This window comes from Dermacentor silvarum, chromosome 1 (genome assembly GCF_013339745.2).
Source record: "Dermacentor silvarum isolate Dsil-2018 chromosome 1, BIME_Dsil_1.4, whole genome shotgun sequence".
Lineage (NCBI taxonomy): Eukaryota > Metazoa > Arthropoda > Arachnida > Ixodida > Ixodidae > Dermacentor > Dermacentor silvarum.
The window spans coordinates 283,273,171-283,561,528 of NC_051154.1; the positions used below are offsets into that span (position 1 = coordinate 283,273,171).

The following is a 288,358-nucleotide window of genomic DNA, read 5'->3' on the forward strand; positions in this document are numbered from 1 at the left end:
TTTTCTCCCAAGTCACCCCTCCGTTCGGTGGCGTTAGCATCGCGACACTCGCGCCATCTCTCGCAATGCGCCGCAACCACCACGATCGCCGCCGGCACTTAGCTACGCGGTGAAGCCGGATTACAGGAGACGCGTGAGAATCGCGCATCCCCACAAGCCCCCAACCTTAAATCACTACACATACTCCGGCGAAACATGTCACACGGTCTATCAACGCGCGCGTCGCGAACAAAAGTTAGTACATGCGACAGTGGCCGCGCCGAGGAAATGTCCACATGTTATCCACAACATGCGAGCCGACATTGTCTCTGGGGTTCACCGCTGGCGTCCGTTGGTCACAGCACCACCTCTGCAGATTAGATGGCACGACTCCAGCACAGGACTCCGGAAACGGTGACGCAGAAGTCGGCGAGAGCAAGCATCGCTCGTGCCGACGAGAGCCGGAATAGCCGTTGGTGACTGCCGGCTCTTTTCCCAGCCGCCGAGCGTTGCAAGCCGGACATAGTCGGCCGCCAAAGTCGTTGCGTCGAACTGGCCACAGGCGTCTCCATTGCCAGTGGTGGCTCGTTCGTAGGCCGGGGCAGCAGCGCAGACAATGTGCAGGTGACAGCAAACCAGGGATGACTCCGCTCACGCTGCGTACACTCAACGCACTCGACAAACACTAAAGTAGTGCAAGGGAGAGGAATTTGGCATACGCATCGCCCACGTGGTACGATGTTCAATTCGGCTAGCAAAATTTCGGGCGGCATTTCAGATACTAAATTCACGTGAACAAAGCTTACTTTCTTGAGTCGAACGAGAATTTCAATTCGTGCGAGGCGAACTAATGAGGGAAGCAACGTGCGACACCTCAACACCACGGTCCACCAGGTTGTGTCCCTCCACGTGCAATAGGCGGCTTCCTACAGCCTTAGGCCTAATGCATCGCTATCCTGACAGCAACCGGCATCCAAAAAAAAACATCACCCAAAATGGGCACAACTACCAGCCGCGAGGAGACGTTAGCTCTGTGAGGTGGTCCTACCCCGCTCGGTGCACACAGCATCCGAGTTGACGGCGCCCACCATCCCAGACGGTGTCGGAGCGCCCGGTGCCACGCCGCAATACCAGTCAGCCCGTAGCGGCACCCGTGGCCCGCGGCCACCCAGGTCCCTGAGCCGCGACTTCTGAAGTGAAAGAGATAGAAGAAGCTATTTGCATAAGAAATTCGGACCACCCACAAGGCTTTAGTACTCACTCGCTTCAGGCTTGCCAGTGATCCGCGGGGCGCTACTCGCCTCGCTCTCCCAGGACGCACACCACGTAGCTCTCGTACCGACGAGTGTACTTCAACAAAACATTCGCGAAAAGGCTTAGCATGTTGAAAAGTTCAAACACGCTACAGCGACCGTCTCCTCACTCAAGAAAGCATGCCGCCGGCACTAGCGATCAAAATCCACGCTAGGACTACGCTTCGGTTTAAACAAAGGTTGTCTCGAACCGAGTAAAACTTTTATCATCCTATGCCCTAAGAGCCCCACGTTGGGCGCCAGATGTGGGGTCTCACACGGGCTCTTGGGACAAAGGAACGACAATACAGTAGTGCAAACAATCACAAGGGCATTTATTGCGCCTTTCACACTAGCACACTAGCCGAATTACAACCAATAGAACATTCAGACGGGCGCGCGACAACTCAAGGAAGTCAGACTCACCGCCACCCGATAGCGAGCGAATACGTTCGCCCCATGCTATGACACCATCGCCTAGTCGTTCACGTGTACAGTCACGCGGACGGTGGCGCGCTCGAACGATCCGTGTTCATCCATACCGGTGTCCTGCTCTTAGCCTGGCGCGACGGCCGCGCGAAGCGGGCCGGTGCACGCTCGAAGCGTTCGTGCGTGTTGGCCGCCGATCCCAAGCCCAAGAGGAAGCGCCTTTGACCTTTTTCTCCCAAGTCATCCCGCCGTTCGGTGGCGTTAGCATCGCGACACTCGCGCCATCTCTCGCAATGCGCCACAACCACCACGAACGCCTCCGGCACATAGCCACGCGGTGAAGCCGGATTACAGGAGACGCGTGAGAGTCGCGCACCCCCACACGTATTCAGGCGTTATTTCGCCATTTTTGCCCAGTTCGCGGGACAAAAACTGGGACCGCACGTTTTTTATCAGATGCTACTGGTCAAATGCTAAAAACAGCTTGCGACCTTTATCCTCGGTGTGCGTTAAGCAGTGTTTGCTTGTTCCACTACATAAAAGCTGATAAGCCATCACATTTATCTTGTGGTTGTCGGTGACCACTGTTACCACAAGAAATCCAGTAGCCTCAACTTCTTTCAAAACCCGCAGCATTATGATGTGAAGCTATCTTCCAGTGCAATTTTTCGTAAAAAAATAGGCTACCGGTATTCGAAAGCCCGTTCAAGACAAAGCATAGCAATGAATTAGCTAGGACAGGCTCGTCGGAGCGTTTCTCACGAAGGGCTTGACCATAGTCTACTTCGTCCTACGAACGCATCTCTCTGCTTTAGGTAGAGCAATCTCTGTTTTACTCTCATCTCGTCGATTATCAACGAACACGTTCTCGATTGCGAAGAAGTGTAAGCGGCAATCTCAACAGATAGTCTTTGCTTCACCAGGTCTGTCACTCCTACGACTGCACGTGATGATCACAAGAAACGTTCCAAGGTGCTTCGAGTGGGAAGTCGCTGTATTCCAGCGTTTCTTATGTGGCGTTTCTCGTGTTGAAAGGTTTCTCAGAACGATACTTTGGCGTATTGTCAGTTCCGACCATTGTGCTTTTTTCTTTCCGAACATTTTCACTTGCTCCAGCAAAATTGGAGCGCTAACGTTATTTTCCTTTGCCTGTTCAACAACCGAGAGAAAAGCGGGAACATGACATGTTCCCGCTCATGTTCCCGCTCAATCCTCCTTGAGTTTTCAAAATTCCTCCTTGTACTTGTCAACTGTGTCCTTGATCCTCTGTATGTGCGCTTGAAGGTCCTGCTCTTTCCGCCTCCATTTCCTTCGCTCGATTGCCGAGACGGAGTTGTAAGTGGAAACTTGTACAGATCGATGCAGGTATATTCCTCGCGCTCCCAGTACGCGTAGGAGCACTTTCGCCCAATGATGTTAGGACTGGATTCTGCATGTGGTCGGCGCCATCACAATCGGGGGGGGGGGGGGGGGGGTCATCGCACTGCGGTTGAGACGGCTCACCTTGACCTTCAACAGCTCGCCATTTAGGTGCTGGGGGACCATTCCAAGCACTGGCCTCCCTTTTCCTCGCGGCTGTGTCACTTCTTTGCACCTTTTTCTGGGGTTGCAAATACGAGGGGTATTCGGAAAACACACTCTACACGGCGCCTTTTTGAAACCTTCTCGTTTTGCAACCTTCTTTGAAGTCAGAAGCAACAAAATGGCGACTGCACACAGTGGAATAACACGATGTCGTGTTCGGACTCCCATTATCTCTTGAGGTAACTTTCAGCCACTGGGCGCGTAAGGCTGCATCAGTGGGAACTTCGTGAAACGAAATAACTGGCACTTTGCGTTTGCTGGAGGATGTGCAGCGAGGCACGCAGCAGTACGCCATCTCGTCTGAAGTGGCGCTTAAGCACCCGACATATGCACTGTTGCAGAAAAGTAACAGTTGTCAACAAACAGGGAAAACCCGATGCACGAACAGCTGCGATCAAGCAGGTCGAGACACAAAAAGTTCACTCGGTTCACTTCTGGCGCCACTCACACCACAACAGCAGCAAAAGAACATCCAACGCACAGAAGGCCACGAGGAAGAGTACTACTTTCTGCTCAAATCACAGTAAAGGACAGCAATCGAACAGCATACCATGCACAGAAGTCCACGACAAAATACACTCTGCACGCTTTCCGCTTGAACAAACAGTGCTGCGATTCTCGGAAGAGCGCGCCCCTGGCGGCGAAATTAGTCGACAGGAGAGGAGGACAAGAAAGGAGGTGGCACGGGCGCGTCGTAGCTGATGGGCGGACATGGAAAGTATATAGGAGGCTATGTTGAAGCCCACGCCACGCACGAGACCGTCTAAGCCTAACGCCGGCGGGGCGAACGCCGAGGCTCCCCAGCCGTGGCGGTGGCCGCGAAGGCAGAAAATGACCCCAGCACGACGCAGTGGATAGAACTCGAGGCCGCGGAAGCACGGTAAGACCCTATACCCGGAGAACATGAATATCTTCAGATCATGGTTCGCCAAATGCAAGAGAAGCTAGCCAAGATGAAGCCAATGGGCTCTGTGGCAGCCGCCCAGCAACAGGCTCGCAAAACAGGATTGGCTCCCGTAGCGGGCGCCGCCTCCGACTCTCCAAGGCGAAGAGGGCAGCAGACGCAGTGGAAGCCGGCACAAACACCTCGGATCCGGCCAGATGAGTTGGTGATGGTGCTCAAGCCAAGAATTAACATGGATCTCCGCGCTGCGTTCAGCCCAGGCGCGATGGGCACCGCAGTGCAAGGCCTCACCGGTAGTACCGCGGACGCTGGTGCCCCCGTGTGGCTGGTATGGTATCGGGGACGTCACCCTGACTATCGGGGACCGCCAAATACCGTTTCACGGACATTTAAAATTGGCTGGAGAAGCCTCCAAAGTCGTCATCACCGTTGCAGACACCGAAACCTCGGAATCTCTTCGGCACAAGCTCGAATGGATCGACGGCAAAATCCTGTACGTGCGGAAACTAGGAACATCTAACGTCGCAGTGGTGACTTTCAAAGGACGTCGCCTTCCAAGATTCATTCACTGCTGTTCCGAAAACGTGTCCGTGCGTTACTACAAGAAAACGGTTCCGGCATGCTACCGGTGTGGCACGCTGGGCCACAGAGCAGATGCGTGCCCGGACGATCAGCGGTGTATTCACTGTGGTGCGATGGTCACCCCGGACGACCCAATGGAGCACAACTGCCAACCCAAGTGTCTCATTTGCAGTGGAAACCACTTCGCTGGCTCTGCAGAGCGCATGGGAAAATTCAGGAAGGCGTGGAAGTCCACTCGACCCCAGCTGAAAAATGGACCACCGCTACACCACAAGCAAGGGGGACCAACATATCCCGCGACTGGCGTAAAGAAGCCACAGGATTCCAAGCAAAGCAAGACTGGACAGCCCAAACCGAGCAATGTACAGGCCGGGCCGACATCGAAGCCACCTACCTTCCAGGCTGGGGATTTCCTCCCGCTGGTAAGCCCGCAGCAAAAGGTGATTAGTTGGGCAGGGGCCGCCTCTCAGCCTCCCGCTACCACCTCCCTCTCCCCTTCCAAAATCGAAATCAGCAAACAGCTAGAAATTATGCAAAAACGGATTGCCACTCCAGTACGGGAAAACCAGGCGCTGAAAGCGACGCAAGCTCCACCACGAACGGAGCCGGAGTCTATGCAGACCTCGGCAGGCCTATGCATCTATGTAGGCCACGAGGAACTGGAGTCAGGGTCGGACCTATCAGGTTATACCAGCGTCTCGAAAACCGAAACCGTCGTAGCCAACTTGGAGGATATAGAGACGCGTCTTAGCAGGCTGGCAACAAAATTTGAGGAACAGAACAATATGATAATGGAACAAATCAAACTCAAGGTGGAACACATTATTCTACAACAAGTAAACCTTGCAGTCAAGGACGCTATCAAGGACCTGAAGCAGAGTCTCGTGCCAATATTCACAGCCAGCATACTTCAGACCGTCCAAAATTGGCTCACTCCCCAATTGGAGGAAATCAAAGCTAGCATTAAGATGCCGGCACAACGTCGACGCAAAATTGTTCATCGTAAACCAGCAAACTCTGAATCCAAGGGCGCTTTGGAGCAACCCGCTGCACATCAAATCGAGACTTCCATGCCTACTCAGGCTCCCAAGCAGGCTCCAGTGGTGATGATGGCACCCCCTCAACGATAAATTCATAATCATAAAAGGTCCAAACAAGAGAAATTAGAGATTCTCCAATGGAATTGCAGGGGCTTTAGAGATGGGAAAAAGAGGGCCACTCTACATCTCTACTTGCAGACCTTAAATTCAATGCCGGTGGTCATAGCCTTACAAGAAACCGGACTGCAGGTAAAACTGCCTGGATACAAATAATTTCAGGGGGGTATGTCCACCTATAATCTCGTACATAAGGAGTGTACCGCTCGTCAGATTGACCTCCATCTCTCGGAGGGGCATGAATACACGGTGGTCAACATCATACCTAATAAAAGAAGAGACCTTAGCGTATACATCCTTAATGTTTACGATTTCCCCAAATACAAACGAAGCGTCTTCAACGAAATCTTTTATAAAGCAATTAGGCAAGCGTATAAGCATCCACTAGTGATTGTGGGTGACTTTAATATCTCCAGCTACCACTGGGGCTACACTAGCGAAATCCCCAAAGGTGGCAAATAGGCGGAACTCATCTCCACTCTCCGTCTATCGCTCCTTACAGACCCAATGGAACCTACTAGAGTTGGAGATTCTGTAAACCGGGATACATGCCCGGATCTAACTTTGGTTAAATTTATATCTCATGCAACATATGAAAACTTAGACGAGCCACTCGGTAGCGATCATTTTCTCCTCAAAATCACTATTTCCGCTAAAGTAGCCCGCACAATGTGGAGCCAAGCCAAGCTTACAAATTGGACAGCTTTTCGCTCTCAGGCAATCCCCTCTGTTTTGGCAGCGGGTGGATACACAGAATGGGCGAAACAACTCACTTCCACAAACTCAACGTGTGTCACAATCCTACAAACCACGGAAGACATTCACGCAGCAGACAATCATCTCCTCAATCTTTGGGAGGTCCGCAGTAGTTTAACGAAACGCTGGCGGAAAAACAAATTCAACCGCAAGCTCAAACTACGTATAGCTGAGCTGAGCATGCAAGCGGCGGAATGCGCGGCGCAACTCAACGACTCAAACTGGACAGAACGATGCAATGCGGTAGCTAGGCAGATGAACTCGAAGGGCGCATGGCGCCTTTTCCGCAGTCTCATTGACCCCACGCAAACCAGAGGAGAAGCACAAGAACAGCTCCGCCAGGCCTTGCACGGCTTTCATGGTACCAATTCCGAGCTAGCCGATGCTCCTTGCGATAAGTACCTATGCCGCACGCTGGACCCGGACAAGACTGCGTGCGAATACGCGGCCAGGGAAAACCGTCAACTTGATGCTCCATTCGCCATCCATGATCTGAAAGCGGCGCTGGCCAAAATGCGTAGGGGCACCGCCCCGGGCCGAGATCATTCACTGTAACACTTTTAGTAAATCTGTCGGATGATACCTATTGTCATCTATTAGAATACATTAACGCGATCTGGAACGGCCAACCACGCCCAATCGATTGGAAAACAGCATTAGTCACCTTCATCCCCAAACCCGGCAAGCAAATTATTACAGACCTCAGGCCCATATCGCTTACTTCGTGTGTAGGCAAACTCAGAGACCTCAAAAGTAATGGATACTTCGCGGATACCATGTTTGGTTTTAGGCCGCATATGTCTGCACAGGACATCCTCTTTCAACTAAATCGAGACATCATCCAACCCACCTATTCGACACACAATGACAGGGCAATGCTTGCTCTCGACCTAAACTACTTCAGATATTTTTTTAACATTTCAAGTAAACACGCGCATCGAGTTCAGAGTACCGTCACGATCAACGATGCCAAACGCTGCAGCGCTACAGCGCCGCGGGCACGCCACAAAATCAAAAATAAATGCCGTCCTCCTCTCCCGGCCTTTCCGGTATCCCCATCGGTCGTCACTATGTCACCAAGGTGCATCTGGGGATGTCAACCGGGTCGACGATGTCGATTGGTCGAGCAACGATCTACGACTTCCGGTTAGTCTGCTAGCAGGTACGCGCGCTCCCTGCGGGTGCGACTGTTTTCACGACAAATCCGTGCAGGGGCGGGGCCTCGCTTCGATAACGCATCACCATTTTTTCCTCTCTGTTTGGCGGCGCTACCGGTGTGCGGCGCCTCAGTTCGGATCAGCTAAATCCACGTGAGCGAGAAGTTGGCGAGCGTATCATATTTGCGGCGTGCGTTGTTTTGTTTCACATGTGAAAGCGCGGAATGCAACGATGAGCGAGCCTCCTGACCGACAGAAGGTGATTGAAAAGTACCTCCAAGGGTTACATCATCATGAAGACGGCTACTCCCATGCCTACCTGAAGTCAGACGATGAGCTTAAAGCTTTTTGAGAGGTCCTTGGCTGCCGTCAATGAGACGTATGCTGTGCGGAAATCAAGAGACCTGAACAAGCCTTCTAAATGTTAGGTTGTATCGACTGCTTCTTAATGTTTCGCTCTGCGCGTAGATTTATCACTGAAAAACCAGCGACTCAACCCGGCAGAACGATTTGTTTTCTGTTGCGGTTAGCGCGCAACACTAGGCAATTGATTTATTTTGATTCGCCTTTTTGAAGATCGGGTTATCATCGTTCATCATTGTTGTCACCTGTATATATTGTAACATCGTAACAATATATACAGGTGACAACAGTGGCGCCACTGGCGGCGTGTAAGGGCAAACAGAAACTGAAACAACCTTCGTCGAGTCATGTATAAAAGCCGACGCGCTTGACCTGCAAAATAAGACTTCGACGATCGCCCACTGTTCTCGCCGCTATTGGTGTGCTTTCAGTGCCACTTGTTTTGCTGGGCACAAGTTTGCCCAATAAGGAGTTAAGGTTTTAAGTCACGCTTTTGGCATTGTCCTATTCTACACCGTTACGACGACATGACAAAATTGTAGTTTTTCATACATGTGCGGGAAACCGCCACATTCGCTGACACATTCGCTGTTGTGTTTCGGCGGAAGCCACAGAAGAACCATAAACACAGTCACGGCCGCAACAGAACATGACCCCCTGTTTATTCAGAGGCATGTATATATACAGGTGACAACACTGGCCCCACTGGCGGCGTGTAATGGCAAACAGGAACTGAAACTCATATATTACATATTCACTTCCTTACAAGAACAAGGTAAGAAATAGTTAGTAGTTAGTAGATTAGTATTGATATACAGTGTTTACCAAATTTTACAAACACCTGCAACCATACATGGCATGTGATCTTCACTGTATGGAACAACAAGAAGGCCTAGAACGAGTCATACAACAACAACAAAAAGTAAAGAAACGCTCGCAGAGACACGCAACTGTGTGCACAGAGTTCATGCAGCACTCCAAGTTCTCTGGCACTGCACCCGTCTGCACCTAGCACACAAGCTGCATGTGGTCCCGGTATCGATCTGGAGGCCTTCTGTTCCTCGGTGGTTGGACCCGACGTTGAAACACAGGGTCCTCCGACACAGCTGGCGCTGGAGCTCGTAGCGTGGGCGTAGCTGGCGAGGCTTCGGGTAGAGTTGTCGAGGCGTATTCGTTGGATTGCTGAGATGCCGAAGGCGGAGTCGCGGGTTCAGACACAGCATTATGCTGCAGATTCCATTTGGCTGAAGCTGCAGGTACCCTGGATAGCTTCCACGCGTCCCAGGTTCGTCCATCATCAAGCCGAAACGATGATGGACCTTGCTGGCGGACTACCTTCCCCGGTTGGCTAAACGTGAGGTCTCCCTTAACCGATATTCCAGGTTTCTTAATTCTAACGTAATCACCGACAGACACTGTTGTCTTCTTCGAGGCCCTGTGACGGTCTGTGTACTCTTTGCTGTAGTATTGCCTGCTCTTAACTCGTTGGCGCAGACGATGAAGTTCGGAAACAGGATCGCTGAAGAAAACAGGTGACGGGAGACCCACAACGTCAAGGCGTGTTCTCGGTCGCCGTCCGTGTAGGAGAACAGACGGTGCAACTCCCGTAGTGGCATGTGGCGTGCAGCGATATATGCCGAAATACTCGGTTACTGCTTGGGGAAGCGGATGCTGTTCCAGCATGGCGACCTGCGCAAAATTCTTGAAGACACGGTTAAACCGCTCGACAAGTCCGTTTGCTTGCGGGTAGTAAACGGAAGAGTGCGCAAGGCTGATAGCGGGATCTTTGAGGAACTCAATGAACTCCACAAATGAGAACTGGGGCCCGTTGTCACAGACTACCACTTCCGGATAGCCTTCACGGGAGAACATAGACAGCAAAAGGTTTATGACGGCGCGGGATGATACTTCACTGCAGAATTGAACCTCTGGCCATTTGGAAAAATAGTCGATGAGCGTATTGGCATATCTGCAGTCATGGGGTGCTCTCTCCATAGGGCCGACGATGTCAACGGCAAGCTTCTGCCATGGACGTTCTGGCAGGGGCATCCTCGCACTGCGATAGGCTTAAAAGGAGTAGCAGCAGTCTTCGCACTTTTGTCAGCCATCTGGCAGATGCTGCAGTTCTGGATGGAATGCTCCACTTGCCTGTCCATGCCTGGCCACCAGAACCGTTCTCGTAGCCGAGCCTTTGTTCGAACGATACCAGGGTGAGCTTCATGGGCAGCAGCGATTACTTGCGGTGTGAGAGACGCCGCGCAGGAGCACGTTGTCAACGACGGACTATTCTTCACGTACCAAGAAGAAAGGCTGAAGTTCGCTTGAGAGCTTCTTATACATGTGCAGGCCAAGATGTGGCGACATAGGTCTTGACTTGTTCTAACATGCAGTCTTCACGAAGGGCCTGTTGAAATGCCTTTTAGTGAGGCACGGTAACTCAACAAAGGACACAACCTCATCAAATGAGACATTTTCCTGTGGAGACGGAACTGGAAGGCGGGAAAGGGCATCGGCCACCTGGTTTTCAGACCCCTTTCGATACTCTACAGTATAATTGTAGCGAAGCAGCCGTTCCGACCAGCGTGCAATGCGAAGGCGGCGGCGCCCAGTGCCTTGAGAAGAGAGTAGCGAGATCAAAGCTTGGTGGTCCGTGCGCAACGTGAAATGCCGTCCCCACAAGTACGTATGCCAATGCTCACAGTCCCAAACACAAGCCAGCGCTTCAAGCTCTCCTACTCCACATTTCATCTCTGCTGGTGAAAGTGTGCGGAAGCAAAGGCAACAGTTCGCAGCCTGTGTCCATCCACCTACTGGAGAACAGCACCCAGTCCGCAGTCCGACGCGTGCAGAACTTTGCTGGAAGAGAGCAGAAACTTCACCTTTGCGAAACTGGCGTCTACAGCATCATTCCAAATGAATGGCTGGTTTTTCCGGAGAAGAGCTCGCATTGGTTCTTCCACGTCAGCAAGCATGGGAACGAACTTGGCATAATACTCCATCTGTCCGAGGAAAGAGCGCAGACTAGTACCATCAGTGGGCGCTGGAGTATTCATAATGGAATCAATTTTCTCTGGCTAAGGAGAGATACCTTGCGGTGTGATCCTGTGTCCCAAGAAGGAAAGTTCTTGTACGCCAAATACGCACTTGTCATTCAACTTGAGCCCTGCTTCCTTAATGCCCCGCAGTACAGCGGTCAGGATGGTCAAGTGTTCCTGTTCGCTCTTTCCAAAAACAATGATGTCGTCGATATAGAACAAACCCCCAGAGCATCCTTGAAGGATTTTCGACATCATTTGGTGAAATGCAGTGGGGGCGGATGCCAGCCCGAAGCAGACGCGTTTGAAGCGGAAGAGGCCATCGTGAGTTATGAAAGCGGTCAAGTCACGGCTTTCAGGATCGAGCAAAACCTGGTAGTAGGCCGATGCGAGATCTAACTTATAAAAATGCGTTGCCCCAACGAGACTGTGGAGGAGTTCTTCGGTGTGCGGAAGAGGGAAGCTATCCGTCACGACAGCTTTGTTAGGCTCTCGTAAGTCCACACAAACACGAATGCATCCATCCTTCTTTTGAACAACAACAATCGGAGACACCGATTAATGCGTTAATTAAAGCGTTAATGCCCTCTATCACGCCCAACTGCTCTAGCCGACGAAGTTCTTCAGATACCTGAGCTCGGAGTGAAAGAGGAAGGTGGCGAAATTTTGCTACAACAGGTGGAATCGAGAGCCGTACTTTGACACGATGCACAAACCCATTGGCTAAGCCGAGGGTGGAGTCGAAAAGGCATGCAAATTCATTGTGCTGGAAGAAGTGCAGATGAAACTGGTTCTTGATCTGGAACCTGCGCGTTGGTAGCACTGTTAGCTGACGTAGTAGTCTCAAGGCAGCGGAGGGACGAGCCATCAATCTGGAAGTGAAGAGACATAATGGCGTCGACTCCCAAAAGTGATGTGCCTTGCGAGACAATGTAGAACAGAATCGACGCTTCGCGTTCCTTGTATAAGACTTTAGAAAGAAAGCATCCTCGCACTGGGATAGGCTTTTTCGAATAATCTAACAGCTTCACACGGTGCGCGGACAGCAGCACCTTTCCGGCAAAATGCCTATCAAAACTATCACCCGCTAGAATGGAGACTGAAGATCCCGAGTCGATAAGGAATGTTAAAGTCGCGTGACCAACTGCTACCTCGACTATAATTCCGGCGCGGTCGGACGCGGTCACACATAGAATGTTCACAGCTTCATTGTTAGTTTCATTGTCGGGTAATGTCTGGTCGCTAAGCTCACGAACAGTAACGGCCCGTTGCTTCTTTTTGCAAACCGCGCTGAAATGACCAATGAGACCACAATGATAGCAACGTTGACCTTGGGCTGGGCAGCGGGGTGATGCGGCACGGTGCTGGCGCGAACCACAACGAGAGCAGTGAGAGGATGAGTTGTATGGGCGCAGATAAGAGGCAGGCTGGCAGCTGTCGTGCTGCAGGCTCGCTTCGGTACGAGGTGCACGCAGGGGCGCGTCGTCACGCGAAGAAGGGTGGCGGGTTCCAGTGCCTCTATGGTCGTTTAACGCCAAGCGAGAGTGCCCTGATATGCGCTGCACGTTGCCGGAAGCAAATTCTCGAATGTCCTCACTGGCCTGTCCGACTTGTGAAGCTAATGCCACTGCTCGGCAGAACGAGAGGGTCGAGCCCCTGGACGGCCGTGGACACTCACCACTCCTGTTCGCTGGTGCGTGGCGGACCCCGTAACGCAGTACACCCCCCCCCCCCCCCCCAATCCGGGCACGGTGGATCAATTTCTGTGTTAATCATGCTCAGGGAACCTCGCGATGGATATGAGCTCGTCTGACGCATCCTAAGCGTGATCGTTTCAGATCTACATAGTTTTGGGAGTGGAGGCGGGAAGCGCCTGCGTTTCTCTTTATATTGGGAGACGATCTCATGGAAGGTTCATAAGGGGTCGCTGTGGCCGACCTACCCGGATCCAATGAAGCCCCACCACCGTCGCAGTGCGTAGTTTTCGCGCAGGGTGGTGAGCAATCTCATTGGGGTTGGAATAACTGCCCACGGAGGACCTGAGGTAGTCGCTTTTTCCGCTGTGATGGGAACATGACGCTTCATTCATTGTTATATTTTGCGTGACGATTGCCCATATTCTAGTGCAAAGTTAGCTAGTGACCAAGCTTGACAGCGTATCTTGGTTCGAGTGGAAAACTTTTCTTCGGAGTGGGAACACATCGCTTACCTTCCCTAGCTCTTCGAAATGATCTGCCGCATAAATTAATTTATTTGCTTATCTGCGTTTTAAGGTTGCGCAGAAGTTGTCTTCTTGTGGTTCGACTTCACTGCTGCTATATTCCGCGGGATCCTGCCATTTAGGCTCCAATGGGAAAGCGATGGTCACGAACATCTTTATGGATGATCTTTCCAAATGCTTTAGTTTTTGGGAAGAATATAAAGGGCCGACAAGTGCAAGCGCCGTTTCCTAGACGTTCTTCGACTTTTGTTCTGGCACTTCGAACGCGATTTACCCTCCTAGCCCGGTGTCAATAAGATCGAACTATGAAGAGCAAGTTCGTCGCGAGTTTTGAGCAAAAATGAGCGGTCAGTTTAAAGGGAATATTTTCGAGAAGAAAGAACGCGAGTGATGCAAGAGCCTACATTTGTAATATATAAGATGACTCTAGTTTGGGATAGTTGATAATTGGTAACAAAGAAACGTGCTATGGTGCAAAAAGGCGGGCACTAGGAATGCACACGCATACGCAAGACAGGCACACAGTAATATTTGTAATTGTGTGGAGTAGAACCCAGCAAAGGGGGGGGCAACAATGCCCATGCAGTCGCCAGTGGCAAAGGCCGATTGGCGTTGAAACCAGAGATAAGCAAAAATATAAACGTAAATGATCACTGTTCTACGAAACAACCAAATGAATGCATATGCAATTGTGTCAGTCAGAATGTCTATGCTTCTAACTGGGTGCATTATCAGTGTCTTCGCAAAGCATTACTTCGCTACTCCACGGCTTTGTGGAACCGTCCTAGACGGATGCCTCGTTGCTGGGGAGGGAGGAGTGCGCCGGCGCCCAAATAATATGGACAACCCGCTGACCGCGAAAGTTTGCCAGCATTCGTGGTGCTTCTGGCAAAATGCGCCCCTTTGCGTAATTTAGAATTGCGGTTTTAGAATCGCTGACTATTATAGTGGGCAGTGCGGAAGCCATTGCGAAAGCAACGGCCGATCCCTCAACCACCTCGCCTCTGTTGGTTTTTATAGATCCGCTGACCCTAGGATCACCCTCCGAGCTCACTGCAACGATAGCCGTATTCCAATTATTTGTGTACTCTGCCGCCGCGATGTACATCACGTCCTGAGAGCGTTGGAATATCCTCTGCATAGCCCTTGTCCTTCCCTCCCGCCTTTCCCTGTGGCGTTCACGATGCATGTTTTGGTTAGCGGTCGCACAATAAGTTGCTTACCTATGTCGTGGGGAATATCCACTTTAATGCCATACTGCGATGTGTATGTTATTCCAAGCTTGTTAAATATGTGTCTGACACAAAGGCTTTGTGTGAGACTTTTGTATTGCACTTTCGTATGGGCTTCTATAAGTTCTTCGAGCGTGTTGTGGGTACCTAAATATAGGAGTCTGTCATTCGATATGTTTATCGGCAATCATGTGGCTTGTTTGAATGACCGTCTAATGATGCCTTCGATTTTTGCCTTTTCTGCTACTTGCACTAGTCTGGACTAGTCGTACTAGGTTGTTCTCATTCTTTGTTGTGCGTGTTTTCTAGTATTCTGGTCCCGTATTTACAAAAGCTCTTACGCAAGGAGCTCTTCATAGGAGCAAATTCCCGCCCATCCTGATGCCGAAAATATCATTAGCAAAGGCGGCCGGCCAATGACAATGAGCGCTTACGCACAAAAAGCTTCGTGAATTCGGCCCCTGATTGTTTCCCCGTATGACCATTCGTTGGTACACGGATTCCTAAGACTAATGCTGTCGACAATGCGTATTTGGTGGCCATCTACAAAAAGCGTGATGTTTGGTTTGTGTGTAGAATTCTTACGGCCCCCGCGTTTCGGTCCGTATAGAAGTATTTCTGATTTATGCGGCGAGCATCGCAGTCTTTTATCCATGATAAATTTCTCGACCATGTGCATGTTCCTGAATCTGCCCATCACTTCCTCCTGTTATCCAAAGGGTGGTATCATCGGCGTACAGGCTATGCTGCTACCCTTTATATATTCTAGTTCTGCTACCAGGACAATCATAGCTACATTGAATAGAAAGGGAAATAAGACCGATCATTGCGGCGTGCCCCTGCTTCCGAGTTCTACCTGCTTGAGTTTCACATCATCGATTGTGATTTGCGCGATACGGTCAGAGAGAAAGTTTTTAACACACACGCTTAGGCTTTGCGCCGGTCCGCTTAGGCCTTGCCCCGCTCCTAGGCTTTATAAGTTTTCTAAAATACGTGATGTTATCAAAGGACTTCGTAAGATCAAGACCAAGGGTAGCTTCGGTACCCAGTGCTTGAGGTTCCGCGTCTCTTATTTGGTGTTCCATTTGTAACATAATGTCTTGTGTGGACAGATTTGGTCTAAAACCGATAACGGTGTGCGGAAAAAGGCCATTATCGTCCATATAGTTGGATGTGTGAGGATGACGTGCTCCTTGAGCTTGCCAGCACGCGACGTTAAAGAGACAGCCCTGAGATTCTCAAGTTGAAGTTTCTTTCCTGGTTTCGGGATCATTACAACCTGGGCGCTTTTCCATTGGCGTGGAATATTACCCTGTTGCCAGCAGTTGTTAATAGACTTGGTGATAGCCGAGATAGATTCATCATCGAGATTTCCCAGGATCTTGTTGCTGATTCCACCCGGGTCTGGCGCACATTTCGTGTTGAGTCTGATGAGCTCTGCTCGAAATACAACCACGGTTATGGGGCTGTCAAGATCTGGGTTTTCCTTGCCAGTATACAGATGTTGTTCTTTAGTTGCACTTTCTACGTATTGTCCTTGTAGTTGCTGTAAAAGTTCTACCTCGTGCCTGTGTATATGTTAATTATTTTGTGCTGGCAGTGCCATTGTGTCGACTTGCTGCTTTCCGGGTCTAAGAGATAACGCAGAAGATTCCAGGTTTTAGGTAGCCCCATCTGTCTCGCCATTGCGTTGCATGTGACATCCCAATTTAGATTGCTTAATCTGTTCGCATATTTCTCTATTTCCCTAATGAGTATTGCTACATTGCTTCTCAGTTTTCGGTTAAGTTTTTGCTGTTTCCAGCGTCTCTGCAAGCTGCTTTTTGCCTCCCACATATGTAGGAGTTTGGTGTCCGCCTCCTCTATCCCCGCTTTTTCCGAAATTCTCTTGGTGGCTCGTTTCACACTTTGACAACGTTTTTCAGTCCGAATGTCTATGTCAATTATGAGTTCATCAGCATCCTCCTACTCCCGGATTTTTCGGAAGGAGTCCCGTTCGACAATCGTTCTTTTCCTGTGGTTCTTTTTTGATGGGCCTGCGTGTACAGTTGCTGCTTCAATAAAGTGATCGCTACCTAGGTTTTCTTTTGTGTTCATCCTTTCTGGATCGAGTGTGTTCATTGTAAAAGTTAGGTCTGGTTTGGTTTTATTGCTCACGCTGTTACCCCTTCTACTGGGCGCCTGGGCGTCCGTTCCGAGAGTAAGATACGCCTGCTGTGTGCCTAACCATAGATTACGACCATTGATGTTCTTCAAACGGTATCCTCAAGCCACGTGGGGACCATTACGCGTAAAGTCCCATTACGCGTAAAGGCACGGCGGATCCAAAGCTGCCATGTCGCTAAACGGAACGCTTCTCTGCTTGGCGCAGGTTTTTTCTTGGCTTCGCTGCTTCTGGATGCGCACGCAAACCTGATGCGTCCTGCGACGATAAGAACCAGCTCAAGAGCAAAGGCCCTTCGTTCCCAACGCTGTCGTCATCTGACGAGGCAATTCTACTGGCCTTTCCTTTCAAGCATCTCGGTGTGACGTCATCGCTAGGCGCCGCTATAAAAGACGACCGGCATGATTTCGTCTTCTGTGGGCACGGCGGATCCAAAGCTGCCATGTCGCTAAACGGAACGCTTCTCTGCTTGGTGCAGGTTAGTACCTATTCTAATTCGATACGTAGTGATTGTCGAGGCTTAGTGGTCCTGCCGTGCCCACGGCGTTGTTTTGTAATAGCGTATGACTGTTTTGTTGTTTGCAAACTACTAATTTGCGGCGATGTCGAGGAAAGCCCAGGACCTACTCAGAAGGAACTTTGCGAGCAACTACTTGAAGGTCAGACAGAATTTCGTAAGGAACTACTAGAAATAAAAACTGAACTTGCTGAACTGAAAGAGCAGATGCACGACTTCAGGCGCACTGTGGAAAAGATGGAATCTGAGCGCTCAGCACAGTATGAAAACACAGATCAATTGCAGGCCACACTGATATCGTTTGAACACGTCATGTCTTTTCAAACTAAACAGCTAACAGACCTTGAAGACCATAGCAGACGGTCTAATCTAATTATCCATGGTATACCTGAGACCTCAGTAGAGTCAGATGAGGAACTAAAGAACAAGGTTGTGAAAGGCATTTCTCAAGACAAACTCGAAGTTACATGCGAATCTGTAGGGCTTATCCATCGACTTGGTAAGCAAGCGGGGAAGCGGCCTGTAATAGTGTACCTGCAAGACTACGAAAAAAAATATTGAAAAACGCAACCAAACTCAAGGGCTCGAATTAAGAATGATTATTCCAGATCGACGTTAAGAAAACGCATCCTGCTCTGGAACAGCGCAAAGACTGAGATGGAACAAGCCAAAAGAATCAACCTCATACACGATAAACTAAATATCGACAAAAATATGCACTTTCGGACGATGCGCAAAGCATGCGGGTCAAAATGACGAACTACAAAAACACCAGTCCTCAACAGCCTAAAAACTTACGTGACGTGCATGCGCACTACAAGCAACTTCGTCTCCTTAGTTTGAATGCCCACGGTGTTATGAATAAAACCGAACCCCTCAAAATTCTACTGCTGCAGTACGATCCTCACATTACCGTAATATCTGAAACTTGGTTACATGAACGTGTGAATGATGACGACATTTTTCCGCCTTCCTATACGGCTTTTCGTAAGGACAGGCAAACAAGGGGAGGTGGTGTGGCCGTTCTGATCAAAAACAAATTTGACGCTGTCTTGCTAGAGGAGGTACCGGAACTTGCATGTATCTGCATTAAAGTAACACTGTGGGGCCACTCGTTCATCTTATACGCATTATATAGACCACCTGACTCAACTCTTGACTACTTACTAAAATTAAAGGCACATATATGTCTAAATATGAGGACAACAAAGTTCTTTTGGTTGGCGATTTTAATATGTCTAGAGTAGACTGACATTTTGAGACTTTTTCAACCAATACCTGTCATGCAAATGCAGTGTTTAACATAATGCTGACACATAATTTGACACAGTTAGTTCATGAACCAACGCATTACCAAGGGGCCTTGAAATCTGTTTTAGATTTGGTATTCACTCCGCGTTATTTCGCACATCCACCGTTGTAATTGATCAAGGGCTCTCTGATCACTACCTTGTCTCAGTTTCTATTTCCCTGGTGCCACTTTCGCAGACTATGAACCCGTCCTTTCATCATGTGAAAGACTATACACCTGCCCATGATGTACGTATTATCGACCACCTAGAAAATTGTCTTGTAGATTTTGTTGATACGGATGTTTGCCGTTTGTGGGACCAATTTAAACGCATATTTCTACTGCATCGAAAACTTTATACCGTCTAAACGTAAAAAGGTGCATAAACATACGCCCTGGATGACGAGAGGTATCATTCATCTTAAGCGTAAACCGAAAAGAATAAGGAAAAAGCATGCTGACCCCAAACCTATATCTGAAATTCTAAATAACCTTGCAGATGCGGCGCATAGCTCGAAAGAATACTACTTCAACACGTCACTCGCAAACTTCGTAAAAATTGATCCAAAGAAATTTTGCAACTATATCAGCCAGAAAAAGAAACCCATATCACAAGTTTTTGTCGATGGTTCAATGGTATCTGATCAGACCGCCATTGCTCAAAACTTCAATGACTATTTCCATAGTGTATTTTCTGCCCCTAGTGCTTCTCTACACACCAAAACGGTGGACCATGCTGTAAATGTTAACTTCATTTCTTATCCTGGTGTCGTTGCTATGTTGCTTAACTCGAAGACTAAAACTTCTTGCCGGCCCGACAATATCCCTAACATATTTCTTCGTCGTTATGCCGAGTCTGTTGCAAAATACTTAATTATTTTTTTTCGTGTCTTTTTGTTATCAGCGGAATTTCCAGACGACTGGAAGTCAGCCCGTGTTGTGCCCATATTCAAGAAAGACGACCGTCTATTATTGCAAAATTATCGCCCGATCTCCCTAACATCATCGTGCTGTAATCTTGTCGAACACATAATAGCTCACAAATTAAACGAATTCCTAGAAGAACACTCAGTTTTAAAAAATCATCAATATGGATTTCGGAAAGGATTTTCTACTACAACACAATTGGTTAGTATAGTCCACACCTTTGCAGCTTGTCTTGACACTAACAGTCAAATTAATGTAATATTTCCAGATTATAGTGAAGCATTCGACACTGTTCCTCACGATAAAGTTATTATAAAGCTTCGGTTAATTGGCATACCAGAATTGTTTGTTTCTTGGATTTTAGCATATCTGAATAACCGTAATCAATACGTTCAGGTGGGAGAACAACAATCAGGCTTCCTTCCGGTAACTTCTCGCGTTCCGCAAGGGAGCGTACTCGGCCCCCCACTTTTTTTGCTCCATATCAATGATATTGTCAATGTGGTTAACACCCCAGTACAAATTCGCCTATGTGCTGACGATTGTGTTCTGTTTAGAGAAATTACATGCCTTAGTGACCAATGTGACCTTAACTCTAACTTAGGCAATGTGTTCAAATGCACGTAAACGGAAATAACTCTCAGGTGGGAGTATACTGCTTCTCCTCTAGCGACCCCCCGGTTGGGAGTTTATTATGCTCCGAATGATCGGAGTATAATTTTTACTCCGTGCGGGCGGAATTTTTGCGCGGTGTCAGGGGAGTTTTCTTACGGTCATTTTATTTTTTTATTTCGGACTGGACGGAGCTTTTCGAGCTGCACCGGAAGTATAAAAGATTATTATGTCAAATTGCGTGGAGAATTTTATATGTAGAGGTTACGGGACAAATTCCGAAATATACGCACAAGAGTAAGCCAAATTCTGCGAAACAAGCGAACGAGACCAGACAGACCAAGCCATTCACAAACATTTGAGAAACACCCGATGAAGAGCTGTGAAAGACATCCAACGGACACGCGATTTTGTTAATCTTGATCCAAGTTAACTAGGACACCCGGTATAATACACGAAGGCGAAGAACCGAATGTCTCCAACGTGATGGAGCCTCCAACGGACACGCGACACATTACAAGAAGCAACCCTGCCAGTATATATAGCCACGATAATGTGCGCCTCGAAACAGCCTAGGGAGCAGCTGTACTGTTTTCAGAATCACGACTCACAGGCTCGCACATATGAGATCGGCCTCTCTGAAAGTAACACGAAACCTAAATCCACACAGAAATGTTAATTTATAATATTGAAAAAACAACGTTCATGGCATACTTTTTCAAAATTAGAATGCCATTCTGTGAGCGCTGAAGCGACTTCGCAAACTGCCGGCGTCCGCGGCCGGGCAGCAGCAGTGGCGGTTGGCGTGGTTGAATCGCGTCTGAAATCGCACGACTGAAATTTTTGCAGTTCATCATCGCTTGACGCTGGGCGCTGTCGGACAAGATTACGTCACAACAAGCTGCTGCCACCAAGGATCGCCGAGACACGTGACCCTTACTACTGACGGAGCCTACAAAAGGATCGACGCTTGGCCAACGGACTCATTCGGGCAGCAGCAGTGGCGGTTGGCGTGGTTGAATCGCGTCTAAATGCACGACTGAATTTTTTGCAGGTTAGTGAAAATTGTCTGCAACATTGATTTGCATTCATATATTTTACTCGCTATTCCCGCTGCTGCTGCTGCTGCCTTGACCGCTGCTTTGGTTGCTTTTTTCATGTCAATCGTTTCTCTTGAGCAAAAATGACTGCAGAGGCCTGTTCCTTTTGTCACACAGTGTTTAGTGAGGATGATGTCGTCATGCAATGTGTTGACTGCCGCGGTGACTTCCATGTCGGAAAATGTAGCGGCATCACTGCTAGGTCGTTTAAGATGATGAAATATGCGACCAAGAAGTCACTTAGATGTCCTACATGTAAGCTTTCTGTAGGGAACTCTGACACAGCGGGCCAATCTGTGAACCTTCAAAGTGAGCTTGCTGAAATAAACAAAAAACTGTCACAAATGCAATCCCTAGAGGCAAAGTTGGATAAACTGATGGGCTTGAAAGAAACTGTGCAGAACATCGAAAGGTCGGTGCAGCATTTGTCTGATACCTACGATAACCTTAAAGACGCTGTAAATCGGCAGGAACAAGGTATCGGTGAATTACGCCGCCGAATGGAGGCTGTTGAACAGTCGCAAGATGTACAATGCTGTCAAAGTTAAAACAAGAAGTGAACGCTCTCGAACAGTACAACCGCAGACAGAATATGGAAATTCACGGTTTGGCTCAACGGGATGGCGAAAATCTGATAACAGAAATAAATAAGATTGCCACGCAGCTTGACTTGCCGCCATTATCTGAAAAAGATATTGAAGGAATTCACCGTCTACGTTCAAAAGAGGGTAGAGACCCTGTCGTTCTTGTTCGTTTTTCCACCAGAACACTGAAGACTGCATGGTTCGAAAAGAAAAAAAATCTTAGGAGCAAAACACAGGGCATTAAATTCTTTGATAACCTGACTGCAGCGAACAAGCGATTACTTTGGCTTGCCAAGAACAAGGCAAGGGAATTGAACTATCAATTCGTTTGGAGTTCACAGGGAACTATCTTTGTGCGCAAGCAGCCGAATGCTCGAGCGATAAGGCTGGCCACGGAAAGCGACTTAGACAAAATCGTCTAAGATTAACGCATCGCCAACTTCTACAAACATGGAAACTTATCACGATGTTACATCTTTCAACGACTTGGTAGTGAAGAACAGCTGTTTTCATGAACAGGGGCTTAAACTGTTTCACATAAACGCACAAAGTTTAAGAAATAAGCAAGCAGATATCGAGACATATCTGTCGCAGCTAAATTGTTGTTTTGATTTCCTAGCTTTCTCAGAGACGTGGTACGCGGGTGAGTATGACGTAATACACTTCTCGGGTTACAAGCACATTTCAATTTATCGTTCAAGAAAGCGAGGCGGTGGCGTATCTTTATATGCTCGCGAATGTCATAGGTTGCGTAATACTGCCCGGAATTTACACGCATGACCGATGATTTTGAATGTATTGCTGCAATTTCTACGAAATATTCTGATTGTTGTTGTCTACCGCCCACCGCAAGGTGTGCTAACAGGACTGCTTGATTATATGGACTCAGTACTTGAACTTGCCAACATGAAGAAATTGCACTCGATTATTCTTGGTGACTTCAATGTTGACTTACTTTCAAAAAGTAACGAAAGTATCCAACTCATTGAAACTATGCTAGCAAATGGTTGTGATAACCTTATTGAAATTCCTACTCGGATAACACCGAATTCGAAGACATTGATTGATTTATGTTTTACTTCGGTCACCAAAAATGAAACATGTTCCGGAGTGCTCAGTTCTGGTATAAGTGATCATCTGCCGATTTTCGCTGCGTTACCATTTCATGTGCGCACTGATCAAAATCGCTACTTTAAGCGAGTCATAAATAACCAAAGCATACGGCTATTTCAAACTTTGCTTTCCAATGCGAATTGGTCTGATGTTTATGCTCAAGCGAATCCCTCTGCATCATACGACCTATTTGTATCCAAAGTAAAACAAATATACAATGAAGCATTTCCTTTCGCCCCTGTGGTCAAGCATAAAAAAGCTAGAAAGGAATGGGTAAATCATGACCTATATAAGCGCATTCAACACAGAGACAAATTATTCACTAAATTCTTAAATACCCGTAACCCTGAAATATTTAAAGAGCTTAAACAAGTCAGGAACAAACTGAATAGTGATCTGAAGAAAGCGAAATCTGAGTACTACACACGTCGATTTGAAACTTCTATGAGTGATGGTCGTAGAATGTGGAACATATACCGCGAGATAATAGGTTCCTCTACACAGAATGTGCCGTCAGAAATTGTTGTAAATGATGTTAAATTTTGTGGAAACAGCGCAGCTAATTTATTTAATAATCATTTTATCAATGCTGGTGCTTCAACTTTTACATCAGATTTTCTCCCAAATCGAAATAGTAAAAGTTACATGGATAATCGTGTCAGCGAGACGATTTTTCTTGCACCTACATCTGAAAGCGAGATTTTTTCCATTCTCAATTCCTTGAGCAACAAATCAGCCGCTGGTGAGGACGGCATCAAAGCTCAACCTATTAAAGCAGCTGCTCACATAATATGCGGTCCGTTGGAACACATCTGTAACAGTATACTTTCCACTGGAGTTTTTCCTGAACAAATGAAGATAGCTCGTGTTGCTGTGATTTTTAAGGGCGGAAATCACAACGACCTTAATAATTACAGACCCATTTCGGTATTGCCATTATTTTCAAAAGTCGCTGAGCGTATTATACATAAGCGCCTAAATGGTTTTTTGCTGGATAAAGGTATTATTTCGGATAAGCAATATGGCTTCCAGAAAAATAAATCAACCGAAATGGCATTATTAAGAATCAGAGATACAATTATAAATAATATTGAAGAAAGAAAGCTTACCATTGGTATATTTTTAGATTTTCGCAAGGCTTTTGATTCTATCAAACATAAAATATTACTAGATAAGCTCCAAGTATATGGCGTTCGAGGCACAGCGTTAGAACTTATGAATAGTTACCTTGAATCTCGATTGCAATATACTTCATTGCAAGGTTACACTTCGGAAAAAAACGTAATTAAATATGGGGTACCACAAGGTTCGATTTTAGGGCCATTACTGTTTATTGTGTATATAAATGATATAGTAAACGTTCCATTAACAGATGAAATAATAATGTACGCGGATGACACTAATGTTTTCTTTTCTGGTGTTGACCTTCAGGAACTAGAAGTTGCCGCAAATTCTTGGTTAGAAGAACTTCACAAATGGCTACATTTAAACCAGCTCAGTCTAAATGCGAAAAAAACTAAGTTTACGGTGTTTTATGCAAGGAATAAAGAAATAAGTTACGATGTTAAACTTTACTACTGTGGATCGCAACTAGAACATGTGTCAAGTCATTCTTTCCTAGGAGTTATATTTCATAAAAACTTAAGCTGGACAGAGCACATAAATAAGGTACGCACTAAAGTTGCACGGTCAGTTGGTTTGCTACAACGAATCCGGTACTATGTGCCTGTAAGGCTTGTCAGACAACTGTACTTTTCGCTGGTACATTCCCATCTTAGCTATGGCTTATTAGTATGGGGAAACGGCAATAAAACCGATATAGAAAAACTAGCGGTATTACAACGGCGAGCTGTTCGTTTGCTTAATTCTTCTGATCAATACATAGGATCTTCTAAACTAATGATGCGCTACAATATCCTTAATATTAGAAACTCTTACCAAGCAAAGATCTGCATTCGGTTGTTTAAAGATATCTCCAGCAATTTTGAGACATTTTCAAACCGGTACCTCAGTAGAAACACAGGGTACAGCTTACGCCACACCTCAATAGTAGCGAAGAAACCCAGGACAAACTATGGCATGCAAACTATCGAATATGAAACCATGCGTTTATGTAATACGTACCCTAACATTGTTGATGTCGCTAGAGATTGTAGAACTATTCGCCAATTTAAACACTTCATGGTGAACATGTTTCTCTCTTCTGATCTAGATATGCTGTACAAATGTTAAAGCAACAGTGAATTCTTCAGTGTTAAAGGTGCTTGGTTGTTGCATTAGTGATGTAATAATTAAACTCTTTAAATGTTACTTTTATGTTAATCGTGTATTAACTCGTTTGTATGTTATTTTACAAGCAAATGGTGTTCTGCAGTGTGCTTCAAAGATTGTTTTGTATGTAGTTATGAAATGTCTGTTTTACAAACTGCTTTTGTAACTTGCAAATTCCGCTATCTCTGCTGCCCCAGCGAGGTAAGGCCTAGTCAGGAGATTTAAGCCCTCCTTTTGCCTTACCTCGCGGGCAAACCTTGTACCTGTTTTGCCCGAATAAAAAAAAAAAAAAAAAAAAAAAAGTATCTGAAAATGCATGGGCATGGTTGCACAAAGCAACTGCAGTTAAACCTGGATATAACGAAATCGACAAATTCCCGAAAAACTTTGTTATAAAGAGGATTTCGTTATATGCAGGTTCGGCATGAAAATTCGAAAAATAAACGTTTACCCTATTTACTCGATTCTAACGCGCCCTCAATTGTAACGCGCACCCGTTTTCCGTTTTCGTCGAAGCACTCATCCTCGGAATGTCACACCAGGTACCGGACGCGTGTCGTTTCGCACAAGCGCGAGGCATCGGAAACGAAGAGCGAGCGTCACGATGGCGTCGTGTAGTGTTACAGTAGAACGTCGCTGTTACGTTCCCGGGGGCTCCGTTTTCCCGGCTGTTACGTCGTTTTCGACCGGTCCCGGCACAGCTCCATTAGAACTCAATGCATTGGTAACCCCGCTGTTGCATCGCAACTGTGGGACCGCTCCCGCATCATACGTTGCGAACTGCCACCCCGTGCTGGCCTGAGCGGCCATTTTGACTTTTCATGTTGCTTCGCTTGTCGCTTCATGTCGCTTGGCATAGTTGTCGCCCCCGGCACCTTGGGCGGCCGCCGCCCAAGGTGCCGGGGGCGACAACTATGACGTATTTTCGGTTTCCGCCAGCAAAAGTATGGCCCTTGATATCCGTATTTGCTATATAAAGATAGTGTCCATGACGCGTTGTGGCCCTAAAATTGGTTTTGGCTCATAGATATTCCGTATATAAGGGTACGGCCACGCTAGCAGCAAAAAACGCGCGCGTCATGCAGCGAGCGGCAAGTTGCTGCGCGTCAGTGCCTTGCCGTGAGGCCATCGTGGCACGCGCGTCTTGCCGCGCGGCAGCGCGATAAGATCTCCCGCGCTTTCCGAACCGGCGAGCAACACTGCGAGCGCTCGTTGTTTCATGCGAGAGACGACGATCGTCGATTGAAAACCCGGGGCGGACCGGTGGCGATCCGGTTGTGATGGCTCCGTGACGTCACCCTCGTCGTTCTTGATTAGTTCTTCATCTCGCGGCACGGCGCAAGACCCCCCGATTCCTGCCGCTTTTGCCGCGCACGGCATGACGCGTTGCCGCGCGTTTCTGACGCGCGTTTTTGCCGCTAGCGTGGCCGTGCCCTAAAGTCCAAGGGTGATAACGCAGTCGCAGCACGCCGTATGCTGTATGTGCGAGTGAAAACGTGCGAGGGGAGCCGACGACCGCGTCTAAATCTCGCGCGCGCTAGAAAAGCAGGGAGGAAGCGCGCCTTCTTCCGTTGCGCTCGAAGCACCGGCGAGGGGGGGGGGAGGAGGGATAGCGGGGCGGCGCGCGGTCGCGCAGGCCGTATCTTGAAAGCGATCTGCGTTGGGGCAGAGTCTAGCAGTGTAGGTGCGTCGGCGGCTCGTAGCTTTCTGCGTGCTGTGTGTTCTCGGCGCTCAGTTTGCGTTGAAGCGATAGACAACAGCACGAAGGTCACTTCGCTCACTTCTCCAGCGGCGCTCCACACGCCGCCAGCGTTTGCAGCGCGTGTCCGCGATCATCAAGTCTGATGTGCCACAGCGTGTACCAGCGCGTCGGGAACATCAGCTGGAAAAGGAGAGTGCCGGCTTGGCGGGCTAGGCCAGCTGCAGCAAGCGGCAGGATCAGATTTGAATTAAGGGAGGGGGAAAGGTCACGCCCGCGGCGGCAAGATCGCCGGGTCGAGGGATGCAGGGCCGCCTCGCACACGCACGCACACGTGCGCTCGCTTCGCATTCCATCGCAGCGGAGAAGGTGCTTCCGGTTGCTGCTCACGCAAAAATGACAAAATTTAGGGCGAAATCTCTAGGTGGTCGGAGGAGAAAATTCGTTATATCGAGGGGGTCTCCCGCTGCCACTTCGTTACGTAGAGGTCTCAAATACATGTGCTTCTATGGAGTAACGGCGGGGAATCGAAAAACTTTGTTATATCCAGGAATTCGTTATATGGAGGTTCGTTATAAGCAGGTTTAACTGTAACGCAACTTGCCCTGCAAGCTGCAATGAAAAGCAATACTGCATGCAAATATAATGCAACACAGCCAAACCTTGTTACAATGAAACAGGTTAATATGAACTAATGGATATAATAAACTAATAATTCTCACACTACCCATTGAAGCCCATTCAGAAATGAAAAGTTTGACGGCAACCCATCTTGCCAGAAAAATAGATGCTATTCAGATTCGAAGTGAAGCACCAACAAAAGAGGTTGGCCAGTGCTTCTCTTCCTAGTCTTTGAGCAATAGAAACCCATGAATTCAATTCTCTTTTTAAGAAAGCAAACATTTTCTATAAATGAATATAACAAACTTTATTTTATTTCATAATAAAGATTTAGTGCTCATTTCGTACTGACTACGCTGAAATCTGAAGTGTTTGGCGCTGCTAGTAAGTTGTCCAACGCAGCACTTCAAAACTCCTGCAAGCTGTTGGCTACCTGGTGATGCACCAAAGCCGGCCGCACTGCTGAAATGGCAGCCATGCCCGCACTCTCCTGCCCTCTATAAATGCCACAACTCTCACACTCCTGCGGTCTTTGTACACAGTTGCTGTGCCTTGGTTGAAGGTCATGCCCTATTTACCTGTAAGGAAACACATCAGTGGTGTGTGTGGCTTGTGGTAGATGGAGGGTGCATGCTTCAGTACATGCTACAGCATCTAGTTTGTAGAGCTGTGAGCTCTAACCGCAGCCATGTTAAACTGCTGCACCCAAGCAGTCAAAGTCCTGGTACCATATTTTAACACACACCATATCAATTTCATCTTTTTAGGTCTTTGTCATGCGCTCAACAAAGCCACACCACAGTTATGACTGAATCAGCCACTCAGCGTAACAAATAATAAGAATGTAAAGTTAAATATACAGTAGAACCTTGTTGATACGTTTTTCAAGGGAGTGTGAAAAAAAAAAAAAATGTAACAGCCGGAAAAACGTAACTGTGATGAAGGCCACCAATCGCCACAGCTAGGTCAAACAGCTGTGAATGGCTGCCAGTAGTTATTAGACATCTCAGCACTCGTACTGCGACCAAGGACGATGCGCGCATGCATGTATAATTAAGATACATGCACAATGTTTAGTGAGAGTGGCCCTTTCAACTCTTAATATGCTTGACCGCAATTTTTTGCACATGCTTGACTGCATAACAAGCCTCCATTGTGGCGAAGCACACTTAAAGGGGTTGAGACACCAAATTATGAGGCTATAAAAAGACTGCTATAGGCTTCCTCTGTATGCAAGGACACTCAACATAAAGTGTTGGACACAGCCAACGTTTAAAATGTATTTTAATTCGCTTCCAAAGAGTGCCTAAATGCTAGGGGTGTGCGAATACTCGAATACGAGTCGAATTGTAACTTCTCGAATAGTTCCGATTCCCGAATCGAATCTTTAAGTATTCGGTTACTCGAATACTCGTTATATTCTGCGAGGCTAGTTGGCGGACAATATGCGAAACACACTCTAAATACACAAAGTTTGAATGCCATGAACCTGATAGCACACAGATTTAATTGTGGTCGTGACACAGCCGAACCATGAAACTGAACTGAAACAGCGTTATGTTTGCGCCGCTCGCACAGGCTGCACCATGTTTCATTTCCTTCACAAGCAAAAATTGTATACAGTCGCTGACGAATTTTTCGGACTCCAAAAATTCGGACTTGTTGGATATTCCGGACTTCAGAAATGCACCTTCCGGGTTCCCACAGAGCTAATGCAATATTGCGACGGATTTTTCGGACGAATTTAGGCACCAAAGTTCAATTTTCCGGACTAAATCGCTCGGTCCGAACCACGCTACCCGTTCTTGGAGGACGCCATGCTGGAATTTCGCCGACTTGACCAGGCTTGGCTTTCAGTGGCCCCCTCTATGGCCTCCAAAATTGGGACACGCACGCGCGCACCATTCTCTTGTCACGGAGGCCACGTGCGAAATAACGGGGCTCGTTCGACCTCCATGGCGATCTCTGTAGCCAACGCCGTGACGCTATTGTCGACTGTATGCGGAGACGGCAGTCTTGTGCAAATCCAAGCAAATCTGATCGCCTCCAAGCGTAGTATGAGGCAGGGCATTATTAAACATTTTTTTATACCACTCTAAACCTAATAAATTTTCTTTTTTAGGGTGAACAAGCTTTTCGGACTTCCGATTTTTCTGACTAGTTCTCGGTCCCCGCGAAGTCTGGAAAATCGGTCGGTGACTGTATACGCTTGAGAGGTATCGGAGACTGCAATTCGCGAGCACAAAAGGAAACCGCACCAGCGAACCGTGCACCACGGCGTGCTGCGTTGGCTGCGTCCCGTCGCTGCGTGGCCGACGAAGGCGGCACTCTCGGCCACAGAGCCAACCAATTTCTCTCCTACATTTGCAAGCCGGATAGAGGTGGCGCCAGTGTCTCCCCCCCCGTCACCCCACGCGCACCGCGTCGTTAGCCGTTGGCGTCGTTTCGCCGGGCAATCCGAAACCACCAAGTCCCTCATGATCGAAAACCAAGCCGGCGTGTTCTGCTCACGAATTTCATCTGGGTTATCTGTTGGAAAACGTAGTCCTACGTCAGGGGCGACATGACTGAACGAACGAAAAGTGCCATTTGAAAACATTTCGTAAAGAACTCGGCCCAAGAGGCTACTTGCGTGCAAAAGCTGTGATATGAAACTCCTAACGCCATCGAGTAAGACGACGCCACTTGCGAACCATCTCAAGAACAAGCATTTTTCTTTGCACAGTGTGTTTTTGAGAGACAGCGGGAAGCAAGGAAGACCAGAAGGCGCACAGCCGCTCATCAAAAGTCCGCTGAAGTCGGGCAAGGACCTATCGCAGGGCGAGAGAACGGCGATAACCACCAGGATTGCCCGAATGCTGGTGCTCAACCTTCAGCCTTACATCCGTGTTTAAAATCGAGGTTTCAAAGAGCTGATGAACCACATGGAGCCGTTGTACAAGATACCCAGTCGCACGACGTTTTCGAGGACAATCATTCCGGCGTTGTACAGAGACACAGTCACGGCTGTCAAGGAGAGAATGCATGCGGACTTCCAGGAAGGCATAGAGTCGATCTCGTTTACAAGTCGAGCCGAAAAATTAGTCATCTTGGTTTTCTTCAAAACTGTCCTTGCAGGGAAAACTAAGTTAATACTTCCAAATTGTATAAAACCTTTAACTACAAGGACAACTAGACATAGCCATGAATACTCTTTATCGCCAATTTTCGCTAGAACCGATGCACACAAGTACTCTTTTTTCCCACGAACGGTGTCTGAATGGAATTTGTGGGGATTGAGGGTTGCGCCGGCATGATTGCGCGCGCTTCGCCTGCTCTGCCATCCCTCGCCATCGTTCCCCGCTGGCCTCCTTCTCCGCCCGCGCCGCCTAACCGGTTCCCGCGGTGGCGCTGCGCACGCGGCGGTTTGCGGTGAGGGCGGAGCGCTGACGTCACGACGCGGCCGGTTGTCGGTCGCTAGCGGCGAAGCGTGGACTTCTCTCCGGGACCAGCGCACGGTACGTTCATGCTTTCCTCTCGTCCGCCGACACCTTTGTGACTAGGACTGGAGCTCGCGCACGGTGCCTTTGCCCGTGCGGGGAGCGCGTACTTTGTGCTGATCCTTTCCCGAAGCTAAGCCGACGAGCGGTGCCATTAGTGCTCGCGCGAGGTCGTACCCCGCCGAGCCGCACTTGCCGAAAGCCTAAGCCGAAGGATATTGCCCGTGCTCTAGCGAGTTGACCCATTGGTTATCGCCAGAGCAAGTAGCATAGCCGCCGGGACTTTTCCTAGCGGCGTGTCCCAGCTTGAGCCTGTGCTCTCGCCGCGACGTGCTATAGGCGCCTGTTATTGTATTTTCGCCCTGGTGCGGGACCCCTTTGGCTCCCCGCCGCGCGGGCGTTTGTGCAGTGCTGGTGCAGACGGTTTCAGTAAACGGTTTCCGTCAACTCAGGGCTTTACTGTGTTTTTGGCGTGCGTCGCTCGGTAGCCCCTTGCGGCCTCTGAGCTCGCGCGCGAGCGGTGCTGGAGGCGACGGCTGACGCGGCCCTGTGGCTCGCTAAGCTCGAACCCGCGGTGGTTGGTCTCCGGTGAGACACCGAGAACCCACAAATTCTTTGCCCCGAAAGGTTTTTGAATCCGCTGAGTTTATGAATGAACTTGAGTCTCACATTGTAAGCTTCGATGGTTGAACGTTGTTACGGTCTTTGTGTTCTCTTGATTTTTGTTGTTGTTTATCTTCGTTACATTGTATTTATTCTTTGTAGCCCGTCCTGCTAGGGCCAAATTACTGGCCTGCAGTATTGTGTAAATAAAATAAATAAATAAAAATAAAGTGACATGTGGACGTCGAGGTCTAACCAAAGTTACATCAGTCCATACCTTCCACTACTTAACCTCCAACTTCGAGGTAAGAAGCTTTGCATTGGACAACCGGAGTGTGACCGAGAGTCACACTGCTTGCAACATCCTGGAGCACCTGCAAGCAATGCTGGATAACTGGGAGCTGCCACTGCAGAAAGTGTCAGTCTATGTGGTGACGGACAATGCACGAAACTTCCGTGCGGCCCTTAGGGGCATTTCTTGCATCCCAATGCAGTGTATGGGCCATACACTGCAACTAGCTATAAAAGATGCCAAGGAAGAAACAGCAGCAGTTCCTGCCATTCTAAAAGAAGTGTCGCGCAATTGTTGGTCATTACAAACACAGTGCCCAAGCTGCGGCAAGACTGCAGGATTGCCAGCGATGGATGGAGCTCTCAGTTTTGGAACTTATTCAAGTCGTGGAAACAAGTTGGAACAGTGAGCATGACATGCTCTCACGTCTTGTGCAGCTGAAAGAAGCCATCTGTGCCATCTGTTTAGAGCTTGCCACCTCTGAGACAACTGTGCCCAACCTGACACCATAGGAGTGGAAAGCAGTGGCTGGGCTCGTCAAAGCTCTTGAACCAATCGCATCGGCGACCAAAGATCTTAGTGGCTAGAAATATGCAACTTTGTCGTCAGTAGTACCATTTCTCTATGGAACACAAATGGTCCTGAAAGACTGCATTGCAGCCGATGATGGCACCTCAGAGTTTGCAAGAAACTTGTTGAAAAGCATGACGACAAGGTTTCCAGGGCAGGACGCGCAAAAGGAGTATGTGTTGGCAACCGCCTGTGACAAAAGGTTTAAGAACCTCTTTTGTGCTCAAACATTCCAGGAAACAAGGCTCGTGGAGCTTGCAAGAACTGAGTTGCAGAGCTCTCCAGGAGAAGCACCAAGTGACTATACTGAAACGTCAACATCTACAGCTCACAAGGAGTGTGTCAGCAGTATCTGAGACAGCATTAAGAAGCTGGCAGCGTCATCAGAAAGAAGACACTCCTCCAAAACAGCCATCATCGAGGAGTTTCAACGGTACCTTCGAGAGCCCACTTGCAGTAAGGACCAAGACCCTCTAGCATTCTGGAAAGACACAGGCAAGCAACACTTCCCAGGACTGTGCAAGATGGCCATGAAGTACATGGGCATTCCAGCAACGAGTGTACCAAGTTAAATGTTGTTTTCGACGGCTGGCAACATTGTTACGGTCCGGAGGGAGAAGTTGACGCCAGATCACGTACAACAGCTGCTTTTTTTGCATGAGAATTTGTAAATATTCGAGCTTCTACTAAATAATTTTGCAATTCGATATTCGATTTGATATTAGGCTTTTTTTTTTCCTTGATTTGATTCGGTATTCGATTCGAGACTTACTATTCGGTATTCGCACACCCCTACTAAATGCTCATTCTCGCGATCGAGACCCATCGCTAGCGCGATTGGCACGGACGTCACCGTGTTGGAAGCTTAACGAAGTTTAGTGATGTCATACCACATTAGAGTGACGTACAATGAGCGGTGACCCACAACACCGGGCAAGCCTAGAGAGCCTCGAGTCTAGAGTGCAGTGAGCCGCATCGGACGCAGACGTTGAGTCGGAATCGGAGCTGTCGCAGCTAGCCATGACAACTGTCGGCATGGTTCCGTTTGCCTGAGCTGGTACAGAACGTGTGTGAAAGCAGACGATGCAGCAGTGCGTGCGTCACAGCTTTGTGGCCCCACGTGACGAAGCTTCCTAGACTGTCCAACTCGGCGCCCAGAAACCGAAAATCATTCACATAAATAATGCGATATTAAATTATTTACCGAGAATATATGAACCTTCGAGCATGTATTACGATTCCTGGAGCAATAAGAAACGTTTGAAACAAAGAATGCGCAACCCACAAATTTGATATCTCAACCCTTTTAGGAGAACCAGTGATTATGCTACGCATACAGTGCAGACCACTTATAACAATATCAAGAAATACGAAAAATCCCATCGTTATAACCGATCATCGCTATGTATATATAAAAAAAATGCCGAATATACCTTTGTAGTCCCAAAACCAAATTTGCCACTTGCAATAAGATATTAAGGTATCGACGTTGTAGAAAGTAGGCTGTGAAGAATAAAACGTTTATTTCTAATTCTAAATAGCACCTCAATCATTCGCGCTGAAATAAAAATCTGCACTTGCTTTCATAGAAGTTTTGGATTCACAACGCCGTGTGCATCGCGTCCAGCTGCTGCGCGGGCACTGGCGGCTATAATTTAGCGTGCATTAAATGAATGAGCAACCAGATCAATGACATTGCACTTTGGACGAACATTGGGGTCAGTGTCAATGATGGGCCATTGTCAATATTGTCGTCACTGCTGCTGCTGTCGTCGCCTCTGTCGCACAACGCCGCCGTCTGTCGGGACAACGATCGCCCCGGCAGAGATCTCTTCTCAGAACGAGGCAGCAGTACCTGCACTTAGAAACTCCTCTATAGAAGCACCACCTATTTCATCGTCAGTAGCGACGTGCTCCCAGAGTTCGGTAATGTCAGCGGCTTCCACCGTGTTAGTTTCACCCATGAGGGTTTCGTCCTGGCGCACAAAGCCCGCTTTTTCCGTTGATCGGCATGGCCACTGCTTCAAGCCTTCATGATCGTGAAGCTCCCGGTTGTCATAATTGTCCATATCATCGACTGCATGAGGTTGTACTTCTTTGAGTCTTGCTAAATTTGCAGCTTCGTCTCGAGAGACACGGCTTGGCGCTTTGTTGGCACACCTCCCGCTCCTTCCGCGTCGAATTTCCGCACTCGCTGAGCGGGAGATTGTAAAGGCAGCGTAGGCCGCGCAGGCGCCACTCACTTATCACTTTCTTCCCCCCTCTCCTCTGAACGCTCGTGCGACCGCCGTGGACGCGATGCAGCTGGCGCCATCTTGTGCACGCTGCGCCAACTTGCAATGCTCTCCGTGGCTTTCGTTCGCAATCGGCGCGCAGGCGGGATGCGCAGTGCTGTAATGGTGGCAAATACAAACTCGCGTAGGCAAACTTTCACCCCGTCTTAGCAACAGGCAACTTAGGAAACGCAAATTTCGTGATTATTCTGCATGAAAAATGCTGCCCAGAAGCAAGATTTCGATGGTTATATCCAATATGCGGTGAACAATGTATCGTTATGTTTTTTTTTCACAGCCCTAATGAATAAGTTGATACTCTTAGGTCGACTCATCGTTATAACCGATATATCATTATATGTGGTATCATTGTACATGGACTGCACTGTATCATGTTAGTGAACTCATGTGAAAACATGCATTTTTGTTCCTAAACTCAGCTTCCTTCTTATATTGCCATACTTGAGTAATAGTTTTTTTTTTCCTTTTTTTCAATTAGCTGTTCTGCCTAGATGCATACTGATACAGTATAGACCACTTATAACGTAACCGCTTATAGTGCAGGACCGGATATAGTACGGTCTTTTCAGACTCCCGTTAATTTTCCCATAGCACTCCATGTATATGCATACCGCTAACAGTGCAGCCACGCGAGACGAAATACCGGTTATAATGCGGCTTCCGTGGGAAAATCGCATCGACAAGGGCAGTAGCGAGCACGCTTCTCAGCGAGGTGCGCTCATCGATGGGAGAGGAGCTCAACGAGGGCGATGCGGAGGAGGAGCACGAGACGTGGAGCACGAGTCCTAGGGCGATAAAATCGTCGCCATGCGCCGTATGCGAGAGTGAAAGAGTGCAAGGAATGTGCGCCTTCATGGAGAGCAACACGACTTCTATCGTGCGATAGGCTGTGGAGGTATGGGAGGGAGGGGGGGCGACGCTGTGCTGCAGCATCAAATGCGTATCTTGCAACCGGGCACAAGGGGAAACTGGCGACGCAATCTCCCACTCGCAAAGAGCAAACCGGGAAGGCAGCACGGGAGGGAGGGAGGGAGGGGGGGGGCGGCTTCTACTCTGCCAACAAATGCGTTCGCACCTGTGCCGGCTGTCGGTATTGTCGCGCGCACCGTATCTTGACAGCGATCTCCACACGGCTCTGACCTTTGTGTATGCGCTGTGCTTACGCCGCTCAATTTCCGTTGAAGCAATAGACCGCACGAACCTTCGCTCGCTGCAGTGGCCGCGTTTTGACAGTGGTTGTCTGCGCTCTTCGAGTCTAATCATGTTTGCTTGTGTGCATTGACACCACGCTTGTTAATTCAGTTAGTAAGCGAATGTGTCAAGTTTATGCAGCCGATAAAACTACTATCCCTACTCCTTATAGCTCTCTACTAATTTGCTATCGCAATTGATGCTTCGCCTTTCGGGCGAAAATAAGACATTTGTAAAAATTATTACTTTATCTGCTTCATGCGAAGATTGTGGGTACAGTAGCTGACGGATTTTTCGGACTCCAAAAATTCGGACTTGTTGGATATTCCGCACTTCACAGATGTACCCGTCAGGATTCCCATAGAGCTAATGCATTTTCGCGACCGATTTTTCGGACGAATCTAGGTGCCAATGTTCGATTTTCTGGATTAAATCGCTCGCTTCGAGCCACGCTACCCGATCTTGGGGGCCGCCATGTTGGATTTTCCGCTGGCTTGGCCGTGCTTGGCTTCCAGTGCCCCCCTGAATAGCCTTCAAGATTGGTAGACGCTTGCTATCCTCTCGTCTCCAAGGCCATGCCCACTCTTCCTTGGCTGACAAAACGTTCCAAAAAGCGGCACTTGGTTTTCTTTTTTTTTTCGGTCAGCTCAGCACTACTGTCATTATCACTTTAGCGGATTTTTTTTTTTTTATGTTGCGGTTGCACCGTGCCCAGTGTGCGGTTGAAAGCTTGCCTCGCGCACGCAAGAGAGGAAGGTGGCCGGAAGCGCGCGAACTTCGTTCGCTCGCGGGGCACGGGGAGAAGGCGACGGAGTCGGTGGGGAGTTGCGTTCAGCTCTTGCGGCTGCTGCCTATCTTGAAAGCGGTCTGCTATGTGGCCGAAGTGTGCGCCCGCGGGGGACTCATCTTCAAAGCAATCTGCGATGGGTACAAAGGGCGTGCGAAGAGCGCCAGTAGCTTCGTATGCGCTGTGTTTTTGTTCTCGACATTCGCGTTGAAGCGAGAGAATAGATAGCGCGAAGGTCAATTTGCCCGTGGTCATCGAGCGAGATGTGTTCATGTAACCTGTGCACGTGTGACACCGTGCTTATTTAGTTAGTAAGCGCATATTTACAACTTTATACGGCCGATAAAGCTAACATCCTTACTTCACATTGCTGTCTATTAATTTGCTATCGCAATCGATGCTCCGCTTTTTGGGCGAAACTGCATCATTTTTCTTAAGCCGCTCTCGGCCTCATAATATTTTTCTCTTGGGGGGGGGGGGGGGGAGTTTTTCGGACTTCGGTTTTTCGGACTGCTCTATTTTTCAGACTATTTTTCAGTCCCCGTGAAGTCCGGAAATTCGGTCGGCTACTGTACTTGGACATTAACCTTTCAACGTGTGTAAATTTAAACGGATGCAAAACTCCTAGTTGCACGCTTCTATTCTCGGATACGCGCGGCTGTTTGGTCTACATGTTTTGCATACGTGCAGGGCTTGAAAAATGGTTGTTTTGGTTATAGTGCGGTACCGCTTATAGTGCAGATATTCACGACTCCGGTGACTTACGTTATAAGCAGTCTACACTGCATACATGTATACTATATTGTCCAACTGCCACGCTCTCAAATGAGAGTAGCAGTATTGTAAATAAATAAATCTCCAAGAGTGATCGCCCGAGAATCAAGTCATCTTCCGTGACGTCGAGCTTGTTTGAGATTTAAGTACATCTTAAAGACTACACAACCATTTCATTTGGGGTCAGTACAAGGCCCCTTCAAGTTCCACAGAGCCTTTCCGACTGGCCTCACATTAAAGAGGGCCTGCCGCTGGTCCCGCCATCCACAAATCGTCGACATCCAGACACCAAAGTGCAACGGGCTTTCCCAGCTCCTCAGCCATCAAAGTTGCTCGTCTATAGAAGCGGCCGTCATACCGAATGCACTGCGTCACCATAATGTCGCAAATGAATGGAGTTGAACTGCAAAAGGCCGTAGGGTATTGCAGCATTGTAACTAGTCACAAGCACAGCGAAAACAGCATCAATTCCAACCAAAACCAAGTTCCGACTTCAGTCGGCCTTTCTATGAAATGGATCGAGACGCAAGGTTAAGGTTGCCAACGCAAGCCGAAAAGCTAAATCGCGGGATTTGGTATATTTGTTTTAACTCTTTCCTTACCCCTGGGAAATTGGCTGTTTTTTGTAGGTTTGAGTTAGGAATTTTTTGTGCGACAGCCAATAAGTTTACAGTGTCATGCAGTATACAAAAGTGAAGGTAAATGAACGTGCTTTCTTCTTTTTTCTGGGGTTTTACATGCCAAAACCAGTTCCGATTACGAGGCACACCATAGTGGATGGCTCCGGATTAAATTTGACCACCTGGGGTTCTTTAACGTGCACTACAACGCAAGCACACGGGCGTTTTTGCATTTCGAATCCATCAAAATGCAACCGCCGCGGCCAGGATTCGATCCCGTGATCTCGAACGTGCTTTTAAATAATATTTTAAAAGAATACAAAAATAATTCTTAAACAAAAAACCCCCAAAAATTTTCAAAAGAAATTCAGTACGATATAACATCTCTGGCAAAAAATTTGTTAGAGAAATTCCAAAATATAAAAATGGTTAATACAGTCGAATCTCAATAATTCGCCCTCGAACGGGCTGGAAAATTTGTTCGACTTAATGGAAAGACGTATTTTAGAAGTATTCGAGCACCATAGCAAGATGAACAAATGATGCGAGTATCGAAATTTCGCGGTGCGCAAGCGCATAGCGAGTTGCGCCCACGCCGGCCAATGCTCGGTTCCCGATAACGGCAGAAAACGAAACTTCAGGAAGCAGAAGGCGCCAACATGGCGACGGGCACGCGGAGACCATCGAAGGTGAGAGAGGAGGGGGGCAGGAAAGCGGATTTAGCCTCGTTCACTCCGCCGCTTCGGTGGCTCTCTCTACTCCCTCGCAGCTCCCTCACCTTCGACTGTCTCCGTGCGCGCCCGCCGCCGTGCCGCCGCCGCTGGTACAGCCGTCTTGGCGCAGATTAGCCCGCTCCTTGAAGTTTCATTTTCTGCCATTATCGGGAAGTGAGCGTTTGCCGGTGTGGGTGCCAACGCCGCCGGTCCAGCCAGCCCGGCGCCAGCTTAGGCCGCTCCCTGAAGTTTCGTTTTCTGCTGTTATCGGGCAGCGAGCATTTGCCGGCGTGGGCAGTTCGTTGGCCAGACTGGGCCTCTGCCGCTGCATGAAGGGGTCTCTCTCCTAAGCTTTTGCTCTATGGCAATGTCGGAGCAATGCCGGTCGGAGGCGCCGCCGCGTTATTTGTTGCACTGCTGAGAGCATTGTCGGTCCGCGGTATGTTCGAATTACCGTCGCAAATGCTTTCGCATTTGAATTACCGAGCGTTCTCGCCCATTGAAATACACATAACTTTGACGGGACCAGAGCGCCAGTTCGAATAAACCAGCAGTTCGAATTAAGCGTGTTCGAATTAACGAGATTCGACTGTATAATTAGAATTATACCCATAGGTATAGTACTCTGTGTTAAGAAAAATTACATGACGCATAGTGAAATATTCAATTTCTTGGTTGGTCCTACAGTTGACGTCCGATTTCCCGGACCCTCAAGGGACCGCGAAAACGTCCGGAAAATCGGGCAGTCCGGAAAAACGAATGCATGTGAAAACGCACCTTTTTGGTAGGTATTTTTCGCTGACTGAGAGGGTCACGGCCGGAGTACAAGATTCCCACTGCTATTCAGCCAATGCATCGTTTAGGTGGCTCTGAAAAGAGCCATTTATAAAAAAAAAAAAAAAAAAAAAACGACGTGGCCGGCGCTACCTCATAGGTCAAAGAAGTCGCTTATTTTCGTTTGCACGGTCCGCTTGCCCGCGATCATGTCTGCCTCAATTTCAGTCAACGTCATGTTGCCGCTGTACACCGATGACAGTGTCATCAGTGCTCGCGTCAACTCCGAGCTCGTTGGCTGTGTAGGAGCTGGCTCTTTATTCTCGGTGTCGGAGTCGTCGGAATCCTCCGTAACTTGACGAATGATTTCGTCATCAGTCAACTCCGCACATAGCTCGAGGTCTTTGTCAGCGTCGGCGAAGCCCTCAAAGGTTATCCCGGCTGGAATCGACACGCCGGCAGCGGAACTCGCTAGGACAGGGGTTTTTAAGTACGTTCATCCCAGGGAACCCTACTAAGCTTCATAAAGTGCCAAGGAACCCCCCCCCCCCCCCCGAATTAACCGAATGTCGAATTGTCGAGGGTATCAAGAAAACAAACAATGCTTCACTATGTCAACACGCTTTTAATTACTCTAGGAATCGTCAAATCTTGTTTCTATTTAGCACAAGACCAGTGCGGAAGCTGAAATTCTCTTCATCTCATGACTGATTAGCGCTAGCAGCGGCGAAGGCCTCGTGACATCCTTTGCGGCGCACGTTTTCATCCGAGACGCGCTTTGCACCAACGGGCGCACATCCCGATTATTTTTTCGCCACTCAGGTGCTCGGCAACAAATTGTCCGTCCATCGCGATGTAGCCGGTGCTTTTATCTTCGACAGCTTTGCACTGAGTCAATGCGAAACTACTGCTTGCTGCAACTGCTGCGGACGAAACCGCGGCCGCTATCGACGCGATCATGTACGGCAACCTTGCGGTTCAGAAGGCAGGCGGCTGACACACGCACCAAGTCAAAACGAAACTACCTTTCGCTGCAAGACGTGCGGACGAAACTGCGGTCGCTATCGACGCCGCCATGGGAGGCGACTACGCAGTTGCGAAGGCACGCAGCCGACGCGCGCATCGAGTGAAAACGAAACTACTATTTGCCGCAACCGCTGCGGACGAAACTGCGGAGGTTATCGACGCGATCAGAGATAGCGACTACGCACTTACGGAGGCACGCGGCTAGCCGCCAACGCGGTGTTACGCGCGGCGATGAACCCAAGAATAAAGGCTTTAAAGACACAATTAGGCATGAAGCGCTTCGGCGTTGCTGTCAGTCACGTGCCGCGTACGATTGCCGCTGAGGACCACAGCGATGCGGACTGCGCCGCTTCGTTTCGGTTGGACGCTACGCTGTTCTTGCTCTCCTGCGGCGTGCATTTGCGGTGCTCGGCGTTTTTTTTTTTTATTTTTCCTCCAACGTATCGGTCAGTGCGCACGCTATCGGCACCTACCCTATCTACAAATAGGAGATAGGCGCATGGTGGTAAGCTACGGCCTCCGAGATTCAAGTGCGAAAGCTTAGGCGCGCTGCCCGGTCTCAGAGGTTGGGTGGCTACAAGCTGGTTGCGTATTTATTGCACAGTTCGCGCGTTGCTGTTACGCACTGTGACGTGCTTTTTGACACTCGGGCATGGAGGTTCTTTGGATCAAGCGCACCTCGTGTTCGCCGTTTTAGACACTTGTCGAGAGCGGGACCAGGGAAAATTTATCAGTGGCTCGCGGAACCCCGAGCAGGGGCCTGCGGAACCCGTAGGTTCAGCGGAACCCACTTTGAGAACCCATGCGCTAGGACACGCCGGCAGCGGAACAGCTAGGAACTCGGTGGATGCTGAAGGTCGGGAAACGTGATCACTGAAGATAGCGCGCAGCAGCAAACGATCAACCGCAGACACGACCGCAGAGCTGGCAGAGCTGACAAAACACGTGAACGAACACAGTGAGGTTTGGCTTGGCTAAGCTACGGCTGGCAACGGATTGACACGTGTGGTTTCGAGGTTACGGCAGCCGCGGCGCGGTGCGGCGGTGCTGCTGGCCACACCTGCGATGCGAGTATGGTGGGTTCGAGGATATGAAAACAACCAAAATGGTGGCGTCGGTGGTGACTTTGGGTCGGCGGTTAACAGTAAAAAGTCCGGGAAATCGGATGGCGAAGGCTATAAGCGTCCGGAATTTTGGACTTTTTTAATACACTGACTCTATGGGGAACTTCACGGTGCCACAGATGAGTCCGGGAAATCAGGCAGGTCCGGAATTTCGGGCGTCCGGGAAATCGGACGTCGACTGTACTTACGATTTTCTTTTTCAAGAAAAAGATTAATTTACAGCATAATATTTTATACAAAAGCACGAGTACCAAACGCACATTTAAAAAGTACATTTCTGAAAGAAACAGCAATTACAAAGTACGTAATAAAAATTACCAAACACAAATAATGAAATTCGCGGCAAACTTTCATAATGATAGACTTAAATCTTCAGAGAAAAGAATTCTCTACGTCGGTTTGTCAAGAATATGCATCCGTGCATATTTGTTGGTGTTTATATATATAGCATAACAACCTCCGTCGTAAAGGACAGGCGAAAACAATTGAGAGCTCTCGCCAGCCACTTTGGACCCCTACAGAGCGTCTTTCCGAGGTCAGTGCCCGCATCTCTCTAGGGCCGAAACTAGTGGCAGCACATCTTCGCCAAATGAAGTGAACACACCATAAAGAAAATAATAGTTTGGACACTAACAGGGCAGTTGAACTGGCTGTAGATATCAATAAACCAAATGGGAGGTGAAAACGAAACTTGCCGGCGGGTAATAGCCGATGTTTCCTCATCCGAACTAAACTCCGACGACGCGACATCGATGTCAGAGTCATTCCGGCTCGAAAAGTCCAGAAGATCGCTTCTAGGATCGTCAGGATCAAGCAAAAGTGGTTTCTTTCCAGTGCGCACGGTACCGGATGTCGACGCCATCATGTCGCTCAAGTGCACCTCAGCCTTTGAGCTTGCGCGCCCTTTAAATATCCCCGCCGCGCGATAAAATTGTGAACCGCGCAGACACAGAAACTCTACTTTGTATAAAATCCCCGAGGTGGCGCTATGAGTCCATGAGCGCAGCGTTTTTTTCAAAATGGACGCTGAAAAACTTTGGTCACCGGTGACTGATGCCTAGTGTCGTGATCAATTTTGCCATTATTCGAATGCGAGGGTCGAGTTCAAGCAATGAAACACGTGAAAAAAACCCCGCGTTACAATTGAAAAAATACGGTAATTCTTTAATAATTTAATCTACTTTCCTTGGAGTAGTGCAGGTTCGTGCCGCGGGTTTATTCAGGCGGTAAGTAGCTGTGTTTTTGGGAGCAAGACTGAGCATCACCGCCTAGATTCTTCGTTTCTCGATTATATGACGCCCAGATTATAGAATGGTTTTGTGTGGTCCCCTCAAAGTCATACAATCGGGGTTCCACTAACACATTTTGGCGTGTATAACCTGCACTGAAAATTTTATCAATTTAGCAGTAAAATTGGGGTGCGGGTTATATGCACTTGGTCTCGAGTAGCGGCTTCACAGTTGCAAAAAATTTTGCCTAGAAATGCGGCTTCATGGCAACAAACACTGCGCTGCTGTGAGGCCACATTTCCAGAATTCGTCACTCCTGTGTTGGCTCAGTGCGCACGCGCTGCCTAACTCAATGCTGCATGTAAGCCCTCCATTCGTTGAGCTCAATTCAATTTAAACAAATTTTCGGGCCCCTCTGAGTTTGCATTACCGAGATTAGACTGTACTGAAAATCAACATGCCTTTGGCATAGTTGAATGTTGCCACAGAATGGGACAGTATTCCAAAATGTACTGCATTGCACCTGTGCACAACTTGCACAAGCGCATTCACATTAGCTAGCTTGTCAGCTTGCTACAAACCTGAGTGCACTTACCCGGAAGGGGGGAGGGGAGAAGCAGGGGTTCCTAACAGCCACAAGCCTCCTTGTCTGTGGTAGCCTCGCTCGTAAGGCTTGTCGTGGTCCGTGTCTGGGGCTTGTGCTGCACGCCAGACTCGGCTGCATTCAGGTCCAGGCTGGCAACAACAATGAAGAGCAGATTGACAGCGATGAGCAGAGCACAAGCTTACTTTCGCTTAGTGTGTTAATGGCTTCACGACAGATCAACACGAGTCTGAAAATTGATATTTCAGATTCCATTGAATATTTTATATTTTATGCGGGTATCACTCGGTAGCACGAAAGTAAACTTGGGCTTCTTTAGCAAATGGATAGTGTAGGAGAAAAAAAAAATTCCGAAGTCCTTCACTGTGGAGGTACCATTTTCATGCACCAGGCATTCTCGCAAATTCACGACTATGTGAAATACGAAATACAACGGCTATAAAGATTGCATTCTTTTGCGTGAAACGTATACGTAAAGAAGAGTCAGCTAGCATTGTTTGGGGCTTCTGTGCAAAACGGAAGTGTTTTAGAAAAATTTCTCAATTTACAAAACTTTTTAAAAGTTGCTACATTTACGAATTTATATCTGCTAAAGGCACATAGACTTTTAAAATTTAGTGGCCTGTAAGAAGTTAATCTGCTGAACAATTGTGCTGAATATTGTTGCTGTATCACAAATTGCCATTTTTAGAGTTTGCCTCAATGGTCTAGCTTTAAAAGAATTAAAAAGAAAAAAAAATACCATCGCTAATTTTTCTAAAAATTTTGTGAACAGCTGTTCACAGGCCCTGAAAAAAAGAACATCAAAAAACATGCTGCATTATTTTGTTTGCAATGCCAGGGATACAGCCGTGCCATGCCATCCTGCACGGCGAGTGAAGCTGCTGGGGACCTCGCCATTGCCCCAAGAGGAACACAGACACTGTGTCCTGTCACAACAGTTATGAGTGACACGTTATAACAGGTGAAGTGGCATTTTTTAATGGTTTCAGTACCTGCTGTTGCTGGACATTTCACGATTGATTATTGGATGTTATTGGCGCAAGGGCCATGGTGTGGTCAAAGAGCGCGAATTGTGAATTTCGGATGGTAGATGCAACACAGCTGTACAGAGGCCCAAAAACATTTCTTGTAAATTGCATAAAATATACGTCTTAAAATTATGACAACACGTGAGCTGTAAGATGTGCCATGGGCATAAGAGATATGCAACGAGCGGATGAACATTTCATCAATGTTGATACTTATGAACACTGGGCTACCACAAGCTTGGCTGCAATTCGATTCCCCATTGATAATTTGGTTCCATCTGAAGGTCTTGGCTAATACATTTCTGCGGGCTGTGCCTTCCATTCTTTTGATCTGCAGATGGCACTTTCCAGGTAAATTCAGGATCAGCTTGCCCATACCAACACTGTTAAAGACTATTTTTGGCCTGCTGTTTTCCAACAGCATCTCCTGCAAGCATTTGCAAGCATTTACAGTTAGCTCGAAGCCCGCAGTCCCTTGACAACTACTCTTATGCACAGTAACTGGCAGCACGACTGTCACTAGCATTTACGACAGTAGAACCTCTTTCACGTGTTCTGGAAAAAAACTGGAGAAAAAATGTATTAACCGAAAAAACGTACGATCCAAAGTCACAAAAAAAAAAAATGTTGCAGACTCAACTTTATTGACACACGTGATGTGAAGCGTTGCACGAATCATTGCAGCACGAGACACCGATACATACCGAGCCAGTGGCGCCTGAGCTGTATACCAAGACGCATGTTGTCGTTTTTGCGGGTTCGACAAGCGGGTTGGCGTTCCACAAATTCGGCCTGAATCAGCAATTTCTTTAGGCGGGGCATATTGGCCAGAAGATTTGATGGGCCCACTTGGCAAGAATCACTGCGGCACGCGACTCCGATGCGTGTCAAGCTGGTGGTGCTCAAGTGGCCCGAGATGCACTGTCATTTCCCTATTGTGCAGTGTTTTTTTTTTAAGACGGCGGTGGAAATACGAAATGAAATCAAACCAGTTGGCGATGGCGGAATATGATGCTGCCAGAGCGAAACCTGACGCACCCTTGGCGCCGCCTCCAGCAATGACAATAGCACGTGAGGTTATCGCCTATTTAAAAGAGTGCACTACGCTTCTAAGGCACTCACGGCACTACACCACACATGCCGATAAATGAAGATTCTTACTGCTATAGCGAAGCATGAAGCTGTGAATGAGGCGTGCAATCAACCCGTGAGATCTGCTGGTACCGGAATAGGAAGCTGACCGCGCCAACGTTTTCATGACACAGAAGCTGGTGCAGCAAGTGGCTACGTTTTCTATCGCGCGTGCCTCACGCCTTTTCTTGGTTACATGGGATACAGCGGCCGAAAAATGTATAATGCTATTGCAATTTGCAAACGTAGTAAAGATTGGTGCCGAAAGATTGTGCTTTCCGGGAATGTATTAAGAAATAAAAAAGAAGAGTAAGTGTATTGGGTCAATTTTTATGTTTGCGATTGCGAACGTTGCCGCAGGGAAATCATACAAAACAGGATCGTATCAATGAGGATCTACTGTATTTTGGCGTACATACCAGACCAGACTGTCTATTTAGACACCTCAACACTGGACTTCAGGCCTCAAAATTGCTCCTCTAGCAAGAGGCCAGTGCCAGAGAAGCATTTTAGAGACACTGGTACCTTGTGTAGTATGCTAATGCCAGCATGTTTTTATCGCAAATAGCAGCTGATGGTTGCTAATTTTGGCAAATGATTATGGCAAATTTTTCCGGTACTGTCCATGTCAGTTTAGTGGAAGTGAAATCAACAGCCTCCTGAATTTTTAGCTACATTGCACGAGAACACTATAATATGGTCGTACGTCATCCTGAAGGGAACATCGCACTAGACAACTCTTGCACAGGAGAGTGCTTAGTGCACTTGAGAGTACTTCTGCCGGTCTCGCTGGTTATCGCCACTAAAATGACGCGTGATGGACGCTCGCGCGATATAAAGTCGAATCTCGTTAATTCGAACATGCTTAATTCGAGCTGCCGGTTCATTCGAACTGACGCTGTGGTCCCGTCAAAGTTATGTGTATTTCAATAAGCGAAAACGCGCGGTAATTCGAACATACCGCGGACAGACAATGCTCTCAACAGCGCCTCAAATAACGCGGCGGTGCCTCAAACCGGCATTGCTCTGACACCGCCATAAAGCAAAAGCTTAGAAGAGACCCCTTAATGCAGCGGCGGAGGCCCAGTCCGGCCAACGAAACTGCCCACGCCGAAATGCTCACTTCCCGATAATGACAGACAACGAAACTTCAGGGAACGGGTTAAGCTAGCTGGCCCGGCGGCGGCGGCACCAACGCCGGCAAACGCTCGCTTCCCAACAACGGCAGAAAACGAAACTTCAGGGAGCGGGCTAATCTGCGCACGGAGACAGCCGAAGGAGAGGGAGCTGCGAGGGAGCTGAGAGAGAGGGCGAGGGGAGCCACCGAAGCCACTGCCACCGAAGCGGCGGAGTTGCCGAGGCCAAATCCGCTTCCCTGTCGCCCTCCTCCCTCAGCTTCGACGGTCTCCGTGCGCGCCCACCCGTCGCCGTTCGCTCCCTGAAGTTTTGTTTGCTGCCGTTATCGGGAACTGAGAGTTGGCCGGTGTGGGCGGTTGCGCGCCGCGATATTTCATGACTCGCACCGTTCGTGCATCGTGCTATGGTGCTTGAATACTGCAGAAATACGTCCTTTCTTTAATTCGAACAAATTTCCGGGCCCCTTCGAGTTCGAATTATCGAGATTCGACTGTAGCTAAAAATGCGAGAGGCTGTACATTTACAAAAGCTACAAATTGCAAATAAGGCAACTAGGTGGTGACAACTGGTTGCTCCAATTGTAGAAGCTGTGTGCGATGGTCATGACATACAAAGTACGTCTTGCTTCAAAGTGTTAAGTGTGAAACTTTGCACTGTCTTTTCAGGTACCCTACAAAAAAGAGAACCATCCCTTCTGGCATCTTGAAAATCATTTATATTTATAAATATGAAACAGTATTTCAAATAACCAAATGCAACCCATTCTTCAAAAAAATTGTGCACCTCACCTGCCATCCTGAATATTTTGGAAGATCTTCTTAGCAGTCTCGAGGAAGGCCTCCTCAACATGCTCACCCCTATTTTTGAGAACAAGAAGGAAAGGAGTGATTTGTGAATACCTTCAAGAGCATATGAACATCAGAGATGTCTCTCAACTGACTTGTGAAGAGGCAAGACAATACACAGCTGGATTCGATTTGCTCACTGTACTCGATTCTAATGTGGACATTCCCCCCCCCCCCACCCCCCAAAAGTGCACATTTCCCCCCCAAAAAATTTAATAAAATATGCCATGCGAGTTAGAATTTGCACAAAATTAAATCTGTAATGAGTGGTGTCCAAATAGCAGCCCCCAATATCAAATCGCACCTCGGAGTCCTCAGACAGCTACGAGTGCTGTCCACTATTGCTTGGATGCAATAAATCTTCTTTTTCCAAAAGAGGACAAATCGGTATTTCTGTCTCTTGCCATGACAGCCTGGCAAGGAAGCAATCAAGGGATTTCCATTTTGTCTTATTTGGAGGTTTCAAAATCAAGGCGAGAGTTACAATCGAGGACACTCAACTTTCCATTTCTGGTCGTGAAAAATTTTGTGCACGTCACAATCGAGGTCATGTTACAATAGAGTAAATACGATAACTTTGCAGTTTACAATGTACGCACACTTTGTATACATCAAGTGATGTATACAAAGGAAGTGAACAACACAGACATAGCATAATGCAGTCACAAACACGGGAACAAATAGGAGAGCACAACTTTTACACAGCTCTGCCCAGTAACGAAGCTGCCCGTAACCTATCTTGAGGATTCACTAGCCGAGCGACAGGACAGGCGCCAGAAGGGGCGAGGACGGGATGTTTTGTTAGCTACCACGATATCCTACAGCACCACAGACTTAATTATTAAGGGCACTGTATCCAGCAGCGCACCCATCCCTAAGCAATTGACAAGTAGTCTGGCGGAGGCTGCAAACTAATACTTTTCCTAATCCGTCACTATACACAACATTTATCCAGATCACTGTAATACTAACTTATGTGTTAAAAAGAAACAGCAAATCTGTTCCATATCCTCTGGGCATGTCCCAAAGCAGACAGAAGTAATTACTACAGAGCAGCGGGAGGTCATGTTGCTCAGCTCGGACTGTTGTCCCAAGACATGGTCATTGCATGAGCCAAGGAAGCCGCCAAGGTCCAAGGACTCATGGCCGCTTAACACCACCACCTCCGGCACTCCAAAATCCCCGTTTGCCAGGTTTCTACTCACTCACCCACAATGCAAACTGAATTACAGAAAAGAACACAAGTAACAGTACCACAAAAAATAACTAATGATCGGATGTAAAAAATATAAATGGTGAATGTTACTTAGCTAACACTTTCATCTAGGTTTAGCTATACAAAAAAATTCAGAGCCCTTCCCCTGTAGAGAAAATGGCGGTAAGCGAAGCTTGTGGCAAGACAACACTGTCGCAGGCATTCCCCGCATCATTTGCACTAAACTCGGGGTCGGCGGCTCTTCGCTGACATTTCACCTGGGCTTCGGAAGCCTTCACACTAGAATCGGACGACAAGCTTTGCTTACCCTCATTTTGTCGACAGGGGAAGGGCTGGTGATTTTGCCTCTTTGGGTCCCACGTGTGACAAGGGTAGTTCAAGGGCGCGTTACAGGTCCGCAAGCCCACAGGGGTATGTGTCATTGAGCTTGGACCCTTTCTGCACTATCGCCAGGATCGGCCCACATGACAGGGGGTATGTGCCATTGAGCTTAGACCCTTTCTGCTCTATCACCAGGATCGGGCCACTTTTCAGCGTGACACCACCACGACCACTGCCGCCGACAGTTGTGAGCCTACAAAGCTTCGCTTAAAACTCAAATGGGCTGCAGTGCAATTTATGCATTAAAAATCGCACATAAAAATGAACTGTGAATGTAGAGCATTAAACGGCTTTACACAATCATTTTGAGGCTAGCATGCTGCATAAATGAACCATAAAGAGCAATAACGGAAGCTGTATCGTAGGAAATCCATGTACTGTCTACGATTCCCATGGTGACTGAACAGCAGCAGTCACCCATACTTCCCTTCTTGGTACAAAACCCTACGGCCTAACCCAAACTGGATGCCATGCTGGCACACAAGCACACTCCTAAAGCATCCTCGCAAGCATTAAAATACCCATGTGCCTCATGGTGGACATCTCACACATTGCCCATCTTTGTTAACAGCAGCGTCGAGGTGAGCCAGCTGGCCAAGAGCAACCACTATACTAAGTACTCTTGCAAAACGACGACTAATCAAGATAACTGCACTGTGCACTTCTCCAAGGTTTGCTTGTTTTCGAGTACTTCAAAGATCCACTAGAATATTTTTTGCAGCGAGATGGACTTCGAATGAATGCGGTTCTAGTACATAGCCGTGGCATTAAAGAGAATGAAGCAAAGCTGAAAGACTTACGTTTTTGCGCTAGCCTCCACAAACATTAGACCTGCAAGATGAGAAAAATAAAAGAAAGGAGGATTCAGAGAAGGACAAGAACGAGCAACCATTTCGAGGAAATGAACTAGATGACAGTCTGAAAGCACTAACACAACTGTATGTAAATTTTATCAACTTATCAAGCTTTATCAGACTTTTTGATGGTGTTGACTGTACACGCAGATACAAGAAAGGGACACAGGCCGACAGTGAAAGAATGCAGACTACAATGTCAGTGCTTTTTTTTCTCTCTGCCTGTTATATTCCTTAGATATATATGCACATTGAAACACCATAGAAATCAACTGTTGCCAACTAGCACAAGCTTCCACACTTGCATGCTGTATCGAACTTTTTCCCTAGTAAAGTTAGAAATGGAATGATTCAATGGTTGGGGAAGCACTGAACAGCAGGGATGCACGACTGACAACTACACTACAAGGCTATCTGAAAATGCTCCATCGTTGACACCCCAAACACAGTTATTGCATGCATATTTATATACAGTCTAATCTCGATAATTCGAACTCGAAGGGGCCCGATCATTTGTTCAGATTAAAAGAAGTTCGAATTAAAAGAAGGACTTATTTTGAAGTATTCGTGCATGATGTAGGAACGTTGCGAGTAGTGAAATGTGGCGCGCAATCACGTAGTGAGCGAGGGCCACGAAACTGCCCCCGCGGGCCACGAAACTGCCCCCGTGGGCCAACGCTCGCTTCCCGATAACCGCAGAAAACGAAACTTCAGGGAGCGGGCGGCGCAGTCATGGCAATGGGCGCGCGCGGAGACCGTCGAAGGTGAGGGATGAGGGTGGCAGAGAAGCGCATTGGGCCTTGGCTACACCGTCACTTCGGTGGCAGTGGCTTCGGTGACTCCCCTCGCCGTCCCTCTCAACTCCCTCGTAGCTTCCCCACCTTCGACTGTCTCCGAGCGCGCCCACTGCCGTGCCGGCACCTCCGCTCCCGCCGGCCCAGCACCAGCTGAAGTATCGTTTTCTGCCGTTATCGTCAAGTTGGGTGGACTGGGCCTCCGCCGTTGTTTCTCTCTGCGACGCAGCCGCAGCGTTGTCCGAGACGTCGGCTCGTACACGCGTGTTCTGGTGCGACGTTTCTCCGTCAAGAGTGAAATTTCCGTCGCATTTTTTTTTCGTTTTCTTTTTCTCCGCGCGGCGTTGAGGGGTCTCTCTTAAGCTTTTGCTCTACGGCGGTGTCTGAGCAATGCCGGTCGGAGGCGCCGCCGTGTGATTTGGCGCGCTCCTGAGGGCATTGTCGGTGCGCCGTATGTTAGAATTAACCGTCGCAAATGCTTTCGCATTCGAATTACCGGGCGTTTTCGCCCATATGAATACACATAACTTTGACGGGACCACAGCGTCAGTTCGAATAAACCGGAAGTTCGAATTAGGCGTGTTCAAATTAACGAGATTTGACTGTATATATATATATATATACATATATATAAAAAGTGAAAAAAAAAACAGCATGGAAATGTGTATGTGGCAATACTGCTATAAAGTAATCTGTATATAAATTCATTTACACAAGGCAACAAGCCTTCACATTTTTAGTCATGAAAGGCTGAAGGCAAAATAGCTGTACAGTCTTGCATGGCATCTATGCCTAGTGAAAATTGCCAATTTTACTTATGTCCCTGACTTAGCTAACCAGTGCAAGTAAAACTTCACAGTAATAAAATAATTATCTGCCGCATGAACTTCCACAATGCAGTAAACCAGTTTTAAAGAGGTGTCTTAGCAATTGGCTGAGAGTTATAACAGAGTATGAGGTTAAAAAAGTACTGACATGATATTTTCAATTGGTCATTTCTTGCGTTAAATTAAGGCCCATGACTCCTAAACCCTAAGGAAAGCCTCGGAACACTAACTAATTTTTAAATATAACACTCGACTTCCATTGATTCAACCCTGACTGGACCAACAAAACTGATCGCGTTACCCAGTGGGCGCAATTAATCAAGATGCAGAAAAAATACCAAACACCTGTCGATTAATTCGGCAGTATTCGCCCTATTTTAATACGCCCCTGAAACAAACATGCGGGGCCATGTGCCCGAAGTAGAAAACTAATGTATAAGTGACATTGAAGTTCCTAAACAAAGTAGAAATCTTACATGCACCCGATTTTTCAACAGAAAAAATGGGCAAGGGTCTAATATGTGTTGCACATTGGCGGCCGGTTTCCTATAGTCAGTTTCGCCGCAATACATCCATCTTAAGGCCAACCCCCAGGAAGCGAACAAGCAACAAACTTTCAGCGTCCAAAAACTGGCTGCTCGCCGCCGATCCACTCTCTCCCGATATTCACCAACCAGCACACGCTGCCACCAGAAGTGGTCACGCGCGGCTGAAAGCCTGCACAAATGAGATTGTAGCACAGCCGTTGGTTTCCATTAGTCGCCCAAGTCGCACTCATCTGGCCACAATAATTCCTTGTGGGCTGCATCGGCGGCACAGTTAGCGGCGTTCGCCCGCTCTTGCATGAAGTGTGGGGCGACGAATATGCAGCACTGGGATTTACCGCTACGCAATATCCGCTGCGAAAGTTCGCTCCATGGAGGTCAGCACTTTATGCGGTAAAGTATACAAATGCCGCAAGAGCTGCTTTCATTTCCTGTCCGACTGCACTGCGCTGGCAATTTTCAGCCCAATTTTCTTGAATAAATAAAAAGGCACAAATAACATTTAGGTGAATATCCTAATCAGACATTGCGAGCTATAGTTCTCGATGGGCGATTTTTTTTTTATGTGTGTTCAACGCATTCGCTGTCGCCTAAGCTTTGCTGAGAGAAACTGCCATTAACAGGGTTGCTTTTGGGGTCACCATAGGAGTGAGGCGCGTGCGTGCTGACTAATCAAGTTCGAATTATCTGGCGAAGGCCAATGTTAGGATCACAATAACGATAGTTTGAACCCATAGAAATGCATGGGCGCTAGACGGGACCTTGGGTCGCGATCAAATTGACTGAAAAATCCAATTAACTGGAGTCCAATTAACGAAAGTCTACTGTAACTTTTCTATAGCCCTTTTCAGTTTCATTGCTTAGGAAGTTCTAAAACACTTGTTACAATGTAGCTGCACAAAAGTGCACTGTGGATAGACTGCTGACAGCTGGCAACAAAATGAGATCAGACGCAGTTGCAAAAGCAGCTGGCGTTCAGGCTTCCCACATGAGCACTTACGCTATTTCTGCTGTACTACTTCTTTCGTAGCAAAAAAAATAAAAAAAAAAACAAGCTCCTCCCAATGTGCTTCTTTCCACTGCTTACCATTTTCATCAGCAAACTGCTTTGCCTCGTCATACGTGACATCTCTCTGAGCTTCAAGATCACATTTGTTGCCAATCAAGAAGATGACCTGCACACAAAAATGGGGAAACAATGTAACAGTTGACATGAAAAAAATCTGGAATGCAAGATCACTTTTTTTTTTATTGAGTGAACCACAGAACAAGGCTAACAAAATGAGAGCATAACTCATTACCTGGAAGCAGTCGTAAGCAGGATATCCATCTTTCTGTATTATCAATGTGCACATACTTGACAGCACTGACAGCAATGACAGCACATACTGCGTTGTCATTTCCGTTTCTCTGATCTCATCACCCACCACCGTCCTCTTCACTACCATAGAGATTAGCAACAGAGCTTATGTTGCCCAACCCTTTCTCTTTGTTGCGAAGTTAGCTCTTCTAAAACCCCTCCATACACATTTCTGCTAACCAGGTTAAGTACCAGCATCAAGTGGAACTCACGTCATCTCAGCATCTGGTTCCGACCAGAAGCAATGTCACCTACAGTCTGCCACTGCTGCACGGAGGTGCGAGCATGCAACAGCAGTGAAAGGGAAAACCCAGCAAGCTGAAACCCTGTGAGTAAAATTTATGGAAGTGGAACAAGTGTGAGCGACGAAATCAGGGAAAGACGGTGCGCATCAAATGTTGGCACTACTTGGCAAAAGCGACGGTGGCACGTGATAGGGGGTTGAAGCTTTTTCTTCTCCACGAGCCACACCTTTCATAAATGTCAGTATCTTCAGTCAGTCTGCCATGAAATCATTGCTGGTGGCTCGGCCAGAGGAACACTGGCAGCAAGATTAGGAGAGTGCGAGTCTTATTACCAACTTGAACAATCCCACAGTATGTCTGTTGCTTTATTTCGTTACCTAAAGACAGGTACAGAATGAGGGTTTGATTCCCAGTGCACAGAAGTGTTTTCTGTTCCATAAAGCAAAAGTGACGTATGACCTAACATGCGAGTTTCTGGCATGTCCTCCGAGATTGCAACGGCGCACCCGCGCAATCTTGGAGAACACACTGCTGTGTAGTGTACAAACTGTGGCTGCTGCGGAGTGCCGCGATGAGCCCTCTTGCCACTGGGACGCTCAGCCTACTGTGTGCTCCCAACACCGCCTACGTCACCCACGAGTGGCTGGCTGACAACTTCTATGGTCACGTCACTCCCAACTTGTGGCCTCCTAGTTCTCCAGATTTAAATCTGCTCGACTATTTCGCCTGGGGTGTCGTTGAGAGAGAGAGGCCAACAAACAGTCACATAATACAAAAGACTCGCTGAAGGCCCCCATTGCTGACTCAATGGCCAACATCTCTAAGGACCACCTGATCCGTGCATGCAGCCATTTCCGAAGCCAAATTGAATCGGTTACTGCTGCGGATGGCAGATTCATTGATTAATCGTGGAAATAAACCGTAAGGGAAGTATTTCCCAACGTTTGGTGAAAATATGTTGATTTTTGCAGGAGATATTCTTCCCGCCCTGAAGCCAACATTGTGTTCTCAAATACTACCTCACGCACCCGGTATATGCCCAATGGGATGCACAATTGTAAACATGAAAATAAGAAGATGGCCTCGCAGCCCACGGAACTGCTACGATGAAATCGTACGATTCTATCGCTACGATGCAATGAAATTTGAATAAAACAACAAAATAATATTTGGCGTGTTCAACATGCGACTAGGCACCTGACACGCAGCATTTAGATAGCTACCTTCTGTTCCATTGTGATGGTCCTTCGTGTCTGCTTTCCACTTTGCTCGTTGCGGTTGAGCCGCACGTGGCACACAACACAGCGCTGCGTGATCGAGGAGGTAAGCGAACTTCGCCGCGCTGGCTTGGCCGGCTCCTGGCCTCTGAGAGTGCACCGATGCCAATGCAATCTCAGAGGTCACGCCCAGCCGCCAGCCCGCGTGGCGAGTTGCAAATCGCGCGAGGGAGAAGTGAATGCACAGCCTGGGCGTGACCCCAAGATTGTGCCAGAGAGATCTCAGAGGCCAGGCCCAGCTGTGGCTGCCCGAGCGGCGCACCGCAGTGGAAGAGAGAAGCGAATGCACTAATCTTTCCCACCACCGTGCGTAACGCGGCTCGCACCGCCAGGCACGCACAAGAGAGAGGAGTCAAGGGGGAAGTGCGATAGTGAGCTGCTGCTTGTGCACAGCTACATGCGGCGGCGAGAAATACCAGTGTTGCTTGATGGCGCATTCAATGTGGGGACGCGGAAGTTTTGAACTGCAGCGGTGAACGAGTGCCAAATTCCATGGAAAGCGATGTACTCAGTGCGCAACAGTTGAGTATTTTTTGTTGTAGGAAACGAATCTAGTTCGTTATATTCAATGGCACGAAATGTAACTTCGTTAAAATGAGGTACATGAATCTCTATGGGGATTTAAAGCGGAACTTAATTTACTTCGTTATATCCTGTTTCGTCATAACGAGGTTCTACTCATTTATCACAAATTTAGCCAAAGTGAAATTTTGTTGCAGTTGGCCTTTAACCCCTGGACGAAGACAGTAGACGCACACTAGCGTGCACTCAGCGCTGGTGCTTGTCTATATATTAACTGCCATGACAAATTCCGAAAATTTTTTTGAAATGCATAATTTGCGCCAATTTTTTTTCCTACAAAATATGATACCAGGAATGCCTATTGCCTTTCTACTGGTCTTGTTGAAAAAAAAAAGAAAAAAAGACAGCAATAGTCATTGTGTATTATATTTAAGTGTCGAAATTACGAGACTGCACATGTACACAAGCAAAAATTGTGGGAAGGTCACCACAAGTTAACTCTTTATCAGCACCCGAGGATGCTCATTGTGATGACGAGCCACCTCGTCTGCTACCTGCCAATGACCCGGCTATCAGGATCCCACATTTTCACAGGTGTACTCATATTTGAAGCTTTTGAACAACAAATTATGTATCTGCACTGTGCTTGAATAGAATTGTTGCTATTCAAAATGTCTTAACCTTTTGTCAAAAAGGGTCTGATTATAAATGGCTCTAAAATGCCTATTTCAAAATAAAAAGGTGCTAACCTTCCTCTTAATCGCTACTGTAAACACATACCAGATAACACAAACTGCAGCCAGTCAGTTCAGAAAATTGGTAATATAAAATTAAGAAAAAATCACTGCCCAGTACAGATGGTTAACCGTTGAAGCTGAAACGTGCGGTCTTGGTGTTTACCACTTGGGTTAACCTTGACGGTTCATTAAAGTATTTCTCAATTATTGGTTACGTCGTTTCTTAATGAGGTTACACACACACAATCGGCTGCGACTGAGAGAACGACGTCACTGATGGTATGCCTGCAGTCTGCCGTTGTTGCTTGCGTTCGATGGCTCACGTTTGCTCGGCGGCATGATTAGCAGCATACCCCTCCATTGCCGCTTGCGATTCTCCGAAATTAAATTTCTTCAAAATCAAATCTGTCCGTTACGTAAGACATTGAATGGCTCATACCCCCGTAAACGCAGCCTCCCCAGTTAGACGACAGAAGAGAAGTGAAATTCTACGCCGGAATGATGAGCGGCAATTCAGCCAGCTGTGGAAGAAGACGACGAACACGGGAGCAGTGACACGAGCACAACCCGAGGGGCGCCAAAGAGCCAGCTGCAGAAGGCGACACTCGAGCCAATACTGGTGATGATAGTTTTCTGTGGACAGGCGACTAACAGGCACTTTTTCGATTCGGTTAGCCATATAAAGCTTCACTTTAAAAACGTTTATCCTTCGTATTGCAGTTGAGCTAAACCTGCAGGTTGAACCTGACTCTCTTTCAACAAGGCTTTATACGTAAATGAACAGTCCATAAAGCACACTCAAAGTTACCTGCCTGCAAACAGTGCCCTGTCACCAATTTATTATATATTTTTTCAGTTCTTTCGCTGTTCATTCAAGACAAAACGCGAGCTTTGCAAATTGTCATCGCTGTGTATGTTAATGTTTTAGAGCATCACAATCATAAAATTATAAAGCAAGAGGCAGCGTAGCACAGTAGGAAAGGCATGGAAACCTAGCAAATGCAATGGAGGAGTGCCTCCTATTTGTGGCTGCAATGACTTGGGTGTCCAGCGAAAGAAAACATTTTCTTCCCTCTAACATCGTAATAAGCAGGTGGGGTAGCTGTTCTTAAACATGTGCCAACAAATGAGGACTGTCCCAACTACAGAAAATTTACCTGAATTTGGGGCAAAATGAAAATGAGCTTCTTGCATTGAATTCGGCCTTTATCTTTTTTTTTTTTCACTAACGACTTTTCCCTAAAAATGGAAGTCCTTTCTACCCTTGAGATACGCTAATATTCATAAGTGTATTGCTTGTGAAAAGAATTGGGGTAACAAAGAGGCTCTATTTATAGTAGCAACTACGTGAAGCCAACAGACAATGAAACCAGGGAAAGTGTAGTGCAATGTAACTATTATTTTAAATTGAATTGTATAAGTAATTATGACTGAGGGTTTGATGAGCTTATGTTCTTAGTAAAGGGAAGCAAAAGTTGAACTGCTGCTGATGGAAGTCATACTTGCAATCTCTAGCTCCCACAGGTGGCAAGCTGTCGTTTCTTTTGCATTTCACTTTTACTATGCTTGCCGAAACATGCCTTTTCCTTATTTCTGTACTACTCAACATGGAATAAGGCCCCATATCACCTTTTATCCGTGGTATCTTAGTTTCATTTTTATGCTTGCCTTATGCTAGAAATTTTGTTTTATAGCACCTTTTCTACTGACAGGGCAAAGGCATGCTACTTGTAACTACGCTTATCAGCCCGGTGTGAAGACAACAGTATTCCCACATTCTTATGCTATTTGGACAAACAACGCAAACCTAAAAATTAAAACATTATTATAATAAAAGATTAGAAACATTGCATTAAAATACAATTAGAAAAACCACTGAATCAATACTATCACTGTTTGACTCTTATTTCATCTGTCTGCAGCAAGACATATACCTACTGCTACAAACTTTACATTCTATGCCCACCAAAACCACTCAGCTTTAAGCAAAAGCAGATACTTCCAAAAGACAGAAGCAAAAGTGGTAAGTGCAACCAGCACTCGAGCAACAATGCCCAGTTTCAGCATCACTCTGCATTTGCCTACTTAGCAATTTTCATAATGGAATGCACTCACACTATCAGGACATGTGCACAACTTGTCCTACAAAGTGCCTGGTATGCGCTAACCATACTATAAATGGGGCGATGGTGAAACCTAATGCCAGTACTGAACATTCCATGCAGGAACAATGCCTGGAGGGCAGCACGCAGTGCAGTGGCACAAACAAACAAGGACTCACTGTGTTGGGGTTGGTGAGGTTCCTCGCATCAGTTAGCCAGCTGCTGAGATGGTTGTACGTGCTGCGCCTGCAGACCCCAAGACACGAAAAACATGTGGCACTCTTCAATGTGCATTCAAGACCACAGATCCTAGCAATCAGGCAGGGGCCACTATTTTTTACATAGTTCCTAATGAAATTTAGCAGACAGCTTATGAATGAATGAATAATTTCTGGAGTTTAATGTCCCAAAGCTACACTAGGGCTATGAGAGATGCTGCAGTGAAAGACTCCAAATTTATTTCAATCACGTGCGGTTCTTTAGTGTGCACCCAAATATAAGCACATGAGCATGTTGGCAGTCCGCCCCTCTTGGAATAAAGCCGCCATGGCTGGGAATCAAAACCCTTGACCTGAAGAATGCCATGGACAATGAGCAACCACATTGGGTAACACATGGCTTTTTACACTCCATGGCAAGCAAGTGGGAATACATTTGCAAACACAACGATCGACCCTCAACAAAGTACAATGACACTCGACAGAAAGTAATGATGGTTACATCTCTTCATGTAAAGGCCTGACCTTTCTGTAAACCTTAAAGGGTCTGAGGAAAAAAAAAAGGCAGGGGGGGGGGGAGAGGATTCTAACATTTAATAGGTTCACCACTGTGTAAGAGCTGTCATAGTTTTGCACTAAGTCATGCTGTTGGAGGCCAGACCAGCAAGCTTTGTGCTTACGTCATGTGATTAATCACCTGGTCACTTTCATTTCACAATGCGCATTCTACAAGGGATTGAGGGTCTATGAGTAAGACATCTTCGACCAGGTTTTGGGACAGCTACAGGTTATCTGCAAATTTCCATAACCAACCCTCCCGCACCTGATAAAAAATTTTAGATGCAGCAAGTTTAAACAGCATCCAAGAATTCCCTCATGTGCGTACCTTTCTGTCTGTGTCCTCCGACAGTGCTTTCAAAAATAAGCAAGTCACATGCTAAATTTATGCTTTATCGTCCTGTGTTCCTGCTCTAAACAAATGACACTTGCTGCCTGTCATTCAGTGTGGGCCTAAGACATGTAGCCAGAAACTTCGTGCTCAATACCAAAACTTGGCAATCATTAAAGGGTTAATAATGAGGGAGTAGAGGGAAATACATGCCAATGATTAGTAAAATTTAAGAAAGGCTGCCTTTACACACTTTGAAGTAGCAATCGTTATGTCTTGTATAAGAGAGAGCAGCAAGCAATTAAAACTGCCACTTCTGGATTTCTAGTGCCAAAAGAGAAAAAATGGCACCGAAAAGTTCCGCTTACGAGTGAATGGGAAGCCCAATTTTGTTAGTCACAACCATATGAAGCCAACTGATAATGAAGCGAAAGGGAAATAAAAGTGGCCAAAAAAATAACTTGCCGCTGGAGGGAGCCGAACCCACAATCTCCCCATTACGCATTCTTTGCACATTGTGTGCTGTGTATGTATTAGGGTATCGGACACTGGCGTGGCCCTACAAGTGTGTGCCCGGAGGGCCTTAAGGGACTATCCATGGTGGCTAGACAAGCAATGGCATTCTTCTGGCCAGCATACGAGCATGGGCTCAATTTGGTGGTCCCATTCTGATGACGGTGGAATAGATAGAAGAGAATACAAGAACACCTATACATCAAGATTCCAATGTGCATTAAACAGCTGGTCAAAATAGGAGCTTCTGATAGCCAAGACACATTCTCGAGTATTGCCAAATTCCCACCAAATGACAAAAATGCAACAAAGTGAACATGCTGAATGAACGAATAAAAACAACAAAGAGCGCAACAATGTTGAACTCACAATGGTGTGAAAGTGACAATGGAAGAAAACAAGCACAAGACCATCTGCCACTTGTCTCATCACCTAATAACTTTACTCTTATGCAATGCTGAATTAGCACTATAATGTGACAAAGCAGGTATTAGAAAAACTATTGCCAACCAGGCCAAATTTTGAGCTCACTATTAACAGCAAACCAGATTGGAGGGTTAGTACTAGTCACTTGTGGCCCGCATGTCAAATTTAGCAGCCTCCTAAATTTTCCACGAGTTCTGTAATCTGATGTAAACAAATTTATTTTGAGAAAATAGGCCTCCAAATGGTCAAAACTATCAATGAACGGTCACAGAAGTGCTGCCTGCCAGCTGCTAAGCCCCTTCATGGTCAGACATCATTTTTTTTTTTTAAAGATAGTGGGGCAACAGCAGTGACACGCATCACTTCCATATTACACGGAAACAAAAGTTTCTTGTGCAGCTACAGTTAGACTCAGGGGCACTGTTATATGTTTACCTATTTTTTTGTGGTTGACTTCTTAGAGATTTCAGGCCATGTTTTGTAGCAATATTAATAATAATAATAAAAGCAAGCCACCTAACATTTGGCCCACGCTTCATTGTTTGCATTTCGTCATACTGCCATCAGAAAGCTGCTTTTCACTATGTTTACACGGGCACCAGCTGCAGTCTTTCTAACTTATTTTGTCACTGAATTCTCACAAAAAAGAGCTGGCTGCCTGAACTGGCATGCCTCGACAAGATCATGCACAAAGCTTCACTGTAGTACTAAAAGCTTGTTATTTAGCTATGAAGGAATATATTCCCTATGTGCCAACCTGTGAAAATTAAAATTCATAAAATTCGTGACTCAAAAAGAAAGGGGTTTACTTTTTGAGCACCTTGAAGGCCACGTTGTTTCAGTCTTCGTGTTCTACAACATAGATGGCAGCCATTATGTCAATGCAGGCGCATTTATTGGGCGCAGTCAATGGGTGCATTTATTGCAGCCTATTTTCTACTATATAGACGGCAGCACTATGTCAACGCTCAAAGACAAATTTTTGCACCTTTCGGGAGATTTGAACAATGGCGTCTGCCGTTGACAGCTCGCACGTGAGTTGCGCGTGCAAAAGAAAGCTGCTTCTAGACTGTGACTGTCCTTAGAAGTGCTAGCATGCACAAAAAACTTTCTTCGACAAAAGAACATTGCTTTGCAGAATAGCCAATTTTGAAACTGGGTAAAATAAACTTTTTTCACTCGTTTCTAACTGAACTGTTTGTGGCAATCACAAATGCATATATGTTGCATAGTGAACAGGTAAAATGAAGTTTCACACTTTAAACATAAAGCAAATTAGTTGAAAAAGCTTCAGAAGGGTTTTCGATGGCATGAAGTTTGGAAATAAGCCATGTACAGTGGAACCTGTACATGGGACACTTAGTGGAACCCTGATTATACGACTTTGAGAGGACCATGCAAAACCGTCGTATAATCCGGGCGTCGCATAATTGAAAAACTAATAATATATAAGAAACTAAGAAAAACTAAGAAGAAAAATGGGTTCAGACCGCCTGAATAAGCCCACGGCACGAACCTGGACTGCTTCCAAGAAAGGTAGATTAAATTACTTAAAAAATTACCGTATTTATTTGATTGTAACACAAGTTTTTCCTTTTCATGATTTTCGTTACTTGAACTCGACCCTCGCATTACATTCGAATAACGGCAAAACTGACCATTTTAAAACAAATATTCTAAATTCCGCTATGTTTAGCGTTACGTTGGCAACCTACAACTTCACGTCTCGATCAATCGATCGTCGCTGAAGTCTGAACTTATTTCTGGTTGCAATCGATGTTGTTTTCGCTGTGCTTGTGACTTGTTATGATGCCCCAATATCCTATGGCCTTTTGCGGTTCGACTCCGTTCATTCGCGATGTTATGTTGAGGCAGCGCATTCGGTATGACGGTCGCTCCAAGAGATGAGCAATTTTCATGGCCGAGGAGCTGGGAAAGTCTGCACCGGCTCGGTGTCTCGACGTCAAGGAGTTGAAGATTGGCGTATGGCGGGACCAGCGGCAAGCCCACTTTAAATGCTAGGCCAGTCGGGTAGGCTCTGTGCAACATGAAGTGGCCTGGTACTGACCTCAAATGAAATGGTTGTGCAGTCTTTTAAGAAGTACTTGAATCTCAAACAAGCTCGGTGGCACGGAAGATGACAATTCTCGGGCGATCACTTTTGGAGATAGTTTCGCTTTCGCGAGACTCTGCTCGTCCCAGCATCCTCGAAGTATACTGCTGACAGCTCTGTTGGCGCTGATTGCGAGCTTAGGACAGCTCCAGAAACACTTGTCGGGGACGCTTTCGGTGCCGAGTCATGCGAAACTTCGCGAAAGTGAAACTATCTACGAAAGTGATGGCCAGAGAACACCGCCCAAGGAAAGCTGTCTCTTCTTCAGACGACAATTATGAGTGAAGAGAACATCTCCGAATTGCGATTCCTTAAATAAAGGTAACATTTCTTTTTCCGTTCATCTTGTGTTACATTAGCGGTTTTACTTTATTTCGCGTGACTGGAAAGTCGCCCCTCGCATTACATTTGAGTAAATATGGCATTGCACACCCGTTGTCAGCCGCCTGTAGTGTGCTTACGTGCCAGCCTGTGTTTGTTTGTTTTTTTCCGGATGGTGCCAGAGATGCGTCGCACGAGGCAGGTCAGCGTAAAATTGCGTGTAATAATCGAGGTTATTAATACCGGTTTAATATTATATATATTATAATATTAGGTTTTGCCGGGACGAAACTAGTTCGTCGTAAAATGCGGGTTATTGCATAACCAGGGGACATACGTATAACTGAGGTTCCACTATATATATATATAAAAGAAACAAGATAAGGCCACTTTTAGTATAAATAATGAAGCACGTAAGGGGTTAACAGTGGTCAAACTAGCTATGTCGCTGGAGTCAATGTTTCGACAAGGGGCCCTGACGAAGACAAGTCCCGTTGTTGAAACGTTGGCCCCAGACCGAGAAATTACTTGTTCGACCACTGTTAAGTCACTTCAAGCCTCCATCAGCCTGTGAATTGCTTGTTTGGATCTTCAAATAAAGCATTTAGTAGCCAGCCAGTGCTGTATGTGTGCACGTCTCACTTTGTCCAATTTTTCGTGCACTACCTCATGTATTGCACATGCTTGCATGTTATGCACCTTATTTGTGTTACCAAAAGTGTGCCTCCTTTTTCAAAAATTCTTGAGCCCTGACCAAAGTGGAATCCAGTGCGAGCAGTGGAGCTCACGATGCCATCCCTTGTACTCCATAGGTTTGAAGGGCGAGGACAACCCCCCTCGTCTCAAGCTCCGTAGCTTTCAGAGCCGAGAGTACCATGTGAGCTCCACTGCACACCCAAGAGCAGTAAACTCTGGTCCCCTGAATTAGTCCTACACCCCAGAGCTGTTCACACAAATGATCCGAGTGCAAGCCACAATACAACCCCAGGCACCTGGTGATGTCGTAGACCATGAGTGCTCCAGCAGCGCCACGGTAGTAGGAGCGGGTGACAGCGCGAAAGCGCTCCTGGCCAGCCGTGTCCCAGATCTGGAGCTTGATCTTTTGACCGCACACCTCAATGATGCGCGTGCCAAACTCAACACCGATGGTATGCGGGCAGTCAGCCATAAACTTCTTTTCGGTGAACTGGTGCAGAAGGCACGACTTGCCCACGCCCATGTCCCCGATTATAATGTACTTGAAGATGTAGGAGTAGTTGTATGGCCCCGCAGTCATCCTGCTGGCTGTGGTGGTGGCTGCTCAGGCTGCTACTTTTCACTTGCAATCTGTCAATCTCCCACTGGATGGGTCACCTGCAATCATTGATTGATGTGTTAGCACAGGAGAGAAAAAAACTGCACAGAATGAACAGTACACACTATTAACCAGGCATCTCAAATGTTTACTTCAGGCGACTGAATTGCTGAAAGACAAATGGGCATATATATTTTTTCTTTAGGAAGTGCAGTACAGGAAAAAATTACTGTACAACACTCTTTCCCAAACAACAGTGGTGCAAGATAACATGCATCTATGAATGAAAGTATACACAGTGGATCCAAAGTTTACAGTGCTCCTATCATGTAGTGGCACTACAATTTTAGTCACAGAGCACGCTGAAGAGGAGCATAAAACTGTCTGGTGTGCGTGGCTGTAGCTTGCCCACTGCCTGAAATTTTGTCCCCATGTGTAAATCTTACTGGAAAAGGATTTCGCTCGATTTGCTCACCTAGCTAAGCAAAATGCAAGAATGATTCCATTAACAGTTAGGTTAGATTACAGGGTTTTACGTGCCGAAACCACGATCCGATGAGGCACGCCGTAGTGGGGGACTCCAGAAGAATTTGGACCACATGGGGATCTTTAACGTGCACCTAAATCTAAGTACGCCAGTATTTTTTAAATTTCGCCCCCGTCGAAATGCGGCTGCCGTGGCCGGGATTTGATCCCACGACCTCGTGCTTAGCAGCCCAACACCATAGCCACTAAGCAACCACGGCGGGTCCATTACAGTTGGCACAGAACAAAACATGGCCAGTGCATGTCTGGCTAGCATCCACAAGCAAGTCGGTTACAGGTGGGTTCTCTGCATTTATTTTTCCTCACATGCACTGCAGTGTTACAGCATAGGAATTGTATTTCAGTTTTATTAAAACACAAAATACCATAACAGTATGCCTTGCCTCAAATGTATTCAACCTCATTGATTCAAAAAGTGGGAAAATCGATAAAAAGCTGCTGTATGGTCCTTGAAATAACAACGAAGCAGGCAAATGGCTGCGTTACAAAACTTCTGCAAACCGTGCATGATGCACTCACTTATCACAAACTTTACTAAATGAGTATTAACCGTTATTTGGGTTAACAATTTGTAGTTAATTTGGTCAAACTGGTTCAGCATGAAATGTAAAAGCACTACATAATGCTCAAAAGACATGGTAAGCACATACAGAAAGTTGCATTCTTACATCTCGTTATGCTAAAAGCTTAGGCTCCAACCGATTCACTCCTTGATCGGGATTTTGCGCAGCTGCATTAAAGCAAGACCTGAAACATTTCTTTTGCAGTGCCTCAACTTCATGCTTCATAGATCTTCCTACAATAGTTTTCAGAATGCACAGCCCACAAAAAAACCCAAATTCTCATGACCTAGGTAACACAACCTGGAATCAAAGCACTGTGTGTACATAGTGCACTGATGGATTTTAAGCTGCATGTTGTGACAGCAACGAAATGAATACTTTTGTGTAGCTTCTGCATTCAAATAAATTTTGTGGGTATCTTAACTAACACTAAATATTAGAAGAACACCAACTCAGGCAGACAAATGCACAACCTGATGCAAGGCTATAAGAATACAATATGTCGTCACTTCCAATGAAAAAACCAGACCGACCTTGAATATGGTCTTCATGACATTTCCACACAGACAGAGTCACAGGTATGTTACAACCTGAACTGCGCCTCATGAGAACACGTGCAGCAATTTCTACTGCGGTAAACGTGCAACTGAAAATAAACAGCTGCCGTTTTAAAATTCATGCCCTACTGAAATGACAATACTGTGAAGAGAAAGCTGCAAATGCTTCATACAACCAGACATGAAAAAACACTAAGCTGTTCCAAGATTTTTAGAAAGCTGGCGTGAACATTCATTGGCCACGTAAGTGAATGAACCTTAATGGCTACCCAACATAACTGAAACAACCCCGGCTTTCTGGTGGGCAGAATAAACTGAGTAGACTTTCTTTAGTCCTTTCAAATCGCACTCCCGTCAATATGTGGCACACCCAAAAGAAACGGATGATCGAGGCCTATAGTAGTTTCAACGTAGGTCCCCGTAAGAACTGTATGTCCCCTGAAGGGTGCACAGACTTGCCGAAGCAATGGAACTTGTAGCACCCATTCCACTATAACAAGAAACACCAATGCACTGAACATCAGTGGAAGCGACATACCTCAACACTGATAACGCTGTGCGTTTAAAAGCCTCCGAGACTGAGCAACGCTGTGCTTCTGCAACTGATTGCAATGACATGCAGTCAACAGTTCCATGACAACTACCAGTGTAGAAAATGCTCTAGAATTGTTTTTGTTTGTCTGCTGGTAGCCAATGTGCAACTTTAAAGGGACAGACAAACCACTCAGAACATGAATTGAGATAACCCCGCTGATGGAAAGATCGTCTATCGTACGGGCTAGAATGGGCCCTGTTTCTCATTAAACGTGGATTTATATTTTTAATTCTTCACTAAAAGTGTCGAAAGATTACCTTTGACGCCCCACGAGGCAAAAACATGAACGTACTTAAGAGGTCTACCACGCGACCTTCTACTTGTGTATGCAGTTCTTATTTTTTATTAATATTGAAATGCAGCAACATTCTAAGTTTTTTTCTAACTTCGTTAGAAAAAACTTAGAATGTTGCCTTCGTTTGTAAATTCGTTTGTTGCTCGTTGTTGCCTTCGTTAGAATAAGCCTTCGTTTGTAGCGAGCAGAAAAGTGGCGCTGCCTTCGCCTTCAATGAGTTGGCTTGGATCGTCTATCGACAGAATAACGATGCCGGGGGCCAGCCAGCCATGACGTAGGCGTGCACTTGGGAAAAAACGCGGTACAACTATAAGAAAGACCTGTACAACAATGCGAACTTATTGTACCAGTCTATATACCTTTAAAAGTGGTTGTAAAGGTGACAATATAGGTGGTTAACCACAGTTGCACTCCCTCCAGTGAAAGCAGGACGATGGGCGGCTTTCACAATTTGCGAGGTGAGCTATCGGCATTGCTATCACTTCTCAGCGTTGCTGAAGGAGGGACTCTTTTTTAGAGGCTGCTTACAAAATATCCACACGCTTTTGGAAGTAACCGCTGCAGGTGTAAACACTACCGAGGGTGAGCTTTTCGTTCCGCATTAAAAACTGGGTACATAAATATCAATTGTCAGTCCCTTTAAGGTTAGGCACAATTGAAATTCCTACTCTAATAATAATGGGGCACAGTTGACATGACACACTTACACTTAGCAACAGAACTGGCTACAGAACTAGCTAGTTCAGCTATCCCATATGCAGCCAAACAGCATGCATTTCTGGGAAGCAGTATCCTTGATGTGATCCAAACCAGAATAAGAGCCAGTCTCAGCATGCTTGGTAGGCCATAAACCACTAACTGTAGCCTCTCGCTTGCCTACACCATAGGATGGTCTGAATATAAAGCGTACTCTGCCATCAGCCACTGGCACTGTGTCTCAACACAGGACAGGTATCAGTATGCGCAGGGGGAACGTGCAATCAACACAGATTTCTTCTTCAGAGGGATGAGAAGCTGCATATTCGTCTCAATCCACATGTCTAAACGAGGAATAAACCCGAAACAAGATATGCAAAACTGCTCAATCAAGAATAAAAGGCAAAAGTAAAAACATTTCCTGCTGCACAGGTGGAAGATTCACTGTACTTTCCTTTGACAGACTTGGGCCGCACATAGTTGTGCAAAAAAAAATGTATCGAACAGCAAGGACACTACTGAACGTTGGGAACAATACAGAATAATGGCAGCCATGTGCTATCGCCACAGGCAAACGAGAATGTAATCGGTGGGCATGCCAAAGGGAGAAAGCCAACAAGCAGGAAAGTGATAAGAATGACTAAGTGGGCCTAGCATTCTGCAACTAGAAATTGAAGCAAGATAATAGATGACACCAGAGAATAGACTGACGTGAATGTTCAGCACGACCTAAAATAAAAAAGGTTGAGTGCAATACAAAGCACAGAGTACTCATTGCAAAGATCTCGTGATGACCCATGTCAGAGCACGACGAAATGAGCTAGAGTGCAATGGCTTCCACGTTAAGAAAGAACAGAAAATACTGTCGCTTAGTGCACTGTGTTAAAGCTGCACGGCAGAATAAACAGTTGCGCAACAGGCCAGCAAATGCATGCTGGACTATTTGCAGAACCACAGGCAAGAAGATACAAAGCAGTTCATCAGCAATGCCCGTACAGAGCAAACGAATCAGTGTACACCCCCCCAAAGTACGATGCCAGCAAAATCTCAACGGGAGCAGCTAAAGGAGCGCCAAAAATGCTGCCACAAAATATGGCACGCACAACATGGCCTGCCACATTTACGAAGCCCACAGCACAGCTGTCACAAAAGAAAGGCAACATACAGATAACAGATGTGTGCAGGAAAGAAATGCAGGAAGGGGGCACAGTAACAGATACATTCATTTCCATGAGAAGTATCACACTAGTGTATCGAAAGGAAAGGACGTCTATTTTTCCTCCAGTGCTCATAATGTTTGGCCACTAATAGGCCATATAGCATGCCTGCTTGATCAGACTGCTTATCAAGGAAATAAACAACAAAATTATTATGGTGAGGGAGGGGGGGAGGAGCCTGTTCCATCAAGGAACACTGCTTTTCACATTCCGAATTCTGTCACAAAAACAGAAATTTTCAGACACCGTAAACACTATAAAGCACATACAAGGACAACATGATGGCATTTTTAACGCGATAGCGTTTAGGGCCCCGTGTCGCAGAAAATCCGGCGTCGGCAACCGGCGTGTGATCGCGAGTGGCGGAGAAAATCATCCAACCACATTGACCGCGCAGGCCCTCCACATGGTGCAAGGTTTTGGTGAACTAAAATTGAATTTCTCACAGTGAAATCCGTCAGAAAAATGGTAAAGTACGACTTTACCATTCGGCATTGGATTCACCATCGGATTTTTTACCAATCGGCGTCGGATTGTAATTTGAATGTACAAGAAAACCCCCAATTCTGCTACGCGGAAACTCAAGCATTTCTACCAGACCTGTACGCGTCGGGGCAATAGCAAACAATTAATAAAATAATAAAAAAAGGGTGCTAGGGCCTTCACATTTTAATATAAGACCACTTATATTGCCCCTGGAAAAACATCTTCCCAGCAATGCATTTCTGTTTAAAAGTGAAGCCGACTCACAAAGGGGAGATCGGTGTAAGCTTGGTCTTTGTAAGCTGGCTTTCCCACGTTCTGTGTAGCAGTGAAGCCTACTGAAAGAAAAATGAGATGAGAACGGGTCCCGATAACGCTACCGTGTTCCACTTTTAAAGGTGAAGCTTAAGCATCCTCCACTTTTTGTTTTTTAGTGTGGCCGCCAACCCCCCCCCCCCCCCCCCCCCCCACCTTGACAATATTCCCAGGGCATGACCAAACACACCCTACCAGTGTGACAATTGACATTTTGGTGTTATTTCCCCCCTACATAACCGAGACGAGCAAATAGTGCAGGACACGTAGGTCTCGGAGGGGCGAATGCTATTGCTGTGACATGATTACTAGCGTGAACAAAGCTACCGGAAGAAAGGTGGGACAGGACAGAGCGCTTGCACCAACAGCAACAAATGGCACTTATTACTAGTAATCAACATTACTATTACTAGTAACAAATCAACAGCGCAAACCTCACAGGCCACCTAGTGAAAAAATTGGAAGACCTTGCACAAAACCCAAGAGCAATGTACAAGAATAAATGCTTGACAAGCACACGAATGGGCTTTAGGCAGAGGCTGAAAGGCTATGTTATAATCAGTAAGCCACAAGAAATTGAGCCTTTATTGCCACACTCCTGCTGCTCTTTTGTGTGCACAAGTGCACACATGTGTTTAAAAGGAAGAATATCGCCACAGGTGCTAAGGAATCTCAAGTGCTAAGGAAAGAAATTTCCATTTTTAAAGTGGATCAGATAGAATGTAAAGAAATTCAGATTGGACCAGCGCTGCAAAATTGGCGACTCTGAAAAGTGCATTAAATGCATGGAAACAAACATCTGACAGTAGCTGGTGGTGTTATAAGCAGCAGGTTCACTCCAATTCTTGCTAGTAATATGTCAGGGAGATATCCAAAATGCCAAGGTGTATTTCCAGATGCTGCACTTTGTACAAATTGTAGCTTTTAGTCCCGAAATGCTTTTGCGGTTCCAAGTGCACAATGCACATTTATAGAACTAATAAGGCGCTATTGAACTTTTCTACCACGTTTTGCTATGTTATTTGGCAGACAATAGTAAACGATGCTAGAAAAGTGCGAACATTTTCTGCTCCATCGACTGAATTACCAGGTGTCGACATGGAGTTACCATAAGCCTTCCCGATATGTACACAGAAGGAAATGTGCATTTAAAACAGCTACACCACCGTCAAAATCGTGCTGAAGTCACGATCGCTGATGCCATGCAATCGAAGTAAATAATCACTGCAGTTAACGAAATGTTAATGAATTCAGCGACATAAAGGGAAGAAGCATTTTTCAAAGCTATTGCGTAGACGAAAACAAATGGTCGAAGGACTTCTCAACGAAGGCAACAGCAGATGAGTTCGTAAAGATGATCAAAGCCGAGCCAATGCACGCGTGGTTTCGAATGCTCGGCACGGCCCGTTCCGAATGGAAGCGGTCCATCGGCGCTTCGTCAGCATAGAAAATTAATTGGCTAAACCATAACGCAACGCTTCCCATGACACCAGACTGCAGCCAAAACCTGAGGACAGTGCGGCACGTAATACGCCTGCAGGAACAGTTTACACGAACCGTGCATACCGCAGATCGGAAATGCGCAAACAAACATGTCCGGAGAAGCAAGGGTTGCTTTAGCGCGAGCGCCGTTACCGAACCGCTATAAGAACGGGCCACACCACATCTGCCTTTACACGAAGTCGATTCCTGTCTCCAAATGACAAGTCCGTCGGCGTCCGAAAGACGATGAGGCATCGAGACAATAACTAAAACTTCACACGCGAGGTTTATCGAGGGGCGGTGCGGGGCGTTCATCGCTCGAGAGATTGACGTGGCCGCCCAAATCGTGAGGGCGAGAACGCGAATTTAATGACAAAGCTATAAACAAACTAATAAATAAAAAAATAGCTCCGAAAGCTGGCAGCTCACCAGCTGGGAATGACGGAAACGGTCAAGGTCCGGGCGCGATGTCGTGTTCCGTTCGACACGCCTCGTCGGGGTCGCTCGCGGGCGATCGCGAGCTTGAGAACACGAGGTGGTTGCACAGCAGATACAGTGCGAAGCGAAACGTGTGCGTGTGAGCAGTGCCTGCCGCACAGGCGGTTTCGCGACGTCCCCTCCCACGGGACGAACAAAGAGGCCTCTGTGGGGCGAGCTAAGCGACGCGACGATCGCAATTTTTTTTCCCCCCCTCTAAGTTCTTTTTTTTTCCTCCGCGAAGTCAACGTCGACAGACGTTTGCGCCAAGGAAAGGCACACGCTCCGAGATCGAGCAACTGGCGACCCAGTCGTTCGAAGCTCCACTATGTGGCCAGCCTGTCGCTCACATACACACAGGCGGATCAGCGGGGACGATGTGCGCAGCTCGGGGAATGAATCGGGAACGCTCGTCCCTTGCGGGCGCGACCCGAAGGCGGCGCGCACACGGGTAAGACCTCACCTGGCTGACTGTTTCCGGTCAACGCGGGCCCCGGGCGCGTAGCAGAGTCCCGAGGTGCAATCACGGCGATTTAATAATCTTCGAAACGGAGGTGGACACCTAATATGGCCGACAGATGACTGACCACGAAGGTGACGGCAGGCTGCTGGCTTGCGCTAACGAAGAAAAAAAAAAAAAAAAAAGGAAACGCATAAGTGATTCACAACACCCAGCTTATTTCTGTTTTACTATAAAACAGTATTTAGTAGAATAGGCATTGTTACAGTTACTTTCTACTCTAAGAAAACAAAAATAAGCAACCTTTTTTTTTTTTTTTTTATGAGCACAGTGCATGCACCCACTTGAACGATATGTACAGCAAGTACCCAATTTGTTTGTTATTGTTTTACACAGTAAATAACACAGGCAGGTATTAACTAATAGGAAAAGGCTGCCTAATCGATTCTTGAAAGTTAGTACGATGAAATACAGGTTTGTGTTTCTGGTGTACGCGACGGCGTAATCCAAAGCGCGCGAAGTCCAGTCAATCCAATCCACATTTGATCACATGTTTAAGAGCGCATGCGCATGGCACAATGATCGTGGGTGGCAACGAGCAGCGCATGTGACGCGAGAAGCACGAGAATGAAACTTAAATTTTGTATTCCGCGTTTGCCGTGTTGGATATTTCGTGTTAGGAACATGGTCGTTTAATGTGTGGAAAATATGAATTACGGAGTGCACTCACTGACACGTCGACAGAAAGCAAACACGAGCACAGGAAATGTATCAGCAGCCAAAGAGGCCAAAGTGCGATCCACGTGATAGTGAGGCAACACCAAGGCAACATCGCCAGACGCTACAACTGCTCTGTCGTAGGGCGTGACGTAGCCGGCGAGATCAAGGAGCGCGATTGATTCTCAGCTGGTTGGCTCACTGGCCAACATATCAGTGGTTCGCCACGCGACCAGCCGCATATACGAACCCCGCTGCAGCGACCATGAGCAACGACCGCTCAGCTGTTCTGCCTGCCTCTATGCAGCAGGTTATCCTGAACACGGGCAACATCCTGGGCTGCAAGGACCTCACAAAAAAAGTGTTTCAGTCACTCGGAGAGGAGGCGAGTTGCCAGAATTTTTGCATTTATACCTTGGGACGCGGTCTCGTCTTTCATAGTTACTTTCGGAGTACACTGTCCTAAAATGTTTTAATCGCGTTGATATTGTGCTGTGCAAACATTTCTAGTCAGCTCATGCAATTTCTAGCGGGCTGGCAATGTGTGATTGCCTTGCGCACTTTTGGGTTGCAACGGGTGGCTGCCGCGTTATAATTACTCTCTAGTTACGCAAGAATTAACGATCGGCAAGCGTACCTAGAAGGGCTCGTCAATGCTGCGGCCGGCTGTCGCTTAGCACGTCCGTAATGTGTTCCGAGGCGTTATTACCTACAAACTTGCGTACAGTTCGGAGAGAGTGGAGGGCGCGTGAGCGGTTGTAAAACCGTGCAGCAATAATTGAAGAGAAATAGTCACGCTGTCTTTCATTGTGTCGTTCTATAACTGTTTATTAGTCAAATGTAATGAATTGCACACAGTTCGTGCCAAAAGTAATGAACAAGCCTTACGATATTCATTGCACGATTTCAGCTTAATATTGCTGACCTTTTCTTTTTGTGTGTGTGTATGTGTGGGTGAATGCCCTCACAGTTTTCCCTTGCTTTGCACACACACATTCCCCACGATTACAGAATTAGGGGCTTCCCCATCTGCTAGAACTATAACTCGAGCCCTCCAAAAAGAGAGTGAGACAGTGCTGCCCAAATTGCAGGTAGCTCTGATGCTGGATATTGCAGAGGCATATTTACCACACTGACTTCAAATGACATCCTTCACAAATCGCGCAGATAACAGCTAAGAAACTGCAGATACAGGTGCAGGGTGTGGAAGAACCTCCAATCTCTGTTTTGTCAATTTTCTTCCATGCTTATGGTGGGCGGAGTGATAATTGACGCACATTGTCATACTGCAAGATGAGCGAGCATTCTTCAGTATGTTTGTCTGGAAATGTGTGACAGAGCTCGTGCTGTGCTCTACAAGCACAGCATAGACTTGTGGTTTGTCGTGAGTGTTCACACAAAATAAATTCCAGCATAACTCATCTCGTGATGAATGTCGATGTTAATGCAATTAGTATTGAAGTATTGCGGCGATGCACCATATTGCAGCAGTCAAAATGCGTCATGTAGGACGTGTGCATGCATCCGGGTTCCTTCTTCACTGGACTCACTGCACCATCTGGTAGTGCCACCGTAAAGTCCATGCGTGCCTGAATTCAGCCAACCTTGTCTGAATAAACATGACGCAGGTTTGATTCCTTCCAGCAGCAGAGATATATTAAAGCATTTTTTTTGTCATTAAAAGTGCCACATGCCCTGTGTCACATATTCAGCTACCCAAGTTGGTGCAACGGTTGGTTTCGATGATGGTTTCCTTAGAACAGGGGGGGGGGGGGGGGGGCAACCTGACGCTCCACCCATTATACCATGGACTACCTAGTGACCCAAGTTGCTGGGAAAACGGTTAGACATATAAAAACAGATACTAAGAAGGCTAACCGCATTAAAAAAAAAAAAAAAAATCTCCACCTTCCTGAAGGCTTGTGGTAACCTAACCCTGACAGCTGCTACAAGACTGATCTTGACCGTTTTTGTGACCGTGTTTAGAATACACTTATTTTGGACGAGGTTTTAATTTTCATTGAGACAAGAATTGGGTATACGACTCGGCTTGTTCGTGCCCAACAAAATTATTTCCAGGTGCAACCAGCAATTCCAAGAGAGACACTGTCACATGCCACAGAACGCCCACCCTTGTGTGGTTTTCGCACGTGGTGTGTAAAAATTGTTGCTCATCGATATTGCTATGACCCTTTTTTTTACTACTGTTGCTGCTAATGTAATGACGACACTCAAACTGCACTTTGTACTCTTACTATACAAACCAGTGCAGGCTGAAAAATTTTGGAAAGTGTTAGGTGTAAGCATTACATCACTCTCAAAGCAGTATCAGCACAAAAGTTGTTCTTTTCTGCCGCATTAATTTGTCATTTTACCCAGTAATGATAGTATGGAACCTAATTTTTCTCCTGTGCCTGACAATAGTCTCTTGCAGAAGTGTGCATACATTGACAGTGCACAGTAATATTGGTACACAGAAAGTTGAGCATTTTGTTGTTGGTTTGGTTTTTCTTTTGGTAAATATTTTGCTGCTTAGTTTTATTTTGCAACATGTGCTCATAACGTCATGTGTTTGATTGTTATTGCTATTTATTTGTACTCATTGCAAGAAACCCTTCAGTGGTTTCAGGTGTGTGCTCCTTCCTTTGTTCATTTTCGTTTCCAGTAATGAAAGTAAGTAGAGCTTGAAAAGGGGGGGGGGCTAGTTGATGTAGCTTCATCATTCTCTTGCGCTGCGGCAGGCACGGTGACACACAAAGTTCATGGGAAAACAAGGAACTTCCAGAGCATTTTTATCAATAAAGTCATGATTATGTCTCTTACTTATTGCTCCCGTTCTCAGTTTCGGTTTGGAAACTGCAAAACGTAGATGCAGAAGGTTTATGCTCGCAGTACTAATCTACACACTGTGCCATAGAAGGCCCGGTACATATGAGCCCCAGAATAAGCTTAAGGCAGAAGTGTGGCGAGCCATTACCTGTGCAGCTAAACCAGTTCTAACCTTCTGCATCACTCCGTGTTCCTTTCATCCCACAAGTGAATCATCACTGTGTAGGGTGGAAAGATTAGGGGGGGGGGGGGAAGGAGAGGGGGGACAGTGGGAGCAAGCGCCCCAGCAGGTTCCATAATTTTTTATATACTGACTTTGATACCCTAAAATGCTGATAATGTGCAGGAAACTTGACACACCCCGACGGTCATTGCGTGTCAAATTATTGTAATTTATTGTGGCCAGTTCTTGTTTTGGTTCCTAATACTTGGAATTGGCCATGGCATTGGGGGGGGGGGGGGGGGGCTCCATGCAAGTACCAGCTGGTCACATATTACATAGGCCTCCAGGGCTCTAAGAACACAGCATTTGCAGTTGTTGTCTTCAAGCCACATACTAATGCACATGCTGTTGTGGTGGTATTGCGATTCGTGCCTACTGAGAGTAACGTATTAGCAATATTTACATTTTCTTTTTTTCGTGAGCGGGGCATTGTATTTTTTATTTGGTGTCAATGTCTGGAGGTAATGCGCTCTCCAAGTAAAGTCGAGCATCCCCTGCTGTCCTTAAAATTACATGAAATGCACTGTAAGCTATCTTTGTCATTGACACCTAATGCAATATATTCATGCATGCACAGAAATAAGACAGCGTGGTTATGTACCAGAGGCATGTAGTCGCTAGCGATAATTAGTGTGTGCTTTGTGAGAGTCAATTTCCACATCACGAGGCAGTGTAGGGAGTGTGGAGAACACTGTGGAGTCTATTTTGATTTAGTTCATCTGCCATGAAGCAATGCCCTCGAATAAATGTTCTCATCAAAAAAAAAAAAAAAAAGAGGGATGCTACTACACTGGCCTCATGTCGTGGGGCAGGCAGAGTCATGCGAGGTATTGTTCTGGGTACGCTTTGGCCTGCAGATAATACACCAGCACACATCAGTATTGAAGCGTGAATTCGAAACTGCAGCTGATGTGTCCCACCTTGTCCATTTTCCTTGTGTGCTGGCTTTTCAGCTTGCCAGTGGTGAAGGCCAGGCTGAAAGCTGTAATAACACATTTCATCAAACTGCATCGGAAAAAGCACCTTCAGAGAGGATTGAAATGGGGAAAGTGCTGGATGTAGAAATAATACTGTAAGGATGATGGTGATCAGTAACACACCCGCATTCATGATTCTAGAAATCGTCTTTCATTTGCCTGATCGGTTTTTAAGTGGTCCATTTATCAGCAGTATTGGGAGAATAGCTGGTTACCTGGCTTCAAGATACTGAGTGTTGTGCTGCTGCTTGTTTTCTCGATGTGATGTTTTAGTTGTATTATGGGAGCCACATGGCAATGTTGTCAGCTTAGCTTCTGCTTGCGTGTATGTTGCATTGGTGTGCCTGCAGGAATATTTGTAATCTTTGCGAAACCAGCGTGAATAATTGGGAATTCTTTGTAGTTTAGGATTAGTGCGGTCCTTCTCAGTGCAAATCTGCTGCATTGAGAAGTCCTGCTGAATGCAGTTTTCTTTTCTCACTCATTTTTTTTGTTTGTTTGTTTGATTTTGCAGCTGATGCAAAGCCTGGCACTGGCGCTTGTCAAGTGGAAATCATCGGTCAACGATATGAATTGTTCTGTAAGTGTGACTGAGATTAAAACATACGATGACGAGTCATCTAGCTTTTTCAAAAAAGTTGCAGTTCTACAGTTTCATGAGCATGTGTCACTGTTGTCAGTATCAAAATTATTTTGCACTTCTGAAGATGGCTCATTGTTAAATTTTATTTTATAAATGGTAAATAATTTACACTGTAAGTGATGAATTTATTTTGGTGCACTTTATTCCACTCTCTTTAGAGTACACTGGCAACATTTAACTTCAGAGCAGCAGAGTGAAAAATGCCACAAGCAGAATCATAAATGGGGTGTCTTTGAGTGTGGCAGCAAGTGGTACAAAATGGATAGACCTTTGTTTAGGAAGATTATATGCCCATTTGATGGCTACTCTATACCTGTAAATACAGTTTTTGAATAACCTGGGTATGGTTTATTTAAGTTTGGGGGTCACATAAATTTTTCAAAGGCCAAGCTTGGCGCAATACTTTTGTCTCTTTTTCTTGCTTTTTTATATTAATTTTAAGTGTTTCATTCCTTTTGCTCTAAGAGATGTTTGATTAAGTATCTGTACTGTACGTTATGTTTGTAAGGATGGGCAACTAGCACTGTATGCATGACTTGATCGGTAAAATTATTGCTCTGTCTTCTCATTAAGTTGTTCTCACTTAAATCATTTCATCTTTCTTGCACAGAGTCTTTCACTGGGAAAGCATTGAAGGAGGAGTAAATGGGCTCAAATGTTACTAATTTACAGGTGTCTGTTCTCAAAGTACATGTGTAGTACCAAAGAATCTGTAACCGAGGGTCTCGATTAGTAACAACCATATGATGAAGGTAGACTTTGAAACCAAGGAAAGCAACAGGGTAATCAACTGTATTTTCTTCTGAAAATATAGAATAAATTTTTAATGGAGTTGAATATCCGGTAGGGTTCGCATATTTAATAAAGAAAAAAAAAGGAAGTAATAGGGGAGGGGAAGACAGCTTGCCACCAGTGGGAACCAAATGGACAGCCTTTGCATAACACTTGCAGTGCTCTACCAATTGAAGTGTGGTGGTGGCTTGCCCTCCATTCCCTTTCTTGGGTATTTGTGCACACGTATTACGCTTAGCCATGGGAGTGTTAACCAACATCACTCACAATTGAGGTGGTGTATATGGAGCATCCTTCAAATCACAGCCATCATGTACATGATCTATGGGGCAGGCAACTGGCCAGTAGACCCTTGTATGCTGTCTCAAGGCATCAAGACTGCCAGGTTTTAAACCTTCGCTATGCAATGAGCGAAAGTAATCACAGGAGCGTAGGGGCTCGATACAGCAGGGACCACGCAACAAAAACGTAACAATGATGAAGGCTCTGAATGACCCCAGCAATGTCAGAAATAGCTCTCAATGGCTGCTAGGAGACGTCTCGCAGTGTGACTGGAGACGGCATGTGTATAAGTAAATAATGGACACAATACTATGATCCGTGACAGTGGCCCCTTTCCACTATTTATATGCTTCGCCGTATAACAGGGCTGTACTGCGGTGGAGAGGACTTTAGGGAAGCAACAAAAACCACAACTGCACTGAGAAGTGCTTATCAGGACTGGCAGTCGCAAACTTTCAGGATTGTGGGAGGGGGCAACGGGTCGGTCTTGACAGGCTTAATCACGAGTGTGCATTTGTCGTCTTCGTAGAAATCTTCGTGAGAGCGAATTTGCTTCTGTGCTGCTAAATTTACGTGGCCACCACATTTAAACGCAATGCAAGATGTGGGACCATTACAGAATGGCGACTGCGAAAACACAATGGAAAATACAACAGTGAGGAATGTATCACCAGTGTTTCCCTGTATGGAGTGCATGTTGTTGAAGAGCGATGCGTAAATGTTACAGGGGATGTCAAATGAAAGATTTTGATCATTTAAACAGGCCATTTCTACACAATTCTCACAATTCAGTGGCGATGCGATCTTCTGGGGTAAGCCAGTCAAAGGGAAGTATTACTGAGCAGGATATATCAAGAAAACGTTTAAATCCTCAGATCTATCCCAAATGCTGTAGTAAAAAGTGACTGACATGACCAGCCATACTTCGTCAGCGCATAGCAACAAATGACTGTGCTGCTATAATACTAAGTAGGCTAAATTAAGCGGAGATCGCATGAAATCTACTCAGCTGTGACATTTCTTTGCCAAGTACCTTTTTTTTTTTATAAACATTTGAAGGAGGTACACCCGAGTGTATTGCAATGCGTGGGTTGCCAAAAAAAAAAATGGTGTCTGCTCTTAACGCAGCTGTGTAGCCAGGAATCAACAGCTGTGGCATTGTGGTTGTGTGCACTGCACAAGTTCAGAGCACACATTTCACTTCCATGATCCATGTGTTTGCTGCGAGAATATTTTGTTTTTCTTTTCACTTCCCTCATGTTCCTTCACTAGTGTGGTCAGTAGTAAGGCTGTACAGTGCTGGGCCAGCTCTTCGCCCAGTTTTTGAAGTGATGAAACTTGAGCACCTATTTGCCCAGTGGCAGGGAATGATTTGTGTTGTCCATTTTGTCAAGCACAGTTATGTACCATAACTGTTGCAAAAGGAAACTCGTCTTATTATCTTCCCACATGAGGCATGGCATCTTGTGCCTTTATTGAAAAAAATTGCTTGGAAAATTGTAAAGCCATCAGTGCATGGGTGAGAAATGTGTTTAGTTAGGGTGCATGCCACTCATTGTGCGAGATAGCACCCACTGTCAGCGTTCATAGGATAGGTGGGCAATGATTATGATGTGGGGCATCACTTAGGGTGCCCCCGCATTTGTCTTAAACCAACAAGCACCTAAAGTCATGGTGCCCTTTCTTGTTTTTGTTTGTTGCCTGTACGACTGAATCATGTGAAAACTTTTCAATTGACAAAGCTGTCAAAATGCATTGATGTCATTTGGGACCTGTTTGCGTGGCTGCATGAGGGGAAAAATTTAATTTTAAGTGTGAAGTTGACATGCTCCTCTACCCACCATGGTGGCTGAGTGACTATGGCTTTCTGCAGCTGAGCGCATCGTAGGTTCGACCTCTTGTCATGGTGGCTGCATTCCAGTGGGCGTAGAATACAAGAACGCTCATTCACCTTGCATTGGGCACAGGTTTAAAGAATACCAGGTGGTTGAAATTCAGACCCTTTCTCATTATAGTGCCCCTCATAGCCAGTGCGTGCTCTTGAGGTGTTGAACCCTGAAATCTTATTTTATTTGACATGCTATTCCAGTATTCTGACATTGTGGGAGTCTTTTTCTTATTGTCCCATGTCTAATAGAGGAACACGAGTGTTATGCATGCACTACATACTCTTTGGTTGCTTAAATTTGTGACAGGAAAAGTTTGTGTAGGGCACTTCAGTGAATACTGCTGCATGGCTAAGTTTGTTTGGCTTATAATCAAGAAGAGGGCTGGAACATGGGAATGTGTGTAAACAATAGTGAAGGAGCATGGGTGAACAGCTGAAGTGTGTCAGACACCTTTATTAGGTCACAGTCGTATTTCTAGAAGTGCCTGTCTAGGCTGAGACGTGTGCTCTACAGTCGAACCTCGATGCAACAAACACTGATATAACCAATTATTGGATATAGCTAAGTAAATATTAAATTTGGTTGGTCATGCTTTATTTCAGTGGAGTATTATACTGCTATGACACAATCGAAAATGTGGGGTCTGACACGGTATCGGTTATATCGAAGCAAGTTTTTGGTTGTAGGTGCCTCAAAATATATATTCTGTTAACGAAAATGTCACATACAGCCGCCAATCAATTCAGACACCCGATTTTTTGTACCTGCGCAATTATTTTAACTTCCCTGCATCATAAACTGCTTGTGCAATGCCTCAGACATGGCATTCATTAACAAACTTGCCACCATGCCGACTGGCATGAAATTGCAACTTTGCTTGCTGACTGCCGACGAAGTGGTGCTGGTTAGGCTAAGCATTGCAGCCTGTGGAGTGGCCGGTAACAAGCCATTGCAGGAAGCATAGGTGCCGACTACGGGGGGGCTCCGGGGCCGAAGCCCCCTCTAAAGTTTTCGGGTGGGGGGGGCAATGCCTTCCCCCCCACCCCATCCCGTAAAAGTCTCATTACTAGAGTTCTGTTACCCACATCATCTGAGGTTTCTTTTGAGTTGCCTCTACCTTTTCAGTAAAAATATTATTATGCCTAAAAGGTTACTGCATCATTGTTGGCACGGACATGCATGGCTTTTAATTCATACTTTCTCTTAATTTCTTCAAGTCCTGACAATAGGAGGACAAGCGTATTAGAAACACCAGTGGTGGCTGCCTTATCCCTATTTTTTCACTTCAACATTAAAAAGAAATTTCCACTGTGCACACCATGCACACACACAATATATTTAAATACAGTATATGCACAGGCCAACTTTATGTTTTTTTTCAAGAGAAGGAGGTAGTCACCTAACAATTATTTCTAATGGTATGGATAGCCTATGCCTAGAGAATGAATATTTTGGTATATGTTCCCCTCGTTTCAAATTGCATTTCGTGCTTTTTTGATCCTGAAAAGAACCTGCAGACTTCAGTGACCCCTTTGGCAGTCTTTTATCAACGGTGTGTGAAATGCACATGAATGATATGTGTCTGAGTATTGCTTCTCTTTCCATTAGGCAATGCTAATGACTCATGGGGGGGAATACCCTAATAATTTACAACATTTATTCGAGATGGAGACATCACCACTTGTATGCAGAGGTCCTAAATATATATAATTCACTCGGTAACCGAAATGAGACCCAGCCAGATTTACTCGAAATCAGAATAAGTAGCAGTCATGCGCAGCAGTGCTTATACTCGGACTTACAGTAAAAGGAGGGGGGTGGGGGGGGCTGCAGTTTTGCCGGAAAGGTGAAGCAGTGTTAGGGCTAGCGAAGTATAAGACAATCCTTCCAAGTGAACAGTTCTTTGTTATTAACTCTTTCCCTGCCATGGGAAATATAGGTGCTTTTGTAGGTTATGGCAGAATTTTTTTTTTCTGAAGGAAATACTGCACTCAATATTTTATGTAATACATAAACAAAAAGCAGAATGAATGCTTTTTTCACGCATAAATGTTTTATTAACGAGATATATGTCATAAAAAATATAGAAATTGCCATAATCAAGATTGTGGGATAAAATGAAACAAAGTTTGTAAAGACATGCTTGTATCTGCTAAGAAAAAAAATGTTATGAAAATTATAACATATGCAAAATGTATTGCCATCTAATAGGCGCTATCTCAGAAAAAATCTAAATTTTTCATTGAACAGGTATTCCGCTGCAAACCTTTTAACTGCAAGCACTACAGCTGGGCATGCCGGGCTGCAGCCGTCGATGTTCTGGGCTAGTTTGTGTTGTCGCTTTCAGACTCAAAGTCCGTCGAAGAGTTAGCGTCCTCTGACTCGCCGCTATTCGATGCATCGATAAGATCTGGTGCACAGGCAGCAGAATCGTGATATCTGCTATCTCCCGTGATATCTGCTATCTCCCGAAGTGTGCACGGTGTTTCCGGAGCTGGACATTTTTGCGTTCTGCTTTGATGATCACGAAACTTCGGAACTGCTTAAAAAAAAATAGTTTCTCCTCCTTCACGTCTGATGACACAGTGTGTTTGAATTCAACCATCGATTGCTAGGTAACGATGCCCAGTGGGCGCAGTACAGAAAGAGTTATGCGGGTGGGGTTCGGAAAGCTGGTCGGGTCCCAGCCCCCCCCCGCCGTGGAAAAATGAAAATTTTCCACCTATGGTAGGAAGCATGGCACCATTATGTTCACACTCTTAGACCTTTTCGGCAATCAAGCATAAGGTCAGACACATGGCTAGACGATGGGCGTTGTAGGAAAGCATGGATCCACATGCGGTCCCGAGCGTTTCCAAAAAGACTGTCGGTAGTGTGCGTGTTTTTATGTTCGCACTCGTAGACAGATATACTGGAGCAGTTTTGGTGTCCTATTTCACTTCGTTACACTAACAAGGTTTGATTGCAACAATGACAGCAGCAGCAGCCCTCTTCTGATTTTAGGGCATTAACATTGCAGTACTGGGAGTGAAAAACTCGAATAGGGGCTTTAGGGGCCATCCACTGGTGTGTGAACAAGTGGACATCTTTTTGTTGCGCAACACTGGTCACATTTGGCTGGGATTTTGTGAGGACTCTGCCCCCAGAAAAGGAAGGAGCTTTGTGACCTAGGCACTTTGTGGTCAACAATGGTCGAGTAGATTTCTCTGGAGCCATTGTTTCAACAAGGGAACTTGTCTTCATCAGGGCCGTGACGTAAGCACTTGACGGAATCAAGTCCCCTTGTTGAAATGTTGGCTCCGGGAGACATCTCTTGCCTGACCATTGTTGATCACTTCATGTCTCCATGTTCTTCTGAACCTCTGTCATGCTTAAATTTCGAGGCACTCCATGAAGTATGAGAGAGAGGAAAGTAATGGATTTGATAGAGGTCTTCCTGCATAGTGCGTGTGGTTACAATTGGCATGAGTCACCTTGGCTATGGTGCTGGGCTGCTGAGCACGAGGTCGCGAGATCGAATCCCGGCCACGGCGGCTGCATTTCGATGGGGGCGAACTGCGAAAACACCTGTGTACTTAGATTTAGGTGCACGTTAAAAAACCCCAGGCGGTCCGAATTTCTGGAGTCCCCCACTACGGCGTGCCTCATAGTCAGATTGTGGTTTTGGCACGTAAAACCCCATAATTTTTTTTCAAGCAGGCACCTAGTGTTTGTTTCGTTAAGGACTAGTGTTAGTGAAGCAGGGGTGGGCCTGGAACTGATAATTCTTTTCATTAGACACTCATCGAACTTACCTGAAAAGGCAAGCATGGAGACTTTGCCCCGACAAACAAGAGACCACTTGTTGAAATGTTGCACTGGGCTGCAAGTGTACTGTCATTTATTTCTAAATTCTTGTGCGCCACTTGGGAAGGTTTAATGGAGTCTTTGCTTATGGTGGTAAAAAATTGTGAGGTTGGTGGCTGTGATTCTGAGCATAAAGGTACATGCGGCAAAAAAGGAAGAAAAAAATGCAATGACCGTAGCGTTAGCATGATGGACACAAGAAAGCCCACGAACATGCTGCTCAGCCATCTTTTTTTTACACGGGCCCTCTTCTGTATTATTCTCGTATCAACGGTTTTGTGTGTAGCATTTGTCCCGTTGGCCTTTCTTGTGCCAGTTGTGCTAACGCTACAGTTATTGCTTTAAATCTGACATGTACAGCATGGTCCACTGTTGCCTTAAGGGAACGCCTAGTAATAAAGCCAATGTGTTTGAAGCACTTAAGCTTCATGAGGAGAGAAAAAGAAGAAAAAAAGACTGATAGAGCACATTAGACTGACAGCTATGCACTAAAATATTCTCTGCATGTTTTCATGTCGTAATTATGCTGTAATTTGATGCCAAATATAAGTGGGTGTTTCTTCTGACAGCGGATTTTGCTGTACATTTGCTTTTTGTCCCACATTGCATGTCTACTTTACCTTTATCCTGTCCATGACATTTTTTTGAAGTTACCCTATAAAACTATTACCCAGAATTATTCGTACCCCGAGGTTGCTTTGCATATACCTTGTCCACATTTTCAGGATGGGAAGGTGCTGAGGTATGCCAACAAGGACCTGCCATGTCGAGTAGCCATCAAAGAAAGGTCAACCTTCAAAATCACAGGTGCGCTCGTCCTCTCTTATGCAACTGTTTAAACAGCTTTAAGGCATATCTTTTTCTTCTAAATTTGTGCAAATTCTTCAGATAGGTTTAGGAAGCAAAGCTACATGAAAAAAAAAATGTGTGAGAAAAATGTGTGGTTTAATAATGACTACTCATAATACAAAGTAACAAAAGATGGGCTTCACTGCACTCGTGTACATACTGCACACACCTTTCCAATGAGGAGTGGTCAGTCTGCTGCCACTCCCAATGCCACAACACTGCAGTCGCCCTTTGCATGAAGAGCCTGACCATCGTAGTATTGCATTAGCTGGCCGTGATGTTATGTTTTTAAACATGGTGCTTGCCGTTCAGGTCTGTAACACTTACTTTGTTGTGATCATCATCACCGGCCTATTTTTTTTATGTCCACTGCAAGACGAAGGCCTCTCCCAGCGATCTCCAATTACCTCTGTCTTGCACTAGCCGATACCAACTTCTGCCTGCAAGCTTCTTAATTTCATCACCCCACCTAACTTTAAGGTTAGAAAATTGTGTTGCGATACAATGGCTATAACTTCAAGAATAGCACAGGCCATGTGTCGTTCAATTGTTCTCCATGGGGCTAGGCTAGAAGCAACACCAGCATTTGCCAGTTGTTTTAATGTGTTATTATTGTTAGGGTACTTCACACACTTTCCGGAGGCTATCTATGTATGTATGTTTGTATCTGTGTATTGATGTATGTTTGTATCTAACCATTTTCGCGCTGCCTGGGTCACTGGGTAGTCGGTGGCTGATTGGTTAATTCATCGGGCTGCTGTGCTGAGCTAAGAGGGTTCGAAACCAACTATCGGATCAACTTGGATCACTGAGCATGTGCCAGTGTGTACATACATGCCTCTCTTGAACACTTTCACGCCCACATGGGTCACTGTAGATGCAAAGTGGGTAGGAACTGCTGTTCGAAGAAAATCTTTGACGCCGACTTGAAGCACTGGTACAGACCCCGTCAAGCCTTTTTTAGCTTTTAGTCTGTGCCCCCAGCATTTAGTACATCCTATAATGTACCATAATGCCGAAATAAAATGAATGAATGTGTCTCTCGGTCTGCGCTGGTCTTCAGTGAACCTCTTTGATGCCAACTTGGATCACTGGGTATGTGGCCTTTCATGCTAGTGCTTCAACGAGCTGCGCCATGAACGCAGTGCGGGTATGTACTGCTGTTTGGACACGCCACTAGATGGTGCGGCGTGTCCAGAAAGATGCTCGAGAGAGCAGCATATACCCAATGCGTTCGTGGTGAAGCTTGCGAAAGTGTTGGCATGAAAGGCATTAATTGAAAAGCAGCACATACCCAGTGCATTTGTCGTGCAGCCTGCTAATGCGTTGGGTTGCTGTCGTTGAGGAATACTTGTGACGTGGGTTCGATTCTGTTCAGCAGCGAAGAAATCTAAGGGATATTTTTAGACAACCAGGAGTCATCAAAAAAAAAGAGAAAAACAGAGACAGTAAATAGGATGCAAAGGATGGAAACAAAAAAAGACCATGTAAATTTCCAAGTATGGCAAGAAAAAGATCGGGAGAGAAAATCAGCGATAGTACAAAGGGCAGGGCCTTGCTATTGGAGGCCCGAACTGGCTGCCGGGGGACAAAAACATGCCGAAGCAAGTATTCGCCACGCGATGAGGCATGTGTCCGCTGCAGCAAAAGTCCGGAAACGACTCGGCTCTGCGTAAGAGACTGCCGAGATATTTACATAGCGAGACTGGTAGGAAACATCCACTTTCCAGAAGCGCTGCGATTTAAAGCGGATGGAAGCATTAACTGGTCTTCAGTCGAGATAAGCAAGGGATGTTTGGAGTATTGGCGGAAAGTAAGTCGGAAAGAGATTAATAGGACTGGGCCATGATGTTGTAGTGATGACTTTTCCGGATGATAATGTCCTCCAGGGCTTTTGTGTGTGCGGGTGGTCAAAGTGAAGCTCTGCACCGAAAGGCATTAGCATCCGGAAAAGGCATTGCTACAACATCGCGGCCCTGGCGTCAGTACAAGCATAGGGATCATTCTATGCCAACTGTCCCAGACATGTGCGCGACCGTCACATATTTTATTTGTAAGAAATACGAGATAGTTAGTACGCCTAGAAAAAAACCTTTACCCAAAATATTTTAGGTGAGAAAAAATGTTTTGTACTTTTGAGGGTCATTTGAATTTTCTCAAACTGCGCCATACCAGGTGGGAGAAAAAAAAATTGCCACAGATCAAGTATTTCTCTCTTTGTCACAAAAGTTACGTTATTATAGTTGATAAGCAGTTTTTTTATTAGCAAATAGTTAATAAAAATTTTACTATTACCCTAGTGATTCAATGCATCGACAGAATTTGCCACTCACAAAGAAATCATTTCATCCCAACCAAGAAGTTTTTGCATGCAACTTCAGAATGGGACTAGGTTAATATCTGGATGTTATTGTAAGAGTGATTAGACCCCATTCTTGGTTCATCCAAAGAACACATAGAGAGATAGGATGTCACACGAATCACCTCAGGCGAAACATGCGCAACCATTGTCGCCCCCCAGCACCCTTCATGATAGATCCGCAAATGCTCACGGAGCAGGCAGCGACTTGGGACTCACACAAGCCAGAACACCTGTAACTGCCAAGCAGTATGCATCAAAACCTAAATAAATTGTTCTAAAAGTCATAACAGAAGATGCCAAGTACATGCCACATAGCTGGCTCTGCTTAAATAAAAGCTCACCATTTGCTAATCTAAGGTGAAATTTGAGGAATTCTTTAGGAAAACTGAAGTACTTGTCTAGAATGAAAAAACTGTTATAATCCTCTGGTTTTATAACTTTCATCTTGAAAGGTGAACCATCGTACATTCTATGGCAGCCCACAGAACATTTGGTACAGCAGAGGTTACGGCTGCATTATGCACCTGAATAGATGCAGCCATCCAGTTTTCTTTGCGTGTTCAGCCTCACTGGAAAGCTGCATGTGCAGATTGTTCTTATCTATGTTAGCAATAATGGCACACCTAGATTTCTTGTTGGATTAGTATGCACAATGTCGGAATCTGGCTTTCTCTAGCTTAAATGTTAAGTTCTGGTTTTGAGCTCAGAACTGATATGCCGTGAAATTGCAATAACCAGCTAGAAAATGTTGAAAGCTCATTCACACTCTGCCCTATTTTGTTTTCTGCCCATTCTTTGGTGTGTGCAGGGGCAGTTTTTAATGAAACTTTGCCAATAGTGAGTTGGGCATATGTACTTACTGGCAAATCCCGTAAAGTGTGTGTGGTGAAGATCTGAAGCCTCTAATTAAGTAAAATTGTAAGGAACCTTGTAACCATGGGTGGGTGCTTTCAGGTGAAAATAACCTTTGGTAATGTTCAAACCCGGGGGCCACTGGATGTTATGTCCTCAGGATAAAGTGCCACTGCAGCTGGCGAAGAGTAAACTTCTACAGAGTTTAGGAATCTCCATGAAGACCCCAGAATCGGCTAAAAATTGGTATTGAAAATCCTTGAGGACCTTCATGTGTTGGCTTTCAGTAGACATTGTTCTTTATGCTTGCACTGATCTACAAAAGGGCTTTCCTTTTGCTAAATAAAGCTGGGTTTTCAAGGCATAGTTAAATTTTTTTCACATTTGGCACACAAGTGCTGTGCTGCTTTTTATATGAATTGGTATTTCTTTTTCAGTGAAGATCTTCCTAAGTGGCTTCGACGCTGTGGCCTTGGAGTCTGCTACACATAAAGGTATATTGCTTACAAATTTTTTCTTAAAAATTCAAAATGAAAATGCACGTAACAGTTCATTGCTCCTGCCCTTGTGACGGCAGTTGGCTGTTTTAAGGTTGTTCTAAGAGTGTTTAATCAGTTGTTCTGTGTGAGTACCAGAACTCCTTATCTATTTTATTTTTTATTTATTTATTTTTACGTACTGCAGCCCTATTTAGGGCTATGCCAGGAATTGGGAATTATACAATTGTGCAGCATACAAATGGTACAAACTTACACAGCACTACAGAGAAAAACAAACAAGAAAAGGTCATTAACACTCAAAGTTGGAGAAAGAAATTGCCCAACGGAAGGGAACGAGTGGCTTATTGTGAAACAACCATTTTACTTGTTGCAGTTGAAGTACGTGTGTTGTTCTCATATGCAGGTCTTGTAGGCAAGGCAGGGAATTGCAATTTCAGTGGCAGTGTACACGGTGGTCCATTATCAAAGGGAACACACGAGCGCATGGCCTGTGCTCTGCGACGGCTGCTTAGAGTGGCAGCAAGAGCAAGCACGTCCACTTTTGGCGTCATCTATTGGTGGCCAGAATAACCAGACATAGCTGATAGCTGATAGGCAAGCGCCCGCTGGACTGCCTCTCCTGTTAGACTAGACAGATGCACAGAGGGCGGAGCCTGCAGCGCAACGTCTGCTGCGAGCAAACCGCGCTCGGTGCGCGAGTGCACTGGAAACGAAGTGCCAAATACGCTCGGTAGTTATTAAGAGGGGACATGGCTTTCGATATCAACATCCTTATTTCTTCATGGATTCTGATGGCAATTTGCAGAGGTAGTGGTAATGTTCATGTGATGTTATCATAGAAATTTCTAAGTTATATCTCAACAATGTCATTATTTACAAATTTTTTCTCCTTTTGGGCTTGTTCCAAGGCTGAACGACTGACAAAATTTGGTAGAAGACTCATTTGAAGCACAGTGCGTTCCAAAATGAATGGTTGAGGGTGTGACATCCTTAGATTTTTTTTTAGTTCTCATTATTTATAAGGTGACTGTGCAACATGCATCTAGACTGTGAACAACTAGTTGAATCATTGTTTCAGAAAGTTGCTCTGGAAAAGCAAGAATGTCACGCCCTGAACTACACTTCAAAGAACACTGTAAAATATACAGAATTGAAATAGACCTAGCAGTCATGAAGAAATCAGTGGGACAAACAGAGCAGAAGGCAAGAGAAATGATTTTGAGAAAATAGCTTTCAAAATTGTACCTTAGATTTGAGAGAGAGAGAAAATGATTTAATGAAAGGCAGGGAGGTTAACCAGGACTGAACCCGGTTGGCTACCCCACACTGGGGGAAGGGAAAAGGCGAGAGATTAAGAGAAGAATATAAAGTCTGCTGTGGATATCGCCGATGTAGCTATAGATCTCTGCTCTATCAGTGACAATCACTCAGTCCGGATCATAGACCTTAGATTTGAAGTTACCAAAAAACACAAGGGCTGTAGTCATGGATGTCCTATCAAATATAGAGCTTCTGGAATGTTTTGCCTTTCGTCTGAGGGGCTTTGCTTGCCTTTTTTCCCCCGAACTGTTCTTTTCTGCTGCTCTGTGAAGAGCATGTTGGCCAGGTTGTGGACCAAATGTTTCACAATATCTCACAAAATCACAGCGGGTCCCAGAAGTGTATTTGCATACTGCTTTCTGACGGCTGTCTCTAGTGGAGCAGGGAGGCTTACCCCTTAGCATCACTCACATAATGTCTCCGTCGCATTCAATGGCGCATTTTCTTTTTTTTTCTTTTTTTTTTTTTGTAGCAAGGACCAGATGGCTAAACAAAGGCTTTCAGCAGCATTTTGATTTTTGTTTTGTAGACAACAGCTGAGGACCTAGCTGCACATGAAAACAAACTGGTACATGGGCAGCAATGCAGCTGAAACATGCATGCCTTACAAGCTCTTGCAGCCTAATGTTTGCACCAGCTACCATATTTTACACATTGTATTGTACAAACTTTTCTTCCTTTAAACCTTGTGAGGGCCTGGAGAGCTTACGGAATGCAGTGGAAGGTTTGTTGAATATTGTGAAAATAACTAAATGTGACATCCTTGGTCCCTCCCTCCTTATTTGCACTTTTGTTTTTCTTGGCACCTTCACATCAGACACACGCTTTGGGTGTGAACAAATCTAAATAATCAAGCCAAAAAAGCGAGGAAGTCCTAACCTGCATAGTAGTTCACGAAACTGTGACCAATAAAAATAAATAAATAAAATAAACGGCCAACTTCGGTGCGCGATGTGCTTGGTTGCGGAGCCCAAGGTGCCAATGCCCAAAATTCTTAGCGGTGGGTTTAAGGAGTTCCTGCGTGATGTGCTCCATCACTGAATCCGGTGAGCCGTTGTCCCCCTGTGACGGAGACTTTGTCCATTGCATGTGGAGCAAACGAAATTCTGAAGGAAAAATGCAGGGTGCACGGCACAGTCAGTGAGTTTTGCCATGGTGTTAAACCTTCTGTAGTTCCTAAGGGATCTTATAAACTTTAAACATTAAGAAGACTGCTGCCTGCACTGCAGCTGAGTGTGTTCGTAAGATCAAGACACAAGAATGCAAGGCTGAATGTAGCGTCAGTGAAGCATCTAGTGTGCAACCAAACGATACCCCCCACAACATCAAGTACGCATACTCAGTGTGACAAGTGTATGTGCATTCATTCTTTTGAGTTAATTTCTGTGACAGTGGTTATCACACGTGTTGTGATTTTGCTGTACAAAGGCCGGGACCAAAATCACTTAAGCCTAATCACATCATCAATGTTTTGCCCTGCCTATGATCAGCGCTGCTTTCAGGGATATTCAGGTTTTATATGACCAGCTGCAATGACCAGTCGGACAATAATGCAATAAATATTAGTTTAAATTACTGCTAAATACAAGACTAGTGCTTCATTTAGTAAACCAATAAATCTAGACCAGTGAAAGTTGCAAATGTGTGTTGTAATCAAAAATATAACTCTGCTTTCAGTGGTGTTGCGTTGCTGCTTGTGGAAGCTCAGCATAAGGAGTAGGTTGTGATGTAAAGGTGCCATAAACACTTACACCTTTTCCAAGGAGTAGACCACGGTGTAAGAAATATCCTTCAGGTGTTGACACTCCATCCAACGGCGCGACCAGATTTTGTTCGGCGCAAAACCGGCGGACACGCTGGTGAGACGAGTGTTCGTTGAAACGCCAGCATGCAATGGTCTAGGTTACGGCTCAGGGGCCGATGGGGCGTGGCTACAGCGAACACGATCTGTGCGCGCTCTCCGACGCGACGGGCGGTGAGTATCAACACCTATATTTCTTACACCGTGCATTAGACCAAGACTAAGAAAATCCACTGGCATACTTTTGCCAGTGGGAGCCACTTATCCAAAGATTTTTGAATTTTAATCTGCATAGTTGTAATAGAAATCGGTGATACAGTGCGATTTGTGGTTTTCCTATGTTTACATGTCTGCCCATGACACAAGAAATGTGTTCAGACTCAGTGCATCGAGAGACATACCGATGAACTGAGATCAGGGCCAGAGACAACAATCGCAACATGATTGCAAAGCGTTGGTTTGGGCTAGTTGGTAGTCCGTAACTCTTATATTTGGGCCGCAGAATTTTAGGACGACACTGAAACACACTGAACGCGTTCGTGAGCTCGCTCTCACTTTCTTTACCTGAAAAAGAAATTGGGTTTTCTCGATGGCTGCTGGTGACAGCTCAATATTTGTCGACAATGCATACATGCTGGCTCTACCATGTGATTGGCTGGTTTCTCTTCTTTTTCTTTTTTGACTTGTGTTCCTCAGTATATCTATTCAAAGTGTCTGGCATAAAGCTTTAGTTGGAAGTTAGTGCTTTTGCCTGTTGTTTTGGGTGTTTCAATGTTGTCCTAAAATTCTGCACTAAAAATTTTGAACACGATTGCAATGCAATAAACGTGTGATCTGCTGGAAGCACTGGGACTGCCTCATGTTGCTGTCTTCGGAAGTGCCGAGAGTGGGCGCTGCAAGTCTGAGATATATTCATAGATTAAGTTTAGCTCAGTCTCTGAATATTTCTCAGAATTTTTTTATTGGTCACCATATTCACTGTCTTTTTTGCATGCCTTGATCTCTTAAGCAAGCAATCAGTTGTATAGACAGCAGTGTTTTTGATATAAAGAGTGAAATTTTGTATAAATTGTAGCTGTCGAAAACTGGCAGAACATGCTGATTGCATTGTGCGCTCAGAACGTCTCATCTTGAGTGTCGTCTGCTCCACATGCCACAAATTAAATGTAGGTCGTTTCGTCTGGCACAAAATTATGCGTGAAGCATAATTTTGCGTGAACCACAATTGGACCGAATTGGTCTCTGAATTGAACTCGTTGGGACCAAACCTGAAAAACAAAGGCAAGGAAAAAAAAACTAGGTATGCCCTAACCTTGATATGACACGGATATACTTGAAAGTCTTTTCAAGAAGTATACTAATGCATGAACACACTGCGGCAATTCTCTTCATTGACCTACCCAACATACACCACTTCACTATGAGAGATACATGTCAGGTGCTATATATGTAAGGAAAATTTGGTTGACCAAGTGGTGCCAGTAGTTTATAAGGAAGTGGTCAAATTTCAAGAGAGATTTTTAACTTGACTTTTTAATAACACTATTAAATTGTGCTATTATTATTATCATCATCAGATTTTTTGTTGTTTCACGAGATTACTCATCTAGTGACTTCCCGTTGGGTCCATTTGGGATTAATTGGCATACCAAGCTGCAGTGATGCCCAATTGGAACCATTGGACCCCATTGAAAAATCCAACTGGACTCAGTGGGTTCTTTTGACTGGGGTATGTAACATAGTGGGTGTGCAGTTTGCTCTCCGCTTTTGTCAAAGTTGGGCCCTGGTACATTGGCATCTGTTGTACGTGCATGCATAAATGACAAAGTAATATTTTTAATGCTGATGAAGGAACCACTGGGCCATGTGGGCATTCCCTAAGAATTTCATGAAACTCTTAGTGGTATGCCTGCCCAACTGATCTTTTTTTTTTTTTTTGCTTACGACAGTGTTCTTCTATATCTATAGTGGTGCCCCCTTTCACCGGAAAGCAGAACTATGTTGGTAAAAAAATGTAAACTACATGGCACTCACTACGGTGAGGGGGCCTGTCATAATAGTGTAACACTATTATGACGAGCCCCCTCACCATATACTTAAGGGGCCCTTTTTATTCCATTGCATTTTATATGCACAAAGTTCTGCTAGTCAGTGGTTGGCCCATCCCACTGGGGTGCACAGTAACAATGTAAGCAAGCGTCATTATTCATTGGTGTGTGGCCGCAGAAGCAGCTTCTACCTAAGTCCCCTACCCCCCTCTCTCTGGGCTACGCGATGGGTTGCTTCGCTCCCCTCGGCAGAAGCCCTCTGTGTCAGGCGTAGTGGTGAAGCATACAACAAAAAGAACAAGTATGGCAGAAGTTGTGGGTTCTTGGTGTCTCACAGGAGACCAACCACCGCGGGTTCGAGCTTAGCGAGCCACAGGGCCGCGTCAGCCGTCGCCTCCAGCACCGCTCGCGCGCGAGCTCGGAGGCCGCAAGGGGCTACCGAGCGACGCACGCAAAAACACAGTAAAGCCCTGAGTTGACGGAAACCGTTTACTGAAACCGTCGGCACCAGCACTGCACAAACGCCCGCGCGGCGGGGAGCCAAAGGGGTCCCGCACCAGGGCGAAAATACAATAACAGGCGCCTATATCACGTCGCGGCGAGAGCACAGGCTCAAGCTGGGACACACCGCTAGAAAAAGTCCCGGTGGCTATGCTACTTGCTCTGGCGATAACCAATGGGTCAACTCGCGAGAGCACGGGCAATATCCTTCGGCTTCGGCTTAGGCTTTTGGCAAGTGTGGCTCGGCGGGGTACGACCTCGCGCGAGCACTAATGGCACCGCTCGTCGGCTTAGCGTTGGGAAAGGATCAGCACAAAGTACGCGCTCCCCGCACGGGCAAAGGCACCGTGCGCGAGCTCCAGTCCTACTCACAAAGGTGTCGGCGGACGAGAGGAAAGCATGAACATACCGTGCACTGGTCCCGGAGAGAAGTCCGAGCCACGCTCCGCCGCTAGCAGCCGAAAGGCGCGGCCGCGTGACGTCAGCGCCCCGCCCTCACTACCAACCGCCACGTGCGCAGCGCCACCGCGGGAACTGGTTAGGCGGCGCGGGCGGAGAATAAGGCGAGCGGGGAACGATGGCGAGGGATGGCAGAGCAGGTGAAGCCCGCACAATCATGCCGGCGCAACCCTCAATCCCCACAAAGTCAAACGAATAAAATAAAAACGCAGCAACAGAAAGGAAAAAAATTTTACGTTGCTACGGTGCGATTCAAATCCAGGACCCCATAATCATGAGCCCAATGCTTTTTTGCAGTGCTATAACACCAGACGGAAAGGTTTGGTACTACACAGGTTCTGCATCAACTGCTGTTACCTTGTCACTATAGTCAGTTCCAAATTAAATATACAACATTTTTCACACTGGATGCTTGTGTTATCCAATTTCCCTTTATACTTTGATCGCCAGTCTGTGCAACTCAACGCATTTGCGATCCGCCGGTCGGGCAGAGATAGGCTGGTTTCCTATAGGGAAATCATAGATCATTACAGGCTAGCCAGGGCTAAATACCCGGCAGCACATTGCTCGTTAAACAAGTGGCAATTGGTGGCTTGGCAGCTTATACAAACCAACATATTCCCCAACCCCATTGCCTGCAGTCACTATCACCCAGGCGTATACACAGACATATGTAAACACTAACAACAGAGCAGACCTTCAACACATAATCTGGGCATACCCAAGCAAACAATATAATAACAATAAAAAGTTAGAAACGCAACAACCAACTTTAATAATAAGAGATGAAGAGCAATGGGAGACCATGCTGCTCAGCTCGGACCCGGAGAGTTGAAGCAAGACTATAGTCTGGTACAACTTTAGAAGGCAGCGGCATTTGCCACTCAAAGGTGGATGCACACGAGCCTCCACCAATGGGTGCGCACTCTAGACTGGCGTCATGAGCCGGACAGCCACTGACCCCGCCGACGAAAAACATGGCTGCCCGCGTTTTGAGCTGGGCAGATTCTCGTCAGCATGACTATTTCTTTTGTCGCGGAGACAATCAGCTGCCATGCTTCGGTCAACTAGGCACTCTCCTGCCTTCTTAAGTTGTACCCGACTATAGTCCAAATGGCTGAAGACGCTTCCACGGCCCAGGGGCAGCCGGCCACCGTTTAAGGGGGGAGGGGGAATATTTCTAGTCATTACCCCCTCCTGTAATCACATTTTGGGCAAATTAAAAGCTATTTCTCTCTCTCTTAACAATAAAAAAGGAAAGTGTCAACCAAGTGTGGACGTTAAAAAAGAGAAGGTACATGGTTGTTCAAATGATTCGATGATGAAATGCTCATTAGATGTCTCTATTCTGTCTTTTTCATTTAATATTCACTTAATTCCTTTTCTAATTGTATCGTATTTCATATGCAATTACGATGATGCCCACCTGGTCTCCTTGGCCGACCTGTTACGTAGGAGGCGCTCACTGTATTCTTCAGAATTTTTGGCAGCCAAGCATCTGTGTTGGGCGATTCTCTTCCATTAGGGCCCCTAAACGCTGCTCGACATTCTGAAACTCCTGGTGGGCAGGCAGCATACACATCACGCATTTGGCCAAGACTGGCCTTGCGAGCTTCGGCCATCTTCTTGGCATGGCTGGCGCATGCTTAACGTGCGTCGGTACTCCCATTGGCCTGTCAAATGCGTGCAACCTCGACGCACTTGTGTTTCCTCTCTTCAGTGTCAAGTGTCTTTTGACGTGGCGGCATGTTGCAATTATGAATCTTTCAGGATCAATTAATAGTCTGTCATTTTCAGTGTGCCAGGCTACGGCCAGAAATGCCAGAATCACTAAAGGTTTGCCGCTTGTATAGTTCAGTGTGTTGAACATGGCCCATAGCAGCGCATGTGCATAAGTCCGCGGCGAAGGACAGCTTTTTTGTTTGGCGAAGGCACAAACTTGGAACGCTGTCTTCTTTGCACTCGAACTGTAAGCCAGCATGCTGCTGGCTAGCCAAGCTAGCGTGCCATGCACTCTGCTCTAGTGGCTTCGGTGTGAGATAGGACGTGTTCTACTCTCACGCCAGCTGCACCAAATGCGTAAAACGCCGCCATTCACGCTGACTGTGCCAGACGCTAGACTCTATAAGTGTCTGCTTTTCGCCAGTGTAGGAGAACTGTGCTGCACATGGTGCATCTGAGCTGCGCTGGAGTATAACTTGCCCTTTACACACTCTGAGATACCGTGCCGCGCTAAAGCTTTGTCAAGGCCGGCCACTATGTAGAAATCAGTGAGGCCATCGTGCCGCTTTCATCTCCGCGAGCACTGAAGGATGACAGCACGCATGTGCACTCAGACGTGCTCGTTAGACCCAGCTTTAGTCCCTCCCAAACTCTAGGGTGCCTCAATGTACAGTCAACCACAAAAGTTTGCGGACCACGCGAGCGCGTGGCCAAGAGCCTCTTCGCGACACTTCCGCTACGTCACCAGCGATCGACAGCAGCGCTACGTTGAAGACGCATCCCTCCTTAAATCTATGGCCTGTCTATTTTCGCACTGTGCGCAAATATTTTCTACCTATCTCTTTCAACGTGACGCGCTCTTTGTTAGCCAGGGCTACTTGCTTATATTTTGAGAGCAGAATATCAGTACAAGTAATCAGACAGCGTATTCTTCGGCTGTTATCAGTTCTATTTTCGCGTAGCCACGCTGTTTTTTTTTTTTTTTCGTGAGTGCGTGAGTGAGCGGTGAGGCAGCCATGGGACACAGATGCTTAGTCAGTAGGCAGAATTTTTCCGTTCCTCACCCATCGCTAAGTGACAGTAGCGGCCGGGATTTGATCGCGTGCGCCCAGGTTTTGCTGCGCAAAGCCCGAACCACCGCGCTGCTATAGTGGTTACATTTAGAAAAATAAGAAATAATCGGGTGCGATGACTCTTTTTATAACCCTTTGCAACACGGCGTCCTCGTTTAGGGACTCGAACTTCGGAGGCGCGTCCCACGCCACGTGTTTCTTCAAACGACCTAAAACTCAGTGTGCACATTCGTGTCCGCTTCCTGATGGGACAACTAGCGGTCAGTTAACTTCATTGTCCTGCGTATTGCTGCGGATGATCACTTTGCTGGAGACACTACCATGTTAGACAATCGTTCGACGTGCCGCGTTCCAAGACCAACGTCAAGAGTATTTTTTTTCTCCGGTCGACACGAATACAACCGAAAAAGCAAGTGTGCATGCGTTTCGGGCCTAATAGTTGATTCTTTTTATGCAAGCATTGAAGCTGACGGATTTCAGAATAATTAGATAATGAGTTATACGCTAATTAATTTTTTTTACTGAAACTCGCACAAAACAGCACATTGCTTCGTCTTCTTTCTTGGAATGTAATAGTGAGCGTCTTGAAATGATGCCATGCGCATTTGACGCATTTGCAGACAGTGCATCATAATTCGTGTCTGAAGGGGATGAATTTATTCACAAGACATTTACAGAAGTGTCATGAAACATAGGTCTCTCAATGATCTAGTAGGAAGTGAAATGTCCGCCGTTTTCTAGCACCTTATTGATGCGTGTGGGCATCGACTCGTACAAAGATTCAGTAATCTCCGGTCAACCGCGCAGGCTTTCCCATTCTTGTGCGATCGCTTGCCACAGCGTATCGGCCGTGCGGCCGCGGTTGGCTCGTGTGGACAGCCGTTTCTTCAACATGCCCCAGACATTTTCTATGGGATTCAAGTCGGCGCCACATGGAGGCCACTCAAGCTGGCAAACAGCATGTTCTTCTAGCAATGACTGGACGATACGTGCTTTATGGATCGGGCTGCGGTCGTGTTGAAAAAAATAGCAGCCGTCGCTGAAGGGACCGTCCAGCGCATACGGAACGAGGTGTCTAGTGATGACGTCGCAGTACCGTGACGCAGTGAAGGGCCCTTCCAGACGCACAAGGGGACCAAGGCCATCTTTGCTGATTGCTCCCCACACGCTCACGGAACACCGTCCACTGGATAGAACACTCTGTGTGTAATTAGCCAGATATCTGCAAGAAATAGCATACAATTGGGTTCCAGCGGCGCGTCTAAAAATGTTGCGATTCCTCTTGCGTATGAACTTTATAATGCTGTTATAGAGTTGCAATAGAAAACGTACAAACATCATTAGATAGTACTGAAAGACCCACTGGCAGCTTTTAATTAGCTTCAGAGTAAGTAGTACTATGAAACAATCGTTAATATTTTCAACATAATACCACTACAGAAAAATCTCGTAATGTCCAAAAGCTCATTTTACGTGAAACATGTTGTGATGCAGAATTAGCTTCGTGAATTAACTGCCAATACACTGTAAACACACCTGCAGTTTAGTGGACGCCAAACCCGCTTCCGTTGGTCCCAGCGCGTGGAAAAAGTTGACTCGTCGCTAAAGATGACATCGCCCCATTTCTCTGTTGTCCAATCTTTCATTGCTGTAGCGAACATGAGTCGTTCTTGTAGCTGGCTGTCTGAGAGGCAGGGCTTCTGTGCTGCTACGAAAGACTGCAGGCCAAGCTCACTCAGCCTTCTTCTTACAGTCTCAGACGATACCGTGAGCGAGAGCGCTTCTCGGATATCCTCTGCACTTTGAAAAGGATCAGCCACGATGGCGGCCGTAATCAGGCGGTCCTCTTCCTCAGTCGTGGCCTTTGGACGCCCACTGCGCTCCATATCTGTGAATCTGTCATCGTCGCGGAAAGCTTGAATAATCCTATTCACGGCAGTCCGGCTCCTGTTGGTTCGGCGGCAGATTTCGCGCTGAGGTATTCCCTCTATAAATAAACGCACAATGTGCCTTCTTTCGTCAAGTGGAACACGCAGCGGCATCTTTCCAAATAGGCAATCACCACGTGGCCTGAAGCAAGTCTACTACGTTTTCAGCGACTGATGCGAAGATGCGCCTATGTGTGAAAGAAAATTTTCTATGCATCCGCTTTTTCTTTATTGTTGATGACAGTGAAACACCTCCCTACCCTTTCTCTCAAGACGCAGAAGCAGCAACACTCATTGGACCAAGATGCTGCCAACCAAAGTGCGCCAGTAAACGTCGCGTAAAAAAATCGTCGCAGCGCTTCGTGAAACTTATCTACCCACTGGCACACCAGTCGACAAAGGTTGCAGTGATTGCTCCGATACTGCTATCAAGCCAGATATGTGGCGGTCTTATCGCAGACAGCGCTCTGCGTCAACACAACGAACTAACAATGTCATGCACGGGAATAAAAAATTAACAGGCAGGCGAGTACCAAGAGGACTCATATCCGGGAGAGCGCCCCTGTCGCCGCTAGGTGGCGTACCGCTAGGTGGCGCGGATAGGCAGTCTGGCACGCGCTCGCGTGGTCCGCAAACTTTTGTGGTTGACTGTACATGCCCTCCCTCCCGCTATGGGCAGCGGTGCGTGGGCAGGGAGGCACCTTATTGAACTCAGGCACTCAACACCATCTGGCAGAGAGCGCTGCAGTTAAGTTGGATGGCACTTGGCGGTGGCATGGCAGAGGGCGACAGTGACACTGAGACTCTCATTCCATCTCATTTACGGCTACTTGCACTAGTTTTTTATTATATCCTTAGTTGCTGACTATTGCTCATATTCTCGGCATAACAAGGTGTCATTTAATACTATTGTCATGTTCATATGACATCTACAAGTAGCCCAACCGACCGTTTCTTTCTAGAAGTGGTTACAAGATAGCCAGATCCCAGATACACCAAATTCATCTAAAGTTGCTGGGACCTTGTCTTCAAAATTATCGCATACATTGACTGATAAGAATTTGGTGGGACATCACTTGCCTCTTTGCTGTGCTTGATATTGCTGCTAAGCTGGTCAAAATGCAGCATCGTTAGTACAGCCGGATGACCTTTATGTTCATGGCTAGAACTATCCAGGATAATTACATATGGGCTCCTGGGTTGGAATAATGTATTGATTCTATTCCAATTCTTGTCCTTTTTGTGCTTTGTCATTGGCTCAAGGGGTGCGCTGCCTGTGCCACCACCAGTGTCGGCCTGGAGTGCAAGTGATAAGAATGGACTAAAGTTGGTTGAAAAGCAATCATTACATTATACTAGCACTTGTCTCTTGAACCTGTGTGCATACTAAGGCTGATTTAAACATCACTGTCCAGTTGTTAACCTTTCTCTATTTTTGAATATGCTTGTGACTATTGGGCCGCGATTTTGTAGCGATGCATTATGACTTATTCTACTCTAGTCTTATCATCCACCGCTCATGGCCGGCTGATCCGTTGATAACGCGAGCGGACCGTCGCTCCGACCACTGACAAAGCACGATAAGCACAAAAAGGCATTACTACCAGAAAGGCATTGCTACAAAATACCGGCCTTGCTGTATAACCAGCTTACCATAACGTTGTGGCATCATGCCCATTTTTCAGTGCTGGAGGAGCTTGGTGTGTCTGAGCTGGACTCTCTGATTGTGGCCTTCCCACCAAGTGCAAAGTCCAGCACAGAACGTATGCGCCCCCTGTGGGCTGCCGCTGAGCAGCTCTACCACCAGGGCCTGGCACTCTCAGTCGGTGTCTGTGACCTGGACACAGCGCAGCTGCGGGATCTTCACTCATGGGCTGAGGTGAATAAGACAGTGTTTTGTCTCATTTAGAACAGTAGAGTATTGGTCGGTGGGTGCCACCACATCGAGAATGCCAGGCAGTTAACAGCAGCCGTTTTTTCCGAAGCCGTGCATAGTGGCAGAATGCCATGCGCTCTTGCAACACACAACTGCCTGTGTTATGATTCTTCTATTTGCTAACTCAATGTGTATATTTTACATTAGCAGAACAATTACATTACTCATGTGTTAAGGGGGCTGTATCCTTCAACTTGTGAAAATATTGTAAAATTTTTTTTTTGAAGTTATACATTCATTTTGTGTAGTTTGTTTACCTGTAGCTCTGAAATTGATAATTATAGAAGCCAAATGGAAGGCCCCTAAAAATCAGTTTCGCCAGTCAAGGGAGCAAAGAACTTCATAGAACTGTGAAGCATCTCCACTTTTCGTGTGCCCATATCTGCCGACTGCATAACTGAGTGCCACTATGCTACTTCTCGATTAAAAGCAAACATTTTTGCTTCAAATTTGTTATATCCACGGGCTCTTTCTAGCTGGAAGGAACCTGTAAAAGACAAATGTTTCAAGGGTCTCGTGAGCTGAAATGGGCCACTTCCAATTGGTTTTCCATGCCACATCAACATACTCGGTCATGGAATTTCTCCACGATTGCTCCCAGCACTGAGTGTGCTCTGCGAAGGATCATTTTCTACTGTTATACTCAACTACCTGCTACTTTCAGCTTCCTGGTTGTTGCACATTGTTGTACTATAAGATTTCTCTGGTGATTACGGATTGGCGATCATTCAAGACATAGGGGAGGACTCATTGTTTTAGTAGACTTATCCTTAATTTACCGGTGGAGGAGGGTTTAAGACTCTTACAGCTTGTGGATTTCTGCAGAATTGATTTGCTCAATATGCATTCCTGCACTTTCTATGAGTTGTTAATTCGACCTTGCACTGCTAGCCTCCAGGTTAGCTGACTGCTACTGAAAGACATTGGTAGCAAGTTCAATCACTCTATCAGGGTGTATTTTTCTTCAAGTGCGAAGCTTTCTTTCTGAGAAACCCATATAGCTTCTCTTTGTAGTTCCGAGCTACTGTCAGGTGGATGAGTCTTTTTGTCCGTTTAATTCTTCCACCTGTTGCTGAATGTGTCTTATTTACCGATGCACTCATCGATGTGCACATTTTGGCATGTGGCCTCGTCACTAGCTGAATGTTGATAAGATTAAATAAATGCCGCATGCAAGGACAGGTAACATCATTTGTTTGTGGACCTTTTGAGTCATTACTTTTATGAAATATCTTCTGTTAGCATAATGATAGTGACAAAAAGAAAGGAAATGCAATGGAAAGCCTAGCACAAAATTTGTGCATGTAAAGCAGCCCGATATATTTCTCTTGGCCAGTTCATGTAAACCCAAGAGTTCATTCTTTTTTCTTAGGAAGATTCTATAAAGTGTGAGAAGGATGGACTAAATTTGGCATGCCCTTGTAGTCAGAAAGGAGAAAATGTTGTCCATCAATCAAGTAATGACTTCACAAAAGACCTTGTTAATAGCCAGCTAGACATTGTACCATGAAAATAATGATTGACAGCAGGCGAGTTGGTGTGTTTTTATACTGTAAAATTGGATGCAGGAACCTACAGAGACTGATGAAAGTATGTGGACAGGACATGCATTATGTCTATGTCTTGACGAATTATTTTCGTTAGTTTATGTAGTTTTGTAAGAATTGAGACCTCAAAGGCCTTCTTGGTTCTATTGGTAACGAGACATGGCCACATACATAGCAATGTTCTACAGTGTGGCTCTTTACTTATGAATAATTCTGTCATGAATGTTGCCAGGCCTTTGACTCGGTGCAAACAAAGTTGCAGAACCTTTTACATTCTTGAAGACCTACTGCAACGTCATTTGACTTTGGCTAAATTGGCTATAAGAGAGTACTGTATATATCGTATTTACTCGATTGTAATGCGAGTTTTTTTTTTCAGATTTTTGCTACCTGAAGTCGATCCTCGCGTTACAATTGAATACCGAAACTCAAGTTGTCTAAAAAGTGCAGTGATGCACCCAATTCTAATCAACAAGTGAAATCTGCGAGTGAAAGCGCGCGAGGGATGCGTGCTTTCACGGAGAGCGAACGCATGGAGGAGAGAGAGCAAACGCGACGTCTCCATCGCGCGAAAGGCCGTGGTGGAATGGGAGGGAGGGGAGGCAATGTTTAGCTGCGGCACGAAATGCGTATCTTGCGACCGGGCGCAAAGGGAACTGGCGACTCAATCACCCACGCAAAAGAAGGAAAGCAGGAAGGCAGCGCGGGAGAGAGAGGGTGCGGCTTCTACTCTGCATACTTGTACTTTGTGTGGCTGCGGGCTGTTGCGCGCATCGTATCTTGAAAGTGATCTCCACACGGCTTTGACCTTTGTATGCACTGTGCTTTTGCCGCTCAGTTTCTGTTGAAGCGATAGACAGCACAAACCTTCGCTCACTGCTGTTGCCGTGCTTCCTCACGCCAGCGTTTTGACAGTGGTTGTCTGCAGTCATCGAGTGTGATCTATGTATTCATGTTTGCTTGTGCGCGCTGACATCATGCTTGTTAATTCAGTTAGTAAGCGAATGTGTCCAAGTTTATGCAGCCGATAAAACTACTATCCTTACTCCATATAGCTCTCTACTAATTTGCTGTTGCAATTGATGCTTCGCCTTTCGGGCGAAACTGCGACTTTTTCATGCATCCGGTGGGCTCGCGTTATTTTAGCGGTTTTCTTTTTTTTTGCTGGGCGCAATAAAAAGTCACCCCTCGCATAACAGTCGAGTAAATACGGTATTATTGAAGTAATTTTGGGAAAGCTGCAGGGCTGGTAGTTGTATAGTTTTCTGATTAGCAGCCTTTAATCGCGCAGAAGCAGATGACATGTGCACCTAGTGGTTAATGACTATGACATAAGTACAGTGAAATCCCAATAATTCGAAATTTCTTAATTCGAATTGACGGATAATTCCAACTGCTCTGTTGGTCCTGCTAAAGTGCTATGTATTTGAACTCTCGTGAATTATAACTCCTAAAATGGTATAATGGTTATTTAGAATGAAATTTACTGCTTCCATGGACCGCTTTTCGGACAAGCCTGAGCCAAATGCGAAGGTTCAATGCTTTACTAGCTGCGGTAATGTTGCGTGCCGTAAAAATGATGAGGAAAGATGCGTGGGAAGCTGAAATAGAACCTGAGCAAGCAGAGCGGCGCACGCTTGATCACGTTCGCCTGAGCCTCTCCCCCCCCCCTACTAGTGTGCGCTCGATCACGTCATCTCCAACACTGGGTGCGCGGGAGGACGGTGCACATCAAGCCCCATCCTTCTCGGCTCACCCTCGCTCATTTTCCCTCGCACCCACAGCAAACGGCGCGCGAGGCGCAATCTTATCGCACTTGGACTTAATACGGAACCTAGGCTTCTTTATGCACATGTCGTCGTGCACTGGTAGGGGAAACGTAACGACTTTTTCAATTCGAGCCCAGTGACTGTATTGGTTTTGTGCGCTGTACCGCATGATTGATCTGGCGCTATATTTAAAAGGGCTCTTCTTAGTTTTAACTGTGTTTTTTCTAAGAAATTTCCCGGCCCATTTGGAGTTCAAATTTTTTTCAGTGCGCCGCGGGCAGCCACAGGCAGTGCTAATCTCGGAGGTCATGTCAAGGAGTCACGTCATCCGAGTCATGTGTCAGTTCGGGCGAGCAGTAGTGGCAGTGCTTTTTTCTTTTTTCAGTTTCGGTGGTAAAAACGTCTACTTTTGCGAGCCTTCTGTGACACATCCACTCGTTTTTCAAACATAAAATTTTGAACGGAGGTTGTTCTGTATCTATACTATCTGAATCTAGGCTTTTTACAAGGCCCTAAAAATTCCTTGCAGTTGGCTTTAAATGGGCCCTGAAACAATTTTTGAACGCAGTAAAAAAAAAGCTAGCCGATCTGTCGTAGAGGCTGCTGTGAACATGCGAGCCAAATATTACTGCACTGCATGAAGCCAGGAATTTACAATGTCGTCTCAAAAATGGTGAAAAATCGGTCGCTATCGCTTCCGCAATGCCGTCATGCAGCGCCATCGACAGCAGCTGAACCCACCAACTCAATTGGCTGATTTTGTGATCGCGAGAGCATTCTCAGTAATACGTAATTGCTAATTTTGAGCTAGATAAATGAAAAATATATATCTCTGCAAACTCAAAAAGGCAGCAAAACCATTTCATCTTTGCACTGCACGTAGCTGTGTCAGGTGTGCGTGGCCTCCGAGACGGCAGCGGCATGCTGCCATGGGGTGCCACACAAGCCCTTTCGCCGCAGAAACACTCAACTTTTGGCCGGGGCTTTGTTGCCGTCCTGGCTTCTCTACTGTATAGCTTCCAGCCTACTAGCTGAGACGAAAATAGAGAGAAAGCCAGGTATCGGTGCGATAACTCCCCTTACAGTTAAAAGGATTGAAAAGAATTTTCCGCCATGAGATTCACGAGACGATGTGATTTAATAGTGAGGCCATTCTATGATTAGTTAGAAAAGTGTTTCAGGGCCCCTTTAAGCACTTTAATGATAAGCCAGTGCATCAGCTGTTCTTCAAGCAACAGCTCTTGAGCAGTATAAATTGAAAATATGTGGCAGATATAATGAACATAGATACAGGGAAGTCGCGGTAATTCAAAATCTCTTAATTCAAGTTGACAGACGATTTGAATTGAACGGTTGGTCCCAACAGAGTTGCATGTATTTGAATAGGCAAAAACTCCTGCAAATTTACTCTCCTAGTATTGCATAATGGTTATTTCTAACAAAATTTCTCGCTCCCACAGACCGCCTTTAGGACTGTGGGGTCTCACATGTGCTCTTGGGACAAAGGAACGACAACGCAGTAGTGCAGACAATCAAAAGGGCATTTATTGCACCTTTCATACACTAATACATACTAGCCGAATTACAACCAATAGAACATTTACACGGGCGCGTGACAAATCAAGGAAGTCCGACTCACCGCGACCCGATAGCGAGCGAATACGTTCGCCCCATGCTGTGACACCATCGCCTAGTCGTTCACGTGTACACAGTCACGCGAACGGTGGCGCGCTCGAACAGTCCGTGTTCGTCCATACCGGTGTCCTGCTCTTAGCCTCGCGCGACGGTCGCGCGAAGCGGGCCGGCGCGCGCGAAGCGTCCGTGCGTGTTTGTCGCCGATCCCAAGCCAAAGAGAGAGCACCTCCGGCCTTTTTCTCCCAAGTGCCCCCGCCCGTTCGGTGGCTTTAGCATCGCGACACTGACGCCATCTCTCGCAACGCGCCGCAACCCCCGCCGGGCTTAGCCACGCAGAGAAGCCGGACTACAGGAGACATGCGGGGAAAACATCAGGGGACGCATCCCCACAGGACAAACCCGAGCCATAGGCCAAATTCTGGTACGTCGATAGCCACTGTAACCATGCCTACTTGGGAAATTGAGCCTTTTAGCTTTGTGCGATACATTAGGCCCACAGTGCATGCATCGTCTCTCCATGAATCCAGGGTAAAGTGCCACGCGATCAACTTATTAGCATGCTGTCATCGCCTGCCTTGCTTCAGCGGATAAGCAAAATAGTGATGCAGTTAAGAATTGAACTGTTAAGTCATTCCAAATCCCCAACGAATGACCAGTGCTAAATGCTGCGGTGCCATTTGATAGGCACATACTACAGTGTAGACCGCTTATAACGTAAGTCACCGGAGTCGCGAATATTGTACTATAAGCAGTACCGCACTATAACCAAAACAACTATTTTATTGTGATACTGGACACTCCAGGCGCATTTCTGGTGTCGCTGTCACCGTGCTCTAGGTTCCGTATTCGCTTACTAAATAAATTAACAAGCACGGTGTCACGAGCGAAACAAGCAAACATGAACACATCTCACTCGTTGACCGCGGAAACGAAATGTCAAAATGCTCGAGTGGTGAAGCGCGGCGAGCGAATTGACCTTCGTGCTATCATTCCTCTCGCTTTAACGCGACCTATAAGCGGCGAAAACACGGCGTGCGGCGGACTTTCCCCATCGCAGATTGCTTTCAAGATAGGGCCAAGGTGATCGTATCGCCAAAGTGGATCGTCGCAGATGACGTCCTGCTTCGGTCCACTGAAACCGTTCCACATTGCTTTGCTGGCGAAAATTCTCTCCTTCTGTTTGCGCCAGTCCCGAACGCAAGTTTCGGATTCTTCGAACGCCCGTGATGCGGCCCGATTTCCGTACACATGATCACTTTCCGTTAAATACGGCATCATGATGAACTCGGTACTTCATGCTGATAGAGCAGACGCAGAGAACGTGAAGACAGACGGTAGACTACTGCCTAAGCACGTGTACTGCAGCACATGGAGGAAGCTACGGTAGCTAGGCTCGACGTGCGTGTGAGGCGGCCATTTTGAAATGCCGACGGCTATATGGTAACGCAAATTTAGGGTCGTACTCGATTCTAACGCGCACACAATTTTTGGACCTGTTTTATCGGAAAAAAGTGCACGTTTGATTCGAGTAAATACGGTATTTGTGGCTTGAGGTTTGCCGTCTAGGGTGACTGTCGAACTTCCAGGCAGCTGCACTGTAACCGGTATTTCTTGTCCCGCAACTGCACTATAAGCAATACGCGTATACATAGAGTGCTATGGGAAAATTAACGGGAGCCTGAAAAGGACCGTATTATATCCGGTCCTGCACCATAAGCGGTTACATTATAAGTGGTCTATACTGTAGTCCTTGAGGCACAACAGTGCAATTATCCTTCTCTTTGCATTCCCAGTTCGAATTAGCCGCACTCACTAGTGAGCTGAAATTTCCGTGACAGTGCTTCCAGAAATACATGGTTAGGCACTAGACCTTGGTGATACAGTACAATCGCCCACCGATAATTCGGACAGCTTCGCAGAAATTTTGGACAGCTTACAGCGCGCCACTCAAGAATTCGGACTTGGCTTCGCTCTGCCTGCACGACCACAGGCAATTAAGCTACCAAGTTGACCATGTTGAGCACAAAAAGTAATATTTTTATACGTCGCCAGCACATTGATAGTCGCAGCCGACCTAACCCCAAACCATGGCATAAGCCAAGCCAAGGTGCCAAGTTGTAAGTGACTGCATTTGCAGTTTGTCGTGCAAGTTCCACGCGTCCAGATTTATTCCTTTGTGTGAAATTGTGACAAGGTCTTGGGTGACTTCTTTGACTGCAGTACGAGTTTTTGTCGTTTACAATCATTGAGTAGATTCAGACAGCACTAACTCGATCCTTAGTGTCTCTATTGAAGAGAGAGTGAGACAAAACTTTATTTTGATGGGGCACGGAGAGGGGTGGATCCCCGTGGTGGGTGGAGCCTTTCAGTTGAAGGATGGAGATTTAAATAAGGGAACTGCCGGAAAATGGCTATTGCGAAGAAACCCACAATCATGGCTATCAGAGTGCAGTGAACCTCTGTTCAAGTTGCAGTGGATGGATATGTGGTGCATTTAGTCTGTCTTTAGTGACAGCCATGACAGTGGTTGAAATAGACATATGTAAGCACATGTGCATGCAGCAATGCATTTACCAGCTTTCCCGCCCGCTTGTGGAAGAAAGACTGATTTTCAGGCAAATTTGATATTTGGGAATTAATTTATTTGGACACTTAACTCTCCCCACTAAATCCGAATTTTTGGTCAGCAACTGTATTATTATCAAGCACGGTATTCAAAGGGGCTCTTTTTTGTTAGAATTCCATTCTATTTAATTTATTTTTTTGGTCTGCTTGGAGTTCGAATGATTGAGGTTTCACTGTATAGTGATTTATCAGATGTAATTGAAATAAATCTAACATTTTTTTGCCGATATAAGCATGTAACGATATATGCTTATGATGAAGGTATTTAGTGTCGGATGCAACTTCATTATAACAAGGTTCTACTGTATTAACTATTAGAGAGAATGCAGCTGAATTTGGCTGAACACTTTGTGTTGGAAAAACATGGTATAGGATTTATGCGTAGGAACAAGGCATAGGAAAAGTTCAAAACCCTTTCATAAAAATGACATCCGAACTTTTCCTTTTCACCCTTTTAGCCTAACTGACAAACCGGTACGTTTCCGTGCTTCTGTCTCGCCATCTTCCTTTTGACATTCCTTTTTTCAGATAGGAATCTGAGGCCCACACCAGGAAAGCATTTGCCATTATCCGTTTCATGTTTTTATTTCTGCACAACCAAAAATAAACCGTTGTGTTTGTTTTATAATGTCGAAGGAAAAAACTTGACGCTGGGAGTGACACCACGCTGGGAGTGCGTCACCGCCGAAAAAAACCCGACACTGAGAGGGTTAAATTACACGTGAGTGAGAGCATTCAGATCACATTAAAGTAAGAGAATGCTATAAAACGCATTTGTTTCGGATAGCAATTTTTTTTCTTAGTAGTATTCACAATCAAATCAGATTAGAAATGTAGGTAGACAATAACACACCTACATGTGAAACAATCAACACGTGGCACTTTTCTTGAACATCCAGTGTGCGCTCTTGAGACCGGCATCAGAGACTGATTTCGTTCCTACATGCAAAGGAAGTTGCCGGCTCAAAAATCCTGGCAGACTTGTGCCTACCTCATAGTATCATAACCCCAAGTTCTAGTGAAGCTAAGTATGCGGCAAAGAGGCCGCAGTGTGCAGCTTTATTAGTTCCTGTGGAACTTCCTCACTGACCTTGTGCATCCTCGCAACTGCCTCTGCGCTGAGCCATAGCTGTCGCAGCAACATTGGTAGTGTTGAATGCGCAACTGCATACAACTAATGCTCTCAAAATAACATTTCTGAATTTAGAGTGAAATTTCTTAGCTGTTGATTTGAAGCATACCTGGTCTCCTATGTACGAGGTCCGTTAGAAAAGTATCCAACCTTTTTTTTTTTTTTTTTTGTGAACACCTGATGGATATGAAACAAGCGCTTGCATCAGCCAACCTTGAACCTTCGTGCGCATGTGCGAATTTTTTCCCGCCTGCCGATAGCGTCAGTCACTGGGACGCAGTGTTTGAGTGAGGTAGCGCGCAGTGCTCTTGTCGGTTTTTTTTTATTGCAAGGAAAATGACAGAGCGACTGGAGCAGCGCTACTGCATCAAATTTTGCCAGAAACTGGGCGACAGCCAAGCGGAAACCATTCGCAAGATTCAGATGGCTTTCGTTGACAATGCTATGAGCAGCACACAGATTAAGGAGTGGTGCAACCGGTTTAAAGACGGCCGCACATCGGCGGAGAGCGAGCCATGCTCTGGTCGGCCATCAACATGCCGAAATGACCAGGTCATTGCCGAAGTGAACGCTGTGGTGATGCGGGACTGTCGTGTGACTATCCGAGAAATTGCGGAAGAGGTGGGCATCAGCACTTTTTCTGCACGTTCCATTATGACCGAAGATTTGGCAATTAAGAGAGTTGCGGCTAAATTCATGCCGAAGCTGCTCATGGTGGAGCAAAAGCACCTACGTGATGCTGTGCGGCGCAAGAGACCGGAGTTGTGGTCAACAGGAAATTGGCGCATCCATCATGGCAATGCTCCTGCACATTCCTCGCACTTGATTCAGACTTTTGGCGAAAAACCAGACTCCTGTAGTTCAACAGGCTCTTTACCCTCCTGATATGGCCCCCTGTGACTTCTGGCTGTTTTCCAAAGTCAAGAGGCCATTGAAAGGAGCGCGATTTCAGACAAGAAAGGACATTATGGCTGCAACGACAGCCGAGCTAAGCTCCATTCCGAAAGAGGCCTTCTCAGAATGCTTCCAGCAATGGAAGCACCGCTGGGAGAAGTGTGTGAGTCCCAAGGAGACTACTTTGAGGGTGATTAGGTTTCCAACGCTCTTGTTATGCCAGTTTTTTTTCTTCGGCCAAAGGTCGGATACTTTTCTAACAGACCTCATATGTGTGTAAAGTTTTGATAAAAAAATAAAAAGGAAGCGCTTCTGCACAAAACCCTGGCAGTTTGTTTTTATGTGTGCAACCTTATGGGCTACGCAACGTCCGAGCCTGCATTTGAGGATGGCTTTGGTCTTGAACAGAACACTTCCAGTGAACCAGACTCTAGCTGCTCCAGCTCCGCAGTTATGTTCCAGTGACAATGAGTGAGGTAGCAAATGTAGCTAAAATAAAGGCTCCCCGAGGTCATTGCAGATGACAGAAGCACATCATACTGTTTCTTTTTAAAGCAGCTATACTCTTACTTTTTTCTTGTGTTTAATGTATCACAACACCACAAACCCGGGCAAATGTGGTTAATGTTGAAAGTTGTGCTGGCTGGTTATTGTAATGTGAGACATTGCTTCAGCGCTTGGGAAGATGAAGACAAACACGAGCTCGACAGGAGGGGTACTGGACATCGTCTTTACTGCACCAATGCTTACATGCATGAGAGGCACGCTTATATCAAAGTGGTAATTGAGTGATCATTGCTGTACGGACAAAAGTCCCTGCTACAGAAATACAGATTAACACAACCTTATAAGCAGTGGCACTCTGACTGTGCCTGGGCAAAAGTATAACACCTTGCTTACTGTACGTCCCTCCTTCAACATTAGTAGCAATAAGCAACATCTAACAGTTATTACCGGAACCATATTTGCTAATGAAAGATATTAATGTATACTGTTCTTTGTGGCTGTGTGAGAACTGATCCACAAGGCATGGTATTATATAAAACATATGCACCAACAATCTGTTGTATTTATTGATGACGGAGCAGGCACTGTTCCTGATAATAGGTTCATAGCAGTGGCAGTCCCAAGGGGGGGAGGTGATAGGTGATTGTCCTCTCCGCTCACTCCCCTAAAAAAAGATTTTGGCTTGTCATGTTGGCATTGCTCTACGAACAAATAGGGCGAAGACAGCCACTGTTCAAGCAGACAGAAACATTCGTGAGACCAGACACAGACCAATGGGTAGGGTTTGCCCACTGGTCTGTGTCAGTGGGAACGCCTGGGTGCTTCCGTCACCGAGGCATTCCAAGAAGGCAAAAAGGTGCACCGCATGTTGCAGCAGAACATCGCAGTCCCGCTGAAGACGCACCTCTCCTGCATTCCAGATCGCAATTAACCAACCGTATAGCATCAAACAAGACACTGCGTTTAATGGAACTCTGCTAGGTGAATAAGTGGGGGCATTGTTACCCACCAAGCTGTTGTCGCTACCCGTTTCTTCTCATCTCCGATTTTCATCATGTAAATAAACTTCAGTTTTGCTAAGCAGTTTCTCGTCACTGCTCGTTTCCTCGACACCAGTTGTTGGGGGCTAGTCTCCTGTGACCCACCTACCCCGTCGTAAGACGGGCCGCTTGCAGCTGGATAGCCCATCCTAACAAAACATCTGTGCTGTCTTCAAAAAATTCTTAACATCGGCCAGGAGCGGGTGTCGAAAGACGACCCTTTCAAATCTCTCGGAGCTGCTAGTCTTTATTTCACTGTGAATTATGGAGGCAATCGAGCATAAAAATGACATCCAATATTCTCTCTCTCTTTTCTAGTACTGTCTGCCTAATCGATTCCCGAGTGTGATCAAATAACGCTAGGTGTTGCGTGATGAGGACCACAAAGAGTATATTGATTGACTACAAAACCATAATCTTGAGTTCAATCCAAACATCTCTTGAGCAAAGAATGATGCCAAGTCGTGGAGCAAGTCACCGACAGTCAGGGAGACTTGCATCGTATGTTATTATCAAAGTTCTGCACAAAGCTATGCTGGTGTATTTTAAATATAGAAGCTTTTGCACGATGCAGGAAGCATTATTTAGTAATTACAGAATAAGAATGATCGGGGCCACAATGGGTTACATTGCTTATTTTGGGTTTAAAAACGCTGCTGCTTGTGCAAATGCATCAGGTTGTAGACAAAATACTGTCATCCTTCCGTTTTTTGTCTAAAAAAATTTCGCTTTTGCCCGCTTTGCTTGCTCTCGCCCCCCTCTCCCAAAAGCAACGTTTGGGGCTGCCACTGGTTCAGGGTCATGCATTGAGTTATGTATCGTCGGCTCATTATTAGTCCCAGGCTTGGTAAATATGCAGAAATAATTTAGGTAGTGATGACTACAATATCTTCTGTATTGCCACTCGGAACTTACCTGCACTTCCTGAAACATTACCCCATTGGAAACTCGAGCTTGGCGATTGGATAACATTTAAGGCATTAGCACAGTTACAGTCCTGGGACATTAAAGAAGTGCCTATCAACATGACCTGCTCTATATACTGGCAAGACAAATCAAGGATGCTGCTGAGAAAATAATACTTTGCTCTTTCGGACGCCTTCCACATAGACCTTGGTGAAATAAACATACTGTCTGGCAGAGTGGTGGAAATGAAACCAAGCTTGGGGAATATTCGGATGCTACCCAACAGCAATAAATTGTTCGAACTCAGGAGTCGACATACATGCTGTGGTGAGGAGGGTAAGACGAAAAGCAAAAAAAAAATGAATTATGCCAATCCTATGTGAACTCCATAAACAAGTTGCCTTCAATCAAATGCGGTTTGGGATAAAATGCATGAAATCGATGGTAATCATTGAACATATTTGATCTTGATGGAGACTTCGAACATGAGGCAAATATTTCCGCCACTCATTTTCAAGGTGTATTGAGTTCGTAGAATTACTAGCAGGAGTTCCAAATCAGAAATGTAAAATGATAGGACAGGAAATAATTATTTACCTGAATTACAGAGATGTTTATAAATATGTTTTACTGTTCAATCAATGATATCCAGTATAGAATGTAAGGCTGCGAGACCAGATAGCTTCAATTATGAAATGCTGAAAATTCTGCAGCACAGCACTGTGGATACACTTCTGTAATTTTTAATAAGATATTGCCTCATGGAGATGCATTTTATTGATCTATGCAAAGGCCAGAAAGGATACCTTATAATTGTCAAAGTTATCAACTGCTCACCTTGACGAGTTGCTTGGGGAAAATGTCCGAAAGGATGATGAATCAGTGTCTTAGGCACATTTTATGAGAAATGAAAGCTTGACAAGTATCAACGTGAATTTTTAGCTGGCCGTTCTACAGTCAGCCACCTTGTCCATCTATGCAAATAATTTATTCCGCTAATGAAAAGGATTCAGGCTATTGGTTATTTATTCAGAAGCAGCACTGCATGTCCATATTTTCAACTTGACGTGCATAAAAGTGATGGAAGCATCAACAGTTTCAAGGAAATTATCAGCCTGGAGTCAATGCTTGCAACGTTGGGGCCCTAATGAAGACAAAGTTCTCTTATCGAAACGTTGGCTCTTGCCTTAGACTTTCCACATTCACCCAGGGTTGGTCACTTAAGTCTCCGCATTCATGTAAACCCTTTGTCTTGTTAAGATGGAGGTGTGGCATTCTGACAGACTTGGTGTACTATGGATTTTGGGCTCGGATGTTGGTCATCTTATATTTCTTGGGAACCGTTACTTTTGAATCAAACTGGGGATGACTTTTCTAAAATTGCGTGAAAGTGGTGTACCACAAGATGGAGCCCTGAGTGCGACACACCTTGTCGTAAAACTAAACTCATTCGCATGGTGTTTTAATTAAAATGTAGGTGATATTAAGCTGATCCTTGTGCAACATCTACTCTTGTGAGTGACAACTACAGGTAGCTCTGAATAGTAGGGCTTACTGGGCAGACAAAACTGGTTTAAATGTTGCACATACCACACACACACACACACAACCTTTGTGGTGGCACATTTAACTTGAAAAGAGAAATAGAAAATCGTTGTATGCACAGAACATTGAAGTTTAGGTGTCCTTGCCAAAAGGAAAAAAAAAAAAAAATTAAGAGCCATGTCATGCACTATAGGGAAAAAACAATAAAAAAGTTTAAAGCTATAAAATTGCACATAAATTTTAGGGCTCAGACAGAACTTGCATACTAAAATCTTGGTATAACTGGCTCATGTGTTTGCAACTGGATTATACATATTGTTCTATTATTTTATTTTTATTGAGCTGCAAAAATGTCTGCATGGAAACACCTGGATCCAGTTCACCACCTGGGTTTGTGTGTCTGCACAGGTGCATTTTGAACATCACCTATCAAAAGCCTTTGTGTAGAAAGCAACCAGTGGTCCCTTTTAAAGCGCAGGCTATTTCTCAGAAATTGTTTTCTACTATATAAGTGCTGTACCAGGCAGGTCACCTATGCTACTGATTACTTACGTTGCCACATTTTGCAAGATGTTATTTAGAAGTGGGCTTCAGGCCCCATCGTTCTTTGTGCTATGTCTTTTATTAAGCTAAAGCTTTCTGTGAAGTCTAGTAAGTAAAAAAACTATTGTGGAATAATACATGAATATTCTCCATGAAAAAAAAAAATGTGTACAAAAGGCAACCTTGATGCAGGGAAGTACCATCGCGAATTCTTTTTCATGAATTTGACTGGTCGAGCAGTACACCAATCATTCAGACAGCTTTGCAATGATGGCTCAAACACGTGCTGCCACGTAGGCTGTGCAGCTGAAGTCAATGTGAAGACTTGATAACGAAGCTAACATATTTTCAGCTGCACTGTACCCTTTTCTTATGACACTAGCGCACATAAAAGGTCACAAATTTAGTATATCTGTCAGCTGCAGTGATTCTTTGAGTGCCTTAAAACCTGTGTATTCCGGGGGAATTAAGGAACATTGGTCACTGCAAAATGTACCTGCATGAGTATTTTCAGTGCTGGAGCCTAGCTCTTGACATTTAATTCTGCTGGATACATAGCCATATAGGTAGATATGCAAGCAGATTTGCTGACTACTGCCGCAAAAGACCTGTGCATCACAGACATCTTACTATCCTATTAGGATTGCACAGTACATCTGCTACAAAACACTTGGAAACACTGTCAAGCTGAATGAGCTGAACAAATGGTAACAAACAAATGATTTTCCAGTTAAAAACTCCAATTAGTGGCAACTATGTTAAGGAAATGAAGAAGTTGCCACCACAGAAAACGTTTGTATGAGGTTATTTTTGGCAACCTCAGATTTGGAGGACTCCATATTGGCCCACAGTTTCCTCCTAAATGAACCATAGTCCTCATGTCTACCCTTTTGTTAACCATTAACAATGCCGCACATTCCGGTTGCCTGTCCCTCGTATGAAAGTCTGAGAACTAAACATTATAATGCATTTTATAGATACCGTGCACCCCTCTTCCCAGCACATTTACTCAGACAGAACCTCTCATTTGAGTTTTTTCGAGCTTAAACGTTGGTAGATACATACATGAAATTGATTCTGCAAAATGTTTAAACTGTGTCCGAAGAAGATGAGACGTGAACAGAAACACAGATGCACACTGTTCTTTTCACATCTGGTCTTCTTCGTGCAGTTTAAACATTTTGCAGAATTTATGAACCGACTAGCCCAACAACTTGCCTTACTTCAGTATGAAATTGATATTTTATATAAGCTGTTGAGAATTGTAATCTCGGAGTATGGTCTAGGACTTAATGCACTAGCAAGCAATTTTTCGGCATTAAAAGAAAAATTAATTTGTCTGTGGCTCTAAATAGTTGTATCGGCTGCAACACAAAAAAAAAAGCCAAATTTATTTACCTAAATGATGTTTGGTGCCTGTCATATCTTGCCTTGGTGTTCTTTTCCATTGTAGCACAGACCACTCATGACAATCTAGTGCAGCAAAAGCCTGCTCTCCTCATGCCACGCTGTTTTCCGAGTGCCAACTCATTGTTGCTTTGCATCACAGCTAGCACCTAATGTGTGGCTAGGTGTGTACAAATCTTTAAAGGGAGATCAGCTTTCATGTGTATGCAGTTGCTTTAAGAAATTATTTTAGTGCAGTTGTGTAAATTCTTTCTGCAAGCTAACAGTTATTCGGTATTCCAGCAGGCAGATAAACTTGTGCATTACCATCCGTAGGTGAAGCCAAGCGTGAACCAGGTGAACCTTGACTCGTGCTGCGTCATCCCCCAGGAGATGCAGGAATTTGCCAAGGCGAACAACATTCAGCTCCTTACGCACAGTGACCCAAAGGGTAAGAGAGCGTGTGCTCAGACTAGCATCAGTGAAGTATGTTGAGTACCTGTATAGTGGCCTGGTCATAGCTGCTCAGTTTTTCTAATGCTAGTTTGTTGCTGACTTTGTTGTGTTTGTTGCATACCAGGGGCTGCTAGCATGTAAAATGTTATCCCATAGCTAGAAAGCTTCACATTAGTGACAGTAAGCTACCGCACAGGAATTTGCCGGGTGACAAAGTAGTGACACTTGTGCAAAACTTTTCGTGTTTCAGAAGAACTTGAGATCTTGGCCTAGTTGGTGTTTTTTGAAGGACACAAGAACCCTAGAGGGCCAAATACACTGCAAGAAACACCTACCACGGTAGCTTAGCGGCTATAGTGTTGCCCTACTGAGTCAAGGTCGCGGGTTCGATCCTGGCTGCAGTGGCCACATTCTGATGGGGACGATATTCAAAAACGCTCGTCTACTTATATTTGGGTGCACGTTAAAGAACCTCAGGTGGTCAAAACTAATCTGGAGCCCCGCACTTCAACATCCATTACAATTAGATCGTAGTTTTGGCACATAATACTGCAGAATTTATTATTTATTTATTTTACACTGCAACAAACATAGATGACCCAGACAGTAACTTCTGAGTAGAGTATGTTGTTGGGCAAGTTGGTTGAAGTCTAGGGGGTGCATAATAGCCCTCGCTCTGTTCTTTCCCACTCCCTCCTCTGAGTCTTCGATTCCACGTCATAGTAGTATGTGCCCCCTAGTAACTTCTGACTAGCTTATTTAGGATACAACTGAGGGATATGTTATACACAGACAAAATTTACAGTAGGGGCAGTTGATCTGTTGCATAGGCATCCATGCTGCTGTGGGCGTATTACATTATGATCACTTAGAAACTTTTTAAACTGTAGTGCTATTACTTTCTCGAACAATTGAGGGATATACTTATAACACACAGAGAGACAACAGGCACAGAATGCAACACTATAGTCGGATACAACTTTAGAAGACAGCGGCATTTGCCCCTCAAAGGCGGATGCACACGAGCTGGCACCAATAGGCGCGCACTTCATGTGACGTCATGAGCCGGACGGCCGGTGTCCCCGCGGTCCCCGCCGACGGAGAACATGCCTAACATGGCCGCCCTCGCTTCGAACTGGGCCGAGTCGCGTCAGCTCTGGGCGCCTCCCTTCGTTAGAGTGAATTCGAATTGTTTGTGGTGGTCTGTCATGCCGGAAATATTATTGTGAGCTTATGATGCACAATTTGTGCCGCGTGCTTTTGTTCTGAGCCGTGAGCCGGCGAAGAAAGATTGCAGCGAACATCGGTGACGCTGCGCTTCGTGTGGAAACAGGATCCCGCGGCGACATACCGCTGCTAACAAACATCGTACGTGTTTGTTCCGTGGTATTTTGTTTTGCTCCTAAGTGAAGTTACGACGAGGAGAGTTCGCCAAAGTCTGGTACCTACTGTGAGCGGCGGGTGTGTTTGTGTACTGTGCCCCTGCGTTTCTCGTCGGACGTGGTGAAGTGATGGAGCAAAACCATTATCAGGATAAATGAGAAAAGTGTGCGCGGATGAAACCAACCTGCGAGTTTCTCAACAGAAAAGATTTGTGAAAGCAACCTCCAACGCAAAGATTCGTTGCTGTCAGTTCAGCGTGAAAACGACCGATCGTTGGCAGCAGTGTGATAAGATAGCCGAGCGTCTAGCAGCGTCGTTCGAGTGTTGTGTAGCACCGTCGATTGATTGCTTTCCACCAATGCTAACAATCAGTGACTAACACGCGCTGCTTGAGCGAATGTTATTGAATTGTTAACGGTCAGGCGTTTGGAAGCAGTGTTTGTTTCCTTAATGTCAGCCTGAATGCTAATATAAAATTATGACTGATACACTCGTGCCGTTGCAAGGGAGCATGGCATGTATTCGCGTCGCTGTGTGGCTTAGAACTCTTCGCTCACTGCACGCGCCAGCTGTAGATAGCCTGCTGTGATACAATCGCGCATAAGCTGTGCTGTTAGCGCTCGACTTGCTTTCCCACAACACAGCTTTGCGCTTTGTCGTGATATGTCGCTACTAAAAAATTCCTATGACAGTGAAGGCAACAGAGCCAATGTGTGGATTAAAAAAAAGTACGACCAAGTAGGAACAGCTGCTTGTGAACTGACTCCTAATAGTTCTACTCGCGTCTGCGTTAAATGTGTGTGCGTGTTTTCTTGTGTGTTTGTGTATATTTGTTATTTTGCCCTTTTTTGTATTTTATATCTTAGTTTTCGCGTTTGTGTTCATGTGTGTGAATATGAGTTCTTCCGTGCATGTATGTATTTATTCCTATTTTTATCCTTTTATTTTTGCATTTGATCTTGTAAGCATGCTGCAGCCACGACTTTGCAATTCCATTAACTCGTCTCATTCAAAGCACGAAGTCCTGTGAATAGCAGGGCTGGCCTCTTCGATGTCATTAAAGCCATTCTCTCTTGTCTACCTTGCCTCCTCAGTCTTTCACCTTGCTTTGTTTTCTCCTACTATTCTGACCTTGCTTCTTGTGCTGTTGCTGCAACGTGATTAATCAACCTGCACCAAAGACAGTTTTATCAGCTGTGACAACAGAAACATTGACAGATACAAAATGTTAAAAGCATCGCGTGGCTTGCACAGTTACTTCGTCTCTTACCCCTGTTAATGTGTTTATGCATCAGTGCATACGGTAGCTTGCCAGGAGTGCACATGAAAAGGCGCCATATTGTGAAACAGCACCTTGCTATGTTGTTGCATTCAGTCTTAATAAACAGCTGGTTTTGCTGCCCGTCACATGTGGTCGTACACATATATAACATTGTGCAGTGGGGTATCATTTCCTGTCTTGACGCTTTCATCATTACAAATGCAGTTTTCTAGTGAATGGAGTCCAGCAAAGCAGTGCTGTGAGAGTTTTTGCAACTTTCACCATTTATTACTTCCCCAATATCACTGTCTGAATCTGTCCGTCACTTTGCCTACGGCTTGTAATGAACAAAGTGACTCACTAAAACACGTTGAACTTTACTGAGCATTTTTCTGGTACGTAAATATGACGAAAAAATGCTACCAAAGTTAATCACGTTAATAATTGTGCTTGCATTCGCATTACTTGTTCGAGTCAGATTAATAAATTGAAAATTGGCTATGACAACACTTCAATTTTCAGTGCAGACTGCTAACGGAGCCATAAAGCGTGCTCCGACTTCTGCTATTTCACTATGGGGCGCGTCAAACTCGACAGTGGCTGCCTGAATGAGCATTTTGGGGCTCACTAAGCTAATGATGTCTTATATTTGTTCTCTTAATTGCATTACTTGTGTGAGCCAGATAACAAAATAAACAATGCAACCACATGAATGTGCTTTGGCATTCAAGCTGCTGGCAGTGGCTGTCAGTTTCGTGTCGTCTGCTGTTATTTCACCACCACTCGCTATGACATGACTGCGATTTCAAGTGCAGGCTGCTAACAGAACCATAAAGCGTGCTCTGACTACTGCTATTTCACTATGGGGCGCGTCAAACTCGACGGTGGCTGCCTGAATGAGCATTTTGGGCCTCACTAAGCTAATGATGTCTTATATTTGTTTCTCTTATTCGCATTACTTGTGTGAGCCAGATAACAAAATAAACAATGCAACCACATGAATGTGCTTTGGCATTCAAGCTGCTGACAGTGGCTGTCAATTTCGTGTTGTCTGCTGCTATTTCACCACCACTCGCTATGACATGACTGCGATTTCAAGTGCAGACTGCTAACAGAACCATAAAACGTGCTCTGACTTCTGCTATTTCACTATGGGGCGCGTCAAACTCGACGGTGGCTGCCCGAATGAGCTTTTGAGCCCGCCAACGATAATCAGGGTTAACAATAGTGTTTCAATTCAGATATGCCAGCATTTAAATGTGTTTCTGTGCCACTTCTTAAATCGAGCACAATGAGTGCAGGACGTTGCTTATCAGAATTGAGCTTCTATTATAAGGAATATGCCATAAATGGAACTGCTTATTTATTTGAGAGGTCACGGAATGGATGGTTGGTTGTTGCGAACCCACCAGCAAAATTTTGGTAGCCCTAATAAGGGCTGTTCTTTTGTTAATAAGAAGCCTTTATGCTTCGTCGAATGGCTCAATGCCAGACAGTTCGCAGTCGGAGTCGCTTTCTTCAGTGTCATCTTCACCCAGCTGGATGATGATGGGTTGAATGTGCTCACTCCCAGACATGTCAAGTCTGAACTTTTCCTTCAAGTTCATCACATGCTGAATGCTCTTCGTCCAGTCTTCTGCCGTTACCTGCTTGATTTTCTCGCTCAAGATGACGTCGACCGTGGACAGCTTGAAGTCTCTGTTGTCCGCAGTGATGCCATTTTTGATTTTGGCCCACACAAGCTCAATGGGATTAAATTCGCAGTGGTACGGCGGGAGCCTGAGTACAATGTAACCAGCCCGTACAGCTGTGTTGTCTACGATGTAGCTCAGAAAGCGTGACTTTACAGATGCGACCAGCTCAAGCAGCTGCTTCTTTATCATCCTTTCACAGTAGGTGATGTTCTTGCTTGTGAGCCACTCCTGTATCTTTTCCTTCTTCCAGGCCGTCGTCGGCAATTTCTCTTCTCGCCGGCTATGGTAAGGTGCATTGTCGCTACCAATGACGCTACCAGCTGGCAACTTCTGCAGAACGTCCTTGAACCAGCCCTCAAAGCGATTGCCGTCCATTTATTCGTGGTAGTCGCCTGTCTTTTGGCCTCTGAATACATCCAAGCAGCCGTCGACGAAATCATCCTCGCTGCCGATGTGCGTCACGATCAGACGCTGACCTTTCCCAGAAGGTTGTTTTAGACCCGTCGTCAGGCCATTTGCTCGAGCGAACAGGCGTCTGCGCTTCTGCACCACGGTGTCTGTCCACACGATCGACCGAGTGTGTCCCGCCGTCACCCATGTCTCGTCCAGGTAGAAGATCTTTCAGCCTTCAGCCCGGTAGCGCTCCACGTCACGGAGGTAGCGATTCCGGCAATCGATGATGTCATCCCGGTCGATAAGCAGCGAGTTGCGTCTTCTCTTTTCGTGCTTGAAGCCGATCTCGGCAAGCAGGCGACGCACGGTACACCGCCTTAGTGATGGGAGTTCCATAAGCTCCGAGAACTCTGTAGTTATCTTCTCGACCGTCGGTATCTCGTTGCGGCGAAAGAAATCGTGCGCACATGACCTCAGCGCGCACAACGTGAAGCTGTCAAACTTCGCGCTGCGTCTTCTCTTCTCCGCATTGCGTGGGCGCTTTCGCGAGGGCGTCGTCAGTTTGCCACCCGAAAAATGCGAAGCTTTAACTTCCTCCCTCACCCTGAACACAGTCCTTTCGCTGACACCGAGCATGTCGGCGACAAACTTGCTCGTGTCCTCCACGCTGCGTTCAGGCTGCCTGTTACGCCAAAACGGGTAGCAGTGGAAGATCATGTTGCGTGAATCGCTGTTCAGGATGTGGCCGCTCTTGTTCTTGCCGAGGCTCCTTGGTGGTGTGGTCATCGAGGCGACACAAGGCTCGTTCGGCAACAAAAGATTGCGTTCCGATGTCACCTCGCTGGGCTCCATGGCCGAAAACTGGCACGGAATGCCGAGCGCAATCGTGCCCGAACTTACGAGATCGCAGGTTCGCAGCCGCGAAAAAAAAGAAAAAATATATTAATTAAAAATAAGCCCAACACATTAAAAAATAAGGTTGTGCAAACACACAAAAAGTATTTTTGAATTTTATGCTATTAAGCCAGCAACTGCTACGCCCGGTGCCCTCGATCTTGCTCCGTAGCAGACGACGCACAGCGTTGTAGAAGGCACGGAGTTATTTTTCTCTCGCGATCCGGCATGTGCGGTAGCATTTCCATCATGATAGTTTTACCAAACCACTCGTCAAGATACACAAATCTTAATTATAGCGACAAATACGCGTTTTAGAAGCAGTCACAATTTTTTGAGCGGGACTATTTCTTTAGTCGCGGAGGAATTGGCTGCTGCGCTTCGGTCAACTGGGCGGGGCCTCCTCCTGTCTTCTAAAGTTGTACCCGACTATAGAAATGACAAGTGTCATCGCAATCAGTGGCGGTCGGGACAACCAGTTGTCAAAGTAGGCTGTCTACACACCTCATTTTACAATTCGGTGTCCCGTCTAAGGATGGCTAAGTTCCCTGGCTCAATGCTAAAGTTGGTGGTATAGACAATCCCACAAAAGGTCATACTTGAATTGATGCCCTAGGTACACAAGATTGCCCATAACAGCAAGAAAGTAGCAAGCAGCTAATCTCTCGTTTTCTCAGCCTCATTGAAGGCCAAGAAGACGAGAGAGATATACAGTCGAATCCCCCTACAACGAATGCCGCTACAACGAAATTTCTGCCACAACAAAGCTTTTCCGATTCTCCGTCAGCTGCCCATAGAAGGAATACAAAAAAAGTCTCTCTATAATGAAGGCATTTTATTCGGTATTTCTGCTTCAACGAACTTTTCGAGAACGAAACTGAGACTGAATTGAAATTGGAACTGCCGAGTAGTCAAATTAGAAGGCCCTTCCAAAGCTGTGATGATCGTATGTCCGCTTGAAAGAGGTTTTCGCGAACGAAATCAAGTTCAAAGTACCGATTTATGCCACTGCAATCCATAGCCTGGTCATCACGCGCCTGTGCGAGACTGCATGGGATCACCACAATTGCTGCCATTTTCTGTGGTGTGTGTCCGGTCGAAATGGCTACGCCAACGAAAAAGCGTAAATTTCTCCCTCTCGTGAAGGCACATATGATCACCAAAGCAGAAAGCGGAAGGAAAAAATTTCGCAGTTTCACCCGAAAGGCGAAGCATCGATTGCAATCGCAGATTAGTAGACAGCAACACGAACTCAGGATCGTAGTTTTATTGGCCGTATGAACTTGTAAACATTCGCTTACTAACTACAGTGTAGACCGCTTATAACGTAAGTCGCCGGAGTTGCGAATATCTGCACTATAAGCGGTACCGCACTATAACCAAAACAATGATTTTCAAGCCCTGCACGTATGCAAAACATGTAGACCAAGCATGTAGACACGCTTTGTACTATCGCGCGCACATCGTGATTACATTTTCACCATTGAGCTGGTGAAAACATAGTCGCGATGTAGCCGGTGCTTGACAGCTTTGCACCGAGTCAAAACGAAACAACTGTTTGCCGCAACTGCTGCGGAAAAAACCGTGACCGCTATCGAGGCGATTATGAACGGCGACAAATTCGCGGTGCTGAAGACACATGCCCGACGCACGCACCGAGTCTGAACGAATGAACTACCATTCGCTGCAACAACTGCAGTTGAAACCACGGTCGCTATCTATGCGATCATCGATGGCGACTGCGCAGTTTTTTAGGCACGAGGCCGACGCGCGTACCATGTAAAATTGAAACTACTGTTCGCCGCAACCGCTGCGGAGAAAACCGCGGCTACTATCGACGCGATCGTGGATGACGACTACGCAGTTAAGAAAGCACGCGGCGGTAAACGCAAGAATACAGGCTTTAAAGACACAAATAGGCTTGAATCGTTCCGGCGGTGCTGTCATTCACGTACAATTTCAGCTGATGGCTGTGGCGATGCGGACTCCGCTGCTTCGTTTCGGTTGGACGCTAGCGCCGTTCTTGCTCTTTTGCGTCGCACATTTGCGGCGCTCCTTGCTCACCGAGCTCCGAAAGTAGTCTGAATTAACCCATGTGCGGCCAAATAAGTCTGAATTAACTGATTTTCCGAATTAACGAGGTTTTGCTGTAGCTCCAAACTAAATTTGCAGAACACTGCGTAAATTGACAGCGTTGCTCGCACGATATCTGCACTTCACGACACGCATCGCGACGGGTGCAGAGAAACTGAAGCCGCGTTCAGCGCAAAACGCACCGCTGATAAGCAGTCGAGCAAAAGGTTTCTTCGTCGCCTAGACGACCTACGCGTGCATTTGTTTCCGGTCGTTTGCTTCGCGTCTCATGCTCTTCCCCCGCATCACCCTGGTTGATCTCGTCTCCCATCGGTGGGCGCACCTTGTTGGGAAGCATGCTCACTGCTGCCCTTGTCGGCGAGATTTTCCCACAGAAGCCGCATTATAACCGGTATTTCGTCTAACGCGGCTGCACTGTAAGCGGTATGCGTATACATGGAGTCCTGTGGGAAATATAACAGGAGTCTGAAAAGATCGTACTATATCCGGTCCTGCACTGTAAGCGGTTACGTTATAAGTGGTCTATACTGTAAATTACCAAGCATGGTGACACACACGCACAGATAAGCATGAACACATCTCGCTCGATGACTGTGGAAACTCGGTGTCAACACACTTAAATGAGAAGGCGAGGCAATAGCAGCGAGCGAATTGACCTCCATGCCGTCTCTCGCTTCAGTGCGAACTAAACATTGAAAGCACAGTGCACATGACTCTACCGGCTCTAGTTGCACTTTTCCCACATCGCAGATCGCTTTTAAGATGATAACCGCTCGGGCACGCACTTAGTGCGCGGCTCAGATTGCTTTCAAGAAGATACGGCGGCTGCGCCGCAGCCGCTGTTGTCAACATGATGCCAATGTCTCGTCGTCAGAGGAAAATGACATCCTGCTAGACACACCGACTCCAGCGACTGCTTTGAAAGTAATGGATGCTTTTGACCTCATCTTAAAAGTAAGTTATCAGAGCCCACGACAATGACATTGCGATGGCTCTGTTAACGGACTGTGAGACTCGCGTAACGCCTTTGCTTGCCGTGGAGCGTAAGAAATCTAGGCTGACCCACTTCTGGAAATAAAACTTCTGGTAAGCACAAGCTTGCCAAGTTTGCCGACTTTGCCATAAATATGCAATGAAATTGTGATATTGCAAACCGCTTCATTGCGACGGTGCATTTGCCGCAAAATGAGTGTTTCACGATCGGCCGGGCAGGTGCGATGGGTTAGGCGTCGGCCGCAATGTACGAAAAATGCTGTAACAGCGGCGCGAAATGCATTTTCTCGTGAAGTTGACACTTTATTGACCGTTTTCGGTATGTCTCAATCTTTGCCTCCATGCCATCACGAAGATTTCCCAGATGATGGTTTTGGCTTTGTTCGCGGCTTTGCCGTTTGGCATACGTATACACATACTAATTTCACGTCAACGAAGTTCCTCCACAACGAAATTTTTCGCATGTCCCGTGAATTTCATTGTAGCAGGACTCGACTGTACCTCAAGTGAGGCTGTGAACCTCATAGGCTTTTGGAAAAAGCGCGCAAAGCCTTAACTAAAGTGTTCTGTAGGAGTTTACGGTATGAGATCCCCTTGACCTGCAGCAATTCCTATGCTTAGAGTCGTTTATTTTCTGGTAAAACCCTATATAAATCCTGATTCTTGCTCCCCGTACAAGTTTTATCAAAAACGGGTTAAACCTGATTTCTCACCAAAGTTTTCCTTTTAGTGAAGAGTAATAATGAATGCAAGGGTTACAAAACTAAAGAATGAAAGTGAGGGCACAGGCAACACTTGAATGGTGGCAACTTGGTCCGCGGTCGCCATGTTTTCGTCACTGCATACGCGTATCAGTCCGAGAAATCGAACGAGACACTGTACTGTGTCTGAAATTTCGGTTCAAGTTTTTTTTTTTAGTTACTATTACTTTGTTTGCTTCATGCAAAGACCTCGGGTACTTGGACATTAACCTTTAACGTTCGTGAATTTAAACGGATGCAAAACTCTCGGTCGCATGCTGCGATTCTTGGATACGCATGGCTGCTTGGGCCGGTATTTTGTAGCGATGCCTTTCTGGATGCTAATGCCTTTTCGCGCTTCGTCAGTGGTCAGAGCGACGGTCCGCTCACGTTATAAACGGGATCAGTCGGCCGTGAGCGGTGGATGATAAGACTAGTATAGAATAAGGCATAAGGCATCGCTACAAAATACCGGCCTTGGTCTACATGTTTTGCACACGTGCAGCCTGTGAACGCTGTTGTTTTGGTTATAGTACGGTACCGCTTATAGTGCGGATATTTACGATTCCGGCTACGTATGTTACAAATGTTCTGTGCTGTATAATTCTCCAGAATGCTGTCCATTGTAGCCGATAGTCCGATGCAGCTGGGTCTGTTGAAAGTTGAATTTGTTGCAGCAATAATATAGGCAGACCAAGGTAAGTATGAGAATGGTGTGTGACATCTGAAGGTATGTTGTATGTGGATCTGTTGTCACAGACATGGACTGTATTTAATGCCTTAGCATTCACTTCTTCATACACTTGGATGATCACAAAAGCCTCACGGATCTATTTGGTAGCAGAATGAGCACTCATTCTGTGCCTCAGGCTATCAGGCATATTGAAGTTGCTCATTTTGTCATGTATCGTATTTTCCGGTGTTAAGACGCGTTTGGATTTCAAAATTTTCATCGGTGTGTTTTATACAATGGTGCGACTTATATATGGAATTTACTGAAGGTGGCAGGTGTTACACAGCAGCACAAGGAGCATGTGTGCTTGCCGATGCGCAGAGTTCTTGTGTTCTGCGCGCCTAAGCATGCGCAGACGATGCAAAGTAGGTCATAGGCATCGAAACGCGGCACAATTTTGGCCCTTCCTCTTTTACTTTGCCGACAGTGTGAGGCTACGGAAGCGTCTCACTTTCTGAACATTTGTTTTTGCTCCCATGTCACTGAGTAGGCGGTGTTCAATTTGCGGCCCTGCCTTGCCGTGCTGACAACTGCTGATGAAAGCATGCCACCGGCCCACCGCGAGAGATAGCAGGAGCGCATACGAACATTCGGAGTGCTAGATGCTCACCCAATATTGCCCCTAGCTCACCTTTAATATCGGCTGCCTCATGTCTTGGGTGCCCAAAATCTCCGGTACATCAGCGGTGTGTAGTAGCTGAGCGCGTCAGAATTGACTAAGTACGGCATTTCGTGACGAGGATACATGCGAACCCGCAATGTGAAACCTGCGCGTCTTATACAAAGGTGCGACTGATATATTAACTTTTCTGCAAAAGCGGTAGTTTTTAGAGGGGTGCGACTTATACAAGGGTGCGCCTTGTACACTGGAAAGTACAATATTTATCTAACTTTTTTTTTTTAATTTTCGAGTCATCATCATCAGCCTGTATTTATGTACACTGCAGGACGAAGGCCTCTCCCTGTGATCTCCAATTACCCCTGTCTTGTGCTAGCTGATTCCAGCTTGCACCTGCAAATTTCCTAACTTTATCACCCCACCTAGTTTTCTGCCATCCTCGACTGCACTTCCCTTCTCTTGGTATCCATTCTGTAACTCTAATGGTCCATCGGTTATCCATCCTACGCATTACATGGCCTTCTACAAACATTGAATTGCAAAACACAAATGTGCACAATAATATTGTTTTTTATTGTTGTTACTTATTATTTTTGTATATATTTTTTTACGTTTGCAGTCCATGTTCCTTTGTTAAATGCAAAGCTTTCCTTTACTGAATGGTCCTGGTGGAAGCGTGTAAGGTGCTGTGCTTTGCATGGGTGTGGATGTGCATGTCAGTCAGTGTGTGTATGCATTATGTGTGTGTGTGCATAGAGAACATAAATTTTAGAGACACTAAACAAATCATAGATGTTATAGCAGTGAACACTTAAATTAAAGCTAATGACATATTGGCTTCAACGTGTCATGGTGTTTACAGCCATAGCCATAGCCTTGCAAAGATTTCTGGGAAGCACTTGAGCAAGTAGCAGTAGTGGCTTCGTGGCAGTTCACCGTAATGCCTCTTGCACCGTTTCCTTCCCTGCAGTGCTGCTTGACCACGACGGCATGGCCCGCCTACTCAAGGGCTATGTGGCAGAGGAGGACATATGCCGCTGGTCGACACCCTGGGTGGCCCGCTATTCAGTGCTTGTCAAGTGCCGAGGCTTCCTGCAGAGCAAGGGCTACGTTGCCAGCCTTGTCAAGGAGCCGTAGTGATAAGAAGGGACCGTGCTTTGTCCAACCACGGGCACGAGACTTGACTGCAGCATTGGGAAATGAGGTGCTGTACGAGTGATTCTCCTTGAATCAAATGTCCACAAGACGGTGCAACCCTACCCTACCTTGAGTGGTCAAGTAGGGTTTGGCTTGTGATGGAAACTCCTCTGCTGATGCGATGGATCTAGGTGGAAAAGATCGAAAAGAGACAAAAAAACGCGGGGGGGGGGGGGGGGGGGGCAGGGGTTTGCATGCTTTTTTTTAGCTAAATATTGTATTGCGCTACTGCAAAAGCGTTATTTTATTTGTATTTTACTTCTACACTCCTTCTCCGCATAGGTGAGTGTGATAGTCACCATACAAGCGTCTCAAGGTTGGTCATGTTTAGTGTGTTCGTGTGCTTGGTTAAGTATATTGGATGGCATGCTTTCCATTGAGGCATAGTCACTCCGGAACAGCGACTAGAAAAGTGGTGACAGGGCTGCATGAAAAGCTTGAATGTTGGACTGGTACAGCCCTTAATGTGAGAAATCTTAAGGAAGTCTAGATGTTGTATGAACTCCTATTGCAGCATCTTGTATGCAAATGTGCTGATGTTACTGGCTAGTGAGAAGTATTTATGGCACGGTGATTTACTGCTTGAAGTTGCTCTGTGGACCAATGAATGTAGCGCTGGCTCTACAGTGGATGTCTAAAGCAAAGATTTAACGAACTTTAATGAAAATGGTGTGTAAATATTTGTTGAATGTTTTGTCATCTGTCCAATCCAGGACAAAATTCAGCAGAGAATTTATTGCTATGTAATGTAAATGTACCTTGCATTGAGAAATAGGATGCACAGCTGTCAGCTGTGTTTAATACAAGGATCATAGCATGTAGGCCCAATCAAAATGCTATCATTGTGTTACTAACTTGATCTGTTGTCTTCATCTCGTGTCCACTGTGCATCATTTGTTGCAGCTGATATACACATCATATACACAACTCTGCTGCTGCTAGCTTAGCATGTAAAATAACTTTTTCTGTAAATGCTTTTTTGTAATCAAAGCGACAGCACCTGCTTACACGAAAACTTGTTCTGTCGCCACCTGGTGATGACAATAGTGATGACGCTGGCTCTGACGGTAGGCTATTGATAATGCCTCAAACATGGTTTCGGTTTCTTATTTGATTGTTACGCACCTGCAATTTTCGTACCCATTTTCTTGGAAAAAATGTGAGCATTTATATCGGATAAACATGATAATAATTGTAAGCTGTCTTTTCGTTTCAAACTCTGCCAAGGCAAGGCCAAAAATCATCACCTTTGGCAGGAGATAACATACTTCCGATGCAGTCACTGTCCGCTAGTGCCACCATGGCAGGTGTTGCGTCCATTGGGGCTATGATTGGGAGTTGCCATTGAGGGCAGGTGTGCACGTGCTGACCAGTTAAGTTTGAATTATTCGGTAGGGAACAATTTCAGGATTTGAGTCTTGGCCCTTACAAATGCATGGGTGCAGGCTGGGGCCTTCAGTTCACATGAAATTGACTGGAGTCAAATTAACAGGAGTCTACTGTATGGGGTTTTAAAAACGACCAATTTTAATGCGCCTTAGAATGCCACCACTGCTGATACCTCATTAATGTACTGTTGCTAAGTCTCACACTTCAATGCAATACCATCTAGTTGAAATTTCAGATAGTTGATGATGTTGCATTGGCTTGACCACCAAATTTGCCTGTCCACCACATCTCGCATGTCATCACAATGCTGCAGTGTGCAGATGTCAGACATTTCCTGTGCAAATACCAACTAGCTGGCTGTCAAGGTTGCATTGAAGAAATTCAGTTTGTCACTGGTGATGTTTATGCAATTTTTGTCTACCCTATCATGAAAGTGAGCAGTTGAAGTTGTTATAGGTTAGGCACTCAAAGGTGTTCTTGGTTTTTGTTGCCTAAACAACTGACCTGCTGCTACCAGTTGGGCCCATGCATGTTGCTCAGTGAACTTTATTTTTACTGATTGCTGCTCCACTGCAGCATTGTAAGTACAGCACAGCAACAGCTGTTGAGCTCGCCCACATGAGGACTCTTGGCTTGCCATGCTTGAACGCTACACCTTGAAACACAAAGCAGCGAAATGCAGCTTGGTTATAAGCCACTTCCTGCATATATTTGTCGTAGAATAGTCCTCTTTTGATCCTCTTCGTTGCTACTGTATTTCGACCACACGCTGCAGCTGCACCTTTCCTCTGCTGTGGATGGGGAGTTAGAGGCTGAAAAAGCTAGCCAAGGACACTTCATAACTAGTCTTAGCTACCAGGTACCACTGCAAATGCAAAGAAATTGCCTTTTCAGCCGAAACGAAGGTATGGGGCTGCAGATGGTGGCAACTGAAAAGCCGCACTATACCGTATTTACTTGCACAATCAACACACTTGCATAATAAATGCGTCCCCAATTTCGCTCCTCAAGATTGTTATTTTTTCCCCTTGTGATAATCGCAGTCCCAATTTTGGTCCCGTGCTGTACGGCTGTGCTGCAGTTCCCCAGTTCACTCGCTCCAGCTGATGATATCACATACCACATGCTACCTCTCGGCGAAAAAATTAATGCTCTCTGCTGTGGTACCAGTGTAACAGCTAATCAATATGACGGGCAACTAGTAAGCAATATGTTAGCCCTATTTTTAAAATGAAGCTTTGTTTGCCTATCTCTGCACGATTTGGTATGTCATCATCATCGGCTGTCTCGCCGAGTAGAAGCTGTCACTGTGGGGTATACAGTCACTTTCGCGAGAGTTGGCGTGAGTCAGCACCAAATGCGTTGGCGCATACAGCTCACAGCATTTCTGGCCCTATGCCAGGCACATCTTCATGCAGTGCTAGGAATGCTTTTGGCCGTCAACTTCGATGCACCTAGTGCAGTCACGCGAAATCTCGCAGTGAATTCTCCAATCATCACCAAAAGCGATATCTTGAGAAAATTGTCCCTGAATTAAACTGCAAAGTACGCCACTGTGACTTATGACTGTTACTGTATGCGGTCATGGCCGAAATACACAGCACGTTTCTTATCGTGATGTGCTGTTTCGTCTTGCTGGCTCATCGAAGCTTCGCTTGCACCAATTTCCACAGTGCATGGGATCTGCATTACTTTCTTTTTTACATCGAAGGCAACTATTCCGTGACAGTGTTGTCTGTTGCTAACTTTTCTGCCTGTCTTGTATTTTGCTGTGGGCCATGGGCTGCAATCCCACTTATACAGCTGGTTATAAGTAAAACATTATGGAGTATGGAGTGGAACAGGGGAATCGTGCTGCCAGAAGGCATTTCAGTGTGGACAAAGTCCACATGTGCTACTGACAGAAGCAGCATGACAAGCTGCTCACTTTCAATCGGGCGCGTCGTGCTTGGCCCTGGAAGGTGCGACAGGAAACTGTAGCTGTTTGCAAATTGCATATGTGTATATTTGCTTCAAAGCTAAGTTATCTCATTATTTATAGTCACTTCCATCTTACTTTTAAATTTACTCTGTTTCGAAAAAGTTCCCGTAAATTTACCCTTCATATTGCACCCCCCAACTTTGCTTTGGTCTTTCATGGAAAAAAAAAGTGTGTTCATTATGTGAGTAAATATGTTATTTGCAATGTGGCTTGTGCAGATCATGTCCAAAACACCGGGCATGATATTGTGTGGCATTTGAAATTTCATTTGTGTTTCTATACATTGATTCTGTTGGGTATGATGTAGTGCCACGGTAAAGCCGAAATTATCAAGCACATTCAAAAATTTAATTGTAAACTGTGCTTACTGAATTTAGTATTGTGTAGTCGACACGTTCAAGCACAATCCATGCCTTTGCAATGAAATTGCAGCTGTAGTAATGCACAGTGCCGAGGCTATGGCTTACTGTGGACCTTTTTACGAAATTGGCATTGTGTAAACTAAACGTCTTCCATTACATCTAGCTCAAGTGCGAGTTTTATAGGAGCACATAAGCTGTCTAGAGTTCAACCACGCTTTGTTGCATCTGGTGTCTTCTGTGCAGCTCACATTGAGTAAACATAACCTCTAGCGATGCCCCTTTCTAGTTGCCAGTGCCTGTGTTTGTATTTCTTAAGAATTATCACAAGCAGGAGAGTAGAGGTATCGAGGCATTTTTGTAGCAGGTAGACACCTGCTGTGGTGACACATTCACTGTGGTGTTCTGTTGCTGAGCACAAGATCGCAGGATCAATTTCCAGTCATGGTGTCTGCATTCTGAAGGAGGTAGAAGGCTAAAACGTTTTGTGTTAAAAGCTCAGGATGCAAATTGAAAGAGCGCAAGGCAGTCAGAATTAATCTGGAACTCTCCATTACCTGTCGTAGTCCATGGGGGGTATTCTGTAAGTGTCCACCTAGGAGACATGTCCATTTCGTCTGCTGCTTAAGTTCTGATTGGTTGGGTTGGGGTATGTGTCAGAAGATGATAGGCTCCCCCAGCCAATCAGCAGATAAAATGGACATGTCCACTAGGTGGACACTTACAGAATTAACTCTCTCCCCCAGGTATTGCCTTGTCACATTAAACTTAAATCAGTTGCAAATAGCGAGCTGTCCGAGTGTAGATATTGATACGATCCTTAATGAGTGTTTGATAATTATGTGCTTTAGGATTTTGTCAGATAAAATTATAACATCTTGGAGCGGGTGAGCCTCTGCAGCAGCCAGCATTAGCTTCCTGAATATTCCGTACAATCTTCGCGGAAACGTCTGCAGACCTGAACAATCTGTGAATACTGCAATGTCAGGTAATGATTGCATTATTATTTTTTTAATTCTGGGGTTTTATGTACCAATACCATGATAATGGTTATGAGGCACACTGTAGTGGGGGACTATGAATTAATTTTGACCACCTGGGGTTCTTTAATGTGCACCCTGTGCATGGTACACGGGTGTTCTTGCATTTCGCCCATCAAAATGTGGCTGCCGCAGCCGGAATTTGATCCCACGCCCTTGGGCTTAGCACCGCAACGCCAAAGCCACTACGCCACCACAGTAGGTATTGCATATTGCAGAGTGCTAAAGAAAGTCTTTAGAGCTATGTTCCGTTTTAACATCAGACGCGGTTCTTGATGCATGCCTACTAAGATTTTGCGTGTTAATATTGCCGCAAACAGCAATTATGAGCTAGGAAATGGACTGATCGTGTTTTTTCATTTGCCAAGCTTCGGTTCAGGTACAACACAACTCGTTTTAAAAACACTATTTGGGCAAATTGGGATAGCAAATCCACGGAAGGCAACTAGCTTAGAAGGGGCACTTAATGCAAGAACACTGAATAGAGACATACACACCACTCTGTCTTCCAACTATAACCTTTATTTGGTCTTGTGTTCTTGGGGTTGTGCCGTTTCTGCATTGGCTTCCACCGTTGTTTCTTCAACTGCTGGGCCAAAGCTGCTTTGTATGAGCAAACAGATACCGCTTGCATTGGGTGCTGAGAAATGCCAGAGGTTTTCTATTCGGCTCATTTCATGCAACATGCTACAGCATTGATCTAGACATAATGCCTGCACCCTGTCCCTTCACTCCAATGGGATTCTCATTTCACTGCACATGCTGTTGGCAGGGTTCATGGGTTCATGAGAGAAATGCGTAAAGGAAAAAGTGCTAGGAGTTAAAGGGGACACTAAAGAAAAACATTAACCCTTTCAGGCACCATGTACACAGTTGCGTACGCCAAGATGGTGCATTGGTGAAAGTAATGATATTTAAAATGTGGCGCATACATCTTGAAACACTTCTGATTAGAATTGTGCTGCAAGGTTGAACAACATGTGCAAAATGTGTTAGTATGAGTGGAAAGGTAAATGGTTGCATATTTTTGCTTGATGTCAATATGTTGTCATGTGTAGCGGGTTCACTTCATTATTTTTCACAATATGTTGCGCCAGTCAGAATTTTCAAGTGGCGAGATAGGTGCTTTTCAATCCTGTTAGACATGAAATAGTCGATGCTCTCATATCCGATATTCCTGCAGTGAGTTTTCGCATGGAGTCTACATTCTGTAAACTTGACAGAACTCACCGATGAATTGAAAACTCTTAATCTATTCTGTAGCTGTACGCTTTTTATGATTCTGAAGATTTAAGAAATGTGGTAGAAGTTAGTTTTAAATCAGTAGAAGTAATTGGCACCTGAAAGGGTTAAATAAGTTGACTGATAAAGTACTCTTTGAAAACTCTATTTGCAATAATTTGTGGTAAGAGGTTGATTGCTAGAAGAGAAAATAAACCCGAACTTCCTTTTTTCTCCGGTTATGTCACTGTGATGGCATGAATTTCGAACTATTTTCTCGTATTTAGGCCATAGTTGCACAGTAAAGGTTCTCGAAGCTTGCTAAGTTCAGTCTTTGGCGCCTTTTAATACAGTGGAGCCCATCTTTGCTGATAAATAACTGACTAGGCCCGAGCAGGTGCCATCAAAATTTATGACATGGCAAGCCGGTGCAGGAAAGAGGGTGTTGCTACATCTTTTCTGGCTATGATGGTAAGAGTGGCTTTTTTTGTTATTTTTGGTAGTGTTATTTACTAATAATATTAATGTCCATTAGCTTACTTATATAGGGAGGCATAGTTCTTGATGATCCATCACATGAATGGGAAGTATCTTTAAATATGATCTATCGAGAATACGATCCCTGTCTGGTCACTGGAAGTTTCCATAAGGCTCCAAGTCTATTCCCACTGGTACTAGTTCGAAATGTAGGTGTATCTGGCAGGCCTGCAAAATACAGCCCCGCAGCCAACACTGAAAGTTAAGGATGTTCAAGAATGCCTGAAGCCAACTAATTAAATGTATGGCCCAAAGCTTACAAGAAAGTCGAAGCTGCTAGTTTTTGACACATAGAGCCTCTGTTTCAATTGTTTGATTATTTCTCAGTGGCAGTGGGCAATCGTCAGTACTCCTCAGATTCCAAAATAGCGGCTGGAGCCCTTTTGGTGTCATATTTTGCATCTTCTGCTCGCGGACCAGCTTGCCGTTGAGGATTATGGCCGTGATGGATGCGACACATGCGTGTGGTCCTTGGCCTTCTAGTAGGAGGGCAGCGAGACCAATAGCTGCCCAGTTCGTCTGCTGTTATGACTGTGTCAGTGTGCACTTGTCACGTGACCTTTTTTGCTCGCATTTGTATCTGCTATATGAACCAGCCCTATAGATAGCTTATCTTAATCATGCCATCTATAATAACTGGAGTGTGCGATGTAACACAAAAGCACTCTTCGCCGCAGGCTATAATATAGAACAATGGCTGCTATTGCAACAATGAACGCTGCCCAAAGCCACCATACTTTTGTGTTGATAAAAAAATAATCATTTGCTTGTGAATGCACTTTCAAATATTGTTATTTCATGTTCGTATCACTTCAATTGGTTATAAACTATCGAATGCAGAGTTTTTGAATTGAATTAAAATATGTATTAGAAACATGATATCGTTTCACATTGAGAATTCTGAATATTTGCACACCTGTATGGCATGTTCAGCTGGTCACATTGGGGCACTGTGATAGAATTGCAAAGGTCATCTGAGACAGCAATTAAGTGGTACTTAGAGCATAAACAGGCTTTAATGGTGATAATGCAGTCAGGTTATCAATAATGGACCCACTTATTCTCATGTAATGCAGGACCTGCTGTAGTGGTTATGGCGTTGCGCTACTAAGCTGGATTGAATTACGGCCGTGGCGGCCGCATTTCGATAAGGGTGAAATGCAAAAATGCCCATGTGCTGTGCATTAGGTGCATGTTCAAGAACCCCAGGTGGTCAGAAATAATCCAGAGTCCCTCACTATGGCCTGCCTCATAATCAAATCATGGTGTTTGACAGGTAAAACCACAGAATTTAATTGAATTTATAATACAGGTTTAAAGCTGTATTTCAATAATTTCATAGCACTCCCATAGCAATATAGTATTACCAGCCAAATATACCAATCTAAAAATAGCAACTGAGGGAAGGCCATTGCCCAAGAGTGTAATGTAAGGGTTTATTGCATCATCTACCCATCGCCACAGTGCAGGGATCCGACAATGCGCTAACTACCTTGGGGGTCGCCCACCATGGCGGCCCAGTGGCTATCGCATTATGCTCGAGAGCATGAGGCCGCAGGTTCAATTTTAAATCACGGCGGCTGCATCCAACGGGACTGGAATGCAAAAAAAATGCCTGCAACCTCAAATATAGGTGCACATCAAAGAACCCCAGGGGTAAAAATTAATCCGGAGCCCTCCACAACAGCATCTCTCGCAGGCCCAGAATTGTTTTGCGACTTATTTTATATTGGGACTTAGTTTACTTAGGAGGTTTACTCTGCCAAGCATTACTGCTCTAGTGAGTCAGAGAGCAGCACAGGGTGCTGCAATGTGCCCTGCAATTAGCACTAGCAGAGCTGTGTTATGACGTACGTATCAGCTATGAGTTCTGTGTGCAAATTTAATTAAATTGGCCGAGCTGTGCTTTTCTTTCATGTCCAGATGCAATGCAATTTCATTCTATTATTGGTGGTTGATTACTATTAAAATCCTTGGCCCTTTGCTGTTGTTTGCCAATTGTAAATGGTACATATAAGGGAATAATAATAGTGGGAGTGCCAAGCGATTCTATATTTACATAGTTTTGGCACTTACACAAAACTCTTCGTGGGCAAAAATGGCACTTTCAACACTTTTAGAATTGCTAATTTGCAATTTCAGCTTAATATTTGCCTTTGTTGTCTTTTTTAAAGATTAGTGAAATTCGTAACAATGACTGGCAGTTATGAAATGCTAGAAGATATTGCTGTACCCTCGTGACAGTTATTCCTGCACTGAATGTCTGTATGGGTCAGTAGTACAGCTATAAATATAAATGTTTTCCAAGTGGGTGCTGCTTTTTAAAGTAGATTGGTTGTGTTAATACAAATTGTTGGCAGTCATCTGTATGGTTCATTGTATCTTCCAGATGTTATTTATGGTGTCATTGGTCTGAGCATAGTTGTGAATAAGTATGAACACGAATGTGTGACGAAAGCCTATCTGGTTGGTATGATATATGATAAAAAGGAATTTGTGAACAAGGCTCCTGTGAGGGAGCCAAAACATTCAAACGTTTGGTGTTGGGCTGCTGAGCACGAGGTCGCGGGATCAAATCCCGGCCACGACGGCTGCATTTCGATAGAGGCGAAATGCTAAAACACCTTTGTACTTGGAAATTTAGGTGTACGTTAAAGAACCCCAGGTGGTCCAAATTATTCCGGTGTCGCCCACTACGGCGTGCCTCATAATCAGATCATGGTTTTGGCACGTAAAACCCCATAATTTACCATTAAAACATTTTAAAATCTTTTGGGTTGGTGTCCTGGCCCCTTCCTTTTTAAAAAACAATGTGAATAAGTATGTGCCGAATAAAGGAGAACAGTAAATGTGTAAAAGAGAAGCTTGGCTTAAAGCCATGGCAATTTGTGTTGTAAGTAGGAGTATGAATATTCCAGTTGTGAATACAAATCAAGTACTAACTGACCAAACAATTTGATTTAGTTTTTGAGTCCATAATGATTCAAAGTATGAAACAATTTAGCATTGCTATAGCATGGCCAGTGAGGTCCACACATGGCTGTGTTGCAAATCTCGGAGGGCGCAACACTGCTTCAACATTTACATGAATCGTGCTGAATGTTTCGCATGAAAATTTCCCACACGCACCTCACTTTTCGTGCTACTATTGTGTGCAGCATGCGAATGTCTCGTTTCTGTGTTGCTTAGCTTACTTTCATGGCCACTGCTATTCAGCAGTCAATAAAGTAGTACCATGTCAAAGAACATCATAGGTGTTCTTTCAGTTAACCTGATTGTAAAAATGTAGTGACCTGTTGTTGTGGTTGTTTGTACAGTAAAATTTCTAGGTGCTTTCTGCACAGAGTGCCTTCCCTGAACTCCTCACTTTAAACAAATGGTTCAGAGGGCCTGTTATCTCGATTTTGTAGATATGTACCAATCGCTTTCTATTCTTGTTTTGAGGCTGAAGTGGGTGGTGGCATAGAAGCTCGGCCTAGCTGGAGCAAAAATTGAGTGTGTCAAGCAAACACTAGTGCATGCAGTTTGCATGCAAAAGAGCCATAAAGTGCTCTTGTGGGTTGCCTTTTGTGTTTAATTTTCATAGCACTTTCAATTTTGGAGTGTAGTCTTTGCGTCGATCATAACTTGTGAAACATCATCCTGATAAAATCATGGAAAAGCCCACGTAACCACAAAACTTGTGTTACTTCTAAGTGCAGCTTGAAATTCTTGCTTGAAAGAGAGAGCCCTTACGCGGCATTATTTGTAAAAAGCTAGTGAGAATGCAAATGTACAGACGCCCAAATCTTTAACTAGCGTGCGCGAGCGGCGACTTTCTGTGTGCCAGCACCTTAAATTAGGAACAAACTTACAAATGACTATGCTATCTGACTATGCTCACAAAGCTCGTGGAGATAGCATAGTCATTTGCAAGTTTGTTCCATAGTCCATAGTTTGTTCCTAATTTAAGGTGCTGGCACACAGAAAGTCGCTGCTCGCGCACACTAGTTAAAGATTTGGGCGGCTGTACATAAACACTTTTCTCACATTTTTCTTGTCCTTTATGAAGCACTTCATTCATCTTTTCTCTTTAGGTCCTTGTCGGCTCTTTTCGGTATACCCATTACAACTACGTGACATTAGTATGTTGGTCGTGAGGGTGCTGTAAATTAGTGAAAAAACGATTCAATATTTGAATTATTCCATGCTTGACTTTTTTTTACCATTACTGAACACTAGTGAAATTAAACTTTATTCAGGCTATTTGTGCACTCTTGAGTTATTAGTAATTTGACATATAAGTGCTGGCACCTTTGTAAGGTATGGTAGGAAACACTAAAAGGAGATTACAGAGCACTTGATGATGACATAGCTCCACGAAGAGTGGCAATTTTTTTTTTTTTTTTGCTAAATGCCAGTTTGGTGCTGCATGATTGTGCAGCAGTTAAGATGGTCTTTGTTATTGCAGGCTGATAGCATCATTGTTTGCCTGCAAACTCCGCCAGTTTTGTTGGAGTGAAGGCAGCTTTAATGAAGCCTTAGGAAGCTATGATAGGGTGCTCCTTGTACTTACATGCTTTAAGAATCACATTTTTTACATTCTAAAGCATGTCATGGTAGAAGCATTGTGCCTGCCTGTGCTGTCACTGTTATTCTCACCTGCATATTACTTCAAAGTATATTCCAAGCTTTGTGTTCCAACTGCCTTTGTACTTGGCACTGAAACAACCTCAATATTTCATTCGAATAGTGCGAGCAAATTTCCTTGTAGCAGACAAATTCTCACAGGTGGCATCGGGCCCTCTCTGCACACCTGCGCGATGCATTGACGCCATTTCCATGGGTGACCGCATCTGGGAGTGCCTTAAAACTGTAAACCGTTCTCTTGCGTGTTTCCTTTAATGGTGGGCCACCCTGTACAAGCATGCAGAATTACCCAGTTTGTGCTAGTACCTTGGTCCTCCTGCACCTTTGTGCAGGAGGAAAACAGGAAGTTGGGCAGGGGACAGACGAGTGCTTGCTGTCAGTGGCAGATTTAGTGTGAAAATTTAATGCATCTTCTGGTGGAACAGCATATAAAAATTTATGATAAGTTTTAACAAGCTCAATGCATAACTTTTTAGGTTACTCTGTTATTTGTACTTGTGTATTTAGAGCAGAGCAGAATAGAGTGCAGCATGACATGAATGAATGGATGTACAGATCAGGTAAATGGCGAATCGAGGGTACCGCAGCATAGAAATTAACTGTCACATGATTGCCATGGTTATGTGGATGACAGCAGTGGTGATTGGAGAATGGGGTGTGCCTTGTACACCAGAAAGCCAACAGTTGGTGTTTTGTGAGGTAGTTCGATGATCAAAGAAAAGGCGTGGAGGGTTCTTAGGGAATTCTCTAGAGAAAACATGAGGATGAAATGAGAACACAAATTAAGACAGTTTGCCCACTGACCTCCCCTTTTAAAGGTTGTTACAGTGAAATGCTCTGCACAAAAAAACCACAGCATATCCACGAAGTGAATGATGATGAGTGGGCGAAGCACCGGGTGATCATTCGGGTAAACCACAGCTACAGACGAGAGATAAAGAGAGCGCGCGTCGGGAACGAGAGAAAATTACACCATCTTCCCGTAGGGGAACCCTGAGTAGTATGCGAAGCAGCCATGGGGTCGACTCAAGGTAGTTTTATCAGCTGTATAAACTTGGACATGCAGCAGCACCAGCAACGCGCAGAACTGTTGTCGACGCCGTCGGCATTTTGCCCGCGTTCGCACCGAACGCGCGCAAAGTGGAACCGGAACCGGAAGTGGAAGCAGAACCGGAACGCCATCTAGTGAACACTTCATAAAACTACAGGTGGCTACCGACACACAACGCCATCTATTGAGCAATTCATAAACTAGAGGTGGCTACATACTACTACTACTACTACTACAGAGGAGGGAACGACCCACACCCTACGGAGCTTCGCCCCTAAAAAATAATTCCTGACTAGTCTTGTGACAGTCCAGTTTTTGTTGTTTTTAGCAATGGTAAGCCCTCCTGGCAGGCATCTTTGTAGTGTAATCATTCCTCTAGGAGGAACTAGAAAAAACTGGCATTCCATTGTGATGTTTGAACCGGTGACCAAGTGCACATAGCTCGTTTTGCCCGTGAAAAACTGGCTAGAAGGCAACCCTCAAGTCAGTTTGGCCCAAATTGCACAAGGAATGGTGTATACATATTATATGAGAGCTAAAGGCACAACTGCTGCACTGCTCCTTTATTTATCTCTTTTTTGTTATCTTTATTTTTTTTATTCTGTTGTGTGCTGCCTGACCAAGCGCATGCCTTAACAGTCATTCTAAGTCGTTGCATGGGAGATTGTCACGAGGTTGAATTTTCGGACCCACACTCAGCCTTGCTTGCTCTGGGTTACCATTGAAAAGCAGTTACACTAGCAACTTCACAGCCAAGTGTCAGTAATGATAGAGGGGGAGTGGTGCGTTGTCCAATATTGCTTGAATTTGTACAGTCAGGCACATGAACCAAGAGGTGCTTAGTGGGCCACTTGTTCAGCCTTGTGTATTGTGTACATGGTTCTGGTTCTGGTCTTACACCCTTGGGGTGTTAACACAGGGGAAGGTGCATGCTCACTTGCGTGCCTCAGGGAGATAGTTTCATGTTTTGCACCTGCGCTTATACCAGTTTCCGTTGGGTAAATGAAAATGCTCTCGCGAGTGTTTCTGCCTTCCATTGGTGGAGCAGGGGCACTGTAATCCAGTGATTAAATAGGCACACTTTTACAGTCAATTGCATACCTCACTGCTCCCTAGTCAGTAGTGCACTAGGGAGTCGTGTGATGCTTGTCATGCCACTTCTGCTTTTCTTTCCTGGGGAGAGCCGAGAAGAGATTATGGAAGGCAGTGTATGGTCCAGCATTAGAAGAATGACCGATCCCATTGATCTAATATAAAAGTTTCACATGCCACTTTGTATGAAACCCTCCCTCTTGCTGCTTTGCTCTCAGAAACAGCACGAGGGTTCCCTAAGCAGAATAAGAATCTCTGCACACACTGTTCTCAAGCACTACTCCCTCTGCACTCCTACTCTCCCACTGGAAACTGGTATCGGCAGCGAGATAGTCCAGGGCTGGTACAGTGTCGGGATTCCTTTCGTTCGATTCTTTCCTTATCATTCACTGCTCGCAACTGGCCAATCTTGGTGATGATGTAGGCAAAGTATTGCTGGGACTGCTGGAAATAGAAACGTTACATTACCTAACTCAGCAACAGTGTCTTGTTTTTTTCTCTTTCTTTTACATAAAGTGGACAGTCAGCTCATTAACATAGATATGGTTTATTATATCTACAATATATTTTTTTTCCTAAAAAAGAGATGTTCAGCTTCTTGAACATTGTTGTTGTTCTTTTGTGACAAACTTTTCTTAAGGAATCCTGCAATTTCTTATTTGTTTCGTTATAACAAATTTTCTCAATGTATGGGGACCATGTCATCCGAGAGGTGCCCAGTGTTTTGGGAAGTCTGTGATTCTCTACCAGCCTTGTGGCTTCTAGTTGGTTGATTTTTAACTTACATGCCTTTTAAGTAAGCTTCTCAAGTTTGTGAAGACCCACCGTGTTGGCTCAGTGGCTACAGCATTGTGCTGCTGAGCGCGAGGTCGTATGCCCAATTTCAAGTCGTGGCAGCCACATTCCAACGGGGGCAGAATGCAGAAACACGAGCGCAGTGCATTCGGCGCATTTTAGTTGGTCATAATCCGCCTTTTTCATGGCCCGACGGTGCATGCGCCCTGCCCTGGCTGATTAGTCGCAAAACGTTTTGGAAGGGTCGCGTGCGTAACCGCATGGCCCCATCTCAGAGAAAAGGAAGCGCTCGGACGCGCGCTACTGCAAACACTCATGCTGTGTACCGCGTTGAAACTCCAGTGGTAGCTCGATGTCAGTGCGGTACCGAAAACGAGCGTAGCATAAGACTGCAACTCCACTTTAAAACAGAAAGCGGCGAGGGCTTCGTCCGGTCTGCACAGGGAACCATGTATAGATGGAACCATGTCAGTAGGGCGCCAGCTGGCTCGTGCAGTACCCAGCCACCCTGGACCCCCCCAAAAACGGGCTGCGATACCTTACGTCCCAGGCGTAAGCGAGACCCTTGCATGAGTTCTGCGCTCATATGACGTGCAGGCTGCGCACGTTCCCTCCCGGAAACTCGGGCACGAGCTCGTGCGCGTAAAAGACCCTTTGAAAAAGGACAAGTTCCCAGGTGTGGTGTACGTCATTCCGTGTGCAGACTATCCCTATGTATACGTCGGAGAAACCGGAAACTTCAAAAAAAGACTTCAACAGCACAGAAATGACATCCAAAAACGACACATTGCGTCGAATGCCCTAGCCGAACACTGCGCAACTACGTCAAACACGATTAACTGGGACAAAGTCCGTGTGGTCGCCAGGGAAAGAAATCATTCTGCGCGTCTGTATCTTGAATCCTTAATCATCCAAACCATGGCGCACACTCTTAATCGCAACGAAGGAAATCTGCCGTCCATGTATGCCAAATGCCTTGGTCATGTCTTGAGCCGCACATAAAAAGGGCGCAAGCTCTGCCGCATATTTCATTGTAAACAAGGCTCCCGTGGGGGAGCCGAAACGTTAATGTATTTTTAAATATATTTCAACCATTTTTGGTCGGTGTCTCGATCCCTTCCTTTTAACTATGCATCATCCCGACCAGACGGGCTTCCGTCATACTCTCGACTTCACCCTATATATGTAGTTGGTTAGTGCTACGTGGCTTCCAGGAACATGCTGCCCCGGAGAAGCCATTGATAATTAATCGTGATCCACGAAACGCACAACCGATGCGCACTCAACATGGGCGCAGGTTCACAAATCAACCGGCGAAAGCCTCGGCACCCTTCCAAAACGTTTCCAGCGGCATGCGGCAGAGGGCAGCACAGGAAAATGAAAAAGGCGGATTAATAGAGCATTCCACTACTGCATCCCTCATAGCCTCATAGCCCACAGTGCAGCTTCTGGACACTAAGCCTTATAATTTATATAATTTTTTTAAGTTTCTGAAATCTGAGAGGCAGAGGCGATGCTTAGAAGTGGAGAGATGCCACTTGCTGCTCTTCATAGAATATATCTCACTAGATGCTATTAGTTCATTTTATACTCTTGCACTCTGGTTGGTCTATGTTTTTTTTTGTCTCCCTTCACACTTTACAGTTGTTTTTGTTTCTCACTCTTTTATTTGCAGTAGAGTACCATATTAGTCATTTTATTGTTTGGTAACAGTATTTATTCTTTCTCAGTATTATGCCAAGATATTCTTCCAAAAATGAATGCCCTCAAAAGAATATTTTATGGCTGTAAGTTGCACCATTGATTTCATTTTCCACTCTTTTTGTCCTCTTTGACACTGTTGTGCTAATGTGATGGTAGGGATTAGCTGCTCAGCATGACTGGTAATGACCAAAGAAGAATGGAAAACAAAATGAGTTTCCATTGAAAATGTGCTCCTGGTTAATATGTAGGGCGTTTCAAAAGTAAAAAAAAAGTACTACCAGGTGTTTCCTATATTGTGCAAACAGTTCTGCATTGAAATGTGTGTAAAACAGTCTTTATGTTGAAGCTCTTGTGCCGAGAAAGAGCACCAGCTAAATTTTGAACATTTCTCGAGTGGCAAAGGAGATGCTCTCCTCATTTGTTTGTTTGCTGCTTACACATCTGTACTAACTGCACTGATTTGGCTGTTTATGACCAGCATGTGTATAATGCAATCTGTTACAACTGAGCACCTTTTCCCCATGCCCTCAAACACTGCTGTAGCCTTAGCAGTCAATTCACATTGTACGACCACACCCTATGCAATGCAGAGTAGCAGGCCCGTAGCCAGTGGGGGAGGGCCCCAGCACCCCCCCCCCCCCATTTGACGTTTCCATGCTTTACTGACAATAATTACTGAAACATAGGTGCTTTCCTCAAATAGTCAAGGCCTTCAGCAAGTGCCCCCCCCCCCCCCCTGAAAACATTTCCTGGCTACAGGCCTGCAGAGTAGATATTGTTTTCATGTCACTGCACACTGCTGCAGGAGTCCTACATGCTTAGAGCAGACTTGCTCTTAGCACTTCTGGTTATTTCTGTATAAGCAAGAAATGTGAGAAATAAAAAGGTTATACCGGGTATATGTAAAAAAATATCTCCATAGACTCTTTTTTTTTCTCTCTCCTGTTATTTAATGGCACAGCCTACTAATGCGTCGGGTTGCTGTCCTTGAACCATTGTGACAAGGGTTCGATGCCACTCAGCACCGGAGAAATTTAAGGGATCTTTTTTAAGGTTCATTAAAAGCGGCACACGTACTGGCGCATACCCAGTGACCTAAGTCAGCGTCAAAGAGTTTCTTCTAACAGCGGTGCCTACCCAGCTCGAAAGTCTGGAACAACACGTCCCACTTGCACATGGGAACTGGCAGTTAACGAGTGCCATTGGACAAACTTTTGTATCACTGCAGAGGGGAGGAAACCTGCTCTAGACGAACCACACACTCTACTTGCTAGCTGTGATGTAGATGTTAGAGCTGCTGCCAGACTTTACCAGAACAATGAAGACAGACCTCTAGCAGCTTAACTTTAACAAACTGGGCTGTAAGGAGCAACCATTAAATTCTTTGGAGGGAAGACATATTAAGCTACCACATTCAAGGCACCCCAACCAGAAATCACCAGCACCTTCCTCAGGAGAAGCAAGACACTTCAGGAATGTTTGAGTTAAGTATGATGGCGGCTGTATATCTGAGATGCACTAACTTTCTAATCTGACACCCTGATGTGGTAAGTGTGTACACAATTCCTATAGGCACGTGCCCCATTCCACAAGAACTACGTGCACATATATGAAGCTCAATATATGGAGAACTACTTGCATAGTACAGGGGATGAGATAAAGGCTGTGCACATACAACTGTCACCTTTTCATTGTTTATCTCACTTTGTTGTTGTTGGTTCTGTGGTGCTTCTGGCTGGGCCACGCACTGTTTCATGTGTTTTGAATGTATATGTTTTCTTCCCACTCTTGCTTGCTTTAGAGACATAGTGGATGAATAACAGCATGAAAAGACAAGGACGAGAAGGCGACACACACAGCACATGTGTGGTTCGCCTTCTCTCCTTGTATTTTCGCACTGTTATTCGTTCATTATGAGTCAGAACTAACTAACCCACCAACAAGCCGCAACAAGGTTGCTCTAGAGAGCCTTAGCACTACTGCTTACCATGAGTGCTAGTGCACCAGACAGGTGGTGCACAGATTAGTAACTCGCATGCACAAAGCTATAGGGGCTGGCAGGTGACTGATATTTTTTAGCAATAGCGCTATGCTAAAGCTATCTTTTGCTGCCTCTGTTCTATGCTGCATTACAGGGAGATGTTTTTCAAAATGTAACAGCAGTCAGGACCATGGAATGTTGGTTTTTTGAAAAGTGCTGGTCATACATGACAAAGCATGTCCCACTGGACTCCTGGACTGAGGGGACCACCCACTGCAGAGCGGAGGAGCTACCTACGCTCGGGTGCTCTTTTGATTAAAATTTATTCTCTCTCTCTCTCCCATCCAGCTTGCAAAGTGTTTTTGAAACATTTGGAATTGTATATTGTGTCGCCTGTTACAGCCAGAGCTGTTACTGGCATCTGGGCAGAGAAAAGTGGGTGCAACTTTTAGATATGTAGATTCCATATTACCAACTCCATGCAATGGAGTGAAAGCTATGGGTTGCATCGGCCAACCAGAGAACCACAAGAAGGGCTTCTTCACTGTCTGCCCCTGATCGCCTTCCGCTCGCTCTCATTGAAAGTCACAGTGCAGAGGGTCATTTATTGAGTAGCCTTTTGTTTCTTACAAGGGTGTGCAGCGAAAATGCAGACTTATATGCTTCTTGTTTCTATACTTGCATAAAGCAAAACACTTGCTATAGTGACTGTGGTATGTTCTGTTGCCGAGCTAGAGGTTTCGGGTTAAATTCTGACCGTGGTGGCCACATTTCAATGAAGGTAGGATGCAAATACATACGCTTGTGTGCCAAGCTTTGGGTGCTTGGCACACATGTGCCCAGAAAATGCTTGTTCTAGGCACATGGTAGCCTTTACATGCAAATGAGTGGAGCAACATTGTAAAACTTACACAGCTTTATGGCATCTTGTCATTGGGCTGCCTAACTGGATGAATTTTGCAAACAGTCATCAGGTCCCTAAGAGAGAAAGAAAAAATTAAGAAGCAGAACCAAAGTACATTAAACAAGCACTGTTGGAAATTAGTATCGAACAATGAAATGTAGGCCAGCATGCCACTGAACATTCACTTATGTACAAAAAAATTTCTTATATGCAAGAAATGCTGTGCTTTTTTTCAACCAAACAAAATAAAGAAAGAATCATCTGTGGCAGCTAGAGTAATTGTAGTCCTTGTGCTGGATTACTCAAAATGGCAGACATGCATGCGAAATCTAAATGCATAATCGACTACAATGAAGAAAACTTCCCTAATTATAATTTTAATTTATTAGACCACTGCATGTGTTACCATTTCCGAATTGTAGCCAGTGAGGTCACAAGGCAGAATTAATTAAATTAAAGGTCACTTAGAATTAATTTTCAGGTTGACACCAGAATACACTGGCCTCCCATTACTTTTGTGCTTCAGCCCACAAAACATTTTCTTTAGTGGAACGGTGCACATCTCAAAACCAGTGCCATCCTCACTATTTGCTCCTAGTCGATATGCCTTACAGACTTGACAGCTACAATTTGCAAATTGCAACATGTGCCATAAAGTAGTTAGCTTAAGGGTAAGTATTTTTCTAATTAGTTGGTTATGTATTTCAATTTATTGAGCAAGTCCACCACTTCAAGCAACCCTGATCAAGGGTTACAATTACACTATTTGCCGCGGGCAATGTTTGAAAATTCTGTTCTGAAACAAAAAAAAAATATATATACACCCTGTATAGTTCAGTTAAGTAAGATACTTAAGGATAGAATAAAGAAACCTGTGAGTCAGCATATGCACTACCAGTTTTTCATGAAACGGCTATGGTGACTCCGATTCCAAACATCTCGCAATCCAGCAGTTAAGAGAGAATTCAGCCCCTATTTTACCATGTTAGATACAACTGAAAATTGAATATGACCCAAAACAGTGCAAATTCTCATGAGGTTTAGGTTGCTTGGTGATTTTCAAAGTCGCCATCAGCAATGCATCAATGAATAGAATAGCACTCTAAGACCAAAAAAAAAAAAGGCTTTGGGGAGGCATCAGAAATTGAATGAATGAGAGTACATGAGAGCCTACAGCTAAGGTAAACCATCTAAAATGCAACACCTTTAATTACGTCAAAAGCAGGAACTAACAAAGACTGCAGGAAACCACACACTCGCAGCCGAGTAAACAGCAGCCGCTCCTTTCTCCTTCAATGCAGCTGCTCGCTCAGATGCATGACGAAACCATAAGATCACACATTTTCTATTTCTTTGGTAGTTTTGGTTGCTCGACATGACACTTGCCAGTCTGTGTGCATGGGTGCAATTAAAAAAAAATTAAAAAATAAGGTAAACGAATTTGTGCTAACTTCATCACATGAAAAGAAACAGTTTTAGTTTTAAAGGTACTAGACATAAATTCAAAGCAAAGCCAACCCTGCATATTGCTAGACATGCAGCTTTGAGCCATGTGGCATTCATTTTGTTTGAACCCTGAGGTTATTCAGCTAGCAAACAAGACAAATACTATTACAAACCATTCGAACATATCACACATGCATAGGAATATGCGATTTATATAAATGCTTGGGCAGCATGTTTACCCACCATGTTACCTTCCACAGCGACCGCATTCTGATGGCAGCAGAATGCAAAATGCTTGTGTTCACATTAAAGATTACTAGGTGGTCAAAATTATCCCACAGTACCCCACTGCAGCATGCCTCATAATCAAATTATTGTTTGGCATGTAAAGCTACAGAATTTCATCCCGATTCTTCTTATTTACTGCTACTTAGAAATCGACATGTGTGCACAGCGAAAAAGACGAGGACTGAAGGAAGAATACAACATAGGCGCTGACTTCAACTGATCTTTATTTGCGAAACCGTCAGAACTATATGCGTGAGCAAAAGTGATGAAAAACAACTTTTGCATAATGTCACACATGCACCCCTATTGCATCACAGCCAGATACTTGATTTCATTTTTGGTGAGGGCAATGGACGGCATGCTGATGCTAAGGTCACCCAGCCGCTGTATCATGTCAGCCTTTATGATTTTACGTGTAAGCTGTTCCCGGTGTTTGGAGATTACAACGCAGTTTTCAAATTCAGGGTCACAAGCAGTCTCTGCAGTCAGTGCTAAGATGACCTTGCACGGCGGTGTAAACATTGTAAAAATACTCTTTCAATCGCTCATTTAAACATCTGCCTGTTTGGCCAACATATTTCCTTCCGCAAGTCAGGGGAATCATGTAAATCACACCTAGGGCGCATGCTCCAAACCGAAGCTTCCTATGGTTAGTAGTGCAAATATTTCGTCGTGTGGCATGAGCATTCACGCCTACAGACCACTCATAATTTTGCTGGGGCAGAAAAAACAACTTTAACATTTACTTTATTGCCCATCTTCTTCAAGCTGTGCGATATCTTGTGCAGGTAAGGGAGCACCGCGACTGGCTTCTTGTCTATGGCAGCGCAGTCTGCTGGTGCTTTGTCTCCCAGCTTGATTTTCTTTAATATCTTTTCTGCTACTGAATTTTATTATATTATTTCTGGGGTTTTATGTGCCAAAACCAGTTTTGGTTATGAGGCACGCCGTAGTGGAGGGCTCCGGATTAATTTTGACCACCTGGAGTTCTTTAACGTGCACTTCAATGCAAGCACACGGGCGTTTTTGCATTTCGCCTCCATCGAAATGCGGCCGCCGCGGCCGGGATTCAATCCCGCGATCTCGTGCTTAGCAGCGCAACACCTTAGCTGACCGAGCCACCCCGGCGGGTGTTTCTGCTACTGAAGCTAACAAAAGCTCGGGGTACCCCGCACATGTTAGGCGGGACTGCGCGTTAGAGTGGAAGCAAGACTTATTTAGGGCATTTGTGAAGCATTGATTTGCAATGCCCCGTTTAACCAGCTTGGAATGGGCTGACAGATAAGACAAAAGTGGCTTGTTCCTTCTGGGCTCATACATCCAGCACAGGTGATCTTTAGAGATACTAAGTCGCAAATCTAAAAACCTTAATGAGTCATCTACCGGTAGTTCATGCATCAGGACAGGTGGCGACAAACGCTCGTTAAATTGGCAAAGTACCTCTGAAACAGCAGGCTCAAAATCTTGACCTTCACAAGCAAAAAGTAACAAGAAGTCAGTCACAAAACGGAAAACTTTTACAACCACTGTGTTGTTACAACCAGCAAGAACGGTCATGGTAAGTGAGAAAAATGCCGCTTAAAATTGGTGCTATGCATGAACCAATGCACACACTGCTTTTTTTAATGTAAATGTGTTCATTCCATGAGGCAAACGTTGACCTTAAGTATAATCTAAGCAGCTCAAGGAAACCGCTTACCGAGACAACAGAAGCATTCTGGAACGCAACTGAGCCGTAGTTGTCAATACAGTCCTCTACGCACTGTAGCAGCGTATCATGCGGTAAAGAGTAGTACAGGTCTTTGATGTCAATGGAGCAGGTGTTGAGGCCCTTGTCATTACTTGAAATATACGCTATGATATCATTAGAGTCTTTTGCCAAAAAACGGTCGTCAATTGTTTGCAGGTCAAGTTTCTCCTGTAAAAACAAAGCAACCACTTTCTGCCAAGTCCCCTTCTCAGAAATAGTCATTATCTCTGAGAAGGGGACTTGACAGAAAGTGGTTGCTTTGTTTTTACAGGAGAAACTTAACCTGCTAACAATTAACGACCCTTTTTTGGCAAAAGACTCTAATGATATCATAGCGTATATTTGCAAATCTATGCTTCACAAATGTCCTAAATAAGTCTTGCTTCCACTCTTTAACGCGCAGTCTCCATGCACAGGCCTCCCGCCTAACATGTGCAGAGTACCCCGAGCTTTTGTTAGTTTCTGTAGCAGAAAAGATATTAAAGAAAATCAAGCTGGGAGACAAGCAGCAGCAGACTGTGCTGCTAGAGACAAGCCAGTCGTGGTGCTCCCTTACCTGCACAAGATATCGCACAGCTTGAGGAAGATAGGCAATAAAGTAGATGTTAAAGTTGTTTTTTCTGCCCCAGAAAATTATCAGTGCTCTGTAGGCGTGAATGCCCATGCCACACGACGAAATATTTGCTCTACTAACCATAGGAAGCAGTTTGGAGCATGCGCCCTAGGTGTGGTTTACATGATTCCCCTGACTTGCGGAAAGAAATATGTTGGCCAAACAGGCGGATGTTTAAATGAGCGATTGAAGGAGTATTTTTACAATGTTTACACCGCCGTGCAAGGTCATCTTGGCACTGACTGCAGAGACTGCTTGTGACCCTGAATTTGAAAACTGCGTCGTAATCTCTAAACACCGGGAACAGCTTACACGTGAAATCATAAAGGCTGACATGATACAGCGGCTGGGTGAAATTAGCATCAGCATGCCGTCCATCGCCCTCACCAAAAATGAAAACAAGTATCTGGCTGTGATGCAATAGGGGTTCATGTGTGACATTATGCAAAAGTTGTTTTTCATCACTTTTGCTCATGCATATAGTTCTGGCAGTTTCGCAAATAAAGATCAGTTGAAGTCAGCGCCTGTATTGTGTTTTTCCTTCAGTCCTCGTCTTTTGCGCTGTGCACACATGTCGATATTGAATCACCAACTCGCCCAAGCTTCCACCTTATCATGCTACTTAGAACTATATTATTATGCTCTACATAACAAACAATACTTCGACAACACAATGCGATTGATTGGTGAAAAATTAGAATGTCACACCATGACATATTTCCAGTAGACGATTTTCGCAAACGATTCGTTATGCAGTTCTGGTGCAGATATGCGCTCGGCATCTTCAAACCCTTGTGAAGATGCCTGGGTGTAAAAAGATGTCTCCTGCCTCTGAAACGTCTTACACTCACTGTGGCTAATGTCGCTTGCCACTTCTGGCGACGTATCGCAGCAGGATCTTGCCCATACGACTAATGCGACGCCAAGGGCGGTTCGTAATTATTCTTCACTAGAGGCGGACAAGTCTGGTGCATCTGCTAAAGCTTCTAAAGGTTCGCCAGCCGACGAAAATATGTGGAAAATATATGAAAAAAGCGCCGGTAAACTAGCTCGAGGCCACTATAATAACAGCATTTCAACAAATAAACGCAGGCACGTATTTGTTTTAAACGTACAAAACTACAGCAAAACAAAGCAAAAAAAAAATAATAAGTGAACGTCAAGAAAGAAACATAGCTCAATTATGGGGTTTTACGTGCCAAAACCACGAGCTGATTATGAGGCATGCCGTAGTGGGGGACTCCGGAAATTCGGACCACCTGGGGTTCTTTAACGTGCACCTAAATCTAAGTACACGGGTGTTTTCGCATTTCGCCCCCATCGAAATGCGGCCGCCGAAAGAAACAAAACACATAAAGCAAAGCCAACAATCGCAATGTGGTTATTTCCAGATGACACTGCTTCCTGCTTTTCGCGGTCACTCGATATCCGCATCGGCCTTCCCACTCTTACACTAAGAGAATATACAGAGTCAAACTAATGAAACAGAATAGCGAACGCAAGCACATTGACTCATGAGAAACTATGCATACTTGAAAAAAGAAAAGAAAAACGGCTACAAAAGTTCCGAGGTTGGCGACCGAAAGCCGCAAAATTTGTTGTTCAGCGTGGCTCGGCTTGTATTGGCTTCGACCGCAGAAATTATGGCGAAGACGTCGTCTTTACCAAAAACTAGCTGTAAAAATATAAGCATTTCTGTTAGTAGTGAACTTTGGAACTGGATTTCTAGTAAACTTTCGAACTAGATTTTATCACAAATGATTTTGTTAATGATGGTGTTATATTTTACGGCCAGCTAATGTCGCTTACGTTACAAAAACAAATCTCGGAGGCTATGCTTATGTTTCTTCTGTCATTCTGCTCATGCATGTGCTCATGGCATGCTTTAGAACATGCTTTAGAAGCACGGTGGTGGCCAATGCAGCAGCTGAAATGACGTCGTAATGTCATAATAGCTCTATTTTGTGCATCGGCTGTGTATCTACCACTCTGCGACAGCTTCCTCTAATAGCTAAAACAAATCTCAAAGGCCGTGCTTTTTTCTAGTTATATGGTGCAAAAGCGATTGCTGGAGCGCGGAACATGTCATCTATTACAATCCGGCGAAATTTGCATGCTACATTACTGACAGGGAGGAAATATGATATTTATAATTTGTACACGAGTAATTTGCCCTCAAGGTGTGCATAAACTTCATATGGCCCATCAGCATTCTTGATGTATTCGCGAAAATAAAAACAACGAAATGCACAGCGTACTTGGCCGTTTTGTGCTCGGTTCAAACGTGCTGCCGGCCAACTCTGCATCCCGATAACGTTCCTAAGTTCCACGGATGCCCGCGGGACGTTCTTCATAGGACGTGGGATGTCAGGATATTTTTCGGACGTCCGCGGGATGTTGTGCGTTGTCTGGGTTCGCACGTGGCAAACTGCTTTTGAACAGAATCAAAAGACGCACAGACAAAACGTACCGCGCTATCTGCACATGTGGTCGATTTCATTTAGTTCAAAGTACATGACGCGTAGTTCAACACGTATGATGGATAGATCGAAAAGTGCAGACGCTCTAGCTCTGGTAACAAAGAAACGCACAGCCTCGGCGGTACCGGCGCCTTTTCTCTCCTCTAACATGATAGGCGCGAATAGCGCACGTGCGTGCGACTCACGCGTAAATGTGGTGGCCCGTAGGAGGTGACAATCCGCAGGCTGGAAATTTCACGTCCGCGATGTGAGCGGATTTCTCGGATCACACGTGGAACACACGGCCTCTGTACGCTTTTTCCCGCCAAAAAAGCCCTTTAGCTCCTTACCGCTCTCACCTGTCGTGTCCGAAGCAGCGGGCGCGCGTGAAGTCCAGGTCACACAAAGGAGGAGAAAAGATGGCGGGCCGGCTGGCGCATCCGATATAAGTTTAATATTAGCCTTAAGTCGTATACTTACACCCCCGTTTATCGCCACCAACCCGACACGCTCGTAGTCACCAGATCATTTGTGTTTCTCCCGCACTATCCCACAATGGAACACGCCTTGCCTGAAAGTGTTCTGATGATTGATAATGTGATTTGAAAGTCTTATTGACCTCTATTCCTCTATATTGATGTTGTATCTAACTTCGTTTCAAAATTTACTCGTTCTCTCGGGTTGCCACTGATTTAGATTTTTTTTTTACTGTTTTTCTTTTACGTGCCTTTAGAGTGTGTGTTGCATTATGGTCGTTTGTATTCTACTGTATGCACATGTGCTTGACCATCCAACTGCAGTATACTTTAAATAATATATAATAAATATATAAAAGAGTTCGCACTAAGAGATTTAAAAAAAATTATATTTACCACAGATATTTTAGCACTACGTTTTGAACACAATCGGAAATGTCAATTTGATTGGCGTGGCTTCTTTTTTTTTTTCTTCCTTTCCTTTTTTTTTTTACGAAAAAAAAAATACTTGAATCCTGGGGTGTTATACGCACCCTACCACGATCTGATCATGAGGCACGCCGTACGTGCACCAAATGCACGCTACACCAAACGTCTTCTGCATTCCGTCCCAATCGGAATGTAGCCGGAACCGAACCCGTGACTTCGAGCTACCGCGGCGTGTTCCGCGTTTAAAAGAAAGTACGCGAAATATATATATATCCGACCCGCCTTCGCCCCGCGATAGTGGATAGCTTGCGCCTGCAAGTTTCTTAACTTCATCACCCCACCTATAAGTTCTCTGCCGTCCTCGACTGCGTAGTTTTCTGCCGTTAATACTTAAAAAAATTCATTTACCCAATCATTGCAAACTACTTAAGAACAACACAAAAAATAATGGACTCTCCTGCAGCTTGTTGCTAACAACATACAGTTCGTTTCATCCTCGTTGAAAGCTTAGTTTTTCTTGAAAACATATAGCGCAATCTGTTAGCTGGCTTTCCTGCAAGGACTTATTCCACGGTGAAAAAAAAAAAAATTTTTTTTTCTAACATTTTGGAGCTACCAGCAGCAGACTGTCGAGAGACCGGGTCACGAACCGGTTGTCAGGCGCATGGGGTACTTCTCGTAGTCGCCGGTCGTTGGCCCGGTGACATTCAGACTCTAGGCGAAACGACGCCGACGCTTTTGTCCCCCCTGAAATCCTGCGAACCGTCGCGAATGACCCACCCCTTGCTTAGACGAGGCTTTTCTCCGTTTTTGGAGTTAACGACGTTGGTCGTTTAACCGATCCCTGTGTGTGCGATGTCTCTGCCGTCCTTGAATGAAGACAGGACCGTGAAGAAACAGGCACGTGAAAACCTCCGTCGTTTTTGACATGCAACTGACAAGCCGCAAGTTTTCGGGCAACTGCTGTGCCCCTAGAGGATACCTGAGGACATGCGAGCCACGAAGGCCCTGGTTACGCCCTGGCTTCGAATGTCTGGGTTTGATTTGTTTTATGGTTAGGAAAAATCAGCGCAAACACAAGGGACAAAGAAGGAAATACACGACACGAGCACTGTCTCACAACTGAATTCTTATTAGGATCTATACCCTGAGTGTATACGCATACAATAGGAAGTAAAGAAAACTTATCAAAGACCCCAGAAAAACCAGTACAAAACCATTACGCAGCATGCTGGGAAGATGCAAAAACAACAGCCGTGACGCACTCTCGATCGGCACGAGCACTCTAAAACGACTTATCAATGTAGTAATTATATTCCGTTTTATGTAAGGTTATTTATTCCTGGCTGACGCATGCGCCTTTGTGTTTTCTAATGCAAAAACGCCTCTGTTTGTTCACGGCTTGCCTGGTCCTTGCTTTTATACAAAATACAAATCGTTGCAGAGAAGGGTTTGCGTGTTCTGACAGCCGACAAAGAATGTTTTTTCGTTGTGTTAGACGAAGCCACTTATCGAGATAAGGCCAGCATTGCCCTAGATAAGAATTTTAAGAAGGTGACCACCACCCCAAGCAAGGTAAAGAAAGCAAAGGCTGGAGGACCTAAATTTACCTGCTATGCCCAGAGCAGTAGGAAAGGCCAAATGACTTGAATTATACGTTTTTTTTTTTTTTCGTCACCAAGACACACGAAGTAGACAGACCGTTTCGCGTCATTGCATAAGAAAACGCCACTTAGCAGCTTTTATTGTCCAGATACCTGCAGAAGAACCTATTTTCTCTGAAAGTGAACGACCCTTTCCGTGTCAAGAATTCCGAAGAAATTGCAGAGTACTTTTCGAATCACGGCATTAAGGTTAGTCCGCGTTTAGCGTCGATGTCATTGATCTTTATTATTCCATTCCGCAGGCAGTTTTACTAAGAAGGGGTATCACCGAGGAAAACAAAGAAATGGAGCTTGTAAGGAAATGTGGAATCTCCGATAGAATATTTTATTTACTTATTAGCCTTTTATTCTGGAAGGAAGCGTTTACCTACAGAGAGCCGGAATATGCATTGGGTCGAGAGTAGCACCTGCTTTGAGTGACATTTGTTTTTTGTTTTTCTTTTGTTTTTTGCAGAAATTAGCCGCAGGCTTGACGACAAACTTAGTGGTTTCACGCAGCGCATATTCAGATATGTGGATGATTACATGATAGTAATGAGTAACATTGGTTTTTTGAAAGACAGTACACTGATTTTGGAGGATGTCAGGCGTGAAGGGAAAGGGCTTCAGTTCACGGATGAACTGTCAGTCCACGGTGAAATCCGGTTTTTAGACATCCAGTTGAAGTTTCACAGCAAACATGTTTGCGGAGCGTATCATCCAAGATCCGAAAAACCCATCCTTCCTTTCAGGCCATTCGAAGATACTAAGAAGAGGTATCGCCTTTTCGTGTCTGATGTCTGTGCACATCGCACACAAGCTTTTCTGCACACTTAACGCATTTAAAACAGGCCTGATTTCCTGACGGTGTTATTATATAGTTCCTGTGTGCGAAAATCTGCTTCAACAAATAAAGAAAAAGCAGAATAATCTTTGGCCGAACGATAAAAGAAAGGATAGAAAGAAAAGGCGCTTCCATGTTATTCCGTACGTGAACAAAATGGCACATGACCTTAAGAATGATGGCGCGAGATATAGAGTTAACGTGCTGTTTTTTTCAAGCAGTAGGTCGACTGGTAAAAGAGGGCCTTGTGCGGTCCGTCACGTCAAGCAATTTGTTCCCTGTCCGGTTGGCGTAGTTTACGAGTTACCCTTATCGTGCGATAAAGTTTACATAGAACAAACTGGTAGATGCATCAACACGATATTAAGGGAACATTCTGCGTCTTTAAGAAGCACTTCTAATTTGCCTGTGGCTTCGCATTGCAACAAACGCGGTTGCACACCAAAATTCAGCAGGTGTTCGATTTTGTATAAAAGTAAGAACCAGACAACCCGTGAACTAACAGAGGCGTTTTGCATTAGGAAACACAAAGACGCATGCGTCAGCCAGTAATCAATAACCTTATACATGACACAGAATATAATTACTACATTGATAAGTAGTTTTAGACTGCTCGTGCCGATCGAGAGTGTGTCACGCCTGTTTTTGTAGCCTCCTAGGATGATGCGCAGTAGTTTGGTTCTGGTTTTTCTGCGGTCTTTGCTCTGTTTTGTTTACTTCGTTTTGTATGTGTGTATATTCAGGCTAGATCCCAATAAAAATTCAGTTCTGATATAGCGCTCGTGTCGTGCATTACCTTCTTTGTCCCTTGTGCTTGCGCTGAATTTTCGTAACCATGAATCCAACTAGCCCAATTAGCAGTCTTGATTTGCTTGCTTATTTTTAAAAATCTTATTGTAATGTTTACTATCATCTTCCGTGCTTTCTTCTTATCGTTCCTTGATAGAGAGCTTCCGCTCTCTATCAAGAAGGCCACATTGAGTTCGATCCGGTGAAGGCATGCTTTCTCTTGCCTACTTAGACCTTGGGGCATGTTAAATATCGCAAGACAGATAAATTTTATAAAGAGATCGATTCGTAGGTATGTTTCGCATGGTGCGATTTTGCAAGTGGTTTCGCACTTACGACGTCGAGAAGCAATGCGGCGAACGCTCCGTCGGCTCCTTTGTTTGTGCAATTTTTCGATGTTTGGGGGAATCGTCAGACACGCTATTTTGTCCTGCCTGCATTATTTTGGTTGTTAATAGAGCAATGAGTTCAAACATTTCGCGACAAGAGTTTCTAGTTTGCTTTACTTTTAATTTCCCCGAAGGCGTACTGAAATTGCAGCCTTCGCGATCGCTGCATGTATGTCGAACGGTAATGTGCTGTCAGCATGTGCGGGAATCCGCAGTTGTGAAAAAAAAAAAAAAAAAACCATTGCGAAATTGGTCCACGTACATGAAGCAGGCATTACGGAAGGCTCGCGTCGCACCATATTGATTGCTGCGAGCGCCATGCGACCGTCGATATAGTATATAGGGATGTGTGAAGAGTAATTTGGAATACCGAATCGAACACGAATCTAATAGCGTCGCCGTCGGTGGGCCTTTTTGCGCTAAATCGTACATGATGGCATAGCAAGATAGCCCATCAGTCTGTCCTTTCGAATCGAATAGTTTTCTAATAATGAACAGCATTTTCACGATTTATATAAAACATTTGACATCCCATGTATTCGCTGCATTATAACAGCTTTCCGCTATTACAATGCACGTTGTGAAGTGTGCTTTATCAAGAGCTCTAATAGAGCATTATAAACATACAATCAGCGCCCGTATTGACAAACAAACTCATTCTTACGCTAAAGTTGCATATTCCAGCCAACCGCAATCTATGGTATTATTGGTGAAGGGAGCCGGCCAATGGAAAAGAGCGCACTTACGAAGAAAGAAGCGTTGTGAATCGGGCCCCAGGTTTTTTCGGAGCACGCGTGGTCGTGCGTTATCAGTATGACGATTTAAAAGGCAGTCTCGCTGTGTGTCTCTTACGAGTCGCTAACATTCGAGACTAAAACGGAAATGCGCGTTGATTGCATCGATGGCAGAGCGAACAAAGTACTTATTCTCTATAGTTATAACGGTCACTGCAGAACGTGCCACTATTATATCAAATAGTGTTGCAATCGAGCGTATCCAGAGTTGGTCTCAAGAGAACACGCAGTTGCAGCATTGATAAATAGTAACAAACAATAGTCATTCTCGAATGTCATGTCTGAGCGAAATCTGAGTGCGAATGATGAGTAATGTCCAGAGGGGTAGGGGTGCAACTTGTTCCACCGTTGCGTCAGTTTCATGATTGGTCGTGCACAGCTGGCAATGGGAAGTATTCGAAAACTATTCGAAAAATATACGCATTTGCGAATAGCGATTATCCTATTCTTAATTCGAAAGTTGACGCTGTTTTGTTCTGTTTTCTTTCTTTTTTCGTATACATTTGTTTTTATGTGTTGCCGAGAGCGGTATATTCGCACCTGGGAAGGTGGCGTATTCGAAGGTGCCACCGCTGTGATGCGCGAAATAGTTACCCACTGTTCACGCGGTTGCCTAGACGCGCAGTCCTCGACAGGGATAGAAGCCGTAGGGATTCTACTGTCCTCTTCTGCCTCTCGAAGAGCGCGATCGCGTACGCGCCGCTGACGAGATGATGCGCAGAGAAGGCCGAGGGGCCCAGCTAGTCCCCCCCCCCCCCCCCCCCCATTTATTCCTCCACATAACGCACTCATATACACATGAATATCGGTTGCACCTACATAAGGACCTTTAACAATTAAATTAAATTATGGGGTTTTACGTGCCAAAACCAGTTCTGATTATGAGGCACGCCGTAGTGGGGGACTCCGGAAATTTGGACCACCTGGGGTTCTTTAACGTGCACCTAAATCTGAGTACACGGGTGTTTTGATTTAGGTGCACGTTAAAGAACCCCAGGTGGTCCAAATTTCCGGAGTGCCCCGGAACTTTGGTTACTGCTAAAAGTTATTTCTTTTTTTTTTTATTTCCAACGTCACGCTTAAGTATGACATCACGTCATCCACCATTTGGTTCTTTTCCCCTTTTTCATGTGAACGTGCTTTTTTTTTAAATAATTTTCATCACTCATAACACCTCAGGCTGCCCCTTACCCATTACCAGTCGGGGGTTTTGCGACACGGCAGCGCCTGAGGAAGGCGAGATCGTGGATATGAGTGGAGAGGAGAGCAAAAATCAGACGATAGAACAGACAACTGGGTCAGTTCGTATAATGTATGTTTTGATCATGCAGAATGCTATAATGATTCGCTATGACCTGCCGTGGTGGCCTAGTGGCTATGGCGTTGCTAAGCCCGAGGGCTTGGAATCAAATCCCGGCTGCCGCGTCCGAATTTGATTTCACGCCCTCCGCATGCCCGATCGTAGTCAGATCATGGCTTTGGTACGTGAAACTCCAGAATTTAATTTCAATTGCGCATTATGAATAAGGCAGCGCGAAATATGACGGGGACAAGGAAGCCCAGTCCTGTTTACTTCCTTGTCCTCACCACGTGTGTTACGCTGCCGCATGCACTCATAAGGAATCGGACAAGGTGATTCGTCGACCGGCGCGTGTACTACTATGCACGTGCGGCAGGAACTCTTATGTGCCGCTCTCACTCTTCTGAAGCAATGCCAATGCGCTGCACAGGTGTGTTCAATGGTGCCAACGCCACCAAGTACAAGTAATATATAAAAGGCTAGGCAATTGCACGCACGTGCTGTACGCGAGTGCTGCATTCTTCACCTTAAATTAACTAAACTTCACAGCAATGAGTAGCAAACTGACACGCGCATTTGCAATAAACTTACTGCTAAAAGTTATTTCTTTTTTTTTTTATTCCCAACGTCACGCTTAAGTATGACATCACGTCATCTACCATTTGGTTCTTTTCCCCTTTTTCATGTGAATGTGCTTTTTTTAAAAAATAATTTTCATCACTCATAACACCTCAGCCCATGTAAGTGAAATGGTTCAAAGCAGGAAGCACGTGCTTCCAACCTTTTCCCCTGAGCAAAATGTATCATTTTCGCTCGACGTCATTGGCTTGTACGTGGCTATATGGAGTGGCTAGGACTCCGTCGCGCCGCCATTTTTGCTGGAGTCGGCTATTCAGCGGAACGCATGGCATTAAAAGAATGAAAAAAAAAAAGAAATAAAACAACGCCACGTATACTGGTCATGCAGGCTACACACACAGTCTGCATCGGCCTTTTCTCTTGTTGGCTTCTAAAGGAAGGTACGCATGAACTGGAGAAAAAATAAAAGAAAAAAAATAACAGCTGAGGCATTCTTCACGAATCGCGTCAATTTAATCGACGATTCGGGCACTTCAACCAGCCAACGAGCGAACCGCGGTGTCGACGTTCGAGTCCTCCGGCCACGGACGTCGCAAAGCGGCTCCCGCAGGTGGGCGCTTCAGCGCTTTGCTCAGCCGATGCATTCGCAGGTGTCGCCCTTGCCGCAGTAGCCGTGGCGTTTTCCGGCGCTGATGCATTGTTGGAAACACGCGAAATTGTTGTACGGGCAACCGAACCCACGACCTGCCGGCAAGAGAGAGGTGAGGTATTAAGAACGGTCACGAAGAATTAAGTTGCTTTATTGCAAAACATGAAGACGAAAGATGTGAAAATATGTTGCTTGTGTCTCAACTCGGTCGATGATGATCTCATCGCTCTATATTCGCTCTTCTCTGCGCACGCTTAATTTTTAGGTGATTGAAACTTATAAAGGTCTCACTCACAGCGAAATTTCTCTACGTCTCGCGCTGCTCGTGGGTCATCAAACTGTGCTACGTTAAATTGCAAATATAATACAGTTGTTGTAATATTCGGGACGTCGAAGTGCTGCTACAATTGTTGACTTTGGCTAATCCTATTTAATAAATCGATGTTATCACCACGAAGGGAGAGACACATGCGCATTTGGAACCGTCAGTCACTTATGTGAACCACGCGCACATATCTACTTTTATCTGAGGTCCCACATGCTATACGGTCCACTCTCGTACATGACGCCTACCACAGAGCTTTTTCTCTCAAAAGGGTGCATATACGTATTACGTAGTCACGTGGTAGGTACTTTTGTAACTCTCGCGCGCTTTCTTTCCAGACCGGAAAAATGAAAACGTCACCAGCTATCATCACGGAAAGAAGTCATTTGGATATTTCTCAATATGTTTTACAACTTCTCCATTGGATATTTTGTGATTACAGCAATACTTTAAAAGTTGGTTAATTATTCTTAATTAATTACCTAAGCTCATAGTAGAAAGTATCTTGAGTTGCTCAAGAGGACAGTGAACAACCTCTAAGCGGGTTGCATTCTCGCAACGCATACGTGAATTTTTTTCGGCTTGAGCACGAGTTGGTTGAAACACACTGTATCCACGGCCGCTCGACGGAAACGCACGGGCATCGAGTTTGCTACAAACATTATTAGAGGGAACTCTGCCGATAGCGTCTAGGGACCTTATTGCCTAAGGGAACTAGATGCAAGCATCGCGGTTCAGCCACCCATGGAATGAAGGGTATATTAGATGTATTTGCCTATAAAGTTCGTTCTTCTGGCTTGAGACGGCTTTGTGGCTTCGCAAGTCGATCATTTCAAACAAAGTATTTCGTTATAAATGCAATAGTTCGCTATGATTGTGCATGGGCACAGATATTTCGGCCTTGTTGTGTTTAGAAAGCTTTCTGAAATTTCGAAAGATAAAGCGCGATCAATACCGCCACAAGAACGTCTGAAGCGGCAAGCGCTACTCTAATCCATCGTTCCCATAGTGGATGGGCGATCGTGCCAGAGTTTCCTGTATAGTAATGTGCTGCAGGAAAATCTGTGCGCATGGAGGCATTTGCGTTGAGTGGTCCGTTGTATATCTTTTTCGAACAGTCGTACAACACAACAAAAACGCTTGTGTTGTACGTTGTGTTGTGTAAAAGAAAGGAAGAAAAAGAAAACGTTTTGAGTGCGTTATTGTCGATCGAAGCATCGCGCGAGGTGTCGCCACCAGCGATATACTGTTCCGTGATACGTCATCCCACTGACCTGTATACCCTCTAGTGGAGATCAGTGCGTCATCCCGCATAGGCTTGCGCTAATATGAATCATCTATGTTAAAATTCTGTAATGTTGTAGCCAGCTAAATACCGTGCTTCTGGCTTAACCGTATATGCACGTGCAAGAAGCGTTTCTGTTTGCACGTCTATATACGTGCTGGCCTGAGACATAAGGCACAGGTGAGCCCGGGATCGGCTAAAGATCTTGGACTGAACCTGTCGTGCAGCATATATATAGTCAACTTTCCATTCCTTTGCATTGCAAGTTAAACACTGTCATTGTTGTTTCGTAATCTTGAAAATGACTGTTATCATCGACATGCTTCGTCTTGTTCTACCCATAGATCGCTGAGCGCAATAAAGAGAAGAAATAACTGCCCGGAAACACTTACGGAGCCTTAGGTGCGCGTTCTGTGGGGCATCTTGCAAGGAACCTAAAGAGCGGGAACAAGTGAGAAAGAGAAAGGGGAAAATTATGAATGAAAGACGGGGAGGTTAACCAAGACTAAGCCCGGTTCGCTACAAAGAATGTACACGGCGGGTTATCTGGAACTTCAGGAATTTGTCTATCACTTTCAAGGCGTCGCAATCGCGGTATTTATGTTAGCGTTACAAAATGTGAAATCTATTCTGCGGTCTTCAATCTGTCAATGGCCCTTTTTTGTTTATAAGAAAGAGGTAGGTTAGGGCTTCAACAAGAAACTGTAGAAGTTCGCCTCGCTGAAAGCTTGCTTTGTGGAAAGACGAGATTATGTGCAGGCACACAGACTGTCGTTATATGTATACATACATGCTACACGACCTGTAATGCATGTGGGGTCTATTGAGCGAGGTGCCTCGTAGGATCTGTTTTAATGGGATCAGCCCCAATATCGTGTGCTGCTATCCAACCGCTATCGCTTGACGGTTGGTTTCGAACGCGGCTCCATCATTTCAGCAGCTCGGTGCTCTTCTCAGACCGTAGACGCACGCTTAGATACCCCACCGTGACACCTTTACCGCCTTCAATCGCGCATGCAAGCCAGTGCTGGCACACACGTTACGTCGCACAACAATTCACTGATAAAAAAAAAAGAACGCGCTACCTTCTAGCTGACAGCGAAAATTAACGTTTTACGCCCGAAAAAGATGCAAAGCACCACTTACAGCACGTACGAGCAGGGATAGCAAAACAGGGACGACATGTGGAGTGCGCGCCATACGTTACAGCAAACAGTGCCATTAGACACTAATTTTTATTACCGTTCTGATTGTAATAATTGAACAGAAAGCAACTAGCTACGATCTCTTACCTGCCACCAACATCGCCATCAGGAGGAACAGTACCAGAGCCATACGGGATCTAAGAGCGAGCAACAGCCACTGGGGTTTTTTTTTTTCTTCCTGCGCCCGAACGTGTCTTTCAGAGTCCGCCGAGCTCCCTCGTCACCTTATGAACAAACTAGTGGCACAAAAGAATATAAGCAGGCTTTACGCATGCTCTGCGGAGCAAACACTCGCGCGGCGCAATTTGCTTTCTGACGTGCCATCATGTCGCGAGCGTCGTAAACCGGAGCCGGGCGGCCGTTTTCTTTCTCTCTTTGGCGCTTTTCGATTTAGCGCCTTCCCTTAACGTGTCTTGTAATAAGTTTACTTATGACCGTTTCGTGCGTGACTGGCGAAACAGCGTGTACCTGGGACACGTGGCTCTCTCTCTCTCTCTCTGAGCGGATTTCAACTGCGGCTGGCGCGAAGGCGCAGCCGCGGTTCGTGCTCCCCTTCGCTGATGGCGGCCTCACGTCATCTCACGTTTTTCCTTGAGCTATGTTGGTTTTCTCTCTCTTTGCTACGTCTTGGTTGCGACAGCAGGGTCATGACCCTGGGTGACCCGGCCATCCAACGTGCTTTCGAATAAGACCAAATAAGACAAAATATTTTTTTTTCTTACTGGCGACTATAGGGTTCAGCGTTTTCGGTTTCTAAAGCGAATCTTACTTTGCGGACTAATGCAAAAAACGCCCGTGTGCTTGCGTTGTAGTGCACGTTAAAGGACCCCAGGTGTTCAAAATTAATCCAGAGCCCTCCACTACGGCGTGCCTCATAAACGGGACAGAAAACGGGACAGGATAGGAAAGAGCACACATGTGTTAGCTCAGTGTTTGTGTGCTCCTTCCTTCCCTGTCCCGTCTTATAGCACTGTTTTTTCTGTATTTCGTGTCTCGCGTCGTAAAGTTATGTCTCACCAAATAGGGCTCAGAGGAAGTGTCAGCAAAAGGTAACCCCCCCGCACCCCCCCCCCCCCCCCCCAGGAGAAAAAAAAAAAAAAGAGGAGCAGGAGTCCGAAAACAGCGATCTTCCAGAGGGGGAGAAAAGCCCGTTTTTAAATGATGGAAAGGGGGAGGAGGGGTGAAATGAGGGAGTTACGTTTAGTTCAGTTTTACCCCCCATGAGTCACACAGACGAGAAGACGCGTCTGTTCGCCACGGGGAATTTTACGTTGATCTTCTCAAACCCCAAAACAGGCTTTGAGGCGGCTCCTTGACACTGTACGGCCTCCAGTTTGTTACTCCTCTCAACAAACCCCCCCCCCCCCCCCCCTCAAACCAGTTCGCTACCACGTCTCGTTGTGGGGGTGCAATCGACGTAAACTGTACAACTCCACGCACCGACCCATCTTGAGCATTCTGCCAGCATCCTTGCGCGCTCATTCTTTGCGAGGAGACGAGGGACCCATGCAAGCGTGGGCAAAGATTGTGCGTATCGCCATCTTCGCTGTGTCGGCCTCTTCGAACACTCACCCTCTAGTGTCCCCCCCGGCAGCCCATTCACTTTAATGAAGTGCAACAAAGACACCACTTTATCACAAATAAATAAATAAATAAATAAATAAATAAATAAATAAATAAATAAATAAATAAATAAATAAATACGCATTCAACTCAAGGTTCCTGTGCTTCACTCAATGTCATGCATTTGCGCATTCAGTATAGGCGACAGTGAGAAAAGACACTCCTAAATACGAAAGCTACCGCTCCGCTAGGTGCCAAGATTGCGTTGCGTCTGCATAATCGTTATTGTCCCCCAAATGCCAGCGAGACGCTGTACCTCCGCAAAAGCAGCCACTGCATGCCTCCTCGTCTACTCCGTGCGGACAAGTTGTACTCTGGGAAATTGGCGCATTTACGCGAGACGACAACACGTCAGCAAGGTGTGTATGCGGACGATCACGCAAATGGCGTCCCCACCTGCGCCACCCCCCCCCCCCCCCCCAAAAAAAAAAAAAAAAAAAAAAAAAACAGAAAGAAAGCAGCTTGATGATGTAAGTTACAAATACAACTCGACTTATTTGTCTTGTGTCTTTAAACATATATATATGTATATATATATATATATATATATACATACAGGGTGTCCCAGCTACCACGCAGCACAATTAAAAAAAGAGAGTAACGGCATTACGTGAAGCAAACCTAGTGCGTATTGTTCCCAGTACAGTGGAGTAGCCGCCAGTAATTTTTATTACTGAGCTTTAATTAGGTAATTGCAATTAATTATCTAACTCGTGAAGTACTGTCCTAATAATGAAAGTTTCAATGAGACAATTGTAGAGCAACATGAAAAACTCCCGATAAAGCTTTCTGTTGCTCAGTACGTGCTACATCAATGTGTTCTTCCGAGTGTGAAAGAAGCCCGCGAATACACGCAGAGTTGCCGCGCGACTGGCCGCTCGAGGCACTTTGCGGGCTTCTTTCACGCTTGGAAAAAACACTTTTATGTAGCACATATATCACAACAGAAAGCTTTACCGGGAGTTTTTCATGTTGCTCTACAATTGTCTCATTGAAACTTTCATTATTAGGACAGTACTTCACGAGTTAGATAATTAATTGCAATTACCTAATTAAAGCTTAGTAACAAAAATTACTGGCGGCTACTCCACTGTACTGGAAACAATACGCACTAGGTTTGCTTCGCGTAACGCCTTTCCTCTTTTTTGGCGTAGATTTACCGGGAAAATGTTGGCGTTAGTTTTTTTAAGCGATAGGGCTTCAAATTTGCAAAATCTGCAAGTCGTTAAAACACCCTTTAGTGAAATAAGAATTTTTGTCAAGAAATTTGTGCAAAGTTTCGCAAAATGAAGGTTGATTCTTTTTTACAGACATTTTCCCACATTATATAAAGATTTCGCTGAAAACTAAATACAGTCGGGACAACCCTTTATCCTTATCTGAACACACCCGCCGGTAATTTTGTAGGTCATGCATTGCCAGGCGTACACAGAAAAGGCGGCGCACATCCACAAACAGCGCGACAATACATCTGTGCGAAAAACACTATAGTGTTGTTTTTTCTCAATGTTGAAATGCAACGTCATTAGCCTTTTTTTTTTTTCAATTGTCAGTGACTGACTACAGCTTATAATTTATAAACGGGATATGTTACGTCATGGGAACTGGCACAGTATTTTTTACAGTAGCGGCGCGTTTACGTCACTCAATACGATCGCTTTGTTCTCGGTAAACGCCGGGCTTTCGGCACCTCGGAGGCTGGTCACCCAATCAATCACTTTCCACAACCATAATTGCCTTTAGTGTTAAATTAACGCAGCTTTATATATTGTTGAGAACACTTTAAAGAAGCATATACTCGTATACGCCTTCACGTGTACGCGGGAGATGTTCTCAAGCAGAGGTTCCTGCCTTACCACCATTGTTCGAGTCGCTTTAGCCGGGCGTGCCGAGCGATACCAAGCACGGTCGCCGAGTCTTTGGCTACGAGATAAGCACTTCGAAAGATCTGATTTGAAAAGGAAGATAGCGATTGGCTCCAAAGCCTTATACTGCAACAGCTCTAACGAGCGGTGATACGTGCAATCAGTTTTGCGAAGCGTCTTTGAGTTCAAAGACATGTCCTATCCTTCGCTCTTCCGGTGGTTAAATACGCTCGCATGTGGGCATCGGTGGAAATGAGACTGCTGATCATCTGGTGCGTGATGTCCTCACAGCACCGCTGTCAGCGAAAGCGCGTCTGGACCCGCGGGCACCGGAAAAGTGCATCTTATCGCATCTTGCTAGCAGCTGCGTCCAATATTTCAGACCGCGTGCTCAAAGCTGGGCGGCAAGACGATGCCATACTTCATCTTCACGCGAACTTGGCGTTCACTTCTGCACGCTTGTAGAAGGCAGACCGGGGTCCGACCTGTGTCAACGCACACTACTCTAAGCAGACACTGCTGGCCACCTGATCTGGGCGTGTGTCAACAGTGCATTCAAAAGCGATGCTCTTCAAGGGAGCATTCGAAAGCATATAAGGTTCCTGTACGACAGCGTCGAGTTCGTTGTTTTATTTGGGGAGCAGGGATCACGAGGGGAGAAGTATGATCTCTTGCATACACATCACTATAAGCTTATGAAAGGAATAATTTTTACGCTATCCTGCGCGCCAGTGTGCTAATAATAACTTCCTCATTCAGCTTCAAGTGGGCGTCCATATAGATTATTCTGCCGTGCAGGGCCGGAAATTAGGCAGAGCAGGACGCCTACCATTACAAGCACATCAGCACGATGTCGCTAGTTCCTCTACATATTCATGGAAAATGCTGTTTTTGCTAGACCGCTGTCACAGTTTGAAGTGATGTATTTGGCCGGTTGTTGCAGCACTGAATGAGGAAAACGACAACACGCACGCACGCGCGAACACGCACACAACGTGCGCACAGCGTTAACACGTTATTGGCTAATAACGCAAAATTGAGAAGAACGTCAACGTTGTCAGTGTTGTAACGATTGCTGTCACATGCTCGATAAGTGATGCCGCAAGTTCACCCACGGTGCATCGATAAATAACTCCTTATTTATATCAAACTCGTTGCCCTCCTCCTTGAAACGCTGATAGTGTTTTTCTTTGTACGGGCGCTTATTGCTGTCGATTGGCAATAAAGAATAGTTGTTAGCACTGCATGCGTGTGTGTAAGGGGGGGGGGGGGGGGGCGTCGCCGTGTACCCTGCCTGACCAACAGTAAAAACACTGACCGAGAAATGCCACGCGCTATTTATCGCTTATCCCATGGCGTTATTTGCTTCACTGCTTCAACAGACATCTCGGCAAATGTGGAAGCCAAAACCATTGTATTCGATCCATCTCATTGCTACAGAAGGCCTGTTGATGCCTTCCTTCTGCGTGCAGTCACGTGGTACTTTTGCGAATCTCGCGTGCTTTCTTTGAAGCCCGGAAAAATTCAAACCACAGCAGCTGCCATAACGGAATTAAATTGTATTTGGCTATTTCTCAGTAGGTTCTACAACAATTCTCTATTTAAGATTTGACGCTTAAAGCAATGCTTTAAATATTGCTTAATTAATTATTTTTAGTTAATTACATATGCTCAGGGTAAAAAAAAGATACATTTGAGCTGCTCAAGAAGACAGTGAACAATACTAAGTCGGTTGCTTCTGGTAACGCACAAGTGAATTTTTGAAGGCTTGGCACGAGTAGCTGTAGCACGTACGCTGTATAACCACAAGGCACGCAAACACGCAAGTACAGTCGCATCCACGTACACGAAAAATAGGGAGAGAAGAAAGAGAGAGCAGAAATAAAAGATAGAACAATGGCGGAGCGGGTGGAAATTAGGGAAGAGGTATTGTAGTTGAACTTACTGGGTGCAGGTAAGGGGTTGAGGAAAGGTTTCATGAATGGAATGTAGGACCGCAAATCGCGTGTTTGGATGGGAGAAATAGCACGCACCAGGAAGACGTTTATGCTTTTCTGTGTTTAAAGTAAACGCATTTGTAAGGGATGAAGAATACAGCTATACACACCCATAGTGCGACCACCATTCACCTCCAAGTGGCACGAACTGCATTCCAGTGGGTCATTAGATAAGTTCGCCGAATATATCCGATGAACACATTTTATTTTGATGAACAAAATTTCTATTTTGCTGCCTCAGTGCCGAAGACAATGAAATTGATCCTCGTTTTGCGAGGAAACAAGAATTGCGTCCTCACGAAATAAATATAGAAGCGCTCGGTGCGCCAGAAGAGCCTTCTGCGGATTTTATGAAATACACATTTTCGTGAGCTCCCAAGGGAAAAACGTGCAGTGGCTGCGTCTCTACGAACATTTAGTGATATACTGCGGTTCAGTAGCATCGATTCGAACCACGAAGCATCACCTCTGTGATTTGGAGAAAAAAAAAAGAACGAAAACGGGACTTTAAACAATATTAGTCATACTCAGGTCTCTATTTTATCCGCATCTATGAAGAGCACGGTTTTCAAACTTTGTCAGTCTGTTGTAAGGAAAGTCGCTGAAATTTGATGCACTAATATTCATCCTCGTCGGCACTAAAAATCTACTAGAAGCTCTTAAGTTAAGGCATGTTTGTAAATAAGCCGTATACTTCTAAAATAACAAAAAAGGCCACCATCGATTTTGTTTAAAAATTCCCATATTAAGTCGATTGGCATGAACTAATGTAGTCCGGAAATATATGGGGTAATACTTTTTTTATTTTTTAAATACACTGTGAGAAATGGCACCGGATAAGCCGCACCGCCGCTGCGACAATGGGGTCCGTGCGTGCTCGTTCTTGCAGGTTCCTTTTTATTTTACGACACGAGGATCACTACAGGGTCGTTCGGAAAGCACGAATTAACAAAACAGGAACTTTTTGTGTGAAAACACACGTTCTCGGACAGTGATCGCAGTTTGAGTCCGGGCCCAGCGACAGAACGGTGGGACTTGTCAGTTGGTTTGGAGCGCTTGCTCTTGATAACAGGCCTTTACAGGTTCGCAATGGAAACATAATGCAATGCCTTCCTTCCCTCTAACTTAAGCACATGTCCTATAATTACGAAACAAATAATGCAACAAGCTTTTTTTTCCATGTTACATTAGCTCAAGTCAAAAGACCTAATCTAGAATTTTTTAAAGAAGGGCTAATTTTAATGCAAGCTTGATTCTAGCACAACGCCCTGCGCCGCGTTTGAGTTGGGAGCGCGCGCCAATGACGCATGATGAACAAATCAGACGCATGCACGAATGTTGCCACGTTTAAAAGGTAGAACATGCGTGGTGCATTTCCCATGTTTGACATGTGTACTGCTAATTCGTCACGGGTGCAAGCACCTTACGGTAAAAAAAATGTGTCATCTGTCATGTTTTTATTTCTTTCTGTCTTTTGTCATGATTTGACAGCGGATTGATGTTATAGTTCAGCGGAAATCCGCTACGTGGAGATAAGTAATTAAAGAAAAACTGAGACATCCACCCAAATGTAGCAATTTGCTACAATGGAAACCCAACCGGTTTCCTCGAAAGAAAGCCTCGCAGTTGAAGAAAAATTCGTCCTGGTTCGGGACTCGAACCCGGGACCACCGCATTTCCGGGGCAGCCGCTCTACCATCTGAGCTAACCAGGCGGCTAGCAGATGGCAGGGCGAAGTCGAATTTGTCGACAACTCGAAGCAAAGGCAAGCGTATGACGTAATAGTTCAGCGGAAATCCGCTAGGTGGAGATAAGTAATTAAAGGAAAACTGAGACATCCACCCAAATGTAGCAAATTGCTACATTTGGGTGGATGTCTCAGTTTTCCTTTAATTTGACAGCGGATGGATAAGCGCTTATGGGGCCCCGTATATAAAGGGTGTTTCATTTTGGCTGCACCAAATCTTTAAAAATTGTCCCTGGCAGATATCAGAATTATAATCCTTGATCTAAATTACTCGATGAGGCGGCCATTCCTTCCACGAGAAATCAAAACGCCTAATTGAATAATTAACATAATTACGCTAATAAACTTTTAATTAATTGTTTTACGGCACATCTTTCAATCTACGAATTATAGCCGCTGAGTTCGCAAGGCGTATTCACTAGGAACGAATTCTCAGGACTGAACCAGTTTCGAGATATTAATTTTCAGTGTACGACGATATGCGTGGGCCTTCCCGTAGACTTTTTGAGGAAAGCACAAAGTTAACTGTACGTAGTACACGTATGTATGTAGAAACGCCGCGCTCTATCTCATGGATGTAAGCTCGACCATACGTATTCTGTGGTTTTTCGTGGCGTTGTGACAGTGTATTTACTGCCATTAACGCGATTAAATATAACCTCAAAGCATGGGCGCGCGCGACAGGCTGTTGTGTAATCCAAGGACTCTCGTCGTCCCGCAGGCTACATTTCTGCCTCAAGGACAATTCTCTCTGGAATCGCGCGCAATTTCACGTCGTTCTCCTACACGCGTGTTCTTTCCGGCGAGCGCTGCAAAGCACCTTGCGTCTGCTTGTGAAAAAAAAAAAAAGCGGCTATTAGTTGAGGTTGTTGGAAGAAAAAAAGAAAACGTTTATTAAATTTTGGGGTTTCTCCGTGCCACATTATCCGATCACGAGGCCCGCTGTATAGTATTTTGAACAATTCGGGTTAACGTGCACCCACTGCACGATGCCCGGGCGTTTTTGCATTTCGCCTCCGTCGAATTGCGCCCGCCGCGTGGCCGGGATTTGATCCCGCGACCTCGTGCTCAGCAGCGCAACACCGCAGCGGCACCACGGCGGGCGGAAGAAGGTAAAGCAACACAATTTTGTTGGCCACACCGGTGACACCTCAGCCAGCGAGAACTTAGTGCTCTAAATAAGGAACGGAATTGGAGAAAGTAAGCAGGGACTATTTGGTACACTTTTCAGCATTTACAATAGTGAACATTTGTGTGATTTACTCGGGACATGGGTGCACGACATATCATGATTGTGCATGATAGTTTACCAGAAAGGATCGGAATTTGCTAGAAAGATTATTGAAGCGAAAGCAGGGGTTGCTTAGATTTGATAGCTTGCCGATTCTTTGTGTTTTTCTGGTACTGCAGCACTGATATTGCTTGGATTACGCTGATGACTATGAGGCATAAATGTAGGGATATATGGTCACAAGAATAAGCTGGTGGAAGTAGTGCCTGCGTGTGTCTATGCGCCTTTTCATATTTGTGTCCAGCTCGCGCTTTATTATAGTCGTCCTTAGGAATGCCAACGGGCACACAAACTGCACCACTCTGGTGAACTGTATTCGGCATGATTCATACGTTAAACAAAAAGGACGCTTACAATGCTCACACTTAGGGACGTGCGAATATTGGGTTCTGTTCGGCAGAATGCCAAATGTAAATAGACTGTTTCTCATGATCCTGCTGCATGGAAGGCGTGCAAACGCACAGAATAGAACAATTCTGCTGAATGACTTCCAGTCCTTCAAGAAGCTTCGCCTTTAGGCAGCTTCCAAATTTGTTTCCTCTATTTTGGCAAACCAGCGTATTATTTGGCTAACATCACCACTTTTTTTCTTCAATATCTGGTGTTACTATATTACTGTCACGTGTGCCAGATACAATCGCCCTTCAGTTCTCAGTTACAAGCTCCCAAATGAAGCTTAGTTGTGAACGGCTTTAAATCGACTTTACTCAGCCTTTATAGCTCACTTAGTTTTGAAGTAAGAAAATATTCGTGAATGGATTCGATATTCTAAGGCCGTTTTTCTATAATTTTCTTAATCGAATCGATTCGGAAGTGTTGCTCTTCACACTCCCATATCTACAATGCAATGGCACATTGCCACCCGTTCCTGTATGATCTGATTTAGCGTGCTAACGAATCCTATCATAACGTGACTTCCCGATTACCATATGTTAAGAAATAAATTAAGAAATAAAAATACCCGCAGAGGTTATGGCGTTGCGCTGCTGAGGTCGAGGGATCGATCACTGCTGCATTTCAATGGGGGCAAAAGGCAAGAACTTAGTAGTGCACTTAGTAGTGGGTGTGGCACGTTAAATAACCCAAGGTGGTCCAATGTAATGTACTTCATAATCATATCGTAGGTTTGGCAACCCCGGAATTCAAATAAATAAATCACAAATAAAAGTTTGAAATAGAGGGTTTGCTCTGATGGCATTGTGGCGGTCATCTTAGAGTATTAGCACGCCGAGAAGCAGCATAAACAGCAAACGTGACAAATCGGTAACAGTGTTAAACCAGTGAAAAACGGTCACCGACAAAAAGCAAACCAATGTACGCTTGATAACATGGCACATTGACGTCATCGTGGCTACCATGTTTGGGTACTAGCGCGGTGAGAGGCGGTGTCCGTGACGTCAGGTGAAAACAATCTATAAAAGAAATAAACATACTGATATAAAGTTTGTTGTAAAACTATAGTGCCCTAGCTTCAACTTTGTGTCTTCCTCTCTGGTATTCTCATCTGCTTTTCTGATTGTTGGCATTAAAAATTATGCACAGTCGCGAGCAAAATCTTGATGGCCAATGGTGCCACAAAGACAGTATATTTTTTTCTTCTTCGCAGCATGAGCATGCAGGCTTCTTTCTGGGGTTTTACGTGCCAAAACCAGTTCTGATTATGAGGCACGCCGTAGTGGAGGGCTCCGGAATATTTTTGACCACCTGGGGTTCTTTAACGTGCACTACAACGCAAGCACACGGGCGTTTTTGTATTTCGCCTCCATCGAAATACGGCCGCCGCGCCCGGGATTCGATCTTGCGATCTCGTGCTCAGCAGCGCAACGCCTTAGCTGACTGAGCCACCCCGGCGGGTAAGCATGCAGGCAGAGAAGCGGTACAGCTTATGTGCGCATGTTCGACCAATGCACTGTATTGAATCCATTCCACGTTTAGGAGCTGTGCTAAAAATATACATATTTTTTTTGCTCATGCCGGTGGTCTCGAAACGATTCGGGACTGTACCAAGGCAGTCCAACGAACCCCAACCAGTTTGGTTTCCCAAGCTTCCATTTTTGAAATGTTGCTCTGTTGACAATGACCCGTCGGTACAATGGCCTGCCTATTGTTGTGACTAGATGACATGCACTGATAATGTCACCTGCTTGAGAGGCGAATTATCGGAGAAAATTGCGCTAATAGTCGCTACTGTAAATACTGTAAGGATGCGAAATACTCTATCCTAACATTGCTGCTTCCTGAGCACTACTTACTTCTAATCTGTTCCCTTTGTATGGGACTCCTTTTGCTGGCCGTTGTCAGCCGTCGCCCGCGCGGCCCACAGAATTCTCCTCCTCGTCCATCTCCTTCAACAACAACCAATAATAGTCAGTTCTTTACGGTCGACGCGTATACTTGAGCTGGTGCACGCCAGCAAGCGTTCGTGTGGTCTGCCAGAGAATCCCCAACCTGTCTGCCACCGCAAGCTTCCATTGTAAACACCTCCGGAAATTCCTGGTGTCTAAAGCGTCATCCATGTCTGCCTTACGGTATCCTCAAATCTCAGCGTGCAGGCTGAAAATTGAGAGAGTGAAAGGACCAGTGTGGTTTGATCTTGAACAGATCAACCCCCCCCCCCCCCCTTTCTACCACTTTTCCTACTTTCTGTCCCCCATTCACCGCCCATCAGATGCTGAGCCATGCTCCCTATAAGGGCTGCAGAAATATGCATCACTTCTGTTCCACAACCTCTACTACTACTATCACACTAGAGCCCCGTCCTGCCGTCTGCCGAAATTTAGCGTTAGCAGGAGATTTCACGTTTTAGCGAAATCGCGAACACAAGAAAAGCACGCGAACCATTTCCGGCGATGGGACTGATATACAACTGCCCCCGGCTGCAACGAGGTCGAGCTTTTCACGGAGTAATCACCGCGGTGACTTAGTATAGAGAGCTTTAGATTAGGGGACGAAAGCGGCTTGCGTACGCAAGAACTAGGGGCCATTGAACTGGCGCATTGTTATAATCGGCCTGGAGTTCAACCTCTCAAGTATAGGAAACATTCCAGCGTGCTCTCCCATGTCGAGATAATTGCCCTCGTCCCCGAAAAGGCGTCACCCCTTTTGCCCCGAGAAGACGAAAAGGCGAGCACCCAAAGAAGAAGACACGAAGGGGAAGAGGTCGTCGACGCCACAACCTGACAAATGCACTGACACTTCCACAGAAGTTCCACAAGTTTCCCAAGGAGCCGTCGACTACCACAAGACCGCAAGGGGTTATTTAAGGCCGTCCTGGCACCTGTGTTAGGCAGGACCGCTCGAGAGTCGGATTGAGACACAACCATGTACCAATGAAGTGAATACATTCTTTTCTAATTTTTTTTCATCATCACGATGCCTGCCTTCGTCGCCGTCTCCTGATTCTTGCGGTGAAGACCCAACTCACCCGGTCGAGATCGTATCAGCAGCGTGGCCCCTAGTTCTTGCCTACGCAAGCCGCTTGCGTCCCCTAATCTAAAACTCTCTAGTGGCTGCTGAGCACGAGGTCTCGGGTTCGATTTGATTTCCGGCGGCCGGCGTTCCATGGAATGCAGAACGCTGGTGGATTTGTGACACTCCGATGGTTTATTTAGAGCGCTGCGGCAGCGCACTACAAAAGTCGTTCAACGCGGGATCGAATCCCGGCCACGGCGGCCGCATTTCCATGGGGGCGAAATGCGAAAACACTCGTGTATTTAGAATTAGGTGCACGTTAAAGAACCGCAGGTGTTCCAAATTTCCGGAGTTCCCCACTACGGCATGCCTCATAATCAGATCGTGGTTTTGGCACGTAAAAACCCCATCAATTTTTAAAGGTCGTTCAAGACAGCAGATAAGCGTACGTTAGTGTAAGCATAAATGGCCTCGTTCTATTAATATAGCTTAAGAACTATTTTACCTGTTTTGTAGCACAGTCAGGCTACTCTAAAACGACCAGTCGAATTTGTCACTCCACACTATAAAACATTTTACACCGTTCTTGTCAATTATCTTGTCCCCCCGTCATCTTTCTTGTTTATACCTTCTTTAACGTTCTACGCTTGGGACTTTTCCGTCACGAATGCTATGTCACGCTGATACATGCACCCCTTGCGTGACCGAAATGTCCGGCACGCTGCGTCAAAGAAAAGTGCGCTATAAAATACACTTTATATGCGCACACGGATAACGCCAGTATTGTTCTGGGGCAGTGTTGCTCTGAGAACACTCTCAATTCATGAATAAATGATAATAGAAAGGTTTGGTAATATATGTTGTGGCACGCTTTGCACAAATTGCGGGAGCGCAGCGTTTTGACGCCTGTGTGCGCCTCTGCTATCGATAGCGGCTAGATAGCTTATAGATACCTACAAACCCTAGGGAGAGACTAGCTTTTCTTTAACAAGCACCAAGAAGGCTAGTCCACGGCGTTCTAAACAACGGAGAGGGCTTACAGGAGGGTGGATACTTGAAGCATGGCGTCCAAGTCTTGCACGCGAGATCTCGGAGACCATGCTTGAAGTGATCGACTTTGAGCAAACAATGAAAGCCTTGGCCTGAAGCAAACGTGCGAGATCCTTCTGACTCGTGTGCTCTACTTTCTTGTCGCGTATGTCGCATTTGAACAGGAACACAGTTCCTCAGCGTTCCTCTTCCTCAGTTCAGCAACTGCTCAGCCAATTGAGATGAAAAAAAGGAAGAAAATTCCTTCGCAGTAGTTGCCGCCACGCGACAAAGCATTAATGCGGAAGTAATAGTTGACCTTGTTTTCCGTCTTTCACTGCGTATTGTGAGCTCTTCTTGCACCTTTACGCGCTTTCTTTTATGGAGGCTACGTGTTCTAGCTTTTCTATAGCTTGGGGTCTGTAGATCTCCTGTGAACATACCAGCGTGCAGCAGGAAACCTACATACTGTCTCATGCGGCCCTAATTTTTTTACCCTGCCATATGCGGAATCAAACGATGGTCTCGTCCTTTTTTTGCCTGTCAGATGAAGACAAGCAGCAGCAACACGTTGACGTCAGCCACTGTGCCATCGTCTGCCGGCACCCACTAAAACTAAAACCCTATATTTATAAAAGTAGCGCCATTCTTAGATCTTGCCGCCACCGCGCTCACCCCGGCGCTTCCTCCTCGCCCTCTCTTAGCCGCCTCCTGTCGCCCAGCCTCCTCCGCTCCCCCATTGGCCAATCCGTGTCATGTGGAAGTTCGCGTCGCGCTTTTGTATATTTTTTTCTTTCCAGTGCGCTCCGACTGCCATTCTCGGGCCTGTGCGACGAAAGTGCTGTACGCACAAACGGATCAAACGTGTTAGGGACAAGAACTTCGTTGTGATGGCATGCTGCTGCGCCTTAAGTTGCCGCAACCGACAAGGCGAGGGCAAAAGGCATTTTTTGTTTACCATCCGGCGTGCGCATACGCTTGCTGCACACTTGATATTTGCGCCGTCTCGCATCGTCGCGTTGCTACTTCCAAAACGGCATTATTAAGACCAGTTACTGACTGACGAAGCAAAATCGCGTCTCAAAAACGTCTCCGCAGGGCGCGATCGAAGTTTTCCTCGGATTTCCTCTGCTAGCGCGTTAGCTGTCGTCTGCCACGGCAGGCCCGACGCAGGCGGCGCCACTGTCGATATCGCGCCTCGATCGCGCTGAGCGCGATAGTGGAACGGAGGAGGAGGGAAGTGGATGGCGCTACATTTATAAATATGGGGGCTTTAACTAAAACCCCTATATATAAAAAAGTAGCGACACTCTCCTCCTCCGCCTTCCCCCCTCCTCGTTTCTGCTCTCTTCTGCGCTCCTTTTTCGACCGTGTGCCGCCTACACCGCTTGAAACACGTGCACTTGTTTATCTTTCGCCGCTGATCAGATTCGACGATCGCCGACTGTGTTCGCCGCTATCGTTGTGCTCCTCGCCAGTCGGTAGACGCTTCTCGGGCGAAAATGGCGATGGAGCGTGATCGTAAACAAACGCAACCAGCGCCCGGCGGCGCGACGGTCCACGTGATGCCATTAGGCCAATACCGACGCGGCGTCGGCCTCGGACAGGGTGTGCGAGGAGGCGGCGGCAGTCTTCAAAGCGTGACGCTACTATTTTATATATAAGGCGTGGTTTTTTATATATAACGCGTGGGTGCTTTAGGCACCCACGCGTTCACTCTCTTCCTTTTCTTGGAAAAAGGGGGAGCAGAAGTTGTTAGCGCTTCCTGCCCGTCTTATCACAACTCCGTTGTCAGTAGCCAGCTTCGAAATGTCAAGCGTGCACGGCGGAAACAAGAGAAAGAAAGGAATGATAGGCAAAGCTTTGGTATTGTCAAAACTGGGAGGAACTCATGGGCTGACGAGGAATGGGGAAAGACAGATTACACTACTCATTTTGTCTTCAAGGTCATCGCACGGATTCAGCCTGTTGCTCAGGTTTCAAGAGAAGGCGTTTCGGGGCAGTTGTCCCTCAACATTTTTTTTTTGTTTCGCGGTGGGAGAGGGTACGTGAAACGGTGAGTGGGAAAAAGAGGACGGCCCTCACCGCTGCACAGCAAGCGGAGGGGTACGGTGGCTAGAAGGGGGAGGTGGAGCAACGCAGCCGTCGGAGAGCGCGGCGCGTGTTGCAGTGATTCATGATGCCGAGTGGTGACGCGCGCGTCGACTCTCCACTGTAGTTCGGCTGCTGCCGGAGCTAGCGAGTGCGCGTGGTTGGCATGGTTTTGTTCAGTTATTTTTGTTCCACGTGCGTTTCTGTTCGCATTCACGCTGTGCAGTTGTGACTGCTTGTGGTTATAATATTTTTACACGTTGCCATGCCGTAAGAAGCAATGACAAGTCGCATGAAACGACAGACGCACTGTTTTGCGCCGGGCTGCACAACAGGCTATGTTTCTGGTAGAAAATCAGAAAAAAAAACATCCCTTTACTCGGTGCCTGATGGCGATGAGGCACTTAAAGCGTGGCAGCGGGCCGGGCCCCGTGCAGACAAGGCCTTAGACAGGACTTCGAAGATCTGCGAGCTGCGCATCGAACTATCAACTCAGATTTAAACGTATGCAAATGCCCCGTTGCTTGACAGAACCAAGCAATGTTGTTTGCCGTCGCTTGTAGATACTCAGATTATTTTTTGTATTCCGCCTAATACATAATTTGTTTTAATTATTCAACTTATCATATTATAATTGGATGAAAGGTGTCAATGCGAAAATTGTAGAGCTACTTGAAAAAGTACCGATACCGCTTTATGTTGCGCAATACGTGCTACATAAAAGTGTTTTTCCGAGCGTGAAAGAAGTCCGCGAATACACGCAAAATCGCCGCGCGACTGGCCACTCGAAGCACTTTGCGTGCATTCGCTGGCTTCTTTCACGCTCAGGAAAACACTTTTAGTAGCACGTATTGAGCAACATAAAGCAGTATCGGGAGTTTTTCAAGTTGCTCTACAGTTTTCTCGTTGACACTTTTTATCTAATTATAATATTTTAGAAGTTGATTAATTATTAAGACTAATTATGTAATTAAGCGTACTGCAAAAATAATCTCGGTATCTACAAGCAACGTCAAACATTGCCTTGATTCTGTGGAGCTACGGGGCGTTTGCATATTTTAAAATCTTGTGGCATGATAGTTGGGACACCCTGTATATTGAATCTATAATAAAGTGCTGTCAGTCGTCCTTTTGGGTATTCTTCATGGTCACCACCATTCTAGTTCATCACATTGGCGACTAAAATAAGTTCGTTTACTTAACTTCTATGTGGAATGATTTTAAAGCATCCCATATTGGTATTAACCAATATGACGAGCAGTATGCAGTGCGTCGCAGTATTATGACCTAAGCAGCTCTTCTTCACTGCGAGCCTAGAAATCGGTGCAACTTTCTTTACCCACACCATGTGCACATTATTTTTCGCATTAGCTGAAATAATCTTTTTTTCTCTCCCGACGATTCGGGAAAGCACGTAGAACGCGTGCAGCGAAAAATCTTTGTGCCGGCCGTGCCCGAAGCGAATGCATCTTTAACACTTAACCACTCATCAGAGGATAACTCCTAGTAATTTATTGTCTTATCTACTAACAAGGTGTGATATGCATTAGCTTAACACTAGTCATGGCAAATATGCCCGCTCCGAAACCCGCGGCACCAACCGCCGTGTCTCCGCTCCCGGGGAGCGATTTTGCTGGCGACTGTTGCGCCGCCGCTTGCAAGACTCCGCCGCCGCCGTTGCTCTCAGCTCCCCCTTCTAGCCACCGTAGCAGGGGGAAGGAGCGGGTGCCCGGCGTAGAATCACCCTTTCCCTCGGCAAAAGGGCGTGGTGGGACATAGCCAAAGCCGTGTTTTTTTGTTATTTATTATTACTGACCCCGGTGACCACCAGGGGAAGGAGTGGCGCTAGCGCTGTTTTGTGACGTCACCCGCACCCTACTTCCAACGCATGCTGGCGCTGGTGATCTGACGGCTCATTCTGCAAGTGGTATCTGAGCGGAGTGGAAGCTGCAAGCAGCGCTCGAAAGGCATCAGTCATGTCTGGTCAAGGCGTATCGCCTGCAGAAGAGCTGTTGAACCCATCGGTCTCGTATGGTCAAGTTAACCAAGCGTCTGCCGTATCGCCTGCCAAAGAAAAAGAGATGTTAAAGCCGTCGGTCGTTTCTTGTGAAGATGACCGAGGGTCTGACGCATCGCATGCCAAAGAGATGTTGAAGCCATCGGTCGTGTCTGGTGAAGATGACCAAGCGTCTGACACTTCGCCTGCCGAAGAGATGTTGAAGCCATCGGTCGAAGATGATCAAGGATCTAATGCATCGCCTGCAAAAGAAGAGATGTTAAAGCCGTCGGTCGTGTCTGGTCAAGATCCCCAAGCCTCTGACTCATCGCCGGCCAGAGAAGGTGAGATGTTAAAGCCATCGGTCGTGTCTGGTGAAGATGACCAAACGTCTGACGCATCGCCTGCCACAGAGGATATGTGGAATATGTGCGTTTTTCTACACTGTGACCCACGTGGGCGTCCGTACCAACGCTCGGATTTCCTGAGAGCAATGCTAAAATCTGGCCTCTACCATGAGGTCGTAGGTATCGGACCGTTGCAGTACAAAAAAGTATGGGTGATGAAACTGAAAACACCTCATGTGCTGCGAGCCCTCGTTGCCTATGGGAGAATGCAGGTGAAAGAACGCTACTGCGCTATCATTGACCCCGCTGTGGAGGAGGTTTGGTTTAAGGTTCACTGGGTGCCGCTTCAAATCTCGAATGCGTCTCTACGGCGTGGGCTTCAAGAGTATGGCACTGTTAAGAAGGTGAGCTCTCAGATGTGGTCTAAGGACGAGGCTGTAGCCAAATCGACCACCCGGCACGTTCGCTTGTGCCTCAAGGAAGGATTGGAAGTGAAAGATCTACCACACCTGTGGCTCTACAAGGATCGGAGTCTTCTCATCGATGTCCCAGGGCGACCACCACTTTGCCAGAAGTGCAGCACGCGAGGCCATTCGAGTGATGACTGTACAGCGCAGCGATGCAACACGTGTAATAAGTACGACCATCAGGAGTGCGGGTTTTTATATGAGCCTGCGACCGATAACATTCAAGTGAACAAAAACGTGCTCACGAAGCCAGGAGAAATGCCGGAGACCCCGGCTGCAGTGTGTCAAATTGACCACGAAAGCGAGAGCCAGGAAGCAACAGCACCAGTCACCGAAGAAACCGTTGAACACCCCCACGAAATCTTGCCTAAGGATGAGCCTGTGACCAGTAAAGCCCAGTTGAACGAAAACGTGCCAATGAAGCCAGAAGAAATGCTGGTGACCCAGACAGCAGTGTGTGAAACTGAGCACGAAACGGAAAGCCAGGAAGCAACAGCACCAGTCACCGAAGAAACCACTGAACACCCCCACGAAGTCTTGACTGAGGATGAGCCTATGGCCGATAACGCCCAGGTGAACGAAAACGGGCCCATGGAGCCAGAAGAAATGCTGGTGACCTCGACTGCAGTATGTGAAATTGAGCACGAAAGTGAGAGCCAGCAAGGAACACCAATAGTCGCCGATGAAACAACGGCTGAACATTCGCACGAAGTCCTGACTGATGCAGAAACTGAGATCACTGACTAGGTGTGGCCAGGGAGCGTGTTCAAAAAGCGATAAAACAGCACCCACAACTTGCCTCTAAAGTGAATTTTCCATGATAGCAGAGGAACGGTAGTGCTCGACGGTGTGATGCACTGTCGAAACCGAAATGTGGCCTGCACCTTCAACAGTTGCCGTCTGGAACACTGTTTAGATTAGCCGAACTGGACGTTGGGGAACTCAGCAGTAAACGAAGCAGTTTCATCTGTTGCACATTCTAGAAACGACAAATATTTGGCTTTGGGATTATTTGTGGATTTCGTGGTCAAGATTGAGCAACGGATAAGATGGTGAGGTGAGAAGTCTGTTCGCGTCATTGTTTACTTGTTAGAAAAGAAGGGAGGGGATAATTGCTGTTACACGAATTGATCTGGAGGAATAGTGCTTTCTTGTAGCATTTTTCTGTGCGTTGTCTCAAGACCTTTAGGTACGGGCGATGTGTGCCTACATGCCAACAGAATCTAAAGAAGAGATCGAAAATTTGGACTGTAACTGATTTGTGTTGTTTATTAATATTTGTACGGTGATTTTTATCTGCGTACTTTCATGAGTGACGAAAAGAGATGTCGGATTTTGCTGTGTAGTGCAAACATGCGATAATTCTCTGCGTATTTCGCATTATGCGGCGCATATTTCGTTTGCTTTCGGTTCGCACTGTATTTACTTGCACATTGTGAGTGGTAAGACGGTGAAATGGCCAGGCCAGCGCATTATTTTGACCTGAGCTCTATTTGGGCCGCGATTTTGTAGCGATGCCTTTTTCGATGCCTCGCACTTTTCGAGCTTCGTTACTAGTCAGAGCGATGCTCCGCCCGCGTTGTCATTGGGGTCAGCCGGCGGTGAAAGATAAAGTGGCACAGAATCGAACGGAGATCATCAGTACAAAATCGCAGCTCTTTTTTTTTTCTTCAAGGTGTTCCTTTTGAGGACTTGTTAAAAAGAATATTTAGCTCAGGCCCAACTACAAGAAAAAAAAATCGTGTTTTACGTGCCAAAACCGCGATGTGATTATGAGGCGTGCCGTATTGGGCGGCTCCGGATTAGTTTGGACCACCTGAAGTTATTCATAGTGCACCTAATGCACAGTAGAGGAGCGTTCTTGCATTCTGCCCCAATCGGCATGCAGCGGCCGCGATCAAACCCGTGAATTAACTACGATTTTTTATTCAAATACATGCAAAACGCAGAAGTGATATTACGAGGAAACCGGTAGACGGATTTGAATGAAGTTTGTAGCAGTTGACAAAGTTACGTTCTATCAACTTTAAGAATCAGAATTTGATTTAGTACTTCATTTCCTGTTTCCACGAAATTGCTGAAAATCGGGCAGTTATAAAAAAAAGGCATGAAAGTTAAATTCCGCAACTGCGTGAAAAATAGACTTCACAGTTCAATAAACTGTATTTGATACAGCATCTCAAGCGGACGAACAGGATGTATAAATTTATAACTTCCCTGGAACTGCATAATAGCTGTGCAAAAGGGCTATATAAATTATATAATGCATGTATGAATACTGTCCAGTTGTATTATTAGGAGCAGTTTACCAACTTGTGATACCGTTTTTTTATTTAAGTTTGGCGCAAGCTTTACACTTGAGTTGTTTTTTGATTTTGCAATTTTGAAGAATTCTTTCAAAAATTGGCGGCATGGATACATAGGCTGTTCCTACAGATACAATATTCTAACTTTTAATTGCAACAATCCTCGTCAAAATCTGTTGTTAAAGCTTGCACTTAAAGCAGCGGTGTTTTCAGCGCCTCATACCAACCTTCGAAGGTTTCTGCGAAGGACAGACTGGTGTACACTTTTTTAAACCCGTGATTGTAGAAACTTTATAAACTGTAGACTACTTTAAACCCGTGACTATATAAACTTCAACTGTAGACTACTTTAAACCTGTGATGACGAGACTCGTACACGTCATTTTTATAAATTCCCAAGCTTGCCTTCTCGCATAAAACGTGTGGAACGTGCATCGTATATGTACATGTTTGTTGTGCTAGATTAAGCCCAACAGAGTGACGCATATATCCAAAAATGGCAGACAGGTGCATGGTGGGAAAAGCGGTACAGTTGCTTCTCCGGTTTTTGGCTAAGGCCAAAGGTTAGATGGTTCAATCTTAAAATTGAATCTATCGAGCTATTTCTGAATGGTCCTTTTCTCGGATATCCCGTAGCCAGCCTAAAGATCCCCACGTCATAATGTATAATGTTCTGCCACTTGAGAGATGTTCCCCGTTTATAGGTGTGTTATAGCTGCGTGCAATGTGTTTTCCATCTGTTTTTTGCTACTTTGTCAAGTTATTTGTGTGCTACGTGATGTTCATGGGGGTATTATTATGTGGATTATTGTGACAACTGAAATACTGCACTGCACTGAATGGTCACGGTCTCGTTGAAAAGATAATAAAAAGGCATGTATGCGAGTTTTGCCCCGTGCCGTGCCTCACAATAAGAGCGAACAAAAGAACACAAGATGGTGGACAATAGGATCGAGACCTACGTTCAGAGGATCTTACTTTCCTACAAATTCGATTTAGGCATACGCTGCCATTGCAGGAATGAAGTCTCAGAAATTTTTCTTTGCAACTTATTGCAACATGTATTCTAACATTATTCAGTGCTATTTTTTTACATTCTTTGTTTTGTCATTTTTGTGTAATAAATTTCATTTTGAAGTGAGCGCTCGTCCTGTCTTTACCTTGCCTCGTGTCTACGTTTTTTCGTGCTGTGTAGCCACGATGCAGTCTTAGAAGCTTGCGCTTGTTTGCGTGCTGAAATAATTTGATTGCCGGTTATATGGACGATTAGGATTCACCGCGGTAAACAATGTACACTCCTTCAATTAAGAGATCCACCTGAAGAGGCCCACGTTTGCTAATCTGCCCCGGAGACCTTAAAAGGCAATCTGCTCTGAAGAAACAGCGCTAGCACCCAACACCGATACCTAGTGCAGACGGGCCCAAATAACACGATCTGCGAGCGACGTGTCAAATGCATTCTTGCGCCCTTTAACGAAGCAAGCGCCTTCAGTCGAGCCATGGCATGTGAACGAACATGTTCTTTTTACGAAACTGGTGCAACTCGACAGCACACGAACAAAAGCAAAGTGAACGGAGAGATAGCGAGACCTATATTTTTTTTCCTGTGGCGCTTAAAACGCCTGCCCTGCGTTAAAAGGGACTAGGAAATCTTTACTGCGCATGCGTGTCCTTCCTGTTCGTGCGTCTGCCGGTACGCTCATCTCTTGCCAGCGTGCTGTTGGAATCCAGATTATTGTACCAGGTTAAGCTAGGAGAGCGGTGCCTGTTTCGGCCGGGGTGTCGTGTGACTATGCACGCAGGTCGAAAATGCCAGCGCTTTTACAATCGTCGCGATTCAGAGAGCACGCTGGCCAGAAATGGGCATATGGACAGGCACGAAAGGATGCGCATGCGCCATGATGTCTCGACACAAGGCTTCCGCACGAATGCAGTTTGGCACGTGCACGCAGATCCCGCATAATTTTTTTTTTTGCCAGCCGCTCGAAACCGGAATAGAATTCCAAATGTTTATTGAAACCTCTTGTCTAATTCTGCACAAACATTCCAGTTATGTCAACGAAAAAATTCTCGATGTAACTTTCCACCGGTATGCATGTTTGCTGTCCTCATTTTCATTGCAAATGCTCATATTTGGACCATTTGCTGCAGTAAACTTTCCAGTACTTGGCTGTGTCGAGTCTTTAGCTATTTCAGAATTCAGTGTAGCATTTCTTTAATATGGAGTTTTAGAATATGGGCCCTTAAAGTTTGGCGCCCCAAAGATCTTCGCGGAGTGAGGAGTTTTAGAATAGGGCTTTGCGGTTAGCGTCTTGCAGCGCCACTACGGCATCAAAGAAAAGCTGTTATAAATATTAAAATAAAATATACCATCTATGACACGAAGAGTAATTTAGACTTCCCTGTTTTGGGGTTTAATTACCATTTAGAAGTTATTATTAGAGTGGCGTCACTCACTTATTTCTTCAGTGTCCCTTACAGATTCAACTCGACGTTCAAATTATTCATCTCAATGAGCTGGACACTTTGCTTTGATGACATAATTCTTTAAAATCTGTCGCGGGGTGGGGAGATGCCGCTAGCTAAACCGCATGTAATTACTGCCTATATATTTGGAATCGTACTACTCACGCGCCTTACTTTGTATCGTTGTGTAGATGAAATAAGCCATTGCTCGATCATGCACGTTTCGTGTGCGTCGATAGCGCCATTGCTGCGCCACGCAATGAGCGCTAAATTTATCCTCACGCACGGCGTTTAGAGAAGCGTATCTCGGCAGCACGTTTGTCCATCCGAGCAGGAATGGTCACGCTGAAGAGAGCTCACTATGCCTCAGTGGCAATAATCTGTCAAATTCAATCCCGTGCTCATCAGGAGTTACAAGGCCTACAAGTGTGTAATTTGTTGCAGAAATTTCGCACTTGCTCGGCGTTGGGTGCCTTTTAGCGTTGTAAAGTGGGGGGGGGGGGGGGGGGTTAAGGGGCCTGTGCGGATGCGGTCTCTAAAACGCTGTGTGCGCGCGTTAATGTGCATCGGCGCCTTTTAAAGCGAAAGGCTTAACTGGCTCATTAGTCGAGGAATGTGACCATTGTCGACAACACTAGCGGTAGCGAAAATTGGAAAGCGGCATACTACACCTGTACCGTTCAATAAATCATGTAAAAGTGAATTAAAAACCAAGTAGCTAAAAGTAATTAAGAGTAATTCAAGAGTCCCAAAGACAAATTACAAGTAATTAGTGTAATTAACAAGACCAAGACACGGACATCATACGACGCCTTTATTAATGTATGCTAAAGTGAATCACTAAGAATAATTACGGTTATTTGAATGTAATACAGGGTTGCGAACAGTAAAAGAGACTACTTGACATCAATTCGAGACTCCGTGATAAGACTGCTCACGCCAGATTTAGACTAATTAAGAGTTCAAAAGAGTAGTACATACTAATTAGTATCAATTCAAGACTCCGTAACAGCAAGTAAGAAAATAATTAAACCGAATAACGACCAATCAATAGTCATTTAAATAAATAACCGAAATAAACGAGCCATCGCAAATGAAATGACGTCAACGCATTAAGCTTTCACCGTCAAAGTCTTCTTAGCAATAGATAAGGAACCCCACTGAATGTTTTTTTTTCTCTTTCATACGCATTTAACTAACACAGCTCATTACCCCCTTGATTAGCAACGTATCACCACACTGAACAAAAAATGGAATGTCTGCGCCAACCAACGCAGACACGCGATCAAATGTTATAGCACTCCCTACTAAAGCTGCAGAGAGGCGGCCAGATTTCGTAAATAAATAGCGCACTATGCGATGTTCATTGGGACTGCGAAGCATTGAAGATAGCTTTATTATAGTGCCGCATGCATAAAATTAATTGCTGTGCTTGAAATCGACCCGCCGGGGTTGGTCAGTCAACTAAGGCGTTGCGCTGCTAAGCACGAGGTCGCGGGATGGATCGAATCCCGGCCCCAGCGGCCGCATTTCGATGGAGGTGAAATGCAAAAACGCCTGCGTGCTTGCGTTGTAGTGCACGTTAAAGAACGCCAGGTGGTTGAAATTAATCTGGAGCCCTCCACTACGACGTGCCTCATAATCAGAACTGGTTTTGGCACGTAAAACCCCAGAAAGAAGAATGCTTGAAATTGGTGTGTTGGAATACGCCATCTAATGTCATTTTGAAAACTTTTATTACTGCACGCAGTCATCCTTGATAAAGGAGCCGTCGTGTTACAGTCAAAGTTTTGATCTTATTCCCAAGGAGTAAATGCGTCTCGGAATATAATTGCGCAAGTACTAAAATACATCGCGCAGCACGATAATCCGGTTGAAAAGTGCGCTACAGTGCTATTATACGCGAGCCCTGGCGCTCGCCCACATGAAAGATGAGCTGTGAATTCATAGTTTCTTTAGGCAAAATAGTTAACTCAGATACGCAAGACATTAGGTATAATTAAAAGTAGAGCATTGTGAACTCACTGGTCACCACTCAGTTATAAACGCTCATGGATTCTATCCACGCAAGCTGTCCAGAAAGCATGATTATCTCCTAGAATAAATGCAGATTCCGACGAGAATACGCCACAAGGATTACGAGAATACGCCACGAGAATTACGCGTGTGTTTAAAGATTGCGCTGCATGGCGCGCTAGCACGTTGTAGCCCCCCCTTCCCAGATGTGTTGTCGCAGCGCTAAGAGGGACAAACCGCAAGTGTTTTGACGCGAGTCAACGCCTTTTAGATGCACTAAGAAGCGCGGCTTGCTTGCTAGGGACGCCGTGCACACGGAGACCGAGGCTGTATTTTTCCGCGGGTGTGCTCCGTCGACGAGCGGTCACCGGTCTGGCGTTCCAAGTTATTTTGTGGGCACCTGAAGATACGAAACATAGAACACCCATACGACCGCGGCGGGCTCGAGCAGCGTAGGGCAGTGGCGTGGTGCTCAAACACCCTCTGGGAAACAAACGGACCCACTGATTGTGTGCAGCACCGAAATGTCGTATCGTAAACCCAGCTCCGAACTATAGAGCTTTCCGTGATACGAGAAATCCTCGTACGACATGGCCTACGACAATTTGGCCTTCCTGACGAGTGGGCCTAGACCCGTTAAACTGTGCCAGCAGCTCATTACAAAATTGTGTTCGTACCACTTGGAGAAATTAGAAAGCCATATTTCACGGGTGTTGTCCACGACATCACCTATGAACCGGCCTGGTTAAAAAACAAAATTTTTTTGCAACCTACAGATACCAGAACTACAAGAAGGTGCGCCATCACATTGGAGACACGACGGTGATGATGTTTATTGGTATCACCTTGTAAACAGGGCGCAGACAGGTATGCCACCTAGTCTGCTTGATGTATTGAAGCTTGCTACATCTATCGCCATCCAGCCTTTTGTATATTTGATGTCGATCTTAAGTTCTTAACATTCATATTTAAAACCTTTATAGCTGTGTTTTACCATCACATACGTGCAATGACTCCCACTCTCCCTGATTCTCTTTCCAACAAAATACTCTACTCGTATCTTACTTATATCTACTAGAAACCAATTAACCCTTTCATCTTCTTTGAGTCCCAATGCTTCTGCAATGGGAACATTCCCTGCGGACCTTGTTGGCTGAATATGTTAGCATTCCATTACAATGTACCGAGTCGTTTCCAGGCTTTTTTGCAGCACATACATGCCTCATACTGTGGTGCATATTTGACAAGCGAGTAGAGACAGTGCCCCATAAAATTTGTTCTAGGTGGCTTTGGCAGAGACCAATGACCACAGCGATGGCTGCGTAAAGTGGCAGCCGATTATTCACGTTGCAGTGACCGAGGCAGGATAGGTGTGGGTTCACTCCCCACCTCAGAAACTTTCTGCAGCCCCCACCTCCTACTTCCCTTATTTTATTGTGTGTGAATGCATTCAGATATATTAGGACGCACTGAGTGAAGCAATGCACGAGCGGGTAAGCTTGAATATGCAGGCGAGTTGGCCACAAAAAAAAAAAGAAGAAAAAAAAACACCGAAAAGGAAACGAACAGAACGCGGCCAGGAGGTGCAGTCGTTTCGCATTTTTTCAGTGAAGTCCACTCGGCTGCTTTCCATCGTTCAGCGCGCCATCGCTCAACTCAACCCTCACTTTCTTTCAAGTGTTTTCGTCGGTACAGAGGAACTAAAAAAATGAGCCGAAAAAGTGTCTTGGCTTTGGTTGCAGGGGGTGTTATGATAGCTGGGGTGTCCCAGCTATCATATGCTCCCCCCTGAAAAGTTTGTTAAGGGAAGCCTTCTATGAGGATGAAATAAACTGCATGTTGTTAGCAGTAACCCGAGGAAGCGTCCACTATGTTTTGTGTTCTTCATAATTAATGAAGTTGTTTATACTTTGTCAGATATGTCCAAATTGTGTTTTGAACACTTGATCACTTTTCGCTCTCTTTTTTTTCTTTTCTTTTTCTGTGGCGCAGCAAGTTGTAAATGAACTTTGTAGTTATGACCGTATAATTGGGCTTCGTACTCCATTAGTTTAATTATGTGCTTTGTATACACGTAATATTGTCTTCGTATTTTCTTTACTGTCGGAGCAGTAGTGTTTTGCGTATGCGTATCTGTTTTTATTATTATTTATATTTACTACCTATCATGAAAGGTTCATGTATGCTGCAAGCTACATGTCTCATTGTTATTGAGTGCGCACTACTTGTCGCCCGTCGTTGCCTCCTCTGTAAATGGGGTGAGAAATTTGTGAAGCATTTTCTTGCTCTTATTCATACCTCCTCTCTCAGTATGAATGTGTTGACGGGAATAAACACTACTGTTATGCTGTGCTCTATTCCTGGCGTGATTCTTTTCTGCGCGTTTAAAAGAAAGCCCACGAAATATGAAAAAGCCAACGCCCCCCAAAAAGTTGGGGGTTTTATATGCCAAAACCACGACTTGATTTGGGGCAGGCTGTAGTGCGGATTTCGGATTAATTTCGACCGTGCTGAATTAGTGGGAATGCCTTGATACCTCATCAGCTACAATGCGCACATTTAGTGTATGTCCTAAAGTGATTAGTTCAAAAGTTGACTAGGGAAAATTTTGTAATTATTCGATTTTGAGCGGAAACAGCGCAAAATGTCAGGACTTGAGAAAGGGACGTCCTTTTATTTTGCGCTGTTTCTACCGACCAGCCCAAATACGTATAGGCTTCTGTAGTCGATTTTGCATTCCGATTTCTCGGGCAAACAGTCTCGGCTTCTTAGAGTAATCCATCGCAAAGAGTACAATTCTCCTAATTGCCTGAATCGACTTAAAATTATTGTTAAATCTATAGAAAAAGAAAAAAAAAAGCTCGTTGATCACTACTTCCTGCCCTCACGCTTACTTGGACAGCCGTAGCTCTCACAGAATTCGTCATTATTTTATTTTTCGGTTCGGCTACCCTGACCGCTCTTAGCTTTCGCGAGCAGTGCCTTTTTCGGTTGAGCAACTCAAGAATGTGTACACGCGTGCATAAGAAAAAAAAAAGAGACGAAAGAGAGAGGACAGCCGGCGAATACGTGTGAGCTATATTCTAAGATATTCTATATTTAGTTCCATCCTGATATGCGGGCGCGGATGGGCATGGCCTGGAGGGGACGTCAGTTTTGTGGCTGGAGCTAGACTAGGGAGAGTGCCCGTGGCTAACGTGTTCTTTGTGAGCTGTGGCAGGCGCCAGGACGAATGTTTCGCTTTACTGGCGTTAACGACACCTTCCTTTGAGGGGACAGGCATCCAGGAGACAGGTGTCATCTCCAGGAGACAGGCATGCAGGAGATGATTACCGGAGTCAAAATGGAGGTACAGGTGTGCATAGTGTAGTAGTAAGTGGTTCGTTTGGAAAGGAAAGGTTGACGCTATCTTCTTCAGCCCTTGAGGGAGCACGGCTCAGCGCCAACAGGGAGGGGAAAGTGGGAGAGAAAGTGGGTAGTGCGGAGTCGTCACAAAGCACGGGCGAAAAACGTGAAGAGGCAAGGGAAAGCTTCATTAGAGTATAATAAACAGCGAAAGAAAAAAAAAAACTACCGTATACACTCAAGTACAAGCCGAACTCGTGTAGGAGCCCGATCTCTGAATTCGCAGCCAAAAATACGAAAAAAATTATAAAACGATGAAAATCGGTGTGCGCGAAGCGTTCATGAGACAGCAAGGCAAACTGGCGCATTACAAGAGACGTGCATTGCAAGTGACGAACGCGAGTCACTCAGCCGCCATGGTGGACATTCCGAGAAAGCGGAACTTTTATTCCGCATTAAGACGTGTTGAATTACAACACACGACGCACTCGACCTTGTAAAACGCGGCATAGTACGATGAGAGATGCGCAGGGAATTTTCGCGAGGAATGCGCCCTGTAACTTCTGTCTTTATCATCAGTATCTGTTTCATTACGTCTTTTCAAGCACGCGTCCATGGCCCAATGGTTAGAGCATCAGGCTTCTCTCTAACCGGGTTAGAAGCTGCCCATCCGAATTGTAGTTTGCACGTGTTTTGATCACAGTGGTGCCAATCACCAGATACACGGCCTGCATGTATGCTCGAGCATGTATTATGAAATCACTGGGACACCTAACAATAACGAAAAAAGAAAGAAAAAAATTCTAGTTTTACTGCAGCATATTTCTTTGGAGGGAAACTACACTGATTCCGCGATTTACAAAAGAAATGTATTTTGTATCTCTGATTTGATTTCTTGATTTTAGCAGAATTAGCCATTGATATTGTGATAAATTTTATGGTGAGGAAACGACGCTACTTAAGTTCGTCACGGCCGGGCTAGAGGGAACACGCGCACGTGTCTCCCCTCTAGCGTGAGTTGGCATACGCGGGGTCATTGTGGACCAACCGCTTTGCAGTCCGGGCTGACCTTTTTACCGGTTTTTCGGCTTGGCATATTCCTCGAAAGGCACCGGCGTGGGGAGGGGTGGTTGAACCCATCTGCCTCAGAAACTCGAGAATAAACACAGCGGCCGAAAACTAGCGGAGTCACGCGCAGGGAGAGCGTGTGACCAGTGTGGCATATCTAACTCCTCTGTAAACGAAAGTCACATCACCTGCGCCGATTTTTGTTTGCGATATTGTCACGTTGTTGTGACGCTGAAAAACGCAGTATTGAAAACTACGAATCACGATTTATTGGACGAACTTGCGCCCAGAAAGGCAGGTTACACTCAAAGCACAACGACAGCGGTGAGCATGGCCGGTGATTGTCGAAGATCTGATCGGCGAGTGAAGCGCAGCGGGATCGCAGGTGCCCTTGGGCCTTCCAGAAAGTGCTACACAATTCGCGTTGCGCATACAATCAGATTACACAAGGTTCGGTGACAACAGACAACGGATAGAACTATCGATAACATTCGAGAAACTTCCGATACATGGAAACGCGTCCTGTGCCGAGCGATGACGTTTAATACTTATTAGCCGGTGAAAATCTGCCACCGGAGAACTGTAAACAAGCACACGTGTCAATATATTACCGCCGACCGCGGCAACCACTTTGGGAGAAATCGGCGTTGAAGCGGTGCCTCGTGACATGACAAATTGGAAGTTTCTGCACGCTGCTTGGCATGCATGCTCGCGTTCATGCTTGTGGCATTACGGCGAAAGCCTTGTATGTCTCATGGTGAGGTATCCGTTTCAAAAGCGCGTCGTCGACACGAAATAGTCCTCTTAGGATAAGAGGCGATAATGCGCACAAAACCGCGAGAATGGGTGCAAGAATGATTAAGCAAGTGAACTGAAGTGATAATGGGCATACAGAGGGGTGAATGAGGTGAATTAAGAGTAAATTGATGGTGAAATAAAGGGGTTTAGTTGGGGCGGGAGCTTGATGTGGGTGAGTTGGTGTAACATAGCTGAAGAAAAAACAGCGCAATAGAGACGAGGACGAAAATAATTGAGACAGGTACAACGGAGTTTAGTGATAGGAGTCAAATGAAAGGTAATGATGAGATAGAGTGAGCTAAGATAACGAAGAGTAAATGAGAGTGAATTAAGAGTGAATGAAGGTGAATCAAGTGGTGATAGGGTGAATCAAGAGTGATGAAAATTGGAAATTTGGAGTAATAGACCAAGCCAAGTGTGATGGGGGTTAAACCGAGATGATAGAGCGAATGAAAGTGAACCAAGCAGTAATAGGGTGAATCAAGAGGGAATTAAGAGCGAATCAAGGGGTTATAGAGTGGGGGAGTGACTTGCAAAAATATATGTGAGATTTGAGGGACGCTGCTCGGCGTTCGCATGGAGCGGACGCGTCGCTCTCGTACTCTGCATAGGTTTCAATTTATCCTGGTTTATGTGGTACTGGACCGTCCATTTTTGGCAAGGACATTCCAAACGGTGATCTACACCCGCTGAGCAAGACATCCGACCATTCGCAAGCATTGAAATTGTTTTATTCACCACTTTCTGCGTCGCCAAGCTTGAGCCTCGTCGGCGGCAGCGTTCGGCACCAAGGCGGCGATGGCAGCTGATTTTGAAGTTGAAGGAGAAGAGCTCACGGCGGAGGAGATGGCGCGCTGGCGCGTACAACATATGTTATATTCCGTGCCAGCAAGCCCTCCAACGCAATCGCACTATCATCGCAGCCGAGACGACCTGGGAAGATGGCGTGGCCCAGGTAGCCACTGATACCGGATGATTCCTACATCACCGTGGTACGGATACGCGGCGGCCTAGATTGCTCGAAATACCATCCGATCTACCTCAAGAGTATGATGCAAGAGGCTGCCCAACTTGCAGAAGACATCGACAGTGCTCGGGTAAATACCCTAAATAACACTTTATTGATCACCTCTACGAGTATGGACCGTATTGACGCCTACCTTCGCGTCAAAAGCCTCACCATCGCTGGCAGGACGCACGAGGTGATGGTGCACCACACCTCTCCGCAAGACTCGTGTGAAGGAATTTTCGCTTTACCCGTCGACATTAAGGAAGCCGAAATCTTGCCCCATCTTCGACAAGCTAACCCGGAACCCCCGGTGCTCCACGCCCGCCGAATGGGTAAGACCGAGACAATATTGGTGACTTTCCTCGGGAAGAAGGTGCCGTTCTACGTCCAATACGCCCACTGTTGGCTCCGCTGCACCCCTTTTCGACAGAAGGTGGAATCCTGTGTCAAGTGCAAGCAAATCGGACATCGGCCGGATGTGTGCCCGGTCGTGTGCGTTCCAACTTGTGAGAAGTGCGGGGAGGTTAGCCCCGACGCGAACCATACCTGCAACCATAAATGTGTGGTCTGTGCGGGCGACCATGCCATGGGCTCGGCGCAGTGTCCGCAGCGCTACAAGCACAAGAGGACCCCTCCTCCTCCTCCAAAGAAGAAATCCGATACCAAGAAATCAAGCAAGGAGCCACCACCGCCTCTGAAAGAAAAAAAAAAAAAAACACACTGGCCGGCGCGGCACTACCGACACCATCGTCCTCACCATCAGGATCAGCGCAAATCCAGGTGAGCTGGGCTGGGGTAGCTTCTCGCGGCACCTCACTTCCCAACTTCCCTCCCAACCTAACGAACACCAATCACTTTTTCTCACTAGCTCAAGAAAACGCAATGTTAAGAGCCAAAATAGCCCAGATCGAAGCTCAACTCCAATCGCTTAACTCACCTATCCCTAGTAGGTCCAATGCATCAGAAGACATGGAAGTTTCTAACAATACGCAGGCGAGCCCTGTGGTAGCGCCTTCCCCTCGAAATACGGCAAGACCTCCGCCCGCCAAGCGCGGAAGCTCCGACGAGGCCGAAATCCTCTTAGACGCAGACGCCTACATGTATCTGAACGACAGAATCACAGATCTTGAAACCAAAACTGGTCAGAGATTTCTTGCCCCCAGAGACGCGCATTACACACCTCGAGACACGCATGACCAATATTGAGAGCAAAATTGACGAACTCAAAAACATGATTGCTACATGATTGCCTCATCCCAACACTGACTAATGTCCAAAACAAATAAAAGCAAAGATTTAATTATCTGGCAGTGGAACTGCCGGGGATACAAAAAGAAAAAAAGCTAATTTCCAACACTATGTAGCCAATAGCCCAACCCCACTGGTGGTAATAACATTACAAGAAGTTCACTGTGCAGTGAAACTACCGGGATATATAATACTCACCAGTCGCATCGCTCCGCTGCAGAGTCGTACACGGCATTCCTTACACAACGACACCTCACAGTGTGCACATGCCAAATTTGTCGGGGTACGACATAGAACACGACTTTATTAAAATTCTTCCAGAATCTTACAAAATTCCTACCATATCAATTCGCAATGTTTACAGCAAACTGAAAGACAAAAAAACACACAAATTTGACACTCTCTTTATTTCTGCCAGCAAGGAAGCTGGCCGTCACCCGTTAGTGATTGTGGGTGACTTCAATGCACCCAATCAGGCCTGGGGGTACAGAACAAGCACTCCCAAGGGTAGGGATTTATGGGCACTCATTCAAGACTCGCACCTTACCGTACATAACATAGATACAGCGACGAGACTCGGTAATAGTGTCGCCATGGATACGACACCTGACCTTACGCTCTTCCTTCCGGCCAGAAATGTAGATTGGCTCAGATTAGACGAAAACCTAGGTATCGTTCAGTATATTGTTCAAACCTCCCTTCGCATTCAACACAAGCCGTATTGTAGCACACAACCCAGTATCACAGACTGGGCTAAATTCCGTGAATACAGGGGAGGGCAGATGTCAGGTGACATTCTTGACATAGAACAATGGGTTGAGCAGCTAAAGCACGATGTGCTCAGATATACCAATACCCTGCCTGAGGAGGCACATATGCAAGAAATCGACACGAAACTCCTTCACATGTGGACGGCGAAGAGCTCGCTCTTACGAAGGTGGAGAGGACAACGCTATAATAGGAAACTCAGACGCCGGATAGCGAAGCTGGACCTGGAAATCCAGGACTATGCTGAGTAACTGGCTCAACAGCAATGGGGACAAAAGTGTGAAAGTCTTAGTGGGCGACTGAGCAATAAGCGGACGTGGCAACTATTGAGGCATCTTCTTTATCCGACTGAATCCAAAACTGTGCATGGTCATCAGATCAATAAAATACTGCACGAGCGAAAAGACGATCTTGCAAGCTTTTTCCTAGAGTTACGCGATAAGCACCTCCCCTCACAGACAAAAGCTCCCCACGTAAATAACACAGGATCCCGCAGCCCAGAACTGGACGCCCCGATTACGGAGGCTGAGGTTGCACACGCTATATGGCCAATCTCAAAACAACGTCGGCATCAGGGCCGGATCAGGTCTCTAATAAAATGCTTCGTAACCTCGACAGGCAAGCGGTTGCTGCACTCACAAAATACTTTAACGAATGCTTGGAGATGGTAACCCTCCCCAAGCAATGGCGAGACGCCAAGGTAATCTTTATTCCAAAACCAGGTAAGCCCAATAACCCCGATAACTTAAGCCCCATCTCCCTTACGTCATGCCTAGGCAAATTGCTAGAACACGTTATTCTCTACCGACTAACGGCATACGCGGAGGAGGCAGGGATCTTTCCAACCGAAATGATTGGCTTTCGTAAGCACTTATCTACCCAGGATATCATGCTCCAACCAGTGGCGTAGCCAGAAATTTTGTTCGGGGGGGGGGGGGGGGGGGGCTCAGGTTGCAGCGCGGCCTCCTCCTCATAGAATTTGTTGTGGGATCAAATGCATGACTAATAACTGCATTGCCAATTTCATTGTATATTAGATGCTGCAAACGAATTATTGAACGCTATGCACTGTCCATTAAAATATGTATGTTTTCATAAAAGAATATATTCGTATGCCCCAAAAATTGTGGCAGAAATAACTGATATCAATGCTTCCGTGTTTTTTTTTTTGTCTAGTTAATAAGTAAAGAAAACATCACGTGAACTTTAGAACTATTGCCCCTTTTCGCGGAGCAGTTTGTTTTAGAGAAACGAGATGGCACTCACGGCGGCGCGCCATACCTCTCCTCAGCGACCGCGCACGAATACGAAACCATTACCGCTTCTACCTTGCTTCTGTGTGATCAGCTGTCGGAAATGCAACTGAGTTTTCACTAACACACTGTGCTCCAGTCATGCTAGATTGAATAATGTGGATTGAAGACGTGTGCAGTAATTGGCTGCAAAAATAGTGACTGGCATGTTAAGGAATAGAATGAATCTGTGTGCCGAAGTTCGCGGACCGCTGCTGCAACCGTCTGAACGTGTTACCGGAACTTCGAGATGTACGGCTTTCCGCGAGGATACAGAAATTTGCTCATCCGCCAGCCTTGTATCGCTAACCTTCAAAGAAAGGGCTTCATCCCCAGAACGTCGGCAAGAGTGAGTACCACTCGTTAAACAATAACAAAGGGAGTAGCGCCGCTTCCTGTCATAGTAAGTTTCGCACACGTTATCTATACACATCTGTCCAAATGCAGGAAAACTTACGCCCACTCTATCGCCGACGTATCAAGAATAAGTGAATGCACGCACACTTGAATATATGCGCACTGTATACACACAATAAATGACGGACTACACCTATGGCGCACCAATGGTCGAAGCTGAATGTTTCGTGACGGTCCACAAGAGTAAGCAAGTTACGAGCGATTAGGCAGAAAATAATCAGATAGTGGCCGCACCGAGGAACTTCACTGAGTCAGAAACTGACAAGCCACTGCTTCAAAATATTTGCCGAATAAAGAACAAAGAGCAAAACACACTAATCCTGACTGAATTCATAATCGCAAAGCTTGGAATGCATATTTAGCCCTGCTTTTAGAAGAAGCACCATATACACTGCTTGCGCCGTTTGGACATAGCTTAATCAGCTCCGAAAGCGCTTTTGCATGTTCTCTGAAGCTGCAGGTGATCAAAGCTTCGTGTCGTCCACCTAGTGACCGTCTACGATATCTCCGAAAACAGAGGTTTTCTAAGCCGCGCCGGCGTCATACACTTCCATTGTAAACAAGGAGGCAACGGAGGCAGTTGAGGCAAGCAATGGACGCGTCACCACGTGATCAAATATGGCAGGTCCCACGGGATCGCCGCGAAAAGGGCCAATATCAGTTCGAAACTAGCAAATCAGTGCATGCAGCTTATATGAAAAACGTAAAGGCCATGAAATGAATAAGTTGAGGACAAATATTTTGATGAATCTTCGTCATTCAAGAACCTTGTTTACATTTTTCTACATATGCAAGGGCCAGGAAGAAAGCTAAATGATGCTATCCCTCGTTGCAATCGATTGCGCAGGAGCAGCTGTAATTCGTCGTGTATTGTAATTACACCGAGATAATACTCGCAGCAGTGAGTACAAATAAAAAGTGGGAGTTCTGCAAAATATATATTAGAAATGCGAAGATAGAATGGAATATACAAATGCGAAGATACAACTCGCTAAAGGGCAAAAAAAGAGTCGCTGGAAACAAAGTTCACTGCTTGTATACACAAAATCTCGCAATAAGATATTTAAGAAAACGTATGAGTCTCCAATAAATCTACGTATTTAAGCAAACGTCAGTGTATATAATGCGTCAAATAAGACAAATAAACATGTTGCTCAGTCACAGATAGTAAACGTTGCACACAGAAAGACAGATGATCTAGGCAAGAACATAACTATGATCGCAGAAATCATGTACTTGGGCCATGCAGCGGTCGCGACAGTGCCATGTGGGTAGAATAATAGAAGAATAATGCATAAATCAGTACGAAAATGTGTAATTTAACTGCCTGCACGGTGCCAACAATTATTCTGCACCGAAAATTAAAGAAGGGTATTCCTTCGTTTCAAAAAAGAAATAAAAGCAGGTAGCTGAAAAGGAAAGAAAAGGACAAACGAAGGCCACAGATGATGCGTACGTAAGTTGAACTACCCAATATCCGAGTGTGTTTTTGACGAACGCCGCGTGGGCCGGGCTTTCAATGAGCAAAGTCGGTCAAAATTGGTTATTGGTATCCTCGTAATTTTTGTATTCGCGTGATAATTGTGATCATGATGCCAACTGCTAGAATAAATGGCTAAAATTTCTGCGGTTTTAAAAGCTAATGAACGGTCATACGTTTTCATAATTAAGAAGTTATGGACCTGAAGGAACAGTGCTTTTTACTTGCATTGATTTTTGCTGCTTCGCTATCTAAAGGACAAACTTCTCTCGGCGGGAAAGTTGAGCGAAGCGGTCAATGACTTGGGACACGCTGATGCCGACTTCTCTGTGGGTGTTTAGAAGCGCCAGCCTAACCATGCGTTCCACAGACATTGTAGAGCGCAAGTAGTTTTTTAGTAAACTCTTGTTAACAAAATATTCTCTCTGCGCTGGCAGTGGTCACAGGAAGAGTGACTAGAAGCTGCAGCAGTATTTACACATTTACATAGAACCTGCTGTCGCAGTGAGAGATGGGCATCTATTCCGGTGCTAAAACCTAAAACACTCCCTTGATGTCGTTGGCATACTTGTTTAGGCACCTTGCAGAAACAGGAGGCTGTTCGATTCCAGCGATGTCCCTCGTTTTGTCAGGAAGTATGGAGAAGCAGCCTGCTTTTGAATCTAAGCTTTCTTTGATAATGTCACCACAAATTTCTATAATTTGGTTTTGTGCGTCTGGGCTCAAATACGAGGCAATACTGGGGCAACTTTCCAAATGGTTCTTCAGATATGTATCTCCACAATCAGCTCGCATGCGACGAAGCACTCTGAAAATGCCTGTATTTCCAGCAGGGGCATTGCTTAAATCCATAGGGCCCCTGTCCTTATGGCCACGGAGAGTCAGACCTTGTCGCCCGCAAAAAAAAAAAAATGTCGCAGTTTCGCCCGAAAGGCGAAGCATCGATTGCGATAGCAAATTAGTAGAGGGCAATTCGGAGTAGAGATAGTATCGGCTGCATAAACTTATACACATTGGCTTACAAACTGAATTAACAATCGTGGTGTCAGCGCGCATAAGCAAACATGAATAGATCACACTGAATGACCGCAGTCAACGACTGTCAAAACGCTGGCAGCAAGCGCAGGTTCGCGCGGTCTATCGCTTCAACGGAAACTGAGCGGCGAATGCACAGAGCATACAGAGGTCAGAGCCGTGTGGAGATAAGAGACGGTGCGGGCGACCGGCACCCCCAGGCAAAGGAGAAGTTGTTGGCAGAGGAAAAGCTGCCCCCCCCCCCCCCCCCCTTTCTTCCCGTTTCTTGCTTTCGCGTGGGAGATTGAGTGGCAAGATACGCCTTTGGTGCCGGAGCACAGCGCCGCCCCGCCTCCCTCCCTCCCATACCCCCACAGCCTTTCGGGCGACGGTTGCGTTTGCTTTCCACCGTGCGTTCGCTCTCCGTGATAGCGCGCGGGGGAGTTCGCCCTCCGTGATAGCGCGCGTCCCCCGCGCTCTTTCGCTGGCGCATACGGCGCGCGGCGACGATTTTATCGCCCTTGGAATCTATACGGAAGCTCACGGCGACGGCGACGCCGACGACAGAAATCCGGTTGAAGTGTCCATATAATTGCTATCGCAATAAAAAAATCCTCTATAATAGGCCATTCACTTTCTTCTGTTTTCTCATATTTTACTTTGCCTGCCCTTGTCCAGCTGATCAATCACATTGGGCACGCTTCCTGAAAATGTTTGGAGAAAATTATCAGCTTCTAGCTGACAGTCACGGTGATATTTCGTATTTTCGTGTGTGTGGAAGATTGCGAGCGCGCGCTTCCATTTATGGAACGGCTTGGACACGAGCGTTCCAGTGGGCGCATGTTGGCCCAAGTTTATAAGAACATTAACCCCATAAAGTTCTAGAATTGAAAATCTTTTAAAGCATGCCTTTGGAAATGTCAGCGCACCTTTCGCGTCAAAAGTTTATGAGAACTTTATACCCATACAGTTTACTTAATTGAAATCCATGCGCTCCGTTTATTCCGCGGCCACAGCGAGATGCCACAACGCGCCCGCTCGCTGTCGAAAAGTCGTTGAAAGTTTGTGCTCGGATGGGGCTCCTTGCGTTACGTGACTCCAGGTGCAAGGGCGTTGTCACGAAATCCAGCCGGAGTTCGCAATGTTCCTGCCGAAATGTCTTTTCGAGCGTGAAAAGGACATTGTAGACAAAATCCAGCATGATTGCCGGCGTCGGTGGTAGTTTTGGTCGGCGGTGCATGCCAGCGCGAAAAAATTTCGGGGGGGGGGGGGGGGGGGCTGAAGCCCCATCAGCCCCCCCCCCCCCCTGGCTACGCGCCTGGCTCCAACTTCAGAAGGATATAATTAGGCAGATTCCAGGTCTCGACACCAAAGCTGTGCTCTCACTTGACCTTCGTGGGGCCTTCAATAACGTTAGTCATGCAACCATATTGAGGGAACTCAATGAACTAGACATTGGAGAGCGTACTTATAAGTACATCTCCAACTTTCTCATAGATAGAACAGCCACGATTCACATGGGTACAGAACACTTTTCGGAAATGAACCTGGGCAGCTTTGGAACGCCCCAAGGTTCAGTGCTATCCCCCTTCCTCTTTAACGTCACGATGCTAAACATCGCGCGTGAACTTCAGGCAATCCCAGAGATCTCCTTTGCCCTCTATGCGGACGACATCACCATATGGACCAAGGGTGGCGGTTCGGACGCGGAGCTGCAGGAACTCTTGCAGAAAGCCACGGACCGGGTCAACGAATGCGCGCGGCAGCTCAACCTGACGTGCGCTCCAACCAAATCGGAGCTCCTGCTTCTCGCCTCACACAAACGAGCCGAAAAACATATAACTCCAATTCATATCACCCTAGATTGCTCTCCCATTCCTATCGTTGATAACATTCGGATCTTAGGTCTCACCATACAGAAAAATAGGCGAAACGCAACTATAATTCAGAGGCTTAGGCAATCTGCTGATCAGACAATTAGACTAATTGGCAGAGTCAGGGGCGGATCCAGGTTTTTTCTGAGGGGGGGGGGGTCAGCTTCTGTCAATGATGATGATGATGATAGTAGCCTTTCTTATTTACCGAAATTCACCGTTTCTGCTCACGATGAACCCGCGTTTTATACGGTTAGCGCAACACCTGTAGCCCGCCGTGGTGGCTCAGTCAGTTAAGGCGTTGCGCTGCTGAGCACGAGATCGAATCCCGGCCGCGGCGGCCGCATTTCGATGGAGGCGAAATGCAAAAACGCCCGTGTGCTTGCGTTGTAGTGCACGTTAAAGAAACCCAGGTGGTCAAAATTAATCCGGAGCCTTTCACTATGGCGTGCCTCATAATCAGAACTGGTTTTGCACGTGAAACCCCAGAAAGAGGAAGAAGACCTGTAGCGAAGCCAGGTATCGGTTTCTCCGAGCTTATAGTAAAGGGACGTTACTCAATACAATCATGTGCTTGGCGGCTGTGCCTGATAATACAGGGTGTTCAAAACTAAGCTTCATGGTTTTCTTAAAATTAGGCACTGGGAGGCATGCGAAGACCACCTGTGCAAATAAGTTATGTGGCCAGGTGGGCACAAAGTGAGGTGATAATTATCACTGTGAGCAGCCCAATTAACTAAAATTGAACAATTATTTGTTGTCGACTGCAGCAAGTGGGTATGTTTGTATTGAAAACTTAGAGGCAGTTGTGTTTCTACATAGTATCAGCCGGAAGAATTATTCTAGCGTGTCCGTGCTCCGAGATATCCGACTCCAAATTTCAATTGTCGTACTGCGCAGAGTTATCGAGTCGACGCGAGAGCGGTTTATGCTTTGTGTTGCTGTGGAAGGGAGGCATTTTGAACATTTTTAGGGCATTCAATCTTGATGGGTGAAGTGGGTCATGAGATTTGTGCATGACAACACCAAACTTAAAGCGGCAGTATGAAATATTCGTTAGCATAGCTAAAAGGTTTCTGCTGTTGATGGTGCAGTTGTTGCTCTTGATTTCAATAAAACTTAGAATACTTAAAATCAGCAGTCACTTTATTTGCGTAGCCCAGGCAAGGACCATTCCCGGTCATCTAGTCACCATTACGCACACGCACTGCCCTCCGGCTTCTCCGCTCGCGCCATTATCTCGGCATGACAACTGCCGCCATCTTTACAGGCTGCGCGGTTGCGTGTTACGACAGCACTCACGGGCTCCTCGATTTTTTTCATTTCACCAGCCGTGAGGGGAAGGAGGACAGTTATCTTTGCCAATGCCTCCGCCCCGTTGTCAGACTAAACGTCGCACGCAACAGCCGCGTCACATCTGGGAGGAGCTTTGCACCGATCCTCACTCTCTTGCAAGTTGCATGCGTAATCATACGAACTACAATTAAAATTTGGAGTTGGATATCTCGGAGCACAGACATGCTACAAAAATTCTTCCAAGTAAAACTGTGTAGAAACACGACGGCCTCTAACTTTTGAATACAAACACACACACTTACTGCAGTCAATAAAAAGTTAATTATTCAATTTTAGTTAATTCGGCTGCTAACAGCGATAATTATCATCTCCCTTTGTGTCCCCCTGGCCACATAACTTATTTGCGCAGATGGTCTACACGTGCCTCCCAGTGCCTAATTTTAAGAAAACCATAAAGCTTAATTTTGAACACCCGGTACATCTACCCTGCATTGTTTCTTAAAATAAAATTTGGGACGATCTGTTGCAGGTTCGTTATAAATGCGTAAGCACGCGACTGTTTTTGGAGTTCTGTTGGGACACCTTGATTTCCTTAAGAAGGTTTTTTGTGTTCGGCTGATACAGCTTCGTTTGATTTGGAGCACTAACTTCCTATTCTCAAACAGCCCTCGACTCGAAGCTCTTTCTCCACTCCTCCTTGTTAAGCACAGCGCCGCCTCTCGACTGATAAAGACGCGACAATTCTCAAGAATTCCCGTGCATGATCATGAAGCTCAGTGACCGCTTCTTTGGAGGGGTGGCGGTGCTATCTTTCCTCTTGAGTCGAGGTGTTGTGTTGACTAGAGGAGCGTTCTTGAATACGGGCGTAACGCCCCGCTCCAACGCGGTAACCACTACGCTGGGTGTTTACAATATGCGAATCACCGCGTATGAAGACTCACGACGCCACCTACAAGAACAACGATGTGGCGTGTTAGCCGAGAGCGTGAGCCAGCGTCTTCATGTTTTGTTTCCCACTCGACGTCATCCTTTTACACAAGGAGCGCATCTGCTCCCGTTTCTAGATCTCTAACCACGCGACGCCATCCTAGGCCCGCGCGCTGGCGTTGGTCGCAGACGTCACGCTCCCCCACTTCGCAGACGCGGCTCGAGGCTTCGCCCCGCTCCGCGAGAACGCCCGCTCAGCCAAACGGATCAGGCGGTGTGATGATTATGTTGTGGGCGCAGGTCAGCCAGACGCACAAGAAGGCAACCAGAGACACAAAGAGACGTATTTATGACACGAACGGCACATGGGACGAATACGGGAACACAAACTATACAGATAAGCTGGATAAGTGTCACGCTCGAGCACTCACAATTCTACACAGGAGTCCGGCCTCGTGGCGATGGCTCGGCGGACTTGACTCTGACGGCGGTGAGTACGGCCGGCGGTTGAAGCTCAGGATGGCTCCAGGACGTAGCCCGGTTCCGGAGCGTTAGCTCTGGGTCATAGCGCGAGCTCGGCACCGTAGCGGTGGGATGAGAGCCGGGGCGAAGCCCAGCACAGCAGTGGGTGAAAGCCGGGGTGGCGCCCGGTCCGGAGAACAGGACCAGGGCTCTGGGTCGTAGCCCGAGCCTGGAAGCACGGCAGCGGTCGTGCGAGCGGGGATGAGGCCCAGCTCCGCAGGACCCGCGTCGATGGTAGAAGCCGGGGCGGCGCCCGGTTTGTGGAACAGGACCAGGGGGCTCTGGGTCGTGGCCCGAGCCCGGCAGCACGGCAGCGGTCGTGCGAGCGGGGACGAGGCCCAGCTCAACAGGACCCGCGACGATGGTAGAAGCCGGGGCGGCGCCCGGTTTGTGGAACAGGACCAGGGGGCTCTGGGTCGTGGCCCGAGCCCGGCAGCACGGCAGCGGTCGTGCGAGCGGGAACGAGGCCCAGCTCAACAGGACCCGCGACGATGGTAGAAGCCGGGGCGGCGCCCGGTTCGCAGTGCAGGACCGGGATGCCGGGACGTGGGCCGGACGTTCGGTCCGCTCCATCTCGCTGCACTGCCCGTTCTGTCCGCCTGGCTGCCCCGTCGTTCCAGATGGTCTCTCCCGGCACGCGCACCGACCACGCGCACCAGCGACGCTCACTCCCGCGCTTTTCGGCCCCGCACGCCGAGCACAAGCACGGAAAAGCCCGCGCATTTCAAATATCGGTTCCGCACACCGATCACAAACATTAAATTGTCGTCCTCCTACCACAGGCGGGTTTGAGCCTCCTATGCTTAATGTACGACAATAAAACTGCGAAGTTTCAATGAAAAACTTGTAGCGTACGAACGGGACTGTGCTCGTGCTGGATATTGTCAACGTGTAACTGTGATCAGTTAAAAAAAGTTGTCTATGCGTAGTTCTTAGTTTAGCTGTTATTATTTATATGTGAAAACTTTAGCGAGAGATCTCTTTCATTAAGCAGGTTGGTCGCGGAACCGATAACAGGCAATGAGGCAACCGATGACACCCCGAGGGGGAACTAGGTTAATCAGGCGCGAAGGCGCTCGCGCGCACATCGGCGTGCTTGGCAAAAGGGGCGTCCCCTCGTTCATTCGACGCCACCGACGGGACGAGTAGGGCACGGCCAGTCCCAGGAGGTCCAAGGTGTTCATGAGAAAAAATAACTACGGCAACTTCGGGACACCACACCCCTACGGAATACAACTAAGCTTGTGAGCGAGCTAGCTTTACTTCTACATGGCTGCTACCACTGGTACTCGCGAAAAATACTTTTGAAGAATGCTGGTGGGTATATTTTTTGTGACAGGGTCATCCCCCTGTCAGCGAAGGGGCGATGCAGAAATCTGAGGGGGGGGGGGGGGGATCAGGACATCCGGACATCCCCCCTGGATCCGCGCCTGGGCAGAGTATCAAACAAGAGAGGGGGCCTGCCAGAAGGAGAACTTCTCCTACTCGTTCAAGCTTTCGTAATCCCTCACATAACATATACTGTGCCCTACCTTACTCTCACTAAACGGGAGGAGGAGGAAATCTATACACTTATTCGCAAGGTTAATAAATTTGCCCTATAGGGTTACCCATGCATGAGAACATCTACGGAACGATTTCTTGCCATTGGGGCACATAACACAGTCTCAGAGTCAGTTGAAGCCCACCTCAATGCACAGTATTACAGACGCGCAAAATCCACTACCGGAAGATGCATACTTGACAGCCTTGATATTAACCCTCCCTTCCAACCTACACGCAAAATTTCTCTGCGGAGTGAGCTCCGAGCCAAATTGTATGTACCACCGCTTCCCCGGAACATGCACCTACACTATAACCCAGGGGCGTAGCCAGGGGGGGGGGGTTCAACCCCCCCCCCCCCCGAAATTTTTTCCGCAACCCCCCCTCCCTTACCCCCCCTTACCCCCCCCCCCCCCACTTACCCACGTCGCGCGACCGGAGGTGTGGCAACGAAGCCTTGGCGTGACCCAACTTCTCGCGCTTTTGCAAAGCCAGGCGAACCCACCACCGCCGTTTCCGAGGTGTCCGCGTCTTCCATTTATTCATTCTCCATTTCTAGAAAACAAGTAGGTAGAAGTATAAAAGCCATTTCTTCTTCGACTTCCACGGCAGACAATAGTTAGGCAGATTCCTCGTTGGCGCTCCATAATTCTCCTCGCACGTGTACGGTATGTTGCAGAAGTCGCGGGGTGCTTTTCTCGTCGCGTCGATAGATTGCTAGCGTAGGTCTCACGTAGGACGCGCAGGCTTTGGCGAGCCCCAACACAAGGGCCAGCCCGGGTTTTAGCTGTGGTGTTCCCGTTGCCCCTTTGGTGTCCTGGAGGCGCCGACAATACGAAATGATGAAATGTTATTACAACTTGTAAATAAAAGCTATTAAAGAAATATTATCATGCCTAGGCACCAACCTGTGACTCAGCGCTACCGCGCCCGTGTGAGGAGAATTACGGAACGCCAACGAAGAATTTACCGAAGGTCGCAGAGGACACGCGAAGTTGCGTAAAATGATCACTTTTGATGACGGTATGTGGGTCAAAGAATGAACATACCGCTCGAAATAATGCGATAGTGAGCGCCACCACGCCAACAAACGTACGCAGACGAGATGGATCTGGACGAAAACGGCAGCGGCGGCCGCGGCGGTAGCAAAACAAATGTGAACAACTTGGACAGGCGCGGAAAAAATTTTCCGGCCGCTTTGGCCTTTCCACCCGCTTGCCGCTTCCCAAGTGCAACAGTCTGCGCGAGAAACGTCTCGTTTGCGATTGCGCTCCTACGGAAGGCTGGTAATTACTGTTGTGTTGTTGAATCCCCAACCAGCAATTACGGAAGGCTGGTAGTTGCTGTTTTGTTGTGGAATCCCAAACCAGCAATGTACACACGAAGGGGTTGATGACAGCAGTGAAATTCCACCGACTCGCAACAGAATGCACGAAACAGACAGCCAGCCGACAAGCATGCATGAATTACTGCTGTACAGCGTAAGTGAACTCTTGTTGCAGGAGCTGACAGTTCTCGTCGGAGTTCACGCGTCCTGAGAAATTGATTATGTGCACTATATGCACTGAACAAGACCGGAGTTCATTCCTGCATCACTAGTGCACCAATCAGTCGACATTCTGTGAGGTACAAGGCCGCTTCCTGTTTGCACTGGCGTAAGTGAAGCAGAAATGAGTTGCACGCACTACTTAAAATGCGTACACATGCCATATCTATGCTGTGCGGTGAACTATTCTGTACAATTCTGAATCTGTTGACGTAAAGGCAAATGACGGCTGCACGCTCGCACACAGCGGAAGACACAGCGGCCCATGCACTTGCCGCAGGAAATGCAACCCTCTCGTATGAGGGAGCAGGGCGACGAAAGCTTTGAAAATAAAAAAAGCCTTACGCGTTTTTGCGCGTATTTAAGTTTTATAGCGCAAACACGCAGCGAACAAGCTATTGCTATGGGAGTAGGTATAGCCTGGTCACACGTGCATTTCCACGCGTATAGCCGTCCTTGACTTGTGAAACGCACTTCGCCCCGACGAGGACGACGCCATCTATATATGCTTAACGGAAATTAACAATGAATGATGTCTTCTCCGATCGCACGGTTCGTCTCAATGATGCGTTTTCGAAGACTACCAGTCCATTCAGTGGCGCGATGAGAGACCGTTGCTCCAAACGCCCACTGTACCTGTCGTACTTACTGTATTTACTGAGCTTACTTTACTTTTTACTTAGTTTCTTCACAAGCGCACGCACACGCGAGGGGTGGGGGGCGGTCCCATGTCTTTGATATACATGTATAGAGTCTGCTTAAACTACCGATATTTATTATCGATCACGTGACGTAGAGGAACGCAAAAGCTTGCCCCACCCCCCCCCCCCCCCCGGTCGGGCCGGTGACCCCCCCCCCCCCCCCCGAAAAAAATTTCGGGCTACGCCCCTGCTATAACCACATGCGGAGAGTGACTCGTGTGCGAGCGCTGCACCGCCACTACGATAAACTACTCGGCACCGTGCACACTATACGTAGACGCCGCAGAATACCCCTCAAACCCGCATAAATTCGCTATCACGGCAGTAGCTCCACAAGGCCAGCTGGTGGCTGCGGTCTCTATATGCACCGCCTTCTCAGAAGCGGCAGAAGAGGCAGCCATAGCACTGGCTCTTACTATCCCCTCAGCCGCCACTGTCATCAGCGATTCTAAATCAGCTGTGTACGACTATGGAGCCGGGTGTATCGGCAGACTGGCTGGAATCATTGCACGCAAATCAGTAGTTCAATCAGAAGCTACACTCGTTTGGGCCCCTGCACACGAGGGCCTGCCAGGCAACGAAGCCGCCCATGCTTGTGCCCGAGGTTTCACGAACCGGACACAGACAACACAAGGGGAGGCTGAGGCCGGCGCCTCGCGTGATAGACTCGTTACCTATCACGACATCTGCCAACACTACACGTCATCTCGGCGCACTTTACCCCCTCTCACTCGTCCTCACTCGAGGGAATTCTAAATTTAATGGAGACAACTGCAGAAACATGCCATCACTACTCCGTCACTCCTGAATAAACTATACCCCGATCAATTTCTCGATCCCGGCTGCTATCGTTGCGCAGCCCTTTACGCTAACTATAACCACATACTTCTAGAATGCCTCTACAGCGCTACGGAATATAGAGCACGCCGAGTATGCAAACGTGCAGCTGCTAATAAGCGTTGTAGTCGAGAGTAAGCACGCGGATTCCGCAAATGGTGCTCCGGCTGTGGGAATGCGACCTAACTTGGCTGCGCCGGATTCAAGTGATCATGTGACTGTTTGGCCCGCGGAGCAGGCGGGATTTTGCCCTCGCGTAACGCGCACTACAACGCAAGGACACCGGCGTTTTTGCATTTCGCCTCCATCGAAATGTGGCCGCCGCGGCCGGGATTCCATCCCGCGACCTCGTGCTCAGCAGCGGAACGCCTTAGCTGACTGAGCGACCCCAGCGGGTCTGCTGTTTAGGTAGCGCACGCAATATTATTTCATGCTGTAGAAAGAACCAGTGTTGATTGCAGTTACTCTAATAAATACCGACGCACCGAGTGAAATGAACGGCATGCCCCCCCCCCCCCCCCCCCCCCCCCCCACTTAACTAATGATTAAAAAAAATACAACCTGAAACAATATATTCTTGAGTGTGAGCTCATTGAATCTGTGCTGCATCGGTACTTTTACAAACTTTGTGGCGACTTTCTTTTCGTTTTATTTGCAGCGCTATCCGCCGCAAAACTTCCTTAGCGTGAAAAACGCGGAGCAGTTTTTCTTCTGCTTTTTTTTTTTCTCCGAGCAGGTTTCTCATCCTTCATTAAAAGCAGTTTGGCCATAACGTTGATTTGCCGTAACGCTGATGAAACATTTCCAGAATGTGACAAACGGACGTGGTATATAGGGTGTCCCGGCTAACTTTAGCCAAGCTGTTCAACGAAAAAAAAAAAAAAAAGTTGGAAAATACGGTGCATGACACGATTTTAAGACCTTTGGGGTTCGGTCGTCAGAGGTCTGACGAGTGAGTGCCGTCGGTCTTACAATAGGTGGATAGCAAAATGACGATGTCGTCAGCTAGCGACTTCCGGTTCGCGGGTTAGCGCTTCTGTTGCTTCGTTCAGCCTTGTCAGCAGTTGATTTCCCGCTGTTCGCGAAGAAAACACGCTTCAGCAACGTGATTATGGTTGGCTGCTCGGCATTAGGGTGCGCGAACTCTTCCGTGAAAGGAAAAAAAAAGTGTTTTGTTTTCCATGGAATGAAGCACACAAACGTAAATGCGCAGTTGCCGTCAAACGAGCGACCGTGAACGGCGAGCTGTGGGTACCGAACGTAGGAGCCAGAATATGGGAAGATCATTTCGCCACAGGCAAGTGTTTTGGCGAATAACTTCGTCTACTAACGTTCTAGTACAATTACCCCCTTTTTAACAATAAGTTAAATACACACAGGTGCACCGGCCAGCAAGGATCCTCAGCACATTGATTATGTGCCGTCTTCATTCTGGTACAACAAACAGGCAACTGAAACTGCACGAAAGAGGGATGAGAGGTAACGTCAAAATAATTCGTGGACTTTTCAGATACTTTAATCAGTGCTTTCTCTCTGCAGTTATACACGACATGCGTCTCTTGAGAAAAAACGAGACTGCGAAGGCACAGCAGCCGTCGACATGGCGCGCGCTGGGCACCGCTGCAGACAAAACAGCGGACGAAGCGATCGACTGTACCGTTTGTTATGGGAAGCGTTACCAACAGTCACTTGTTAGGTTGAGTTACCACTTATTAAAAACTACTTCTAAGTTAACGAACGTTTATATGCGCTCGACAAACGTTTGCGTTTGATAAACCGTACGCGAGCGACGAGACGAGCGACGACTTTGAGCGACGTCTCCCCGGTGTTGCCGGTATGAAGGCAGCAAATACTCGCCGAAACTGGCGTTACGCGTGCTTTATTAATTTAAGTTGATGTGTTTTAGTGTAAAGAGTAGCATAAATATTTCCAAAGGTCTTCCACTACGTTATTATCCTTACACGTATCAAAATCTAGTCGTTTGCTCGTTCCGTGCGACAATCGGTAGTATACTTGACTGATGTATATCCAGTTCCGACTTCGCGCTATTGGCTAGTCGCTCATAGCACTTCCGAGCGATGATCGACGAATTCTGGATTTCAAGAACCGAGCGATCGAGCGACAAGAACAAGCGATCTGTTCGCGTGACGGCCCGTTTCGTCGTTCGAAGCCGTCGCTCGTCGCCGTCGCGCACAAAATCGCTCGGCTTAAGGGCGCCAACATAAGTACGAAGGAGCGATAGCTCACACCTACGTTTTGGAACTGCCCAGCGGTGCTTATATCGTGGTTTTTAACCAAAGTTCCGCAGTTTATAATAGACCAAGCGCGTGAAGCATGGGCATGAAGTGACGGCGGCATAGACGGCGTCGTGTTCTCGAAGCGGAAGTTGTAGCAGAATCCGCTGTACCCCACAATTCCTTGCGACAACCGAGATTTTGCTATCCACCTATTCTGTCTTACACCGTGTGCTTTTTTTTTTTCGTTGAGCAGCTTGGCTAACATTAGCAGGGACATACTGTAAAACTGTAAATGTATGGTTCTCGCCTGGCGTAATATACTGGTGAAGTTTGAAACTGTCCTAATGTACTTGGGGTGGGAGTGATCTCTGTTTTTCCCAATGACACTGAAGGCGTGACTATAGGCAAAAGTGTTCTGATAATGGAAATCTGGCTTGGCTCCGTGGGAAGCAGACGCAGACGTAAATCTGGATCGCCTACTCTCTGTACTCCGGCTTAATCACAAGGCGGTAACTATTGGGAAGCAGCCAGGTACATCGGCGAGCCATTCGCAAGGAGCGATGATCAGATATACATTTCCCACCAAACTTTAGCTGTGCATCAGCCTCGTGGTATGCTAGAAGCGCTAATGGATAATACGTACCTCAGACATTTTTTAGGCTACTTTTACAAGGACTTGAGACACATTTCTTGGAAAAGACACTACAAGGAGAAAGCTTATGTGATTTGTATTAGTGAATTACCCTGGCCACAATATAAAAACGGTACTTTAATCGCAAAAGAGCCTTGGTAAGCCAGAAAAGATGCAAGAATGGCAGACAGGGGCCGACGCCATCTTGGAAGTTCCCGTCCCCGAACGCCGTGACATCATAGATTTTGACGGCATGTGCCTGGTCCAAGTTAATTTTTTACCGGTAAAACTGGATTACATTGTATTCCAAAAGAGCCGAAGACTGAACTTGACAAGTTTGAATAACTTTTGGTGAGCTACGACATCCAGAAGGCGAAACAAAAAGGAATCCGTTATGTCATCGATGCTGTGCCTCCGGCCCAAAAATTAAAAACGAATTGAGCTGCAACCTTCATTTTGTTTGCTAATAATCAGTCTGTTTGTGTGAAAATTGGGTTAGACGGAATAGCTTATCAGTGTAAACTGATTTACATAAACTTGCGCAATTGTACACTCTCGCGTCGTGTCCTTTTTAAGCTAATGAACGAAGTGCCTAAAGAACTTTTTGTTCCCAAATGCGCCCCGTCGAGCTGCTGCAGCAGTTCTAGGCGAAGCCCATTGGCATCGACCACGTGTAAGAACACCACAAATTGAAAAGAACAAGTGACGTTCCAAGGGAGCCTTGTTCGGTGTCCGTGTTGTCGGTCATTGTGTTATGGCCATCCCCGACCATTCAGACGAGCTTTTGTCAAACTCTTTGCAAGCATATTATCACGCAATGAACGTACAATACGGTGAGGCTGATACTGAGTTTTTCACTTGGTGTCAGAGGAAAACCGTGCTTATGCATTTCAAGAAAAAGCACGCTACATTTCCGCCCTGCAGGATACCTCTGCATCATTTTATTCTGTACTGAATTTTATCCTGCCCATGGTAATAAACAAAGAAAACCATGAAGAAGCGAGCCGTTTATTGGTTGTCGAAGAGTGATGTCCTGACAGTATACAACCACCGCGCATCATGTGGGCGTGTTTACTAACGCGTCTGTAAAACTTATACCGGCTCGTGTTTATTACTTAAGACGGGATGTTGTGGCGTGCATTTCATGAGTGCCGTAGAGCGTCGTGAACGCCTACAGAAGATGGATGCTACGTGCGAGAGGATCGAAGCACTCAAAAGAGGACAATTGCTTGCTGTTCGTGCCGGCCAAACGAGCCACGCGCAGCGAGGACAGAAAAAGGCTGCACCGGAGCATGAAGTCATGCAACTATAGCGCCTCAATCGCCAAGCCCCTCCTTTCTTAGGAAGGCCATATGCGCGTTGACTCTTGGTGGGAAAAATGCCCTACATGCAGAGAATTTGTTGTTGGACCATCGGCTCATGATATTGAAGAACGCAAATAGCGCAAACTGTAACGGTACAGGAAAAATGTTCAGACGCTGACTTCGGCTGTTCGTGCCGGCCAAACGAGCCACGCGCAGCGAGGACAGAAAAAGGCTGCACCGGAGCATGAAGTCATGCAACTACAGCCTCAATCGCCAAGCCCCTCCTTTCTTAGGAAGGCCATATGCGCGTTGACTCTTGGTGGGAAAAATGCCCTACATGCAGAGCATTTGTTGTTGGACCATCGGCTCATGATATTTAAGAACGCAAATAGCGCAAACTGTAACGGTACAGGAAAAATGTTCAGACGCTGACTTCGGCTGTTTGCCTTTCTTGTCCCGTTATTTGCCCTACACTGTTCCATGGTTTCCGAAGCTTTCAAGGCAGTGTTTGGTTCGTGGTAGCTCGCAGTGGACGCCCCCGTCGCGGCTAGAAATTATCGCTTGCATATCACGTGGTGAGTGCCTATTTTCTATGCGATATCTTTCTTCACATTTCTTTTTTATGATCATGCTTCGAAATTGTTACGTGATGCCAGCTGATAGTATTTTCCCTTCCACCACGGGCATAGCAGAAGCCAAGCAAAATAGCAACGTATATATCCCTCTTTCTTACTAACAAAACCCATCACGATGATGGTATTCCATTTTGTTTGTTTTATTTAGTTCTTAAAGTGAACGGCTACCAGGTGGCCCTGGTTGCAGCAATTCGCGAATACTTGGGAGGTATACAAGCTGACGTAGCTTAATAATAATTCCGCATTAGACTATCGAGTGAGACGAAAACGTTCGCTAGGCCTTGCCTCATCCGACAGCCATGGCCGCCGAGCGTAAAGGAGCGTTTATCCTGTCGCCACAAGATGCCGGGCGCAGCGTTTTTTTGCATTGTGACCCAGAGGGACGCCCGTATGCTCACTCGGAATTACTGGAAGAACTGCAGGCACGTGGAGTTCGACGTCTGCACATCCAATCCCTCCATCCAATACGGTTCAGCAATGCATGGCTGCTGAAGATGAGGACACTTGAGGCTAAAAGATTCGTCGCCCAAATTGGCGGCATGATGTTGCACGGAATGTACTGCGGAATCGTCGATGCCAGCCTGCAGGAGTACTCGATCAAGGTTCATTGGGTGCCGTCTGACATGTCAGCAGAACCTCTACGAAACTATTTTGAACAATTCGGTGATGTTAGAGGCGTGAGCCGCGTGGAGCATAAAGTGCTGGGACTTGATGGTGTCGAATCCACGACCGTGATAATTCGCATGTCCCTCAAGGAAGGAGTTACCGAGCGGGACCTGCCGCACGAGTTGCCACTGTGCGGTACTACGTTTCTTGTTGCTGTCCCAGGGCGACCGCCATTCTGCCAAAGGTGCCGCAAAATGGGTCATACGTTCAGTAACTGCCACACACCGAAATGCCTCCTGTGCGGAATGTATGGCCACAAGCACCACAAGGCTCGGCATTCACTTGCGCTTCTGGCCAGTAGCGCTCATGCGAATGCACACTTGCCGGACGTGGCCATGGAAGGGACAATGGAACTCGCCAAGCAGCTGGCACTTGGGCTTCTAGCATGGTACTGGTTTTGAGAGGAACCAGAGAACAGTACCGGGCACCGAAACGACGGCTGAAGACCATGACCAAGTCTTGACTGATACAGAAAATGGCTACGTTATAATATCAGCAGTAGCAACCGGAACCCGAACTCCGAGAGCGAGAAAACAGCGTCGACAACTTGCCCCTTGCTTGAACATTCCGCTGTCGCAAAGCAACTACGCCTTCGCAGCCTTGAACGATCAAGTCGACACGAAAGCAAAGTCTGGAGTCATGGGTACGACATCGTCACTTTTGTTCTCGAAGTCAACGTTGGTTCTCGACGATGCGATGCGCTCTGTCGGCACCGAAATGTGGTCTGCATGCACCTTTAACAGTGGCATTCTGGAACACGCAGTTTAGATTAGCCAAACTGGACACCGCAGAACTCAGCCGCAGGTAAAGCAGTTTCAACTGTAGCACCATCAGTTCATGAATAACGTGATTTCGTGGTTATTTGTGGATTTCTGGGTTGACAGTGAGCAACGAACCGAGAATGTGGTGAGGCTTTTTATTGACAAGTTGAATGTTCGTATGAGATACGCTTCGGGGAAAGGAGGGAACAAAGGTATTGCTGCTGATAACCGAAGCAGACTGTTGTGTGTGTCTAGTAGCACTGGCCACCACGTAGTCTGTGGTATTTTTTTTTCTTTCAGTATCTTGATGGTTACACTACGAGTGATGTGTGTTTGTACATGCGTGTTAAGAAGGTGAAATGAAAGATGGAAGGTTTTGAATTAGGGGATTAAAGTGCACGGATTTTTATGTTTATTCTTGTATATGTTAGCCATCGGAAAGCTGCACTATTCCGCAAAAAGTATGTTGTATAACTGCTATCGTACTTTTCAGGTTACACAGCATAGCTTGTAGCATGTGTAGCAATATTAGATAGGGATTACCAGCAAATGAATTTCACGCAAGTTTTACGGTGAAAGCACGTGTAGCTTATGTATCTTTACTTGAATTCAGATTGTCCCTCTGTACGCTGTCGCCAGCGTTTTATTCGATCAAACTTGCTTTGTCTGAATTAAGGTGGATGGACACTCAACAAGAAATAATTGGAAAGTATGAAACTAGTTCAATGTTACTCGCTTAAAATGTGTTTTCGGGACACATGAGAAAAAGCGGTTATTAATTTCGGCGAACTCGTTCCTGATATACTTTCCTCAAGCTTGGTGAACCATGAACGAGTGTCTTAGGATAATCATCGAACGCTCACTTAAGCTCGAGCTGTTGCAACGCGAATATAGAGCATTCTTGGGCACGCAGGTGGAAGCATTCCTGCAAGAATCGCGCAGTAAGTGCAAGTTCTCTTTATGCTGTCGACGAAGAAAAAAAAATTTTCGCGATGTGCGCACGCTCAGCGAAGTTGCTAGCCGACAGGCCCAACAAATGATCGGCTGGCGACAAAAGATACTACAAAGCAAGTAAAATAACTTACATAGGATAGGATATTGATTGGGCGAAAACTTAATTTTCGTGCTGAAGCTTAATGCCAGTGTTGTTCCCGTCTGCTCAAGCAGACCCTAAATTGCGCGCTGTGGCTTCCTATAGGCAGCGTCGTGACCATGTGTAACTTGGAGTTACTTTCTCCCTTCAGGCCGCCTGTACAGCAATTTTAGTGTGGCTTGTACGTTAATTTTGGGTCCATGTGGGAGGCTTGTCGGTCTTCTCAGAATTGGGTTGCTAAGTGCTGCTTGATGTAGGCGAAGAGCCTTGTTTGATCATCCTTAGTCGAGAGCGTCGATGTCTTGTTCTATAGCTGGTCCCCATACACTCGCTAAAGAACTGGGTGGTGCTGGTTTAACACTCCCTGGTATGTGGATCATCGTGAAGGTGGTCTTTCTTGGTACAGGACCATCTGTGCGGGGGTTAGGAGAGATTTTATTTAAAGCGTTCACGGCAATATTAGTGCTGTAATGAAATTTAAAAGAAATGTTTGTGCTTTCTTTTCATATGTACAGCTTCAGTAGTCCCATGCTTGCGTATGTATTGCATGTTCATACAAAATGCATGCAGTTATCAGTTCAAACTGCTTCTTGCAACGGAGTACTACAAAGTGTTAAAGACCTTGCGATAGGATTGGACAGAGGTAAAATGATTTAAGTGGTTCGCGTGCGGTAAGAAACGCAGAAACAATTTCTACCATTCAGCTTGTTCGCAGTTTTTTTTAATGCTGTAATGCAGATGTTTAGGTAGATGTTTCGCAATCTGGTGATTGCGTTTGACGGCGTGAGACGTTACTCTATTACAGTACATCATTATATACTACTACATTTGTAGGCTATTACGTTTGTAGATATAGCTTGCAAAGGGTGTTTCACGAGCTGAATGATTAGCAGAGTTGTACCTTAACGAATTGAGTTCATCATCTGGACAATTAAGCTCGATCGTAACCGTTTTACGTGAATGGTACTTGGGGGGGGGGGGGGGCATTCTGCACAAATTGTAGTGCGTGATAACATATAACGTGGTTTCTATTTGGACGCTACTTAAGGGCACTTAAGTGCCTTGCTGATGGGATTGGTATTTTTTTTTGTGCAGAAGTTTCGTTTTTCAATTTCAATGCCGATCCCAGTCGCGATTTTTGTAAACAGACCGGATGCACAGATGCTGGTCCCAATGCATGGGTGCTTCGCACGGCAGACAACGGAACCTACATTATCTAAAGGTGTGTCATATGAGTAAGAACACCAGTTTCTTCGTGCCTGGGTATGTCAATATTGCTGCGAAAGCATAGCTTGCCTTACTTAACTAAGTAGTTGATCTGCAAGAATACGTGATGTGAAAATGAAATGATTGGTATTGCTTTTGTGCGTGCAATGGTCTGCATTCCCTTTCTTTTTTCTTTTGCAATAAATATATTGTATTTACAGGTTACGTGTTTGCATGACTGAAACCGTATCTGAAATTACATATGCAGAAATCGCAGTGCTCTCGGTGTTCTTGCGGAACAGCAGCTGAAGTCGAACCTGTGGAAGAAGCTGCGTCCGCTGCTTGGAAGGAAGAGGGCTGCATCTCTAGTTGATGCAGCGCAGCAGTTCGCGATATGAGAAGGTTAAAGTGGTTAAAACGCGACCTGCGATTGTTCCACCAAATGTGTCAGAGGGTGTTTTCGGCGCGGCTGAGAAGAGTCTAAACTAGGTTATCGGTTCGTCTCTTCCTCCTCTGCTGTTCTTTGTAGCAGCCACCACTTCCAAATGTACATACACTCGCTTCATATTTCAATTTGCTTTTTTTGTGCCAGTTTTTTTTTTATTTTATTATCGCCGTGTAGTGCGATGAGGTACTTTCTTTCAAGCGCCACGGTGTAAGAATGTCTTCGATGTTGACACTCGTTGCTCACCACGGCGGAGAGCGCCACCAGATAGATAGTTTTATGGCGCATTCCATTGGCAGAACAGGTGCGGTGGCAAAGAGAATTAAGCAGTGCAGTTGAGCAGCGAGAGTGCGTCTGCTTGCTCCGCCATTTAAACGTTCCATATGCCCTCCGGGATCAGGCGCGATGGCGAAGTTGGTATCACGTGACTGATTATTTACCTTCCGTCGGTGATTATCGCTCGAACTTCCCTTCTATTCCACTCTGAACCAACACGACGGAAACAGAACCAAAATAAAAGTGAATGACGCATTTGCGTCACGTGACTTTCTTCGCACTCCGCTTTTTGTGCGGGAGCAGCTCTATCGAACTGAGTCTCGGCGTCGACAAAGTCCTGGAGTTGCATGGATTTGCTAGAGGGAACTGCGGTGCTTGTGCTAACGGGAGCTGCAAGCAGCACAGGTCTGCCGGCATGATGGTCAGAACATGGATTTGCCTACACATCGTCCTTGTGGCTTTAAAATGGATTCGCGACTTTGCAGAGTAATAATTTTTAAGAAAGTACTACGTCATAAATTAATTACGTGAACATTATTAAAATGTCAAGTGTAGTAAGATTTAAACACAGGATGTCTAGCACGATATTGAAGCCGTTACGCCACGGACAAGTGGAACGACTGAAATTAGCAGCGATTATGCGTGTTTGCAGAGTCTTATTACCTTCTGCAATAAAAAAAGCATAAACTGCTTCGAAATTTATGAGAGTTTGGGCCCAGATAAAGCGTAATAAACAAAATCACAAGAACGTCCGAATCCTCAAGCACCAGACAAATCCATGTACAGCCAATCATTCCCGTCGTGGCTGAACGATTGCAGAGCCAGATTTCCCTCTAGTAATTATTGTAGGAAACTCTGAGGCCAAAGTGATCCTGCTCGCCCATTTGGAACCGCGGCCACTCTTGGAACACATGGAAGCGGTGGGTTTGGCTTAGGTGCACGTTTGGAGCTGTTTTGTATGCGGTTTCTATACTGCCACAGTGCATCTCGCTGCACGAATTTTAGCGTATCGTCACCTTCTATACGTGGGGGGGTGGAGGCCGTGCGCTTAAAAAGCGTATTATTCTTCTTATGACTTTTTTTTTATTACCGCGCTTCTGTGTCCCATTTTCTTACCGCGGTGTTTCAGTGATGACGTGGGCCGAGGTGTGGTCTGTTGTCGCCGCCTATGCGCCTGGTGACTGCGATGTTCTGATATTTTGTTTCGGCCTCATTCGCTGCTGATTAGCTCAAGCGTGCTAGATGACTTTTTGTCACCGCCTCGTTTCGAAGGGGATATGCCGATATAAATCATGATCGTCACATGATCGTCAGCTGAGCAACGGGTGTATCTCGTTTATTTCACGCATGCGCTAACAACACTGGCGGAATCGTGGTGGTGCCTTTTTTTCAAGCCTGCACGAGAAGTTACGTGACATAACATCAGCTACCGTCGTCTTACCACCAGGATACAACCCCTGCATTGCGTCACGATACCGTTACCTACATCCTGAGCAAAAGTGTGCGGACCAGGAATTCTAGGGTAAAGCCGATCTCTTCTCCGCCTATGAATGTAACTTGAAATTGAGGACTGCAGTGCAAACTTTGCAGTGTTAACTTTCCAATGCGCTCGTCTAATTTGGTTTGGGTCTGAATTATGAATAAATTGTTTTTTTTCGGTAAGCGTGTGGTGCGTACACCTTTTCTCACGGGCGTATGTTACACCAGGTGAGAGTTATGAAAAAGAAAGTAATAGCAGACCCCAGTTGACAAAAACACTAAAAAGAAATATATACAGGATGTTCAACGTAGTTTGCCTCAGATTTAAAAATACGTGAGTTCCAAGTTGCTGGACAGAACCAACGTAATGTTGTTTGCCGACGCTTGGAGCAAGTCACACATTTTTTTGTATTTTGTCTAATTAAATGGTTATTTATAATTAATTAATGAACTTCTAAAGTATTAAAATTACAGCAAAATTGTCGATCAGAAAATTGTTGGCCATCGCGAAAAATTCCCGATACATCTTTCTATTACTCAATACGTGCTACAAGAAAGATTTTTTCGAAGCGGTAAAGTAAGCCCGCAAAACAAGAAAAGGAACGCGCGACTAGTCGAGTGGCACTTTTCGCGTGGTTCTGTCAGAAACGGCGTGGTTCTATCCAGTTACGAGAGACTCGCACATTTCTAAATTTTGGTGCAAATTACGTGGGACACTCTGTGTATAGTGAGCCTCTCAGCGTTAGTTGTGACTGATACAAGGAACTGCAAAAGATGGAAATTTAAGGAGGAGGAGGAAAGATGGAAAAGATCATGAAAGGATATTCGATAGCATCGTCCAGTCCCGTCTGGATGGATGGATGGATGAGGCTGAACCCTTTAAATCGGGCAGTGGCACACGCCGCCTAGCTCCGTCGCGCCAAAAACGCCCCCCGACGGCAGATTTGCGTAAGGGGCCACTAAAGTGAAAAACGATTTCTTCTGTATCAGTAAGTTACCCTTCTACAATATCAAAAACATCACTATTACCACGATAAGACGCTTGGTGAGCCAGAAAAAGCACGATAACAAGAGACTGGGGGCGACGCCCCCTTGAAGTTCCCGCACCAGCTCGCTGTGACGTCGTGGATTTTGACAGCGTTTTCTATATAGGGGCTAGTTAATTCTTTAACGGTAAATATAGACTGCATTGTGTTCTAAAGGAGCCAAAGATTGAACATGGCAAGTTTCGGGAACTTTTGCTGAGCCAACGCGGCTTAAATACGAGAAAAAAAAGTACTTTGAAATCTGAGACGCATCACAGTGACGAACCAGCGTTGGGGATTCGGTGCGAAATTCAAAAACTGAACCTTTGACCTTGATATTTCTGTTAAGATAATCAACCTACTGTTTCGAAATACACAACAACCCAGGGTGTTTAAAGAACAATTTATCCGTCTAATCTGAATGGGTGTTTTACTTTACCGTCCCCATTAAAGTGGTTTGGTCATTGCAGACAGTCAAGCGCGGTGCGTTGTAGCTCACGCAGTGGCGATCGCGTCTGCAAACTCTCAAGCGGCGGCGCGGCCAGAAAAGCTCAAACTCCGCACAAGCGCACGGGCACAAACACATATTGCAGCGCGCATATTTATAGGCTGTGAAATGCGAGTGGCATATGCCTCCGGGGGAAGACTCGCCGCTCTTAGCACGAACCAACGTCCTTGGCACGACCGCACTGGCCAGCTATACACTCTTCTGCCGAGATTCCCATGATGAAAAGAGCTTCGGTATTCACTCCGAAGAGTACGCGACCTCTCAGAAATCCGGGCCTTCCCTGTCTGTCATCGGTTCTACTAGATCGTAATCGACGGGTACAGAGCCTGTCTCTCTTTGTATGTACAAGTACCTGCCGAGGGGACAGCTGCTGAGCACGAGGTCTTGGGTTTGATTTCCGGCCGCATTTATGTGGGGGGGGGGGGGGGGGGGGGACGTGAACACGCTCGCTTTGCTTATAGGTCTACATAGGCCCGCTTTATTCCAGAATCCTCCGGACTATGGCGTCCCTACCCACTGGGCAGCCTTTGGATGTCGCACACCTCATGATTTAATTTCATATCTGGCAAGCTTTGTGAATGATCTTAGATAGTTCCCTAATGTATAGACATGATCTTGTAGGATTCAACTAAGCACTGTCGTTGGAACTTGAATGCATTTTCGTTTGACCGAAAGGGCGATCGTTTGGAATGCCATCGAAGCGAAGTCGGCCGCCACGACAACCTTTTCGTGATTCGCAAGGAATTTCAAACTGCACTGCCAGTTCTTGAAGAGTCCACCCAAAATGATGCACTTAAGCTTGCTCAGATTTTGATAAAATGCAAAAGAAATCATGGGGTTTTACGTGCCAAAACCACCGTCTGAGTATGAGGCCCGTCGTAGTGGGGGACTCCGGAATAATTTGGACCACTTGATGATGATGATGATGATGAAATCTAAGTACGCGAGTGTTATCGGAACCATGACGGGTGAATAAATGTCAATTCCAGCGCGCAATACATGGCACATGTATAACTTTAGAGTATAGATTCCGTTTAAACGGAACTACCAGAAGTTTATTTTAAACAAAGGACACAAAATTCAGCAAGAATACTTCTATTCGAAAGCGTCCGAGTGTTTTAATATCACTGCGATGAAAAATAAAAAAGGACTAGCTTCAATAGTTGTGTACATGTACGAAATATGTCCCAATAATTCTGCGTAGTTCTCGCCTTCAAGGTAGCACTGCAGATTTTCAAATAACAGTAACGCGCACTGGAATAGTATACGGGGTGATCATTTATAAGTTGTCGTGAATTTTGAAAAATCGCCTGTGGCAGATTGCATAATTCTTGTCCTTGAGGTGGATTATTGGAAGAGGCGGACATTATTAGCACGAGAAATTGAAACACATCTTTAAGTAATTAACAAAAATTCACTAATACATTTCATAATTAATTACTTATACGACACATATTGCAATTTACGAATTATAGCCGGTGAGTTTGCAAGACGTATCCACTTGAAATGAATCGCCAGGATTACACCAGTCTCGAGATATTATTTCCCAAAGTGTGGGATGACATACATGGGCGTTTCACTTACGTTTGTGCTTCAATGCATGAAAGAGCGTTTTGTTAAATAAGTAAGGGAAACAGCAGCGCATTTTTTCGGCAAGTTTGATGGCGCATATCTCCAAACTGGGGTCACTCTGGAAATTTATTACAAGTGGATACACCTTACAAACTCGCCGGCTACAATTAATAAATTGCAATATGTACCGTCAAGCAATTATTAGGAAATCATCATCATCATCATCATCATCATCATCATCATCATCATCATCATCAGCCTATATTTTATGTCCACTGCAGGACGAAGGCCTCTCCCTGCGATCTCCAATTACCCCTGTCTTGCGCTAGCGTATTCCAACTTGCGCCTGCAAATTTCCTAACTTCATCAACCCATCTGGTTTTCTGCCGACCTCGACTGCGCTTCCCTTCTCTTGGTGTCAGCGATTGTTTTTTTAAATTAATCGAATATGTGTTTCAATTTCTCGTGCAATTAATGTCCGCCTCTCTGAGTAATTCAGCTCGAGGACTCCAATTAGGTTACCTGCAACAGGCGATTTTTAACAATTCCGACAAAGTTAAAAATGATCACCGTGAATTTGTATTCGTCAAAAGAACCAGTCTTTGCCAAGCACTTCACCGATAAATATTTCCACCCGTCTCCTCAGAACAGCTAACAAGGGCATTATCTGGGGTCTCTTGTTCTTGGCGGTGGGAACGAAGTAGTGGCAGCCTGCAACATCTACACCTACTCCGTAGTGCTGTCTTCTACGACCATTACTTGCCTAGTGAAGTTACTCATGATGGAAACACTGTTGCAATTAGGGTATTTTTCATTTCAATAGCATTCCCAAAACTGCCTGATGGCTTGGAATTCCTTCAGTATTTTAGCACCACAATTTGACATGGTTCAGACTATTCCTGTTGCACTAACTTGTGAAAAAGTGAAGCACTAACATCAACGAATGATTTCCACAAATGTGCATAGAGTAACCTGCACCCAAGAGGTGATCAGATTGAGTGGACAAACTATCATTAATTCATTGGCAGCAGTATTTCTTCAGGGCATTATCAAAGCACAACCCAACAACACTTCGTTTTACGGGTTTAGAGTGTGCCGACTAGTAGGGTAGCAGTTGCTTTATTTCCTCGAGGTTCATAGCACCAACAGGTGCGTTCGCGGCCAGAAAATCAAACACATCTAAACATCTCAGAGAACCATCCAATGGTGGCAGTTCGCGCTTTACCACTATCATTGGCTGCAAGCTCTGTTTGATTACCGTTAGTATATTAGGAAGGTGGGAATCCAAGGAACCATAGTCAACGATAATTAAACACAGTTAATGGTCAGTATACCTGAATATTTTTAGTACATTACTGGTGTCCAAGGTAGCGCGAAAGGTCTCTTGTGAACGTTGGCTATCAATAAGTCTCAGATGGGAGTGATACAGCATCCGATGCACACTCCCTCCTTCTGAATATGAACCTTGCCGTCCCATCGGAAGCACGTCGACTTGAGCTAAAAAGCTGAAAGTTATGAAAAAAAAAACGTTCTTGAAGGAACACCTGATGAATCTTTGAAGTGAATCCACGTGAACGTTTCAATGCGTTCTTGGATGCTAGCCACCATTGAGTATGTGGAAGTGAATAATGCAAGTCCTTAATATCTACGAAAATGCCTGCGCCACTGAAAGCTTCGATGAAGTTGATGGTACCTCGAGAAACACGCCGTGGTGTCGTAGTAACAATGGCGTTGCGCTGCTAAGCCCGAGGGCGCGGGATCAAATCCGCATTTTGGTTGTGGCGAATTGCAAGAAAACGCCGTGTACCGTGCATTGGGGGCGCGATAAAGAACTCCAGGTGGTCAAAATTAATCCGGAGTCCCCAACTACGGCGTGCTTCATAATCATAAAGTGGTTTTGGCACGTAAGACACCAAAATTGAATTGATGCCTTGAGAATTATTTACTGGGAAAGGATCGTTGATTGCTACACGCGTTAGTTCAAAGGGCACTTGTCACTGCCTTTTGCCAAGTGCATGTCTCATGCAGGTTACCTATATGCACGCCCAAGTATCCGTAGCCGCAAGTTCGCTAAAATAATCGCGTTCGTATGAGCATGATAATGCCGTGAACACTCCCTATAGGGCCCGAAAGCTTTTTTAATTGCCATTGTGCCATAATTGCACGAACTTTCACACGGCTTGAAGAAGCTAGCAGAACAGAGTAGTGTTTTCCGCCTCTTGCAAATTGTCTAGGCTCTGCAAAATAAGCAATTCATGCAACAAACGGCACAAAACTAGATATGTGGCCTGTACAGAGAGTGTAGTATATGAAATCCTCCTCTCCAGTGCTGTCTAAGCGAAATGATCAGGGACCATAGCAACAACGTAAAAAAAATATTCGAGATCGTTGGCTAGCAGCACGTGTGGGTGACTTCCGCTCTTTCAGAGTTGCGCCGTTCTCAAGAAATAAAGACGCTCTAACTAGACTGATCTTTAAATCTGGAAAGATTATTAATCTCGGTTCTCCGTGTGGGCATCCCTTCCATATCATGGAATGCTCTCCCCCGCTGTTGGAGCGAATGCGGGTTTATGTAATAAATATATAAATATGTCTGTCAGAGAATGCGTTATCTTATTTAAATGTACATTATTCCGCGCATGACTTCGATGTGTATATGTACTCATGGTCTGTTTCAAATAAATAATTTCTTGAATTTAAAGCATGTGTTGTACCCTCCATCTGTCCACTTTTTTTTCTTTTTCTTTTTTTTTTTTTTGAGTTTCACTTGTACCAAGGCCCAATTTCTGCCCTTCTCTATGGTCGTCTGTTTAGTTTGTATGTTTAGCTTAGTTATTTGGGTGAACCTTCTGGCATGCAGTGCGGTGAATTTTGAAGGGCGTGAAATCGACAACTCTTACACGGCGCCAAGGGCAGGGACTATACCTCTGTATGCAGCCCTGCTTTTCAGCCGGCGTCGTTAAAGCTCCCCCATCGATGCGACACTGCCGCTTTTGCTTATCGGCGAAAGCGTGTATTGAGGGGATTTAGGCGTTGTATGGCTTGACAGTTGGGAGTGCTCAGTTTCTGGGAACCAATGTTTAGGGGCTGCTGCTACCGTCTCTTTCCATAGATAATTTTCGGACGCATACCTAAAAGCAGACTTTTTTTTTGGGGGGGGGGGGCGGGGGTAGGTGGAGTGGATGAGAAGGGGTCGGAGGGAGGTTGGCGGGGGTTAAGAAAAGGTTCAACCACCTCATGGCCGGCGCCTGCTCTAACTCGTTTCTTCATGGCTTGTTTGCAACTTTTTCGGACGCCGTCTTGACGCAGCTGCGCTGGCTTGCACGTGTTCATTTCGCTATGGAATGAGACTTGTTCGAGATCGCACACCGTACATTCACTAGAGCGGCTGCCCCGGAAAGGCGGTGGTCCCGGGTTCGAGTCCCGGACCAGGACGAATTTTTCTTCAACTGCGAGGTTTTCTTTCGAGGAACCCGGTTGGGTTTCCATAGTAGCGAATTGCTACATTTGGGTGGATGTCTCAGTTTCTCTTTAATTACTTATCTCCACCTAGCGGATTTCCGCTGAACTATTACATCATTCACTACTGCGCGCATGAAATTGAGAAATGCAGCAAAAAATAAGTGAAAAGTGTGAAACGAAGAGGAATTTTCGAAGCCTGCAGGAAAGGCGCACTAAAGCGAAAAATAAACTGGTCCTGTAGGCTTGGTAAGCGGAGAAGACGCGAAGAACGAAAGACTGACAGGGAAGCCAACTTGAAGTTCCCGCAACAGCTTGCGGAGACGTCATGCATTTTGATGGCTTCTGCTCGGGTTTAGTGCTTTTTACTTTTGGCGGTGAAAAATGAACTAGATTTTATTTTAAATGAGCTGGACACAAATTTGGTTTGGAAACTATACCTTGTCCGTCTAAATTGTTTTAGTGTTTCTACCGAGTGTCGTTCTAAATGTGGACATCGAGGCAGTTGGGGATATTAAGCAGCGCAGCAGATTTAGGCGAGAAGGACTACCTAAAGGGACACTAAAGTCAAATATTAGGTCAAGCTTAAGTAATGGATTGATGCTCGAGAAGGTCTAAAGCGTCAGTATGATCGAGAACAGAGCTTCAGTAATCGAGAAACTTGCGTAAATGCAAGGCACGATTTGATTCTGACCTGGGACATTCACGTACTAACTAACGTGGAAAGGTTCATTCTGTCACTAGTGCTAAAGTACTCTTAATAAAGAAGATCGTTGTACTCGTATGGCGTTACAACACTGAGGAAAGTGATATATTTGCATACTTCTAATCGATTCTTAGAAAAAGGAAGTCATTGACGCTACCCTTGACAACGAGGCGGCGGATGGTCCACGCGATATTCAAGCGACCAGTGATGCGATCTCGCTGCAGGTCAACTATATAGGGTGTTTTTGTTTTCTTTTTTTAGCTGCACCAAATGTTTAAAAATTTCCTTTGGCAGATAGCACAATTCTAACCCTTGATCTTAATGCTAAATTGGATAATGAATATAATTACGCCAATAAAGATATTATTTCATAATTTTGCGGCACATATTTTAATCTACGAATTGCAACTAGTGAGTTCGCAAGGCGAACTTGGAACTTGGAATGCTGCACCAGTTTCGAGGTATTCATTTTCAGAGTCTGGCCAAATGCATTGACGTTCCAGTTCTTTTCTTTTCTTTTTTTTTGCGAAAACGCTGTTTTATGCATTGATGCACAAAAGTAACTGGGACACTCTTGCATTTCGTCGGACACTTTGAAAATTAACATCTCGAGACTGTTGTAGTCCAGAGTATTCGTTCCGAGTGGATACATGTTGCGACCTCACTATAGCTACAATTCGTAAATGAAATATGTGCCTTAAAATAATTAATTAAAAAGTAAATTAGCCTAGTTAGGTTGATTATTCAATAATTCATTTTGATTTCTCACTGAGGTGACGTCCGGCTCATCGAGTCATTCATCTCAGGATTAGAATTGTGCTATCTGCCCCAAGCGACAAAAAAAGAAGAAACCTTGTATACGGGGGGATCATTTTTCAACTTTCCGGAATTTTAATATCGTCTATGGCAGATACCATAATTCTTGCCCTTGAGCTGCATTATTCGAAGGGGCGGACATTACTAGCACGAGAAATCGAAATCACTAATTGACTTATTGATTAATTTTTTACGGCACATATTGCAATGTACGCATTGGAGCCGGTGATATTGCAAGACGTATCCACTTGCAATGAATCACGAAGACCACTTGCAATGAATCACGAAGATGATACCAGTTTCGAAATACTATTTTCGGGAATGCGGGACAAAATACATGGACGTTCCCGTTGCGTTTGTGGGTCAATACGTAAAAGAGCGTTTTGTTAAAGAAAAGCAAATGGAACTACAGTGCATTTTTAAGTGAGTTTGACCCGCCGTGGTGGCTTAGCAGCTATGGTGTTGCGCTGTTAAGCACGAGGTCGTGGGGTCAAATCCCGGTCGTGGCGGCGTCGTTTCGATGGTTGCAAAATGCAAAAACGCCCATGCCTCGTGCGGTGGGCGCACGCTAAAGATTCCTAAGTGGGTCAAATCACTACGCGAGCCTGATAATCAAATCGTCGTTTTGGCCCGTGAAGCCCCATAATTAAATTCAATTACTGCTAGTTTGATGGCGCACATCTCCAAACTATTGTTGATATTCATTCCAAGTGAATACGCCTTGCAAGCTCAACGGCTACAATTCATAAATTGCAATATATGCCGTAACATAATTAATCAACAATTAATTGGTGAATTTTCTTTATTCGTTGAAAATGTGTTTTGAGTTCTCGTGCAAATAATGTGCGCATCTGAATAATCCAGCTCAAGTATTAAATTTATGTTATCTGCGTATAGTTACTATACTAACTCTAGAGGAAAAGCATACTGAAAATATTATGCAAGTGCAAGCATTTACACGTAGCATGTGCGCATGGACAACGTTTCAAAAACATTGCGTATATTTTTCAGAAAGATGTGATGGCTATTTATAAAATTTGAATGTAAAATTTACGGTGCCTTAATGGATGCGTTTGCAGGTGCCTGAACTAGATGGCGCCACCATACTGCACAGGTTAGCAAGATGGCAGCGCCCTTGCGGTTGCCATTTCAATGAACGGGGGTGCTACGGCGAGCGTTTCCTCAAGAGTGCGTTATATTAACTGTATGGATATCTGCAATAGGCGATTTAAAAAAACTCCCTAAAACTTAGAAATGATTGCTCCATGGACATGGGCGGATCGTCGATCAAAAGAAGTTACGTCAAGTTTTTGTTGCTTGAATGAATAAATGCGTACGTCCGTAAAAAAAATCTCAAATGTCCCGCGAGGCCAACGTTTTAAGCAGATCTAGCTTAAATGTTCCGTCATCGCCAGTAAAAATGCACCGTACGCTGCCAGCGGTAAATGATGTAGCGCCATCTGACCGCCAGGAACCGAAACACTTTCGTGACTCCATGGCCTCAGAGAGTGTGGCGGGCCCGATCTCTGATGCTCTGTACTAGCGTTAGATGAGACGAAGCGAAGACTGATTTGACATTTATCATTTCTTGCTGTCACGTAGGAGAGCTATAGTAGCGAGAGGGAATTCGGATCCAGGCGGGCGCACTGGTCGCTTTTATGTTGCCACGCAGTCGTGTGGCAACAGGCGGGCCGCCGCGCGCACTTGCTGGAGGCAAGCAAGATTTCTACAAGTAGCTGAATATTCCGCGTACATCTGATGGTATTGGGATGCTGTAGCCGCGCTTCTGCGTTTTATATAAAAATGAAAGAAAACGTAGCGTCGGCTGTCGGGCACCGTTTTACTCACCAACGGCAGTAATGGTGTATACAACGTCACAACTCCTTGCTTGTGGGCGGGCGATTTGAATTTGAAGTCCACGTTGAAATTGAAATTCTGAGGTTCTAGGTGCCAAAACCATGGTATGATTACAAAGCCACGCCGTAGTGGGGGACTCCATAATAATTTTGACTACCTATGGCTCTTTTGCCTGCACAGAGTGCACGGAACACGGGTGTTCTTGCATTTGATGTTAAAATGGCGGCTGCCAGTCGCTTGTTGAAGCGCGGCTTTCATTTCGTTGAGTCATCGAGCTCGAAAGATGGTCTGCTTCTGCATGAAAATTGATATTGAGGGCAGTGTATTTTGTGCTATAGGTACAGTGTGATGTCGCCCACACCCACGATAAGTGATGCGAATAAGCAGCACAAATTTTACGCAGACCATACACTTTTGCGCTATCACTACAACGGTAGTTTTGATACGGCGCGGCAGTGGACCTTTCCACAAGCGCCTCTTCGTTTTAAATTTCAGCATTTTCAGACAAAGTTTGAATTTACTACCTCGATGTAAACATCTTGGTTTAGTAAACATCTCTGGTTTTAGTGTAAAAGAGAGAAATGCTACATGACTACACTGTCCAAAAATTAGAGGACAGGCTACATGCAATACGCACCGGTTGTCATGTTGGCAGTCGCTGCGAAATCGAAAACACTTCTATTATCAATTTTGCTTCTGCATTCCTCCGACAACATTTGTCGCTGTTTCACTTCTGATAACTTGAGATACTTTGTTTAGCAGATGGAGATCAGTAACAGGACTTCAGTCAGCCGGTTGAATTGCGGAATGTTTGGTTGGACAATACGGAATAATTCATTTTCGAAGGCGAATAGGTTGTGTGTAATATTCGATTTCTATTCGAAAGTTGGAATATTCGCTTACCCCTAATAATGAACAAAAACAAGAGACGCGACTACGCCCTAATAATATCTTAGAGGGCAAGTAGAAAAAAACGTGCGAGGAAATGACGCGTTTGTTTACTTTGCGCCTGCCGGACAGCCTCGTAATATTTCCAGAGAAACTGATCAAATAACACCTTCGCCAGTTTTGAGGCGGTGATTTTATCGTCGCTGTGAAATCTGTGCGCACACCAGTAGCAGAAGTTGATTTTTTGTCACTGCGTGCACAGGTTCGAGTCGCGATGGTGGCCATTGTCACCCCTACGTGACGGCGAGCAGGGAAGAGATTCTTCACCACCACTCGCCGCAGTGGCGTTGCATGTCCGATTTGAATTAGGGTGCCTCGATGTCCTCCTCCCTCGCCACTGCGTAGGAGGACGTCGAGGCACTCAAGATTTGAAAGGGGGAAGCTTTTTTCACAACTCGCCCATCTAGGTGGTCTAGGGCTGGGCTTTTGCGCCGCCAACTTCCAGCGACGTCACACGTCAGGTGCGCAGATTTCTTTTTTTTTTTTTTGCGGTTGATTGTTTCTGTAAGTTCTTCTACGTGGCGTTGCTCATGTCGGCGGCCTTTATCTCCATCGTTGTTGAAGCTTTATGTTAAGGGCATAGAAAGACGACTGGAAAACAGCGAATTAGGGTTTGAATGAGTAATGGACAAATGGTGCAGCGGAAGATCCCTGGACTGAGGTATGCCGACGACATAGTGCTACTAGCGGACAATACGAGAGATTTACAGACACTTGCGAATATCTGTGGAAACGCAGTGACAAATCTAGGACTAAAGTTCTGCACAGAGAAATAGGGAATTATGATCTTTAATCTTTAAACGGATTGGTGTGGAGCAGAGGTAGAGCACAGGGCCTCTAATCTGAAGGTCGTAGGTTCGAATCCTCCAGTGAACTATATTTTCAGGCTTCGAGTGGCGCCTGATACCGGCAAAAAATTGGCGAGAGCCAGTGGGGCTATACTAGTCCAGGTGCAACCAAATTAGGAATACCGACTAATTTAACAAAGGCACTCCCTTACCAGAAAAGGAATTACCCTGCCTGATTCGGCCACTACCTCCCTCATGTCCCCTGCAGTTAACCCGTGGCCCTCAGTCCCCAGCGGCTGTGGAGCAACTGACCAAGGTGGCAGTGAGATTTCCGACGCGGCAGAGGGTGCTTAGAATTTCCGTATCCGGAAAGGCCGCCACTGCAAACTGAAACTGGCAACGTTCAACCATAGCCTCCTCGATCGTGGCACAACGATCCACTGGGTGACCAGAGCCTTGTTTATAGCGCTGTAGAACACCATAGTAGTGTCTCGAATACAGTCTGTGAAAGTGCGAGCGCGGTTGCAGCAACTGTAACGTAAAAGCGGATCGCGCGTCGCACGTAGCAAAAAAAAAAAGAACGAAAAAAAAACGCTAATTTGTTCATTGTGGTTAATACGCCCTTAGTTACCGTAGTAAATTGCAGAAAGTACGCAAGTCGCCAAGCGTTCTTACAGCTCTATCTTGTCAAAAACTTCTTGCGACGCTGCTCTATAGTGAGCCGTCCTTCTTATATTCTTCTTCCTTCATTCTTATAGTGAGCCGTCCTTCGGGCCTCGGCGCACGTAAATTCTCTAGATTTTAAAGAAAAAAAAATATCTAGGGACTTTAGGCGCACGTTAGTAGCATACTATTTTTACGACTATCAGACAAGTTTTCCCCAAGTTCTTTTGCATCAGATGAGCGTTGTGGCCGACGTGAATATTCATACCCAGAAACCTTTGTTGCACTTTCTACCACGCCCGTGTGCCTTGGCGACCAGGAAAAATAGAAACAAGTATTTAAGGACCTAGAAAAAGCGCCGCATGCCTTGAATAAGCAAGATGCGAGCAAATATTTTATTGCAAACGCTTTGTTGAACGATGCATGCAGCTCAGACATACAAAATCCCGAGGGCGCCGCTTCTGTCACTATATGATTTGTCATTATATGCGTTGCTCGAAGTTACATGTATCCACGTGAAGAAGTTCATGGTGCTTCACCCGCACATGATGTCTGGGAACCAGCGTGGCCTCTTCGAATTTTTTTTTGACGTGATCGCACGTCAAAAGAATCTAGTAATCACGGTCGCTCAGCGTTAAGCTTAGGTCCACGATCACCCAAGAAAGTTTAAAATTTGTGGACCGTACCAACGCTGCTAGGTTTGACCGTAATGCACGAGAAAACTCGACAAAAACAATGCACCCGACTTGCGATCCCACAGCGGAGGTAACGGAGAGACGGTGACGCGGGCACACGGCAGGAGTCATGAGCTAGTCTACGTCGGTGGCGCCATCTCTCGGTAGAAACGACCAATAGGGAGAGGGAAAAGCGACGGCCGATCGAGCGCCGTTTGACAGGCACAGAGTTATCGAGGAGGCTATGGTTCAGCACACGAATCCTCTCGAGTGAGTCTAGCTTAGCAGGGCTGTTTGGAGAATTATCAGGCATTGCCTGGGATATTATTGGCCTTACTGAGGTTAGAAGAACTGGTGAGGCTTATACAGTGGTGACTAATGGGCACGTCCTCTGCTACAGAGGTCTTCCAGGTGAGAATACGGGGTAGGATTTCGAATCCACAAGGACATAGCGAGACCCGCCGGGGTGGCTCAGTCAGCTAAGGCGTTGCGCTGCTGAGCACGAGGTAGCGGGATCGAATTCCGGCCGCGGCGGCCGCATTTTGATGGAGGCGAAATGCAAAAACGCCCGTGTGCTTGCGTTGTAGTCCACGTTAAAGAACCCCGGGTGGTCAAAATTTATCCGGAGACCTCCACTATGGCGTGCCTCATAATCAGAACTGGTTTTGGCACGTAAAACCACAGATAGACGAAGAATTAAGAAGGACATAGCGGGCAACATTCATGAATTCTACAGCATTAATGAGAGGGTAACAGTCGTCGTAATAAAGCTGAATAGGAGGTATAGAATAAAGGTAGTACAAGCTTACGCCCCACCCTCCAGTCACGATGATGAAGAAATAGAACAGTTTTATGAAGATGTTGAATTAGCAATGAGAAAGGTACATACTCAGTATGCTGTAGTCATGGGCGACTTCCATGCGAAAGTGAGGAAAAAGCAGGCTGTTGAACAAGCAATTGGCAACCACGGCATCGATTATAGGAACACCAGAGGAGAGATGTTGGTAGAATTCGCGGAAAGGAATAAGCTCCGAATAATGAATACCTTAGCAACATGAAGAGGACCTGGAAAAGCCTAATGGAGAAACAAGAAATGCAATAGATTTCATACTCTCTGCCAATTCGAGCATATTGCAGGATGCAGAAGTGTTAGGTAAGGTAAATTACAGTGACCATAGGTTAGGGAGGTCTAGGATTTCTCTCAATTTGAAGAGAGAAAAGGTAAAGTTAGTCAAGAAGAAGCAGGCCAACCTAGGCGCAGTAAGGGTAAAAGCATACTAATTCAGGCTGGTGTTTGCAAACAAATATGCAGCTTTAGAACAGAAAGCTGAAGATAGCCTATATAGAGTTAATGAATGAAACCTTGGCAGATTTCAGAAGAAGCAATTGAAGTGGGAGATGAGGCATCAAGGCAACCAGTAGGTAAGCTCTCCCACGTGGCAAAGGACTTAATAAAAAAACGGCAAGACATGAAAATGTCAAACTCGAGAGATCAGTTGGAATTCGCTGAACTGTCGAAACTGATCATCAAGAAGAAAGTAATGGATATCCGAAATTATAACGTGAAAAAGATTGAGGAAGCAGTAAAACATGGACGCAGCATAAAATCAGTGAGAAGAAAACTGGGCATAGGACCATTCAAAATGTATGCACTGAAAGATAAGCCGGGTAATATCATCAGCGATTTCGATGACATAGTAAAAGCAGCGGAAGAATTCTATACAGACCTATACAGTACCCAGAACAGCCAAGCTACTTTCATTAGAAGTAGTGATGAACAGGATACAGGGGCTCCTTCTATAACTATAGTGATAAAGTTAGAAGTGCCTTTCAAGACTGGACCCGGGGAAAAGCGGCTGGAGATGAAATAACAGTCGGCTTAATAAAATACAGAGAAGATTTCATGCTTGAAAAGCCTGCGGCCTTTTACGCAATGCCTCACGACTTCAAGTGTGCCAGGGAACTGGAAGAATGCAAACATTATAATAATCCATAAGCAGGGAGACGTTAGAGAACTGAAAAATTATAGGCCCATTAACTTGCTTTCAGTATTGCATAAAATATTCACCAATATAATTTCCAATAGAATCAGGACAACACATGACTTCACTTAACCAAGAGAAGAAGCTGGCTTCAGGAAGGGATATTTTACAAGGGATCACATCCATGTCATTAATCAGGTAATCGAAAAATGTTCAGAGTGCAATCATCATCATCATCATCACTCTATATTTATGTCCACTGCGGGACTAAGGCCTCTCCCTGCGATCTCCAATTACCCCTGTCTTGCGCTAGCTGATTCCAACTTGCGCCTGCAAATTTACTACCTTCATCACCTCACCTAGTTTTCGGCCATATTCGACTGCGCTTCCCTTCTCTTGGTATCCATTCTGTAACTCTAATGGTCCACCGATAATCCATCCTACGCATTACATGGCCTGCCCAGCTCCATTTTTTCCTCTTAATGTCACCTAGAATATCGGCTATCCGCGTTTTCTCTCTGATCCACACCGCTCTCTTCCTGTCTCTTAATGTTAGGCCTAAAATTTTAGTTCCATCGCTCTTTGTGTGGTCCTTAACCTATTCTCGAGCTTCTTTGTTAACCTCGAAGTTTCTGCTTCATAGGTTAGCACCGGTAAAATGCAATGATTGGACACTTTTCTTTTCAACGACAGTGGTATACGCTCCCAGTCAGGATTTGGTAATGCCTGCTGTATGCACACGAACCCAATTTTATTCTTCTGTAAATTTCTTTCTCATGATCAGTGTCCCCTGTGAGTAACTGACCCGGATAAACATACTCTTTTACAGACTTTAGAGGCTGACTGGCGATCCTGAATTCCCTTGCTAAGCTATTGAACATTATCTTTGTCGTCTGCATATTCATCTTCAACCCCACAATTACACTTTCACGGTGCCCGTGTGTCAGGCACACGGGTACGCTAAAGTCCTCTATGTAAGGGGACATCTACTAGAAAGGCGTTCAAGCGCAGTGACACACGACAAAGGAGTATCTCCCTCCCGACAACGTTCCTTTGCGGGAAAGAAAATCGGGCGTCTACTTTTCAAGCGGAAAGGTGCACTCTCGCATACAGCGTGCACAACTCATCAATAGAAGAAAACCTGTTACATAACTAAGGTGCCCTGTAAGTATTTGTTTTACCTTGGAAAATTTTTAAAATTTTAGCGGTAATGCGATTTGTCGAACAGTGAAGATTTACTCTAGCTATACTTTCAAACGCCCGCACCACGACACTAGCGCCGCCATGTTAAATTCTAAATATGCGCATTATAATCCATCAAAAAAATGGGAAAAAATGTTTTTAGGTTTTAGAATCACTAAATGTAATCTACATGCGCAGCTTCTCGTAAATGTTTTCTCTCCTGCTGCTTTAAGAAGGAGGAATAAACATTTATTGCGGAACCAGCACTAGATGGCCGGGCCTAAGCCTCCCATGAGGGGACGTCGAGGGCTTGCCTCGCCGCCGCCTCACGGGCGTGCTGGGTCGCCCAGGTTTGGTCGTCGAGGGCGGAGCTCCGCAGAGCCTCACGCAACCTCGACGAGAGGGTCGTGGTGTTAATGTGTGTGTACTGTGCTGGGCACTCCCACAGCATATGCGGAAGCGTAGCCGGGTGAGTGCCACAGCACCGGCAGTTGGGGATATTGTAAACTTCAGGGAATATAAGGTGGAGGCGGGCGGGTGAAGGGTACGTATTAGTTTGTAGCAGACGCAGGGTGGTAGCCTGCGCCCGGCTGAACTTGGGGTGAGGTGGGGGGAAGGTTCGGCGACTAAGGTAAAATGCCTTAACAAGATCGTTGTAAGTAGTCAGACTGTCCCTGGTGTACACTCGTCTCCAGTGTCTCCGGCGCGGTTGACTAGTCCTCGCGCAATGGAGTGGGTGACCTCGTTGAGGTTGGGGAGGTGTGGGTGGACAGTGCCCACGTGGGCCGGGATCCATGTCAGGGAGATCATGCTTTCTTTAGAGTGTGGTGCCTGGCGGAGGATACGAAGAGCTTGAGGAGAAATACGGCCTTTGCGGAAGTTAGTGACGGCTGAGCGAGAGTCACACACGATGGTGTGACAGGTGGGATCTAGAGTGGCCAGGGCGATGGCCACTACTTCAGCCGTTTCGGCAGTGGGGGTAATGACGCTGGAGGCGTGGTGTAGGACTCCATCGCGTGTGGCGACGGCCACAAATCGTGTGCCATGGGAATATTGGGCTGCATCAACAAATGTAACGCCAGGTACACGAGCAAAGGCTTTTATGATTGCTCCGGCCCGAGCTTGGCGCCGGGCCCTGTTATATTCAGGGTGCATATTTCTAGGAATAGGGTCTGTGTGGATCCAGCTACGGATTGCAATCGGGATCGATTGTTTGGGGCCCTGCTTCTGATGGTAAGTAAAGCCAAGCGTAGATAGAATAAAGCGTCCCGTTTCAGTAAGGGTGAGCCGTTCAAGCTGAGAGCGTTGTTGTGCTTCAATGAGTTCGGCAAGGGTGTTGTGAATTCCTAGTTGGTTGAAGAGTTCAGTACTGGTATAATGCGGGAGGCCAAGTGCTTGCTTGTAGACTCCTCGTATGAGGGTGTCGAGCTTGTTTTGTTCAGCCCGGTACCAGTTGAGGTACGCAGCAACGTAGGTGATGTGGCATATGACAAAGGACTGCACGAGGCGGAGAAGGCTTTCTTCTTTGAGTCCCCCTCGTCGGTTGGAGATGCGTTTAAGAAGCCGCAGGGTGTTTTGAGATTGGGCGCAGATCTTATTGAGAGCCAAGGCATTGGAGCCGTTGATAGAGATGGTGAGACCGAGGACCCGGATACTAGGGACGTGTGGCATAGGACTGCCATCTTGAAGGCGTAAGGTGATAGAATCACAGGGTCGGTGCTCAGATTGGTGTTTTGGAGGGCGTCCCCGCTGAATGGGCTTGTAGAGAAGAAGCTCCGATTTAGCCGGCGAACAGCGCAGTCCGGTCCCTTGGAGATAGGCTTCAACCGTGTCAATCGCCGTTTGTAGGGCTGACTCCACTTGACCATCGCTGCCTCGGTACGCCCAGATGGTGATGTCATCGGCGTAGATGGTATGGTTGATATTGTCGACTCGTTGTAGTTGCTGGGCAAGGCCAATCATTACTAAGTTAAAAAGCATGGGAGAGATAACTGAACCTTGCGGGGTGCCTTTGCTGCCAAGGGGAAGCTGGTCTGATCGTAAATCCCCGGCTGAGAGGGTGGCTGTGCGATTGCAGAGGAAGTCACGGATGTAATTGTAGGATCGCTCTCCCAGGTGGAGGTGGGAGACCTGGTCAAGGATAGCTTCATGGGAAATGCTGTCAAAGGCTTGAGTGAGGTCGAGTCCGAGGATGGCTTTCGTGTTACGGGAACGGTCGTTGAGTACTTGATGTTTGAGCTGCAACATAGCGTCTTGAGTAGAAAGGTGAGGGCGAAATCCAATGATGGTGTTGGGATAGATAGAGTTGTCTTCGAGGTGTGTGTTGATGCGTGCTAAGAAGGCGTGTTCCATCACTTTGCCTACGCATGAAGTGAGGGAGATAGGCCTTAGGTTGTTGAGGCTAGATGGTTTGCCAGGCTTTGGGATTAGGATAACGTTGGCAGTCTTCCAGGCAGCTGGGATGGCGCCATTGCGCCAGCAATCGTTGATGTAGTCAGTTAGATGGGACACGGACTCGTCATCGAGATTGCGAAGGGTTTTGTTAGTGACCCCGTCTGGGCCTGGAGCAGAACGACCGTTAAGCTTGCGAAGTGCAGCATGTATTTCAGATGCGCTGAAATCGGCGTCTAGTGTAGGGTTGGGATTACAGATATAATTTCTGTGTGGACTGACTTGTCCACTGGAGATATATCTGGTGCAGAGGTAGTCAAGCACTCGTTGTGGACCTTGCTTAAGGGTCTCCGTATAAAGGAGTTTCTGCAGCCGATCCTGTTGGGCAGTGCGGGTAGTAGTATTGTCAAGCAGGTGTCTGAGGAGTTTCCACGTAGATGGGCGATGAAGTTGTCCATCCATCGTGTTACACAGCTCAGTCCACTGTTGCCGGCTGAGGGTTTGAGAATGCTCCTCGATGGCTGTATTGACTTTAGAGATCTTACTTCTGAGGCGACGGTTTAGGCGCTGCCCCTTCCATCGAGCTAGGATGGAGGCCTTAGCCTCCAGAAGATGGGCGAGGCGGCTATCCATGCGTTCAACTGGGGCATCTGTAGTTACCACCCGAGTAGCCGTTTGAACGTCAGTGCGTAGCGCTTGCATTCAGGTGTTGATGTCGGCAATGCCTTCTGCTGAGGCAGCACCAATGCGTATCTTACGAAAAGCATCCCAGTCGGTAATGGCGAATTCTTTAGTGGGGGCAGGGATGGCAGCAAGTTGGGGTAAATATATAGCAAGGATATAATGGTCGCTGCCCAGGTCTTGCTGTATATTGGTCCATTGTGCATTGTTGATATGTTTGATGAAGGTGAGGTCGGGGGTAGAGTCCCGGGTAGTGGAGGTACCGAGGCGTGTGGGAAAGGAGGGATCCGTGATACGGGTGAGGCCTAAGTCGTGGTAATCTTGCCAGAGATTGCGAGCTGCAGCTTCCGTGCGAACGTAACCCCAGCCGGCATGGGCGAGGTTGAAATCGCCGCCGATGAGGAGGGGGTGCGTTCCAGCTACGTGAAGAGCCTTCTTAAAGAGGTTGAGGAAGCGACACTGCTTTTTCCTTGGGGCTATTGTAAATGTTAAGAAGGAAGATGCATCCTTTCCGTTTACGATTGGGAATTAATTCGAGGAATAGGTGTTCGATGTGAGGACTATGCAGATCATGTTGAATAACAGGGATACGACGCCGTACTAAGGTGAAGTCCCGGTGAAGATGGTGGGTGGTATGAAAGGTTTGATAACCAGGGAGCGTGGTGGGGGCGTTATTGGTTTCTTGAAGTAGGATAGCATCCGGGCGGCGGGTATGTTGGCGTAGGTATTGATTAAGTACCGGTTGTTTCTGGTGAAAGCCTCGGCAGTTCCACTGCCAAATGAGGGTGTCTTGATTAGTGTGAGCCATGATGAGAGATGGTGGATGTCGCCATCGGCGTCCCGGAAGGGTCGCAGACGGGGGCGGATTGGCTAGGAGGCGCGAGAATATGATTTTCCAGGTTTGTAACTCGTTGGACAATACCAATGAGTGCATGCTGGATGGAGTCCAGTGCATGTTGGAAAGTGCTCACAGTTGTTTGAAGGGAGGTGAGCATGTCTTTAACTTCAGAGCGGACCTGGCCCGTGGCTCCATCTTGCAGGGCTCTCTTCTTGGGGGCGGGAGTTGTAGGGGCCTCTTGACTAGGGGCAGGGGCGTTCTGAGCGATAGGTGTAGGGGCTGGTGTTTGGGATTGCTTGAGGTCTCTAACCTCCTGCGTGAGTTTAGTTAGGAGATCACGTAGGATGGCGTTCTCGCGCTTAAGGTGAGCTATTTCTGGGTTATCTGGTGAGGGAGGAGGGGATGGGGCATGTGTGTTGGTGATTTTACGACCCTCTCGTGAGGTGCCCTTGAGGGCCTCTGCGAAGCTCACCTTGTTCTTGTTGGTAGATGTGATGCGTGATGACGATGCAGACCGGGATCTTGAGCGTTGTTGCCTGGATCGAGATGGAGTTCTCGAGCGGGAACGGCTCCCCCTTGACGGTGTTCGGGAGCGTGACCTGGTTCTGGTGTTGAGGGTGGAGGGGCCGGCTTGTTGATAGGAGGCTTGGCTGGTTGCTCGTCGTTCCCCGATACGCTTGCGAATGACATACGGGGTTTTATAACGAGCGGCACAGCTTTTGTCCGCGGTGAGATGGGGACCACCACAGAGGGAGCACCTAGGGTTACAGTTGTGGTCGGCGGGGGGGTTGCGGGCACCGCAGCCCCGGCATATCTTGTTATTTGGGTAGGGACAAACGTCCATACGGTGTCCGAGGCGGCCACACTGATAGCAAATGTCAATTTGCTTCCGATACAGCGAACATGGGAGTAACGTGGAGCCGTAGCGCACCTGAAAAGGCACATCTGGTCCGTCAAAAGCGATGATCACCGTCGTAGTAGAGGCGATGCGCTTGGCTGCCAAGGCTGTCGGGTTTCGGGCAGTGACAATTTTGTTGTGGATCTGCTGGGGGGTCTCCGTGAGTGGGATCCCACGGATGACCCCCTTCGTCGTGTGCTCAGCTGCAGTTTCGTAGGCATTCACCTCGTGGGTGACGCCATTCACTTGGATAGAACTGATGCGAGCGTACCGGTCTGCATGGTCCGAGTGAGGTGTGCTGACAACAATGTTTTGTTGCGTATTCGGGCAGACAGTGTCTTCTAAGCTTTCTTCGTCCGTGAGTTTGGCTGCTTGGAGAATGGCTGCGGTCACCACAGGACTGCCGATCTTGGCGATATGAAGGGCGCCCCTGGGGCGGATGACAATCTTGATATCCTCCGTCGGAAGGGGTGGCATGCGGCCCGCCTTCAAAACTTGAGCTTTAACAGGCTGCCTCGCCCGAGAGCGGGGCCGGTTACTTGTGGCTTGAGATGATTCAACGGTCACGGTCGAATTGTCCATGCCGCGTTTTGAGCGGCGGGATCGGGCAGTGAGCCAGCCAGACTGGGCGGTCACTTCTTCCGGCGAAATATCCTGGCCGGCGACCTGGACATCCATAGTGAAGACGGAGGCGACACGCCACCGAGACTCAGCCAGCGCAGTCGGAGGCCTAACGACCGGCGAGCTCGGCTTAGTGCGGCGGCGACGTGGCGGGTGGACAAAAACGTGCGGTTCTCAGGAAAATGGAAAGTCCCACCTGAAAACGAGGTGTCCGCAGAGTCCGGAGAACTTCACGAATCGTTCGGTGAAGAATTTAGGTAGCTATAATCACAGAAAAAACCAACGAAAACATTTGAGAAAGCCGGAGCCGACATAAACACGTCCGCACTCCTCGGCCTCTTCTTCTTCCTCCTGCTGCTTTAACAAGCAGCGCTTTTTTTTGCGGCGTTCATTTGAGGAACTACCTAAAGAAGTTAGTGTGCTGCCATGTGTCATCGGCGCAACTCCTTTCTGTAAAGGGTCCTTCAATGTAACAAAAGGTGTTTCCTGCAAAGGACTTTACTTTTGCCCAAGACGCTTCGGGAAGAGATAAGAACGTTGTTTTTTTTCTTTCTTTTTTTGTGCTTAGCATCGGATGAGGTGGAGCGCCAACTTTTGATTCCCGCGCCGCGATACACGTGCGCAACATGCGCCCATTCCTATAGAAGGCCCTTGTATGAAGACACTTGGGGCGGTATGTTGTAGCGATGCCTTTAAAGTAATAAGGCCTTTTCGCGCTTATCGCGCTTTGTCAGTGGTCAGAGCGACGGTCCGCTCGCGTTACCAACGGGATCAGCCGGTCGTGAGCGGTGGATGATAAGACTAGTGTAAAATAAGTCATAAGGCATCGCTATAAAATCGCGGCCCTGGTGTCGAACTATCGCATTGGCTTTCTTTTTTTTTCTTTTTTTTGTGCGCGGGCGCTCAACAGCTAAGGTTTGCATTCATATTGTCGTGGAATGGTTAGGTGCATCCTCTGTTCTGCTTAAATTTAATTATTCTGTGCGCTGCAACGCGTACTGAATGTGCCATGCAACGACTGGCTCTCGTCCTTGCGGAGTAGGCAGATCTTCGTTCCGATAATCGATTTTCCAAAGTTAGGCCAGCTGCAGCGTTGAAAAAAAGTTGAATAAAGGATTATGTCGCTAATTTACTCGTCAAGAGTGAAGCATACATTCATTTGCTCTTGATAAGAATGTGAAATTCCTTCGTTTCTATAGCCCGAAAATTATTAGTGATAAGAAACAAATTTACACCGCTCTACGCCGCATCAATACCACTACCTATGCCCAAATTACTTGGGCCGTCCAAAAAAACAGGCACAGCGAGCCTCGCGCAGCTAATGCAAACGTTGCCCTCTACACCAGTGTTCACGCGTCCTTCAGGTTTCTTTCCTTTCCTCAGCGATCGTCGTCAATCCGAATCAAACATTTAAACATATTTGGGATAAGGACGGACAATGTCAATTGCGATCAAAAATTACTGTGTAGCAGCACTCGGTCCGAATTTAGTTCTATTTGGATTGAGGTAGTGAGCGATCGAAAAAAGTGCCCCTTTGACAGCGGTATGAATCACCTTCACCGATTAGTACTCTAGCCTGACTTCGTGAGGAACGAGCCGCAAATTGCACGTTGGCAGCAGACAGGGCCGGTGTTTTGTAGCGATGCGTTATGCTTTATTCCATGCTAGTCGTATCATCTACCGCTCACGGCCGGCTGATCCCGTTGATAACGGGAGCGGACCGTCACTCTGACCACTGACCAAGCGCGAAAAGGCATTAGTATCGGACATGCATCGCTACAAGATACCGGCGCACTGATCGTTCTAGCTGTTTCAGCTCGTCGTCCGATTTTAAGCAGCCAGATCAAATGTCATCGTCATGTTTTAAGTCCTGCAAGTGTCTTGTAAGAATGGGTGCCTGGGCATCAAATGTATCCCTCATTTTCGACACGCCAATGCCATGTGGCCAAGCGAACGAAAAAAAAAATCAGAGCCCTTCTCCCTTCCCCCCCTCCCCTCCTTTAATTCTTCTCTGCAAAAGGAAGTGACATCAGCAGCGGCAATTTTCGGTTGGCGCCAGTGCTGCCTGATGACGCCACCCACCAGGAGAAAGCATAAAGCTTTTGTGCCCTGCTTTGAACGCGTCCTGACGCTACAGCTGCTACAGCGAACTAGAAGAGCTGTACTGACTCTGGTGGGCTCGCTAATATCCTACATCCGCTTGCCGAGTGTGGTGGACGCCTGCTGCAGCGCGCTTCATTGGCCATGCTTCACCAAGGACGTCCAAGTCGTTTTGTCGGGTGGACGTGTATTTCTGACGAAGATTTGAAGATGTGCCTTTTTCTGTATGATGACCCGGACGGGCGCCCGTACGATAAGTCGGATTACGAGCGAGCACTGAAAGAACACGGACTTCTCGAGTACGTCGAATCTGTCGCACCGAAACTACTCAGCAGCATTTGGGTGTTGAAGATGAAGACGACTGAGGGTAAGCAAACCGTGGCGAACGTTCGGGGCCTGCATGTGAAAGGAATGTACTGCGCTATCGTTGATCCCTGTCTGCAGGAGGAGACGTGCGTAAAGGTACACTGGGTGCCGTTCAACGTGCCAAATGAAACCCTACGGAACGCGTTTCAACGTTTTGGCTTTCTTAAAGAAGTGATCCGTGAGAAAGTGATTGATGATATCGAAGGCACCACCCGGCACATCACCATTTGCCTCAACAAGGGAATTCGCAAAAGCGACCTGCCACACCTGTGGAACTTGGGCGATACAGAAGTTCACATTTTTATCCCAGGGCGACCGCGAGTGTGCCTAACGTGCGGCGGGTCATACCATGTGCGCGCTGACTGCCCTACGAAGCGATGCCATGACTGTGGAGAGGATCTCTATAAGAACCATAAATGTGGGCTTCCTCATGTGCCAGGAGCACCCCCAAAGTGACTAAGCGCTCGCGAAACATGCGTGGGGAAAAAAACTGTAGGTGATTTACTCTTGCATTTGCAATCGAAACATCAGAGTAATTTTCAAAGAAAGTAAGGAACAGTACCAGATCCCGAAACAACGGCTCAAGATCACAACGAAGACTCGACTGATGCGGAAACTGTGAGCGGTATACCATGAGCAGGTAGTGATCAGAACGTTACCTCGGAGAGCGAGAAAACAGCATCGGCAAATCGCTGCTGGCTTGGAATTTTCCACAATGGAAGTGAAACAACGCTTTCGCAGCCTTGAACGTGGTGGCCGTACTGTTTGCGAAGGGTTGCCGCAATCTTGATTTCGTGGTTATTTGTGTGTGGTCGACAGCGAGCAACGGACAGATAAGATGGTGATGTCTTTCATTGAGAAGTGTTCGTGTCAGATACAATGCTGGACGAGTAGAGAGGGTGGGTAGTTCCTTACTGCATTTTGTATTAGCGTTGGCCAGTGCGTTGTTTGTGATATTTTGCATGGTTCAAGATCTTCGAACTGGGGGTGATGTATGCGTGCGTGTCAACAATGAGAGATTATCTTGGGCGTTTATGTTCAATAATTTAGATTGTAACTGACTTGTGATGCTGATAGGTGATTTCATCACCCATCTGGGTTGCGTGCCGTGCGTCTATTTGTACGGCATTGTTTAACATTTTGTCTTTCTTTGTAACATCTGATCCTTATCTGAGAAATTTCATTCAGGTCGAATTAACAAAATAAATGTTCGATTTTGTTGTGATATCGAGAAGTGCTATAAGTTTTCGGCTTTATCTGAAGTGTCGTATTCTGTCTGTTTCATAACAAATACTTTCGGGCTGAAATTATTTTGGCAGTGTTATCCGCAATATAGCCGACGCGTCATTTACTCACGCTTCTAGAAAATCCTTCGAAGGACGTGTTAAAGGGAATTGTAAGAGAATTGCCGCCCCGTCAAGTTGTGAATATTCATAAGCTTCATATCGGGAACATTTTGTCCCGACACACTGTTTAAATCTGTAGTGACGAATCGCGCACTTTAAAGGGCCCCTAAACCACTCTGAGCTCGAAGGCGGGGGAGTGGTCGCTCGTCGTCGTCGCCGCCTACCTTGCTGGAAGACACGTGGATACTACGTCAGTACCGAACAGCACGTTGTTGCTCTTTTCTTGCTTGAAAACACCAACTTCCGCTCATCAGGACTCTGCGCTTTTCGGCTACAAACTGTTGCCATCACACACGCAGTGCAAAACACGCTACACGAGCTGAAATCAGTTGATTGCAGACGAGACGACCAGGGAGTGCGGGTGTCCGACTTCATGTCAAAAAAAGTGCTTGCAGTGCTTACCCCAATGACGCCATCTGGATGCCTCTGTGGACGTTAGAACGTGTGAAGAAAAGACCGAAAAAGCTGGAGTTGAGAATGCGACATGCTTTTTTTTTTTAATTGTCAGAGGTGGTTCACTGGCCCTTTAAGGATCCTCACTGCAATTTGCCCCACTTCACAGAAGTGTTTCCCTTTGATAGTTGGGTTGTTTGGGCTGCATGCAATATGGGCTAGCAAATATAATGTGGGGCACCAAGATCACAGTGCTTGTTACTGTTTCGTAGAGTTCACTTGTAAGTAACGTGATGTTTCTGAACGTCTTCAATATGCTCGACATTTTGTAAAGCTTTTTTAGAACAAATAACATGTACTATCGCGTCCTGGAGGACAGATAGAATGTCGCGATTGTCAATCTTGACCGTATCAAGTTCGCCAATAAAAAGAAAAAAAAACTGCCAGGCTTTTGTGACTCTGATTTCCCTAACTCGTATTGCTGCGAGTGGAAGTTATGAGCCCTCGACTCCTCAATAATACGTTGAGGATTCCGACGTTATCTTTAGAACACACCGTGTAGGAGGCGATTCTAATAGCTTTCTGCTGTTCTGGAAACTCAAGCATTGACACACATTACACACGGCGCCAAACTTGTCAAAACAATAAAAACAACCTTGGGTTAGAGCTGTCTACCGCTTTTCAAGGACCTTCTATTTTGTAGTGCAATAGAAAGCCTACCATTAGAAGTGTCTAAAACGTGCGGTGGGTTCTCTGGAAAGTGAGCAGAAATTATTAAAGCTGAATTTTTCGATCTGCGTAATCCTTCTTAAAACTGCGTGTGGGCGCTGACAGCACTTTACTGGGGGCGATGTCAGTCTCTGAGGGCAGGCATCTAAGCGCCGCTACGTTTGCCGTGACTAGTACTTAAGTTAGTCCCTAGTCCCTTTTAACGCAAGGCAGGCATTCTGGCGCCACAGGAAAGAAATATATAGTTTTTGCAGTCTCGCACAGCTCACTTTGGTTTTTTGTTCATGTACCCTCGAGTTTCACCGCGGTTTCGCAAAAGCGCACCCCGTTCACCAGTTTCGTGAAAAACGCCGCGCCAAGCTGAGCCAAGCCAAGTTTAGCGTCACCAGCTGAGTGACATGGCGACGAAACATCAGCTGAGGCTCTATTCTGAGTACAGTGTACTAGAATATATATTCTGAGTATAGTGAACTATAGTTCTGAGGCTCTATTCTCGACACGCCCGCCATCTTGGCTGTCTCATTGGCTGTCCAGAGGTCACGTGTTTTGAAATTTGTGCCGGGAAACGGAAGTTTTGCAAAATGCAGTTTTGCGTTTTCATCAGAATGACGAAACGCGACGTGGAGCTGCAAATTTTATGGACTAACACTTTTTCGTGGTCCGTGGCACCTATATTGCGTCTTTAGCGCTTTAAAAAGAAATTGGATGGTAGCGTGCAGAAGCCCGTGCAATGCATCTGCAATTTCGCGAATATGCGGTGGCGTTCCAAGATAGCCGGCATGTCAGTTGTTGATTGGCTGAAGGAATATCCCGTGAAGCACGTCACAGGAAGGGCCGTTTCGTAAACGTCAATTTAATGTTGCGTGACGTTGCGCTGGGCTGACATTGCAGAGATTTTCCGCCATAATTTGTGATGCGACGAGTCGCGCGAATTATGGTAATGAGCGGCCATATGCAATGGCAGTCGAGAGGCATGCGTATCGCCGCATTTTCCCTGTCATTTGGGGGCCATGAAAATCTTTTGTTCACAACGCGTGCTCATAGCATTTGCATCGCTCTCGGATGGGGTTGGCATTTGTGTTTTGAAACATCATTTTTATTAAAAACACGGTTATTGAAATAATATTGGTTGAAACTAACAAACTGTCTGCAACTTTTTACACTTTTCACTACTGCGTTTGTATCGTAATGAATATTAATGAATTTTTGCGTCATCAAAGGCTATGAAAACGGCGACTTTTAATTTATAAAAAGAAATGTACGCAAGGCGGCGCGTTGAAGATTCCTCTCGCGGTGCGAGTAAGCAGCGGAGTGAACAAGAGATGGCAGTGCCGGCGCTTGCGTCGCGCAAGCGGATGCCTGTGGCGCGCGCAACGCTATTGATAATATTCGGCCGCTTCTCAGCCAGACGAGTCGGGCTGAGTCACTTGCGTTTCACGAGATAGCGGTAACGTGGCCTAGAGTGTGCGCTCATCATCACTGGTAGGTCGTGTATGTTGTCTCAAGGAAGAAAGCAAGCGCGTGGGCACCAATATACGATGACTCATTCCGTTTCCCGACGACACGCATCCTAGCTAATCAAGCAGACGACAGCTAGTGCGCATGCAGACGACGGAAACGAGAAACGATTAATCGTATACCCTTTGAGTTAGCTGCTTTATTTTTATTGGGGAGGAAAACTGTTTTGCTTTATCAAGAATGCTAGGTTTAATGCCTATATTACAGTGTCTTCGGCGAAACGTCAAATTTGCGTCACGTTACGAAAAAAAAAAAAAAACGGGGCCATCAGCGTCATTTTGGAAGCGTCAGGCATATGCCACGCCTCGAAGAAAATGGCGGAATGTCCAGAATAGCGGCTCTGCGTCGCATCTCGTAGCCTGTAACAACTCCTTGGTCACTGTCACTGAAGTAGATCTGGCTGGCCTTCACGCGAGTCCTGAGGAAGGATTGGCGAGGCCTTCACTCTGCATTCTGCGCGGCTGTCGTCTTCTCATCGATGTCCAAGCGGTGGCATGCAGGCGTGCGCAGTTGGCAAAGGAGGTGTGTTGGTTAGCCCGGTTGGGCTAATTTCGGTATGTCTGCAGAGCCGTTCCTACCATAGCAATATGCTCTTCGTTGATTGGGTCTGATCGATTTGAGCCTCATCACAATATGCGACACCCGTGTACTTATATTTAGGTGAACGTTAAAGAACCCCAGGTGGTCCAAATTATTCCGGAGTCCCCCAATACGGCGTGCCTCATAATGAGATCATGGTTTTGGCACGTAAAACCCCATAATTGTTTTTGTGCCTCATCCATTTGACCGGACAGGCACAAGAGTTCGGTAAAACTTGGCGATGTTCGGGGTTTAACATACGGGCGTGGGCAGACCTGCAAGACCTGTGCACCGGTTTCTTCGGGGGCACCGCTCGAACGGCATGAAGGGTCTGAGTCGAACAGTTCATGTCGTCGTTGCTGAGTGGCCAAAGATCCTGTCTGAGCTTGGGAGAGCAGTGCGCTTAGTCTGTCCCCCCCTGCAGTATGGTTGACTGCAAGGTTCCAGTTTATGCTTCGCATAGCAGGACAGACTGTTTTAAAAGCGAAGCTGTTTAAGCCGGTAGATGCGCCGATAGGTGTGGAGAAAACCCTCCGCCTGGCGATGACGTCACATGCGTCGCCTAGCAACGCCTCGCTCAGCTGCGGGAGCCGAGCCATGACGTCATCGCGCGCGCCGCATCGCTTCGCCGTAAGCCCGTTTTACAGGGTGCGATTTTCGCAATTCCTTTTACATGGTGCGATTTTGCGAATTCGCAGCTGCGGAAAATAGGCCGCCGAACCCTTCGTGCGTGCGTTTTTTCGATGTTCGGCGTGCTGAACTTCTCTGCGAAAAACGCAGATGCGATGGTAGCCACTGTAGCGGTGGAAACAGACGACCAATAGGAGGCGGCTCGCTCATACGTCATCGCCAGTCAGAATGCTTAACGAGTATGCGAAAAACGCAGCTGACGTAGATCCATATGAAACGGGATTGCGAATTTCGCATCTGCGGAAATGGCAGCTGCGAAAAACGCACTGCAAAATCGCACCATGTGAAACGGGCTTTAGGTCTGCCTAGCCATGGCGTAACCACGCTGTGCGCATTGGTCGCCGCAGCTGTGCAGAGGTGGAGCTAAGCCGTGACGTCAAGGTCCCGCGGGGTATACTATATAGCTCCACGTCGCCGCCGCGTCGACATCGCTGCGGATAGAAATGGGGCCACCGAAGAAAATCGTCACTCCCGACAAAGAGGAAACGCGGCGTGAGAGACAGCGCGCCGCTACTCGAGTGCGGATGAGACGACTTCGGGCCGATCCATGAGTATCGTGTCGGCGAAGCGGCGACTAAACGACAGCGAATGGCAGAAGAACCACAGTTTGGAGCCCGCGATGGGGAGCAAACCCGTTTGAGCAACCAGAAACGTCGCCAAAATGATCCGGGCCTGCGAGTCCTGGATAATTTCCAGCGGGAAATGCGGAGAGCCACGGGAACTCGCGGGCAAACCCGCGAGTTTCTGAACAGTGAGTTTGGACCACGGAGTAAGATAAACAGAAGCGCCGACTCCGCCGCCGCGCAACGCATTCGCTCGGGACAAACCGTGCAACGCAAATTATACATCGCGTAGCGCCATCTGTCGAGGCGCGTTGAAAACACTCAACAGCTTGCTTCCATGTGCGCATGCGCTGAGTGTCGGAGACCGGCGGCGACGGCGGCGCAGAACCGGCAGCGCGGCACGCGTAGGGCGTGTCGTCTGCTACAAACGTTGACCCTCGGCCGTCTCAATTTGACAGCAATCAAACACAAAAAATTTATGCGCACAAATAATAAAAGCGCAAATAAACACGCGGTAGCGCTTTTATGCACGCATACCAAACATTTTTAGATGTCTTTAGAGGAAACAGACGATAAATGATGGTGTACAAAAAGACACAATAGAAGTACTTGTTTTTCACTCTACGTCTGCGCGGAAGCGAAGGTGCGAAATTTTCGTCTTCCTCGCTTTGTTTACCATGTCTGCAGTATGTTTATTCATGCCTGACGGAACAAGGTATCTTGATACTTGTGCGTGAAGAGACTGAGCAACAGGACAGTGTTTTGTTCCCGGCTGTAAATCTGGGTATGGCAAAGGACGCGAGAAGTTTTCGCTCTTCGCGGCGCCATCTGATCTTCAGCTCCTGCACCGTGGCGTCAAAAATTCCTGAAGGTAAGCGAGCGCTTAAAGCAATGGACAAAATACGTTCGCGACACTTCGAGCAGCAGCTTTTTCTTGATAGTTACTTCAGCAAATACAAAGGCGATGTCCTACTAGATGTAAAGAAAGTGCCTCGACTTGGAAGCGGAGCCGTTCCTTCAATTTGTTTAGGCAAGCCTGGCGTAGCTCAATGATGCTGAATGCCAGGAGGAACCAGAAGACGCCAATGTGGAAGGACGAGAGGAGCTCAATTTAAATTTGTCTACAACTACACACAGTGCAGGTGCCTTTCCTTGTCCAGAGACATGCCGTAATGTAGAGAGAGAGAAAGAAAGGGAAAGAAAGACAAGGAGGTTAGCCAGTGTAAATACTGGCTGGCTGCCCTGTAAATTCTCAGCCTCGCCTTCGAGATGATTCCCCTAGTTATGCAGACACATAATCAGAGCTTCTCGTGCAAAATAATAAGCAGGAAACACTGGCAGGAATTCCCAATTATTATGTTTCGTGAGAATGTGGCGATTGTGCTCGCAAGAGAACCGGGCGACACGAAAAGCACCGCGAGAAACAAAGAAGCAAGTGAAGCAACTTAGCACTTGATGCGTGCTCATATGAAAAATAGTGATAAACGTCAGCTTTTGCATAAAAACTTCTTTTCGCTGTCGTCTGTCATTGCTTGAGACCACCCAAACTGCCGTTTTATCGCCTTACCATTTGCTATAGTTTTTCTATCCGCCTTAGTTTCCGTAATTTGCTTATTTTCTGTTCCTGTGCCTTGTAAAGTTCCATGTAGGCCACCTGACAAATGCCCTGCATTTGGCCTGTATAAAATAAATAAAATAAAATGATACATGACTTGTTTCTCCTGCTAACGTCACTCCGTGAACCGCAAGAGCTATGTGCGCTACAGGCAACAGGGCGTGCGCGGAGCCGACGACAAAACGGATAGGCAAGCAGGTGCCGCGAGAGAGTCCCCGCGCCTTTGCTCCTTCGGCTTGTTGGGCCCCCCTCTCCGCTGCAGAGTTTTTCATCATTCGTAGCGCCATCTGGCGAACACGCCGTGAAACAGGAGCCGGCGTTGCAGAATGTGTCCCTTCCAGACGAGCGGAGTCGGCGCTCCTGTCTTATCTTACTCCGTGGTTTGGACACAGTTGCCAAGTGTGCGATAGACTGTGGTTCGACACGAACGTTTCTACGCTTAGCTTCGTGCGCGACTGCGAAAAGCGAGAGACTGCGGTGCGCAACGTACGAGAAGCGTTTCCCGACGAAGCTAGGTGGGACCGCCAACTTCGCTGTTTCCCCAGTCTTCGCGCCACTAGTGCGAAACTGCGCCAATTTTTTTCTTTGCGGTCACTGTGCGCCAGATGTGTGTGCTTGTCTGTGCTATCCATTTCCTCACTTCTTTGCGCTATTCACTTTCACTTTTGGTCTCCTGGAGCTCTGGGTTTGGGCCGAATTTTGTGTCGATAGAGGCAAGTCGTTGCATCCAGAGGGTCTTTATGCCCTTATACAGCAGGTGTATAGGCATATTCGGCAGTTGTAATTGGCTTCGGGCATAAATTTCAACCTGCCCATATGTATTGCAATTTCGACCTTGCTTCTAGAATTTCAAACGGTGACCAAACCATTTCACCTGTTATTGCGGCAGTGGCTGGGAAAATCTTTCCTCCCAGCAGCCATCACCCAAGTTCTTTCTGGTGCCGGTTTAGGTATTTTATTGTCTGGGTCGAGTATGTTAGTGTGTCCGTTGAGTATGTTGTTGCTGGGACTGCGAGTGTTTTCCACAGTGTGCGACTCAGTGAATTCGGGTTGTACGAATTTCGGGATAGGTGCGCCATACTCGACCTTTTAGACGGTTCGATTTTTTTTATTTCGAGTCAGTTTGTTTCTGAAGGTAGTCTTTATTGTCTGATATTTTATTACCAAGATACTTATAGATTGCTGCCTTTGTTATAAAATGTCCTTATGTGAGTGTCAGTCCTTCAGTTTTTGTGTTTTAGGCTCATTCATTGCGTTTTTTTCTGTGTTGAACTTGAGGTAGTCCTCAGCCGCAACTCGAGAACAGATATTTAGAAAGTCGTGTAGGTCTGCCGTCGACTCAGCTATAAACACAAAATCATCAGCGAAAGCCAAGCACGAGATTCTTTTGTACACGTCTTGGTGGTCTGTTGTTATGGTGGAGAGTCTCACTCCATGTCCCTCGTCATTTAGTGCCCTCAGTAGGTTGTTTAGATAGATATATTCGTTTGCACAAGGCGGTGCCACATTTCAACACGCGCTAGCTGGAAGCGAATAAGATCACTCTCTCACTCAAAGAAAAGTTAGCAGAAGAGCATAAAATACCGTGGCAAGCCACATAATCTTGTATACGAGCAAAAATAACCCGCGCGGATTTTTGTTTACGTGAGGGTTCACATATTAGTTGCGCTGTTTCACCGTGGAGTGACGCCACATGTCATTCTTGCACCACTTCTAGAGCGAAATCAAGATTTTTTTTTTCTTGTTTGATGTTTGAAGTTTATTTAATGCTTAGTGCAGATACAAAAGTCTAGATATTTAGTACAGAAAAAGGTCCCATAGTGTAAACACTGTAGGGAGACCTTTTATGATTTTATAAAATACGTCGATGTCATTTTGTATTGTTGGGACGCGAGTATGCGCCGAGGAGAGAGAGAGAGAGACGACTCGACGGCGTGAATGCCAACTGTCAACTGGTTTTATTTTTCTTTTGATTCAACCGCCCTTGGGGCGGCTCGCCCTTTCCACTATTCACCATTGGTGGAGAGTGGAGGACGGGGGCGCGGGGTGCAACCGATATGGTGGCTAGAAAGATTTCGGAGGTACGCTCGCTGCTCGCCCTTGCCTGTACGTTGTGGCCCACTCGCGGCCGCTAAAGTATCTCACAGAGGCCATAGAACTCGGGTAAGGTGGCTAGAATTAGGAGGTGTGAAAAGCGGCCGCGGAAATCCCCTCCCCAAAGCGCGCCGGTGCCGCAAGGGGCGCTGTACGCGGGGGCGCCGTAGGTAACGTGAAACTCCCAGAAGCGCTTGGGTTTAAAGTGGAAGGAAACATCAACAGATCAGCCGTAGAGATAAGCAAGAGACGATTAGAGTACTGGTAGAAAAAAAGCTGGGAAAAGACGGATACGATCTGATCTCTTAAAATCATAGGTAGCAGTACAAGGTAAATTTTTGAGAAAAAAAAAAGAATAATGAGAGGTATACCAAAATGCTAGATAAAGCACATTTATAGTATACCTGATTAAATCAAGCAGGCTAGGTGACTATTTGTCGCCGCCCTGTTTCAAAAGGGATGCCAATAAACCATCATCATCATCATCATCATCATCATCATCATCACCGTAAAGGAGTGGAGCAGACGGCGTACAGATGCGTAGTGCTGCTCGCGCCCGAGGAATCTCGCTCGTGCTACTTCACGCGCACCAGTTCCGAATGTTAAGTGTTTGTTTTTCTTCTTTTTTTCTGAGCTTCTGCACTAACATATGGCACACTCTAATCGTGCAGCTTGTTCTTCTCGGATGCCCGTGAAAGTATGTGCGTTGAGAGGGGACAGAGTGAGACGAGGCGCGCACCAACGAGAAACTGGATTTGATGACGCGGTTCGACACGGCACAAGAGCACCTGATTTAGAAGTGAAAGTATATCAGAGAGCCACACATTCATTCATATCGTGTTAGGCTCCTTCCTTCAAGTGCAGAAATGTCAGGACACGGATCTTTCTTTACATTCCGCCATGTAAACATTTAGCCAAGGGTTGAATGCACCACCTTTTTTTTCCCTTTGCGAAAGCATGTACCGCTGAAAAAAAAAAAACTGATCAATAGTGCAAATGAAAGGATATATTAGCTTATGCATTATATAGTTACAGCTATAGAGAAATTAACCAAACTTTTACCTCAGGAAAAAGCTTTATTCCAGACTCTTTATTCAGAACTTTTCCAGATAGCAACTTAGCATTAATTTTAATTCCAATTTACTTTAGTGTCATGCCGTTTTTCCCATTACAATCATATGAAACGCTGCAACTAATTCAAACCATGTTTTTAATGCTTAATCCTTTGTTAAATGCTTGCCTGCATGCTCCTTTGCAGAAACATGTATTTAGACCCGTTACATGCCACTGGTCTCAAAATTGTGTGTACATTTCCTCTGCACAAAGGAAATGTGAATTAAAAGAAATGCAGAGCCCTTCCACTATTATGAAGATGGAAGCCAGCGAAGCTGTGGCTATGGTGGGTTTGCGGTAGTGAATATTGCTATAGTGAATTTATATACTATCATTACTAATTATATTGTTACGGGGAAAAAAGATGTAAGCAATATATTTACAGGATATTTAAAATAACTGTAGCGGCTGACAAGATGGTAGTTGTTGGTGTCACCTAGCTTGCGTAGTTAAGAGCATCGTCTTCGTTGGAGTAATCGTACACGTCTTCTTCATCAGCCAGTCACAATATTGAGCGTATTCGGCATGTTCGTCAAAGAGCAAGGACACCGGTGTCTTGTTTTCGCCCGGCGCGATAGCCAAATAGTGCGTTTGCTGCGTCAAGTCCGCCCGCGACGCCGACGAGATCTCTCCCGCTCCTCCTCTCGGCAGCTCATGCCCGCATATCCAACGCGGGTATGAGCCACACGTGATTCCTTTCTTAGCTTCCTTCTTTCTTTCGTGCTCTCTTTCTTTCTTTATTGTCCCTGGCTCCTACCCGCATATCCAATGCGGGTATGCACCACACGTGATTTTATTATGGTTAATGGTGACGTAACTGACAATCATGTGATGTTATATAATGATGTCATGACCTATCAATCATGTTACTCATCCGTTTTCACACCTGTGAGATCAACATTCCGGGCAAGTTGGTAATCCATCACTCAAGTATTACGTGAGTAATGGATGTAATGTAATGGAGTAATGGAATACAAGCATTATTTGTATGAATTACTCAATAATACTTGAGTGATTGACACCTGTGTTAAGGCACAACTGGCGGGAAACCGCCACGCACATGGAGCCAAATCACCATGCACATGGAGCCGAAATGCTGATGATGCTAGTTTTTTTTTTCTTTTCTTTTTTTTTTCTTCTTTTTTTTTAGCACGCGAACACGATCCTGGGGGAACTAGCCCTTAAAAGCTTCGCTGCAAAACACATTCATGCAGGAACAAGTTTATTTGAACTTCGCAGAACTTTCCAAGAGAAGTTTACTTTATTCTCTTGGAGTTGCCCGTGAGCTCTCGGTATTGCGCGAGCCCACTTTTGAAACACGTCTTTGCACGCCGGTGCTGGGAACAATGATACTTTTTCGGCGGACGACCGGTACCCAGAGTTGCAGTCGGGAACGATGATGCTGATCCACAGTTCAAATGGCCCATGCCCACCGTGGGGGATCGGCCAAGAATTGGGTGGTTTGGAGAAAATGGATTTAAAAAATTTTGAAAAAGATAAAAAGAAAGAAAAAAGGAAGATGAATTCTTATTAGTGTTCTAATTACTTCTTATAATTGACTATTTTAGGAAGGCAGTCGATTCGAAATAATGATAAAGTTTTGCATTGCAGTGCAAACATTCTGGTGGCTGTACCCCAATGTGGAAGCTCCAAACGAAAGCAAGACGGGAGCGTTCATGCTGAGGCCAAGTTTGTTTAAAGGGTCCTCATGCACCCTTTTCCTTACTGAGGAGAATCGTCGGCAAGCAATTAGGAAGTGATCAATAGTTTCTGGTTCACCGCACTGTATACACAAAGGAGAGGCTGCCAAACCAGCCCTGTGTGTATAGAAATTTAGTGTCGGGATGCGCGCGGCAACGTATCCTGGTTAGTGTAATCTCCAATTTTCGTGTTGGGCAGAATTTACGATTCCAAGGGAATAGTAGATGGTGGTAGTCAGAATGCGAAGCCATACTAGAATTATACAGGGTGTTTCAGCGAACACTCTCAAAACTTATTTAAGGTTGCCTGTGGCAGATAGCCTAGTTCTAGCTAATGATCTGGTCTACTCGAAGAGGCGGACATTACTTGCACAAAAAATTGAAATGCATAATCGACTAATGAACAAAAATTCACTAATGGCATCTGCATACCGATAACATCTCGAGGTAAGATAAGACATTGCCTGTTTGAAGCTTGAGTTTCTTTTCGTGCAGGGCCACAGTGCACCATTTTTATTGTTTCAGTGGCTACGCCGCGACTGCATCTAAAATAAATTGTAGTAAGCTGTAACAATCAATTTTGATACGTTAATGGCTCTGAGAATGTTTGTTTACTGAGGAAAATTGGTGTCCGTTTTTATTATGTGAGGACAAGTGAAGAGATGAGTGTGCCAATGCTCGAATATCACCAAATCGAATCGACTAGTGAACGTTCGAGTAATTCGATTCGCGAATCGAATATCTACTATTCGATTGTTCGAATATTCGGTATATTTGGTGTATAGAGTCCCACGCTCGGTGAAACGCTCGATGCCGCCCAAGCGAGCGTTTCACTTCGTTTTCGGCGCAAATAGGAGGCGGCAGCGAGCGTCGCGCGAACTTGCTGTGACCTTCCAGATTTGAGATTTTTTCACGGGTGGCGAAGCATGAAACGGCGCGGACGGCGCCTGCTCTCCACCGTCGGCTACGCGCGGAGCGGTGATCATCGAGTACTATAGAGTCGCGTGATGCATGGTCCTATCGTCTGTGGTGCAGATTGGCCTTACGATAACGTAACTGCCGGAAAGTTTGTTTAGCTCTTCTGTATTTTAAATACTGTAAAGAAAAGCTTTCTGTGCAATAAAAAAAAAGGTTGCCGCAAAACACAGGAGTCCACTATTAAACTGAGAACCTCATTGGTATACAGTACAACAAAACGTCACTAATTCATTGGTTTCAGAAAAAGAAGAAAACTTTATTCTATTCAACAGGAAGTCTGTTGATAAAAAACATATTTTCCAGACCTTTGTATACTCGATTGAGCTGTAATCAGTGCTGGCATACTAATGTGGTGTTTTCTTTAACAAAACAAGACCGTACTGTATATCTCGATTTCAATGTATTTAAGTTACTGATAGCTTGCAGCATTCTTGTTATGTAACGCTAGGAGACTCCTGAACGTGGGCAGCCCCGTATTTTCTTGCCCAAAATTTGTAAGCATTAAATTTTGTGAAACATTTTTTGACATTTGATGTTCGATTCGATATTCGGCATTTTTTATTTGATTCGATTTAAAATATACTATTCGGTATTTGCACTCCCCTAGTAAAATGTGCTCCCAATACGGCCATCGCAAGGCAAGGTCGCTATGATCGCACTGCAACATTGCGATCGACATCCAAAAAGCACTGATGTCAGATGAAACACGCGCAGATGCTGGTTGAGTGATATATTGCAGCCAATTAATTCATTTGTGACTAATGCCACATGCTGGTTGTATTACCGGAACTTGCTGCATGTCATTACTGACATGTACTGACATGTACGATAATGTCTACCTTTCGTTTGTGCTCCGAATGTTGCATGAAACAAAACAACCTTATAGGAACTGTCACACTTTATTTCGGTTTTTGTAGCCGCAGTAATACAGCCGAAGTATACCCTGTTTATGGCTTTGAAAAAATGACAGCCCATGAAAACTAACAGAAAGAAATGTCCAATTCAAGGACCGTGTGCGGGTGGACCTCAAAGTGGCAAAAAATTTGGGACTGAAGTTGCCAAACTCCAATAGTAAAACCCATATTACAAGAGTGGAAGACATAATACTACCAGGAACGTTTCATGGAAGTTATTTTATGTCGCGTTCGTATTGGGCACACAAATCTCACACATTAAGTTCTACTGAAAAATGAAGAACAAGTGGTGCGTAATCGAGGCCAAGAACCCCTTGCTATGAACCACATTTTATTAACATCTCCGTCGCTGGAATGGAGAATAAAACACAGAAATATTTTTATTACCTTTACAAAATGCGAACACCTCTTCATCCCTGTCTGCTGCTATCTGAAAACGCACTTGTATCTCTAGACGATGTTCTTAAGTTCCTACAGGAAACAAGTTTTTAAAATAAACTGGGAAGTAATGATTTTTGTGGCTTCAAGCGCTTTCATCAAATCTTATAATGTCATCTTGTGAATGGCGCATCAGCCTTAGTTGCTTTTTCGCCATAACACCTTACACAACTATAACTATAACAAAACAAAACTTATTTCTGCGTTTTGTATACAGCCGAGCAAGCGAGAAACTTCTGCCACAGCTTGCACTCTTGTAGGCATTATAACTCCTGATGAGCACCAGTATTAGTTTGATACATCGTTGAAAAAAACTGCGCGAAACAAACACGGACAAGGGAGGAGCACAGGACAGAGCAGCACTTGTCCTGTGTTCCTCCCTTGTCCTTGTTTTTGTCGCGCTATTTTTTCAACGTTGAATTCGCACCAACTTGCTCGCATTCATACCCTTTTGAGTGTCATAAATTATACCTACTATAGGCATTATGTGCTCTCTCTCAAACTCAACCATTCCCCAAGGATATATAAACGTACCGCTGCTCTATACACGTCTCGGAGCGCTGAGCGCGAGGCTAAATTTAACTCCGAATACCTCATGCGTGGCGTGACAACGCCGCCATCTATGCACACCATCCATGCAAATCTATGCATGATCAAGAAATGGCGTTTTTTTCTCGAAACAACCATATCAAAGTAAGGCGCGTGGGTGATACGGTTGCAAAGTTATAAGCGATAACGCTATAACATGTTTTTGTTACATGCTGTTTTAGCAAGCGACCCCTTCTGATCAATTTTGACCGATTTTAAAGCCGTTTCACGTCAAAAGCAGTCTCACCATACGCTGCCTCCAAATGTGCGGCCTCCATTTAGGCAATGCAATTTACTATTGGCCAATCTCACCATGATTAGATTCCTTTAAAACAATGTGTACTATTGCACTAATGCACGTATAGCTCCTTCAATGAGCACTACTTTGCTGACTGCACTTCCTGGCATGCTGGGCTTTCTTTTTTTCCCCTCATTGATAAATTAAGCGCGCCAGATAAGATTACCTTCCCTTTGTTTTTCATTTGCGAGCTTCTCAGTTGGGCTGAAATACCGTCGATAATGTGATTAGATGTAGCAAATCACGCAATTGAGTATTTTCCCCGAACTGAAAGCGTGTCGGCACTTGGAAAAAAATGTTTTTTTTTTAGTTTTTACTATTTCTTTACAAAACACAGATAAGCAATGACGTTTCTTTCTCTCTCTCCTTCTTCACCTGTTCACTGATATAGCTCTCAGAATACTGTGTTCACTCGTAACGAACCGAGAGCTTCTCGTGTATTCCAAATGAAGAATCTCTGTGGTTTGCGTTCCTTTTCATCTTCGCTTGGATAATTTTATCTCTATAACGCGCAGTTACCGACCGTGGTTTTCTCGCTTTATTTAAAGAAACCGACGACAGTCAGCCGAATGGAAAGTTTTTAGGATACGTCAGCGCAGTTTGGCGTCAGAAATTTGACGGAATATAAACGAAAAAAAGTGAAGCGAAAAGTAAAACGTGCCACGCGATGTAATTTTGTCGGGCTACTTATGATGAGGCGGCACTCGTTTGGATGCTTCACCACGTACCGTGTCATACTTACACGCACGAGTGCTTTTTCGGTTCAAAGGATCGCTGTCGGCCCCTAAAATGTACCGGGAAAACCGACGCGAACCCTTTCGTGCCGGCAACTCGCGACGTCATTCGTCGTCGTGTATAATGAGGTGTGGGTGAACTTCTCAACAAGTTCTTCGTTAGAAAAGCAATCTGCGTCCCGCACATCACCTGCTCGTTGTTACAAATTACAAACTATCTGGAGGTCTTTTAAATATCTAAGTACACGGGCGTTTGCATTTCGCCCCCATCGAAATGCGGCTGCTGCGGTCGTGATCGAACCGGCGACCTCGAGTTCGATCACTGGGCTATACCACGACGGGTGTTGTCACAAACTATATAGTTTATTAGTATATGTATTACGGAGCTAATATATCAGTATATACGCATCTAATAATGAATCAACGTTTGATGTACAGACTGAAACAAATATTTTACATTGATCGACTGCAGAAGAGCTCTTATTCGTAGTGAGCTATTCGACGAATCCTTAAATAAATGAAATAGTTCAAATAGCGAAATCCGAAACAACTGTGAATATTTGAAATGAACGACCTTCGAATACATAATATTTTTTTCTTATTACAAAGGTAGCAGTTCAGTTTGCTCAACTTCCGTGCCTGATTGAAGGACTGCGTCATCTCCTGTACAATGATTTGGTAGTCAATAAATACACACCCTATTGACAATAAAGACATTTGTGTCTTCACCGAAACGAGTGCACCAAAGTTCCTCACTCTAGAGTATAGACAACGGCGCCACGTCGAGGAGGCGCTGCGCCGCCATTCGCAGCGCCCCCTCTTCATAGATGCAGTAGAACAGATGCAGAATAGATGTATTAAAACCTGGTTAGCGCAAGCAGGTCACTATTTGACGCCACGCCGTCTCGAAGAGGATGACAATAAAAATAGTCGCCCTCAGCCTCATCATCATCATCATGATCATTAGCCTATATTTATGTCCACTGCAGGACGAAGGCCTCTCTCTCCCTGCCATCTCCAACTACCCTTGTCTTGCGCTAGCTGATTCCAACTTGCCTTCCAACTTGCCTCAGCCTCATCGAGCGCCAACTACCTAAAGAAAGAAATTAAAACGGCTGGGCGTGCAGCGTGCGCTTGTTCTACGTCTCGCTGCGCTCTGCAAACACGGTCATCTGCGCACGCTGGACTGCACGCGCGAACTTTACGCGACAATGCTTTGCCACACGTGCTTCGTTTCGAAGGACATGTACCCACAGTGATCTGAATCAAACGTGGGCGATTATTTTCACGGCTGAAACGTCGCGAACGCACGTCCCCTGCATCATCGCCTCGATGGCGCGGAGCAAGTCACTGAAAGAAAGGAAAGAAAAAGAATAAATTATTTATTTATTTATTTATTTATTTATTTATTTATTTATTTATTTATTTATTTATTTATTTATTTATCTGCAGTACCCTCAGGGTAAAAATACATTACAGAGAGAAGGGGTACCCGCCGTGGTGGTGAAGTGAAGCTTTGGTCTTGCGCAGCTAAGCCCGAGGTCGCGGGATCGAGTCTATAGAGCACTGCACGGGCTCGGGCCTACCTGAAAGAAAGACTAAGGCATTTAAAGTATACTTCCCGTCGTGGACAAAAAAGGCACAATTCTTTCATCGTCCACGAACGCCTGCCGCTGCAATTTTACTTCTATTTCACTATGATTCACTTCACAAATTGAAAATGCCTTACGAAACTGCAAGGAACTACTCTTTATGTTGAATGCTATGTTTCGCCGGTTTCTAGATGATATAACCCAGGAATGAGTTCATTTGGCAATGTGACGAAATATTAGTGCTTATTTTATACTATCCCAACGAAGTAAGTGTGCGGTAGCTAAAACCTCCTTGAGACGCGGCCATATTACTCAGTTCGCAAATACAGGCTCCCCAACAAAGCGCTCGCATTGGTACACCTCTTGGTATACTAAACACTGCGCTGCGCCGTCCGTGCACTTTCTTCCATTCGCCTTGCCTCCTCACGGCGTCGTTTCACCCTCCTCATATGCGTGGCTCTAGAACGATGGTTGCCAGCGACACTGCCGTCCGGTTATATTTTTATGCGTTTCGAGTTTTCTCTCAAGATGCGGCAGAAGCTTCGCTTTACAGAAATTAAGTGGACAAATAAAGCCATTGTCTATAGCGCCGTTGGCACCTAATATCAGCTCAGCTTTAGCTGTTATGACTGTTTAGAGCACCGTCTCTACAAGACAGCATGGTATTCCGTAGAAGCACGCGGAAGTATTCGCTACTGTATTGAATGATACAACTATCCGGCACTGAGGGAAACAAAGGCTGACCGTGTCCGTGTGAGGCAGCAGCGCATCACTCCGGCTTGTATAGGCCAATCCCAGCATAAGCTAACCATAAGATAGCTCAAGCGCAGCCAGAGAATTTCTAAAGACGCATTTTCGATATGAGCATAACAGGTACCCCATACACATGGAATTGTCAAATAATAATTTGCTGTTTTTTATTGTATATATAACAAACATATATATCTTGAACTCGTTTTTAAAAATAATCAACTTGATATTTTGGTAATCGTAACAGCAATCGTAACATCACGTGATAATTTTACATGTATGCAGAGGACAATGAATGCATGCTTGAATGAGTACATTGCTTGTCGGAAACTGAAGCTTGTGTCAAAACACTCCCAAAAGAGTAACGTTTTGAAGAAGCTCCTTTGGGATGTTGTCCACAACACTCAATCTCCAGCAGGACGTGTGCAATGCAAAAAGTGCAAGGCCTTTGTAAGCTTTGACACCAGTAAGACCGGAACGTCTCACCTGCACAGGCACAAGTGTAAATTAACGGGGAGATCTGCTGTGCTAACTTCCTTCTTTTCTGAAAAGAAGCCAATGGTACCTGCTAGCCTAAAAGATAGCTTGGCGACAGCGTGCGCCAGATGGTGCGGTAAAGATGTGAGGCCCTTCGATGTCATGCGAGATGATGAATTTTTGAAGTTTACCGATGAGCTTATTATCGCTGCCGGTTCGGGAACCACATGCGCCAAAGAATCACTTGCGCACCCCACGACAATGTCCCGCAAGGCAGCTGAAGTGGCCGGTGATTTACGTGAAAGGCTGAGGCCAGTGGCCAACGCAGCGATGGAGGAAGGCCTTTATAAGGACTGACGATTATAAGGAAAACGGCGTACATCACAGCTACTGCTCACTACGTGAACGACGACCCATAACTAAAAAGTTTTCTATTATTTACGAATGATTTCACCCCCGAGCAAACGTCGTCAGTTAGGAGCAAACGACATCAGTGCACTTCGACCGTACAGGAGCATCAGCTGTGGCGCACACGTCCTCAACACCATCCTCCGCCACATCGTTGAATGGTGCCTTGAATGAGCATCTATACCACACGTGCGTGGGCAGCTGCAAAATGTGAAGACTGTCGTCACCTTCCTGAAGCAGAGCAGGCTGGCTAGCCAGTATAACCCCCCGGTATAAATAAAGAAATGAGTACCAGGTGGAATTCAAAAATAACCACGTTGAATTCTGTGTACACGCAGTACGAGGAGGTAGAAGTCCTCCTGGATTCCAGAGGAAGCTCGCTAACGGAGAAAATTAGGAAAAACACTATAAAGGAGATAATTGACTATTGGCACCGTTTAAAGAAGCAACTGACATGCTCGAGGAAGAGAGGCAATCTGCCCTGCGACTCGTTCTGCTCTGCCAATATATGAAGCATTCTTTTTAGAGAAACCTAGGGCGCGATCTTGTACGCGTTCCAAAATGGAGCGGAGGCGTTCCGTTCCATTTTGGAACGCGTACAAGATCGCACCCCTATATGAGTTTCCTTTTTCGCTAGATGTTACAGTCGAGTGCATGGCAATTTCTCTCTTTCATGAATTACTAGTGAGTACAAGCTCACACACATTGGCACACCCTTCCAGATCATCTATAAAAAAACTCTTTGTAAGTCTGTCTCCTTGAAAATGTATGGGTAGGGCCTGCTTCAAATGTTAGGAACATGGCTAAATGAACAGATGCAATAGATTAAATGATAGTGACTAAACACAAGATCTCTGCATACAACATTTACATCCAGGCGCGGATCCAGGGGGGATGTCCGGATGTGCTGACCCCCCCCCCCCCCCCTCAGATTTCTGCATCGCCCCCTCGCTGACAGGGGGACGGCCCTGTCGCAAAAAAAAATATGGCCACCAGCATTCTTCAAAAGTATTTTTCGCGAGTACCAGTGGTATCAGCCATGTAGAAGTAAAGCTAGCTCGCTCACAAGCTTAGTTGTATTCCGTAGGAGTGTGGTGTCGCTAAGTTGCCGTAGTTATTTTTTATAAACACCTTGGACCTCCTGGCGCCTGCCGTGCCTTACTCGTCCCGTCGGTGGCGTCGAATGAACGAGGGGACGTCCCTTTTGCCAAACACGCCGAGGTCCGCTCGAGCGCCTTCGTGCCCGATTAACTTAGTTTCCCCTTGGGGTGTCAACAGTTGCCTCATTGGCTGTCATCGGTTCCGCGACCAACCTGCTTAATGAAAGAGATCTCTTGCTGAAGTGTTCATATATAAGTAATAACAACTAACAGCTAAACTAAGAAACCTTTTTTTAACTGTAGCACTCATTGTGATCACAGTTACACGTTGACAATATCCAGTACGAGCCCAGTACCGTTCGTACGCTACAAGTTTTTCATTGTAACTTCGCAGTTTTATTGTCGTACATTAAGCATAGGAGGCTCAAGCCCGCCGGATCCGTTTATCTGAGTGGGCATTCTCGCGTAGCGGGGCGAAGCCTCGAGCCGCGGCTGCGAAGTGGGGGAGCTTGACGTCAGCGGCCAACGCCAGCGCGCGGGCCTAGGATGGCGTCGCGTGGTTAGAGAAACGGGAGCAGATGCGCGCCTTGTGTAAAAGGATGACGTCGCGTGGGAAACAAAAAATGAAGACGCTGGCCCGCGCTCTCGCCTACTACGCCACATCGTTATTCTTGTAGGTGGCATCGTGAGTCTTCATACGCGGTGATTCGCATATCGTAAACAACCAGCGTAGTGGTTGCTGCGTTGGAGCGGAGCGTTACGCCCGTATTCAAGAACGTTCCTCTAGTCAACACACCACCACGACTCAAGAGAGAAGATGGCACCACCATTCCTCCACAGAAGTGGTCACTGAGCTTCATAATCATTCACGGGAATTCATGAGAATTGTCGCGTCTTTATTCTCGATTATTCTGCGCAGTACGACAATCGAAATTTGGAGTCTGATATCTCGGAGCACGGACACGCTAGAATAATTCTTCCGACTGATACTGTGTAGAAACTCGACTGTCTCTAAGTTTTCATACAAACATACCCACTTACTGCAGTCAACAAAAAATAATTGTTCAATTATAGTTAATTGGGCTGCTCACAGCGATAATTATCATCTCACTTTGTGCCCCCCTAGCCACATAACTTATTTGCACAGGTGGTCTTCGCGTGCCTCCCAGTGCCTAACTTTAAGAAAACCATAAAGCTTAGTTTTGAACACCCTGTATTATCAGGCGCAGCCGCCAAGCACATGGCTGTATTGGTTAACGTCCTTTTCCTATAAGCTCGAAGAAACCGATACCTGGCTTCGCTACAGGTCTCCTTCCTCTTTCTGGGGTTTTACGTGCTAACCAGTTCTGATTATGAGGAACGCCGTAGTGGAAGGCTCCGGATTAATGTTGACCACCTGGGGTTCTTTAACCTGCACTACAACGCAAGAACACGGGCGTTTTTGCATTTCGCCTCCATCGAAATGTGGCCGCCGCGGCCGGGATTTGATCCCGCGATCTCGTGCTCAACGCCTGAGCTGACTGAGCCACCACGGAGGGCTACAGGTGTTGCTGTAGCCGTATAAAACGCGGGTTTATCGTGAGGAAAAACGGTAAATTTCGGTAAATAAGAAATGCTACTATCATCATCATCATCATCATTGACCAAAGCTGACCCCCCCCCCCCCCCCTCAGAAAAAACCTGGATCCGCCCCTAGCAAGAACTAGGGGCCACGCTGCTGATACGATCTCGACCGGGTGAGTTGGGTCTTCACCGCAAGAATCAGGAGACGGCGACGAAGGCGGGCATCGTGATGATGAAAAAAAATTAGAAAAGAATGTATTCACTTCATTGGTACATGGTTGTGTCTCAATCCGAGTCTCGAGCGGTCCTGCCTAACACAGGTGCCAGAACGGCCTTAAATAACCCCTTGCGGTCTTGTGGTAGTCGACGGCTCCTTGGGAAACTTGTGGAACTTGTGTGGAAGTGTCAGTGCATTTGTCAGGTTGTGGCGTCGACGACCTCTTCCCCTTCGTGTCTTCTTCTTTGGGTGCTCGCCTTTTCGTCTTCTCGGGGCAAAAGGGGTGACGCCTTTTCGGGGACGAGGGCAATTATCTCGACATGGGAGAGCACGCTGGAATGTATCCTATACTTGAGAGGTCGAACTCCAGGCCGATTATAACAATGCGCCAGTACAATGGCCCCTAGTTATTGCGTACGCAAGCCGCTTTCGTCCCCTAATCTAAAGCTCTCTACTAAGTCACCGCGGTGATTACTCCGTGAAAAGCTCGACTTCGTTGCAGCCGGGGGCAGTTGTATATTGCCGCGCCTGTACTCTGATGAAGAGGAGGAATATGCGAGCAGGCACGCGCGTTTCTATCAAGGCGCGGTGAAGAAGAAGAAGTCGCGGCAGCGCGCTTTATTAAAAAAGGCGACCTCCTGCTATTCCTCTTGATCAGGGCTGTGCGACCTCTGTTTCTGACGTTGCGACACTGGTGGAGGTGCTGGGGTGGCAAGTTTTTCGCCCGCCGCTTCTCTGCGCTTTGACGACCGTTGTGCCCCGAATCGTGATCACCTGTCGACCAGCCAAGCAGCTTCACCGCGTCGTCGCTTGCAGTCCCCATCCCCTGTGCGTTACACTTCCCCAAACCGCCAGAGTTTCGCTGACGTCGTCAGGGGTGGTCGTTCCCCTAGTCCGCGCCGGGGAAACTAACGGCAGCGACCTCCGGGGGGAAGGTTGCCCAGTGTCGCGACGCCAAAAATACCCCCCACGCTGCCCAAGAGGACGATACGACGACGACGAATACTATCGCCGACGACGTTGCCCGTGCCGATATTAGCATTCTCATCGATGGACATCACGTTACAGCACTTGTTGATACTGGCGCAGACTTCTCAATCATGCGGCAGGAGCTGGCCGACCGCATTCGGAAAGTGAAGACGCCGTGGACCGGGCCACACATAAGAAGTGCCGGTGGCCAGGTAATAACACCAACAGGAACATGTACCGCTCGAATTCACATCGGTGATTCCAGCTTCGTTGCCACTTTCGTCATTATCCCCGACTGCTGCAGAGACCTCATCTTAGGGATGGATTTTCTGCGAGATCACGGCGCCGTCATCAACATTCCGGGCCGTATGGTGACGTTCTCTGCAAGCCCCTATGCCGACACCACTCATGACGGGCAACATGAGCGTCTGCGACTCGCCGACGATGTGACCATTCAACCGCGCTCCTGCCGCCTTGTATCTGTCTCGTGCCGGAAGCCCTACCATGGGGATGTGATCGCGGAGCAAATTGTTGCACTATTGCTAACCCACGGCATTTCGATTGCTAGAGGCCTACTCGACATGACTCATGGGCAAGCGGAAGTCCTTCTGACGAACTTCAGCGACGAACGCCGTCACATTCAAAAGGGCACCGCAATTGCCTACTGCGACGAAGTCATTCAAGTAAAAGATTGTTTGGCTTTACAACGTCAAGACACGACCGTTCCGGCCTCGACACATTTGTCTTTCGACGTCAGCTCCACCCTGTCGCCTTCTGAAAGACAGCGCCTCTTGGAGCTGATACACCAGTTCGAAGATTGCTTTTCGACTACGTCAAAAGTGAAACAAACACCGCTGACCAAGCACCGTATAATCACGGATGATACCACGAGGCCGATTCGACAAAACCCCTACCGTGTAGCTCCAAAGGAACGTGAAGAGATTCAAAAGCAAGTGACCAAGATGCTCGAGGATGACGTGATCCAGCCTTCGAACAGTCTCTGGGCTTCACCCGTGGTCTTGGTCAAAAAGAAAGACGGCAGCTTGCGCTTCTGCATCGATTACCGCAAATTAAACCAAGTCACGAAGAAAGACGTCTACCCGCTGCCACGCATAGACGATTCGCTGGACAGGCTGCGGCATGCACGTTATTTTTCATCAATGGACCTACGAAGCGGGTATTGGCAGATAGAGGTCGATGAGAGAGATCGTGAGAAAACGGCCTTCGTGACCCCCGACGGTCTTTACGAATTTAAGGTACTTCCTTTCGGTCTGTGCTCAGCGCCAGCCACTTTTCAGCGTTTAATGGACACCGTACTATCAGGCCTGAAGTGGCAAACTTGCTTGGTCTATTTAGACGACGTCATAGTGTTCTCGGCTACATTCGAGGAGCACCTAAGCCGGTTACTCACTGTTCTTCAAGCCATACGCTCAGCTGGCCTGACGTTAAAGCCCGAGAAATGTCATTTTGGCTTCAGTGAACTGTGCTTCCTCGGCCACGTCGTCAGTCACGAGGGTGTACGACCGGACCCAGAAAAAATAGACGCTGTGGCAAAGTTCCCCACACCACCCGACAAGAAGGCAGTGAGGCGCTTCCTGGGGCTGTGCGCCTATTACCGGCGGTTCATTGCGAACTTCTCTCGTATTGCTGCCCCGTTAACACGCCTTACACGAGACGATGTTCCCTTTCTGTGGGGTGAAAATGAGCAAATAGCATTTGACGAACTACGCCAGCGCCTGCAAACGCCTCCAGTTCTTGCGCACTTTGACCTGGAAGCCCCTACAGAACTTCACACCGATGCGAGCAATGTTGGTCTGGGGGCCGTACTGGTGCAGTGGCAAGACGGCTTCGAAAAAGTAATCGCTTACGCCAGTCGAACACTCTCTCGTACGGAGGAAAACTACTCGACTACCGAGAAGGAATGCCTCGCCGTGGTGTGGGCGGTTACCAAATTTAGCCCATATTTGTACGGCCGTTCATTCAAGGTTGTCAGCGATCATCATTCTCTTTGTTGGTTGACTAACTTGAAAGATCCATCTGGCCGTTTGGCGCGCTGGAGTCTTAGGCTTCAGGAGTTCGACATGACCATAATTTACAAATCAGGGAAAAGGCACACCGACGCCGACTGCCTTTCGCGGTCACCCGTAGAGCCCGCAGGTACCGATGACGCGGACGTTGACGCTGCATTTTTGGGAGTCGTCGACGCCGTCACCATTTCACAGGAGCAGCGCCACGACCCAGAGCTGCTCCCACTCATTAATTTCTTGGAAGGCCGAAGTACAGACGTCCCGCGACTCTATGCCAGGGGACTGCCGTCGTTTTGTCTGCGAAATGATGTTCTCTATAAAAAGAACTTTTCTGCCAGCGGCAGCACGTACCTGCTTGTCGTACCGGCATCACTTCGCAAAGAAATACTAACAGCATGCCACAATGAAGCCACCTCAGGTCATCTAGGCTACACGAGAACACTGTCCCGACTCCGACGCAAGTACTATTGGCCAAAGCTACCCGCTGCTGTGAAACATCATGTACAAACATGCGCCGACTGCCAAAGACGCAAAGCACCTCCCGGCAAGCCTGCAGGTCTCTTACATCCAGTCGAGGTACCAGGACAGCCTTTCACCCAAGTTGGAATGGATTTCCTGGGCCCATTTCCAACTTCTACAGCCGGCAACAAATGGATCATTGTCGCAACCGATTACCTGACGCGCTACGCGGAGACTAAAGCTACGCAGCGGGGCACAGCAGCCGAAGCGGCTCATTTTTTCATCGAGAACGTCGTCCTTCGGCACGGTGCCCCAAAAGTAGTCATCACAGACAGGGGAACTGCCTTCACTGCAGAACTTCTTGACTCGGTTCTCACACTAAGTGGTACAAACCACCGGAAAACAACCGCATATCATCCCCAGACCAACGGACTGACCGAGCGGCTTAATAAGACCCTCGCAGACATGCTATGCATGTACGTCGACGTGGAACACAAGAACTGGGATCAGATTTTGCCTTACGTAACTTTCGCATACAATACCGCTCGACAAGAAACTACTCGAATGACGCCCTTCAGCTTGGTCCACGGTCGCGAAGCCACGACGACGTTGGATGCCATGCTGCCTCACGAGTGTGACGACATACCTACCGACGTTGTCGAATTTACTCAGCGCGCCGAAGAAGCTAGACAGCTTGCCCGCGTACGTATCTGCTATCAGCAAGGCCAAGATGCAAAACGGTACGATCTTCGACACAGGTCCGTTATCTACACTCCCGGCGATAAAGTATGGGTTTGGATACCCATACGCCGTCGTGGACTTTCTGAAAAACTGCTAAGACGGTACTTTGGGCCATACAGAGTGATTCGACGCCTGAGCGACGTGACCTACGAGGTCGTTCCTGACAGTGAGAGTAACTCCAGTCGCCGCAAGCACTTACCCGAAGTGGTGCATGTGGTGCGGATGAAGCCGTATCTGTCGAACTAAGTTTCGTTTGTTCTTTTCTGTTGTTTTTTTTTTTTGTGGTTTTGTTTTGCGTGTCTTACTCTGTGCCATTTGTACGCCGCCCTCATATGCTTAAGTTACGCATCGGGACGATGCTTCCTTCGGAGGGAAGCAAATGCCGCGCCTGTACTCTGATGAAGAGGAGGAATATGCGAGCAGGCACGCGCGTTTCTATCAAGGCGCGGTGAAGAAGAAGAAGTCGCGGCAGCGCGCTTTATTAAAAAAGGCGACCTCCTGCTATTCCTCTTGATCAGGGCTGTGCGACCTCTGTTTCTGACGTTGCGACAATATCAGTCCCATCGCCGGAAATGGTTCGCGTGTTTTTCTTGTGTTTGCGATTTCGCTAAAACGTGAAATCTCCTGCTAACGCTAAATTTCGTCAGACGGCAGGACGGGGCTCTAGTGTGATAGTAGTAGTAGAGGTTGTGGAAAAGAAAAGATGCATATTTCTGGCATCATCTGAGGGGCAGTGAATGGGGGACAGAAAGTAGGAAAAGTGGTAGAAAGGCTGGGGGGGGGGGGGGGTTGATCTGTTCAAGTAAAACCACTGGGCCTTTCACTCTCTCAATTTTCAGTCTGCACGCTGGGATTTTAGAATGCTGTAAGGGAGACATGGATGACGCTTTAGACACCAGGAATTTCCGGAGGTGTTTACAATGGAAGCTTGCGGTGGCAGACAGGTTGGGATTCTCTGGCAGACCACACGAACGCTTGCTGGCGTGATCAGGAAGGAGAAATGTTAAGAGAGACTATTTCGCATCCTTACAGTATTTACAGTAGCGACTATTCGCGCAATTAGCTCCGATAATTCGCCTCCCAGGCCGGGGACATTATCAGTGCATGTCAGCTAGTCACAAGAATAGGCAGGCCATTGTGCCGACGGGTCATTGTCAACAGAGCAACATTTCAAAAATGGAAGCTTGGGAAACCAAACTGGTTGGGGTTCATTGGACTGCCTTGGTACAGTCCCGAATCGTTTGTAGAACACCGGCATGAGCAAAAAAATATGTAAATTTTAAGCACAGCTCCGAAACGTGGAATGGATTCAATACAGTGCATTGGTCGAACATGCGCACATAAGCTGTACCACTTAATTCTCTGCCTGCATGCTCATGCTGCGAAGAAGAAAAAAATATACTCTGTTTTTGTGGCACCATTCGCCATCAAGATTTTGCCCGCGACTGTGCATGATTTTTAATGCCAACAATCAGAAAAGCAGATGAGAATACCAGAGAGGAAGATACAAAGTTGAAGCTAGGGCACTATAGTTTTACAACAAATTTTATATCAGTATGTTTATTTCTTTTATAGATTGTTTTCACCTGACGTCACGGACACCGCCTCTCACCGCGCTAGTACCCAAACATGGTAGCCACGATGACGTCAATGTGCCATGTTATCACGCGTACATTGGTTTGCTTTTTGTCGGTGACCGTTTTTCACCGGTTTATCGCGGTTACCGATTTGTCACGTCTGCTGTTTAGGCTGCTTCTCGGCGTGCTGGCATCAGTGCAAAGCCTCTATTTCAAACTTTTATTCGTGATTTATTTATTTGAATTCCAGGGTTGCCAAACTCACGAGTTGATTATGAAGCGCATTACATTTGACCAGCTGGGGTTCTTTAACGTGCAAATACATCAAAGTGCACGAGCGTTTTTGCCTTTCGCCCCCATCGAAATGCAGCCGTGAAATGCAGCAGCGCAACGCCATAGCCACTAGGCTACCTCTGCGGGTACTTTTATTTGTTAATATATTTCTGAACATATGGTAATCGGCAAGTCACGTTAATGACAGGATTTGTTAGCACGCTAAATCACATCATACAGGAACGGGTGGCAATGTGTCATTACATTGTAGATATGGGAGTGTGAAGAGAAACACTTCCGAATCGATTCGACTAAGAAAATTATAGAAAAACGACCTTCGAATACCGAATCCATTCACGAATATTTTCTTACTTAAAAACAAAGTGAACTATAAAGGCTGAGTAAAGTCCATTTAAAGCCGTTCACAACTAAGATTCATTTGGGAGCTTGTAACTGAGAACTGAAGGGCGATTGTATCTGGCACACATGACAGTAATATAGTAACACCAGATATTGAAGCAAAAAAGTAGTGATGTTATCCAAATAATTCGCTGGTTTGCCAAAATAGAGGAAACAAATTTGGAAGCTGCCTAAAGGCGAGGCTTCTTGAAGGACTGGAAGTCATTCAGCAGAATTGTTCTATTCTGTGCGTTTGCACGCCTTCCATACAGCAGGATCATGAGAAACAGTCCATTTACATTTCGCATTCTGCCGAACAGAACCCAATATACGCACGTCCCTAAGTGTAAGCATTGTAAACCTCCTTTTTGTTTAACGTATGAATCATACCGAATACAGTTCACCAGAGTGGTGCAGTTTGTGTGCCCGTTGGCATTCTATAAGGACGACTATAATAAAGCGCGACCTGGACAGAAATATGAAAAGGTGCATACACACACGCAGGCACTACTTCCACCAGCTTATTCTTGTGACCATATATCCCTACATTTATACCTCATAGACATCAGCGTAATGCCTACGCGTAATGCCTAAGGCATTGGACATTGTGTCCAATGCCTCCTTGGACACAATGTCATGCGATTGATTTGAACTTTGTGTTCCTGCATCTTTCTCTCTCTCTCACACACACAGTTTATCTTATGGTGGTGATGGCGGCCTCAAAAAGTCTAAATGGATGAACTTGCGTTCCCCACAGCGTGCAGTTGCTGCAGCTTACTCTCTGCACACATTTGTAGTGCAAGATGACGAGCACAGCACAGTGCTGGCATTATTCATGTTTCTGCTACCGGAAAAGGTATTGTCACACCTATTTTTCAGAACTCCTCTTCATCCCATCAGCTGCTACCACCACTCTACTATTATTAGCTTTTGTCGCATTCTTTGTCCCCCCACCTGCCACTTCACACTTCTGCAACAGAGCAATTTTTTGAAAAAGCTTGTTATTCCCCTCTTTCACTCGCACGCATGTGTAAATGCACATGTACAGGCAACTGCAGGTTTAGCAGATGATTTGCATTCTCAGGCGGAAGTGTGCCATTTGTTTCAAGGAACACCTACGTGTCTGACAGTTGTGTACTTATTTTTAAAAACGAGCAAATTAGTATGTGTTAGTATGCTGTTAAATATAACCTTAATGGGGCTGCTTCTTTAAAGCATTCCTGATGGCATCAATGGAGAGCCAGTCGGATCGCACACTTGAGTGACATCACTCACCCATTTTACTTAATGTGAGCAGAGGCAGCTGAAAAGTCACAAGTGGTGATGCGGTGATCTCAAGCAACGTAGATGTTTAAAACCCAATAATAAATTATCCACTTTAAGCACAGCACTTGAATCTTTCTCTTGACGATCAAAAGGACCTATCCTACCAATTCGATGCATTTGTACACAACCTTCAACATCGTTTCACGGTCCCTTAAATCCTGTGGGGATGGCACATACAAACTATTGTGGATGCATAGAACTGAATGAATTAATAAAGGATATAGTACTTTATCAGCATGCACTTCTTCCAATAAAATTATTAGGTGATAACGGCCAGGAATCCAGGACATGCTGCTTCCTCAAGGCTCACCTCTATCCCTCTCTGCTTAAAAAAAGAAGGGGGAGGGGCTACGTTGGTGGGTAGGCACTGTCACACCTGTAATGCCCACAGCTCAAAAAACTGTTGTGAGGCATGTCTGAATGTGTTGCTGGGAGGATAAGAGACCTTACCGTTGAGCAGGATAAATAAACATACATGTCTAAATAAATTGAAGGTGCACAATAAACAGCTCCGTACTTCAAGGTTTCACAACCCTTGCACAACAGAAAAAAAAATCGCCGATGTATGCCAATCCGAGCAGCTTGTTACATCATGGACATCGAAACTTATAAAAGAGTTCTCACACCCTTTGGAAGTCCTAGGGAGCTTGTCTTTCAACTGTTCGAAATCTACCAAAGACTTCGCAAATGCTTCGGTATATCTAGCGCAATTCTTTCACTATACCTGACCATTTTCATATGCTTGTGTATATTCTATCTGTGTACAGATACTCTTGTTCTGCCTTTAAACTCGTAAAAACCTGAGCCCTTTCATAGTCAATAACTTCTTCAATGCCATGTATGATTTCATGAATAGACGTGGGGCCTTCTGGCAAATTGAACGTGAAGTGGTGCCTCTTAAGGACAACAGCAGCAGAGGTCTCGATGCCATTTTCGCAGGGCTCTTGGGAGGGCCGGCAATGATGGGCTGAGGTCGCCTAGATTAGCAGCGAGAGAGATCCCCAGCAGGCCCATGGATGCCGAAGCCAACGCTGGAGCTGGTTAAATAGGATGTGAGAAACGAGCCAAAATAAATGCTCAAATAAGTCTGTTCGAGTGAGTTATATGCACAGTATTTATTCTATAACACTTCACAATTACGTTTCAAAACAAATTCGGGGATTTTGATGCGATCTGCATTGCTGGTTATTTGCCATTCAATACCAGGCATGCTGCCACTTGCTGTTGGGCTTCGCCACCATCAAGTCCCCTTAACAGCCTTGCTTCACAACAAATGAGGCTGTAAAGATGGTGTAGTTGCAAGAGAAAAAGTGTACACGCTCTAGGTGACAGAAGACTGACCATGATTGGCTGACATGTAACAAAGCAATGCAGGCATGAGAAATAAGTGTACCAGTTGGCAACAGCGAATAGTTTGAAGCCAGTGCTTGATCTTGTCTTTCCCCATCCATTCGTTTGTGCTGTTTTATTCAAAGTAAGTGGCTCTAGCTTGTTGAATGATCTACCAAGCATTGTCTGCACAATTCTACAGCTGGACTTGAGGTGGCGTGGTTGCTTCACATAAACTGGCAAAACAGCTTTTTACATAATGAGGCTATGCTGCAACAGGAAACTTGGGCGAGTTGATGAATGTTCACTGCAGACTAAAGCACACTATAAGGTATACATGCAAGCACTGACTCAAAACAAACTTATTATTGAAAGAACAAGTATATATACACATAACGAATTGAAAAACAGCACTGGTGATCAGTGGCGTAGCCAGAAATTTTGTTCGGGGGGGGGGGGGGGGGCTCAGGGTGCAGCGCGGCCTCCTCCTTATAGAATTTGTCGAGGGATAAAATACATGAATAATAACTGTATTGACAATGCCATTGTATATTAGATGCTACAAACGAATTATTGAACGCTACGCACTGTGAATACAAGTAAAGTATGTATTTCTTTCATAAAGAATATCCAAAAGTGTGGCAGGAATAACTGATATCGATGCTTCCGCGTTTTTTTTTTTGTCTATTTAATAAGTACAGAAAATATCACGCGAACTTTAGAACTATATCATTTCAAAACCAGCAACGCAGTGCATGCAGCTGATATGAAAAACTTAAAGGCCATGAAATTAAGAAGTTGATCGAGGACAAATATTTTGATGAATCTATTTTTGAAAATTTGAATCTATTTCAATCTATTTTTGAAATATTTTGAAGAACCTTGTTTACATTTTTGTACATATGCAACGGCCAGGGAAAAACCTCAATGACGCTGTCTTTCGTTGCAATGGATTGCGCAGGAGCAGCTGTTACCGGTCGTGTATTGTGAGTAATTGCACCGAAATTATAGTCGCAACAGTGAGTACATATAAAAATGTGGTTGATCCCTCTTATATAGGAATCGGTATAGAACACGAAAGTGAAACGTGTCTTCACAGAAGTAGTGTAATGTTTATTGCACATTGATATATAATGTCTATTGGTGTTTTGTGGCTAAAGCACCCTTAGGCGTTGATGCACCCACGCTGACGCCTGGTGGCACGTCTCCTCCATCACGACTACCAACGTCGATGACCATGAGCAACCGTCGTGCATATGGAAGCTGCACTACGCTGCACACGCTAGCACAACGCGAAAGACGATGGCGTTGGTAGTGCTTCTTGATGCCAGCGTCCCTTCGAATGCTGGCATCGAGGCGTCGTAGTGCTGAGACCACCGAAGCGTTCACTGTCGGTGCGCGTTAGTGTCATAATGCAGTACTTCTCTTTTCTGCTCGTAGGCGGCGGCACCGCCCCGAGCAAGAGCGCGGGTACACGGAGGAGTGTTAGATATATAAAGCGCGTCTGTGTAGCTCTCTGCAAATGCGTTTGTGGCGCAATGTGTTAAACGCTCGGCGATCTATCGTCGCGGACCGAGAGGTCGTGGGTTCGATTTCCAAATTTTGCATGTTTGTGGAACTTTTTCTTCTGGTTTCTTTCTTTGTATTATGTTCTATGACGTATTTCCGTGACGGAAATACGTCAGTGAAGTCTTGGTGGACCCCGGCATAAAACACTTTCGTGTTAAAAAGCAGGAGTTCTGCAAACTATACATTAGAAATGCGAAGATAGAATGGAATATACGAATGCGAAGATGCAACTTGATAAAGGCAAAAAAGTGTCGCTGGAAACAAAGTTCACTGCTTGTATACACAAAACCTCGCAACAAGATATTTAAATGTACGTATAAGTCTCCAATAAATCTACGTATTTAAGCAAACGTCGCTGTATATAATGCGTCAAACAAGAGAAATAAACATGTTTCTCAGTCACAAATAGTAAACTTTACAAATAGAAAGACAGACGATCCAGGCAAGAACAATACTATATGATCGCAGAAATCGTGATATGTACTTGGGCCATGCTGCGGTCGCGACAGCACCATATGGATAGAATAATAGAGGAAGGTGCAGAAATCAGTAAGAAAATGTGCATTTTAGCTGCCTGCACAGCAGCAACAATTATTCTGCACCCAAAATCAAAGAAGGCTATTGTTTTGTTTCAAAAAAGAAGCAAAAGCAGGTAGCCAAAAAGGAAATAAAAGGACAAACGAAAGCCACAGATGATGCGGCAAGTTGAACTACCCAATATCCGAGTGTGTTTGATGGGAAACGCTGCGTGGGCCTGGCTTTAAATGAGCAAGGTCGTTCAAAATTGGTTATTGATATCCTCGTTATTTTCGCATTTGCATGATAATTTTGATAATAATGCTAACTGTTAAATAAATGGTGAAAATTGCTGCGGTTTTAAAATCTAATGAACAGTCATACGTTTTCATAATTACGAGTTTATGGACCTCAAGACACCGAGCTTTTTACTTGAATTGATTTTTGCTGCTTCGCTGTCTAAAGGACAAACTTCACTCGGCGGGGATGTTTAGCGAAGCTGTCAATGACTTCGGACACGTTGATGCCGACGTCTCTGTGGGGATATAAAATATCCAGCCTAACCATGTGTTCCTCAGACATTGCAGAGCGCAAGTACTTTTTTAGTAATCTCATGTTTGAAAATATTTGCTCTGCGCTGGCAGTGGTCACGAGAAGGGTGACTAGAATCTTCAGCAGTTTGTACACATTTACATAGAACTTCCAGTCGGAATGAAAGAGGGCATCTATTCCTGTGCTAACACCTAAATACACTTCGTCGATGTCGTTGGCATCCTTGTTTAGATACCTTGCACAAACAGTAAGCTGCTCGATTCCAGCAATATACGTCGTTTCGTCAGCAAGTACGGAGGAGTAGCTGCAGCGTTTACTTTTGCATCTAGGCTTTTTTTGATAATTTCACCAAAAATTTCTATAATTTGGTTTTGTACATCTCGGATTAAATACGAGGCATTACTGGGGCTACTTCCCAAATGGTTCTTCAGGTATGTACCTCCACAATCAGCTCACATGCGAAGAAGCGCTTTGAAAATACCAGTATTTCCAGCCGGGGCTTTGCTTTAATCCATAGGACCACTGTCCCTATGGCTACCGAGAGCCAGACTGTCGCCCGCAAAAAAAAAGAACTGTCTCAATTATAGGCCACTAACTTTCTTCTGTTTTCTCATATTTTACTTTGCCGGTCCAGCTGGTCGATCACATTGGGCACGCTTCCTGAAAATGTTTGGAGAAATTTATCAGCTGCCAGCTGACAGTCACGGTGATATTTAGTATTTCTGTGTATGAAAGACTGCGAGCGCGTGCTTCCATCTCTGGAACGTCGTGAATACGAGGGCTCCAGTGCACGCTTGTTGTCTCAAGGTTATAAGAACATTAAACTCGTAAAGTTCCAGAATTGAAAATCTACAGCATGCCTTTGGAAATGTCAGCGCACTTTTCGCGTCAAACGTTTATGAGAATTTTATACCCACAAAGTTCGGAATTGAAATCCATGCGCTCTGTTAATTCCGCGGCCGCTGCAAAATCCCGCGATGCGCCCGCTGGATATCGAAAAGCCCTTGAAACTTCGTGCGCGGATGGGGCTCCTTGGATTATGTGACTCCAAGAGCAGAAGCATTGCCACGAAATCCAGCCCGATTTCGCAATGTTCGTGCCGAAATGTCGTTTCGAGCGTGAAAAATACATATTAGCCACAATCCACAATGATTCCCGGAGCCGGTGGTTGTTTTGGTGGGCGCCGGGAAAACATATCAGGGGGCGGGGGGGGGGGGGCTGAAGCCCTATCAGCCCCCCCCCCCCCCCAGCTACGCCCCTGGAGGACATCAATAACCAATTTTGACCAACCTTGCTCATCGAAAGCCCGGCCCGTGCGGCGTTTGCCAAAAACACACTTGGATATTGGGTAGTTCATATTGCCGCATCATCTGTGGCTTTCGTTTGTCCTTTTCTTTCCTTTTTAGCTACCTGCTTTTATTTCTTTTTTGAAACGAAGCAATACCCTCCTTTAATTTTGGGTGCAGAATAATTGTTGCCGCTGTGCAGGCAGTTAAATTACACATTTTTCGTACTGATTTCTGCATTATTCCTCTATTATTCTACCAACATGGCGCTGTCGCGACCGCTGCATGGTCCGAGTACATATCACGATTTCTGCGATCATAGTTTTGTTCTTGCCTAGATCATCTGTCTTTCTGTGCCCAAAGTTTACTATCTGTGACTGCGCAACATGTTTGTCTTGTTTGATGCATTATATACATTGACGTTTGCTTAAATACGTAGATTTATTGTAGACTTAGACGTAAATTTAAATATCTAATTGTTGCGAGGTTTTGTGTATACAAGCAGTGAACTTTGTTTCCGGTAACTCTTTTTTGCCCTTTAGCGAGTTGTATCTTCGCATTTGTATATTCCATTCTATGTTCACATTTCTAATGTATATCTTACAGAACTCCTACTTTTTAACACGAAAGTGTTTTATGCCGGGGTCCACCAAGACTTCACTGACGTATTTCCGTCACGGAAATACGTCACAGAACATAATACAAAGAAAGAAACCAGAAGAAAAAGTTCCACAAACATGCAAAATTTGGAAATCGAACCCACGACCTCTCGGTCCGCGACGATAGATCGCCGAGCGTTTAACCCATTGCGCTACAAACGCATTTGCAGAGAGCTACACAGACGCGCCTTATATATCTAACACTCCTCCGTGTACCCTCGCTCTTGCTCGGGGTGGTGCCGCCGCCTACGAGCAGAAAAGAGAAGTACTGCATTATGACACTAACGCGCACCGACAGTGAACGCTTCGGTGGTCTCAGCACTACGACGCCTCGATGCCAGCATTCGAAGGGACGCTGGCATCAAGAAGCACTACCAACGCCACTTAGGTGGCGTTCACCGTACTCAGCACAGCGGAGCGTGGCCTCCGCAATTAGCTCTGAAAATGTTTCTGAAGTTGATCGCGGAGGCTGCAATTACGACGCGCTGTACGCGCTGATTTGACTCGGTGACGATTCAGTTACGTGCTTTGTCTTGCGCGTTGTATTAGTGTGTCAGTTACGTGCTTCGTCTTTCGCGTTGTGCTAGCTTGTGCAGCGTAGTGCAGCTTCCATATGCACGACGGTTGCTCATGGTCATCGACGTTGGTAGTCGTGATGGAGGAGACGTGCCACCAGGCGTCAGCGTGGGTGCATCAACGCCTAAGGGCGCTTTAGCCACAAAACACCAATAGACATTATATATCAATGTGCAATAAACATTACACTACTTCTGTGAAGACACGTTTCACTTTCGTGTTCTATACCGATTCCTATATAAGAGGGATCAACCACATTTTATTTGTACTCACTGTTGCGAGTATACTCTCGGTGTAATTACAATACACGACCGGTAACAGCTGCTCCTGCGCAATCTATTGCAACGAGGGACAGCGTCATTGAGGTTTTTTCCTGGCCGTTGCATATGTGCAAAACTGTAAACAAGGTTCTTGAATGACAAAGATTCGTCAAAATATTTGACCTCAACTTATTAATTTCACGGCCTTTAGGTTTTTCATATCAGCTGCAGGCACTGCTTTGCTGGTTTCGAACTGATATAGTTCTAAAGTTCGTGTGATATTTTCTTTACTTATTAAATAGACAAAAAAAAACGCGGCAGCATTGATATCAGTTATTTCAGCCACAATTTTTGGGACATACGAATATATTCTGTTATGAAACAACACTTATTTTACTTGACAGTTCGTAGCGTTCAATAATTCGTTTGTAGCATCTAATATACAATGGCATTGTCAATACAGTTATTATTCACGTATTTTATCCCTCGACAAATTCTATAAGGAGGAGGACGCACTGCAACCTGAGCCCCCCCCCCCCCCCCCCGAACAAAATTTCTGGCTACGCCACTGATGCCCTCGTAATTTTCGTGTTCGCATGATAATTTTGATCATAATGCTAACTGCTAGAATAAACGGGTAAAATTTCTGCGGGTTTAAAAGCTAACGAACAGTCATAATTACGAGCTTATGGACCTGAAGGAACGGAGCTTTTTACTTGCATTGATTTTTGCTGCTTCGCTATCTAAAGGACAAACTTCTCTCGGCGGGAAAGTTGAGCGAAGCGGTCAATGACTTCGGACACGTTGATGCCGACGTCTCTGTGGGTGTATAGAAGCCCAAGCCGATCCATGCGTTCCACAGACATTGTAGAGCGCAAGTTGTTTTTTAGTAAACTCTAGTTAAAAAATATTCTCTCTGCACAGGCAATGGTCACTGGAAGGGTGACTAGAATCTGCAGCAGTTTGTACACATTTACATAGAAGCTGCAGTCGCAATGAGAGAGGGCATCTATTCCGGTGATAAAACCTAAGACACTCCCTCGATGTCGTTGGCATCCTTGTTTAGGTACCTTGCACAAACAGTAGGCAGTTCAAGTCCAGCGATGTCCGTCGTTTCGTCAGGAAATGGAGAAGCAGCCTGCTTTTGCAACTAAGCTTTCTTTGATAATTTCACCACAAATTTCTATAATTTGGTTTGTGCATCTGGGCTTAAATACCAGGCACTACGGGGACAACTTTCCAAGGGGTTCTTCGGATATGTATCTCCACAATCAGCTCGCAAATGAAGAAGCGCTCTGGAAATACCAGTATTTTCAACGGGGGCTATGCTTAAATCCATAGGGCCACTGTCCATGTGGCCACAGAGAGCCAGACCTCGTCGCCCGCAAAAAGAATTCCTCAATAATATGCTATTTACTTTCTTCTGTTTTCTCATATTTTACTTTGCCTGCCCTGGTCCAGCTGATCGATCACATTGGGCACGCTTCCTGAAAATGTTTGGAGAATATTATCAGCTGCTAGCTCACAATCACCGTGACATTTAGTATTTTCGTGTGTGTGGAAGATTGCGAGCGCATGCTTTCATTTCTGGAACGGCTTGGACACGAGGGCTCTAATGCACGCATGTTGGCCCAAGTTTATAAGAGCATTAACTCCATAAAGTTGCAGAATTGAAAATCTTTTAAAGCACGCCCTTGGAAATGTCGGTGCACCTTTCGCGTCAAAAGTTTATGAGAACTTTATACCCAAAAACTTTCGTAATTGAAATCCATGCGCTCCGTAGATTCTGCGGCCGCTGCGAGATGCCGCAACGCGCCCGCTCGCTATCGAAAAGCCCTTGAAAGTTTGTGCTCGGATGGGGCTCCTTGCGTTACGCGACTCCAGGTGCAATGGCTTTGCCACGAAATCTAGCCCGAGTTCACAATGTTCGTGCCGAAATGTAATTTCGAGCGTGAAAAAGACATTGGAGACAGAATCCAGAATGATTCCCGGCGTCGGTGGTAGTTTTGGTCGGCGGTGCATGCCGGAACGAAAAAATTGCGGGGGGGGGGGGGCTGAAGACCCATCAGCACCCCCCCCCCCCTGGCTACGCCCCTGGTGAGCGCCGTAGACTAGCTCAGCACAGGAGCAACCTAGGTCGCTCTTGAGTGCGGCTCTGACGCCAAGTAAGACGAGAGGCAAATGGAGAACCCACTTCGGCGATTCATGCACCAAAGGGAAGCCTTGAGATGCCTGTGAAAACGTTCAACAAGTTCATTAGTCTGTGGGTGGTAAGCAGTCGTGCGAAAACGTGTCGTTCCGAGTAGTTTGAGTAGTTCGTTGAAGAGTGCTGAGTCAAACTGCAGACCGCGATCGCTGACTATTGTGGATGGGCAGCCGAACCTTGCAATCTTGTAGACTGGAAAGCGGCGGCAACAGTGGGCGCTGAGATGTCAGATATAGGTGTAGCTTCGGGCCACCGTGTATAGCGGTCGGTGCATGTCAGCAGGTAGCAGTAACCTTTCTAAGGTGCGAGAGGGCCGACGAGGTCCAGGTGTACGGTGTCAAAACGAGCACACAGTGGAAGAAAAGACTTTGCAGGCGGAATTGGAGCGTTGACACGACAAACAGCAGCGAACCCAATCGCGAACTTGAGCGTTTAGCCGAGGCCAAACGAAACGACTGGAAAGAAGCTTCTGTATCGCGCGTATGCCAGGATGCGACAGGTTGTGCATGGTTTCGAATAGACGTCTGCGAAGGGATGCCGGAATGCATGGTCTAGGTGTGTCCGTAGAAGTGTCGCAGGCGGACATACCATCAGGAGTCACAACGACGTCCTCCCATTTCAAGGACGTTGTCGAATTCCGGAGTGTATGAAGTTCGGTGTCATCACGCTGTTGACTGGCGAGTAAGTCGACATCGATGATGAAAGGTTCCGACGTCAACGTGGAAACGGCATTGACGCGACTCAGAACGTCAGCTGGAATGTTGTCGGTACCCTTGATGTGTCGGAACGTTGTTGTAAACTCGGAGATGTAGGAAAGGTGTCGAATCTCGCGGGGCGAGTAACGGGACGCCGAACGGTTCATTGCGTGCACAAGGGGCTTGTGGTCTGTCAAGACAGTAAATGCACGGCCTTCTAGGAAATGGCGAAAATGTCTGATAGCCAGGTAAACGGCGAGTAATTCACGGCCGAACATGCTGTAGCGGGACAGCGCAGGCTTCAGTTTCTTGGAGAAAAAGGCGAGTGGATGCCACGCATTGTCGATGAATTGCTGCAGAACGACACCAACGGCTGTGCTTGAAGCGTCGGTCATGATGTCAGTGGGCGCGTGGGGCTTTGGGTGTCTAAGCTGCGTGGCGTCGGCGAGGGCAGATTTGACTCTTGTGAAAGTGTCGGTGGCCTCTTCATTCCACTGAAGCACTTGTTTACGTTTGTGCACCAGCAGAGCTTCTAGCGGAGCCACAAGTTGTGCGCAATCGGGGATAAATCGGCGGTAGAAACTGACGAATCCCAGAAATTGGCGAAGCTTGGTGAGTGTGGTCGGTCGGGGAAGGTCTTCGATGACGCAAATCTTGGACGGCAGTAGTCGAATGCCGTTAGCATTGTCAAGGTGTTTATTGACAGGATTGAGAGGTCGAACTCGGTGCGGCGGTCAGAACCCTGCGAGCAGTCAGGACAAGCCCCGTGCGTAAAAGCGCTGGTGATGCACCTGACTGACCGGCACTTCGTCGTATTTCATACACCGGAGATGCACCTGGCTAACCGGCACTTCTTCTTCCTTACATTTGACCCCCGGAGAAAAAGACGCCATCCTGGCGATCTAAGCATACGGTAACATAGAGGGATCGTAGAAGGGCTTGAGCCGATCTACGTGAACCGTTTCGCGACCGCGACGGCGCTGATCAGAGGACGGTGACACAGGCTCGACGACATAATTCACGGTGGAAGTTTGTGCAATTACACGGTAAGGTCCCTGATATCTTGGGAGCAGCTTAGAAGAAAGGCCGGGAGCTACAGGTGGAACCCACAGCCAAATCAACGAATCGGAAGAGACGCTTGGGGGAACAGAGCCACCACGACGGAGCTTCTGTTGTGTCTGATCTGCGGTGGTAAGACAACGGGCGAGTTGTCTGCATTCTTCAGCATGCTGCGCAGCTTGAGACACAGGAACACATTCCGATGAATCAGGCTGGTAGGGTAGCATGGTATCGATGGTGCAGGAAGGTTCACGGCCGTACAGTAAGAAAAACGGAGAAAAACCAGTGGTAGCTTTAGTGGCAGTATTACAGGCGAACGTGACGAACGGAAGCACAGCGTCCCAGTTGGAATCGTCCCAGCGTCCCAGTCGCCAAGAGTACGGTTGAAACGCTCCGTCAGCCCGTTCGTCTGTGGATGGTATGCGCTAGTGGTCCTGTGGATGATGTGACACTCCTTCAGAAGCGACGTCACGACTTCAGATAGAAATGCGCGGCCTCGATCACTGAGAAGTTCCCGAGGGGCTCCGTGACGAAGAACAAAATGCCGCAGTATGAAGGATGCAACATCTTGGGCAGTTGCAGATGGAAGTGCAGCGGTTTCTGCATAGCGTGTGAGGTGATCCACTGCAACGATAATCCAGCGGTTGCCAGCACCAGTACAAGG

At 46.1% G+C, this 288,358-nt stretch overlaps 3 protein-coding genes and 1 long non-coding RNA gene across 6 annotated transcripts; 1 reads left to right on the forward strand and 3 right to left on the reverse strand.

Moving 5' to 3' along the window:
• Nucleotides 1–9,211: 9,211 nt before the first annotated feature.
• Nucleotides 9,212–10,252, reverse strand: LOC119441066 (uncharacterized protein K02A2.6-like). The gene has a single exon (XM_037705784.1). The coding sequence runs from the start codon at nucleotides 10,250–10,252 to the stop codon at nucleotides 9,212–9,214; it is 1,041 nt and encodes a 346-aa protein (XP_037561712.1).
• Nucleotides 10,253–27,925: 17,673 nt separating this feature from the next.
• LOC119437182 (ras-related protein Rab-14) lies at nucleotides 27,926–72,305 on the reverse strand. Of its 2 annotated transcripts, none has more exons than XM_037704243.2 (8): nucleotides 71,627–72,061; nucleotides 64,147–64,507; nucleotides 58,854–58,920; nucleotides 53,519–53,606; nucleotides 50,212–50,242; nucleotides 47,758–47,826; nucleotides 43,662–43,801; nucleotides 27,926–28,168 (listed from the first exon to the last, which is right to left on the reverse strand). In XM_037704243.2, exons 2-7 carry the CDS (start codon nucleotides 64,428–64,430, stop codon nucleotides 43,693–43,695), a joined length of 648 nt encoding a protein of 215 aa, XP_037560171.1. In that variant the 5' UTR covers nucleotides 64,431–64,507; nucleotides 71,627–72,061; the 3' UTR covers nucleotides 27,926–28,168; nucleotides 43,662–43,692. The 2 variants fall into 2 exon arrangements, with proteins under 2 accessions (XP_037560171.1, XP_037560170.1); XM_037704242.2 differs by lacking the exon at nucleotides 71,627–72,061 and adding an exon at nucleotides 72,138–72,305 and having other exon boundaries at nucleotides 27,928–28,168.
• Nucleotides 72,306–72,704: 399 nt separating this feature from the next.
• On the forward strand, nucleotides 72,705–146,388 carry LOC119437186 (glutamate--cysteine ligase regulatory subunit). 2 transcript variants are annotated; one of them, XM_037704244.2, is made up of 7 exons: nucleotides 72,705–73,236; nucleotides 77,395–77,460; nucleotides 85,058–85,139; nucleotides 88,833–88,889; nucleotides 101,433–101,626; nucleotides 117,549–117,663; nucleotides 129,443–146,388. In XM_037704244.2, exons 1-7 carry the CDS (start codon nucleotides 73,117–73,119, stop codon nucleotides 129,607–129,609), a joined length of 801 nt encoding a protein of 266 aa, XP_037560172.1. In that variant the 5' UTR covers nucleotides 72,705–73,116; the 3' UTR covers nucleotides 129,610–146,388. The 2 variants fall into 2 exon arrangements, with proteins under 2 accessions (XP_037560172.1, XP_049516305.1); XM_049660348.1 differs by lacking the exon at nucleotides 72,705–73,236 and adding an exon at nucleotides 74,763–75,004.
• A 16,239-nt stretch (nucleotides 146,389–162,627) lies between these two features.
• On the reverse strand, nucleotides 162,628–166,004 carry LOC119452754 (uncharacterized). Its single transcript, XR_005192123.2, has 3 exons — nucleotides 165,703–166,004; nucleotides 164,803–164,844; nucleotides 162,628–162,895 (listed from the first exon to the last, which is right to left on the reverse strand). It is a non-coding gene; the product is annotated as an uncharacterized LOC119452754 (long non-coding RNA).
• Between the last annotated feature and the right edge of the window lie 122,354 nt (nucleotides 166,005–288,358).

Coding starts and splice junctions, on each gene's coding strand:
- LOC119437182 (XM_037704243.2), bottom strand. CDS start 64,430: ATGACTGCGGGGCCATACAACTACTCCTACATCTTCAAGTACATTATA. Junction 53,607..58,853: donor ACCTCACCAACCCCAACACA/GTGAGTCCTTGT, acceptor TTTTGTGTGCAG/GTCATCTTCTTGATTGGCAA. Junction 47,827..50,211: donor GTGGAGGCTAGCGCAAAAAC/GTAAGTCTTTCA, acceptor TCTCAAAAATAG/GGGTGAGCATGTTGAGGAGG.
- LOC119437186 (XM_037704244.2), top strand. CDS start 73,117: ATGAGCAACGACCGCTCAGCTGTTCTGCCTGCCTCTATGCAGCAGGTT. Junction 85,140..88,832: donor GTCAACCTTCAAAATCACAG/GTGCGCTCGTCC, acceptor TTTCTTTTTCAG/TGAAGATCTTCCTAAGTGGC. Junction 88,890..101,432: donor GGAGTCTGCTACACATAAAG/GTATATTGCTTA, acceptor CCCATTTTTCAG/TGCTGGAGGAGCTTGGTGTG.
- LOC119441066 (XM_037705784.1), bottom strand. CDS start 10,252: ATGCCCCTGCCAGAACGTCCATGGCAGAAGCTTGCCGTTGACATCGTC.